Genomic DNA, 278,226 nt, shown 5'->3' on the forward strand with positions numbered 1-278,226 from the left:
TAAAACCCTAAAATAAAGTAGGAAAACAAATAATGCTCATGCATCTTATAATATAAATATAAAATAATGCGAGCTTATATCCGCACGGAAAGTTCACTAAAAGAGTTTCATATGGGAAGAAAGGCTTATGTCTCTGATGTTTCGTATGTATTGTTTGCCGCTTTTAATAAAGTGTTATTTATAAATTTTGTTATTATTATTCCGATGTTTAATATTGATGAACGTTGCGTAAAAAGCTTCAACTCCTCTTTATTAGTCATTCCTCTCCCAGGTGACATCTAGAGTCAAAAACAAACCCTTGTCTTGTTTAATGGCGATTTTTTGCAGTCGACATCTGTCATAAGCGCCGAAGAATTTTAAGAAAATGTTAACTTTCGGGGTATCACAAAAGTTCAAGTAATTATTAATTTACTTCCCCGCCATCTTGAAGCAGATAAATTAAAGACGTTTTAGCTTCTGATCAAAGAATGTCTCTGAAAGTGGCTGTTGCCTTGATGTTAATGGATATAGTCTACGGTAAGTAGCACAAATAGATCTTATGAGTACAAGAAACGTGGACACTGAATTTGCGTTTATTTAATAGTGCTACATTTCATTTAGTAGAAATCATTCCAAATACGTGTACGAACTCAAAAAAGGAAGGTCTGTAAGCAGAATTAACTTATATTGACATCTGTGAAGAAACGCAACGAGGAAAAAACATATGGAAATATTCTAACTATGTGGCTAAATATAAATTCATGTGTAGTTTGTATATATTACCTCTTTTGCTCATGCAACTCAGATATTTTTGAGTGTTTTGAGAAAATAAACGTTTTAAGGAGGCTCAGGGTAGTTTTGGTCTGGCACACCTAGCCGCATTGAAACGGCTACAACTTCGTCTGGAATAACTCGATCTGCAAGCGCTTTTCACACAATGTCAGGAAAGGATTAAAGGTTTCAAAATTGATAAATTAGTTTAAAGCGGCCTTTTCATTATGACGTAATGATGACATCATAGAAATCGTTTACCGCTTATTTTCTCGAAAACTAGACCTAAACTTTCAAAGCGACTTGCACCAGTCGATAGTATTCATCAAGGCACCCAACATATTGCAATATGAAAAAAATGTATGAGAGCGTTTTCCAAATATTACGCGGTGAATATTTTCATGGACTTTCACTATTATTTCTAGCGTGTCAACTTTATACCCTCAAAATCGGGACTTTATTTTAGTGGATTCAATATTTTTAGTAGCTAGAATATAGGTACGGATATAGACACTGTCCTTATTGAGTATGAATCAAATTGTGACTTTCTTTCTAACGTTATGGATTTTTTGGTATGAAGCTAAATGACCCCATTTGTTGTCAAAAGCGATAGAAAATATCGTTGAAAGCGGTATTCAAAAAATCGTCGAACGATGTTTTTCTAAATGAAGTCACTAAAAGATGTATCTTTTACAAATATTTTCCTTTAATTTCATATGCATTGAAGGGTTTTAAGGCAGTCAAATAAAAATAAGTACGCTCGATACTAACAGTACACGACAAGGAATAACACGGAAGTCAAGCGTGAATAATCAACAAGCAGCCGTGAGCGAAAGTAGTTATGAACGTACTTATTTTTATTTGACTGCCTTAAAACCCTTCAATGCATATGAAATTAAAGGAGAATATTTGAATTAGTTGATCTTCATAAGTTTACTATTCCCCGTCCGCAGATCTAAAAAATCTATTTAAAAAAAATCTACAAAGCTTTTCGCTGTTGTATCACAGCGTTGGACAATCACAACAGAGCTAGGCTGCAAATTAAGTGAAATCCCAGAGATCGAATTTGATTTTTGAGGAGGGAGAAAAACCCTCGAAGCACAGGAGAGAACCAACAAACAACTCTACTCACATACGACATCGAGATCGGCAGGACTCGAACTCGGGCCGCATTGGTGAGAGGCGACGCATTAGCAGCGCACGCCACCGGTGCTTCCCAGATATCCGGATATTTTTGAAAACGGAATTTTTTCAAATGTGTCGAAATAGAACTCTTTAACTTCGTTGTTAGTTGTCCACTTTCAGACCATGTGATGCCACTCTTGAGGTGATTCTTTCATATGTAGATATTTTTAATAACATAACTAAGATATAACGCGCGCTCTGATTGGTTCACCACCTATGAAGAAAAAATGTATGGAGCACTCGTATGGAGCACGCTGGTGACGTCAAGTTGAAAATTTGGTGAAAATTGCAAGCATTCAAATAAAACTAAAAAGACTAAAAAGACTGTACATTCGGCTCCACCTCGTGCAACTCTTACGCTACCATCGTGCTCTCCCAACTATCCGCGTGCACCATCAGTAGATTTACGCACGCTAAGCATTGACCATTGCTTAAATGTTCATCATAAAAGAACAATTCTCAGGGGAATTTCACTTGGTCTGGAATGGGCAATTTGCTATGTCGTGTGGACGAACGAAAACGATTTGAAAAAGTGAACCGGAATGGACACGTTTGGACGAGTGCCGTGCCGTGCTGATTTCTCTTACCGTTATAGGTCAGGATAGCCCATGCAAGACGATGAACTTCATGAACACTTTGAAGGGAAAAGCGCTGATTAATCATGTTTTCAAGTCTGAAGACGTCGGTAACGAGCGTCTATGCAGGATAAAATGCTATTTGGATGATCGCTGCATTTCATACAACTTTGTTGACCCGACGTGTGAGCTCAGTGAATCTGATCACGTAGCACACTCTGGTGACCTTATAGATCGACCCAATTCGATTTATCGCAGTGCTGAGGTATAGTTTCTAATATACAGACAATAGTGATTTGTAATGAGACCCTACGGCCTTTACTTTAGAAAGGCTATCCAAATTTAGTTGCCATAACATAAGGTTTCATGTCTCCCCATACGGTCTGATATTAGATAAAAAGCTCCCTTACTGTAAAGATGTCAATTGATATCAATAGAACAATGGATGTTACTAAATGATTTTTTATGTCGTTTATTTAGAACAACTGCAAATGCGTCGATCCACAAGTATGTCGAGTAAATTTTGCTGATAACACATTTCAATGTCAGTGCAGGAATGCAGGATTCACTGGGCCCAACTGCGACCAAGGTCAGTAACTGCATGTATACTGCATGAGCCGGTACACTTTATTATAGACCTGCATTTCAAAGTTATTTCAAAGCCTCCAATATCGGACTGACAAGATTTCAAGTCCGCGCAATTAGTTCCAGTCCTCGAGTGCGCCTCGGACTGGAACTAATTGCTTGGACTTGAAATCCCGCCCAGTCCTCATTGTCGGTTTTGAAACATTACATCAAAAACTCTAAATAATATAACAAAATTTTCTATATGTATATATATAATAAAGTTCATAAAAGCTAAAATGGCTAAGCTTCATTTCTTGAATCTATTATTTGGGTACTAGGCCTCATAAATCGGTGTCAAGATAGGAATATCCAACAACTACCAGGAAACATAGAAATCGCCCAAATCGCACTACGGAAAACCCGAAGAAAAACTCTCAAAGCACAGAAGAGAACGTTAAACAAAATAGAAAACTTTACTTTCATATGACGAGTCCTAGCAAATCGAGCCGGCCGCTCGCCTTAGTGAGAGGCGACCGCTCTAACCGCTACACAACCCGTGCTTTCCTGACATCCTACTGAGCTATAAAGGAATGGGGAGTAATCCACTCATGTGTGAAATGATCAAAATACGACTATAGACTAATATTTTGACCTTAGCTTTGAAGTGTATTGTCGTACGACCATAAAATAGTCAATTTGACATCATTTCTAAAGAAAAGTAATAGCTTGCTTGGGCTTTTCAAGCGCACCTATTGTTGGGTGCCCATTTAGTTGCTAAAAAGATGCTTTACATCTACATAATTAAGCTTCATTATTCTAAATGTTTCAAAACTTTTACATTTGAAGATAATTTTACTGTTATTAAATAAAGTTACTATTATCATCCTCCTCATCATTATGATCATCACCATCATCACCATCATCACTCGTTCTTTTATTCATTGACTTATCGATAACTGCATTTGCTCGCTCATCCCATTTATATATTTTTGCTGGTGAATAAAAGCACTAAACTTCCTGTAATTTAAACCGTGACAGCAACAACAACAACAGCAGCAACGACAGCATTAGCAACAACAACAACAGCAGCAACAACAACAACAACAACAACAGCAGCAACAACAACAGCAATACCGCAAACCAGTGGAACACCGGTAACAACAGCAGCAACAACAGCAATACCGCCAACCAGTGGAACAGCAGCAACAACAGCAATACCGCCAACCAGCGGAACAGCATCAAATACTCCAGAATTAACCACTCAGTCATCAACTACCGCCCCAGAAGTCTCTGAATCAACATGTAAGTTTATCAGTTGAATTCTAACGTTTAACCATAGTTAATGGAGCGGGATGGTTGGGAAACCTATTGTTTTATGTTTTTGTTCAACTTTATCCATTGTTATATGACGTTGACCGTGCACAGAAAAGGAAAATGGATGCTCCGTTTTTTTCATAGTATTCGGGAATATAGGAGTTTCTTTCCTTAAATAAAACGTCTAAAGATAGTTATTATTTGTTAATTGATCATATTTGATTAAGATTAATTGTTTATTGAAAATGAAATCCACTCTTTTCATGCTTTTTTACTTATCATCTAGTAACTGTATCTGCGCGGGAAATATTTATCCGCATGGCTCGTGGTCATCGAATGAAAGATTTCATTTTCAAAATGTTCATACATGAAAATAATAAGGAAATGATTGGTTCGTTGTGCACGGTCAGTATCACTTGATGGTACAGTTCAACCTCAAACGCAAAGCAATAGCTTTGTTCTATAAAGTTTCCAAACCATTCCGCTCCATTTAATTATGGTTTTACTGTGCGACGCGCCATACCGTAGTCACTTGAACAAACTTTTTATGAATTTTTGACATATTCGTGACATATTTTTTATAAATGCAAGCAATCACGTACAAGTTTTTTATGAGAGGCGGAGCCTAATGCGGAATCAGACATGTCTAGGAAAGTGTGGCGTATAATGCAGATATACCATGTAAAACACCGGTAAAATGACAGCTATCCAGTTATTCACGGCTGTACCACACTGATATCCAACTCAAATATGTAATAAAAGGTACATTCTACGATTTTTGGTCATACGTTTCTGGAGAGAGGGCACTACAACTCTGAGAATATCTCGTGTATATGCTTCACAAATACTTGTGCTTCTGCAACACAGATTATTTGTAATCATAGTTAATACAATCAGTAACACATGTTTAGATGCATGCTATTTACGATAACCGTTTGAAACGGCTAACACAGGTAAATGGTTAGTTCAGAGAAAGCGAAGAATTCTATTTGTTGTTTGTACGCAGAAATCATTCTTGATCTACGGGGTTTGATTGACTTTTTAGCTATTGATGGGTTGCAAGCATTCCCAAGAGAGTTAAAAGACAAAAACATGGCGGCCATTTTGTTACCATTAACAATAGATGCTAATGAGAAATCTTTTGTTAAATGGTACCAACATGGCCGCGATGACGTAACGTGCAAACAAAGAATATGCAGATATCCTTCGATTGCACGTTACGTCATCGCGACCTCTCGAGGGAGCGTTGGTGTCATTTAACAGACTTCTTATTAGCATCCATTGTTAATGGCACCACAATGGCCTTTGCATAAATTGCCTTATGGCTGATTCGCTGGACACTGAAGAAAACAAAGCACTAATCTTCTGTGTTATAAAACCGACAGCAACAACAACAACAACAACAACAACAACAACAACAACAACAACAACGCCATCTAGTGGAACCGCACCAAACACTCCAGAATCAAAAGCTCAGTCACCGACTACAGCTCTAACAGTCTCTCCTACCCCAAAAAGTAAGTTTATTGCTTGGTTGCAGTCGATCATGATTCATAATATTAGATAATACAGGGTTTTTTTTGTAATTAAATTATGCTGTCTTGGTAATGTGATCCAGGACTGTTTTGACGAGTCGTTGGTGTTGCAAAAGCTTATGAATTAGCTGGAAGGTGGAATATCAAACTGGTTCAAAGAGGGTTATTTGGTACAAGGTAGATTATTGATATCCGTCCCAGAAACCTTGGGTTGTGAGATATAATCGCCTGGAACGCATTGCTTTCAAGAAATATACAAAACTGTACCTGTATTCGAGACATCGTGCGTAGAGTTTCCGCAGTGGGATTTCAGATGATTCACAGGGATAAGACGATGAGTCATGAAAAATCTGATGCCAGCGAACAGATGTCTTTCATAAACCTAAATAAATATTTCTTTCCATAGTGGTACTCTGCTTTAGTTTTACTATCAAGAGACTTGAACAAGACTTGAACAATACTTCGTATTTGTTCTCCACATATCCAGAATCATATGAATCATTTTATTATTTTAGATTAGAATCAAACGACTCTGGCTTAGAACTACTAGCGTCTGCAATAGAAGCTATGTTGAAATCCTCTTTAGCGGTACTCTCGGGCTCTGTAGCAAAAAACCTTACCCTTTCAGTTAATATAATTCTTGCTTACTTCAGCTAACTTTCAAACCTCTTTAATTCAACACATCGTGCTTCAAACCGTAAAAAACCTCATGTATAATCTATATGGAACGCGAAAGCCTCAAGACTACAACCTAAGCTGCTTACCTAGAATTTGACTGGCTTTTCATCTGCTCAGCAATTCACTGCTAGTGCATTACTTTCTTCCGCCGTTAATTTATTCGTCCCCCCCCCCCCCCCCTCTCTCTCTCTCTCTCTCTTGTTCCCTCCCACTTCTGAACCCTCTCCTACTAATGTTTGCACAGCCCCTTGACTACTTCTAATGAGAGGGGTTCACAGCAGTTTCCCTGGCTCTTTTTTCTCTGACATCAAGATATCGTTAGTATAAATTTAGTATATACGTCCCGTTTTCATTTAACTTGTTTTATATGAGCTTACTTGTATTCATTACTTTTGGTTTATACTAACATTGCTTGCTGATATTACAGATATCACTGGTTTGACATGCTACGTTTACTGAACTCACTCCGTCATTCACACTCATTTATAGACCTCAGTTTAAAAAAAATTCCGCAATGCCTTTTATTCCGCGTTTGATGTCATTATTATTATTTCTTATTTTTTAATTTATTTAGTATTTTTTAATGAAATTGAAAATAATAAATTTGATGTCAAGCGCGGAAAATATATCATTTGGATTTATCAAAAAGGTCTGTAATAACAGTTTTCTTTCTACAAATTTCCTGATATTAATCATTTGTTTTTGTTTTTTTCAGCTTGCACTGGTAGTTGGACCTCCAAGCAAGGCAATTGCTACTTAGTTATTAACGAATATTTACCTTGGAAAGACGCAGAAAGCCGTTGTGTGACTAAGGGAGGGCATCTGGTTTCAATACATAGCGAATCCGAAAACGAAGCGGTAGTCAGTTTAATCGGAATGGAGTTCTGGATCGGATTGAGTGATACCGAAACAGAAGGCGCTTATAAATGGACTGATGGTACACAATTTGACTTCAATAAGTTTGAGGGGTCGCTTGCAGCTGGTAAAGGCTGTATCTTAATGGAGGCATCCACTGGTAAGTGGAAAAAACTAAGATGTACCGATGGGTACAAACAATTTGTCTGTAAGAATTAGATTCCACAACTCATAAGATAATCTCCAAAAATTCGCGATAAACCAAGCCAAAAACCTAACCTTAAAAAGTAAAATCTTGCCTAATAGACTTTAACCTTAGCAAATACATTACTGCAGTTACTGTCAGGAATATAGTAGCAAACTCGAAGCTTTGTTTCTAACACATATGAAATTCTCACTCGTTTATTTTGACAATCTCTTGACAGAAACAAGAGAAGTCTCTCCTTCGCAGGCCCTATTAGTGTCATTAATGGCGGCTGCGTAAGAGACTAAAGCAAGAGGGGATTGGCGATTTATTTGTCGCACGGGGACTGGGAAACGGCCTTTTAGTAGAATAGTGCATTTTTACAAATATTACTATAAAATTAATACTGAAAAAAAAAAATAACGCTATTGCTCTCGAATTATCCCTAACTTTTCTTTTTTGAATTGAATAAATCCTGTTCACTCATGCATGCATTACCCAATCTTCGAGCGGTACATTAGCATCCAATCTCATGGTAACGTCATTTACGAACTTTCTTTTGTTCAGTTAATGAATAGCAATTATTTTACTATTATTATTTTAATATTATTGTGAGAAGATAATTAGAATAAGAAAGAAAGTTCGTATTGTTAGTGGTAGTAAAATTCAAACCGCCTATTTATCTCAAGCTATGACTGATATATTATAAGTTTTGACCAGATAGCAGCGTACCAGCTATTGGCCACTTTAAAACGATTGAAGGACTGGGAAGGAGTATGTAGAAGGTATTGATAATAGTCCCCTTCACAGTTCCCTGCGCCATCTTGAAAGGTAGCCGTGCCTTTGCATCGAAGCGAGACGAACGGTTAGCTTGCAATGATAGAGACATGTGAATAATTGTTCAAGATGTTAAAAAAGGTCTCTATCATTGCAAGTTCACCGTTCGTCTCGCTTCGATGCAAAGGCACGGCTACCTTTCAAGATAAAGTGCAGGGAACTGTGAAGGGGACTATTAATCTTATTAAAAAACTATTTCCATGACGAGAAAGAGAGAGCACATCAAAATTAACAGGTTTCTGCAGTTTGCCTTCGATCGGCTAAGTAACAGCTAAATTATAAGCAATCAAAAACACCAAAAATGACAAAGAAATGTATGTTTATTAGGGACAAGCGTACCCAGTAACCATACATTTCTTTGTAATTTTTGAGATGTTTGGGAGGTTGCTACACGACAGGTATGAAATCCTAAAATCTTAAAACTCCAGATATTAAATTTACTAATTTCGATGTACTCTTCTTGTTATGGTGTTTATTTTGTATCTAGGTTATAAAGACTCTATCGTTGTGCCTTCTGTCATGGCTGCCATCACGTGATGGTGCAAAGCCTCTACACTTTCTTTATTGTTGTATAGATATACGTTTATGTATGTAATTTTAAAAACTCTCTTTATTATCTATATTGTCAGTGGCCGGTGATTTTCCTAGCTAGATGTTTTTTCTTCCTGATATGCTACTATTATAGATAATAATCCACGGAAAAATTATACGTAAATTATAATTAGATTGATTGCTAGTTTCAGGACGTAGAAATAGTCAGATAAAATCATTTCTGTTAAAGGACTTATTTTGACATGTTTTGACTTGACAGTCGCTAGTTGCATAATAATTGCCCCAAGTCAACTCCAAAAAGTCACGCGGTAGATAGTAAGCAATTCTATGCATGGTATGCGGTTGTACGAAGCGTGAGTAGTGCTATCCAACGGATAAATCTTATCCAGTGGATAAATTTATTGGATAACAACATGGACTTATTCACTAGATAAGGAATTATCCATCGGATAGCGTTATTAACCCTTCGTACAACCGGGCCCAGAGGTATGCGCAAGCTCCATCAGTATGTTAGCAGCATACCATACATAAGATTTATCCGTCGCTCCATAGTTAATGGAGCGGAGTGGTTTGGAAACTCCATAGAACAAGGCTATTGTTTTGAGTTTGAGGTTGAACCGTACCATAACGTGATACTGACCGTGCACAATGAACCAAAGCAAGTATGGCTAAAAATACTCATTTCATTCTTATTTTCATGTATGAACATTTTGAAAGTGAAAAGTTTGAAAGTTTTATTCGATGACCACGAACTATGCGGATAAATATTTCCGCGCAGACACAGTTAAGTTACTAGATGATAAGTAAAGGCGATTTTCTTTTCAATAAACAATTTGTATTAATCATATAGGGTTCCCAAATACTATGAACAAACGGAGCAAATTTTACTCCTCTGTGCACGCCCGTCAACGTCATATGGCAATGGGTAAAGTCGAACAAAAACATAGAATAGGTTTCCCAACCATTCCGCTCCATTACTATGGTTGCTCAGAGAAGTATTTATTGCTATTTCAAGCACCTCTGCCCGATAAGCTTTCACAACTTACAAAATTATCACTTTGATATAAATTTTGCTTTAATAAGCTTTCAAATATTAAATTATTTATTTCATTAGATCATAATTATTAATACAGCGAAATGGTTTGGAAACTCCCAAGAACAAAGCTATAGAGTTTTTTTAAAACCTTGACTAAATTCCGGGTCCAAAACGACGGCAGTTCTTATAAAGATTTTTCTTATCTTTTCTTCATGACAGGATGTTGTCAAATTTTTAATCGCTTCAGTTGTAGATTTTAATTTGAAATTTCAAAATCATTGAAAACAACTTTTGGTTTATTTCAATGGTATTTGTGAGCAAATGGACCGGGAAATAAGTCACAACTTAAAAGCACTATTTTTTTGACGAGTGATGATGAAACGTACAATAATCACGTGACACTGAACGTACACAATGAACCAAGGCAAGTCTAGCCGAAAATAATGGCCTTGTTGTTTCCAGGTACGAGTATTTTGTTACTAAGCGGATAAATATTTCCGCAAATACAATCAATAGATAAAGTCCATCAAAAACCTAAAACAGTAGTTTCCCAAACCATTCCGCCACATTAACTATGACTTAATTTCAAACTTGATGTACGACACGTTTCAGCATCCACATATACACTTATTTCAATAAAGTTAGTCACCTGAAAAGCTACAAAGCTGAGACCTGCAAGGATTATGGGTAGATATATTTTACATGTTTCAACGGCTTTAATAACTATTGAGGGATTTTAGATCTTTCACCAGTTACAGTCTCACCTCTTCTGAGCATCCTAAAGCTGCAAATCGTATCAAAAGCTTTACTTGTTTGATATTCAAAAATTCCCAAGATCCTCAGTAATCTCAGCTTTCTAGGTTTTTTGGTGACTAACTTTATTGAAATAAGTGCATACAGAAATATACTCAAAAAAGTTGACCACTTTTTTCCATAAACAAATCCAGAACGGGATTGAACATCAATAGATCCTAGTCCAGAACTGACCCACTTTTCTCAGTAACTGATTAATTTATATCTCAAAAATAAAAGGAAATAACGCGTGTGCACGTAATACAAAGAAGACTTTCCGCTACTAGTTACATCTTCGTTGCGCACGCATCGTTAAAAGTGGGTCCAGCTCTGGGTTGATTAAATAAGTTATTAGTAGTCCAATGCGATCATAAGGTCATATTTTCACCTGGCTTTTTATATATTACGTGTGGGATAAAATTAAAAAAATGAAAATAACGCCAGTATGATCTACTCATGCTCACTAAAACGAGAAAATAAAATGTATTACCACATTGTTTTCTCTTGGGATTTGTATAGGAAATCGCACGATCTCGAGTACAATTTGGAAGTTTTAGGTACGAGTGATGTTTTGAAAGTTTTCAAAATTGGACGAGCCTTTTCACGAGTATCTATAAATTCCAAATTGTACGAGAAGATTGTGCGATTTTTTGTTTATAATACTCAAAAAAACGAGCAACTTAATAGGGACTCTACAGAGCACAATTTGGGATTTCGTTGTACTCCTCTTGTATCCAGGGCTATCCCAAGTGCCTTTGCATTCTTACTACTGTTTTCTGTTGTTTTGTTTTTTTGTTTTTTGTTTGGGGGGGGTTCGTAATTATACTTCTACTGCTAATACTTATACTAAATACTAAAGTGTTTCTTTAGCATTTCATGAAGACTTGCTCGACTAATTTGGAAACTGTTAATATGAATCGACGTCATTACTGTAACAAAGCTTTGTTTGTCCTACTGGACGCCCCATAATAGGCCCTTTGCAGTTAACGGTCACGTGTCTGTACTGGACTGCAAAATTTTTGTTTTTATATTAAATTGGTGATTCTTTTTAGCTACTTGTAAAGAACTGAATGAAAACATGTGTATCCAGCGTGTTACGAAATGCAGTTTTATTACGGTCTCTCGAAACAGGTTGTAGAAAGTTTGTTTGCAGTCCAGGAAATTTCACCCATGGGAATCAAAATGTTCATTCATTTGCTCTCAGTGAATTAATCAGCACGTGACTGCTTAGCTGCAAAGGGCCTATTCCTTGTGATGCAAGTTGGCCACCGCCGTACCGTCCAAGTAGTCCATTAGGCCAAGTATGAAGTCACAGTCAAACGTTTAGACCTTTATAACTTGAAGACTCAAATCAAGAAATTTCACAACCATTCAACTATATATATTCACTTCATATAGAATCGATACTGAAAGTGTTGTCTCAGGCTTTAGATGCGTTTTAAAATAACCTTAACATCGCTTAGAAGAAAAGTAACTGTTCACAGGCGTGAGCAAAGGACGTTTACAGCTCATTTGTACTTCCTAAGAAGTGTGCCGTGACGGAAGACACAAGGTTGGGATCGATCTTTATGTCCATAACAGTCAGTACCTTTACGGACTCAAGCAGTTCTTATGATAGTGCTTTTCTAGTACAGTAGAGCTGGTAAATAAGTTTACTCAATGACGGGCCAATATTTCTAGAACAAAAAAAATATTAAAATAGACGTGTGAATGAGTCGAGAGACGTATTTTATTAACTAGCAAATAAATAGGTGGCAGCCTAGAATCCAAATCATGTTATTACAAACCTTTGTTGTTTTCCAAACTTTAAACAAGAAAGCATCGTTTCCTTTTGCTCTATTGTCGGTTGACTGTCATAACCTTCCAAGAGACTAGAACAACAACGATGATTAGTACTGATGACAATAGAAATAGCAAACTTATGATACCAATAGTCAGTCATGCCATTTTTTATTCGATAATTTGAGAAAGAAATTTATAAGAGAAAACAATCTTCTAAATCTCAATGTCAGTATAAGGAATGCATTAAAGGTGTGGCGATGAACTCATTACGGGGTGAGGTGGTGGCCACATAAACATAACGTTCCTCTTACTGAATTTTGTAATTTCATTCTGTACCGGGTCCAGACAACGCTTCCGTATGGAGTGGATAAAAAAATGTTAAGGTTACTCATAGAAAAATGAAGATACTGCGCACGCTCACACGCAACAATGTTGACGCCATTATTTGAGCCCATGATGAATCAAAAGGGTACATAAAAAAGAAACTTCTGACAAAGTTTAAATAAAAAATGGCATGAGTTTGACTTATAGTAAAAGCGGTGTACATTTTTTGCACTCGAGTTTTAAACAAAACTGATTGTCAAGCACAAGACGAATAAAATTCTCTTTAAAAGTCGTTGATACGCTTATGTTTAATCGTAAATAAGCGCAGAGTTAGTGAAGATCGTAAGGTTACTGAATCTATAATTAAATGATGATTAGAATCTCGACGGCTTTTGAAATACGCTTACATAAAAGTTTGAATTTTATTTTAATCGACAAATATGTGCTAAGACTTGAGTCTTTTTTTTTTTTTTTTTTTGTGGGGTAATGCTGTTCAAAAATCTCCCTTCATTGCCGAGGTTTATAATAATTGCCAAAGTTTCACTTTCTTAGTAGACTCATTTACATAAACCAATGATGATTGGCGGTTCAGAAAAGACCAAAATCCAAACATGGTTTCGAAACGGCGGGTCGCGTTACAACGGTTATCGAAGTAAATAACTGTATATCCCTTGTAATAAGCTTTTTTCTTGGACTGTTGGATTTACTCTTAAAACAATGGATTAGCAGTGACCTGGTGCCATATGATAAGTTTATTTCATTTTTGCCAGTCATTCTTCCCAACTACTTCACAACTGGTACATACCATTTAGGGGTAGGATAACTGCCAAGCACAGCAGCAGCCTTTTCTGCCGACACTCCACTTATTTGCATCAGCTGTTTGCCAAACATTTCACTGACTGTGACAACCTTTAAATACATATAGCCATAAGTATAGTCATACACAATCAACAGCATATATTAGATACATGCCTTCAATCAATTGCTGCAATAAATTTCATTCTATTGGTCCAAATCCCTGAACTTGAAACGATTAGGAAGAGAATGTAAATCTAATATCTAATGGACTCAAAATGTTTGTCTATTCTTTTGAGGCATTTGATTTGTTAACGCAGGGGTAGTGTTTACGATCTGTTGATAGCGAGAGGGTTCACATGTACTTTAACTTGAAGGGTGTGCAGCAAACTACGGATTCTTGGTTTTTGTTTTCTTGTGGATAAAACCCGAAATATGAAAGACTGACTCTAAGTTTTTGGCATTTTGTAAAATACATTTGATATATGTATATGACAATATATATAAAATATATATTTCATACATTCGATATCACAATATGTCGCTGAAAAATGAAAGAGTGACAGTATACAATAACGGTATTACTGTAGATATACCAATAAAATTACCAGAAAATTAATTAGGAAAACCATGGTCTCTTGGGAGAACAAAGGCACGGTCGGGTTGAAAATGTGGCAGTGTATTTTCTACTTTTAGGCCCCGTCCACACGTATCCGCAAATTTTCGAATACACTGACGTAAACACGATTTTGCGCATGCTCAATAAGAAAAACTATCCGTCAAAGGGACTAGGCACTAGTGTGCATCAGGGCGGATCAAGAAATTTGCGGATACGTGTGGACAGTGAAAACGATTCGAAAACGATTCGAATACGCTGCGTGTGGACCCGAACATTTTCGTATCCGCGAAAAAAAATTGCGGATACATAAAATTTCCGAATACGTGTGGACGGGGCCTTAAAGTTGATTTATTCTCGATTATATCTATACCTTTTAAGTTTATCTAAATTGAGCTCCCTGTAGTTTGAACTCTTTATGTACCGACCAACATTACTGTTGGCGCAAAAACGGCGCCCTTTATAGTTATTTTTACTGACCTTATTCTTTGAAGTTTCTTTACTAAACTCCTGGAAAGTCAGGAGATGAGCACTAGTTGCCTTGCTGTTAATCAAATGCGAACCATCGCTTGACTTTTGAACTTCATCTCTTGGACATGCAATTAAAGTTTTTCCCTTAAAATTAAAGTGATCAAGAAAAGTTATTTATTTATAAATCTTAATGGGGTGTGTGGAGAAGGGAAATGGTGGGTGGGGTTGAGTTGGGAGAGTAGAAGGGGTGAGCTATCATAATCGTAATAATGCAAAGTAACAACTGATACATTACCGAATAGAAATTATGTATGAATCGAGTCATTAGAGTCAGATAGGCAACTGATTCTTTGATGTCGTGTGTCCTTTTGACAAAAAAACCGTCGGTTACCTAAAATATAATAGAAAGCAAACTTCAGCCGGACAAATAAGATAGGACAAATATAAAAAAGAATGGCTGGAAAGATATTTTTCTCTCGTCGTCAGGTAAACCATGGAAGGACATGGGGTAAATTACAACCGGTTCTGTCCTGGTTCTTGAACTTTGATTGATACAACCGAAGGCTATACAGTGTTTAACCATCGTTTCCATGGGCAAAAGAACAAAATACTTGTAGAAAATAACATGAAGCAAAGTTATCATATTTTGCATGACTTATTTTGAGAAAGGATTACATTACAGGGACACTATAAATAAGATAATAATTTATGGAACATCATTGATCAATGGGATCTACTGCGACTAACTTGAACATCCACCCATGAAAGGTAATATTATAAGACACACCTGTGTGTTGACAATAGCTTGCTTAAGCGTTGCTTCTGGAAGACTAAGATGTTGAGCTGAACCGAAGTCCTCTACTAGGTATATAGGGTGTCGAAGGCCACAATTACGAAGTCGAAACTGAAATTACACAAATAAAATTAACATTTATATAAATAAATAAATAAATAAATAAATAAACAAAGGATAATGAGTATGAGTTATTGAGTTGTCGGTTAAAAAAATAACGAGGTGATCTAGCATCCTTTGAGGAGACAGCTGTCAGTTAGTCAATCAGGGAAGGGGTTGGGGGTTGGGGGACTAGGACCAAAGGGTTAATATTACAAACCACGTCCATGCTAGTAGAAGAGTATTTCTACGCATCCGCGATCGACAAGAAAAATAAAGCCACGGAAGTGACTTGATAGAAATAGCAAAGTGAAAATGGCTGTACTTTCTCTTAATGGAGACTGATTGTCCCGCCTTGGAAGTATTTGCTACATGACTATTATTTCAAGGTTCAATCCGTGACATTCTGGCCATACTATTACTTTATTATCTTAAAGAAAAAAACATTCAATTCTCAAACAATTCCCAAGTTTTTTTCAAATCTCATTTACTTTCTGTTCTCGGAATCGGCCGTCAATAATACTACTGTTCAGATCATCCATTCTTTTCCTCTCAATAATATAATCCAGCACCAACTCTTTGGGCTCAGAATCATCAGAAACTCCTAAAATAAAAACAAAACCGTGAAGATCAAGTTAATATGATATTCCAGCTTTTAATACGTACCGTATTACATGAAATTTTCGCCACACTTTAGAGAGCGACTACATCAACCAAGGCCACCCAAACAAATTTAAAACCAAACTCACAAATTACATTTTTTCCGCTGCATAACCGATGGATTAGTGAATTTTGGAATTTAAACTGTTTTTTGTTCACTCCCGTATCATACACACACTCGCATAAATTAAAATATATGACTTTAAAGAGGAAAATGTGAAAATTTCTACAGATCCTATTGTTTAAATACTCGATCGTGATTGGCTAATTTGTATGAAATTTGTCTAGGTGGCCTTGGTTGTTGTAGTCGCACACAAGAGAATATTAAGTCTTACTTCATATTCTCTTGTCGCACAGTAATTTCGCGATATTCTAGATTTCAAAAAACATCGTGAAAATGTGCAAATAAAGTGACCTTGAATTATTGAGAAAATAACGAAGCAGGTATAAAAGACGCCTTTTACTAAAAACAAAGCACTAGAGCTATTGAATCAGACCAACCCTGAATCATCTGTACCATGCATGCTTACCATGCAGTATTCTATTCTCAAGTCAAATCAAAGCCAAGTAACGGCCAAGTAAAAGGCGGAAGTTGTTTAATGTAGCGTGATGCTTACTTTTAAGGAATTTGTGTGTATTTGGAAAGTACTAATAAATTCGATAAATATCGAATGGAATTGTGAAATTTAAAAGTGTCGCAAATTATGCGGCCGACCTCCGAAATCGCGAACTGATAAACATGTCATGTAATAAGGTGTGTTGATCCATTCAAGATCAAGAATAACATTAGTTTAGTACAACGTTTCGAAGTAACGACTCAATTACTGAAATAGATAAAGTGTTAAAAGTGCGTAAACGAAAGTGCAAATTTATGTATGTCATTTTACCTGGTACTGAATGGCGTGTTTTCTCACGAGCGATCCACAAGAAATCTCCAACTTGTAACTTACGGATATCAAAATCTACTCCTGAAATAAAATGAACGATAACAATTAATTATACAATAAGGATCCAGTTACTGTTTAACAAGCAAGGGCGGATCCAGGGGGAGGGTTGGGGGGGTCGCGACCCCCCAGTCATTCCTGAGGTCAAATGGGCTTCCTGTGGTAAAAATGCGACTGGGATTCCTTTGCCCACAAAATTTACCCCTGAGACCCCCCCCCCCCCCCCCCCCTCAAAAAAACCCTGGATCCGCCCTTGAACAAGTATACCCTTAGTTCAATAAAGGTTCATGTGAGCAAGTGTCAAAAATGTGTCTGCATCAGAGAGAGGTAAGCCTGTAGGCCTTTCCCAAGACACAGCTTCTCGAGTGTTCTTTCGCCATCCCAGGTGATTAGATCAGAGCGTATCTAAAAAGGACGCTTTATATATCCTTTTCAAATATCAAACCAACGAAAATTACTGTTTTATTTTTCAAATAAAAATTCAAATTCTGAGGGCGCGCGAAAAAATGAAGTGAGCGTTTTAGATACTTTAATGGTATTTTGATCAGCGCGCGAAAGATTAAAAGCACCTTTGAGCCTCTAATGGTTCAATAGTCCAATAGAAAAGCTACTGGTAAGGAAATTAGGTTCAACTGTGTGTTGGGAAAGGTCTATGGTTATTACATCCTACCTAACTACTATAGCACCTCCACAAACATCCTGAAAATGCTAACACGGAAGCAAAAGATCACAAATCCACACCCGTGTATTATGCGTACCCTAGTTCTTATCGGTTGCTTCTTCGTGCCTTAGTTGACCTTTTTCCTTGATAACTTATTGAAATAAATAAATACCCTAATTTGCACATTAGTACCATTATTATTTTATTTCAACGACAGTTTACCTTCCACACACGCAATTAGTATTTCACGATGACGAAGTTACTTACCATTAGATTGTAATTCTTTCACAAGAGCGTCTTTCCTGGACTTACTGGATCCACCAGTGGTTTCGATGAAGTCCACACACAAAACAATATCGAAGGTGCCTATCATAATTAGATCAAATTTCTACTAGTAAAAACTTTTTGGACGGTAAATGAGGACTTTTTCAGTCAGGGCAAGCCAAACCAAGAAGACTAAGTAAGGCTCAGGACCGTCAAACTTCGAACTTTTGGAAACAACTGATAATAAGGTGGTCTTCTTTCAAGACATTATATTTGGCCAAAAGAATATGAACTTATTCTCTTGGTAGGGCTGATGTGTAGTTCAAGGTTTGTATACGCCCTTAGAGGGCTTTCTAACCATAATTCCCCTTAGCATTTTTTCTTTCTTAAAAGATAACGGCTTGGGGGGAAAACATTAATATGCATGGATGTGATCCCATCAGAAAGAGATCGGGCAGGATTTTTGGAACTTTATCTATTTTCAGATTTTGAAATGTGAAAAGGTCCATTCTTCAATTTTTGCGATTAATGATGCCCCATATACTCATTCAATAGTTGACTGATAGCTAGTTAGCCACCTCATGACATGATTTGAAAATAACAAGAAAAAGTAATGAAATATTCAATGAGGTAGTTATATACTGGCTTTCTATCTGTCCCTCTCATCCCTCCTCTACTCAAGAAACCAGCCTACATCCACCATTATGATGCATTTGACACTCAGCCATAAGATTAAATGCAAGTGTACACATATTAATAGAGTCATGTCTACCTGGCCTCAGTATAAACTCAGGTGTAAATTCCATCTCATTTCTTTTTTCATAACTGAGAAAAAAGGAAAAGAAATTAAATAACACGCCAATTAATACACGCTAATTAATCTTGGTGCAGTTTTCCCATTTTAGACCACGTGTCATTCCCTAGAGTATAATCTCTTTGTTTAATAGTTGAGCATCAGAAGACACATGAGTATAGATACAACTCAAACAAGGAATCTTATTCTCTAGGGTATGGCACGTGACATTGCAACAAGACGAATAGAGCTCAAGCATGATGACGTTTATACCTACACTTCCAGAATCCCTCTCAGTAGCTTTTTTCGTCATGCTAATTTTTACTTTCTTCTTTGAATCTCAAAGGAGTATTAATATTTGAATATGAAAACATATTTTGAAAAGGATTGTGGTAGTTTAGGTATGGAATGTCATTAATGTTAAAGTACCTATGACACCTACTATGCATGCATCACTCGAATCATATAAAAATAATTTACAATTCAACTTTTCACTTGACTTAGAATCAATGCTGAAAATATTGAATTAGGTGTCATAGGCACTTTAAGGTCTATTTGGTCTATAATATGATGCATAGCGAGAGGCGAGTTATTCTTGGTTCCAATAATAATAATATTAATTTCATCACTTATTGTCACTCCAACTCAGACAATAGTGAACCAATCAATGTTGCAGCAGTTTTCCCAGTGTAATTAAAATCTTGTCCCACAAACAACTACACAGTATCTGCTTTAAAGAGTACTACATGGATTACTAAGCAATTTCCTATTATTTTTGCAGGACAGCAAACAATTTATAATCAATTTTTGGCTATCAAAGTTTTAAATTCTTAGATATCGTAGATAATTTTTTAAGCTTGTGGGACATAGCAACAGTAACTAAGAGGAATCTGAACCATGGATTCTTCTTACACCCCAAACCCCTCTTGGAATCTTGGAATCATATTTTTAATTTCACTAATGCAATCCACTCCTTCATTCACAGATACTGTACTTTAAAAAAATGTATAGTAAAACCCCTAAAAGGATCAAAGAAAAAAATCCTGGATATCCTAAAGACAATGAATGTACATTCTTATTCTAATAAACATGTTTGAACATGTACCTTTGAACTTCTTCTTCTCTGACAGGACTGACATTTACACAACCAACTGTTGTCACTGGTTTCTGAAAATACAATTTTAGAAAATAAGGTCAGGGGTAGTGTGAAATGCAGGATTCATTTCACCACTAGTATTTTACAGTTTTTTGATATTACTGGTAGGGTTGTACTTTATTTTCACCCATCAAATGTATCCCAAATTTTTACAACATTCACTGCATTTGCACTTATCTTATTAATTATAGTATCATGTGTCAAAAAACTTATGAATTTGCTTATTTTCAGGTATTTTGACACCACCAACCAATGTTGGGTGGGCCTGCAATAATGTTTAATACAAGTGCTATGTATTTAAGTTTAATGAAAATTACTGTTACCTTTTCTTACTGTATGGATTTTACCTTTAAAACAGTGGGGTTTTTGCCCGCAATCCAATCAACATGGTCATCACTATCACAGTCACTCTGCGTTTCTTTGTTTTCTGTGGGGCATGGATGGCCTGGCGCTATTACAAAAGGTACTTGACTATGTGATGAAATAGGACCATTAGTAGCAGACGCTACAGTGATTTTTTCTGCCATGTTGGAACCATCAGGTGTGAGAGAATATTTAGCAGGATTACTAGTCTTGATGACTAAGCCCTTCTTGATAAGTGTGGACATGGATGACCAAGCGGTATAACGGCATCCAGGGTCTGGCTATCAAAAAAAAAAGATATTCAAGATTTAAGTTTCTTCCCTTTAACTTCTAGCTACACTGTAAATACTGTATCTTTAAAAATCCATTCCCCAACTACCTTATATCGGCCTTATATCCCTTATTTTCAACTTACTAAAGTAAAAGACTTGTCACTCAGTAACTGAGCTTTCTTTTGGAGTTCATCCTTTGACATGAATCCAGGGTAATCTGCATTCTGAATGAAAAAATATCAAAAAATGCACTAACTTTAAAGCGGTATAGAGGTTTGCACCGTCAACTTATGGCAGCCATGACAGGAGGCACAACAAGGAGTCTTTAATTCTTACTGGGAAACTGAATTCCTTAAGGTAAATCAGATTAGACCAGATACAATTATTATTGTTCCTGCCTCCTGTCATGTCTGACATCATGTATTAATAGAAACCCAGGGGGGTACTCCCTTTGTTCAGGTGGTAGGGGTGATCGGCGGTCAATTTTTAAAATGGCCCCTAAAAGGTACACATAAATTAAAAAGGCTCTTAAAACCAACCTGATTTCTAACCCTAAAAGGTACAGCTTTATTTCAGTAATTTACTATTAACTCCAGCTATCAACGCCAGTTTAACGAATGACAGGACAGAGTATAAGATTATAACGATGATCATTTTAAAGAAGTATTTAGTGCATCATTGTAAAGTAAATAGCAGCATAGCATGGATAACACGCATAATAAATGACCCAAAAAGGTACAGGGTTATGTTACGTAATTTACTTTTGAGTTGGAACCCCTAAAAGGTCCACACAGGGAACATTTTCAACCCTAAAAGGAGCGCCGATCACCCCTACCACCTGAACAAAGGGAGTACCCCCCTGGGAATAGAAAGCCTCTATTACACTACATTATACATTAGTAACTGTATAACCACCATCAACAAACATGTTAGCAGTCCATATACTAGTTACACAGCAAGGAATTATGAAAACTGAAGCTTGAATACTGACATATATTCATAATTGCTTTAATGGGTTCTGTGTAGCTGGATTTTCTGTCATGCGGTATTTTTGTTTGTGTTTGTGACCTGAAGGCTTGTGTTTGTATACGATGATATTTCAGAGGATCACATAATTAACTGAACTTATCTAAAATTGGATCTCCTTTTATCTTTATATTTCATTTTACAGTAATACTTTGTAGCACTGACAGTGATGTGTTACATGTAAAAGGCAGCCAAACTGCAATACAAACCTGATGATGTTTATGTAGTGTAAGCAGAAGGGCATAAGCTCCTGTTCTATAACCTGGAGCATATTCTGTTGGCTTTTTTTGCACTTTCTGAAAAAGAAAAAGAAATTACAGTGCAACTACTCCAACCAAAGCTACCTCGACAAATTTTCCACAAATTAGGCAATCAAAAGTAGGAATCTGAACAATAGAATTGCTACAAATCAGACAAATATCCATGGGTTTACACGGCTTAGAAGACTGCCGGCACCTTTGTTGTTGAATATAAAGGTGCATAGTGATAAGATCTAACAGTGCCAGCCTGATAATATCTTTGTCTGGAAGAAACAAACTGTAATCATAAACACTGTGTTTCATACGGTCTCTAATTTGCTTTCCTGTCGTATTTGAAGTCGTACATTACTATTTTTCTATATCTTTGGTGACACAAATCACTAATTTGCAAAGAAAATATATTACAAGCTCTTCTTCATCATTTAGCTTTACCAACCGGAACAACGGAAGAATATTTAAATTCAAATTTATTTGCCGCTTATCTATTGTCTATATACTCAAACACTATTGGATAATTTGTGGAAAATTTGTCAAGGTGGCTTTGGTTGGAGTAGTCGCACTGTAAAGTAAATTCAATTTACTGCTATCATAATTTATAGTATGAGAAAAAAATTATTAGTAAAAATGTTCCAACATTGTGTGTGATAAACATGACTATATACATTATAATTTTATTGAAACTTTCCAGATCTGGCAAAGACTTGAACTCAAGGGATGGATTTTGCATTTAATGTTTGTGTCTTTCTCAAACTGTAATACTGTATCTAAAAGTTTAACACATATACAGGTATGCATGCATCTCAATATAGATATGATATTTATTTCATAAAACTGCAAAATGTTTTAGGATTATGAGAGATACCTTTTTAGTTTGATTGTCTTTCACTGGTTTTTCAGTTTCTTGTGGGGGATCAGCTACTAGATATAATGATGACAGAATTAGTACATTTTATATCCCAGCCTATGGTAAGACATCATATGCAAGGATGGCAAGGAAGACATACAGTAGCAGTAAAATGTTGGCCATTTATTACTCAGTAAGTCCTATGGGTGGGATCAATGGTTTGAATCCTGTGGGAACTACATTTGAATAGAGTTTGTTTGTTGTTTTCTTCCTTATCCTTACACCAGTCTTCCTTCCTCTGCACAATCCAACATCTGAGTTAAGAATTGATGAAATGTATGGTTGTGAGTGTGGAGTGACTATATATCCCATGCTTGTGGTAAAAACTTTTACAAGAAGTTTAGAGTCCAGTGAACAATACTGTCATCCTTTCTCCTATTAGTCAAATGGTTTCAGTCAAATCCATTGAGTGAGCCACTGTCAAGAGTATCATGCGCTATGGGTTTTTTTGCACACACACACAGGTACATGCTGTTTTGTAAATTTGATACACATGCATGCTCCCATAATTATGCATTTATTGTCTTGCAAGCTTGTAGTTATACATGTGTCACTCCCCTGAAGATGGTTCATTGACCCAAAAGCTTGAGATTTTTACTAATAATTTTTATCAATAATTTTTTCTATCTTTACGTAGAAGAAGCAAAACAATTCAAAAAGATATAATTATATAGTTATAATATATACATTATATATACATTTATAATTTCATATAATTTTATTTCAGCAAAAACAATTACTAAAAAAAGGTATCTAAAAAGATATGTCAGAATGTCATATTTTTATATTTTTTCAAAGTATTGCAACTATTTATTATTTTAACTTACCTGTTGTTTGTACACTAAGTACTTCATAGACTTCTAAACCACTATTTTCTTGATATGATGCCAAAGCTTCATCAAGCTTTTTTGCTATATTTGGTCCTAAAATTATGATGGTAAAAGGTTACCATAAAATCCTGTTCATAAGCCCTCCCCAACTCAGATAAGTTATGTAAACTTTCCTCCTTCTGACCCTCTCCGTCTGCTAAAGGTAACACAAATACCCTTACAGTTATAAACCCTCTCAGAAGCAGATCAAGGATTTTTAAAAGGGGCTGACTGTTGTACAGGGTACCTCATGCCAATATATCACAGGAAGGCCATAATATAGGAGGGAAAATTATGCAATGGCATCTCAAATTGACAGAAATTAAATTTGAGTGCTTCAAGCAAACTGAGTAAAAGTTTAGTTATATATGTGTTTTCAGTTTTTCAGTTACATATTTAAAAAAATTCCATTTGCTCAAAAGAAGGGGAAAGGACTAGTGCAGCTGTAACTCCCCTTATCACCCCACTGGATCTGCCCAGTGACCCTACAGTTGCAAGCCCAAATGTAAAATGTACAAATAGGTGTAACCCCATGCAGCACTAATACAATTTTATGGCATTTTAAATACTATAGTACACAACGTTTGGTTTAAACTAATCAGAAGTTGCATGTACCTACCTATGCCCTCAAGAATCATTGCCTCTTGTCCATTTCGTAGAGGCAAAGGATACTTCTGAATAGATGAAAATGCCTGAAAATTATCAACACAAAAGTATAAAAAAATTAATATTCAGCTTTATAGCTGACTAGTTTCCCGCGGTTTCCAGTGATTTCTTGGGTAGGATCTCACCTTGTGGTATGCATGCTGAAGATTGGTTCGTCCCTTCTCTCGCGCTTCGTCTCGCCATTCCTGGAGAAATTTCAAAAACAGAGGATTTGGGCAGCTTCGTTTCTTTGTTCTTTTGCCCATTGCAGAATTAATCTTATTTATTTATCTATCCATTCATGAACACCAGCTACCTTGCAGATAACCTCTTCTGGTCTTGTCCATTGAGTCTTGTCAAGAAAATAAAGAAACCCAGTTTCCTTGTCCGAGTAATACAGATATATCCGCTGGACTCTAATTCGCGGACTCTTGTCTAAGTATAAATTATAATAAACATTGACCACGTGTTCTAAATAAGAAAAGCTGTCAACTACAAAGCCTTTTATGGGTTTTAAAAATACGTAGGCGTATAAGAAACTCTGACGCAAATTTACCACTAAAGTAAGAAATTACCATTATTTCAGCAGTCAAACTGAGAAACTCTGACGCAAATTTACCACTAAAGCAAGAATTAATATTATTTTAGCAGTCAAACTGTCCACATTGTACAAAGGGGTTACGTTTTTCGGTTTTATTCCTATTTAAAACTTCTATCTTGTTGCAGTGCTTTGTAAACTATACCAATTCTCTCCAACTTTTTAATACGGTTTTCGATATTCTGCGACGGAACTACGACATTTCAACGGCTTGTTATGAATTTTTTTTTTTTTTTTTTTCCACTGCCACCACTCAAAAATATAAAGCGTACCGAGTGATTATTTAGATTGCAGTGAAAAATACTATGAATAGAATTTGTCATCACATTGTCAAAGTAGTGTGCATCCACCAGGCGAAACCGAGCTAGAGTCTTGACAATGTGATGACTAAATCTATCGTCAATAAGAGGACAGACACATAACGAAAAAGATAACTAAAAAGAACAAAGACGACAAAAAAAACTTCGAGTTTTTAGTGATCAACAGAACCTACGGAAAGAGCGCGCGCTCGTCAGTTGATGGCATCTTACCTGACTGTCTGTCTGTCCTCTTATTGATGATAAAAATAGCCAATCAGCGCGCGAGAAAATTGTAAAAAGTTATTGTAAAACTGTCATTCTCTCCCTCAGTGTGTGTCTCACTTAGAAATCATCATCCTATATTCTCTTTATTCGTTTACTTTTTTTCGTTCATTCATTCATTCATTCCTTTCTTGTTTTTCATTTTTATTTTCTTTAGTATGTGTGTGCGTTTGTGTGTTCTAAGAACAGCTACGAAACATTGCTCGCCGTATATCGTACAATGGTTCATCGCTAAGAGAACCACAATATTTATTTAGCTTTGAAAGGACTTACTTTATAATTTTACTCTCATCTGTTTTGTCAGTCGATTCACGCTGTTGAAACCCCGGCTTTCAAATGTGAATAATTTTTGGATTTGCTATTATATTCTCGATTTCCATTGGCCCGTTGTCATCATTATGCATTCGATAAGTAGATTTATTCCGGAAGGCAAGAACGGATGCGGCTGTTTGTTGAACGATCTGAAAGGATTCTACCTTTCCCCGATACTCTTGCCTATCTTTTTCGTTTACCATCCATTTTCTAGACCTTGTTTGTATCAAGTCTCTTCCCTAAAGTCCCGAAAATCACTGACACGAACCTACCTAGCGCTAAATCTGTCAAAAGAAGCAAAACCATAATGAATGGAGAATGAATTGTGTATGCTTTCGAGAGTTTATTATGTTGTGAAGCGCGATGTTTTTTGAAGGCGAAGGAAAACGGGTAAAAGTCGACGATCGAGGAAAATGGTGTTTTTGGTAAATATTTTTTGGGCGTATTTTTCCCTACAGGTAAGATATTTTATTGAAATAAGAAATACTTTGTTCTTGTTTCGATAGCCAGTATGATTCTAGACTTAATTTTCTCAAACTATGTTAGTTTTATAAAGAAAATGAATGAATGATCTAAATAATCAGTGGTGGATGGTTTAATGCCATCATGCCGGCTATTGATGTGTACGTGATGTATATTATTGTGAATACATGTTTTAGTGTTAGCGTTTTTCGGCTTAAAACACCGTATACTATCTGTCAAATACACTAAGGACTATGTTTCTTTGCGATCCGCGAAATGTTTCACGTAAATAGAGGCTATGAATCCTTAATCAAGAAACTGCCGGTAGGCGGCAAGCTAGAAATCAATCATTTTACCATAAAATACAAAGAAGCATTTGTTTCCATTCGTTTGATGTGTTTCGTGTTTTTCAGTTTGTCAGTTTTGTTTTCGCAGTCTTTCATTAGGAACAACTTAAACTAGTAAATCAGGCTCACGTACTAGCTGAAAATAGATTGGATTGAAAAACGCTACAAAGTTTGTATATACTCCTTTCGTTGTGGCTTTTTTCTCTTATGCCGGAATATGCATCAGAGAAATAAATAGAAAGAAATTATATCTTGGCAAACAGAAACCCGAGAGTAAAAGCTATGGTCTTTTTATTTATTTGGGATGGTTAATTCCTACATCAGCAGTTCTACCGTATAATTGTTTGGGGTGGTCGAGAAAATATCAATACTACGAATCGAAAAATCAAGCTTCATTGAAGTGAAGTTCCCAGCATCGCATGTGCTGTGTACAACGATGTTACCGTATCAAACAGTGGCGAAGTTCTTGATCACAAAAGCCTGGCTATATATTATTTATCCAATGTACTGTATCTCGACGAAATTGTTCTTAACGCTGCGAAAATATGCGTTCATATTCTTATACAGTCCCTCTTAGACCAAATAAATATTCTAGCTAGGTCTTAAGGAAGAGGGGGAAAACGTGTTTTTTTGAGGCCTTGACTGGTTTCATAGGGCCGGAGGACATTCTTGTCAGCTGTTCTACCTATTCTCAGTTGTTGCCTTGTGTGGGAGGTTATTTTTTCACTCAATCATTACTGTCAAGAAAAATGAATTTTTCTCTCCAAATTAGCTGTTGATCTAGATGTCTAAACTCGTTCGTCAATCTAGCCCTCACTCAAGACCGCAAAGATTGTGTCTCCACGCGCGCCTCTTCAAATTTCTCCTTATTTTACATACGTCTCACCCCAAGAAATTTCAGAATCAAATGATATTGTCTTCTACACAGACAGGTATTAAATCTGTTAATGGACGATACCTAGCTAGGAATAAGCTCTCGTGACTTGAGTTTTTAGATGGAAAAGTCCAGTTCTTAGAATTAGCACAAGAAAAATGGGGAATTTAAAAATCAATCCGTAAGAATGTAAAAATTCAATTATGTTTGTAATGCTATTGTAAGAAGCCCAGACCGTACTGTAGAGACAAGAACATGGACAATAATAAAACCACCCATCAATAGGGAAATGAAATGCCATGATCACATGTTCAGTGCTGATATCGATGTTAGTTAAAAGTCAAAAGATCGACACCAGATTTGAATTGAATAATAGCTTTCTTATAAAAAATGAATTTGTTTGCTGTGGTTTAGAAAGACAGAGCGGGGATCAGTATTCTTATAAGGACAGCTGTATCAGATGTACAGATTTTCTCATCAATTGATCGATCGATCGATCCGATCAAAGCGTTTGATATATATGTAATGTTCGGTGAGAATATGAATTGTACTGAGTCTCCGTCACTAGGAAACAAGATTTACCTTAGATGGAACACATCGCTACAGAAACTAGAACAAAGAAAACGTACATTTATTTATCTTTTACAATGAATTTTATGATTGGATAAAAGAAACACAATAAAACGATTTTATTATCGAACCCGACGTTAATACTGAATTAAAAAGTGATTGTTGTATACACTATTTGTCTTCAATAGTTAAATAGTTCGGTTTGAGAACAGCAAGACGTAGAAACTTGGAATAAACCCAGCTGTCACTTCTAAACAAATGAACGTTGCATATCAGCGCTGTTCATATAGCCTGACAACTGCCTCCACTTCGATTGTTTTCTCGGCTTCATTTTGAAGTTTGTTATAAACTAAAACCAATTTTATGAAATCTAAATCATTTCATCTAAACACTGCTGCACCAAGAATATGACTGTGGACGAAGGTGCAGGCTTTGTACGTGTATATTTGTACATGTATATATCTGAGGCAGGACACGCAAAAGCTAGAATCACCAGTGGGAAATCCATAACCTGACAAGTGTGTCAATAGGTGTAATAAGGTAGAAATGGCAGAAATCCATCAGGATAAAACGAGCTTACACACTGTTGATATTACTGGTCGTTGCTGCTATTTGAAAAAAGCTGAAACAATTGTATGCAGCTGTATTCGACATGATTCATAATATTTTTTTTTGGCTTAATTCATTATCCTCGGCCAGCCTACTACGTTTTAGCACATTCATTTGTGTTTCAATCAACGAACTTTCTATCTTCTCGGTTGATTACATTATCTCATTTGGTTTATTCACACCAGAGTAACTCTGTCCACACATAATAAGTTCAGCCACATAACAACATTATTTACCTTATGGCAGACGCAGTTCAATTTATCACTGAAGACAAAACAAACGTTTATCAAAATTATATATGTTCATGATAGCGTTACTTACAGTATGTAACTGTGCCTTATGCTCTGTTATGAATAAATATGTTGCTGGTTTATAATGAATCGGCTCTCAAGCAATCATGTGTTTTGTATTGCAGGCGTGCTTCTTTAACAGACGTATTGCCAACCATCATACAGTGGTATATTCCCTGTAGCATGTACAGCATGAAACATTCAGGTAAGTCGTTAACATTAAGGATGTCATTTTATCTCTGAAGCCATATATAGGCATTTGCGTCCACGATGTGCTGTAAGCACTGTGCTCCTACAACACATGTAAAGGAATTCGAACATCGGATGTGTTTATACTTGTTTAGTTTACTTGTGTAAGATCTTGTAGCCATGTTGGTGAAATATTTTGATAAATACATCCAACACTGTCACGGTGACGTTACGTGCAAATGCAATGCATATATTACTACTGCATTTATACAGTGTTCCAGTTATAGTTCATGTTATAAAACAGGTTTTTGGGTATATAAAAAGATTTGTTATCGATATTTTCAGTTGCTTTGGTAGCTGGCTTGGCAACAGGAATACCAGTTGTTCTCCTTGTGTTTATATACGTAACCTATTGTTGCTGCAAACGAAAACAAAAAGGCGAACATCTAGAAGAACCACGACTTTGGAGGAGAGACGTACGTTCACGTTCTCACGATCTTTTCATCCCAGCATACGTACCTCGATTCGTACAGAGATTTGTTCAAAACTCCTCAAAAAATAGTAGCGAGACAACATCCACACAAACTTCACCGGTAGATGATAAAACATTCTTTAGTGAGGGTTCTGAGCCATATAGGACAGCACCTGATGACATCAATGGAACGGTTGATAGAGACTGGCCAGGAGGGTTAGGTAGCCTTCAAGTACCAACAGCTCGTAGGTCGTCCTTGCTACAGCCTAGCACTTCTAGCGGAGAGAGCTCCGAGAGCACTTACGAACACACACCTAATAAAGGAATTAGTCCAAAGTCGCCTCGAACTTCGGCTTGTGACAGCAAGTCCTTTGAATTCGTCCGTCCAATACCCGTGAAACCTCTCATTACTATTACACGCGCCGAATCGCTGTCAAAAGATGACTTGAACGCTCGATTAGAAAGCACCTCATACTCTGCCGACGTTGAACATGTAACGCAAAGCCATTCGGATTCTCAATTAGGATCTTCAAGGAAGTCCAGAGACATGTCTTCCAAGAGTTTAGAAAGTATTTCTCAAGCCGCAAATGAAAGGCGTGGTAGCACAGATCGGGGACTTGCTAGTCGATCACGAAGTAGCTCACATTCCATTCAACATGAAAACAGTAAATCCGAACCATACAATAAAATACCTGTTAACATTTCATCACAAGTGATTCGATCACGAAGAGGTTCCAAGGGTAAGGGAAGTCAGCCGGGAAAATCATATCTTGGAAAAATCAACCTCTCGTTGCAATACAAGCAAACCACCTGCGATTTATTTGTCAAGGTTAGTTTGATATAAAAACATTTTAAGAGCAAAACTTTTGTTTCCTGTACATATATTTGAAATTTCATTTATTCATGCGGGCTTCCTGTGGGAATGGCGGGAAAGTCTACACATAAAACGTGTACGCGTGTGCATTGACGGTAAAATGGTACTCATTGCCCCCTCCCCTCCCTTCTGTGGGAAAGGCCTCGAAATAGAAGACGCGCGGGTGCTATGTATTCATTATACAGCTAACTTATAGTACACGCGCTCTGATTGATTGAGAACTGCGCTTTATTGGCGAACTTAAGATTTCCAAGATCTGCCACAGCTACGTCAACCGGAAGTATATATAACTTCATTCTAGGGTTTCGCGCTCTCAAAGCCTGTCTTTCGTGTGGATGAGTTGACTTTACTAACAATGTTTTGAATGAATTCTCCAATAAGCAGAACCCCAAATAAAAATTTAATTTTACAAAACTTAAGGTCGCTGTTAGTGAACAGAGTACGGTTCCTGACGCCATCCGCACGCGCTCAGAAAATTGTAAAAAAAAATCTTCGAAAATTACAATGAATTTTTTATCTATATGATTAAAAAATTAAAACAGCTATTTCCATACTCTTAAAGTAATAAAGCATTAAGGATTCATCCCCCCTTCCAGTTTATAATCAGTTTATAATGAAGCTTCAAGTCGCGGCTGGGGACGTCGGATAAAATAGTAAAGTATGTAAAGATTTACAAAATAAATAGATATGACTCTATGTAATACTGATCCTCTGATAGTGATCTTATTTTATTTTAGATAATTCAAGCTCGTGATCTCCCAGCTAAAGACCTTCGCCGCAATACCTCTTCCCCTTACGTGCGAGTATATGCTCTGCCCTCAAGACGACACAACCACAGAACTAATGTCATTCAAAACAACCTGAATCCAACGTTTAACGAGCTGTTTATTATAAGCGGGTTAACGTTGATGGAAGTTCAGCAACTTACTTTACAAATACTTGCAATTCACAACGAAGTTATTTCTAGAAACGTTGTCATCGGTGAAGTGATGGTTCCTCTGTACAACCTCGATTTGTCATGCGATGAAACACAAATATGGCGGGATATCAAACCATATCACTTTCAAAATGTGAGTATTTTCTATGCTAAGGATAGATAGTTTTTTCAAACTACGTAAAAATTAGCTAATATCAATCAATCAATCAATCAATCAATCAATCAATCAATCAAACGATCCATCGATTGATTGGTTGATTGCTCGATCGATCGATTGATTGGTTGATTGCTCGATCGATCGATTGATTGATTGGTTGATTGCTCGATCGATTGATTGGTTGATTGATCGATTGATGGATGGATTGGTTGATTGATTGATTGGTTGATTGATTGCTCGATTGATTGATTGCCTGTTTGATTGCATATTACACAGGTGCTAGGTGAGCTCCACATCTCAGTTTGTCACCAGCCACTATCGAGTCGCTTGTCTGTAACCGTACTGCAAGCTCGCAATTTACCAAAAATCAGTAGCTTAAATATCGGAGGTAAGGTTGATCAAAAACTCACAACTGTTTATAATTATCATTACATCCTTACCCCCTCAACCACCAGCACTAAACTACTATCATCATCTTTATTTATGTGAAATTCACCAATCAGCTGTGACGGTTTTGATTCTTTTTCAGATCCTTATGTAAAAATAGAACTATTCTCTTCCCGCTCTAGAGTCGCAAAAAAGAAAACGCGTGTCAAAAAGAAAACAGTGAATCCAAAGTTTGCTCAGACTTTTACGTTTGATCTTGCGGCGGATGCTATTCTTGATATGATGACAATGACGTTCACTATTATGATACAGGACTCTAGTGGGTGTCATGAGAGAATTGGTCAGGTAGTTCTAAGTGCATCTTCAGATGGACCAGAGTTTGGACACTGGTCTCAAGTCATTGCAAATCCCCATTGTCCTATAGAACAATGGCACATGATACACGAATAAAACTGAAATAGTGAAGCGCGTTAATACCGGCACAACGATACTACTGATTCCAATTCTCAGAATCACTTTGGTGATTTAGAAAACATTCAGCAAATATCACCAATTCGTCTGGTGTCAGTTATGGTGTGTTAAATCCATACAAACGCATTGATTGAGATGGAATTATCTTTAAAGGAGAAAAGAGATATTTATTCGGCAATATTAGAAAATAAGACTGAAAAGAAAAACGGAATGAACAGAATTGAACTTATCAAAAAATAGTTTTGAGAGCAAAATGGTGAATTATCTTATTTTTCAGATATTATTTTTGATTACTATTATTACTTTTATTTTTGGTGGTACTTTTACTATTGGGGGTAAGAAAATCGTTAAACTACGGTTGGGGCTAGATCGATGATATACTTGACTTTTTAAAGAAAGAAATCAAAGATAAATACATATCTAGATCTTCCTCCATTAATAGCAACAAATTGTGATTGAAAAATCATACGAAAAGGAAATAACAGAAAAGATATGTCGAGAAAAACGTCAAGTAAGCAATAAAGTTGTTCTACTTGAATGATTTGTTTACTCTATTACACCAGAACACTTTCATTCATTCATTTTATATTATTCTATGCAAAGGCTGTTCTAATATGCAGACTAATACACATAACTTATCCACCTTTCAAATTAATCCGACTTATTTTCGATGTTCACTGTATTTCACTGTATTTCACTGTATTTCACTGTATTTCAATATTTAATCTGCATCATTTACAGGTGTAACTACTTACAGTGAGGACCCTCCAACCGTCAAAACTCCTAAATGTTTTTCGCTTTTTTTAAATGGATGCTGTAAAGCATCCCTTGAGTGAAGTGAGGACATACTCGGTGCCTCAGTTTAGAGGGTTTGAAACAGTGCATGAGTTCAGGAAACAGCATGGAAAAAAAAACACAGTGTTCATAGTTCGAGCGTCCTTAATGTAACGGAGCTAGTCCACCTAGGAATAATATTTTCCCATTTCAGATTACGTGTCATTCTCTTGAGAATAAGATTCTTTGTTTGAATTGTATCTATCTATATTCATGTCTTCTCATGTGCAACTGTCAAACAAAGAAATGATACTGGAATGGGAAAACAGTGGATAAGGTCTATCGTACTCTGGAATTCACCCGCAATTGACATTCTATACTCCATAGAATAAGTGGGTTCTAGTGGAAGGTTAGAGTATTGACCACATGCAAGACGTCATACCGTACAAATGGGAGGAACCTTGCACTGCTGTAAAGTCCTTTCCAAACTGCATGGCAAAATCATTATAACGACACTGATGTAGGCCATTTTCCATTAAACTGATCCTTTAGTCAGTCTATTTGCCGATCTTTAGCTTTAGTTTGAGCGTTTTTGGAACGTGTCGAATAGTCAATGAAATTCTCGTGGATCTCTCAATTGTTTGACCAAGTTTGGCTTGACATAACTCCAAGTTTTTAATCCTGTTGTCAATACTATCGTACTTCTTCTCCTCTATTCCGTGTAAGTAATTCTTGTAAAGGTCTCCAGTCAATATCAGAAGACTTCTAGGCTCCAGAAGAAGTGACATGACGTGACGAGCATTCATCGAGCTGTTGGTCTCAGTACTTCCATCCTGTATGCGCAAATAACAACATGGAAATTTCAGAGTATAAATATTGATAGAATGAGAAGCAGCATGCAGGGCAACAGGTTAATATCCATAAATATTAAATTTTCATTTTTTTGAAAAACTACCTGGGCTAAAAAATAACAGGGCAAATAATCTGGTTGCAAAAAAAAACATAGAATCGACTTGATATTTACTTGTTGGATGATTTCTTGTGAGTCGTCTTTCTCTCTAACATGAGTATAGAAATCTAACACGGTGTGAGAGCCCAGATTGATGGTGGACACAACAGGATGGAAAAGTGGACCATCTTCATGCGGCTGTGGATTGAGGATTCAAACAAGCACAGAGACAGGGTTTATCATTCGATATCTCCCAAAGAAACGAAGGTTCTGACAAGTATTGCAGGTTATCCATTTACTCCCCCTTTCTCTCATTCTCTTATTCATTCATCCATCTGTTCATTCGCTTTCTTTGTGTTTTAGAACTTTAAAAATAATGAGAAAAAAATTGTTGAATGAATGACTTACCATGATGCCTTGTCCAGGTTCATATTCATTGACCAGAACATGATTCGGTATCTTTTTCTCAAAGACACACAAAGATCCAAGTTGTACAGCGTATTTCTTCAGCCACTGATGATCAAAATGATAAAACTATTACAATCACATCGCTAAACACCACAAGAACACTGGAAACGACAATGACTGGGACTCTGCCACATGCATTACATATAGAACCAACTACTATCAACGCCTTACACTTCAAAGCTGGTATACAAACTTAGAACAAAAACCGATTCACTGCAACTTATGATAACACCCACGCATCTTTACGTAACAGTACCAACTAATTACCGTTTACACTACGACCGGACCAGAGGTATAAATACCATCGACTGTCTCTTGTTTTCTCATTGGATTCTGAAGATGACTTCCGCTCAGGTTGTTGAACGGTTAGCCACCACCAACAACAGTCTTTGTCAAGACTACACTCAACCGGACGATCACATTTCACAAAACATATTTGAGTTGCATATGTGAAACACGTGACAAAACAAACAACATGAAACCGTGAAAAATACCTGAGGAAGTTCTTCTTGTATCATTCCCTAGACGTAAAGTTAAGTTAACAACATAAGTTTTGAGTTCCAACGTTAGTACAGGAAGGGCATACAAGCATTGAGAGTTGAATGTTATTTTTTTATTAGCACAAGTGCCGTTTGTGTCTTTCTTGATGCTCAGATGCAATTTCAATGAAAATCTCGCCTTATCCTACAAACCAACTTTATTCATTTAAATAACGTTGAGCGGCTCTCAATGCTTCCATGGGTTTCCTGTTGAACCAGAGTAATGAGAAGATTGATGGAATATAGGTATCATACAAGTTCAGATTATGGGTTCTCTGCTTCTGAAGCAAATGGGGAAAAATGGAAGATGAAGATTTTCACCCAACATTTTCGCAAGGATTTTTCCAACAGCCATTGATTGCCATAATTCATATCATCATACTGTCAATTTCCTTTAAATACAATATCTTATTATATCTAAGCTCACATGAAGGCTAATGCTATAACAGTGTGAGAACGCCCACTAGTGAACACAAAAGGTTTAAACATGAAATACCAAGCAATTATTTTATACTTGCATGTGATGACAAGTCTGGGTATCTAACCCATGACCACAGTAGTAAGAGATGGTGCATTAACATGTGATGACAGGTCTGGGTATCTAACCCATAACTACAGTAGTAAGAGATGGTATATTAACATATGATGACAGGTCTGGGTATCTAACCCATAACCACAGTAGTAAGAGATGGTATATTAACATATGATGACAGGTCTGGGTATTTAACCCATGACCACAGTAGTAAGAGATGGTTACATTACCATGTGATGACAGATCTGGGTATCTAACCCATGACCACAGTAGTAAGAGATGGTTACATTACCATGTGATGACAGGTCTGGGTATCTAACCCATGACCACAGTAGTAAGAGATGGTTACATTACCATGTGATGACAGGTCTGGGTATCTAACCCATGACAAACGTGAGAGGTGACACATAAGCATGTAGTCACCACTGGTGGTTCACCTTTTTTTTAGCATTCTAGGACCAGTCCCTTCCCAGACGCACCAAATTCCAAAACCTTTAAATAACTGAGAAGCAAATGTTGCATTGTGATACTGAAGAAACAAATAACATGCCATTTGAATATCTTGTAAAGACATAATTTCAATTTTATGCATTTTGCTGTCCACCTGCCCAGACTCTTTTATTTCCCTATTCCTTGCCCTTCATACCTTTGGATGAGGAAGACCACCTGCAACAATGCAAAATTTGAATTACTTAAGAACACCAAGTGTTTAGAGCTGATATTAACTGCCTTCTGGTTCTGCAGCAAGACTTTTAACAGACAACAATTATAGTGACTGGGACTCATGTTTAAGACAGAATTTTACATGACACAAATAATCCTAAATATAACTTTAATTTTGCCTAAGCACATGCTGGCATTTCAATTTCCAGTACAAGCATCCATGATCTTTAATAATAATAATAATAATAATAATAATAATAACTTTATTACTGTCTCTATTTCTTCTAGCAGGGCACAAGTGCCCTACTAATCGGGGAGACAAAAATAAAAAATTTAAATTCAAAATTTAAATTCAAATTAAAAATTCAAGCAAATTACTTGCCCCAGTTTTGAAGTCGCCTCCCTGATAAGCTTGTCCATTTTGGCTTTGGTGCTGCATAAACCTATAGTATTAAATCATACATAATATAATCCCTGATATTTTTCCATTATCAAAGTTAAATAACCTTTTATAATTAAATATTATTTTTTTAGAGCTATTTAACAACATGTGGTTTCGTGGTTTGAGTGAACTAAATAAAGCTACAGTATATGAGAGTGCCTTTTCTAGCTGGGCTATTATTCCAACAATAACTGGTCTCTATAAAAGCTTATTGCTGCGAGTAGTGACAATGAACTTGATGATTTCCCAGTGTGGGATCACTCTATGCTAGGTGTCAGAAAAAATATTGATTTGTATTTGTCACTATCTTGAGCTCATTCACTCACAATGATTTTGGAGCATGCCTGAAACTCAGGTTAGCAGAACATATGTTTTCAATGGGGAACACCTATTTTAAATCAATAGTCTATCATATGTTTGTTTGTTTAGGCAAGCAAGTCAAGTACTCTAAATCATGTCCAGCTTAAAATTTATTTATGGTTGGAAGTATTTGCCTCAATCTCACCAAATATTTATGTACCAGTCAAAGGAAACCCTAACCCCTACCCCAGGATATTTTTATTATAGAAACACAAAAATATGTTGCCTAGCCAAATTTAGTTGCCCCAGGAAATGGGTCTTTTTTTTTTCTTCTTCTTCTTTTTTTGCTATTCATTGCAAAATTCTTCATTATATGGTGGGGCATTTGTCAATTTTAGTTTGCTATTCAATGGTAATCCCTAACATATATCCTGCGGTAGAGGGGGTCGGGATTTACTTTGCCTGGTGCATTAGGAATATTTTATGGGGAACGCAATGCTATCTTATGAGCCTTGTCAATGCTTTTGTGGACAGGGCCAATGATTCTTGGAATTGAACCCATGGCCATGAACTTCCGGATGCTGGTCAGAAGCTCTACCACTGAGCTACAGGAAAGACTCATTAAAAGTAGACATTTACTGGGTTCATTATGACATATGGCCTGCATGCTGCGGGGCTCAATACATCCAGCTTTATTCAGAATCCTTCTAGATAAATAAATGATGAGATTAGGTTTAATTTAATTTAATTTAATTAACAGTTCTTGTGCATTTTGCAAGCCTCAATGCACTTATAAATAAATAGAATATGAATAGAATAGAATAGAATAGAATAGAATAGAATAGAATAGAATAGAATGCGCTTATATATAAATAGAATATAATGGGAAATATGATGCATATATTATGTGCCTATATGTACAATTATATAAAACTACAAGATATATATATATAAAACTAATGATGACTAAAGTGATAGAATATACTGATCAGCAATAAAATGCTTCTTCGAACAAGTGTGTTTTAAGTAGAGATTTAAACTTATTAACAGATTCTGCATTTTTAATATGCTGCGGAAGTTTGTTCTACAGTTTAGGAGCAGCGATTGTAAAAGCTTTATTTTGTATGTAGCTGTACTGGACCTAGGAACTACTAATAGTTCTTTATTTATAGAACGTATCCGATGTTTAGGTATGTAATGCTCTAATAAGCTAATAAGATAAGGTGGTGCACTACAATTAACGATCTTATAAGTAAGTATTAATACTTTAAACGTGATACGAAAATAAACTGGTAACCAATGTAAGTTATAAAATATTGGAGATATATGTTCCTTCTTTTTGGTCCTGGTCACTAACCTGGCTGCTGAATTTTGGATGTGCTGCAACTTACTTAAACTTAACTTAAATGCATAACTTAACGCTATATAAAATATCATTATTACTAATATTATTATTATTATCAATATTAATATTAACCTAACTTGCAATATGCAACAGCTATAGTTCAGTGACTGTTTCTTTACTTACTTCTCGAAGTAGGTCACCTTCCTCTGAGGTGGTTATAAAATTCGGCATGTAATACACAGAATCAGGAGCCTTAATTTCAGAAAAAAACAAGTGGTAAATAAAACATAAGATTTCTTAACAATCATAAAACGTTATAAAATAGAACCTTTTCGACACGAAAGGCACTTAAATCCGTTGATAAGCTAGAACAACCAGTCGCCATTACTGAATAAACGCTGCGAAATCCATCAGGCGTTCCCACAAAACTGAAGAAGATTGAGGCGATTGGAGACAGAGTCTCTAATAAATGGCGCACGGTTGATTTTCATAATAAAAATATATAAACAGTATCGATCCAAATTTGTCTTTAAAAAAAAACCACCGTAGCCAATTCTCATGAAGACGATAAATGTTCTCAAAGGAAAAAGTTTATAAAAATATTGCGACAGCCGGGAATCGAACCCGGGTCAACGGCTTGGGAAGCCGCCATGATAACCCCTACACCACTGTCGCTCGAATATTAATTTGTGAATTTTATTATATTTATACCGTTTACACCATGAGAAGCACTAGGGCGAAAATCGTCCGAAATTCAATTTGGCTGAAACTTCGTCAAAATAATCTTTAAAGATTTAATAATCACTGGTTAAAATGTTTTCATCATACGCCAATAGGAAGTATTATATTTTGAGGATTTTTATAATGTGACGCCATCTACTTATATATTGATCACTACGAAGAAATGCATACCGTAGCGATGTTTTATGTCGAGTAGAAGATTTTCGTACTATACTAAAAGGGATCAATACTGAAGCGATGTGAAGAAGGCAAGGTCTTCACGACAAATAAAACTTTTATCACCCATGGTCAACTGAATTTCATTGCCATTCTAGGGGACTATACCACATATCCCATCCAACCCAATTCCCTAATTTAATAAGGGTCTCAAAGCCGGGGATGGTTTAGAAATCTTCAAGGGAAAATTTAGGGCTAACCAAAATTTGGGTGCCTTTAGCATTAGATTAGAACTGAGAGAAGACAACAGCTTCACAGCTACATTTAAAAACGTCAAAAAATGAACCCCGGAGGGGCGAGAGTTTAGAAAGCTTAGAAAGCTCGATTGGTACTTTTGGCTCGCCCCTAGAGGCTCTCACGAGCTGGGTAATAAAGGTCTCAGCGCTAATAGCGGTCAGCGGATATTATCAGAAATCAAAATGGCCCATAAATATAACTCAACTGACTCGAAAACATAAACCATTCTGCCGTGCTCCCTTAGTAGTATAGGGAATGGGGGTTCCAGCGCAATCTCAACACGGGCAAGACCCGCGTCAAAAATCCACCTACGGAAACAACCCACTCCAAGTGTGGTTGGGGGCAACAGCGCAAATATGTTAGTCTATATATGGAGTGCGAAGATTGTAAGAGAACTTTTAAGAAAGAAGCGGATTTGAAAAAGCATTTGAAAATGAAGACGAAGTGTATGAGCAGTTATGATTGTGGATGTGGTAAGAAGTTTGAGACTAAGGTTAAATTGTTTTGGCATTGTCAGGACTGTGAGTACGACTACGACGACTTAAAAAGTGCTTGGTATTAGGTATAAAATATTTCCTATTATATAGATGGAATCCCAAAGCAACTTCAGCACGGTGTCAATACCCGGCAACGGTGAGATTGACGTTAGACAGTTTTGGCGTCAGTCAGAAAGGAAGGTTAAAAGGACTCTCCGAAAAGGTATAGAAGAATTAGGAGCCCTGAAAGCGAGCATAATGGTAGAAGTAAGTTTGTCAAAAGACGAGGTAATGACGACAGCAATGTTGCGATCAAAGTCGTTAGTGATATTAGAATCCACGAATCTGGATAGGTCACTCAGTGAAGCCTTAGAAGCAATAATGGAGTCGCTATCTAACTACACGAAAGAAGGATCGGGTTGGACAGTAGAGGAGGTTGAAGGAATAGAGATAAGTATAGCCAGGTACGTACCCATACGAGGGGGGAGTTACGTACCGCTACCAACGTGGGTAGAAAGGAAGAAGGCTATTGTAAACGTGAAGAATGAAGACAATCGATGCTTTATGTGGGCAATCAGGTCTGCACTGTATCCAGCAGAGAAGGATCCCTGTAGGACAAGTAAGTATCCCACAGATGATTTAGAGTGGGATGGTGTGGAATTTCCCATGCAGTTGATAGACATCCCCATATTTGAGGAAATAAACGATCTAGCAATTAACGTTTACGGAGTCAGAGAGCAGACGATAGTACCGTTAGTTCTGTCAAAAAGTAAAGGAGAGCGCGTACATTTATTCTACCACGGCGGACACTACTCATGGGTTAAACACATTAGCAGACTATTCTACAGACATACTAAGCACAAAGGCAAAAAGTACTTCTGTGACTGCTGCTTGCTGTCATTTACATCCTTAAATACCCTAAAGAAACACGATGAGATCTGCCGCGGAGTCGAAGAAGTGGCGCAACGGATCCAGATGCCCACCAACAAAGAGCTTTCATACGCAGACCATCAAAAGCAGATGCAAGTGCCTTACGTGATATATGCAGACTTCGAAGCGTTGATAACTAAGGAAGAGCAGAAACGTGGCGCCACGAATAAGGTAGGATTACACGAGATCTGCTCCTTTGGTTACATAGTAGTCAGATCAGACGGTAAAGCAAACCCTCCTGTGATTTACCGAGGTAAGAACGCAGCTAATGAGTTTCTAGAAGCATTGCGAGAAGAGGAGGGAGAGATTAGAGAACAATTAAGATGTCCAAAGAAGATGGAATTTACCAAAGAGAACCAGGAGGCTTTTAACAAGGCAAAAAAATGCTACATTTGCCAACATACGCTTCTTCAGTTTGGAAGACGAGCCAAGAAAGCGTGGGATGAAGATGGAAAGTATCTAGGAGAAGCTCATTTTAAATGCGGGAAGTATGCTAAGAAAGGTGAGAAGCCGGGAAAGCCCTCCACGCACTGCATTCACTGTCACAAAGCATTTGTTGATGATTTCTATGTGGATAAGGTTAGAGATCACTGCCACATCACGGGTAAATACAGAGGTGCGGCTCATTGGAAATGTAATATAAACTTCAAAGTAAATCCAGATATGGAGATTCCGGTGTTCTTTCACAACCTCCGCGGTTACGACTCCCATTTGCTACTACAAGGAACAGACGGCTCCGACGTCAAATGCATACCCAACAACAAAGAGCGCTACATGTCCGTAACTGTGGGTAAGCTAAAGTTCTTAGATTCGCAGCAGTTTATGGCGGACTCCTTAGCAAACCTCGTAAAGTATAACACCAACTTTCCCATTTCCAGTCAATACGGCGCGGAAAGGAAAGGAGTCTACCCATACGAATACATGGACTCCTGGGATCGATTCAAAGAACCCCTACCACCCAAAGATCGCTTCTACAGCACCCTAAACGAGTCCGGTATAAAGGATGAGGAGTACCAACATGCGTTAGACGTGTGGGAAAAGTACTCCTGTGAGAACATGGGGGACTACCACGACATCTACCTAAGGTCTGACGTAGTGCTGCTTGCAGATGTTTTCCAAAGCTTCAGAAAGATGGCTATGGAATATTACGGATTGGATCCCGCTAATTTCTACACGGCTCCTGGGCTCAGCTGGAGTGCTTTGTTAAAGAAGACAAATGCGCAGTTGGATCTCCTAACGGAGTACGACATGTATCGGTTTATGGAAGACGGTATTCGTGGCGGCGTATGCGGACCCAGCCGACGTTACGCCCGCGCAAACAACCCCTTAGTAGAGCACGACCCAGAGAAACCAACCACATACATTTACTACCTGGATGCGAATAACCTTTATGGTTGGGCAATGTCACAGTACCTACCTGTGAGAGACTTCGAATGGGATCCAGTGAAGCCGATAGACTTCTACATGCAGGTAGGAAAGGAGGAAGACAAGGGTTACGTCTTAGAAGTGGATCTGGAGTACCCAGAGCGCCTGCACGACGAACACAATGAGTTCCCCTTAGCACCAGAAGCGATAGAGATACCATTTAAGCAGCTAAGTCCGCTGCAAAAGCAAATGTGCCCTGGTTACAAACCGTACAGGAAACTAACTATGAACCTGATGGATAAGAAGAAGTATGTGGTACATTACCGCAACCTGCAGTTCTACGTGCGACACGGAATGCGCGTAGAGAAGATCCACAGAGTCCTAAAATTCACGCAGGAACCCTGGATGCGCCCCTACATTGACTTTAACACGCAAAAGCGTACCGCAGCGAAAAATGACTTCGAGAAAAACCTCTTCAAACTGATGAACAACAGCGTGTTCGGAAAGACAATGGAGAACATCCGCAAGCGCGTAAGCGTAAAAATAGTCAGCACCAAAGAGGAAGCAGAAGCATACGTGTCACAGCCAGGCTTCGTTAGATACGTAGAAATGCTGAACTTCTACGTGATTCACATGAAAAGGGCAAACCTCTTACTAAACAAGCCCGTTTACACAGGCTTTACGGTGCTGGATCTATCGAAGCTGCTTATGTACGAGTTCTACTACGATAAGCTTAAGCCAAAGTACGGAGACCGCTGTCGCCTCCTGTACACAGACACCGACTCCCTAATTCTAGAAGTGCAAACGGAAGACGTTTACAAAGACTGCCTCCCCGACATAGACGAGTACGACACCAGCGGTTACCCGAAGGAGCACTTCCTTTACTCTGCGAAGAATAAGAAGGTAATTGGGAAGATGAAAGACGAAATGTTAGGAAAACCCATCGTGGAATACGTGGGTCTGAAACCAAAGATGTACAGCGTGCTAAAGTTAGACGGCGTAGAAAAGAAAGCTAAAGGCGTAAAAAAGTATGTGGTTAAGAAGGACATTACGCACGAGTCCTACCTCAACGTATTACGAACACGCAAGGAACAGCGGCATAAGATGAACAGCCTGCGCAGCTATGGTCATCAGATACATAACGTCACGCAGGAGAAGGTGTCACTGTCTGCATTTGACGGTAAGCGATGGATGTGTGATGACGGAGTGCATACGATAGCATTCGGACATCACACGATAAGCAGTTCTTCTTTGACGAACCCACGCGTGGGACCATCATGAAGATAATACAAGATGGGCTGACCCTTCTTAGCTATCGCACTTCGGATCTGGTAAGTTTCCAAAGACCAATTAGGATCCGTAGCTCTTTTGGATCCTCCTTCTAATTCACCCGACTCATAGAGATATCGAACCGTGACATTACCTAATTTTTTTTCATGGGGGAAGACCGCCCTCGAACTTCTGACGAAGGACTTGTGTTCCACGTGTTTCTTTTTTATGGCATCCCTGGGTTTCATTCCCGTAGCCCTGGCCGCCTCGTTGTTCAAAGCCGCGACGACCTGGGGGAGCCTCTGAGTCCATTCCCTGTTGCGTTTGGAGGGATCTTCCAGCTCTTTCCAATACTGGTACCCAAAGAGACGCTCGGCCAGGGTCTTATTGAATCTTTCGACGATGCTCTGACCCCTGTGGTACTCTGCCTCGGCTCTCCTAATCTTAGTGCTGTGGTCTTTCAGGGTCTTAGTAACCACGCCCATGAACTCTGTCCCCGCATCCACTTGCAGCAGCTTAGGCCATTTCAAAACGCGCTTATAAATCCTACCTAGGGCTTCTGCGACTTCCCCAGAATCCTTGCTGGTTATGGGTTCGGCGTCCTTGTATCTGCTTGCGATATCAACTACGGTCAAAGCGTACCTATAGGTCTTTTTTCTCACCTTATCGTGCGGCAAGAAAAGCAAATCCGCCTGATGAACTTCATTGGGGGCATTTACGGTGAAGCTGGGCCTGGGAATGTACTTAGGCACGGGAAGATAAACCTGCCAGAGGGTTTGTTTTTTTAACCAGTTCTTAGCCGTTTCATCTGATACCCTGGCCGCGGTCGCGAGTTTCTTGATAGCCGACGCTCCTTTCCAATAGCCTTCAGGCCCATAGTAAATCCTTTTGAGTTTGTCCTCTACGCGGCCCATCATATGAATTCCAAAACAAGATTGATCTTACGTCCGTTAAAATCCACCGTCTTTCCGTCCACTTTAATGGTGATGTTTATGCTTTCTACCAAATGAGACAAGTCATAGCTCAAAGAAATGGGAGTGTATTCTACTGGGTCAAATGGATTACCTTTGGGTAGAAACTTGGACATAAGAGAAGACTTTTCTCCATTGTTGTAACTATGAACCAAGTCGCAATAGACTTCGTAAGAGGATGCGACTTTCCATTTCACATCATATGTACTGCCGCTATTTATCGTGGTACTAGTAAGACCTAGGAGTTCTACCAATGGACTGCCCATTAAATTAGCGCTTCCACTATTTTTCTTGAATTTCATTTCATGGGGTAATCCTGTGGTAAGAGTATATCCGTGCTTTGCTAGCTCCTTAGCCAGTGTTATAGGGGTGTAATGGGAATCTGGTATTTTTGGTTTGGTGCCGGAAGTTCCGATGACAAAGCCATTAATTAAATTATACCAAGAATTGTACAAAGAGCAACTAACCAACCGAACCCTTTCCGCGCGGATGGGAGGATTCAGACAAGTGGTAAAGTTATTCTTGTCGCTTTCCAAAAAGACGATCATTATATTAGATACGCCAAGGCCACGCCTCCCGCCAGCCCTGCAACTCCTACGAAGACCAGCTTACTATCTTTTTGTTTCTTAGAAGGCTGGTAGTAATCCTTGAACTGAGGCTTTTTTAACGCCACTGTGGGATGCGCTTGCGCATAAAGTTTAAAGGCGTAGTCTGTGTTTTCGAAGTTCTTATCCGCCTGCATTTTGTCTTGGTAATTCTTATCCAACCAATCCCTGTAAGCTTGTCTTTTTTCATTCCAAGCCGCAACGTCCCTTTGATATTTCTCCAGCGCTAAGTCGTGTCTCTTTCTTTCGGCGACCAAATTTCCGCTGCGATCACCTCTAACTAATCTATCCAAATACTGACCACCATAATTAGCTCCAGTGAATGCTAAAGCTGCAATAACTCCACCTGCGATTAAACTAGCCATTATATATTAGGTAGGTACTTTTCCTTCCGTAGGTAATCCTTTACCATGATAGCCCCGCCTACGGCAGCGGTCATCTTAGCAAAGTTAGCGAAGCTCTTGCTTGGGTCTTCAGTAAAGTCTTCTTTGAGCACTTTCTTACCTACCCAACCAATACCCGCAACAATAGAAGTAATGATAGCTGCTTCTTCAACAGTTTTCAACAACGCGGTCGACATTATATTACAAAGCGAGAAGGTTATTCCATTTCAGGGATCTTACTTTTTCTAACCTCCACAGGTGCGTGATATGTTGCGGCCTCCCACTTTACTTTTGGCTTCGTAGCCCGCCATTGTAAGTAGAGGCTGCCTGCTGCTATAGCGACTCCTAACGCGCCAATGACGTACCCAGGATTGATAAAGGATTCCTCTTTTCTTTCCTCCACCTTTTCCTCCTTCTTTGCTTTGTTCTTTTTATTCATCTCCGCGAGCTTCTTTCCGGCAGCGACTCTGCCCGGAGATTTAGCCTTGGTAATCTTGGTATCTTCTACGGGAGCCTTTTCTGGTTGTTCTTCGGTGTCACTCATCTTATATTAAGGGACTTGAAGGACTTGACAAGTAACTTGATGACGACTTGACAATGACTTGGCAATGACTTGACAACGACTTGACTAAGTACTTGAGAATGACTTAAGGACGACTTGACTAAGTACTTGACTAAGTACTTGAGAATGACTTAAGGACGACTTGACTAAGTACTTGAGGTGACTTGACAACGACTTGACTAGGTACTTGAGGCGACTTGATCAGGTACCTCAGCAAGTGCCGCCTGGAAGACCTTTTCGACTTCTCTGTCCTTCTTGAAGTCCTTCCAAGATGTTCCTAAGGAACCTAGTACCTCCTTCAAGTCGACATGCTGAGCTACGTGCAAAGCCGCAGAGGCGACTGCCATTAACTTACCGCACTTCAAAGACAACCACCCACAGGTTATCTTAAGTTCTTGGGATATGACATAGTCCTCGCTGATGTCCTTCCGCAGTTGCTCCACGTCGTCTATAGGCAGCGCAAGTCCAAGCAATTTAGTGGCAAGTCGGATAGCGGAGTCTGCTACGGCGTCCGTGGTCTTACTTGCGAGGGCAGCCTCGTACCTCTTATGGAACTTCTTAACCTCCTCTTCTGACAACTTATTAACTTGCTCATGGGTAAGTTCCTTACCTATCATTTCTTTACACTTCCCCGAAGACACAAGGATGTTAAGTTGTTCCTTAAGGTTACTTTCGTCTAACTGTGTGGGGACTTCATCTAAGAGCTGCTCAATCTCCATATACATTAACGTCATAAGGAAACCTCAAAGAGAAAATCATTTTGGAATGTTGGTGCGTCTTTAAATGCCGCATGTATTCATGCAACTGTTCCTTGCTTATCTCACCACCGTAGTCGCTTAAGATGGTTTCCAGATCAGACTTACTGGGTGTATAAAATACTACGAGAGAGCCTATGTTTTCCCTAAAGGGTTTAGAGACACTGGTAAGCTGCTGGGAAAGCAACCAAACGCTGATATTGTCGTGTCTGCCGCTGAAAGCGAGCTTCACTAATTCGGAGGTGCGCCTTTTTACGTCGTCCCCACAGGCAATGTCATCCAATATGAGGAGCGTCTGTGTATCTTTAGGGAATTGCTTGTGCCAGAACTTCAAATGGCTGGATAACTCGTTAGGATCTAAGATATCTACGAAGAAGTCGTCATCTTTCACTCCTATGCCTTCCCAGGTGCGGTTATTCACGTAGGTGGGACAAAGCAGCACTATGTAGTCAAAGCGGTATCTAAAGGGTCCTAATAGCTGCTCCACGATGAACTGGGTCTTTCCGCAGCCGGTGGGTCCTACTATCAGAGCGTTACAAGGCATGTGATCTGGGTTCATATATAGATGGAACCAGTGGAAGCAGTAAGAAGGATTACCGCCGACGCAAAGGATAAAAGAGACACCATAGAAATGCAAAGGGAAGAGATAGACCGGTTAAAAGAGCGCGTACAGGAATTGTACGATGAAATGTGTGGTCTGAAGCGTGCAGAACGGTTTGGCGCGCTTTTGACAATGGCGGGCTGGGCTACGGAGTCCATTAAGGACTTCATTCGATATCCCCCATAGATATATGGACTGCATTACGTGCGAACTACCTGCTGACTGCATTATTGTCGTTCCAGAAGAACCTATCGATAAAGCCCCCTCCAAGCCTGTGAAAGAAGCAATGTCACCCGGTAAGTATCGTTGCCTTAGTTGTAACAAGGTGTATGCGTGCGATGACTTTGAGGGTCACTATTGTCACACGGACCCCAAGCTGATTCTATGAAAGTTCCAGTGAAGAAGACTGAAAACATACCCTAGGATTACTAAATTTGCATGGGTCTTCAAAATGGGGGTATGAAATGTTGACAAAAAGGTTAAGATAATTGTTAAATATATGAGTTGCAAAGATTGTAAGAAGACATTTAGCAGTAGGCAGAGGTTAGAATACCACGTAAATAATGCTGTATGTAAGAAGGAAACCGTTCCTAGGATCTGTAAGGATTGCCTTAAGGAATTCAGTACACAGCAAAAGATGCAGCAACATGTAAAGAAGCGCATTTGTATTACCTGCGATAATTGTGGTGGGGTATTTCCTACAGGATTGCATGAGCATTTAAAGAGAGGTGTATGTATTAATAGCCGTCAATGTAGTTTCTGTGAGAAAGTATTCAGTAGCATACAACGACTCCAAACGCATAAAAGAAGGCATGAGATATCCTATATGCGCCTTTCAAAGGAATATAGTCTCCAGGACGTAGATTGTAAGATATGTCTCGGACCTTTAAATGATTGCATTCATGAAGAAGAATACCTTAAAGGTTGTATAGATAATTATAAACATCTCTTACGGTTATTTCCTTTCTTTGAACGCTCTGAAGGAGTTCCCTGGACTAACAGAAAGTATTGGACAGATGAATGTTATAGCTGTAAATGCGCCAGAGAAGATGAAGGACATATTTCATACTGTCTTAACAAAAAGTTAACTTAAACGTCAACATTTGAAACCCCTATTTTGAAAGCCCTTGCAAAAATAGTAAGATATCGTATTTTGCATTGGAGTGGTGGTTACCATGACCATGGGTTATGTTTGTGGTAGCTGCATTACCGCAGAGGAAGAAAATGAATAAGATATATGCTACCTTACATAGCTGCATTCACAGGCGGAGCTTTGATTTACATTGCAAATTACATAGGAGAAAAAAAGAGGGCAGACACAGCAGATGACTACTTATCCGCCCATGAAGAGGATTAGTCGCACAATGGATTATTCTCCGTTCGACGTTCGATGTCAAACTTCCATCGGCCGTTTACCTTACCATGACTGCGTAGGTGTGTATATTCTTCACCCTGCAGTATGTATCTCACACAGTCGGGCGCCCAAAGGCTGTATTCCTGACCGTCGCGTTCTAAGACCAACCTCAAACGGTCGATGTCTTCGAATGCGACGTAGTTTTTTATTCGGTATGAAACGCCTTGCAGCAGATCTCGCCAGTATGTTTGTTTAAGAATCATTATACCTATGAAATATTTTAAGGTGCGTGCTTAAAGTGTCTTGACCTTTGAATGCCTTAATGCACCAAGGACAAGGAATGCGAATGCCAGCAACATATTCATCTATTTCCCTGCAAAGTAGATCATAATCATTGCTTACGATGGTTAAATATCCATTTTCTTCATATCGTTCCAACATTACCTTTTGTTTCTCGGACAATACGCCGGTGCCTTTGGGTGTCTTCAATTCTATGCATAATCCATTGTATTTATTATGGTTGTTAAGGATCAGCAGATCAGGTTGACCTGCCTGGTAGCCTTTCCGCCAGCTTTTAATGCGCTTACTTGCGGTGTCCTGCAGTTCTCCAAGACCTGGAACTATGATTACGTGCGGGTAGAACCTACGCACCCTGTGTACGGTTCTATCGTGTATGTCTGTCTCCGTTTCTATCTTGAATGTCATTGGATTTGAACCATTGAATCGCTTCTCCATATCGTATTTACCTGTCTTCCTTAGCGTAGGTAGAACGTCACCTAACACCCATTTTCTGAACTCCTTAGCTACGGACTTTTCAGATCCGAATATTAACTCATAAAGGCCCATTTCGGTGATGTAAACGGAATGTGGTTGCGCATTAAGGGTGTCAGTCAGATTGACACCCTTTATAGACCCCAAAGTTACCTTGTTTTCCTCTGAGACGTGTGCTCTAGCTGCGTCCCTAGAGTTAACATAGCCCAACGCCAAAGCCACCTCCTTCGCTTTGAAATAAAGTTTATCGCCTTGCACTATGCATTGCAGTTTGGTGTTGTTGTTTTCAAATACGCGAAGCATTATATACCAACGATATTTTTTATCAAAAGGATGAGTCATCAATATGCAACGCTCTTTAGCTGATTCATTTCTACACTCAGTTGCGCGTCTGAGACTACGAAGATATATGCGTTGATCTTAGTAGCGTCGCTGGCATGTTTGGTGCGCTTGATCTCCAACGTAATGCCGTCCTGGGTATTTACCAGCCGCAATCCCTGTCCATGTAGGTCTTCGTCGTTCGTCGTGCGCATGTCGATCCACAGCGCATACTTATCCTTAAAGAATTCCTCGGGGTCAATTTGGTCGCCAAACTTACGTGCGACTTCCCGGTACATATCCGCGGGCTTTATCCCTTGTGAGTAAACCTTATTAGGCACTCCGTTGATGCTAACACCTACGTTGGTAATGTTAGGATTAAAGAACGCCTCGGAGTCACGCAATCCTGCCGTGTATGTCTTTGCGAACAGCAACATTATCCCTGTGAGGCTGCGCCTGGGAAGGTTAATGCTTTGGTTGATGACCTCTTCGACGTTATTTGTAAAGCTGAACGTCTTGTACATCACGACGTGATCGTAAAGGAAAGCCTTCCCGGAGCTGTATTCCATACCGGCGCTACGTGCTAAGTCTTCGCTGTATACCGTTTCATACTGCAGCTCTAAGTTAGTAACGGAGTATGGGTGGACGGCTGAGGAACTTACGTCCTTTCCCTGTAGGATGTTCGTAGTGTCTGCTAGGGTTACTTCGAACTGCAGCTCGCTTAGCTGCCTTGGGTAGTATGCACCGTGGTTCGTGATAACTTCGAAATCTAATGGAACGACATATTTAGTGCCATAAGCTGTCTTTATTTCGTCTTCTCCTGAGGCGCCAGAGGTTGCGCTTCTTACCTTGCGTATAGCATCACTGGCGATTCCCTGCTCTATCCTTTGCGCGCGGTCAAATGCAGTCAACCATAAGTCTTTGTACGTGGTATACAGATCGTACCTATTTAAGTCCAAGAGGGATTCCCCTGCGAACTTCACCCGCATCTTTGAGACAATGTTGCGGCCAAGGTCGTTGACAACGTGACGCGCGTCCGCAGTGCTTGGTTGTATTGCTAGGTCAAACCTTAGCGCCAGGGTGCCAGGAACTAAGACTAGGTTATCCGTTAGGCGGGGCACGCCTACGTACAGCGTCTCACCTGGCTTAGCGCTAGAAGGCGTGAATGTAACCCGGTGAAAGGTGCGTTCTGCTTTCAGTCCGCCAACCTGCTTAGGTAATATGTTGGGATTTAACTTTGAGCTTATCATATATAATGGAAGCAGAAGGAACGGATCCAGATTTCGACCCCACCACTGAGGAAGGTCAGGCTGACATTAACGACGGCGATGAAGAACCGCTGCTTCCCAACCAACAAGTCGACGATTCCCTAAGGGATAGGGCTACGAGGGCCCTAAGATATCTCAAAGCACGCGAGTACACGTTTCCGCGTGAGCACATAGAGCTTCAAAACATGGGTGAGCCGGAAGCAGCCGCACGGGAAACCATAGAGTGGGCAAAGCAGGAGCTAGAGCTGCGCTACAACAACTTCGAGGCCGACGACGTAAGGCTCACAGAACGCGGAAACAAAGTCCTCATAAGCGTCCAAGACATGAGATATCCCGACAAAAACCGCTGGACCAAACCACAAATCCTCTTCGACGAAAATGGCTCGGTCATGGTTAACGTGGCAAGATTAAGAGGCTTTCAACTAGCTACCAGAAGTGCGTTAGAAAGGTTGGGAGCCCTGAATGAAAGGGTCGCACTAGAAAAACACGCCGAGGAACTACAAGAAACGTTGAAAGAAAAGGAAGCAAAGTACGAAAGACAAATACGGCGGCTAACCGATGCTCAAAAGAAAGAAATCAAGGGCAAGAACGAAGTCATACTGCAATTCAAGCGAGAAGCTGAAGCGGCTTTAGACGAAAGAGACCGAGCCAGACACACCTTCAATCTTGCTCTAAAAGACCTGGATATGAGCAAGGAAGAAGCTAAAAACTTGCATATCACCATAGCTGGCTCTTTGGAGGAACGGCGGCAGTTGGTTGCCGAAATCAACACTAAAGAGGAGCAAATCCGGCAAAGAGATCAGGCCATCGAAGACCTGGAGGGGCAAATAGAGCGGCAGCAAGAAGTAATCAAGGACCAAACTCGTACCGAGGAAGAAAGGGAAGCAGCTCAAAAGGAAGTGGATACGCTCGAAATACGCCTTGCGGAATTGCAGGCTCAAAAGGAAACCCTGGAAAAAGAGCTGGGGCTTACCACCAAGGAAAAGGTAAAAAGAGCCCTTTTGAAGTATGGCATTCCGCTGGCATTTGCGGTCGCTATTTCAAGCGTAGTAGGAGTTATCCTATCCGCGCTTAAGGCTACAGGCGCGGGCGTAAAGAAATTAGGCAATGGACTAACGGACTTGGGAAAAAAGATGGCAGCCGGTCTTCCTGGGCTGCTGGGTTCAGTTGTTTCCTTGGCACTTAGGGCCGGCGGCGAACTGTTAAAGTTTGTAGGGAATAACATCTGGATCTTGGTCGTCGCTATTGGGGTGGTCCTCCTGAAGAAGATGAAGGCTTGATCTTCTCATCGGGCGGTGCCCTGCTTCGAGGATAATAAAAGACAGTATTAGCACCACCCTGGTAATTTGGAACCAACGGCAACACACTCATGGTAGAAATGGGTCTATGATTCCAGGCTGCACTATTAATAGGCCAGATACCCATGCGATTTATCCTAAACTCACCGTCATCAGAAGTGACTTGTAGCTTAGCATATTTACAATTGGCTAGCATATGAAAAGTCACTGGCGTTAGGTCTTCAGTGGACCCAGTGTAGGGCTCCATCGAAAAATGGGTAACTTTCCTGGTGTTCGTTGAAGTTCGATAAGGAAGCAGAGGCTTATTATTCTCATCGATAAGCCTAAACCCCACATTCGCATGCTTATTTGTATTAACGCTAATAGTGCAAATGACCAATGCAGTGCCCCCAACCTCAACCCACATTCCAACGTCATGCCAAGCGATGTCGTCATATTCCTCTTCATCTACGAGATGGGTGTAATAAGTTTCCTTCACGTGTGGGTTCATATATTTCAAGGATCAAAGATCCTCCTAAAGACTAACCACCGTCAAAGTGCTGATGGTCATGTGATTATAGACGTAATTCCTTTGGTCATGTATGCTATTCATACAAACACTCGCGGTGTCATCTACTCTTATCTGCAGCTTTACCTTCCCGTGGCAATCAGCAACCATGTGGAAAGTCCAAACGGAAAGATTCTCAGAGCTATTCGTTGGCGGCTCTACTGAGAAATGCGTGGGCTCCCTGTCGTTTGTCTTCACGCGCATGGGCTGTAATACTCCGTTGTCGTCACAGAAACGAAATCCTACATTCGCGCTGCTAACGGCCCCAAAAGAAATGCTGCATAATATCAATTTTTTTCCTGAGTAGTTTAAATTCACGGACATACCCGTGACATCAACCCAAGACGCCTGGGTGTATTTTTTCTCGCCTGTGTAAGTCGTATAAACACAATCTACTCCAGCTACGTAGGGGTTGTTCATCGCCATATATAATAACTCAGACCAACGCTCGCAGCTGCTAAGCCGGCTTTTAGTAAGTTATGGTCGTATTCCTCGGGTATCGTAGGCATAACATGGGCCTTCTTTTGGGGCTTCTTCTTTGGTTCGGGTTTTTCTGCGTGTTCCTTTTTTGGCTTCTCCACGAAGTGAGGAATGTTCCTAAGAGTGTCAGAGTTCACGTCATTCACCCCAAACTTCATATCCTTAGTAGCTCGTTGAAGTTTGTTGTTGTATCCTACTACAGAGCCAGTATTTATAGATAAATTACTGGGCATTAACCAACAACCCGGGGCTACGGCATAGTCCAGTCGGGCCTTAGAATTTTGTACAGCTAGTTGGTAACGCTGTACGCCCTTGCTAATGTCGCCCTCCAAAATCGAACTTTCGAATAGAATCAAAGCTTCGGCTCGCGTTTCTTCTGCGGCGCCCGTATTTCCCACTATGCTGGATCGGGTGTTTACCTGAGCTCCAAGGATGGAATACACGTAAGCTTCTATGCTGCGGTTCAAACGGGCAAGGCCGGCTTTGGTTAGTCCTTTACCTTCTGGGGGTATGAAATTAAAGTATTGCTTCGTTTGCTCGTCGTTGGTAATCTTAATAATCAGTGGATTGGCCCCTGCATACTTACCGCCCTCATCTTTGAACAGAGGTCCGTCTCTGACTTCCTTAGTGGTTTTGGTATTTGGTTCAAAGAAGGTGCTACTGTCGTGAGTTTCTTTGTGATATCCCGTGTCCCATCGCAACTGCAGCGCATGAACTTCCTTATCACTTAGCACATGCCCACCAATCCCCCAATAAGCCCAAATATGTCCCAAACCATTGTTAGCACCGGTAGTGCATCTAAAATCCTTCCCTACAACACCGAACTCCTTACAAAGCCTGTTATAGGCTGGAACGTCGTATTTGTTATCTCTAGGATAAAACGCAGCATCTCCCGGTAATGCAGTAACGCCCATCTCATGTAGTATTCTCCTAACCGTAAAGTGAAAATGAAACATAAATATTGAATTCTTCATCAAGTTTGCGCTTACCCCACAGCCGCTAGTGGCACACCAAACTGCAAAGTTTAGTTGCTGCGGCCAATAACGCATGTTAGGACCACTTAACCATTCATGAGATTCCTTAGCGGTGGTATGAATAATGGGTACGTCTTTGAAGATATCCCGCACCTTTAACGGAAAGGAATGCTTGTTAGAAATCCGCATGTTCAGCGTTAGGTCCAAGCTTGGGTGTTTATCAAATGAAACTGCGGGTATCGGATAAGTACTGGTACCCAGCAATAATTCCTTTGACCAACCTTGCACGGGCTTATGTTCAACATATGTTGGCTTAGGCTTATGTTCAACATAACCAGAATTCTTCAGTTGATCGTCTATCTGATTAACCAGCGTAGGTTTCAAATCCTCATTACTGTACATTCTGGAGCCGTTATAGTAAATACCATCGGGCCTTCTTTCGAACTTACTAGCATCCGCGCGCGGAAACATCTTCCTAAAGGCCCTCCAGTTCCAGTAATCCCTGTTGTCATGATGTGGCTGCTCCTGTATATCATTCCCAAAAGCGTCGTACATTAGTATATATAATGGATGTTATACCATCAGCGCCTAAGTTGTATCCAGATGTTCCCTATACTACACCTAACGAACTAAACGCCGAAAACTTTCGTCTGAATAAAGCGAACTTGATACTGGCTTACTTGGAAGGGCAGACAAAACACTATGAAAAAGTTAGAAAAAAGTACGTCAGAGCCCGGAGTACGCTACATAAGATTGCGATAACTTCAGGATCCATATCTGTTGTGTTAACGGGCTCTGGCGTTGCTACTTCGCTTACTGGGCCGGGAATAATCGTTGGAGTTCCTTTGGCCGGCGTTGGGGCAGCCTGTGGTATCATTTCGGCTGTTGCTACGGGTATTATGAAACAGCTGTCAAGCAAAATATCAAAACACGACACGACAATAGCTCTGTCAAGGGCTAAAGTAAATACGATCACTGACCTTGTCTCAAAGGCTTTGCGTGACAGAAAGATAGACGACGTAGAATTCTCGCTTATCTTAGCCGAAGAGGAAAAGTATGAGAAATTAAAGACGGACATAAGGAATAAAAAAACAGTCGTAAAAGATCTTTCCGAGGAATCTCGCAAAAAGATCTACCAGGAAGCGAAAGAAGAGCTTCAAAGAAAGCTTGCTCAGTAAATATTTACTTTGAAAAGAGCGTGACAGGATTTCGTTTACATATCGAACGACAGTCTGGAAATTACGCGTAATCTTATGCCATAAGATTTATGCTAATTCTACTATCTTCTTGGAATCCATCCTAACAGGGGGTGGTTGGGGTCTATTTTGTAAAATATTTCGTAAATTACGTCAGGATAATAAGGAATATCCTTATCCAGCCGACAAAACATCCACTCGGCTCTGCTCATATCAGAAACTTCGGGAATAGAGTTACCGGTAATTTCAGACAAAAGATAGGGAATAGCTTTGTAATATTTCCCTAGTTTTAATTTTTTCAGCGTTTTCCGTAGACTTTGCGGAATTGGCTCTTCTAAATGGTCTATGATTTTCTTCTTTACTTCGTCGCTTAAATATACCGGATGTAAACCTTGGATATGACTCATCCAGTCTCGGAAGTATTTTATTCTTTTGTATGGGGTCTTCTTACGACCTCCATTGGCGTAATATTGCTCTTTGGTAGCATTTGGTACGGCATTACGAATATTCTTACCACATTCGTAACACTGTGCTGACGTGTCGTCTTCTATTTGCATTTTCTTGTCACAACAAATATACTTATTTGGTTTAGTAGGTACAAACTTGGGTTTCAAGCACTTTACACAGAAATCATAAACAAACTCTTTACAATCTTCGCACTCCATATATAGACTAACATATTTGCGCTGTTGCCCCCAACCACACTTGGAGTGGGTTGTTTCCGTAGGTGGATTTTTGACGCGGGTCTTGCCCGTGTTGAGATTGCGCTGGAACCCCCATTCCCTATACTACTTCCCTTGGGTACATTATGAGTAGTTACAAAACCTTTATCCGCAAGTCAAATAGTTCTGTAAATGTATTATGTGTCGACAGCAGTTTTCTAGCACAGTGAACATTGCATGACAAGAAGTTTAATTTGAGTTGTGTGCAGAACTGGGGTCTGAGTAGTCTCCCTCACAGCCGCTTTCAGTGTCGTCACGCAACGCTTTCTCCCCTGACTAGCTACTCAGGGGAGAAAGCGTTGCGTGACGACACTGAAAGCGGCTGTGGGGGAGACTAGGGTCTGAGTAGATCTCTCCATTTTAATGGGAAACTAAATGCTGCATGGGGAACCGGCGCTATGTTTAATTGCAGCACTGTGCCATAATGTGGCGCTGTGCGCATAATGCGGCGCTGTGCGCAAAATGCGGTGCTGTAGTGCACATAATGCGGTGCTGTGCACACAATTCGGAGCTGTGCTTTAATACTGGCACTGTTTTTTAGTGCCGGCTCTCTGTACATAATGTGTGCATAATTAACAGCTCAAGGCAAAAGACAGTATTTGTATGATAGCAAGCGCTTGCGCGCGAAAATGTCAAGGGGTGATGACTTGAAGATTAGCCTGCATTGATCAAGCTCGCCTGTCACTTATGAAAGTCAGTTCACACAAGTTACTTGGGATCACTTTGCCGGATCAGGTTCTGACTTTTGAAGGCCCAAGTAGATTGTCTACGAAAAAAGTTCGCTATGAGGATTGGACTATTGAAAAGAATAAACAACTGCCTCCCGTTAGAGAAGACACTCAGTTTCTATACAGCTACCATCAAGCCAGTTATGATGTATGGCAGCTCAGTTTGGACTTTAGGCCACAGCTAGAGCTACGAGTTAAAGTGGATACATTTTAAGAAGAGGCAAGAATATATAGACTAGTCTGTATTTTATTTAAGAAAGTGTACCGCAGTTGCCAGACTAAATGTTTAACTTTAATTTCTTGTTCTCGAAGTCCACATGCACAAGGTATAACGAGCACGACTTTATTTGTCCCCGCTACAAATATGAAACTTAAGGCGGTCGCTCCTTTTCAGAGAAGGACAGAGAGAAGTCTAAGGAGTGGCCAGAACTATTTACATGTGTAGCCATTTTAGTAAACTGACATGCTCTTTTTAAAAAAGCGCTAGATGACAATTTAATAATTATTTTAGAAGTTCAGTGATCGTAGTTTAAAATTAGTTAAATAAACGTTCATGTTGATATTATCAGTAATGACACTACCTCAAAGAATGTGTGGTGAACCTTTTAGGGCTTGATGCCGGTTGGGGATCTCATGATCAACGGTACATCTCTATCACAACCCCCCTCCTTCCTTGCAATTAATTTTCTTCTCATGCTCTTATCAGAATTGACACTAGCGGTAATCTCGTCTTTTAATATAGACCAAAACATATAAAATCGACTGATGCAGAATTCGAAAACTGAGCCGGGCTCGCTGATCATAGCCTCCTTTGCAGACGTTATTTGTGTGGGTCTCTTAGTGGGGGAGGGATAGGGGACCGACACAAATAACGTTTGCAAAGGAGGCTACGCTGATCATGGCGTCATGAAAAATTGCTGAGCCATTAGTGAAACTAATATTGACTTAAATTTCAGCGAATGAAATTACTTTCTGACAAAACCAAAATCAATAGAAAGACAGTCATGAAAGAAATTAATGAATGTTTTTAGAGACGCTTTCGAAACTGCCATACACAGCTCGTGATCTACAGTCAACTGAAGATTACATAGATTTTAAACTGAAATCCTTAAGAGTAACTATGAAATATTCAGCTATGTGAATTGTTGGTCTGTACTATTCACTGCTCATACGAACTCTGTTGCAAATCGTTGGGTGAGTATGGAAATATGCACTATTCGTTCTACACTACCGAACGATCCTCGCGTATGATATTTTTGGAAAATCAGTCGAACTCCATTGTCAAAACTCAAAGCTATTTTACTCAGTGAATCCCTACCGCTGATATTGAGTTTAGTGTTTAGATGTTTGTATAACTAAGATGATAGGAATGATTACGATTGTGTGATCTCGAATATAGAAAAAAAAGTAATCATAAAAGTAATCACACAAAAGCTCCCTTCGAGACCTTCAAGTGTCAACAAGTGGATTATCTTTTATTCCCATAAACAACTATTTGCAAACTTATTTTGAATTTTATAACCAAAAATTACTATGCTGACAACGCGTGAAAGGCAACTATAAAAGTGGTCATTGGAAAAATGCACCGCACGCACGCCTTATACTAGCAATGCTTCTTAAAAAATACCTGGCTTCTCCTTTGGACATAGCTATTCAACATTACAGTCTATGGTAGGTTCATGATGATTTTAACTTGATTCAGTTATAAGTTAAACTCTGATTACAGGGAGAAATCAACGTTTTACGAGTACTGAGAATGAGAGATAAAGAGACAAGACAATGTGGCTTGCCAAGTGTTGGCTGTAAAACAAGTACCTGCAACTCGCTTACAATGTCTCAACTTACAGAGCATTACAAGAGAAAGCAAAGATTAAATGATGAAATGCGTGATAAAACCTATAACAAAGACGTTCCTCGTCGAGAAATAAAAAGGCCGTACTTGTTAAAACTGCCCAAAATTATTCAACAACAACAGCCTATTATTCAGGTACCTCCAAAAAAGGAATCAGGTACTAGCAAAAATCAGAGAAACTCGGTGAGTGAATTAAAATTACCGGTTATTAAATCAGAAAATGAAAAGAAAACATCAACTCGAAATGAATATCAGCTTAAAGACTCCAGTCAGTTAGGAAGAGGGTCAGTAAATAAAGCCTTCTACAGCTCGGCAACTGAATTTCGTGCTGGTCTCAAAAGAGAGACGTCTAAAATTGACCAGGGAATGGATCAAAACAAGCTGTATGACGACAGTAAAGGAATTGAACAAAGGGCCGATAGACTAAATGGAATTGAAATGAAAATTGACTGCCGAATCACAGAAGCACTCGACAATCTAAGAGTACCAATTGTTGATTTGGAAACTAGCACAAGTACAAATAATGGCCCTAAGACAATCTCTTGTAATGAGTATGCTAAGAAAATGATGCTACGTAAAAAGAAATCATGGAAAGATCGAAGAAGAGAAGCGAAACTCTTTGATATTAATCTCCTAAATCCTCAGCGTGCCATGCTTACGTCATCTGCCACGGCTAGGGGATTAAAAGTTCTAAAAGCGAATGAAGTAATGATTTACAGATTTTGTTTATCGAATTACAGCGAAGTTGATTTCCACACTGTGACAGAATAGCATCAGTGCCTGAATCCTGAAAGAATTAATCAACAGTTCGATTATATATTCTGAACTGAAATACACCCTTCTCATAATGTCTGACAAGTGCACGAAAACGAGGTCACCCAGTCAGTATTTCACAATAAAAGATATAAAATTACATGAAATGACTTTAAAGAAGAAAAGTATCAAAAATGACCTTTGTTTTGATCTGAATTAGCGCTAACAGCCTTTATTTTGATTGAGCAGCTTGGCTCAACCTTGCAAGATGACTGGGTGACCTCGTTTCCGTGCGTTCATCAGCCATTATGAGAAGGGTGTATGCCCCCTGGGAAGAGTTTACCAACAAGAGCTTTTACTCCACTTGATTTCGGTTATCGATATTTTCTCGTATGATCATGATATTGCTATAATTTCTGTTTTTATGGTATTGCGACTACTGCATTTACCCAAAGGGACCAGCATTTCGCAGTCCCCGCGCACAAATTAGTACCCAATCCCCGTCGTTCTATTCAGAGCTATCATGACTATCATGCCTCTTCAAGAAAAACAGCGCTGACGTAATAATGATATTTCTTGATAAAAGGTAAAACACAGCCGGGATTTTAATCCGTGCCCTTTAAACTCGAGTTGATCAACCCTTTCTTCGCATTACTTAGCTAGCAATCAGTTTGGCTGTCCAACGAATAGATAAATTCGCTTAGTCCAGACCTGAACCAGTTTTTTATCGATCCATCAATCTAAGTATGAAATAGAGAGCGGATAATACATAAAAGTAGCTAAATGTTTATTGATTGGATATTTTCAATGCCCGCGCAAGTCTCTTACTTCATTCCTCTTATTCCAAGTGTGTTCAAGCGGAAGCGATGTTATGGCTCAGATAGATATAACGAAAGAAGAATGGCTGTTCCACATCTCATGCATTTTAAAAGAGAAGTTGTAGAGGGCCACAACATAGTTAATGGAGCGGAATGGTTAGGAAATCTATTGTTCTATGTTTTTGTTCGTCTTTATCAATCGTTATATGACATTGACAGTGCACAGTGAAGGAAAAGTTTCTCCATTTGTTCACAGTATTAGGGAATATAAAAGTTTTTTTACCCTTAAAAATCGTTCTAAAATATGTATTATTTGTTAATTAATCCTATATGATTAATATTTTAAGTTGTTTATTGAAAATGAAATTGCCCTTTTTCATGCTTTCTTATTTATCATCTAGTAACTTAACTATATCTGAGCGGGACTATTTATTCGCATGGTTTTTGGTCATGGAATGAAAGTTTTACTTTCAAAGTGTTCATACATGAAAATAATAAGGAAATGAGCATTATCAGCCATGCTTGCTTTGGTTCATTGTGTACCGTCAGTAACACGTGATGGTACGATTCAACCAGGAGAATATGAACTAAGAGAAGGAATCCCCGTGCCCACTTGTGCACACTTTGATGCTATGTGCACACTTTGATGCTATTTTTAGAATCTATTCTAAAAATATCATCCAATGATATCATTTGTTTGATCGTTTGATTTGCTGCACGCGCATAGTAGGCGCGCGCACTACGCTGTTTGCTAACGTTTTCTTGTGCTTTTCTTATGTTCGAATGTTCAAATCTGCCCTCAAGATGACGATGTAGGTCGAAAGCTTTGGAAAATAAATTTGAAATTACTCCAGAAAGTCGAACAAATTATTACTTCAATTTCCTGTCGTATTTGCCAAGCTTTGTACGTGCACATTCATATTCAAACGTAAGCAAAGCGTAGAGCGCGCGCAGTAAATGCGCGTGCAGAAAAACAAATGGTTTAAAAATAGCATCAAACTGTGCACATGATGGTTACAAGGCTATATAGGGGGGATTCCTTCTCTTAGTTTATTTTCTCTTGATTCAACATCAAAGGCAAAGCAGTAGGCTTTGTTCTATGGAGTTTCCAAACCAATTTATATATCATATGTGAACAAATGAAATGTAATTAAATGCACAAAATACACCTAATACTAAACTATTAATAAAACGAAAAATAATAATAATAAAGATTGACCAAAAGTCTCTTTTAAAAACAATGCGGCTTTAGCTGACTTGAAAAGAAAAACGTTTGCGATGAACCGATCTTTAAATTTAATTGGTAAACATCTTCCATATATTAATAAGGCACTGCATTCCGCATTCAATTTTATTCTACTAGGCGTGAAAATTCATTTTGATCGGCTTCATAAGATCTTACGGCGTGGGGAGGGGGGGAGGGGGAGAATCTATCAGGAACCATCCTGGATCCGGCTCCTCACTAGCCAACTTTGCAAGCGTCCCGGCTTAGGGGATTTTTAGGTCGAGCGTTTTAAGTGTGACCCCTTTTTTTAAGTCCCATCCAAGGAAAAATTCGGATTTGGCCGGAGAAAATTAATGACGATGGAATAACAATATTCTTTCTACTTTAGTCAGGGTGCATAAAGTCTGTAAATCCTATATCAGATATACGGCAACCAAGTAACCGAAACTATAAGAAAACAGTAACAAAACACCTGATTTGATATTAATACGATATCAATTAGTTTAATTCGTCACGTGAATACAAAATGCACAATTAAAGGGTTGTCAGTCTTTAAGTTTAGTTTGCCCTTAACGTTTACCAGTGTTAAAGTCGTGCTGCACGAAGGCGCCGCTAGCACCGGGCATGAGTCATTTTAGTAACCTCCGCTCATTCTGCTTTTTTGCAGCATGTTAGTTTCATGTCCATCTGGTCAGGTATCTGTTGCTTATGTCCATGTAGAGAATATTCAGTTAGCTGGCTACAACATTTGGCAAATAAACATGAATAGAAAGTTTTCTTCCAAAATCTTCTTCTTCTACTTCATATGTCGCACAAGGCAAAGCATCATCCCGTCTATTTTTTGCATCGTTATCTTTCGTTTTGGTGTTTTTATCCTTTTTTGGACGAAAAATTGCATGTCGAGCCCATGGAACAAATGGACTTTCATTTCTAGGCACTCCAGTCCTATATTTCTCTCGAAACTTCTTAAGAAGTTCGTAATCTTCTTGATCCAAGGAAGACGCTGTTATCGACTTTGACTTTAACTTTAAGCCAAATTCGTTTTCCAATAAATTTAAATTATCAGGATTTACCTCGAAACAAACTGGCTTCGATTTTCCTCCTAGAAGAATGAAAATTTCTTCCTCTCCAAGTTCTGCATTACCAAACCCTTTACAATGCTTGAATGGAAACGCTAGACAACGCGATCGCACATCTCTTTGAATTGCCTTTCCTGTTAGGGTGTCATGGCGAGACTTTAGCTTATTAAGAGAGGAATACAGTTTATTTAAAGCTACAGATTGAGTTCCTTGAGTCTGGGATTTCCAAAGAGAATCATTTTGTCCACCAAGTGCAAACGTTTCTGAATTTCCTAAACTTTTATCTAGAAGTCGTGTGTTATTTGAAGGCGGCTCACCTCGGACTTCCAATTGTTGACCAGCACAGAAAACATCTGACAGTGGTGGCTCAGGTTTTACATTAACAAAGTTTTCAATTGACTCAACCATCATGGTTCCCCTATCGTGCTTTGTTAAACTACTATGGCTATCATTTGCTTGTGATGTACCACTCTTAGACACTTTATAAATTCCACGCCGATCACATGAATGCATAGCTGGTAGCAACTCGCTTTGTTGTGATGTTGAAAATTTCTTCTGTACAAAAACTGATGCATCTCGCTGTCCTGGCACTTTGTTTGTTCTTGGACGAGTTTTCGAGAGATTGTAATTTCGTATCATTGTGGCAGAATCACTCGGCCTTCAATGGTTTTCTTTTACAATTTTTTTACAAACATATCAACTGAACTTAGGTTAACTATGTACTTAACAAATCAAATGAAGCGTACATTTGTTATTGTTCACTTTTGCCTTGGTAACTACAGCATAATTGATATATATTAGCATTAGTTTTGACAAGCATGGTCCAAATACAATAGACAGAGTTATTTCACTATTGATATACGTCACAACAGCTTAAATCCAATAAAGTCCGAGAAATTAATAGCTTTACTTATTCAACGGCGCTTCAGGTTGAGAAAACAAAGCGTACACAGTCGGTCTGTGTCTTTAATTAGCCAGGTGTTAGTATTTTGGGCAGACTGTTTTGAGCTCAACTTAGATAAAAGTGCATGAAAGGTTAAAACTCAGAACAAAAATATAGTGTCCTCCATAGCAAAAATGAGTGAGAATATCAATAACAATGCACTAGAAACCTCCTTATAGTTTGGGTAAGAAGACCACATTCTATATTAATTCTGTATCATGTGATCTTCTTATAAAGCAGTTGTGGACATATTTTGCTACTGCAACTGCTAACATTTTGGGCGGACTCATAAGTAGCAGAAACAGCTCATTCTCATTTGACAAAAGAGAATCATTGTTTATGTTTTTCATGTCCTTGAAGGGGTCTTCCCTTAGATTTGAGATAGCGTACAATGAAGAAGGAAGTGCCTCTCGGCTTCTACGCTTATCTGGGCAATGGAAGCACCTCCTTTCTTCTGTTTTTTTTTTTTTTTTTTGCATTCCCTTCGGAATATCTTCCCTTTTCGATTTCAAGGTCGTGATTACTAATTCTCAATTTAGTTAATGATTTTCTGTGTTCAAAATTTTTGACTTCGATTGAATAGTTTTAAAACGAGTAATCTGTTTTTACCAGACGATATGATACCCTTCATTTTTTTTTTTTTTTTTTTTTGCCTTATTAGGGGCGGCCTCTTCTAGCTTTTTTACCGTTGAAGAGTTCCCCTAGCCAGACTTGAATTTCTATATCCATTAATCTAGTTTTAATTATTTTGAATGGATGACTTGAACGATGCAATTGCAGTTTATTTCAAGCCAGATATTCCCTAAGCCGCTTCGGCCTATTAATAAAGATTTTACTTTATTAGACCAGTTATTGTTGTTTGTTACTAATGACTCTCTATATACATTTGCTGACAGTTTTTGGTAGTTCTTTACAGTGGCGGATTCAGGAATTTGTTCAGGGGGGGGGGGGGTACTGCGCACAAAATTAACCTAGGGAGGTGTGCAACATTTTAGAATCAAAGGGGAAAACATTATTTCGAATTGGTTATCTTCAAAGTAGGGGCACAAAGCTATCAGTCGAACCAGGGAGGGGTGCACTCCCCCTGCACCCCTCCCCTGGATCCGCCACTGCTCCAGTTTTGTTATGTTTAACCAAAACTTAACAGATCTTAATTTTGCATTTAGATTTAAGTTGACCTAATTCGGTTAGACAAGCCGAATTGGTAGCCTTTCTTCCAACCCCAAGTAACATTTTGCAAAATTTTATATGAACTGATTTAATTGGATTGCCAGTCTTCATATTGTCTGTGCCCCAGACTTCACTACCGTAGAGAAGAATCAAATAATTTTAATGTTAATGTAGGGTCATGGTTAAAAAAAACATCCCATTTCTTTTTAAGGCTGATTTTTTAAGTTATTGTTGTGCAATCGAGAAATTCCCGAAAGCACTTTAAAGGTTAGACCTAGACACTTAGCTTGTACAGCCGAACGTTTTCAAGGATACGATCCCTATAGCGAAAGGTATAATTGATTATAAGTCGTCCTGCTTTATTAAATATCAAAACTTTTGTCTTCTCAATGTTCACTGTTAACCCATTACTATTGGAATATAAATTTAGTTGGTTAAGTAATGATTGTAGATCCTTCGGGTTTTTGCTTAGTAATACTAAGTCGTCAGTGTATAGAAGACAATTTAGAAGCGATCCATCGATTAGAATCGGATCAGCACTCACTTTCAGATTGTTTTAGAATATCTGGTAAGTCGCTAAGAAATAGATTAAAAAGAATGGGACTTAGCATACAGCCTTAATTCACTCCCTTATAGCATTGAAAAGATTCTGTTATCAGCCCCTCCTGTTTTCTAGCTGAAAAGTCCTCCTTGTACATTGACCTTATAATATATATGAAGTTCCCTTTTACGCCGGCCTGCTCGATTTAATTTTGGAGAGCAGTTTATGCCTTGGTATGCAATCTTTTTAAAGTCGACGAAACATGAAAACAGCACATTTGCTTTACGATTATTGCTGAATTTAACTTCTCGGTCGACTAGATTCTTTAGCAAAAAAATTCCATCGATTGTGGAGTGATTTTTTCTAAAACCTAATTGCTCATTTTTGATGATACCCTTGTTTACAATTTAGCTATAGAGCCTTTGGTTCAGAATAGATGTAAAAAGTTTTCCTATGGCTGACAGGAGAGTTATCCCCCTATCATTTTCTATATCCTCCTTGTCACCTTTTTTGTGCATTGGAACAATTACCAGCTCTTAGGAAAATTACCGGAGACCACTATTTTGTTGGAAAGTACAGTGAGAGGCTTACACAATGCAGTCATACCTAGCTTAAGGACCTCGTTTGGTATGTTATCTATTCCTGGAGACTAATTTTAGCAATAATGTTCTCGGATATTCAAGACGCGGGCAATGACCCCCTCCCCTGCCCCCTCCCCCTATAGATCCGCAACATACGTCACGTGACTAGTGAAGGATTATGATTATTATGGGATGCGGATGTTATTGCTTGAATGGAAAACAAGAGGACGAAGTAAGGCTTTAGAAAAGACATGAACAGAGCGAGAAATAACGGAATCTACGCCGCTGAGACGATCCTAAAACAGCGAACTAAAGATGTAAGACGTTAAAGGAACATTAAGTTATAATTTTGTGTTCATTATTGATGTATGAAGTATTCTTTTCATAGGGTAAAGTTTGGTATCTAATGAAATGGAAAGGCTATTCACCAAGGTAATTTTCGATAAGCTAAGTCAAACTTTAGAAGTTAAGCTTATATACGATTTTTATTGAGTGAATTTTGAAAATAACATATTCTAAACTATCTTCGATGTTGTTTATTGGAATGTAGGTTTAATACTTGGGAACCAGAAGAAAATGTTTTAGATGACAGGTTACTGAAGGCATATCGAAAGCGGGTTGCAGAAAGGTAAGATTATAAGAAACGAAAACGAATAAATGAAAAATAAATAAGCATCACTAAAAGCTTATAAACCCTTAACACTTAAGTAACCAAGAACTTACGAACTTGATAAATTTTTAAGCACTATTAGTGAAAACCAGTAAATAAGTAAGCTTATATGGCGCAGAAATGATTTCAGCCCACTTTGTTTTTCAGCTAGAAAATAAGCATTGTAAAACTGCTGCTTTGTTGCTTAAAAGATAGATTCATATGTACTTATTGACTGAGTGGGAGGGCCGGACAGGAAAATATTTGGCTCGAGGTCATGTCGTACGGACCGAGCGCAGCGAGCCAATTTTTATCGTAAAAAAAGGCTGAAAGATCTTGCTAAACTTGATAAATACAGCGCGCGTAAACGAGAACCAATAGGAGAATTCCTTTTTATTTGATTGAAAAGAAGCCATTTAACAGTCACTGTAAACAGGTGGCACATTTCAAGAAGTAAAATTGTTTTTAATACATTGAAAGTTTTAAGTTGTTTTAATACACTTCGCAAATAGCTATTTGGTCAAAAGTCGGGGAAAAATAGCAGCTTGGGAACTCAAGAATGTCTATGTCAACTCTAAGTATTTTCATGGTCAAATTTCAACGTTTTTAGACTTAGTTAGTCTTCTTCATCTGACTCGATCATAAAACGACGTTTCTTGGGTTTGACCAGACACGAACTAGAACTTTCTTCATGGCCTGAAAGAACAAGATTCTGAATGTTCAATACTCCAATGTTTGCTCCCCCAAAAAAAGAACCTGCAGCGGCAGTTGAACTTGTAGTCGGTTGCGCTGGGAGACATGATTGCTTGCTGCTGGCTTCGTGCTTGACGTTCTCAACACCACTCAGTATCTTCGACATGTTTCGTTGTTGGCTCTCAGAGGCAACCGCATAACTGTCAAGGCTTTTAAGGCTCTTATGGCCACTCAGTTGAGCGACAATGTTGTGTGGAACACCAGCATCCAGGAGTGTTGTGATACCAGTTTTACGTACGGAATGGTTGGTAATTTTACCGGCTTTTGACTTCGTGAACTTCAAATCTTTTGTTGCTTGAGACAGGAATTTGCCAATCTTGTTCTTTCCCATCGGTCTGTTTAGGAAGCAAACTTGATCATTTGGCATCCTTCTATGATTTATAGCAAGAAAAAACGGACTTTCTGGACTTTTGGCTTCTTCGGGACGCCTGTAAACAAACTGCTTATAGCAGGCCACAGGACATTTCTTGTCGCCGCTCTCATAAGCTCTTGGTCGGAAAGCTCTCTGGTGTTCATTTTCATCGCCGTGTCTGGTTTTAGTTTCTCTTTCTTGGAACCACTCTACATACTCTTTGCCATTTATTTCATCTTTCTTCAAAAGTACGTCTCCAAACTTCAGCTGTCTCGCTTCGTGTCGTGCTCTATGACCAAAATGCAAAGTAATCAAGAACCACATAGTACGGGAAAGGATCTCTGGATCATGGACTCCAAACTCGTTTTCATTAAAAATAGCATCAATATCTTTGCTTGTCAGAGGAGCAGTAGCATTTGGCTTGTTTCCTTTGCCCTCTTTTCTTAATTCTCGTCGTCTGGACATCAAGGCTTGTCTGGAAAGCTTAAACTCTTCAGCTTTTAAGATGTTTACTTTTGCATTTTTATTGTCGAGGTATCGCTGAATACTTCTTGAGAAGGACGACATTGTATCAGGTTCGTATAAAGTATTGTCTGTCTTTTGTCTTTTGCCTTTATGTAAAAGTTGGAAAGAAGACTGTCAAGTTGAGGCGGAGGGATATTCTCAATTTCTCTTTCTTCACCACATTCTTGTAAAAAGCGCTTCAGTACGTTCATGTCATACTTAGTTTTGTTGATTGTACTTGTTTTCTGTTGTGCTCGGATGTATTTCTGTATTTCACCGTCATTGAGCAGATTTGACTCAAAATATGTCGCTTGCTGAGCCAGTTCAGTGTCTGATATCTCTTCTGGATAGTAGAATTCGCTTTCGTCGTGTTCGCTTAAATTGTCAGTCATTTTAGCTTCTTTTTAAATGAAATTTAATGGTTACATCCGAAGAGGGCCGGACGGATTTTGAGCAGGGCCGGACAGGTTTTTCCGGCCCGCTTACGTCAACCCGTCCGGCCCCCATCACGTGACTTTTTCCAATGGTTTTATTAGAGCGCGCGAGCAGGGCCATACGGGTCATATGATAATGTAGCTTAACTGCCACTTATATTGTACATAACATATGTGATAAAAAATAAAAGAAAATAAATTGACTTTATTTAATGAGGGTGACATACTGTACATCAATGGTAGCCCAGTAGTTTCCATTATGGCCCTCCTACAATTAATGAAACTGAAATGAATGATCAAAGAAACATAAAGTGTGTTAAGAATCCCAACTGGCAAGGAGGCAAACCAGTTGGCTATTTACAAGCATGGTCGAGAAACTGAATCTGAACTAATCAGGAATTGGGACAAATGCAGTCTCGGCTTGTGGCCACCACGGGACTCGAATGTGGCCCCACCAGATTGTGAGACCGATGCTATGACTACTCGACCATGCCGCCTCCCTCGAATATGTGATTTTTTAAATACTAGTTATACAATAGTTTTAAGTGGCATACCATAGAATGTCCTAAGAGTCACTTGTATTTTCTAGTATACTCACATATACTCATGCCATCGAAAAATAGCTGCAATGTCTGACGGGAGGGAGGTGGGATACCACAGGATATGAATATATGTTGGCTTTCCTGCGTTCTGATGGGCTTTATTTTCAATGATGTGGGATGATAAGCAATACATGTTTCTGCCAATGATGTCACAATTCTTGGAAATGAATGTCCATTGTTATCACATGGTCCTCTCACTTGCTCCTGAAAAGTTTTGGGGGGATTTCAAATTCAAGGAATGCAAGAAATATCAAATTAAATAGGGGCTTTGTCTGAATCTGGGATAAGTAGGTTATTTTATTACAGAGGGACAGTTCTATTGCTTCTATCAATGATAAACACTTCATAATCAAAACACATAGCCAAAGGAAATCACTCTATTATTAGGGTACAATCCTCACTTAAACGTTAAAAATCTGAGTATAAAAGCCTAAATTATCTAATTTAAATGTAAACATAAATTTTAATTCAGATATGTAATATATACAGTATGAGTGGCCGTGTTGTATCAGCTAACAAACATATCGGATACAACACGGACATGAATACTGTAGATTACTTATCAAACGTCTAGGTTAGTTACTTTGTGTTTCGCTAAAGTTTTCAAAAATGAACACAGTTTTGTATCAGATTTACAACACTCTTCACGGTCATAATTTCTGTTGTGTTTTCCTCATGAATTATTAATGAGTTTGATGAATACATATATATATATGCCTTTTTACCTCAAATATCAATTTTCTTACTTTCTGATTAGTCGAGAACCAACCTCTTTGTGAGTACATAACATTTTGACCAACTGTTGTTGGTCAAAATGTGGTAAGTATTGTGGTAAATAAGAGGACATTCTAAACCATTGGAAATTTGTTAATCAAATTTTATAAGTTTTTTGCTTTGTTTCATTCTGTTATGCAAACTTGGTAATGTATATTGAGGCAGTGTGTTGGAACTGTTAATAACAATTATAAGCTAATTAGTAGTTAGAGTACAAAGAAAGCAAATGTTTTCATTATTTAAGACTACTGTCTATTTCAGGGCTCCAGGGAAGTCTCTTCCAGGGGGGGGGTTACACTCATGTTGTCATAGGATAGTGTTCTGTTATACTGTTTCTATCAACATGACTAATCATTCTTTTTGCTGTTTAAAGCAAAGGGAAGATCAGGAGAAAGCGATCTAAGCCAGTGGAAGACGAAGGAAATGTGAGTAACACAACATTTTTGACTATACATGTACATAAATAAATAAATGAAAAAGCACTTTCCCAAACTAACCATAAAGACAGAGAAGCATGGGTGGCGTAGCGGTAAGAACGCCTGCTCTCACCAATGCGACCCGGATTCAATTCCCGACAAGCTTGGTGTCGTATGTGAGTAGAGTTGTTTGTTGGTTCTCTCTTGTGCTTCAAGGGTTTTCTGGGTTATCCAGTTTTCCTCCCTCCGCAAAAATCAACTACTAAATTCTAATTCGATCCTAGGAGATATTCAGGCTAATCTCCATTCGCACTCACTGATGCAAATAAATTAGTGTTTTTTAAGATCAAGATACACCTTGATAGTTGATTCTTTTCTGATAATATTGTAAATCACTAGTATCACTTCATTATATCAGAATCTTGGACATTGACAAGTACAGATATGATGTATAAAACCTGATAAAATAAAAGCCCTTTAAGTATATGGGATAATCTATTCGAGGTTGTGGAAAGTGGTCAGTCTAGTGGGTGAGCTAGGTCCGAGTCGTATCAAAGAATATAAGCCTTCAACTAGTATTTGCGACTTTCTGATGAGAGATTCACCAATTTTCATACATCGGCTCACCTGAAAAACATAGAGCATTCAATTGAAGGTTCAAGGAACTTTCAAAGGATTATTCACATTTTACCCTTGCAGCCTTGACTGAGTGCTTTGTGTTTGACTAGTAAACTTATGTATTGAAAGTGATGAATGGCGAACATCATCTGAAACGTCGAAACTGTATATCCCAATTCCGAGATATGCTTTGCTTGTCAGGCACAAAGGTTTCAATGTGAGGCAACGTGCATTATGCTCAGTGTTTCGTGAAAGAAGAAAAAAATAAACAATGTGACAAGGGAAACAAATCTCGGAAGTGGGCTATTGATGGTTTTCAACCATTCCCAAGAGAAATAAATAACAAAAGACACGGCAGCCATGTTGGAGGATATAACAAAAGAATTCATTGGCAATTCTTTTGTTAAGTTCCTCCAACATGGCCGCCGTGAAAACCATCAATTTGTTTAGGAAGATAAGGGTCTGATGTACAGTGTGAGGCAAGATAACTCATTCCGCTATCACTCATTTTCTTTAGCCTTCTGACGAAAAAGCTGAAGTAGATATCGAAGGTGTCGAAACTACAGATGACACACCTACAACTGAATCAAAACAATCTCATGACGAGATGCCAGACACGTCTACTGAACAGCCAGCGGAGTCGGCGAAAAAATGGCGAAAAAGAAGAAAAACTAACACAGATACTTTGACAGAAACTGACCAGAAAAAGGTTTCAGAAACTGTTGTCGATGAGCCAAGTGCTTGTGCAAGTGTAACCACTGAAACTACAGAAATAAAGCAAAATAATGAGATATGTACTACGAGTGAAACAACAGCTTGCTCTCCTGAACACAACATGACAGAATTGTCTGTAGAGATCCCAGAAGATGAACTTGCTATCAAAACTATGCCTAAGTCACCAGACTTGCCAGTCTTAGAGGAAGCTATCGATTCTCAAGAGCAAGAAAACCCCCCTGAAAACCCCATAGTCTCGTGTTCAACTAATTTGCCAGTCTCGAGTGAGACTGACGCTCCCACCATAACAGTTAAAACGGCTTTGCATTCTCCGCCTCATGTTTCGCCCAAAAGACTTCAGTCATCAGACACTAACACATCTGTTTTCACGCCAGAAGAACGAAAGATTGAACAAAAGAATTCACAGCTTGAGAAGAAAAGTATAATGTCCAAATCTTCACATTTTGACTTTCTTGCAAATAGTATCATTATTACAGACGTAACGACTGAAAGGGGGACTGTGACTGTTAAAGAGTGTTCAGCTTATGGGGATTTCTTTGGTCCTGACCTCGAGAAGGGACATTAGAAGTCGTTCATTCAATATGCCATTAAAAAAAGCTAGCAAATAGCATGTTACAGATTTGCCCAACGTTTCGTAGATGGTCTCAATAAAATGTCGATGAAATACTTTGGCAAAATTCTGTAATATGAAATGCATGGAACAAATTCTACACCTATAAACAGTTAATTCAAAAAACGTTGTCGTTGACCAACTCAAGCCTACGCGACTGGACCAAAAGGAACTCTGGGTAGCAATCAATTTTATCTGACTAGTTATGCCTGGTTTACAGCACGAACCTTCGTAGGCGCGAGCGGGAAGTGTTGGAGGAGACGTTTTTTTAATGCCTTCATATTTTCGGAATTGTGAACTGAATCATAACTACTTTATATTTCTTTCCCTAAACCCAAAGACATGCATTTGATGGATTGTTTCTCGCCATTATCTTATTACTAGCGGGAACAATTAATTCAGAACGAATATTTAACCACTTCAGATTTTTACCCATATGCCACTCGGTCCAGTCGCGTAGGCTTGAGCCGGTCGACGACAACGTTTTTTGAATTGACTGTATACATACATGTATACATCGGTCGTTTAAGAACTTAAAAATATTATCAAGACTTTTTCGAGATATCTGTCTGTCTTTATTTATTTACAATTATGCTTCTGGCAAAGCCAGTGACAATTCTAAACTAGATTCCTTTGAATATAAGATATTATTGGTACCTGCTTGACGAAAAAAATCGGTGATTAATCATTTAAATCAGAACAAAACAAAAATAAAAGATTATTTAAACTTTAGCTACTTTGAAGGATGTCCACATAATCGCGTTGTTTCGCCTGAGGGGGTGGGTGGCCGGGTGGATCGAGCTGCTGATGGCTATACTGATCCTCGTACGCACCATCGTATGCAGTCATCCATCTATTAGTAATTAGTTCCTTTTCTCATTTGGTAAATACCGCTGTGACTTTTTGATTTTTGTGCAATCATTCACAAAAGTCAACTGTAATGTAAAGAACGTTAAAGTTGAATCCCACTACGAACTTTTAATGGTAGCTGTGAATAGCTAACTTACAAACGAGGCCGTGTCAGACTGTGGTCTAACAGCAGTATGCCATCGAGCACGAAACAACTTTTGTATTGTGACGATCGTGAAACTATTAAACCCGTGTCCATCAGTGACTTTGTAAGGTCTTTCTCCGGTTTTCCTCCGTCAAAAATCATCCAAACTCCAATTCAATCTTAAGAGACATTCTCTATAGGGTTAACTCATATCTTCTTCTTTCGCACTTCATTGCGAATCCTTTCTAAGATTTAACCCTTTGTTAAACGACGCATAACCTCATCTTGAAGCTACTCTTGAATGCGAGGCCACAAGGGGGGAATCTACTGATAAAGGTCCATGGTTACGAACACATTGGAAACGCACACGATTTAATCTGGAATGTGATACAATTCGATTCCTGGTGTCTACTGCGCATGCCTGAGTATTGGAGCCAGTGAGGGGTTAGATGAATTGTAGGCTAGAGGAGAAATGGGCCTACTCTTCTATTGATTGTTTTATTTATTCAAACTGGCCATCAAATCCCACGGGAGATGATATAATGATATGCAAGAGCATATAACAAGGAACCTACAATTAACCTATTGTTATTTGCCCAAACCGACATGATGAAGAATATCGAACCTGGTAACTAAATGGTATGGTGCCACCGGGTGCAGTTAACTTCAATCTGGCTCTTAATTGGAATATATATCGAGGAAGAAGCCATAGTAAGCCAGACAGCCGATTTTTCTTTCCCCAGTCCCACCCGCGTCCTTTTTTCCTTCAGAGTCTCACAAGCTCTGGCCTTTGTCTCTCCGGATCTACTTCCATTGTTCCGCCGATAAATCTTAATCATTCCCAATCCTTAATCATCGATTCGTGGGACAATGGCCAGTTTGGATATACTACTATCCTGCCGGCATGGAAGCAGAGAAAGGGACTGGGGATAACCGATCTGTGGTATCAGATTTACACCTCATCTTCCCTAAAATAGGTACATTCGCAAGCTTTTCCGTAGCTTGTAATATTTATATTTAAAATCTTGTCCCTTTTAGTGTTAATAACGGTCGAACTACATGGAAATAAGTAGACAACTAGTCATGATATTTCTTCGAAGTGGAATGAAAGACAATGAGATATATACCAGATTAATGCAGTAAAAAAATGGATTATTTGTGTCTAACATGGAATGTTTGGTACAAACAGCCAGCAGAAAGTTTATACTTTTGGTCGTTAATGACAACAGTGTCAAAATTAAGGCAGATCTGTCATCTCGGCCACTCGACCTTAGCAGGTGATGTCCGGTTTTAGGAGCACCATCATTTGTTGACTAGTAAAGATACCAACTCCCATACATATCATATATTGCAGGGGTAAAGGATGTAGTGCTTTACAGCTGTTGTACAAATGGGAATGGCGTCCTCTTTGGTGATTTTGGTTGGTCTTTGTCTGACTGTTAGTTTTGCGAGAGCTTCATTATCCACTTCCAAGCCAACAGGTACTGCAAAAAAACGTGTTTCATTACTTCACACTTAGACGGATAACTGAACAGATATTTAGCTAACAGTATTATATGATAGTGGTTCTTAGTGGTTAATAGTCCCTTTACAGTTCCCTGCATTATCTTGAAAGTTAGTCGTGCCGTTGCACTGAAAGCGAGACGAACGGTGACCTTGCAATGATCAGTAGAGACAAACATGTGTGAATAATTGCCCAAGGTGTTAAAAAGCACGGCTAACTTTCAAGATGGCGCAGGGAACTGGGAAATGGACTATAGTGGTTAATACAACATTCGGTGATCATCAGAGAGCTTAGCGACCTAGCGACGCACGTGAATGATGCAACCTCACACATAATTCATCGGCCACCGGGCTCAATGTATTCTTTGTTTGTCAGAAAAATCGAAAAAATAACAGTAAAACACTACTGCTGACAGCGTTTTTCTCCGTGTGAGTGACTTTGAAGGATAAAGATATTTACTTATGGATTATTTATCTGGACCGTGGAGCAGAGTTTTTTAGTGATGGAACTAATCCGGGGGGTCCGCGGGTTTCAGCATGCACCGCGGACTTGAAGGGTGATTCCCGTAGTCATCATTATAAATATGCATATATAACAATTATAATGATCCCACGTCGGAGTTGCAGCCAATTGATTGCAGGTAACATAACTGCACTGCGTTAAACAGAACGGGCTTGCATAATAGAAGCTTTATTGCACTATAATATCCTTACTGATTTTTGTTTGAAATATTCCCTTAAAGGATCATTTAAAATGTTGGTAATCGTGAATGTTTTTGTTTTTCAGAGCACAGAAGATTTCGCCGTGGCTTTCGCTCGTACTTTTACAATTACCTTGATGAGATAGCCATGTCGATATGTGCAGCCATTCCATCTGATGGACCTGGTCTCATATATGCAGTAAGACGAACTTGTGGTGAAGAATCAAACTGTAAAAACATCTGTACGGATCCCAAACTACGACAACAAGGTCCAGAGGAGGTTCGAAAGCTAACGTGGGCGTGTACTGAATCATTGCACGTGTACAAAAGACAACCAGCCCTGGCAGATAATTATGATGACTATACAGATTCGCATAAGCTTGGACTGGCTGTGTTTAGACATCATTCATGTACTGTAGCTGGGTGTGGACCAAACTACTGCTGCTGTAGGGCAGTTGCTGTATAGCTCAATAATGAGTTTGATAAGCGAATACATTCCACAAGCCGAGGTTTTATTGTTCTTTGTAATGTGTAATATTTGCGTCATAGAAACGCTTGTAATGCAATAATTCGTTGTTGCCCTCGAATCTACAATCTTCTGCAAAATAATGTGCCACTTTCTCCCCTTTCCCCCTAGCAATGTTGGTCAAGAAAGTTTTCTACACTGTGAAGCGGTTGGCTGGTAAAATACATGCGAGACAACATTGCTACGGGGGGAGAGGAGGGATGGTTCTCTAAAATACTAGGTGGCACATTTTATTTTGCAGAAGATTGTAGATATTCTCTAATTTCACATCCCCATAATCCTTTGCGTCTTTGGGGGGTAACCAGAGGGTAAAAACCCACTTATTTTGCTGAAGGCTGATCAGACAATGTTGACAATACCTTGTTTGGTATCCAAAAATAAAATGAAGAAGTAAAAAACAGAAAAAGATAGAAGCTTGAAGACGTTTAAAGTAAATTTTAAACATTTTTAGATTGTTTTAGACCGACATCTTTTAGACCGGCATTGTTTCGTGGTCACTCAAACGAATTTGGCAATAGTCTATAAGGGGACTCCATATTCTATGTTCTATTCTATACTTTCTTGAGCCTTCACGGCTAGAAAAGACTATTTAATGAATAAATCCAATCTTTATGAGCTTAGCAACGAGAATTTCTTGCGGCATAAGCTTCAATGCAAATTACGTATAAACTAAATTATTATAATAGATGTTGTTGTCCTTAACATTTAGACTCTAATTCTCCTACAATAGAGAACCGGTGACAAAACGATCTGCATCTTGCATAGATAATCAGTCAAGCTTTTGAGACTTGATTGTCTTAGTGAAGTTTGGCCACCTCAAAGAACCGTCGATCGTTTGAGATAACGTAGTTTCTCATAAGAGGCAAATATTGTACCTCTAGAATATCCTGGCAAAATCAAATATGGAGGATGAAAACCGGTGGGATTCGGTAGAACATAATGGTGAGGATATCAAAAGTCAGCGTTCAACTTTTCAAACTTTTGATCAACCTTTACGAAGTCAGAACAGCATTCATATTCCTGGTCACATACTAATGCCACCTTCTAGTCTCATGGCTCATCCTTATTCTGACGCCGTTCACCCATTTGAAAACCAGCAAGGAGAATGTAGCGTATCAGATATTCGTAGCATAAGCGCCACTCAATGGTCCGCCGACTCGTCAGCCTTATGGAATCAAACCAGATATAGCTTTGGCACACCAGACTTGGAGAATGCCTTCCCTACTGTATTTGTTAAGGATCGACGTCGTTGCAGTCTAGCAAGTATTGGTGGAGAACTTGCAAAAAGACCTGTTATTGTTGCAGCATTGCCTATTCTCCCAGTACAAGCAGCTGTTATTTGTTTAATTTTCAATATTGTAATCCCAGGTCTAGGTAAGTTGGTTATCTTGTTATTTTGTTTAAAGTTTAAGAGGATTTCTATTAGTAGCCGGCGGATGATTATTTATATATTATGAAGCTAGACCAATCATTTACGCGACACTAATGACAGTATCTAAAGACTAATCAAGGACTTTACTCTGGCACTTGGGCTTTATTTAACATTAAAACCTAGCAAGAGAAAATGAACTCCTCCGCTCCGAGCCTCCGCTCCTCTTGGTCAGCTTAAAGGAATGATCAACAGGTAGCCCAAGCTGGCTATTGATGGTTTTTACAGCAGCCATGTTGGGGATCAGTCATTAGTCTCTTTTGTTATGTCATCCAATATGGCCGTCGTTTCTTTTGTTATTTCACTCTCTTGGGAATGATTGCAAACCAGCAATTAGTGTTGATTTATCGTCAAAATAACGTAAAAAATTAAAATTCAAAATTTCATACCAATAAAGGTCTTACCTGGCTTACGTTTTCTTTTGAGTCTGTGAAGTTTCAAGCCATTTGCATCGATATTGAGCGACTATCGTAGTGGAGTATCATACGTACCAAGAGAAAATGAACTAAGAGAAGGAATCCCCCCTATATAGTCTTGTAACCATCATGTGCACAGTTTGATGCTATTTTTAAACCATTTGTTGTTGTTGTTTTTTTTGCACGCGCATTTACTGCGCGCGCTCTACGCTGTTTGCTTACGTTTTTGGGGTTTTTCCGTTATTTCGACTCTGCCCTGAATATGAATGTGCACGTCGAAAGCTTGGCAAATACGACAGGAAATCGAAGTCGTAATTTGTTCAACTTTCTGGAATATTTTTACATTTATTTTCCAAAGCTTTCGACCTACATCGTCATCTTGAGGCAGATTTAAACATTCGAACATAAGAAAAGCACAAGAAAACGTTAGCAAACAGCGTAGAGCGCGCGCGTACTATGCGCGTGCAGAAAATCAAACGATCAAATGAATGATATCATTGCATGATATTTTTAGAATAGATTCTAAAAATAGCATCAAAGTGTGCACATGATGGGCACGGGGATTCCTTCTCTTAGTTCGTATTCTCTTGAACCTAGAGATTAAAAGCGCGTCCTTTTATATCTGTTCACTGTTAACTTAATATCCAATCGTTTTAGGAAGTTACGCCTTATGATGGCTTTTGATTTTTGTCGGTATATCCGAGTGCCGCTGCGGTCTGCGCAAGTATTTGTCTTGCTTTCCCTTTCATATACAGTCAATTCAAAAAATGTTATCGTCGACCAACTCAAGCCTACGCGACTGGACCGAAAGGAACTCTGGGTAGCAATCATTGAAGCCGAGTTGACTCCATAATTTTATCTGACTAGTTATGCCTGGTTTACAGCACCAACCTTTGTAGGCGAGCGGGAAATGTTGAAGGAGACTTTTTTTTTAATGCCTTCATATTTTCGGAATTGTGAACTGAATCATAACTACTTTGTTTTTCTTTCCCTAAACCCAAAGACATGCATTTGATGGATTATCTCGCCATTATTATCTTATTACTAGCGGGAACAATTTATTCAGAACGAATATTTAATCGCTTCAGTGATTTTTACCCATATTCCTTTCGGTCCAGTCGCGTAGGCTTGAGCAGGTCGACGACAACGTTTTTTGAATTGACTGTATTTATCTTGTTGTACGATCAAAAGACACCTATATAACGGGAAGCACTTATCATTTCAAATAATTGTATGGATTCTATGTTCTTGCGTGAGAAGCATACAACACAACACAACACAACACAACACAACACAACACAACACAACACAACACAACACAACACAACACAACACAACACAACACAACACAATAAACTTTATTTAAGGAGGATGATATAATTAACCCAGAGAGATATAAGAAATTAAGAGTGCAAAATTACATCATATTACTGGAAATTTGAATAAATTACAATTGTAATGAAATGGAAAAGAAAAATTGACAAAATTTATAAAGTGCTGCAGGAACAACGAAGTTTATAGCGACACTCTAAAAAGAATAATTTTTCTAAGTGCGAGACACTTGAAGACAACTGAAGAAATAAATGAAGGATTTTAGACTCGAAATTGGACAGATTAGATGAAAGAGAGTAAGAGGGATTAGGATGACAGAGTAGATGTTTCAAATCAGAATCAAGACAGTTGAATCAGGGAAGCTGAACTTCAAGCAAATGTACGTTTTCCAGAGTTGGTAGGAGGATGCAAAACATGAAGCATGGCACAGAATTGGCGGGCACATCCGGGACATTTCTATTGTTTTGGCGCGCGGTTCGAATCATGTTCACTTGACTGTGACTCGTTTACAGAGTAAAATTAAAAGAGAATTGGCTAGCTTGATTAGTTTAAGAAGCTCTAGTAGTTACACCAGAAGAGCGAAGAGTAGCCAAGAAATCATGAAGCTGCTTTTAAGACTAGTGGGTGAACTGGGGTTTTTCACGATATTAAACAGAACAACAAGCTTCCTAAGGTTAATAAGAAGTGAGATAGGCAGCCACTTTAGTTTGGCAGATGAGTTTGAAAAAGCAGCATCGGGTATTAGACTGGCTGCTCGTTTTTGAAGACGTAGCAGACACAAAAGATGAGAAAAAGAACAATTGCCCCACGCACTGGAACAGTAGAGAAAGGTAGAATGAATGCAAGAATTATAATAACGAAGGGAACATTCTTCAGTATGAAAAGGTTGAATTCTCCTCAATAGATTTGTGAACAGATATTATCAATGTGATTATCCCAGGTTAGAAAGAAATCAACTGAGATACCAAGAAAATTTGCATGTTGAACTCTTATTCCTGACGTTATATTTTTATCGTAAATATGATAAATATGATTGAGTGTAGCTCGGTCAGGTTCTGTCAGATACGTGGGGGCATCTGTGCTGCATTGCCATTAGCTTTGGAATATGAACTGCTGCACTGGCAGAGCCTCTTAAAGAAGCAGTGAATGACACCATTATATTCTTAACAAGCATACAGTTGAGATTTTTTCCTCGAAAAAGCATTTCAAGATTTTAGGCCGATTGGTAGCACATCACTGTTTTACATCTGCAATCTCCCTCCCCAACCCCTTCCCCACCGGCGAATATAGTTGTTTGTTGGTTCTCAGCTCCTGTCCACGCCGTGCTTTGAGGGTCTCCACTTTCCGGTTTTTCTTATATTAATTTGTTACATGCTAAAATATGAATGCCTAATTATGCCATATGCCATGAACTACCAATACTTAAGCAACACTCTGTTCTGAATTGTCTGTAAACGTTTGTGTGTCACTAGAACGTACTGACACTTAAAACAATTAAATTATCGCGGTTCAGTATACTAGAAAGCAATGGCAAAAGTTATGAAATTAATTTTCCCATTATTCAATACAGGATAATGTCATCACTAGTACTTCATATTTTCCCAAATTAGTCAACGGTAACTCTTGATAAATTATATGTAAATGTGTCACTGAGCAAGCGTCCCGGGGGGGGGGGGGGGGGGGGTACTCCCCTATATTTGCTATACGGGTATGTGCCGCCCTATAGGGTATGGTTTTTCGGCTTTTGGGTCTGGGGTAGGGTATCATTTTTTGACAATTTGTCTGGGATAGGGTATCATTTTATCATGGCATAGGGTTAACGATTTGGTCGTTTTGTCTGGCGAATAGGCTACGCTTTCTGCCGACCAAAAACAATAAAAATGTTAGTAAATATTGATTGCAATCGATTGTAAAACCGTATTTTCCGTCTTTTAGTCTGGGATAGGGTGTGCAATTCTTAGTTTTAGTCTGGGGAAGGGTATGTAAAATCAAAATTTTAGGTCTGGGATAGGGTCAGGGTTTTGAGTTCCTGGCGGCACACCCCTACCCAAGTTGGGGTGGTAGTACCCCCCCCCCCCCCCCCCCGGGGCAAACGTATTGAAATATTTCCCCCCTTTTGACTTACGCTGTAAAACCAGCAAATAAGACAAAAGATTTATTTAACTACCCTTACAAGTATTTTACGGTCTTACTGGTAGTGAAGGTCAAGCCTGGGATACCTGTGCATTTATATATATAGTATGTAGTATTTAGTAGTTTTGTTTCCGTGCAGTTTTTGCAGTTGTTTGGGGTGCTTCATGTTCTATTATGACGTATATTTATCTCTCTTGACCAAGTAAAACGAGTATCAGTACAATGATATTGTTCATAAACGGCCCCGCAATTCTAAGTCAAAGTCTGCTATCAAAAATAAGTTGCGTTGGAGAAATGCGTGAATGAAAATTGCTCGGAACTCATGCTGTGGCAAATGGATTCGATATATTTATTAAATAAATCACTTGACTTTGGTCACTGTGTGACATCCGGAACTGTCTCATGCAATAGTGTTGGATTACCTATTTTCGCATAATATTTACTTCGCTGTCGTTTTGGAAACACGTCCTGCCATCGTTGGATATGGTTGTTCTGTACAAAGCCCTTTTAATATACTTGGCCTAATAGTTTTAATTCGATAATTAGCTACCATATAATTGGGATGAATAGAATTCTGTAGGTTCTGCCTCAAGGACTACTGAAAGTACACGATATTAGTGATGGGTGACGGTTCAAAGCTATGTCTTGTAATGTCAGTCGAATCAATCCAAGATACAAAGGAGTTACCTAAGAATGGCCTAAATAACAATGCAGAGGATATGTGTATGTACACACCAACCTTAAATACGCCATGTGTAGACGAACCACGAACGACTCAGACGTCATCGACTCTTAGCAGTAGTAGAAGAAAATCTGAATCCCAGGAAAGAGGAAGGCGACTCGAGAGCATCAATGAGGACTCGGAATGTTTCACTTCGGTAATTCGAAGTGCATCAACGTCTACAATGAGTTTTTCGCCTCCTTTCCCAGGATTTCAGGTTCCTGAGGCTACGGTTGTTTTAAATAATGTACACGAAAGGAAAAGCCGTGGTAATGTGAATTTGTCATTTCGAGAAGCCATTCCTATAATGCCAACAGCGATTGCAATCATTTGCTTGATCTTCAACATAGTTATCCCTGGCACAGGTAGGGAAACTGCAAGAATTCATCTTTTGCTTTATATTCCGATTTGGGGAATTGGTCTAACTAATATAATTCTGTTTGAAGAAGTCTTTTTAACCTTAACTCATATTAATTAGTATTAAATGATTATTCTGTAGATTGATGTTCTGCTAGCAATTTTAATCAGTCCATCAGTTTGAATCTGGTTCATGTTTATACTGTTAAGCTCCTGATACATATGTCTAGTTTTTCATTGTGAAAATTTTTCAAAGTAACCCAAATGTTCGTACCTTTGTCGAAGTAGATCTTTCATAGATCAGTAGACCTTCAGAGTAATTTTTAGGATCAAACTTTTCAATCACGTAATTTAGACAATTTAAAAAAAATACGCTTTGAAAAATCCACCTTAGAAGTATCTATATATTTATTTAAGAGTTGCAATGATGAGAAGAAATCCGAGGAATCAGAAAAGAAAGAAATCTAAGATTTTTTATTTCAAAGTCCTTGATTTGTCTTGAACATTGATGATTAACTTTTCTGTATATAAAACATGCCCGCAGGCTACCACACTTTTGATTAAAACGCACTTTCCTGTCTTAGGAATAATTTTGATTTTCCCTGGTATGTCAACGGATGTACAAGTAATTATTTAGGTAAATTAGTGTATTTGTAATGAAAAGAACCTAGAATTGATTTAAATTACTTCCACTCAGAAAAGTTTACATTTAACATCATATGAAAACCATCCAAACCAATGAAAAAATAGAATAATATAAAGTGAATTGTAAACAGAACGCATTCGAACTTTATGTTACAACACAACTAGAAAGTGCTACATCTCAGTGACCCTCAAGAATTTCATGAAAAGGCCTTGGAATTTGTTGGGGGCTAATTTGGCGAATATTAGGTCAGTTATATTGATTCACACCACACACACAAAAAAAATACTCTTTTCGTTGAATGTCACTTGCGTAGCTCTTTTATCAAAATATTATGAGATGACATAAGCTCTCATTGGTATTGTTTTAGAATCAATGTATCTCCGACTTTGTGTCAAATTAAGCCGCTTCCTCTACGACTCCAGATTATATTTTCGTATTCTGCTGTCGTAAATTTGCTTTTTCATTTTTTCAAAGTCTTTGGCACTGCACGGAAATGTTATGACTGACTTCAAATCAAAGGATGCAAGACGCCGCTATCTTGGGTATATTTTCCCTCATTTTTGTTCTACTGATAAAAAAGCTCAGAGTTGTTTCGGATGTAGACCATAGACTTTAAGGCGCTGAGGTGATATAGGCTTTAATATTAAATGCTACTTGCCATTTTGGAGCTCCTGAGACTGATCGAGTAAGCTGTCCATTTTCTGATCAGTTTTAGTGTCATTAACGTTGTATAAGACCAAGAAGAAACCTTTGATGGATTATAAATATGAAATATCAGTAAGTAGATTTTGGAAGCAATTTTCAAGAGATTTCTTTTCACTTTGGCTTACTTCCTTTAGACATCATAGGCACTTGTGTGTATTTGATAAGATAAGTTTATTTTTGCTAAGTGATTTTGAAGTGGTTTCACATCGCCACCTTTCTTGCCTTCATCGAGAATCCCGGCCATTCGCATTATGATTGCCGAAATTTTTTTTTTCAAAACAGCTTTGTTCTGTAAAATCAGTAATTTGGCGTGACCAAGTCGGCCATGACAGTCGACATTAGGAAATGCTTGCCAAACTAGAAAAATTATTGAACCTCAAAAAAACTCAAATCACTTTGAAACATGTCTTTCTTACTTTTCACTTGACAAACTCGTGACGTCATTAAAGTCTAATTATGTGGTTGATAACCAACTGAAAATAGGAAAAGGCAAACGGAAAATCATATTTTGATTTTTCAAAAGGAAAAGGCCATTCTCCAAAATTAGAGGGAAAATTAGTTTTGACAATTTTAGTTAGGCAAGAATCAAAAAGCGATCGTGTTTGATGTCGCCGGTCGATATTTCTTTGCATAAAATATGATTTATCATTAAGTCGTGCTCAGTTGTCATCCTTCACTCGATCGCTCTCTTACCCTTGGAAATCCAGTGTACATTAGGAGAGAAAAAAGCATGTATGAATAATAATCAAAAATTTTAATAACTCTCCAAGCCAATAAATAAAATTTCGTAATAGTAATAACAGGGGGTTTGGGTAACATTCGTTTTGTTAAAAAAAACACCAAAACACACTCGTGTACCCCTCCCCTAGATAAGCCTCCCCCACAAATGTTAATGATTGAGACTTTTGTTCACAGCCAATCAAACGCGTGCACCCCGGCCTATCCAGTCCTAGCTCCAGTCCTATATTTTGTTAACTTTCTTTATTGTATTTCAATATCGGATTTTCTTTCTTCCATCTCGTGTTTTCTGCCTTGTGAATTATAAGTAACTCTTCAGGGAATAAATAACATTTCTCTCGATATAGCCACTGTAGTCAGGCCTTGAAAAATAGCGTCGACCAGACTACTTGTGAGCCGACTGTTGTCGACTGTCTTGACATCGGCTCGTTTAAACGCAATGCAGCTTAAAATAAGTAACACGTTTACAGAGCCCAGTTAACAAGAAGAAGAAGTTATACTTAGAAGACGACGGACGTTTGATCTAGTGAAACCATCAATCCAAGCCGCATATCGACAATGAATCTGGAGACAAAATTGACTAGAACGTTTTGGTTCGTTTCCTTGTAACTGAAAACATGCATGGACTTCGAGTATATTGAATCTTGTAATTTCTAAGCAACTCTGTTGGCAAAATACTGAACACGTTTTCAGAATAGAAAAGTAATATATCTTTTCATTCAAGGTTGATATTTCGTTACCGGATTCTGTTGTCGGAGTTGATGCGAGAGTCCTGCATGATTTATTGGGATTTTATTCTGACTACCTTTGCTTAGTTCTGCTCACGAAGCCATCCATCCCAGAGCCATTACTGAACTCACCATGATTTTTTGATTACCAGGTACTATCATCTCGGGGTTTGTTGCATTTTGTTTATCTGAAGAAGAACCAATGTATGACAAAATGGCCGTCCTTTGTATCAACTGTTTCGTTGGCCTCGCTCAGTTGGCTACAGTAGTATTCATGATGATTGGTTGGATTTGGAGTATAACTTGGGGATGCGCTTTTGTTGGGCTTTCAAGTAAGTTCACGTCATATACTGTACCTGCTGAGCCATATAGAATATGCATGCTATTAAGAGGGTTTAATCGCCTCCCTCTTTCTTCCCCTCCTTCCGTCCCTCCTACCCTCCCTCCCTCCCTCCCTCTGTAACTAAGAGCCCAAAAACTCCTTGGAAACATGTGTTGCCTGTTTAAATGTATATTTTATTAAAACATAGATATAAATATATGTGACCTGGGATGATTACTGATATTTTTAACGAAATATTGTCGCTTATAGCCCATTTTAATTCAGTGTTTGCTTTTCATTTTTTAGCAAAATACCGCAGTAAGAGAAAACAGCATTCAAGACAGTTAGAAGTGAGCACTTCATGAAACCCAGGCTGTAAATCAAGAAAGGAGAATATAAATTAACTGAAAAGATAAACACGACCTGATATATAGTAGTCGTTATTTATTTGATCAAGAATGAAGACAGGCAAGGCTTCCAGGCTGCTCTTGTTATCTGCTAAGCCGTTTTTCAACGAATACCACGAGGAAGAGAGGGACCGTCCTCAGTAATGGTGCTCTAGTCACAAGCCTAGCCAATCCTGGGTGCATTTTTACCAGCATAGGACTGTCGCGAGCCGGCCCCTAGAAGGCCCGGGTATATTTTTTCGTCTGTCATTTTTACCTTTAAAAATAGAATTTTTAGAAGTTTTCTTCATACTTCTGAAGATTAATTATTCGTTTCTCCGATGAGGAATACGGTTACTGATTTTTCCCACTATAGAGAAAATCGATTATTCCATATATAACTTCAGATACATACTGTCTGTCCCTCGGGAGTGGAAGGTATTCCCATGTCAAAAGCGCGGGTACGAGTCTAATTTTGAAAAACAAGACAAATCAATTCAAGCAAAAATGTTTGAGACGTCCTAAAATCCAACAACTTTCTCCTTTCTTGATCCAAAATGAGGGAGTTACGATTTTAACCCCTAATAGATACTAAAGAGCACTATCCCCGCCCTTTGTTGTATGGGAGTACCCCCTCCCCCGGGCGGGGGACCTGTCCCCGCATCCAACAAAACCCCACGTCAGCACCCCTTATCAATGTTTAAAAATTTGTAGTTCTGATTCTCTATCTTGAAATTATGCCGATTGATTGATTCTCTATTATGAAATTATTAAATTTAAAATTATGTATAGTCCGAATCCTAGGCCTTATAACCGTCTTTATTATATAGATATCGATGAAATGCCATTTTTTCTCTAGTGTCGAAAACTTGATATCTTTCACCAGTGGAAGATACCATATCTTTCACACCTGAAGATATCGCTGTTGAACCCGCTTCGTGCTATTTTAATAAAGAATTTTTGAGCTTTTGTTTTAGTTCAGTTTCATCGATATCTATATAATAAACAGAACATTACATGGCTGCTTGGAGATACGAATTTTATCTTCTCGTTTTCAATTTAGATATCTCACTCGTTCGCTGCAGATACCAAATATATAAGATATCAAATGAGATGCAGAACGTAAAACATACCAAATAAGTTACTTCTTTACGTTCTGCATCTCATTTTGATACTCTTGCATCTCATTAAATGGCTAGAATTCCGGTCATATCACGGGCTCGTTACCAACGACTTTGGTTTGCAAAACATAAAACTATGAGGCCAAAACACGTTAAATAAGGCTCTTTTAGTGCATTAATTAAACACCATTTTATTTTCAAATAAATACCATTCTGTGTGTTTTGAGTGTATTTAGAAATCAATATGGTCGAACAGACGTTTTAGAAGCAAAAGTCTTTATCGAATAACGCCACAGAGAGCCTAAGAGCTCCGAGGCCCGCAGTTTTTTAAAACTCAAAATCACTAGATAGGGTATAGAAATTGGCAGCGCTGTTGTACTACACTAGGTTTAATGTCACGTTCTGATCAACGTTTATGTGTGTTTCAAGGCTACTTGTCAATCATATATAGAACGGAAGTAATCGGGGACAGGGTGGCGGCAATGTGGGGCATGAGATCACATATGACAAGCAACGATGCCCAAGGGGGTGGGGACAAAGTCAAGATTTTACTGCTAGTAGTATGTTATTATGGTGGGGCACTAGGTGGCATATTGTAAAACATTGACTGGACTGGACTGGACTGGACTGGACTGGACTGGACTGGACTGGACTGGACTGGACTGGACTGGACTGGACTGGACTGGACTGGACTGGACTGGACTGGACTGGACTGGACTGGACTGGACTGGACTGGACTGGACTGGACTGGACTGGACTGGACTGGACTGGATCTCTTTAAACCCTGCACAACAAGGCGGGCAAGATCATCCTAGATCGTCCTACATACTCCTCAGCATCTGATGCTCGGAAAGAATTTCAGTGGATGTACTCAGTAAGCGCAGATACTACCATCGATGTTTACATATATTCAAATGTAAAAGCAGATTATTATCATCAAATCTAAAGCTGAATAAGCTCAATGAGCATGGAAGCGAGTTTCGCTTACCACGACCCAAAACTAACTGGGGGAAACAAACAATGCAGTACCAAACCATGAAAGAATGGAACAATCTGAGTGACACTCTTAAACAGTGTTCTAAGATGAGCCATTTCAAATCGAATTTCTTTTAAACTTGTAAACCTAAATAATTCGAACTTTTCATCTTTTACATTTTTATAATAATGATGTTGACTCAAGTTCAGTATAACGAGCTGGTTTCGATATTAAACCTCCAAATTCTCTTGCATATTAGTGTCAAAATATCTTATTTATCAGGACCTTCTTAAATCACATTTAAAGCATATCTTTGTAACAGGTCTTTTGGTGTTAATGTGAACTCTAGTATCTCTAAATCCCATTCATTTGAATGTGGCGTACCGCAGGGCTCGATCTTAGGCCCAATCTTATTTCTACTTTACATTGGACCACTTGGTGACATTATTCGGAAGCATACTTTAGAATTTCATTTCTATGCTGATGACACACAGCTTTACATAACTTTTTCGACCTCATCAGAGCTAGGCCAAGGATGCCAGGCGCGCGGTTGAGGCATGCGCTGTTGACATCAAGAAATGGATGACGAAAGAATATGCTAAAGCTGAATTCAGATAAAACTGAGACAGTTGTTTTATCAAATAGTCATCGACCAAGACCTGCTGTTGATTCTATACACATTTCAGGTTCTGATATTTCTCCCTCTCCTGTTGCTCGCAACATTGGTGTTATTCTTGATAGTAAGCTTTCTCTCGATGACCATATTAGATACGTTTGCAAGTCTTGCTTCTTTCACATACACATATATTTTGAAAATTCGTAAATATCTTAGCCAGATTTCATGTAAGACCATTGTTCATGCCCTCATCTTGATTTATAAGATTTTGATTGAATGTATTTTGTTTGGCCATGTCATTACTTTGAAAAAAGTAAAATGTAAATGTAATGTAATGAACGCAGCCTTTATATTTCAAGTACGTACAAAAGAATATGAACTAAGAGAAGGAATCCTCGTGCCCCATCATGTGCACACTTTGATGCTATTTTAAGAATCTATTCTAAAAATATCATGCAATGATATCATTTATTTGATCGTTTGAATTCTGCACACGCATAGTACGCGCGTGCTCTACGCGGTTTGCTAACGTTCAGTCTTGTGCTTTTCTTATGTTCAAATGTTCAAATCTGCCCTCAAGATGACGATGTAGATCGAAAGCTTTGGAAAATAAATGTAAAAATACTCCAGAAAGTTGAACAAATTACTACTTCAATTTCCTGTCAGTCATAAATGCGCGTGCAGAAAAACAAATGGCTTAAAAATAGCATCAAACTGTGCACATGATGGTTACAAGGCTATATAGGGGGGATTCCTTCTCTTAGTTCATTTTCTCTTGGTACGTATGCTACTCCACTACGATAGTCGCTCAATATCGATGCAAATGGCTTGAAACTTCACAGACTCAAAAGAAAACGTAAGCCAGGTAAGACCTTTATTGGTATGAAATTTTGAATTTTAATTTTTTTACGGTATTTTGACGATAAATCAACACTAATTGCTGGTTTGCAATCATTCCCAAGAGAGTGAAATAACAAAAGAAACGACGGCCATATTGGATGACATAACAAAAGAGACTAATGACTGATCCCCAACATGGCTGCTGTAAAAACCATCAATAGCCAGCTTGGGCTACCTGTTGATCATTCCTTTAAGCTGACCAAGAGGAGCGGAGGCTCTAATTTGGCGGGAAAAGATCAGTTAGCCATTCTGATTGTTAATATCACTGGTTTAATTCTTAATAATGTCGGTTGCCAGTCCTAAAACCAAGGTGAAAGTGGTCCTTGGAGCTCAATGGGGAGATGAAGGAAAAGGAAAATTGGTAGATATATTGGCTACTCAGGCAAATTTAGTCTGCCGATGTCAAGTAAGAATGGTCCCTAATATTGACTGCTATGATATGACTTGTAAACATGTTTTCAATCATTGCACAGCACAGCACAGCACAGAAGGCAAGCACTTCTAGTACGTAATTATTTCATCTCATTACCAAAATTACGTAAACTAACTTCACTAGAGAAAGATTATAGACGTACGATTATAGAAGTGCTTGGCTTCTGTGCAATTGTCTTGCTACCACGTGCTGTTGAACAGGACATCGATTTTATTAAGATTTTATTAATGTCCTAGATATTAACAATCCATTTAAACAGAAAACGATGAAAACGAACAGTTGTTGATGAACAACACTTTGAGTTAACAAATCAAAAACAGTTTTCCGTGTTTGATACTCTGATCAAAACACGCGGGATGTTGAGAGAACACGAGAGGAGCGTAGGAAACCACGACGCGTAGACCCGGGCCCAGGTTTTGTAGCTACCCGAACACACGAGAAGCTGGAAACCACTCCGCTACGCGGGTAGCTACAAAACCTGGGCCAGGGTCCATGGCCTACCCTTTGGCCTTCCTGTTATTTACTCATTTTGTATTTCCCTTTGTAAAAATCATCCTTGGACAAATTCCTCCGTCAGTATTGGGCATTTAGAAGTTCAGAATATTTCTGATAGTTATATGTACCATGTCATCACTTTTTTGCTGAACATCTCATATCATAATGTATATATACACAACATTCGACTTTCAGAAATTTCTGAACATCTCATATCGTAATGTATATAGATGATATACATGGGCGTGTGGAGATACGAATTTTATCTTCGATTGAGTGTTCAATATTGATATCTAACAAGTGAGCGCAGCTAACGAGTGAGATATCTAAATTGAATATGAGAAGATAAGATTCGTATCTCCAAGCGGCCATGTAATGTTCTGTTTATTATATAGATATCAATGAAACTTAAATAAAACAAAAGCTCAAAAATTCTTTATTAAAATAGCAAGCCGATTCAACAGCGATATCTTCAGGTGTGAAAGATATGGTATCTTCCACTGGTGAAAGATATCAAGTTTTCGACACTAGAGAAAACCTGGTATTTCATCGATATCTATATAACAAATATATATACAACATTCAACTTTCAGAAATTTCTGAACATCTCATATCGTAATATATATGTAAAACAATAAACTTTCAGAAATTTCTGAACATCTCTTGTCGTAATATATACGACATTCAACACAAGTTACTTGAAAAATACATGATCATATGTCAACCGGAACGCTAGTTGCTCGCTTAACAAGAGAAATGAACTCATTTCTTCGTGTAGACAATCACATAGAAACAAAGCGTTATTGCGTAACAACTAAACTGGCATAATTATGTAAATAACTATATAAAGTGAATACTTTGTAAAATTCAAGCTTAAAAATATCCTGACGAGTGAGTCCGACTCACGAAACAGTTCTGTAGAGAACAAATTATGGTGGTGTGATTTCTACACTAACACATATATATACAGTATATATATATGTATTATATTATATTATATGTATATATATTTCGCTCTACATGAAGTATCGAACACTGTTCTACTCGTCGACCAACTACACACACATACTAGTATACATCTATTTCGAAACTCGTTGTCGCACCAAGAGCCTCAAGTAACAAGCCAAGGCCTAGAGAACGTCGGTACTCTAATATTATGATATGATAAGCAACACAGGAAGCCCATTTAATAACTGTGTGCCCACTCTTGTGAAATAAAACAAATATGGTTGCATTGATTGAATTCTGACAGAGGAATTTGTCCAAGGATGATTTTTACAAAGGGAAATATAAAATGATTAAAAAATAGGTAGGCCATAGGGTAGGCCATAGGGTAGGCCATAGGGTAGGCCATAGGGTAGGCCATGGCCCAGGCCATGGACCCAGGCCCAGGTTTTACAGCTACCCCGAGTGTTCTCACAACATCCCAAGTGTTTTGATCAGAGTATCAAACACAGAAAACTGTTTTTGATTTGTTTTATAAAATAACAAACAAGCGAAAAGATTGAAAAAAAGCAAAGTATAAGTAAATTCTTCCTACATGCAGTCTTATTGACACTGAACAATGATCGCGCGCCATAGATTAAAAATGACGGTAGCGTGTTTTGATACTCTCATCAAACATGGTTTTCGACCAATCATAGTGCACGTAGTATCCCAATTATTTTATGATATGACGTAAAACACAGCATAATTATCATCAATATACAAGGTTAAACAGCAAACTGCCCTCTTGAAAACCTGCGCCCAGCGGGCGATAATGGTTCAACTCCAAAAATCTTGTACGGCAACTTTGAAAATTTGCTGATAATAACATGACTTTGGTTGGGCATATTGTTCATTTGTGGCCCTAGCTGCAACAAGGGTCTACTTGGGCCACAAATGAACAATATGCCCTCCAAAAGTCATGTTATTGTCCTATTATGCACCTGTCAAAGTAAACCCTGTGGGAGGGGGGAGTGTGGGCAAAGAGTGGTGATTTGAATGCATTTGTTGTTCCCTCCCTTGGGCATTTGATCATTTTTTAGGGCCTGTGGATTTTTTTTTTTTTTAAACACACAACAACAACGTTTTATTGTACCTAGAATTACATTCATATTTACAAACAAAATTACATAACTATAAGTACAGGCCCTAACTAATAACTATAAAGTTGCGCTAGGACCATTTAATAATATGTATATATATATATATATATATAAATATAATATTGACACGTTTAAAGAGGACGGAATTCTAGGAGTGGAAATAATAATAATAAAAAAAAAAATTACATAGAAAAAATACATAAAAAATTACATAATCACTAGAAAAATTACAACATATTTTTGGAGGAGAAAAGTTATCAAAAGATATCAATAAAGAGTTATTTGTTCTATTTAATGCGAAAAGTTATTTGTTCTGTTAATGCAAGAAAGAAATTAAACATACATTAAAGATGAGAAATTTATTCTTAATAAATTATTGCTTATGAATGTCAATTTTAATTTTTTCTTAAACGTATGCAAACTTATCAATTTTTTTGTGGAATCATCAACTGAATTCCAAATTTTTGGACCATTAAATCTAACGTTGAATTTACCATAATTGGTGTTAGCTTTTGGTAGATAAAAGTTATTTTTAGCTGCAGATCTAGTTTGGTATTTGTGTATATCACTTATCGGAGTGAAAAAATCTTTGAAAATAGTAGGAAGCTGATTATTTTGGTATTTAAACATGAAAACTGCCACCGAATATTCAACAAGATCGTGAAATTTCATTATATTTAAATTTTTAAACAACAGGCTCGAGTGAGCATCAAACGATGAAAATGTCATTAATCGTGCTGCCTTTTTCTGTAAAATAAAAATTGGCTTCAAAGTTGTTGGGTATGTACTACCCCAGGCCAATATTCCATAAATGAGGAATGGATATATCAAGGCATAATATAGATCGACAAGAATATTTATGTTTACATAATAGCGCAATTTAGACAAAATTCCAACATTTCTTTTCATCTTTTTTGAGATGTATTCAACATGGGTTTTCCAAGAAAGGCAAGAATCAATATAGATTCCTAAATATTTTATAGATGTTTCTTGTTTTAATTGTTTGTTATTGAGAGTGAGGTCAAAGTCACTTGTTACTTTCTTCTGTCTTGAATGGAATAGAACGAAATTTGATTTCTCAATATTAAGAGACAATTTGTTAGCGACTTATATAGCCATGTATGAACATTTACGAGTTCAGAGTTGATAGTATGTTTAAGAGTATTCAAGTTTTTGTGTCTGTAAAATAGATTTGCATCATCCGCAAACAAGTGAAACTCAAACAAGGTTGAGCAAAGGTGAAAATCATTGATATAAATAAGAAATAATATCGGTCCAAGTACGGACCCTTGTGGAATTCCTCAAGTAATTGATGTCAGTTCAGAACTAACATTATTGATAATAACAGCTTGTTGGTGATTGCTGAGATAAGAGATAAACCATTCTTTAGCAATTCCCCTTATTCCATAATAATCAAGTTTTTTCAACAGGATTTGATGATTTACAGTATCAAACGCTTTACTACAATCTAAAAATATACCACACGAAAACTCAGATGCATCTATTGCTGATTGTATTTTATCAATAATACTTAGTATAGCGAAGTCAGTTGAATGGTTACTGCGAAAACCAAATTGATTTTTGAAAAAAGTGTTATTCTTTTCAAAGAAGTCAATCACACCATCAACTTTCCTAGAAGTTTATGAAATATTGAAAGTAAAGAGATAGGACGATAGTTAGAAAGAGAGAGGCAGGAATCTTTTTTATGAATTGGAATTATGTTTCCTATTTTCAAACTTGAAGGAACGATACCCAAAGAAAAAGAAACATTGAATAGTGTGGCAAGTGGCTTTGAAATAACAGCTTTCAGTATCTTAAGAAATTTGACTGGTATACTATATGGTCCTGTTGCTTTGTCACTTTTCAAATATGAAATCTCATTCTCTATCTCAGAAGATGAAATCAGAGTAATATAGAAGCTTTTACATCTCCTTTCTAGTTAGTTTTTTCAAAGGAACATGCTTGTCCATTATTTGATGTAGTTTATCATAGGAGATAAACATATCAGAAGGGTCAGAAACACTACTAAAAACACTGTTGCCAATCAATTGCCTTAACTTCATCAATGAAATCCTTCTCATTAAAATTTGAGAGGTCTCTTTTATATGAGATTGTACTTGATGATAAATGTGAAAAATTGTTAATAACAATAAAATTTGGTAGATGGTCTGTTAAATCATACACAAGGTTTCCACTTATGATGTAATGTTCTAAAGAATTAAAGAAAATATTTTATTATATAATTACCAATGAAATATCTATTTTTCTCTATTTCGAAAAATTGATATCTTCACACGTGAAAATAACATGTTATTTTCACGTGTGAAAATAACACCATTGCGATGGCTATTCAAAAATACACGGAAAGAATTGCCTGAAAAAGCCAAAACATACTTCATTGATAATTATATAATAAACAGAATATTACATGGCCGCTTGGAGATACGAAATTTATCTTCTCGTGTTGAAAATCTCTCACTCGTTTGCTGCGCTCACTCGTGAGAGATCTTTTCAACACTTGAAGATAAAATTCGTATCTCCGCGCGCCCATGTAATATCCTCTATGTCTATTAACGTTGCAGAATGATTTGTAATTCTAGTAGCTTGCAAAATCTGAGGCTGAAAAAAGTAGGAAGCAAGAATATTTATGAAATTTTCTGACTCTGCGTGTGTTTCAGTTTTCATTAAATCTATATTAAAATCGCCTAAAAAAAGACATAGCTTATTTTCTTGGTGAATTTTTTCTATGGTTGACTCTAGAGAATTAGTAAAGTTATCTACATTGTTGTTTGGGTGTCGATAGACCACGCCACAAATTATATTAGATTGCCCAGTTGTGAATATTTCAATCCAGAGCATTTCTAGATCATTATTAGATGTTGTTAAATCACTACGAATTGAGTATTTTATGTCATTTCTAACATAAAATCCAACTCCGCCTGCATTCAAAAAACTTGGTTCGTGAATAAATTCATAACCTTCTAAATTGACATTCATAACATGTGTTTTGTCTTTCGTGAATTTTGTTTCAGTTATTGCAATTAAGGAAAGTGGATAATCCAGCTCTTTTAACAGTTGACAAAGATTGTCATGGTTGGCTGCAAGTCTGCGTATATTACAATGCAATGCACCAAAAGCTCTACGATTCAATGCACAATCTTTTATATCTGTATTAGCTTTGAATTCTTCAGTTGTATAATAGCCGAAGTTATTTTCTAAAGGCATATGCAAATCACCATCGAAGTTTGATAACTGAGGAATATTTGTAATAGGCAAACTTAAACTAAGTGATGGTAAATTATTTAGCTCAGCTAGTCTATCAATAATTCTATTATTAGATATATCGTTCATAGACATGAATAAATATTAGTCCATATCATACCAGCCTGTTCAAAGCTTGTTAAAATCATCCTTAGTATTGATATGTAGAGATTTTGACTTAATGTCCTTTCTGAGGTAGACTTTTCCATTTGATGTCCAGATGGATGACCATTTCCTTTCCTTCTTAAATTTAAGACAATCGCTGAAAAGTTTGTTATTTTGATCCGTCAAGCATTCGTTTATAAAAATTTTGTTTTCGTCAGCAATTGGGACATTTGATTAAGCTGCGAACAGACTGGGGACCAGTGTGAATATGTGGTTACCTACTTTTTTTGTATATCCACATGTGTGTCGCTTCGGTTCGCTGGATAACAACACAGGTGATCAAGCTTATAATAGTTTTGTTTTGTCTATTTTTACCATGTTAATGTATTATATTATTCTAGAAATCGCTCAGAATCAATACTAGCTTTCTTCTTCTAAGCATTTACATACATTTACATTAAATAACAGTACCAAATGATCAATTTAGTACCTAACTTGATGAGAAATGCTATTTTAGGTAGCAAGTGGTTCCTTAAAATTTTTATCATAATTTTCAAAATTGTAACAATCTGCAAATCAGAGGGCACAAATAAAGTTCTATTCTATTCTATTTTATTCTACATATTCTTTGGATAAATTTTGATTAGCCGACAACCAGCTGATTTGATTTCTGTTGACCTTGTAAAAGTGCAGTTACGCTGTGTTTTATATCATAAATATTTTCATATGATATTTCAGTGTTTCAAGAATTATGCCCCTTTTTATTAAAGTCACCGATGGTGGGGGCATTTTTGTTCATTTTATCAGTATTTCTCTCCCTACCCAGGGGATTTTGACCAAATTTTTAGCCCTTGATCAGACAGACAGACAGACAGACAGACATATTTTATTTGGCATTTTGTACATAAGATTGCACATCAACTTAGTTCCAAATAAGTTACGAATATATACGTATGGTTATGTATGTGCATAATATCTATATTCACATATTCCACAAATACACGTCATACGTACATATAATGTTCATATAATTATTTCGATGATCAAATCCCCACCCCTTGCCTGCACTCCCCCTGCCCCCCACCACGGTGTTTACTTTGATCGGTGCATTAATGAACACTTTATAACACAGGGAACCCATTTTAGATTAAATGTGAACCTATTATCAGCTTATGTATGAGTCAATTCCAAAGGACCCCTGACCCCTTGAGCTCTGGTGAATTGAGTTATGCTCACAACCAGTGAATATCCTCTTTTATCATATGACACACTCAATTTCCCATGTATTACAATCATTTTTCGAGTGCAATTACAGAGCGATAATACACAGTTTGTGAACCGGTTTTGAACAAGTTTTTTCGGTGATGTCAGCGCAAGAAAATTTCCTTCCTTCCTTTTGTGTGGCTCACGTCAGTGGTTTGAATTCGTGACTTTTAAGTTTGTTTAAAATAATTTTGTTTTTCATGCACTCTTTCTCAGATTTTTGTGTTGTACAATAAGCAATTTATTACACTGCTTTAGTTGTGTATAACAGCCAGATAATTTTACTCGTAAAGCTGTATTTTTTCTCGCTCCTTTGGGGCTCGAAAAAATATGGCTGCTTTCACTTGTAAATTTGTCCAGCTGTAATACACAACTAACAGTGTAATAACCTCTATATAATCGCTGGTCAAATAATTGAAAATTACAGTACGCGGAACTCTATATTCAAGGCTAAAAATATTATAGTAATTATAGTAATTTTCTTTGTTAACTTTTATAGCCATTTGCAGTTGTGTCGATAATTGGCACAATTCCAGTGAATTTTATTTGCTAAAAATAAACGCCACCTGGTTTGCTCTGGAAGGTCGTGGTTCAAGCCTTGGCTGGACCAACATTCAGGGTCTTAAGATAACGAATGCGAATAATTAGACTTTAAACCATAGACCCTTTGTCCCAACCCTTCCTAGCCTGCAGTAAAATAGGGGACATAAAAGTACCTGTTGAATTATTCGTGTAAGAGTAGGGGATTGTCTCCCGATTCAACAGCCTATCCCTATAATGTACTAAACACTAATGTACTAATAAATCACTCATGATTGTAAGCTGCACGGCAGCTAATAGTATCTTAATATGCAGCCCATAAAGCGCATTGAGAAATAAGAAATGCACTATAGGAGAACCCATTATTAACCCATGTTTTTTTGCAACTGGATTTTTTTCTTTAACATCTGTGTGATAATACTCTTTCACAAAGTCACAAAATCTTAATACGAATCAAGAATAAAGGAAGAGAGAATAATTATTCACATCCCTACCTGGTCTGAAACCCATCATGTATCTGAGAGATGTTTCATTTATTATAGAAAAACGATTAAATTGAAATGAATCATTGATTTATATAAATTTAGCCAATCTGTAAAAAACACATATTTTATTAATTAGTAGTGATCTGAAAAAATCTTCTGACTTGCAGGGTGGTAACAATGCTGGCCATACAGTGGTTGTGGGAGGAAAGAAATATGCATTCCATATCTTACCAAGGTATGGTATTGTTTTTATATACACTGATATATTTTATGGTTTTACATTATAAGGTAGTCAATCAATCAGTCAATCCTTTATTTGATAAAGCAGGTAAATATTATAGATATTGCAAACAACAATAATTGCATCGGCAGCCAAATGCTGATGTGGACCTGCTATATATAGAAAATGTATAAATTGGTGAGACAAAAAGTATATGTAACAATTTGAAATATAACTATAAAATGTAATTTCTAACTTACATGTATAATGGACTGATAAATATATATATATATATACATATACATAAACTCACACACATAAAATTTAAGTAAGAATGAATAGATACTAAAATATAAAATAATAATTAAATTAACTTAATAACAAATAAAATCATCCTTCTTATTTAAAATAATGTTAGCCTCTTTATCAAATAAAAACTGGAGAAGAAGAAACCCTTCTTTACTAACATTGGTAAGTTTAACTTTCTTATTGATCAAATTCCAGATATTAGGACCTCTAAATTGGAATGAATTCCTTCCTAATTCAGTCTTAACCCTAACAATATTAAATTGATTAGTGGGGGAATGCAACAAGTAATCACAATAATTAATTCATGAATAGAGATTAAAGTGTTTCAGAGTTCAATATGAAAGGTTTTTTTCTTTTGCATGTGCTTACAGTATATTCAAACTAGATGTTCCTTTGATTACAACAGCACAGCATTGTGCAATATTGCATTTATAGCTGTTGATTAGGACCTAAAGGTAAATAAAAGTTTGTGGTATGTTACCATCTTGATGAACTTTTTGTTAAACAAAATCTTGGTTTAAAAAGATGCACCCCATATATGACAAGGGAAAACTTAGAAAAGGTTCTTGAAATGTGCCAGTAGGCTTTTAATCCAGTAACTGTGTGTTCATATCCACAGTGGCCTCATCAACGAGAATGCAATGAATGTCATAGGTAAGGCAAACTAGTTAATGATTTAATCTAGCTAATCTAATCTACCCTAACCCAGCGAGAGAGTCATTCCAACATGTCTTACCACTCTAGTGATTTCCATAGTAATGCAGTTACTTGAGTTAACTGCATTATATGCATGAATTGTATTGAAGAAATTATAGAGAACAGCTGATGTGCTATTGTTTGCAGATTTCTTATTGTAAGTGGCGCCTTTGAGCTAAACGTATTAAGGTGCTTTATAAATTAAATTATTATTATATTATGTTATTTTATGTGTAGTCATAATAAGCCGATAATTAATTGATGCAGTTATAAAGCATGTGATGATTGGCAGAACACAAAACACAATGTGTTAAAGAAGCATGATGAATTGCTGAAGGCTTTAAGGTTATTGGAGACCTTCGTGGGTAACTTTCCTAAAAGCGTGTAAGCTGATCTTTCATTTTCAACTTTTTTTTAATAGAAATATTAAATATATTGTGAGTTATTAAAACAAACATGATTTGAAGAAAAAGTTAACAAATCACCGAAGGTGTAGTAATCCACCTTGGATGCTTACTCTAATGCTATTAGAGTAGTGCTGGTTACCCTGTGCAACTTTTCATCGCTCTATTGATTCTTTTAGTTCTGGTGTCTGGTTGGCTGGCAGTATCTTTCTGTTTACAGACATTTTAACGAGGTGTGAAACTCTCCCAAAACTTTAAGTTTGAAATATCTATGATCGATTTCAAGCCTATTCCCTATTTTTAAATGAATTAATAGGGTATATAGTTTTATTCAATTTCTATGAAATTTCACAAAAACTAAGAATATATATGGATAGACAAAAGGGTTTGATTGATTTTTAATACGTCAATGTAGTGTTGGTGGATTTACCCACCCCACCCCTGTTAGGTTTGCAAGCGTGCGAGTGCGCATGTGTGTAATAAAGAGACGAGCATCAAAGCACATGGTTTAGTGTAGTTGATTATTATTTAGAAAATACACCACATTTGGCGACGAGGATCACCACAAAGATAATCTTAGATATAGATTGATCGTTTTAAGACAACATGGCCAGATTTTTATCTGAATTAGGTGGCTTGGAGCCATTTGATTGCACGGACTCGGCTGGTCTTGATGCCCGATGGCAAAGATGGCTACGTGCATTTGAGCTGTTTGCTACGGGCAAGGGAGTCGCTGACCCGGAACAGAAGAAAGCACTACTTCTACACACTGCTGGAATGAATGTACAGGATATTTATTTCACCTTGATGGAGGAAACGAATGATGAAGCGAGTGTTTATACTCTAGCGACTAGAGCATTGAATAATTACTTCAAACCTCAGGCAAATGTGCCGTACGAGAGACTTTGTTTTCGCGAAATGAGTCAACTTCCTAATGAAACTGTGGATCAGTTTATCACCAGACTGCGACAGAAGGCCCAAACCTGCGAATTCGGAGAAAATACAGCAGTGGACGAGCAAATAAGGGATCAAGTCATTAGCAAGTGCTCATCGCACAATCTTCGTTTGAAGCTACTCCAAAAGGGCCGAGGATTGACCCTCGCACAGTTAAAAGAGATTGCTCGAGCTATGGAACAGTCAGAGAGGCAAGCCCGTGCTATAGAAGGGAAATCAGAGGAAGTCAATAAGGTGACTGTTGAGACAAACTATGTACAGCGGGACCAAAGGAGAGATGGAAGAAAGGGTCAGATCACCTGCTTCTCGTGTGGACGTGAAGGACACAGGTCCAAAGACCCTAAATGCCCAGCTATTGGTAAGCAGTGCAGGAAGTGCCAAGGAACTGGACATTTCGAGAGAGTGTGTAGGACCCAGCCAAGTGAGCGAAACAAAGGTGGGAGACAACATGTAAGGCAAGTTGAATATGATGATGATGACCAAGGACCAGGTAAAGATAAATATGCATTTAGTATTCATGGTAGCTCCGATGGTACAGTTAATGGTCGAGTAATGGTTCAAGTGGGAGGAATACCAATTGAAATGATCATTGACTCTGGTGCTAGTTGTAATGTTGTTGACAGGAAGTTGTGGGAACACCTGAAAGATAGCAAGATTCAATGTACCTCCACCCGTAGTCCACAGAACCTCTTTCCATATGGGAGTAAAGAACCTCTGACAGTTGCTGGGAAGTTTACAGCCCAAGTGTCCATCGGGGAAAGACTTGCAAGTGGTGTTGACTTCATTGTGATTGAAGAAGAGGGTCCAGCACTCCTTGGTCGGGATACAGCAATATTGCTTGGAGTGTTAAAGCTGGGACCAGAAATCAATGCCCTTAACATGTCTTTAGATGGGTCCCAGGGACAGTCTAGTATTCTGGATAAACATCCAAATTGTTGTGAAGGTATTGGAAAGTTGAAGGATTTCCAACTAAAGATCCCCATAGACCCAGAGGTCACACCAGTGGCCCAAAAAATGCGTCGAGTACCCTACCACCTGCGGGATAAACTGAGCCAAAAGCTTGATGAGCTAGTGGAACTTGATATCATAGAGAGGGTTGAGGGTCCAAGTTCCTGGGTATCCCCAGTAGTAGTTGTTACAAAATCCACAGGGGATATCAGACTCTGTGTTGATATGCGGCAGGCAAACATGGCTGTGAAGCGCGAGAGGTACCCTATACCTACCATTGATGAAGTCATCCAAGACATGACACAAAGCAAAGTGTTTAGTAAATTGGATCTTAAGTCAGCCTACCATCAAATTGAGTTAGCTCCACAATCGAGGGATATTACTACATTCTCAACCCACCAAGGCCTATACCGCTACAAACGCCTCATGTTTGGGATCAGCTGTGCCCCGGAAATGTATCAGAGAGTTCTCCAGCAAGTCCTGCAAGGATGTGATGGTGCTCAGAATATTATTGATGATGTCATTGTGCATGCATCAACAGAAGAGGAGCATGATAGAAGAGTCGCAGAGGTAGTTAAGGTGCTAGCAGAAAGGGGATTAACATTCAACCGTGCCAAGTGTCAATTCAAAATGCCAAAGATAGAATTCCTGGGTCATGTATTGTCAGAAAGAGGAATTGGACCAGCAGATGAAAAGGTGAGAGCAGTTGCTGAGGCTAGAGAGCCTACAAATGCCGCAGAAGTACGGAGTTTCCTAGGACTGGTGAACTTCACTGCACGGTTCATCCCAGACCTAGCTACCATCTCTGCACCCTTGAGAAAGCTTACAAAGGCACAAGAGCCATTTCAATGGGGTCCAGAGCAGAGTAGAGCATTCAAGGAGTTGAAGAGGAGACTCACCAATGCAGAGACCCTGGGATACTTTGACCAAAGTGCACCCACCAAAGTGATTGCAGATGCCAGTCCGGTCGGATTGGGAGCTGTTCTGGTACAGGAACAAGCAGGAGAACTCAGAGTAATTAGTTATGCCAGCCGCAGTTTAAGTGACACTGAGAAGAGATATTCACAGACGGAGAAAGAGGCCTTGGCCATAGTCTGGTCATGCGAGAGGTTCCATGCCTACATCTTTGGTGCTGATTTTGAACTGTGGACAGACCACAAGCCACTAGAGTGTATTTTTACACCAAAGTCAAAGACCTGTGCAAGGATTGAGAGATGGCTCCTAAGACTGCAGCCCTACACATACACTGTTAAGTACATCCCTGGCCCAAGCAACATCGCTGATTCACTGTCACGACTTCTGTCCCCATCATCAGTTACTGGCTCAGATGATACCACCGAACATTATATTAGGTTTGTAGCTCGGGAGGCGACCCCATGTGCCTTGACCACACGCGAGATGGAAAGAGTGTCAGAACATGATCCAGAGTTGATGTGCATCAGGGAGTGTCTGCTTAATGGAAGATGGGATGACATCAAATTTAAAGAGTACCTGCCAGTGCGGAATGAGTTAGGAGCGGTTGGTCAACTTGTGTTGAGAGGAGCAAGGATTGTAGTGCCCAAACAACTCCGAGGTCAAGTACTAGAGCTAGCCCATGAAGGCCACCCAGGTATTGTAGCCATGAAGCAACGACTCAGGTCTAAAGTCTGGTGGCCGGGACTAGACAAGGAAGTTGAAAAGCACTGCAAAGAATGTTATGGGTGTCAGTTGGTTAGCCAACCTCACAAACCCGAGCCCATGACCCGCACTGAGTTGCCCTCTGCTCCATGGGAGCACTTAGCTGCTGACCTGTTGGGTCCATTACCCTCTGGTGACTACCTGTTTGTCGTGGTGGATTACTACAGTAGATTCTTTGAGATAGATTTCACCAAATCCATAACTTCCGAGAAGATCATATCACTCCTGGACCAAGCATTTGTTACTCATGGCCTACCACTGTCATTAAGAACAGACAATGGAACACAGTTTGTAAGTGAGCAGTTCGAGGAGTATTTGCGTGAGAATGGCATTGAACATAGGAGAACCACTCCTCTCTGGCCCCAGGCCAATGGAGAAGTTGAGCGTCAGAATCGCAGTATCCTGAAGAGGTTACGCATTGCTCAAGTGGAACGAAGGGACTGGAGAGGAGAGATGAACAAGTTTCTGATAATGCACCGTAGCACACCACACAGCACAACAGGAATAAGCCCTTCACAGCTTCTATATGGGCGGAACATTCGCACAAAACTACCCCAACTGACTGAAACCAGTTGGGACTATGAGGTGAGAGATAGAGACAGTGAATGGAAAGAGAAGGGGAAACAGTACGCAGACGCCAAGAGGAGAGCACAAGACAGTCAGATCCAGGAGGGTGATCAAGTGCTGGTCAAACAGGAGAGACAGAACAAGCTATCTACACCATTCAAACCATCACCATTCACAGTGATTCAGAAGCAAGGAAACAGTGTTCTCATTGGTGATGGAAGATCTCAGTATCACAGGAATGTCACCCATTTAAAGAAATTCTACGGCAGCAGAGAAAATGTGCCTGAACCCAGGACCACAACCTCAGAGCTTGATGAGATTGACCCCTGCTTTGATGATCAACCTCCTGGAGGAACTTTCAAGGCGACCACAGCAGTAGGAATGTCACCTACCCAAGCCAGCCAGGTTGACCATCCGGGTCAACCCTGCAATCCTAACCTTCAAGCTACTCGACCTACTCGTGCAAGGATGCTACCTGCAAGGTTTGATGACTATGTACTGGGCTATGTTGGGCCTATAACTTTTGTCTGACTGTGAGCTTGCTAAAGCTTATGATGTTTAAATGTTATGACAGTTAAAGACTTTGGGCATCTTAGTTTATTGTTGTTTTGCTCAACCATGTGTGAACTCATGTTTTAAAAAAAGGGAGAGATGTAGTGTTGGTGGATTTACCCACCCCACCCCTGTTAGGTTTGCAAGCGTGCGAGTGCGCATGTGTGTAATAAAGAGACGAGCATCAAAGCACATGGTTTAGTGTAGTTGATTATTATTTAGAAAATACACCACAGTCAATATTTTTAATACATTGAATTTTTTCAACGTTTCAACTTTAAAATTCAAAAACTTTTTATAAAAGCAAAAAATCAAAAATCGCTCACACTCTTAAATGTAGATTATCTATTGCTTATTTGTATTCGCATGGTGAAATTCTTTTAGCTATATGCACTAATGCCATGTCTAGTAATTCCTATCATTCTACGGAACATACCCGATTCATGTTTAAGGCTCAAATTCTTCAAATTAGAAAATCGCTTTCAAATAATCTAATTTTTGTAATCTTTATCATCTGACCTTTAATACGATAGATAGTTTTATAAGGTTTTGTTAAACGTGTTGCATAGAGAGAGTTTTAAACTTAACATACCTGTCACATATGTTTCACAGAACCGATTATTAAAGGCATGAGGTAGTTCTAAATGTTCTCACTCTCTTGTTAATATTTACTTCTTGAGATACCCCAGACATTACAATACCCCTGAAGGTCTCCAGTAACCTCAACACTTCTCAAGTGTTTAATCCCCAAACTAGTGTGTTAAGACTTTTAAAGCATGTTACTAACCTTTTTACTGCTGTCTACTGACTGCTTGTCACTGTTTGCTTACAGGAAATGGAGTTGTTATTCATGTCCCACAGCTTTTTCAAGAGTTAAAGGAGTTGGAAGACCAAGGTATGTTTGTTTACGACACTGATGGATGTTGCCAGCTAAAGTTTTTTGATATGATCTAATAACTCAGAACGTTTTAAAACAGTTTCCATTTAAAATAAGCCGGCGGCCGCCAAAGTTCAGGTAGTTGCTTCGCAGTTAACTGCCAGTTACTTTTAAAAAAATGTATAATTAATATTTTGCTTGACCTTTAGCCACAGAGTAAATTATCTTTTTTTAGTTGTATTCTATTCTTTTTGTTGTTGGTTTGTCACCTTCGTAAAGAAGCGACCGTCATCTTGAATTTTGTGATCTGGTCAGTGGAAGATCAATAAAAGCCTTTTGTGCTTACCACGAGTCACGGATCAGTGAAACAAAATGGTCAACTAATGCTCTGGTTCAACGCTGTTTTCCTTTGGTATTTTGTTGAGAAATCACGTACCATGACAGGTATTCAGATGAGACTAATGTTGATTCAGATTCTGAATTTTGAACACTTACAGTTAGTTCTATTTGATGATAATTAATTATTGATAAAGTGAACACTGTTATTGAAGTTATAACATTTATTGATCTATTCTTGAGATATGAAAAAATACTTTGTGTGAATATGGAGTGTTGCTATACAAAAAGGAACATCTCTATTTCAAACATTTTTGAAAATTTTCCATTTATTAGCATGCAGGAAAATGTTGAAAAGCTAATATGAGACAAAATATCACAGATGAGATCAGTACTTTATTTAGTTCCTCAAGGAAGGACTTTTAGACATTAAAAACATTTCATAAATGTTCGGTAAATGCCCCTCAAAACACTGGAAATTGCATTTCCGAGCATCAATGTTTCAAAATTTTTGGGGGGGGGGGCATGCCAGACCCCCTAGAAAAAGGGGCCTTCTGGCACCTTAATGGACACAGCCCCCTACTTTATTAACTTCACTGTCTGGTTCAAATAATTTCGAAAGCCCTGGGAGAGGTTGTTTTTCTTCCCCTCTGCAAGGTTAAATTTGATCTTTTAAAGGTTGACTAGATAACACTTCTGTTGTTAATGTTAATGCCAAAAATTTATGCTCATGTGACTTAATATCTGGGATAACCTGTTTGGAGACAGGTTTGTCATGATTACGATTTACCTCCAAAAAGTTTGAGGTAGTTTATTGAAAAGAAGCAATTGTTTCAGGGCAGAGGGACCTTTTCTCCCACAACCTAAAACCAGTACAGAAGCAAACATAGCCATTCAATGGAGAACTCATGGACATTACAGTGTATATTTGAGTTATGACTGTTACAGCATAGAAATTATTGTATGAGTATATGTTTTCTTATTGAGTGATTGGTTTTAGGACTTTTTAGCCTTTTGTTCATCTATCTTGCAAATGCAATTTCAGATTCTTTTAAATTATCTCCAAATAATTAATGATGTATTCATATTATACAGTCGTAAAAAGGCAGAATTGACTTTCTCTGTTTGCTGGCTTTTAGGTAACAATAACGGGGCATTGAGAAACGCTTTGACTGATTGTCTTTATTGCTCTTTAGTGTCATATTAGTTTATACAAGTAATTACTAAAGATATATTATATGAACTACTGTACATGTATATTTGTACAAATTTGTTATAGTGCAATAATAGAGACTGAGGGCTAAATTCACTGGAGTTTTCTAGTTTTTTGTCTATTTGGTAGTAATAACAAAAACAGCTGCTTGAAGATGTATCAATGAGATGATATTTTGCAGAAAATTTTCTGGGGAAAATATTTTGAAATTTTTTTCCTAATATAGGTAGTCATTGGTACTTAAAATCCCTGGTAGAGTAATTGTTAATTGAAAGTATAAGGGTTCAAATAGACACTAAAGAAATACAATGGGTTAGCGTTAACTAAATTTGTCTTAGTCTTATATCCTTTATATCTATTTCCCGGGATTATTGCCTTCACTCTATACCTGAATGACAATTTGCTAAGGATCTTGATTTTGGAGAAAAAATTAAGTTATGGAAATTTAACTTATATATAACCCATGACCTTGGTTTAAAACGACGTTCAATTTCGTCTACTCAACGTTCGATTTCATCTCTACTTCAGGTACAACCTCATGATTAAATGGCACTTAACAATCAACAGTAAAATATGTTAGTATCTTTCGCGTTCAGACATGATAAATTAAATGTAAGATTACAAATAAATTATGTAAAATATGTTTCTATAAATCCATATATGGCTCAACCAGCTCTCGATTACTAGTAAATAGGTGCTCAAATTTTCTGTGACGGGTGGCCTGTGTAGTATCAGACCTCTCACTCATTGGTAGGCTTGTGCGCATGATTATAACACCCAACAGTGTTGGGAACAATTCATCGACAAATAGGACACAAAGTACCCATACATAATAAATTTGATATCCTATGTAAGTAAGACAATGCACCAGATTTTACGCCCACTTTCGTGTATCTGCTAATTCATAAGAGTTTGTAAGCAGATATGACTTTGTACGACTGACAATCGCTTAAATATCGATCGTAGATAACTTAATACGATTGATAATCGTTTAGTTATCGATGTGCTAACATTATAGTAAATATGCAAACATACATATGCAAACCCCTCACAATAATCTTTTTCTATGCTTTACGTATCCACAACAAGTTAAAAATGAACAATCACAGATCTGAGAAAATAGACAGGAAGTATCATCGTATTTCATACAAATCTATACATTTGCTTGAAATGTAAATTATATACATTCAATTGCAAAATCATTGTTGGGTTCAAAAAAAATTTAAGGAGCTGAGACCAAAATGGTACATTGACTGTGTATCTCTAATGAATACATTATACTTTTCCCAGCATACATTTTGGTCTCAGTTTCTATGTATTTCTCAGTTTCTATTTCTATGTATTTCTCAGTTTCTATTTCTATGTATTTCTCAGTTTCTGTATTTATTATGGGAGGCAGCATGGTCGAGTGGTCAATGTATTTGTCTCAATTCCTGATTTGTTCAGATTCAGTTTCTTGACCATGCTTGTAAATAGCCAACTGGCCTGCCTCCTTGCCAGTTGGGATTCTTAACACACTTTCTGTTTCTTTGATCATTCATTTCAGTTTCATTAATTGTAGGAGGGCCATAATGTAAACTACTGGGCTACCAGTGATGTATGTCACCCTCGTTATATACAGTTAATTAATTAATTAATTTTTATTTTGCTATGTTTTTGAATTGGACAGTGATTTTGCAATAATATTGGGATTATAAGCTTTGAATGTTGTTCTGAATAAATTGTTCTATTTTTACTGGTAAATACAGGTGTGACAGACTGGAATCAGAGGCTTGTTATTTCTGACAGGGCTCATCTTGGTAAGCATATGCATCATACTTTATTCTAGCCACAACAAAAGAATAACAGCAGAAAATAACTCATCCTTGAAATACTGGAGTTGAAAAAACATTGGATTTTGGATATTTAACATACATATAGTTATAAGAGATGCTGAGGTAGACAAGAAGGGTGATATTGTTTCTTTCTTGCCTTAATGTATTTTGTTCTTGTTTATCAGTGTTTGACCTCCACCAAGAATCAGATAGGTTAAAGGAATCAGGAAGAGGAAGGTATGAAATGCTTCGTCAAGGCACATACATTTCTGTTTTTCTCTCTGCATCCATATTGGTTGCTGCAGTTTTCAATATTATGTGAACTTGGCAGCTTGAAGCTGCGGCATGGTTAAATGTTTTTTTAGCTTTATATGTTTGACTGGAGTCAGTGGAAAACCAAATTCCAACAGGCAATTCTCAACTACAGAGTTCATGCTATATTGAAAATTGCTGTAAAGCCAAGGAATCAGAGAAAGGTTTAATAAATGTATGTTAGTTTAATAACCTCTTCCTCTTATTACGCAGACTGGGCACTACTAAGAAAGGAATTGGTCCAGCATATGCATCTAAGGTAGGAACAATGTTTTGACATATTGTAGGCTGGGGGTCTTCAACACAACGTTTTGACATACTATAGTCTGGGGGTCATTCGACATAACCTTACAGTAGTGGGAAATTTTTGATTCATTCAAAATGTAGATAATGTAGAAAATAAGACATACATCTATTTAAAAAAAGTTGAAATTGCAAAAGGCAATAGGTGATAGGCCAAGACAAAAATGGTTTTGTTGACTACAAAGAATATTGAATCAACACTGAAGTCCATGTTCTTGACGAGAAAAAGATCAGAAACACAAGTCACTGGGTGGTTTCTCATATTGTAGGGGAATACCTTATCTGGACTGGATGGTTTCTCATATTGAGGAGAATACCTTATCTGGACTGGATGGTTTCTCATATTGTAGGGGAATACCCTATCTGGACTGGGTGGTTGCACATATTGTAGGGGAATACCCTATCTGGACTGGGTGGTTTCTCATATTGTAGGGGAATACCCTATCTGGACTGGGTGGTTTCTCATATTGTAGGGGAATACCCTTTCTGGACTGGGTGGTTGCACATATTGTAGGGGAATACCCAATCTGGACTGGATGGTTTCTAATATTGTAGGGGAATACCCTATCTGGACTGGGTGGTTTCTGATATTGCAGGGGAATACCCAATCTGGACTGGATGGTTTCTAATATTGTAGGGGAATACCCTATCTGGACTGGGTGGTTGCACATATTGTAGGGGAATACACTATCTGGAATGGGTGTTTGCAAATACTGTAGTGGAATACCCTATCTGGACTGGGTGGTTGCACATGTTGTAGGGGAATACCCTATCTGGACTGGGTGGTTACACATATTGTAGGGGAATACCCTTTCTGGACTGGGTGGTTACACATATTGTAGGGGAATACCCCTACTTACTTACAATGTACATTGAAGATTACCCCATACCCAATCTGGACTTGGGGGCTACTTATTCCTGATGAATTTTATTTCTATATGAATGTAGGCACAAAGACTTAATCTAAGAGTATGTGATCTTATTGGAGACTTTGCGGCTTTTTCAGAAAAGTAAGTCATTATAGTCCTTATATTTTTGGGCCTCGAATAGACGTCAATTATGTAATGGATATTCAAAAACAAATAAAAATAGCTTGCCATTCTCACATTTTCACATGTATCAATTTAAAGTTTTTATAGCAAAAAATGGTAGCATATTATTGTAGCAACCGGAAGTTCTAATCAAAGAACCTTTATCTTTGTTTGGAAGTTCTCTTTGAAACAAAACACACATATGATTCGAAGTTTACTCGTTAAGCTACTCTCATAAAACTAACAGGGTCCAGGAGTCGCATGCTTCTGCTACTCGTATCAAAATATTTGACATGTATTCAACAAACCTTTCTTTATATTTTGATATAAGATACGCAGCACCGATTTTATTAGTCACCATTCTCGTTTTTAATATGTTTTGGGGGAAAACCATTGCAAAATGGTCGAAAACTGACACTTTTGCCCAAGCTGTATTATGGATTGTCGGCACGGGATGGTGCAAGACCTCTATTTTCCATCTCAAAAAAGTGAAATTTAGCTTTGAATGGAATTTTTACTTAGTATATGAAAGGAAAAGGGCTAAACTGCACGTAAGTTCCATGATTTTAGTTCTGTGCAGAGAAAAATGCGCAATCTCAAACAAGGGAATTAGGGATCATTATGCCTCAGGGTGGATGGAGGAAAAATCAAAAAAAAAACTTGGAAAAATTCACAACCCCACCCCCCACCCCCCCCCCCCCCCCCAGTTCTACCTAAAAAAATTTTTTGGCCCTCCCCTCCCTGTGACCTTTTAGACATACCTTAATTATTTGTTTCAACCCCCTCCCTTCAAGTCAGCAAATACTATTAAAGCCCCCCCTTCTATGTGTGATTTTTTTTTCAATGCTCCCCCTACTTTTCCTCCAGCCCCCCCCCCCCCCCCCCCCCCCAAGGCATAATTAATGAACAGTCCCTTACCTTATTTAAGAATTTGTTTTGATTTCTTTCAGATTCAAGAATTTGGCTTCTCATTTTCGAAGACTGTGAGTTTGTAGTTTGCTTCTTTCAAAAGCGTTTTTTTCTTCACCTTTATGGCATAAAGATACTGAATTTGTTTTTCTTCAGATTTCCAAATTTAGATGTGAATATTGATGAAGAGCTTATCAAATACAAGGTAATAAGAGATAAATTGTGACTGTTACCTTGCGTGTATGTATGCTATCATATCGAAATTACTTCTTAATGTAGGGATTTGCTGAGAAAATTCGCCCCCTTGTCAAGGATACGGTAGTTTACATGCATGAAGCACTTCAGAACCCAAAGCTTAACATTGTTGTGGAAGGTGCCAATGCTCTAATGTTGGACATAGACTTCGGTGAGAAACTGAACATGAAATTTTAAAAGTAATAAATTGCATTGGTAAGTGGGCCCATTTAAAAATCACCTTGTAAAATGGCTTTTTTGTTTCTTACAGGTACCTATCCATTTGTGACATCATCCAGTTGCAGTATAGGAGCAGTATGTACGGGTCTTGGGATACCTCCTCAAGCTATCGGTGAAATATATGGCGTAACTAAAGCCTACACTACAAGAGTTGGCATTGGTGCCTTTCCTACGGAGTTAAAAGATGTAAGGCTTTTTAGTGATATCTAACCTATTATTATTTTTTAACCTGTAGAATTTTCTTTGTGTTGGCTTAGGAGTTAGGAGATAGACTTCAAAAAGTTGGACATGAATACGGAGTAACGACAGGAAGACCTAGACGTTGTGGCTGGCTGGATCTGATTATGCTCAAATATTCTTACATGATCAATGGCTTTACATCGTAAGCATATGTTGTTATTGCATACAAAAATTCTTATGAACCCGTTTAGTCTTAATACATAACGAAACCTAAACTCGAAAATACGTGCTGAACTGATGAATGCATGAAAGCCACGAATACGTCCTTCATTTATGGGTTCCATTCGCCCCATGTAAGGGACTCCGGACTTATGGTGGATTCTGGATTCCAAGCGCTGGATTCCGGATTCCGAGACTCTGGATTACGGATTCCAAGGGTCTGGATTCTGGATTCCAAAACTTTTATATTGTGGATTCCGGATTCCATATCGTTAATTTGCATCTGATGACAGATATTCTTGGTGGAGATATTACACAGTGGGAGAGGGGCTACATCGGTTCAGTCTAGGTCGAGGCGATAGCATTTGAGTGTATACTTTGAATTTCAAAGTAGCGGATTCCGGATTCCAAAAGGGTGGATTCCGGATTCCATTATAAACTGGATTCCGGATTCCAAGGCCTAAAATTTTGTGGATTCCGGATTCCGGATTCCGGATTCCGGATTCCGGATTCCCTTTCATGGGGTGATTCAATGGACAACAAAAAAATTAAAAAGTTATCTTTTGTGTTTTAGGATTGCTATTGCGAAGCTCGATGTTCTTGATGACTTTGATGAGGTGAAACTTGGTGTGGCATATCTACACAATGGCAGAAAGCTCACTTCCTATCCAGGTGATCATAGTATACCGTTAAACTTTGTAACTCGTCTTGCAACAGTAGTAAAATACATGACATAGTCAAGGTCATAAGCAACAACTTAGATTAAAAAGCTTAAAACTACAGAAAATGTAAGACCATGATACGTTGGGGGATTTTTGGAATGCAAATTTCTGAATATTTTGACAGCTTTGACCTTTTACACCAAAATTTTTAAAAAATGTGTCTTTCTCATAACATTTTTGATAAAGAGGATAAGCGCATGAACTTAGGCCTAAAAAAAGGTTTTGTTTGGTGGAGTTCATGGATAGGTTTGGTTTTCCCTCACTCGAAACAAACAAACAGCAAAAACAAAAAACAAAAAAACATAAAGGTCTTCATGACCCTCCTTTGTAGAAATGGAGTTGTTGTTTGGTGGGTTTTTTAAAATTTTGCTACTATTTTCGTTAAAATGTTTAGCAACTCAAGAAGTACTACATGAAGTTAAAGTCGAATACCTAACATTACCAGGATGGAAAACTAGCATCAAGCACTGCCGTACAATGGACCAACTGCCAAAAAATGCACAAAACTATGTTAGAAAAATTGAGGAAGTCGTTGACGTGCCAGGTAAAATAGTTTTGTCCAGTTATTTTTATTTTTTAGATTTATATTCTTTATTGCAGTTAATATCACCTCGTGGGCTGCAGACAGTTGTCTCCAATTTTTTCAAAATTGTATTATCAGCCGCGTTGCTTGTCAGGCTTGTTTGGCGACTGAATTGATTTCTTGATTGTGGATGGTCATTAATCAATATTTTTTTCTTTTCAGTTCGTTGGGTTGGTGTTGGACAATCTCGCGATGCAATGGTTAATGTATTCTGAAAAGGATGCAACATGTCATGGATGACAAACATGTAACTTGGTTTAATATTTTAATTTCTTACTATTTATTCTCACCGCTATGTCGGTAAGATGCTTTATTGTGCCCTTTTCCTTTATATGTCTCTTGAGTATATTGGAGTATATTAAATAATTCTCTCGTTAAGCACTAAAAACGGAACTGAATTCAGCATGTGATTATTTTGGGTTTTCAATAGACCTGATTTATTTACTTTTCCTGAGCCGAATGTCCCTTCCTCCTGTTCCTAACCATCTTGACCAACCAGAATCTATAAAAATTAGATTTTTGCTATAATCTTCTTGGGGTGTAGAAATGCGTTGCATAATGCTGGATTCTGCTATTGATAACTGTGATGCACTAATTACTTCAATTTATGCAAAAAAGGAGCTTGGATGAATTACTTGGATTGCAGACTGTACGCATATTATTTCATAAAATGAATTCCTGGCTTTCGACTCTTGAAAAGTAAAAAGGTCGGCTTTAAAAAGGACTTGAACTGCAAGTTAACAACCTTCAAAAAATAAGATCATGCTATAGTGCATTATGCGTTTTTACGTGTTTTTTCATTGAATCTATACCATTGTTGATGTAGGTGGAGTCATTATATGCAATTGTGATATATTGTGTTGACTCACGTTGCATTTTGTGTTAATTTGTACTTATTTTTTATTCGGCTTTTTTTTCCTTGTCAAATGCTCATTGACTTTTGTCTGTAACGAGTGTCATATGATCAATTAACACTTATTGACTGGGACATAGGGAAAACAAAACACTTTGCTTTCCCGAGGTTCAAGTTAATGAATGTTTTGTTATATACCAAGTGTCAAAGAAAAAAGAAACTTAGAAAAACGTACATTTCTGGAAACATCACTTCCGGTATTGCTATTACCGGTCAACAACGTGCTGTTGCCCGCTGACCACCGCCGGGGAAACATCGAAACTTGTTCACGTTCACGTGATACCCTCTCGCCCAATCAGAGTACGAGAAAAATGGACTTTGACAGTTGGTTTATAACAAAAAGACCTATTTCATTTGCTCCGCTCGAAAAATTGTTTTCTAAAGGAAATGTCAATTTAATGTTTAACTTTTTTCTAACTTAACTACCTTGCAAGTGCCTGAGTGATTCGGCCGTGAAAGAATAGGTATTTCATTGTTTTCTTTTGTTTTACTTGGCCTGTTAGTATATTATACAACTTTAGTTCACGGGCCAATAAAATCACAGCAGGCTTTCAGCCTCGTCATAATCGGAATCGCAAGTGTGTTTTTAATCTCGTGCAAGCTTAAAAGACGGAGGGATTGGGTGGGAGGTCTGTCACGTGGCTAAACCTGGTTTATACAAGGAAACAAAACCAGAAATACTTCCAATTGTGATTCTGTCTTTACGTCTCACATGCGCACGCACTTTCGCTTCCGATAACCCTTAAACAATTACTGTTACATGAAATGTGTTGAAAAAGAAATAAACTGTGAATTTCTCATAACGATATTAAGAAACTGCGTTATTTAATTCAGTGTTGCCTGTTCACATACACTTATCAAAAAGATAAAATAAAATATGCTTTTACATTTAAAGATATTTTAAATCATGATAGTAGGTAAGAAATCGTTGGGAGGTTTTCTCTACTCAACAGTGATATAGGGAAGGCGGAGTGGGGTGCGAGGGGGTCTTTAGTTTAGACAAAAAAAAAAAAAATCCAGAATTTGTTTTTCAGAAGACTTTAGGGACTGTTCATTAATTATGCCTTGTGACCTTTTAGACATACCTTAATTATTTGTTTCAACTCCCCCTTTAAGTCAGCAAATGCTATTAAAGCCCCCCCTTCTTTGTGTGATTTTTTTTCAAAGGCCCCCCTACTTTTCCTACAGCCCCCTTCCTCAAAGGCATAATTAATGAACGGTTCCTTATAGCAAATAAAGACTGAACAAAGTAAAAGCAACAACTACAGGCAAGTTTTGAGGCAATTTGTTGAGTGAAACATTTTATTTTCATGACTTTATCATAACTCCCATACATTCCCTTATAAACTATACACGGGAACCTTGTTTGGGCTACCTGTGGTTTTTCCAATTATATTTTCACCATTCACTTCAATCTAAATATAGCGATCCCTGTGATCCAAACACCTGTACTCTTTCTAGTGTTCTCATTTTCGCTTGAACGTTTTAGTTTTCTTGTGGTTTCTACGTCTGCTAATGCAAAACATGAAGCCATTTTGGTTTGCAAAAAAAAGGTACAGTTTGCAGGCGTTGCTAGGCAACTGAACTACCAAATTGGAAATTGTTGGGAATTTCCTTGAATTCCCAATTCGAACACCAACGTTGGGATTTATTGTTGGGAATTTCCTTCTAATACCCAATAGAAAAACAAAACTCTCAACAAACTAACATTCATTGGGAATCAGTGCCATGTTCCCAATTGCGTTCTCTCTGGGAATTGGATGGGAATTCGTTGTGAATTCAAGGAAATTCCCAACAAATTCCCAATTTGGGAATCCGGTTTTACGGAATTACGGAAAAAAACCCTCCTTCATTAGCTAACCAGCATAGAGTAATTTTGCCCTGTATCTGATAATAACATCATAAGTAATACCATGACTCTCAAGGGATATTAGGGATTAAATGTACCCGAAGCACAGGCGAAAAATTAAATGCCTTTCAAAACTAGCTGAAACTGCATACAGGAGTTCAAAATCAACAAAGTCACGCAACAGGCAAGTCGACAAACTTTTATTCACGTTTTTCCAAATAAAATACGGCATATTCTAAATCCCCATTACATTCTCTTATAAGTGTAGTGAGCTTGGGTTGCCTGTGCCCGAAGCCGAGGGAAGTTTAGTGGAAGTCCTGAGGCCGAAGGCCGACACGTGTGTTGCGACAAAAAATGCGTTTCATATTTTCATGTTTGTGAAACTTTTCTTGTACCATAACAAGCGCATGCGCAGATTGCTCGAGCTACTCTAACACAAATTCAAATTCCTGTGTCCCACATGTGTTAGCACCTGTAAAAAGGATAGAAAGCCATTATGTATGCACTTGTTTTTAGACTGTCTTTCTGGACTTAGTGTTCCGATGTTTGGTATGAGGGACAGTCTCTCATGAATGACATGAGGGAGTATTAGAAACTAAGTATCCCTCGATCTATTCATGAGGGAGGGATGTTAGTGATTAAAAGTCCCTCAAAAACAATGGAAACCGAGGTGATCATGGTATTACAGACCAAATTGATTTGGTCAAGAATTGAGTGAGTTATAGCCATTTCCTGGCCTCATAATAATTAGTCATTCGTTACCTATTTTAATATCATGGCGCTTACAATCTAATCGGACAAGAAAATATGATAAAACGTAATTACAAGGAGTTGATAATGGTACACTTTTATTTAAAGAAAGAGATGCGGTTGGATTTCAAATCCAGATACGTTGAAAGAAAAAACATAGCAGGAACAGAAGAAACTCAGAGACTGAGAATTATAAATCTTCATCCTCTGAGCTTGATTCTTCTTCAAGTGACTCCTGTTAAGATAACAAAACAATGTATATGTTGACTTGCTGTGACCATTTATTATTATTATGTTTTGGGAAGGCACTTTCAATTAGGTAAATACAAAATTTATTCTAAAAATATCCGGTTTTCACATAAACAAATTCAAGTTGGGAAGGGGTCATAGATTAACCCCCCTCCATATAAAGGCTTATAGGCACTTAAAAACGTTAGCCAAGACTACACTCAATTGCAAATTTATTGTCGAAACAGGAAAGCTGAGACCAAAAGGTATGCTGGGAAATGATAATTATCCTCTGATGTATTCATTTGCAATACACAGTCAATGTGTTAACATGTGTTGACAGCCTCCATGCTTTCTGTCAGTACAATAATGTATTAACATTCCAAGTGTTGTATTAGACTATGTCAATAGATACGTACTTCCCATTATACCATTACAGTCTCAGTTTGTATATTATATCTGTTTTGGACACAACAATGATTTTCCAATTGAGTGTAATATTTTTCTTGTAGTGATGCGCTTGTCATAGGTTTAATAAAAACCTGACCTTACTATTCCAAACTTAAATTATTTCCCAGAGCACACTTACTTTAGCAAACTTCTCAGCAGCATCAGCAACATCTTTTGGTACCCATTGATGTTTCCCATCAGTAACTAAAAATAAAGGTACATGTACATGTATGAATATATATCTCTATTGCAATTAAAAACACGCTTGGAGCTATATAGCATGACATAAGCAAGCTTAGGAACACAAGCCGAGTGCTTTTCTTGCTTTTGCGAGTGCTCTACAGCTCCCAGGTCCTCCCAGAGTGCTAATATCACAATAAAGAGACACAAGCAGCCGTTTTATACTGCTTTCATGAGATATTTTTGAACAGTTATTTTGTGCAAGCACGTCTCAGTTGGATAATAAATCACTTATTACGCATTTTAGGGTGGAATACGAGTGGACATTTTTTCTTTTCTTTGCATTTTGTCTCACCCTATCGCAGACTCGAAAAAATATTTCCCCATATTCCACCCTAAAATGTCTATAATAAGATCTATTTATATATTATAACAATGAAAACAATATCATAATCATCATCATCAATTCTCACACCAGAAGGCATATTAAGGCCATTAGGTTTCTGTAACATCTCACATTTCATGGGGTGGGGTCGTAAGCCCTGCACCCAACTCCCAACCTGGAGAAGCTGGGGATTACCCTTTGTCTAGTCTATAACCTTTGATCTGAGTACAAGACTCTGACAGTTGACATATACTTATTTCAATAAAGTTAGTCACCAAAAACCTAGAAGGCTGTGATCGCTTAGAATCATGGGAAATATTTTATATCCAACAAGTAAAGCTTTTGACACAAACTGCAGCAGTTGAGCATGCTCAGAGGAGGTGAACTTGTAACTGGTAGAAGATCTCAAGTCTATCAACAGTTATCAAGCGGTTGAAACATGTAAAATGTATCTACCCATAATCCTTGCCCGTCTCAGCTTTGTAGCTTTTCAGGTGACTAACTTTAGTGAAATAAGTGTATATAGGGACACACAAACTGCCTCAACACAATAAGCTGATGATTCTTAAATAAGAAACAGATAAACTAGTGTATTTAAATAGCATGCAACTTCTAGAGCTAATGAAGTGCAAGTGCAGTACCAGCCTGGCTTCTATCCTTTTATATGGAAAAATTATTTTTCCTATTTTCCTTAACTTGATTTCCAAAATAGACCCTATGCAAAATTCATTTGCATAATTTTCTTAAATCAACTGCATACTTAATTTGGGAATTGTTTTATACCAACTGAAAGATCACTAGTGAATAGTTTGAAAGTTAGAAGTCAAATATCTATATAGAGTTACATGTACGAGCAATAAAATGTGCCAAAAACACGAAAACAAATCTGGCAAGGCCTTTGGCTCTATTACTCATACAAATCCTTCTAATTGATTGAAACTGCTGTTAAATGCTGATATCACAGTGCTTCGGGACTGAAGCAATAATTGAAATTATTTCAAAGCTTTGAAAACACTAGTGAAATTAATCCTTAATTTTACTCGGTGCCATATGGTTTATACCTGTCGCGTTTTAGGACCCAACTTTTGCTGTATTGTTGCCCGTATTGCGATACACCGATACACAACATGCCATAGGGTCATATCTAAGCAATCCAAAATCCAATGTATTCCCCCGATCTCTCAAAGGATCAGCTAATATACACCACACGGCCACACATACAACGATACAGGCGATAAACAACGGCAAAGCTCTACAACGATACAGACGATACAACGATACAGGAGATAAACAACGACGCAGCACTACGGTTATACAACAATACAGACGATACAACATTACAGACAATACAACGATACAGGCGATAAACAACGACAAAGCTCTACAACGATACAACGATACAGACGATATAACGATACAGGCGATAAACAACGACAAAGCTCTACAACGATACAGACGATACAACGATACAGGCGATACAACGATACAGGCGATAAACAACGACACAGCACTACAGACAATACAACAATACAGACGATACAACGATACAGACAATACAACGATACAGACGATACAACGGTACAGGCGATAAACAACGACACAGTACTACAGCGATACAACGATACAGACGATACAGGCGATAAACAACGGCATAGCACTACGGCGATACAACGATACAGACGATACAACGATACAGGCGATAAACAACGACACAGCACTACAGCGATACAACGATACAGACGATACAACGATACAGGCGATAAACAACGACACAGCACTACAGACGATACAACGATACAGACAATACAACGATACAGACGATACAACGATACAACGATACAGGCGATACAACGATACAGCACTACAGCAATACAACGATACAGACGATACAACGATACAGGAGATAAACAACGACATAGCACTACGGCGATACAACAATACAGACGATACAGGAGATAAACAACGACACAGCACTACTGCGATACAACGATACAGACGATACAGGCGATAAACAACGACACAGCACTACAGACAATACAACAATACAGACGATACAACGATACAGACAATACAACGATACAGACGATACAGACGATACAACGATACAGACGATACAACGATACAGACAATACAACGATACAGACGATACAACGATACAGACGATACAACGATACAGACGATACAACGATACAGACGATACAACGATACAGACGATACAGACGATACAGACAATACAACGATAGAGACGATACAACGATACAGACAATACATCGATACAGACGATACATCGATACAGACGATACAACGATACAGACAATACAACGATACAGACGATACAGACGATACAACGATACAGACGATACAACGATACAGATAATACAACGATACAGACGATACAACGATACAGACGATACAACAATACAGACGATACAACGATACAGACAATACAACGATACAGACGATACAACGATACAGACGATACAGACGATACAGACGATACAACGATACAGACAATACAACGATACAGACGATACAGCGATACAGAGGAGCAAGGAGCAAGTATACAGCGCTGGCCCTTGGTTATGATTTGAGTGTATACCAACCTAAGTAGTAATCTATATTTATTTACTCGATCCAGACAAAGAGTTTTATTAACGACAGCTTCAATACTGTAAAGAACTGAACTATAGGACTTACATTTATAGACTTTGCATCGACTATGATTTTCGTTAGAAAAGGCATGAAATAAGCTAAATATCGTACTTTCCAAGACGTAGATACTAGAGTAATTGCAACTCGTAAGTACAAATGATTCTGAAAAGTTATTGTAAAAAGGCCTATTTTACTTACTCATTATATGAAGTCGCTATGACCCTTCAACTTATCTGGACTGAAAACCTTTCTTGAAAAAGGGTATTTTAATAAAATTAGTCATGGCCCTATTGGCAACTTTTGCAATTGAATTTGGCAGCTTTTGCAGCCTTCACGCTGGCAACAGGAACAGTGTTGCCATTGTTTACAACTGGTGCATTGTACCATTGATTTTTTTTGTTTTTTTTTTTTTTGGCAAAGATTGCACAGTCTTTGTTATCTGTAACATAAAGAAGAGATTGAATAAACGTTTATTATGAAATAATGATTGAATGAAAAATAGACCTAGATGGATAAAAGAATAAATGAGTGTTTTATTGTTAAAGAATCATGGAATAAAAGACAAAACGGAATGGATGCTGAGATAAACGGGTGGATGGATGTTTTTACTCACCCCACTTTTCGCTATCTATAAGCTTTGCCTTTTTTCTCGCCGGCTCACCGTCCTTAATCTGTACTTGGAATGGTAAGCCTGTCGAAAGAATTTAGCAGCAATCTATTAACCATTAAAGTCATCAGAACATAGTTTGTCTCGAAATCGTTTTCGAGACATTTATTTTGAATATTACTATGTTCTGACGACTCTAATGGTTAAATAGATTGCTGCTAAATTCTTTCGACAGGCTTACCATTCCAAGTACAGATTAAAGTTGCAAATATGCTACATGTTTTTTCCCGAAAAAGGTTAATATCTTTTTCTTTAAATTTGCAATTACTCTAGTATCTACGTCTTGGAAAGTACGATATTTAGCTTATTTCATGTCTTTTCTAACGAAAATCATAGTCGATGCAAAGTCTATAAATGTAAGCTAGGGCCTTTTAGTTCAGTTCTTTAGTATTGAAGCTGTTGTTAATAAATTTCTTTGTCTTGGTTAAGGAAGTAAATGTAGATTATAATCCTTAGCTTTTCAGAATGATTTGTACGTACGAGTTCCAATTACTCTGGTATCTACGTCTTGGAAAGTACATAGCTAGATTACATTATCTGAACAAATTCGAAGTATACAATATCTAGCTTTTTTTAGGTCTTGTCTGACGACGAAAATCAATGCAAAGTGTATAAATGTAAGTCCTATAGTTCAGTTCTTTACAGTATTGAAGCTGTCGTTAATAAAACTCTTTGTCTGGATCGAGTAAATAAATATAGATTACTACTTAGGTTGATATACACTCAAATCATAACCAAGGGCCAGCGCTGTATACTTGCTCCTTGCTCCTCTGTATCGCTGTATCGTCTGTATCGTTGTATTGTCTGTATCGTTGTATTGTCTGTATCGTTGTATCGTCTGTATCGTCTGTATTGTTGTATCGTCTGTATCGTTGTATTGTCTGTATCGTCGTATTGTCTGTATCGTTGTATCGTCTGTATCGTTGTATCGTCTGTATCGTCTGTATTGTCTGTATCGTTGTATCGTCTGTATCGTTGTATCGTCTGTATCGTCTGTATCGTTGTATCGTCTGTATCGTTGTATCGTCTGTATCGTTGTATCGTTTGTATCGTTGTATTGTCTGTATCGTCGTATTGTCTGTATCGTTGTATCGTCTGTATCGTTGTATCGTCTGTATCGTCTGTATCGTCTGTATTGTCTGTATCGTTGTATCGTCTGTATCGTCTGTATCGTCTGTATTGTTGTATCGTCTGTATCGTTGTATTGTCTGTATCGTTGTATCGTCTGTATCGTTGTATCGTCTGTATCGTTGTATTGTCTGTATCGTTGTATTGTCTGTATCGTTGTATTGTCTGTATCGTTGTATCGTCTGTATCGTTGTATCGTTGTATTGTCTGTATCGTTGTATTGTCTGTAGTGCTGTGTCGTTGTTTATCGCCTGTATCGTTGTATCGTCTGTATCGTTGTATCGCAGTAGTGCTGTGTCGTTGTTTATCGCCTGTATCGTTGTATCGTCTGTATCGTTGTATCGCAGTAGTGCTGTGTCGTTGTTTATCGCCTGTATCGTTGTATCGTCTGTATCGTTGTATCGCAGTAGTGCTGTGTCGTTGTTTATCACCTGTATCGTTGTATCGTCTGTATCGTTGTATTGTCTGTATCGTTGTATCGTCTGTAGTGCTGTGTCGTTGTTTATCGCCTGTATCGTTGTATCGTCTGTATCGTTGTATCGCAGTAGTGCTGTGTCGTTGTTTATCACCTGTATCGTATCGTCTGTATCGTTGTATCGCTGTAGTGCTATGTCGTTGTTTATCTCCTGTATCGTCTGTATCGTTGTATCGCCGTAGTGCTGTGTCGTTGTTTATCGCCTGTATCGTTGTATCGTCTGTATCGTTGTATCGCTGTAGTGCTGTGTCGTTGTTTATCTCCTGTATCATTGTATCGTCTGTATCGTTGTATCGCTGTAGTGCTGTGTCGTTGTTTATCTCCTGTATCGTTGTATCGTCTGTATCGTTGTAGAGCTTTGTCGTTGTTTATCGCCCGTATCGTTATATCGTCTGTATCGTTGTATCGTTGTAGAGCTTTGCCGTTGTTTATCGCCTGTATCGTTGTATGTGTGGCCGTGTGGTGTATATTAGCTGATCCTTTGAGAGATCGGGGGAATACATTGGATTTTGGATTGCTTAGATATGACCCTATGGCATGTTGTGTATCGGTGTATCGCAATACGGGCAGCAATACAGCGAAAGTCGGGTCCTAAAACACGACACATATGATATGGTTACCTATATTAATAAATTGAAACACAGCTGTGGGCTCCTAGAAAAATTTCAAGGAATGTTCTATTGTTCCTTGGGCAATCAGAAACAACTCTCTAACCACAAGATAACAGAAAGAAAATAATAATGCTTCTGATTTGTTAAGAAACAGCAAATGTTTTTTTGATTAGCACTGTAACAGAAAATAAACCTATCCTATCTAGCTTTTGAGAAGTGTTACACATTGCTCACAACCTAAAGGTTTGCTTTGCTGAAAAACAAGTATTTGAAATTCAAAATCATTTTAAATGTTTCCTCAATTGGAATAAATAGTTACAATAATAATAAAAATGATAATGAAAAATGAACTTTATTTAAAGAAGGTGTAAAAAGTATTACAAAATACACCAGTTTAGCGAAGGCTAATCTTACACTGGGCCTTCTGTAAAATTTAGAATGCTTTAATAAATCTAAATGCTTTATCAAATACTGTACAGAGTTACAGTCAAGAGGGTCTTAGGTCTCATGTTAATATTTAGTAAAACTGTTAAGTTCAGTCCGTAAATTGTACTTTTAATGTAAAAAGAAATGAATTGAATTTTCAAGAAGCCAAAATTTTATGAATAGTAGTAGTACAACCATGAGGCTTATGCACCTTGTGTAGTGAGGAGTGATGATGGTAAACCCCTTTGCAAAAGTTTATAACTTAGTTTTGAAGTTACATGTACACGTATAAGACTTTATAATCTATTGTTTTGCTATTTTAGTGTGCAGATATACTAACAAGAACCACTTGAATGAAGTTTAGTTTAAGATAAAAAAAACTTAAGCCAAACAAGAGAAAGCAAGATCAGTATAGAATTAACCTCAGCAAAATCGTTGTCTTTCATTCATGTTTATCATCTCCATAGTGGTTTTTAACATCTAAGTTTCTTTCTTCTTAAGATGTCTGGGCTTCTTGCTCCTCATTGGTTTTATAAGTCTGATTTCTTTGTGTCAATGCTGTGATTGGTTAACTTTCTTTATGTGGTCCCAATTAGTGTGTCCACACAGTAAATGCCCAATAGATATATAACAAATATATGTTTTCCATAGTCAAGCAGCCAGTGTGAAAAGGGTGACTAATCAATGGAGCTCTATTACAAAACCCTGGGTCCTTACATATATGATTAATGCAGCTGCAGATTACTTACATTCACCTATCCAACTGAGTTCCAGTTCAAAGTTTTTGTCTTTTACTTCATCATGAACTACATAAATGCTGAAATGAAAGGAAATTGTGAATTATATTTAGAAAGTGAAAACTCTATAATCTTTAGTTGCTCTTGTTATCAGTCTCAGAATACAAACAGAGTAAATTTATTGTGTGTAAACTCATACAAAACCATTAGTTAATACCATGCAAGGCAAGAAAGTTTACCTCTAACTCTCTAAACTAAACCCTCTCATCAGGCCTGATTAAGAAAAGTAATTGATGGGTCCGCCATGTAATAATTATTTATGAAGTATGTATATTGTACACTATTCTTCATGAATGCGATGGTCGTTTCATTTGCATTACAATGATGCACCTGAGCAATATCTTCTGCAAGGCTGCATTTATTATTTTCTTAATTGCCAACATTTTTTGCTGAATTTTCATTTTGTTTTTGTTTTGGAAAGACAACTACAAATATTTTAGCATGTTTAAACAATATTTACTTTTTAACTACGTTAATGTGATACATTTTACAACTACAGTAATGTTTTTCACTTACATTTTAGCAACTTCTTTGACAGCATCAGTGCAAGACATGTCCTGCATCTGGATGAAATGTTTAAAAATGAAAGTCAGTAGCAGTTAAAAAATGCCAAATGGAACCAACAGAATGAGTGCACACATTGAATAGTAAATGATCCTGGTAGCTCTAATATGACCATAGATCAATGAATTATACATTACATTAATTCTTATTGAATATCAGTTTCATTGTTAAAAGAGTCCAATAGTTCTTTCACACATATAATTATATACCTTAAGCTTTTCAATTTCTGTTTTTGCAGCTTGTTTTGCTTTGCCGATAGCACAACCATGATATCCCTGTAAGACCACGAAGATAAAGACAGTGTTTAAAGTGCCACTCAAATGAAATTTTGATGTCTCCAATCTTTACTGTTCAAACACATGCATGCTGAAGTACTTTGCAAAAGAAGAAAACTGGCATTTTTGATATCTTGTTAGCATTTTTGGTTCACGAGATATTTAAGTTTTAAGTTTATGCTAATCAGGAGGTTGACAACGACATATTCTCAACTCACAGTAATTTCTTCAACATAGATTTCAGTATACAGCGTATATCTCTGAGAGTATTAGATAAATGTCATCCAAACTTTGCAGTATGCTTGTATTCAAAACATGAAACATGGAAATGCATAAATTGTGGTTGCTATGGCAATACACTGGTGTCCAGGCCCCTAACAACAACTTTAGCCTTTTTTAATTTGAGAAGAAAACTGTTTGATTCAATTTGTATCTAGGACCATAACAGATATATTAATCAAGCCTTATTCAAAACCATCTCTTGTAAAGGTGTAGAAATTTCTAAAACCTGAATTTTAGGTAGGGGTGGCCTGGAACCAAGGCTGTTGCTATGGCAAATTATTTCTATAGTTAATTTTGAAGAATGGATAGAGAACTCTAACACTAGCAAATTTGGTTTATTTTGATTGAAATTTGGCTGAAATATAGCTTACACTGTATCATAATCTTATGCTGCTCAATCAAGTATTGAGAATATGATGTAAAAAACACCATTTTTAACAATCTGATACCTTTAGAAGGAAAAAGATATTTGAAAAAGGAACTTTATTGCCATTATACAATTGCACAGGAAATGAATGACATTTCCGAAGCAAGCATAAGCACAAGCACAAGCAAAAGCAAGAAATGCAAAATCTTTCATTCTCCTACACTTGTGTCCCTTCTTTTCATAGTGGGAACATGCAGTGAGAGAGGAAGGAAAAATGAAAGAGCCAAAAATACCCTCAGAGTCAGAAAGAGAACCAAGAAACTCAGCTCACATAGGTCAACTGAGATTCAAACCTGCTGCGTGTAAAAGTAAGCCTGGTTCTCATTAGTTGTGCAAGTCAAAGCAAGCATAAACACAAGCCAAAGCTAGAAATGCAAAATCTTCCATTCTCCTACACTTGCTTCCCTTCTATTCATAGTGGGAACATGCTGTGAGAGAGGTATGAAAGGCCAAAGACCCAAAAAAAACCTTGGAGTCAGAAAGAGAACCAATAACTCAGCTCATATAGGTTGACTGGGATTTAAACCCCGGACCTTAGAGGTCAGAGGCGAGAGTATTACCATCACTACATCCTGACTCCATGAACAAAAGTACAAATTTATACTGAGACCCTCCCCTCAGAAGCCCCAGCCCAAATAAGAAAATAAACCTTCCATCTATGTTTTGATACAAGCTTCTGACAGAATACAGAATAATGAATACAAACTTACATAGGAAACCCCAGAAGGATCAATGGTATAAAGTTCTGGGCCATCTGGTCCAAATGAACTCAGCATCACACTGAAAATAAAAGCAGAATAATTGATATCCATCATTTTATGCTTATAAGAGCTTAACCACATTAAATATGTACTGTATTTTATTTCTATTATAATTTATACTAACAACGAGATATCAACTATTGACCAAGGAAATAAGAAAGCCAAAAAATCAAATTTATGGTCATGATAAATGGAGCACTTTATAGGAATAAGGAACCAAATTTAATAAATGAAAAAGGAAGACAAAAAAACATATTATCCATCATTAAAATGATTGCAGTTGTGACTAAGATTTTATCAAAGTCAGGGTACAGCTAACACACAGCTTCATGCTAAGTTTAGCGGAGGGAGCAAAACTGTCAACAACACTAGAGAATCTGGAGAAAAACCCTCAAATCCAGAAGCAGATCCAACAACGCTGTTCTCATGAGATGCTGAGTTTAGGAATCACACAAAGATGTGGTGGGCAGAGGTGAGTACACTATCGCTATTTGATTACTGGTGTGCTAATACAAGGAAGTGGTAAAATCTAACAAAAATACAGTCCAATGTTTCTGCACCTTTGTGTCTAAATACACAATTTGTGTATGCAAAGTGTGATGAACAATTGCAATTGTCTTATCATCCCTCATGCCAAAATGCTTTGACACAAGTACAAAAAGCAAAACCCTAAAGCCAGAACCAGTTTGTTTGAAATTTGACGCAGGTAGATATTAGACTAGTCTTGTATTCCATGTTGTTGTCATATTCTAACTTTAAGCATAATTTCTAGAATAAAATTTAATCAACTCTTTTTGTGTGACTTTGATATTACACTGTACAGTACACTATCGATGACTTTTCCTTAATATTTAACACAACTTAACGAATTCGTTAATATTAAGTTAACTGCAATTCAATACAATAAAGACTAATAGATATATATGATGGGTTACCTGCAACCAAAGGGTCTTACAGCACTGTACAGAGTAAAAGCATGGATAAAGCCAGACACTCTATTGACAAGGTACTAGACACAATAAAATACTTTCAGTTACCAACAATGAGGTGGACAAATAGATAGAAAGGGAAATATTAATATTACAATGCGACTACTCCAACCAAAGCCACCTTGACAATTTTCCACAAATTATCCAATAGTGTTTGAGTATATCTAGAACACAGATAAGCAGCAAATAAATTTGAATTTAAATATTCTTCCGTTGTTCCGGTTGGTAAAACTAAATGATGAAGAAGAGCTTGTAATATATTTTCTTCGCAAATTAGTGATTTGTGTCGAACCAAAGATATAGAAAAATAGTAATGTACGACTTCAAATATGACAGGAAAGCAAATTAGAGACCAGCAACACAGTTTTTACGATTACAGTTTGTTTTTTCCAGACAAAGATATTATCAGGCTGACACTGTTAGATCTTATCACTATGTTGCTATGCGACAGCACGTTTATATTCAACAACAAAGGCGCCGGCAGTCTTCTAAGCCGTGTAAACCCATGGATATTTGTCCGATTTGTAGCAATTCTGTTGTTCAGATTCCTACTTTTGATTTGCTAATTTGTGGAAAATTTGTTGAGGTGGCTTTGATTGGAGTAGTTGCACTGTAATGATTTGGACAAGCAGGATTTCAAAGAGAAAAATTTAATCAATGTAAATATATTTTGATGGTAAATGCTATTAAAAAAAGGTGTGGCCTTTGTACAGTAATTACATCACTCTGCAAGTGGTTAGACCTTTGTCAGGCTGGGATGGCCCAGTTAATGACCGACCTAAAGGCACCAAGAGAAAAGAAAATCAGAGAAGGATTCTCTGGTATTCATGCTTGCAGCCATCATTGGCACCATTCGATGCTATTTTTAGAATCACATTTGGCATCGTTTGTTTTTCTGCATGTGATACTGTGTGTGCTCTACACTGTTTGCTCATAGTTTTTTAAAAAAAACACAAGGAAACATGAGCAAACTGGGTAGAGCTTGCACAGTACATGCATGCAGAAAAACAATCAAATGAATGATTCTAAAAATAGCATCAAAGAGTGTTCATGATGGGACATAGAGATTCCTTCTCTTAGTTCATTTTCTCTTGTAGGCACATTATTACAACTACCTTGAGAGGTATTGGTGTTCCATAAACAGATCTGTAGTTTGCTGCTTCTTCTCTAGCAGTTGAAACAATCTATATTTAGATGATTAAATCAAAAAGAAATCTTATTAAATTTTTAAAATTACTTTTTACTAAAATAGACCTTTAACCACTATTAACCTTTATTTAATAACTAGAGAATGAAAAAGGCACATAAGATCAGTTTTGTGGTGCATTACCATCAGAAAATGGATTTTTTTGGAAATGTTATGAAATCACTTAATGTTGTGGCCATTGATCAAATTAAATAGATTTAGTCAAATTGTTCTTATAAATGAAAAAAAGATGTTAATGATCAACTTAATGCAAATTATCAGAGACATGAGTAAACTGTGTTACTTCTTTAGAAAAAAACGTTGCAAGAAATGAAAGTTTTTGCTGTTTGTAACAAAGCTCAGGCTGAAGGTAGACATTCCAACAAAATTAGGGGAAAAATCAAAATCATAGACAGTAAGAGAATCTAGCCTGTGAAACGGCTCTCTGGCGTGGGGGTTGGGGGAGATTGGGGAAAGGGGAAGAGGTAGAGCCTGCAACCGGCCTTGCAATCTTTGGATTCACTCCACTTTCCACACTTGGTTGAATTCAGACCCTAGCTTATGCACGCCTGGGCTATCAAAAACATCTTAATTCTACAGGTATGTTTCAACATCAATAATTATTACAAGTCAGACATGACACATTTAATTACATGTATAGAAAGCAAACGTCAAGTAATGAAGTTTCAATGATTTATACTGCTCACCTGTCTTGCATCAGCTAAAAGACCAGCAATTGCCTAGAAGAATGATTTTGGAAGAAATCTTCCATTAAAACTTTCACAGCCATAAATATTTCAAGCAAGCTCATGCATATTCAGAATGACACAATGTAAAAATATGTGCTACATTCTTACCATTCCTATGTGTGTGTCAATATGAAATATTCTCTTGTTTGCTCCATACTCATATAATTTTGATAGAACCAACTTTTCAACACCAAAAACCACTCCATTCTTGCACCTAACTGCTAAAGCTGTCCTAAAATTTAATAGATAAAATCAATAAATCAATAAACTCGACAGAAAAACCTCTTCAAATTTGACTAAAAAAATCCAATTATGAGCTAATTCCTGAGATTTTCAATATTCTGTGAACTCGGCAAGCTGCATGCTGAAGTTTGTTTTTTACGCGCCATCAATCAAGATAATCAGTCAATACCTTTTAAGTTCTTGACTGGCGTCAGTAATTGTTTTTAAGCAATTTTACAACACGCCATTGAAATGTCTTAGTTCGCAGAATATCGAAAACCACAGTAGTGTAGAATAAAGTTGACTTCTACCTACTAGACTAGGTACTCTATCTCTACCAGTATGATATTAATTCTTTAAGCTATAATGATAGGTTTACCAGACTACAGTTTAAGCATCACTAGAATTCTCCAGGAAACGAAAACTTTTGAATTAAAAACCTGGTGAACATTTTAGACTGGTATTCAGACCAACCCAAATTTTTAAGGCATCATAGAAGCAGTGGGGTAAAAAGGCTCCAAAACTTTGACTTAAGATGGAAAATTTTCCATTTTAATATCTTAGTTTGTTGGGCTACCCATGGATTCTACACAGCTCACATGTGTTTCCTCAGCAATTGCTGTAAGCCATTAGTGCACTCAATAGAGTATCAATGTATGTATGTATCATAGGTAAACTTAAATAGAGAATATATGGTATAGGTAAAGCTTAAAAAGTTGATGATGTTAAGAAAAGTCAAAAAGATTGCACTGCTTCAAAGGGGTAGATAGTGTATTAGAGACTAAATATCACTTACCCACTATTCTCGACGGCTTTATTGGCATATTCAACCTGGAAAACTCTTCCGTCTGGAGAAAACTGTGATGCTGACAAGTCGTACTTTTAAGAAAAGAATGGAATTTAACTGTTAATGATACATGACAACTAATGATGGCACATGTCTGTACCCACGACACAAAGATTTTACCGTACATAACCATACATCTAGTAGTGTCCCACTCAACTAAATTCTTCAATCATTGACTTATGTAAATCTAAAGCTTACAATTACTAAGAATACTCACTCCTGTTCCAATTGAACTCATCTTTATTTTCACCTTCTTTGGTCTTTTCTTCTCTTTTTACTACCTTGACTTGACCCTGGTGCGCATGTCTAGGAAATCGCGCTGTCACTAGTTCCAGTCTCTTTCGATACTGCAGCTTCTAGACACCACAGGTAGTCCAAGATACTGCTTCTATTCTCTTCTATTGCTTACTATCAATCACGTGACTTTTTTGGAGTTGACTGGGGGGCAAACAAACGGTTGACTGAGGGGCAACTAGCGGATGTTAAGTCAAAAGATATCAAAATAAGTCCTCAAACTATTGTATTTGATTATTTCTATGACATGAAACCAGAAAACAAGAGATCAAAACAACCTCCAAGATTCTACAAGCCATCAAAAAAGAGCTATTACCGGTAGTGGCGTCTATTGATAGCAACCTATTCTCGACGTTCACATCCCCATAATGCCTTGCGTTTTTGGGGGGTAACCAATCAAAAAACTGTCCCAAATTGAAAGGTTTCTTAATTGAATTTATACTATATCTGCTTTTATCTGCACAATACTGATTATCAGTTTATTCCAAGTTATTTTTGCGTGTACACTTCCACTCGACGAAATAATGGATTTGGTCATCATATGTCCGCTTGGCAAATGTTGGGCAAATATGGTGCTCTATATTTGCCCATACATTTGCCTATGCAGGCAAAGGTCGGGGTAAATTTCTAATAAATTTGCCATTGCTTTGCCATACATCTGAACACATGGGTAAATATGTTATATATTTGCCCTTAGTTTAGACGCATTTACCCAGTGGGGATATATGATAACCGTTTTTGCCCTATATTTGCCCTATTGTCAAATGAAGGGCACATATGAAATCAACTTTGCACTAGGCTTTGCCCCATATTTACCTGGGGAGCAAATACAATACCCCAAACTGAGTATATCCGATGTGAGGTTTCCGTTTCAATTTATTGCAATCAAAACTTTTCAAAACAACTCAATAATTTTTCAACTGAATTATGATGGATGTTGGCTTGTTTTTACGACTTACGAGGGGGGAGTGCATGCAGGTCCATCTCAGTCATATGTGTCAATTTTTTCTCCTAACGCATGACATCAATGTTGCGACCACATTAATTCAATCATTGTTTTGCTTTGATGTCATGAAAGTGAGGTTATATGCGTTGATACACACAGGAAAAAACGCGGACGATGTATTTTTAATATGCGTAAGTCGTACATGCGTTTTTTCCAGTGACAATAAGAAAACTCATTAACCCATTAACCTCAGCTGCATTTCAAACCGCTAACATCTGTAATATTATTTGAAGCATCAATTTTGTTTAGTCTAAACATATGAATTCATCTTTTTTATTGGCAATATATGCAATTTCATTCATAATTATTTTAATTCATCTAATTTTAAACTCATCAAAGAATTCATTCAATTTTCATTTTGACTATCTAGTTACTGATGCACAGTTCAAACAGTTTATTTTTGATAGCTTTGAATATTTTTCCTGGATGATACTTTACTGTCATCTCCATCATCCGTACAATTTACGTTGTAAAGGACAAACAATTAATACTCTTTCTTTGTCAATAACATCGTAAGCAGCAACAAACTGGCTGTGTATCCTTTGTATGGGAATGAATGTAGAGGGCCCTTCCATTTCAAACAAGTTTCTGCACCAAATTTCATGTGGTCTGCCAATCCTGTGTCTTTCTGGATGTCGCTGATACCATCGAACCTTTGCCATACACAATGATTCCTGCTTGCCATCAATTATAATGGTTTGTTTAAGAAAGAAATCGACAACACCGGGGCGCAAGTCAAATGAATCGGTCTCAATACTGCCACTATATTGGCCACACCAACTTGCAAGAATGAAGGAAGAACGTTCCAGTCTAGAGTCAGAGGACCCTAGCTTTGTCCCCGAATATCCAATGGTACTAATTCTCTCAAACGTATCGGTAACACATTCAATGACCGAGTGTTGAGGTAAAATTGTTTCATAAGCTTTAAAGAGATATTCTGTATAGTCATCATCAAGAACATCAATGGATCGAGGTGAAAAACATGAGTATGCATTCATATTGCTCCACTCTAAGCAACGTAGTACTTGACCAACTGAAAGATTAAGTGTTGATGGTATTGATGGGATGCTTTCGCCAAGTGTTCCTACTTGTTGTGCCTCCTGAAGAAGTTGAAATACTGGTTGGAAAGTTTCTCGAAATCTCTCTGGTAAAGGGATATCTCTTAGTTCATGCTTTTGGAGAAATTTTCTCATGATTTGTATTTCAACAGATCTATTGTTAGTTCGAAACGCTCCTAAAATCCCATTGAAACGTTCGAAGCTGAAAAGCCAAAATGAATATACAGGCCCGTAATCTAAAATACATTGTTTGAGGTGCAGGTGTAGATGCATGTTTGGCGTAACACGTTCCTTTCCATATCTTTTTTCAAACGATTTACAAAATTCCACTAGGTAATCATGTCCTTCTTGTAGCTCTTCAGTTGTAATAAGTGGAGAGCAAAGGTGAAAGCAGGACAATACGAATAACCTCCACAGCTCCAAATCATCTGTTGGGACGATATTCCAAATTCAGAATACAGAATACAAGAGAGTCCATGTTTTCCACTGATCAGCAGTAAATCCTCCAAACGATGTTGATATCTTTTTCGGGAGACGCCCAATAAATGATGGTGCTTTGACGTCATCTACCTTTTCCTGGATTTTATTCAAATTTTCTTTAGAAATAATTGGCGTTTCAGCATTTAGCCATACATTTTTCATTAAATGTTTTGCTGTCCCTAAAAACAAATTGTGCATAGGATCAACAACATGGTAACGAGTACAATCGAAGTAAGGCAACTGTAAGAGTTCAGAATATCTTGTTCCAGTGGAAGTTTCAATTTGGTTTCGTTCATCAGCGGTTGTTGCATTGAGTATTTTCTGAGCCTCTCTTCGATGCTCTTCATTTGTCCTTGGTGTATCGTCATCTTCGAAACCTGAAAAATCCATGCTACTAAAATCTCCGGGGAAAAATCTTGTGCACTTTGAGCACCCTCGGTGAGCAGTACATCCTAAGAAACCGCAAACTTTTCTTAGTGCAGGAATGTCACAAGCAATACAAAGGAGGGCAGCTCGAAAACATCTTGCTGTTCTACTCCCATGAGGCCGAACTTGGATGCCTTCGTGCCACAATAAGTTCAATTCGGCTACAAGTGGTTGTAAGTACGTATTGATATTCAATTTGGGCTCGTGTGGACCAGGTATTACCCCAACTATTATTACGTTTTCCTCTTTGTACCTTTCTTTTCTCGGAAGATTTAGGAGGACCATATATATGACTCCAACGCTATAGACACTGTGCTTAAAAGGCTGAAACCAGTCAACATTCAGCATAAAAGCATAATTATTAGGCTGGGCAAGGAAAGGAGTGCCGTTAAAATATTGCCAATCTTTCCACACTTGGCCATCGTAAATATCAACTAAAATATCGTCCGGTACATTCCGATTTCTCCAAATCTCACATTTTTGTACAAAGTCTGGTCGCTTAATAAAGTGAGTTAGAGTGTCTCTGATGCTTTTATAACAATAAACTTTATGTGGGTACAATTTTGTCTGTCCATTTTTCAAACGAATTTCCTTAAGCAATTCCGCTCCACAAGGTGTGCGGCGAAACAATTGACGGTGATTCGGAAAAGCAATGTGAGAACATGGTTTAGCAATGACACGCCCGAATCTTGTTGTTATGCAGTCTTGAAAACGGTATAGGGTGTCGCATTTCGGACAAACAACATACTTTGAATGCTTATCTTTAAAAGAAAGATAATTTTTCAAGAGTTTGAAGGAGCTCGGGAAAACCAATACTGCGGTTGGGAAAATGATTGGCGAAAGCTCACACAAAACCTCAAAAATCGCTTTAAAAAAGGCGAGGAGAATATCAATGCCTCGGTCTGGTACAGAAAAGTATGCAGACCAAAAGCACACAAACAAGGCAATCCAGTTAATAAGGGTCACTCGGGAACTTGCTTCGACGGCAACGCTTATTTCTGCACTAGATTGTTCAAAATCTCTTTCTACGTCTTCGATATCAATATCCCAAGTTTCAACCAATCTCCTTCTTTCATTTCCTCTTATCTCTTCATGGTCAGATTCACTGTCCAACTTGTCATCCCAAAACACTTGATCTTCTTCCTCAAAGTTATTTATTCCGTCTCCTTTAAACATAAGCAAATACGATGTATTTTATTCATTCGGCATTGTATAACTGCAACATAGTATAAGATAAAGTCTGAAACCATTATAATACTAGAAAAAAAAATGTCAGTAAAAAAAACCTCATGGGCTAAGGGACCGGTCATTATTTAAGTTGGGGGGGGGGGGGGGAGAAAAAATTGGGGGGGGGGGGGGGGGGCCTGAAATTTTTGCTAGTGAAAGTCTTGAAATTTAAAAATGACTTTTAGGGAAAATTTTTAAATTTTTTACTACAATCCATGGGGGGTTTTCGATAAACTTGGATGCCTTCAAATGGGGGGCCTTGAAATTTTTTTGCGTCACTGACAATTTCTCCTCCACCCCCCCCCCCCCTACCTCCAACTTAAATAATGACCGGTCCCTAAATGTATAATTTTGACCCAAATTTTGCTCTGAAAATAAATGATTTCCATTGAAAATAAAATATAAATTTCTAAGTCAGCAAAACAACAATTTATAATTCGTGAAAGAAAAATGATAAATCGAAAATAAAAAACCCAAGAGACATATTAAATAAATTACTTATAATTGTATTTCTCTAACTTGACAAACATGTTTTGCCGGATACCATGCTATCTCAGGATGACCACAGTCATGAATTGATTTGGAGACAAAAATGTACAGCAATATCCATTTGAACATAGTAAATTCTTTTTGGCGTTTTAAATGAGTTATCTCTAGCTATGATTTTATAAACTCTTTGAATGAACCTTTCTGAATGAACACTGAGGTTTTAATGGCAACCATAAGCCGATTACTTAATAATGCACCCTTCTTAAAAGTAACGGTGAAAACGAGGCTAAGATAGAAATAGAAAAGAATCATTTGTACCTCTAACTTAATCTCGCTTCAATAACACTAATGCTTGGTAGTAAATCCAATAGGGGAGCTAGATCATGTGCAAATCAGCCGCTTGTTAAAGATTCAGTCTTTTATCTATGCAGTTTGACTTTAACATTTAAAGATTATATAATCTAATCATCAAATAAACGTATAACATCAATACCTTTTTGTGAAGTAGCTGGTAAGAATTCGTCACTTGATGGTTGGTTTGTATTTGGCACATCAGAGGAGTCTTGATCAGTTTGGTCCAAAACGTTTATCTCGCTGTAGTCATTAGAAGAAGTGTCGTTCTGGCCGTCAATCTCGTGAGTGAAAATACTATCATTTGAGTCTTCGTCGTCATTCCGCTGTAATTGCCATTGATTTGTTAAAGGATCATAAAATTCTTCTTTGTGACGGCAAAATACTCTGTAATGTAAATCTTCGTTACAATGAAAGCAATGATAACGCTTTGACATCGCAGAAGACATTTTGTTTTCCAGAACTATATAATTAAAAAGACGGTGTGTATCATTGGGATAATTACTCAAAATCCAAGCATTTTGAATGGCTAACAGCCATATTCCAGCGTAATAAAGTTCCACGTCCATCAACCACATGCCACTGGACAAAAGCACGCCGGATCTTTATTACCGCGCCCTTTTCCTTAGAGCTGTCACTGTTGGCGGCAGATAATGGTACGATGGTTTTAGAGCTAGAAGCTAATCAAGTTTATTGCAATGATATTTCGTGAATCTAGGCTTTAGAAAAAATTTCATAACTTTATAAAATGGAGCAAATAGCTTTAAGATAATAAATATATTACTTAACATGAATCCTGGATACAACTTCAGCATTTTTATAAGACAGTTATTCCTTTTTTTATTATTAGACTTCATTATATGAACGTATATGTCATCACAAGTCACGTGATACGCCGTGATAGATAGGGGGTAGATTTGTTCGGTGGATGTGCTTATTCGTTCATTCGCCTTTTGGTCACAAACAGGTAACAAACTCTGTCGGTCATCTAGTTTCCCGCACATTCTATATCTTTGCTTATAAATTGCGTTCATTCGTCGCGATCAAAAAATGGGAAGAACATCTACACCTTTACCAGGACGCCCAATGCCAATCCATTCTGTTACTGCAACTACCAGTACAAGCAGTACCAGTAGACATACTGAAAATGGCGCCAATTCTCAAAGGCTTAACATACTTATTCCCTCTGTCCCTGGTGGTAACGAGGATGTGCTAAGAGAACACAGAAATCGCCTATTGCAAGCAACAAGCGAGAATGAGAACGTTGACCCCGACAGCGAAAAAGAAGAAATTTCTTCAAATTTCGAAACGATTGTGAAACAGTTTAAAGAACTGCAAGTAAAAACCGCCAAATACTAGCCGCCTTAAAAGAAAGCCAGCAGAACAAGGACAACAGCAAGACCAAGATTACTGTCTCAAAGGCTGTTGCAGTAAGTAAAGTGGCAATATTTAAAAAAGCAAGCTATTTTTATTGATAATTTTACTGGGAATTCTTGGCGCGAAGAGTAGTTGGTATAATTATGCAGCGGTATAATTTATGCAATGCTAAAATTGGCGGGAAACCCGCCATGGTAGTGGTTAATGCTACCAAACTTTACTATTGATTTCCAATAACAAGACACTGAATGATAATGATAATTTCCTTTTTTGTAAAGGAATTGATTTGATTTCGATTTTTTTCCCAATATTATACAATCACAGCCATACAAATAATGAAAACATTATTACTATGTCTAAGAATAACTTAAGGTACATCTTATGATTTTAATGAATTATATTATGTTATTACAGTCTGAAGTACGCTTGGTAGCAAAGAAATTACGGGACAGGGAAGAAAACCCTCTTATATGGGATTTTATTAAAGCGTAAGTATGAAAATTTAATAAAAATGATCTTGTCTGAATCATCCATAGTTTCTTTCCATATTAAGTTTCCACTTACCACTCAAATATGGCATTTCCTAATTAGTTTCAGAGATGACGTCAACGAACATATTAATAACGCAATAAGGGATAGAGTTCTGAATGTTCATAAGGATGTCTCTGCCGTCGAGTTAGAAGGTATTTATGTATTTTATATTACGAAGTGCGAAAGGCCTTATGCACCTATCAAAGTTAACCCGGGGGGGAGGGGTGAGGACAAAGGGTGGTGGTGGTCGGGGGGGGGGGGGGGGGGAGGGGGTAACGAAATCCTTTTAGAAATATTCAAATGCCGAAGGGAGGGGAAGCAGTTTGAAATAAAATAACATGGAAAAAAAAGAAAAAGAAAAAAAAAAAAAAAAGAAAAAAAAACGAAAAAAAAACGAAACAAAGCAAAAACAAATGGATGCTAAAGGAGTAATTGTCGGCCAAATGCCAAAATTTCTAACAAATTTTGTCTCAAGTTTTAATATATGGGTACTTGATATAATTTCAGCTGCCCTTAAAAGTCACTTTCTGACGAGAAGAAAGAGAAACAAAAGAGAGCGTTCAGGGGCCCTTGGAAGGCATCAAAAGATGCAGCGGAAAACACAAAGAAAACAAAATGTGAGTAAACTGAATTTGCAACGATTATGACTTTGTTTAATAAGAAACTTTGACTGACGGTGGTTTTTTTTCTTTTTTCTTTTAGCTCCTAAAATCCAGATCCAAGGCAGCGGACTTGTCAACCTCGCTATCACCAGGGGACAAAGAGAAAGTCAAGGCAATTATGAAACTGGAGTATATGTCATCAGAGGAGTCGATGTCAGAGGCGGATGACCAGGCTGATGACGATACAGCGGACAGTGGCTCTAATAACGAAGGGGGCCCTACTAAGCAGAGTAAAGTTTTAATAAAACACCCTCTGCCATGGAGAAGCCCCCTAGCTAATCAGTTCATGGAAAGCATGGACCGAAAGGCAAAAAGGAGGCTGTCAGAGCGCAGTCTCACCATGCTTTTGAAGCGGAAAATCGGGGAGCCGTCAAGACGCCCAAGGCCATCTGGAGGTCCCGAATGGGCATTGAGAGCCTAAAGGTTTTTATCAAATCAAGGGCACTGGGACACCGAACGTGGTTGGGGTTTCTACGAGTTTTATGAATTAAATCTTGTGTCACTGTTCCTCCGTTCCTTTGGCCTGATTTCTAGGGTTTTCGTTCTTCTTTCGATTACTTGAACGTTATACTCGTTTACTTGAAGAAATCCAAAGGTCAAACGGTATAGCAGCGGCTATTTAAGCCTATTGACCTTTGGATTTCTTAAAGTAAACAAGTATAATGTTCAAATAATCGAAAGAAGAAGGAAAACCCTAGAAATCAGGCCAAAGGAACGGAGGAACAGTGACACAAGATTTAATTCATAAAACTCGTAGAAACCCAACCACGTTCGGTGTCCTTAATTAAGTTTTTGCAGTTATAAATGAAGTGTACTACTACAGAATATCTAAAAAGAATCGTACATAAGCCACAGATCGATTGACAACTAAATATATTATGATCTCCTTTCACAAATTCTGTCACAAGATGAAACAAACACCTGTAATTAATTTACAGAACTAGCATTTTCAATTAGTTGTAGTTAACAAATTGTTCATAGTTAATCAGTCGTCAAGAAAAGGAAATTCACAATAAAAATGTTTCAGTATGATTTATGTCTTTTTTCCTGCTTCTTAGTATAGGTTAGCTATGTTTAAAGTATGAGGTGGTTGTCACGACATATATCGTTTCTATTTTTTTTGGCCTGCCATAAGTGACAATAGCTGAAGACTGATAATATAGTTAAATTTAGCAAATATGATGAGCATAATTCAACTGAGCAAATATGGCTAAGACGCGCTGGTACATCTGAGGCATTAAGGGGGCATTAATCACATATACGGTCAGAGCATATCGCATGGTATATGTAAGGCATAAATCACATATACGGCCTGGAAAAATACAGGGTATATGTAAGGCATTAATCACATATACCGCCTGGGCAAAGACAGGGTATATGTAAGGCATTAATCACATATACGGCCTGGGCAAAGACAGGTTATATGTAAGGCATAAATCACATATACGGCCTGGGCAAAGACAGGGTAAATGTAAGGCATTAATCACATATACGGCCTGGGAAAATACAGGGTATATGTAAGGCATGAATCACATATACGGCCTGGGGAAACACAGGGTATACGTAAGACATAAAACACATATACGGGCTGGGCAAATACGTGCACATATCAAATGAGCATTCACATTTACTACCGGGTAAATGTATGGATGATATGATATCTGCTATATATTTGCCGTTTGGGATTTTACTGGGCCATACGGACTTTGCCATCTGTGCCCATGGGATAAATGTGTAGGTACATATCATATACAGTCATTGGGCAAATATTGTTTACTATTAGTCAAATATGATATTTGCCCATATATTTGTCTATATGTTTGCCTACATGACAAATCCATTTTTTCGTCGAGTGTTCTTCAAGAGTTTTGGTCTTACAGAAAATGTATTGACTTACGAAAAAATGTTTAAAATTTACCTTAAACGCTTCAAGCTTCTATCTTTTTCTGTTTTTACTTCTTCATTTTATCTTTGGATACCAAACAAGGTATTTTCAACATTGTCTGATCAGCCTTCAGCAAAATAAGTGGGTTTTTACCCTCTGGTTACCCCCAAAGACGCAAAGGATTATGGGGATGTGAAAGTCGAGAATTGACGTTCAAAATCGTCAAACGAATCGTCAAAAAAAGAAAGTGAAAGAAAAGAAAAGGTAGATGTAGAAACCCTCTTACCTAAGAATATGCACAGGTTTCATGAAAGATGTGAAATAGCTCTCAGTTTAAATACATTGTTTCTTTTCGTGTCTACAGTTGCTATACTATCATGAAAATAGACCCTTGCAAAGAGACCTCTCATTTTAAAAAGTATTATTAATTGAAGGTACCATTATTTACTTATGTCTAGGGGAGGGTGTTGACAAAAAGGGGGGCTGCCATAAAATACAGGGCCGTAACCAGGAGTCTTGCAGGGTGGGTCTTGCACAGGGAATGGAAACGAAGCTGTCTAAACTAACAGTGATATGATGGATGCAATAACGCAATCGACCTACCATTTGTAGAAACCAAAAAAATGAAAAAACCATCTAATAATGGGTAAGCGATAATTCAAAATGCTACAATTTGCAGATGGTTAAAGGAAATAAAAATGACTCAGAGAACCTTTAGCCTTTACGGGGGGAAGGGGGGCCGGGGGTGAACGAGCACCCGATGCACCCCCCTCCCCTGGTTAGGGTCCGGTAAGAACGAGTCAAAGAAACACGTGGGTTTTGAACTAAACGCTTTCAAACCTAGCTGAAATGTTGGGGGATGGATAACGGCACTTGAGAATCGCGCGGGAGCAAGCAATTGAATGTAAACGGTCTCAACGGGCATGCAAGTTTGTTACTTTATTTAGCTGATACATTAAGAATACATTAAGAATACATTAATATTATAGAGAATATAAAAGAGAATGGATCAACATAATGATAATACTAATCATACTTTTGTTTTAATGTGCTTAAACGATAGACTCACTGAACACAAACGCTTTATTAATAAACAGGATCCTAACAATCACATCGCTGAACATCACAAGAACACTGGACACGACATTGACTGGCACTCTACTGACTACCATCAACGTCTTACCCGCTAAGTTTAACGTCCTTTTTTCCCCACGAGGGTAGCAAGTAAGAGCCAGTGGCTAACAAACCTGTGGCCCTCATTCCGTGATCGAATTGGAATTTAGGAGTTGATTTTTGCGGAGGGAGGGAAACCGGAGAACCCGGAAACCCTTGAAGCACAGGAGAGAACCAACAAACAACTCTACTCAGAACCAAAAACAAAAAAACAAAAAACAACAACAACAACAACAAACAAACAAGGGAATGAGGGGTGAGTGCTTCTTAAAAATGCTACAATGTGCAGATGGACAGTGGTCTTCTTTTAAATCAAAAAACATTTACATGCAATTTTAAAGCAAAAGGAGATGGATGAGCGGACCTTAAGCTTTTATGGGGGGAGGGGTTGCACGTGCTTCCTGTGCTCCCCCCTAGTTACGGCCCTGACAAGCACCCCCAAAATACAAAATACTCTCCAAAAAATGCATTGAATTTAGATAATAGCAAGAGAAAATTAACTAAGAGAAGGAATCTCTGGTATTTATGCCTGTAACCATCATGAGCAAACAGCGTAGAGCGCGCGCAGTATGCGCATGCACAATTACAAACGATCAAATGTATATGAATCAAAGATTCTAAAAATAGCATCCAAGAGAGCTCATGATGGTGCGCAGGGATTCCTGCGATAATGATTAATGATAATGATTATCGGGAACTGCCACCTCAGTTTGCTTTGTTAAGCTGAAGTTCCACAAACGCTTGTGATTGCATCAGTAATTCTGTCGAGACAAAGATTATGTTAGGTAAGAAGTAGCTTATTTTTGCAGACACACCCACCATCCCAAATCAGAACTCTGCTCCACCAGGACGGGACATGCAAATAATTATCCTTTCTGTAGAGTTTTTTAGATGAACCTTACCTTTCGACTGGGACGTGTTCCTCGCAAAGATTTGATAACACATACACATGTCGAAGAGCATATTCGTACTGAAGAAAGAAGTCAGTCAGTAAGTCACCAAGTAACAGCCGACATCTGTACAACTATATATATATCTTGAAGGTCACTGATTAAAACCTAACATTTCACGTTTTCTAATCAAACTAATACTCGTCAGCATGAACAACAAATTACCTCTTGGAAGTTGAAGCAGAAGGTTTTAAAGGCCTTTATGGCTTTTTTGTAGCAAATGTAGTCACGTGGAACTGCTGCTTTCTCGATAACACGCTGAATTTGAAGATTGTTCTGAGAGGCATGTTCAGCGATCTGCCTAACTGTGTCCTGAATCTTTAACCTCATCTAACAAAATATAAGGTTCATAGATTATTCATATAAACTTGTTTCGATGCCTTGAGTCGCTATACCAGTATAAATTCTTACCTTTATCTCTTTTTCAAGGTCATCTTTTATAAGTTTCTTTGTTTCGGGGTCTTTCGCGTTTTCCAGTTTATGTTCAAGAATGGCAATAGGAACGTCAGGAGAGGGTACAGCATCGAACTGCGAAGGAAAATAAACATCAACAATCAAGTCCTGAGATTATCAAACAACTAAGTCACGAACCAAACATCAAACAATTAAGTATAAGGTAAAATAAGATATCCGGCAGAGAAACTAAAGCAGGACGGACGTCTTAATACATTAGCTATAGTCATGGCGCTGAACTATTTTTTGTGTAGAAAACTAAGTTTCAAACTAATTCAAACTAAAAGTTCAAAATCCAAATTAATATAGCTTAATATAATTCCTTTGTGCAACAATAACGCTTAAGAAGTGACGCTGATTTTAAATAAGAAGCAAAGAATCGTATATATTAACCTTTACCTCAGGTTGTATAATTTTTGCTTGGTTTTGAAGGACATTCTGCTCCACCTTTTCCGGTCCGCCAAGGAAGTCTTCCAAGACCTCATTTTCGAAGCTCTGCATTAAAAAAAGCATTGACACAATTTTTGAAGCAGTTTGAGCCGTATCCACCGTATCGGGGAAACGTAAAAATGCCGGACCCAACTTTGAATTCGAAAGATAGATAAATTGATTAGTGAGGGGAGGGGAGGGGAGGGGAGGGGAAGGAAGGGAAGGGAAGGGAAGGGAACAATGCTCCCTCATGATATATTAAGCAATAGTATGCAACATAAGGCTATACAACTCACCATGTCTCCATATTTTTGCACGTGGCTAGTATTTGTCTCTCTTCTTACAATCTTGAACTGCTGAAGCAAAGTCTCGACTCTCAAGTTGGACTTTAAAAAAAACCGTCTATACATTTTAGTAGTAATCGACTTAAGTCTGACTGCTTTTACTTCATTATCATCATCATTATTCACCATTATTTATCCAGGATTTGCCCCCTCAGCATTGTTGATAACAATGGAGGGTCCTATAAACTATATGCAGTTTTTTTTAAGGAATATGAGACGCGCGTGCATGTCTCAGTACTGTGGTATAATTAAGGCACGGACAAACGGTGCAACATTGTACGCAACATTGCACAAAATCTCGCAACATCGCTTCTTCTTAGCATGCAATGCTAAGAAATTTGGTCAAGCTGATTGGCTGGAATTTTCAAAATGTTGCACGCAATGTTGAAGCCATGTTCACACGATGAAATTTGTTGCGCGCAATGTTGCCAGAGTAGAGAGCGATTCAACTTCAGATTTGTTGCATGCAATGTTACGCGCAACAAGTTTCAGGGGATCTGTTGATTGCAATATTGCACCGTGTGTTCCTACCTTTAGCAAATCGAGGTCCCTTTTCTTTGGTACTCTTATCGAACATGGAATGGTACAGCCAATGATCCAAACTCAAGTGGAACCATGAGCGCAGCGAAATTTCACGAGATTTCAACATCTAACCGAAAGAGCGCGCGCTCGTTGACGTCAGCGTATTTGTCTATTCTCTTATCGATCATAAAAAATAGCCAATCAGCGCGCAAGAAATTAGTAATTTCTGGTAAAAACACTCTGGGAGCTGTAGAGCGGATGTGACGCAGGCTATAGAGCACGAGAGAAGCAAGCTTAACCAAACACAAGGCATACCCGAGTACTTTTCTTGCTTTTCAAGCGTTCTATAGCTCCTTGACTGAGTGTTCCCAGTACAGAGATATAAGCAGCTGCTGTTTTGTATTGCTTTTATAAAATATTTTAAAACGATTTTGCGCGAACGAGTCTCTATCCTCTGTATAAATACGTTAGCCAGCCAATCAGAGCAAACGTTACATTTAAATAATTTTATAACATATTATATTTACAACACACAACTCTTAGCATGCAGAGGGAAACGTTCCCCTTCTTTCATTCCCATTTTTACGCAGAAAGGAAACCCGATTCATGATATACAATACGGTCAGTTTTTTTTACATGTCAATTGAAGGCAAATTCAACAAGTGTACTTACGGAGTCGGAGTTTTCCAGCCATTTAACGCTATACACGTCTCCAAGATAGGTTTCCAGTTTTTTGTCAAAGTAACAAGCGTATGATGACTCGTTCGGAGTTGATGCTGTTGTTGCATACACTGATGACAGAAAACAAGGATCAGAGAGAAGGCGGTACAAGGCGTTTCGGAGAAGGAAAAGGCATGATTTCAAGGAACCGATGCGCTCATTAAAAAAATCGTTTCAAAGATTTATCGATGGTTTGTTAATAACGTTTCGCGCCAGGTGTGTCCGGCGACAGAATGTCTTTAAAAACCCCCAGGCAGAACTTAATTATTGACAAGCAAAAACTAAAAGATGATATGGAAATTGCAACCTACCTTTAATGTTGTCAGGCAGTAAAGTATTAAACATTGAACCTGACTCGCAAGATTCGATGTAGAAGACCATCTAAAAATGTAAAAACCATAAAATCTCTTCAAAAATGACTTATTTTGATTGTTTCCCTATTGCTGCTGAAAGTGGTTTGAGACCTTCATCCAGTGCATTTGCAGAATCAAGAAAAAAAGCAATGACCTTGCTAATATCTAACACTTTGCTTCCACTTTCATCAGTCATCTCCACTTCCAAACGAGTTAAAGTTTCTGAATAACAAGATTTTAGCCTTGTACAACAACCTTTCTTCAAGAAAATAGTTTTTGGCACTCACTGCTTGAATACGAAAAGAATTATCTCTTTCTCTTAATAAAATAATTGTGAATAATACAAGTAGCTATTTGAGCGGAAAACACTAAACACAACTTACTTTCTTGAACTTTTTGTTGGTGTGCATGTAGTGAATGGCATCATTTAAGTCATTTGCCATCAGCTTCAATAAAAGTAAAAGACAATCAACAAGATATCTTGATAATTAAGGGATATAGCAGCCAGGGGAGGGGGGGGGGGGGGGGATCTTAGGATTAAAACTAAATTATATATTTTAATTTAACTTAGTTTATCTTAATCTATTATACAGTACATCTGTGACAAAACTGTCCCTTCGTTTTTTTCTACATTTTTTTTTCATTTTTCGAAAGATTGATCCCCAGTTAACATGGTATGTCTGGTATGTGTCATTTTGATCGGAAAGCTGGGGTGCTTTGCATTTACCAGGAAAAACTGGAAATTCTGTTTGGAAAACAAATGGTATGAAAAGGTAATGGAAAGTTCCAGAAATCTCAGTCTTCTGATGGAGGTAATCTAATTTCCCCTCTGGTTTTGGTTCTTCCAGTAAACGTGTACCATTCGTCGAAAGTCAAAGTTTCCCATACTTTTCTTACCATTAGCTAACATATAAATTTCCAACTAGATGCATCATTGGTTAAATGGTAAGCAGCCTAGATCATCTATTATTAGAGAACAAATAAAAAATGTGTGTGCATCAAAAAGCGAGATTTGTAACAGTTTAATTTAATTCCATGGCCAAGTGGAACCAAAAAAAAAGAGTCAAACCCAGTTGAGAGGTTATACCTGGATCGGTGAACTGAAGCTTATCAAATACTTGAGAAAATTTATAATAACATATTTTACCTCTCCTTCTGGAAAAGCAACAAGTCCTGGTGCTCCATGATCAGAAAAATACACAAAAACGTGATCATCAGGTCCACTGCAACAGTGAATCGGTGCATTAATACACATTACCAATAGAAAATTAACTAATAGAAGGCATCTCTGTTATTCAAGCTTGTAGCCATCATAGGCACCATTTAATGCTTTTTTTAGATTCACATTTGCCATTGTTTGTTTTTCTTCTGTACATAATGTGCTCTATGATGTTTGCTCATCACGTTTTCTCAAAAATCAAAAGAAAAAAATTCACAGTATAGCTAGAGCACTGCAGTTTAGCAACCTGCACAGAAAAACAACCAATCAAATTAATGATTCCATAAATAGCATCAATGATTATAAAAATAGTATCAAAGAGTGTTCATGATTTAGCATGGGGATTCTTTCTCTTAATTTAATTTTTCTTGATATCAACCTTTGCATCTTTAAAGGGCTTTAGTTATAACAGTAATGTGCTTTTAGAAATTAGAAATCATGGGGAAATTACACCACCCTTTTAAAATACAGGTTATTGTCAGATTTTGTAAGAAGAAGTCTAAAATAAGCAAGTAAATAGATTCATAACTGCACTTTGGCATGCATAAAACTAGGTATTATTAGAAAACATGATGTTAGGGATAATAAAACAATAAACAGATATCTGGTATGCATTAAACCACTATTAGTTACATGAAAAGAGAGATAGAGAACGAGGGTTGGGAGTAATATCAAGCATGTAAAAGAGTGTTTTATTCAATTTCCAAATACCAAAAAGTGAGTTGAAAAAACAAAGCAGAGCCGAGTTCGAACATATTCCAAATATTCTTGTTCTTTGGACTACCTTTGATATGCTACCACAACACAAAAAGTAGCATGCAAGTTATATACCTGTCAATGACTTTGCCAGAGCCAAATTCCCTCATTAAAGACTTTTCTCCCTTAAGTATCCTAAGAAACTTTTCTGGTGTCACTTCCTTTTAAAGAAATAAAATAATATGGTGTGAGCTTTTCAATGATCAGCTAGCAGCACTAGTATAATTATATTGGCATCACACAAAATCGTGGCCATCATCTTAACTTAAGTATCAAAAAAGGTACCAAGATGAGTAAAATATGTGCAGCAATTGAATATAATTTTTCATACAATACTCACTTTTCTGGTGTAATCTTTGACAACTCCTTTGTAGACATTTGGACCACCAACCTACATAGAAAAAAACAATTTTTGCAGGTCACATTTTTTTTCATTGACAACTGTAGTGTTGGTGGATTTACCCACCCCACCCCTGTTAGGTTTGCAAGCGTGCGAGTGCGCATGTGTGTAATAAAGAGACGAGCATCAAAGCACATGGTTTAGTGTAGTTGATTATTATTTAGAAAATACACCACATTTGGCGACGAGGATCACCACAAAGATAATCTTAGATATAGATTGATCGTTTTAAGACAACATGGCCAGATTTTTATCTGAATTAGGTGGCTTGGAGCCATTTGATTGCACGGACTCGGCTGGTCTTGATGCCCGATGGCAAAGATGGCTACGTGCATTTGAGCTGTTTGCTACGGGCAAGGGAGTCGCTGACCCGGAACAGAAGAAAGCACTACTTCTACACACTGCTGGAATGAATGTACAGGATATTTATTTCACCTTGATGGAGGAAACGAATGATGAAGCGAGTGTTTATACTCTAGCGACTAGAGCATTGAATAATTACTTCAAACCTCAGGCAAATGTGCCGTACGAGAGACTTTGTTTTCGCGAAATGAGTCAACTTCCTAATGAAACTGTGGATCAGTTTATCACCAGACTGCGACAGAAGGCCCAAACCTGCGAATTCGGAGAAAATACAGCAGTGGACGAGCAAATAAGGGATCAAGTCATTAGCAAGTGCTCATCGCACAATCTTCGTTTGAAGCTACTCCAAAAGGGCCGAGGATTGACCCTCGCACAGTTAAAAGAGATTGCTCGAGCTATGGAACAGTCAGAGAGGCAAGCCCGTGCTATAGAAGGGAAATCAGAGGAAGTCAATAAGGTGACTGTTGAGACAAACTATGTACAGCGGGACCAAAGGAGAGATGGAAGAAAGGGTCAGATCACCTGCTTCTCGTGTGGACGTGAAGGACACAGGTCCAAAGACCCTAAATGCCCAGCTATTGGTAAGCAGTGCAGGAAGTGTCAAGGAACTGGACATTTCGAGAGAGTGTGTAGGACCCAGCCAAGTGAGCGAAACAAAGGTGGGAGACAACATGTAAGGCAAGTTGAATATGATGATGATGACCAAGGACCAGGTAAAGATAAATATGCATTTAGTATTCATGGTAGCTCCGATGGTACAGTTAATGGTCGAGTAATGGTTCAAGTGGGAGGAATACCAATTGAAATGATCATTGACTCTGGTGCTAGTTGTAATGTTGTTGACAGGAAGTTGTGGGAACACCTGAAAGATAGCAAGATTCAATGTACCTCCACCCGTAGTCCACAGAACCTCTTTCCATATGGGAGTAAAGAACCTCTGACAGTTGCTGGGAAGTTTACAGCCCAAGTGTCCATCGGGGAAAGACTTGCAAGTGGTGTTGACTTCATTGTGATTGAAGAAGAGGGTCCAGCACTCCTTGGTCGGGATACAGCAATATTGCTTGGAGTGTTAAAGCTGGGACCAGAAATCAATGCCCTTAACATGTCTTTAGATGGGTCCCAGGGACAGTCTAGTATTCTGGATAAACATCCAAATTGTTGTGAAGGTATTGGAAAGTTGAAGGATTTCCAACTAAAGATCCCCATAGACCCAGAGGTCACACCAGTGGCCCAAAAAATGCGTCGAGTACCCTACCACCTGCGGGATAAACTGAGCCAAAAGCTTGATGAGCTAGTGGAACTTGATATCATAGAGAGGGTTGAGGGTCCAAGTTCCTGGGTATCCCCAGTAGTAGTTGTTACAAAATCCACAGGGGATATCAGACTCTGTGTTGATATGCGGCAGGCAAACATGGCTGTGAAGCGCGAGAGGTACCCTATACCTACCATTGATGAAGTCATCCAAGACATGACACAAAGCAAAGTGTTTAGTAAATTGGATCTTAAGTCAGCCTACCATCAAATTGAGTTAGCTCCACAATCGAGGGATATTACTACATTCTCAACCCACCAAGGCCTATACCGCTACAAACGCCTCATGTTTGGGATCAGCTGTGCCCCGGAAATGTATCAGAGAGTTCTCCAGCAAGTCCTGCAAGGATGTGATGGTGCTCAGAATATTATTGATGATGTCATTGTGCATGCATCAACAGAAGAGGAGCATGATAGAAGAGTCGCAGAGGTAGTTAAGGTGCTAGCAGAAAGGGGATTAACATTCAACCGTGCCAAGTGTCAATTCAAAATGCCAAAGATAGAATTCCTGGGTCATGTATTGTCAGAAAGAGGAATTGGACCAGCAGATGAAAAGGTGAGAGCAGTTGCTGAGGCTAGAGAGCCTACAAATGCCGCAGAAGTACGGAGTTTCCTAGGACTGGTGAACTTCACTGCACGGTTCATCCCAGACCTAGCTACCATCTCTGCACCCTTGAGAAAGCTTACAAAGGCACAAGAGCCATTTCAATGGGGTCCAGAGCAGAGTAGAGCATTCAAGGAGTTGAAGAGGAGACTCACCAATGCAGAGACCCTGGGATACTTTGACCAAAGTGCACCCACCAAAGTGATTGCAGATGCCAGTCCGGTCGGATTGGGAGCTGTTCTGGTACAGGAACAAGCAGGAGAACTCAGAGTAATTAGTTATGCCAGCCGCAGTTTAAGTGACACTGAGAAGAGATATTCACAGACGGAGAAAGAGGCCTTGGCCATAGTCTGGTCATGCGAGAGGTTCCATGCCTACATCTTTGGTGCTGATTTTGAACTGTGGACAGACCACAAGCCACTAGAGTGTATTTTTACACCAAAGTCAAAGACCTGTGCAAGGATTGAGAGATGGCTCCTAAGACTGCAGCCCTACACATACACTGTTAAGTACATCCCTGGCCCAAGCAACATCGCTGATTCACTGTCACGACTTCTGTCCCCATCATCAGTTACTGGCTCAGATGATACCACCGAACATTATATTAGGTTTGTAGCTCGGGAGGCGACCCCATGTGCCTTGACCACACGCGAGATGGAAAGAGTGTCAGAACATGATCCAGAGTTGATGTGCATCAGGGAGTGTCTGCTTAATGGAAGATGGGATGACATCAAATTTAAAGAGTACCTGCCAGTGCGGAATGAGTTAGGAGCGGTTGGTCAACTTGTGTTGAGAGGAGCAAGGATTGTAGTGCCCAAACAACTCCGAGGTCAAGTACTAGAGCTAGCCCATGAAGGCCACCCAGGTATTGTAGCCATGAAGCAACGACTCAGGTCTAAAGTCTGGTGGCCGGGACTAGACAAGGAAGTTGAAAAGCACTGCAAAGAATGTTATGGGTGTCAGTTGGTTAGCCAACCTCACAAACCCGAGCCCATGACCCGCACTGAGTTGCCCTCTGCTCCATGGGAGCACTTAGCTGCTGACCTGTTGGGTCCATTACCCTCTGGTGACTACCTGTTTGTCGTGGTGGATTACTACAGTAGATTCTTTGAGATAGATTTCACCAAATCCATAACTTCCGAGAAGATCATATCACTCCTGGACCAAGCATTTGTTACTCATGGCCTACCACTGTCATTAAGAACAGACAATGGAACACAGTTTGTAAGTGAGCAGTTCGAGGAGTATTTGCGTGAGAATGGCATTGAACATAGGAGAACCACTCCTCTCTGGCCCCAGGCCAATGGAGAAGTTGAGCGTCAGAATCGCAGTATCCTGAAGAGGTTACGCATTGCTCAAGTGGAACGAAGGGACTGGAGAGGAGAGATGAACAAGTTTCTGATAATGCACCGTAGCACACCACACAGCACAACAGGAATAAGCCCTTCACAGCTTCTATATGGGCGGAACATTCGCACAAAACTACCCCAACTGACTGAAACCAGTTGGGACTATGAGGTGAGAGATAGAGACAGTGAATGGAAAGAGAAGGGGAAACAGTACGCAGACGCCAAGAGGAGAGCACAAGACAGTCAGATCCAGGAGGGTGATCAAGTGCTGGTCAAACAGGAGAGACAGAACAAGCTATCTACACCATTCAAACCATCACCATTCACAGTGATTCAGAAGCAAGGAAACAGTGTTCTCATTGGTGATGGAAGATCTCAGTATCACAGGAATGTCACCCATTTAAAGAAATTCTACGGCAGCAGAGAAAATGTGCCTGAACCCAGGACCACGACCTCAGAGCTTGATGAGATTGACCCCTGCTTTGATGATCAACCTCCTGGAGGAACTTTCAAGGCGACCACAGCAGTAGGAATGTCACCTACCCAAGCCAGCCAGGTTGACCATCCGGGTCAACCCTGCAATCCTAACCTTCAAGCTACTCGACCTACTCGTGCAAGGATGCTACCTGCAAGGTTTGATGACTATGTACTGGGCTATGTTGGGCCTATAACTTTTGTCTGACTGTGAGCTTGCTAAAGCTTATGATGTTTAAATGTTATGACAGTTAAAGACTTTGGGCATCTTAGTTTATTGTTGTTTTGCTCAACCATGTGTGAACTCATGTTTTAAAAAAAGGGAGAGATGTAGTGTTGGTGGATTTACCCACCCCACCCCTGTTAGGTTTGCAAGCGTGCGAGTGCGCATGTGTGTAATAAAGAGACGAGCATCAAAGCACATGGTTTAGTGTAGTTGATTATTATTTAGAAAATACACCACAACAACTAAACTCAAACAACTACAGGGCGCAGTTGTACAAGGGTTGGATAGTACTAACCGATGGATAAATTTTATCCAGTGGATAAATTTATTGGATATTAGCATTGACTTATCCAATGGATAAGGATTAATTTTATCCATCTGATAGCACTACAGTATCTACCCTTCATACAACCGGGCCCATGGCCACATTGGCATACAGACACTTTACATGTTACATTGTTATTATGCACTTGACAAATTTCCAATTGTTTTGTGTGGTATGTCCTCTTGTCAAAATGTTATGTACTCAGGAGGTTAAGCCGATCTAATTTACATTTAATTTGCACTGCAAATAATGCATTTTGCGATAGGATATGCAGAGTATGAAAGTGTATATATATGTACTTGGGATACCTTATTTATGATTGTGCCTGGTGTAGGATTTCTGCAAAGAAATATAAACAACCCATGACTACTGTATCTACAGGAAATCTAATGATGATTTAATCACCCATCCCTTTTATTGATATCAACAACCATTCAACTATACATGCAAAGAAATGTGAAGACATGAGAAGAACATTTACAATTATTCAATTCATACTAACTGTTCATTATATGCAATGTCATCATACGTCATGACAACAATATTCTCATCTGGTATACCATTCTTATGCAAAACTTGGTATGCATGACAAATGTCAGCCTAAAAACAATTAATTACAAAGTTCATGAGTGATTTGTAACATTCTGAATATGGAGTATGGCGTACTAATACTTAATGATATGACTGAGTTACCATTATTGTTATTTCCGGGGAATATAAATGTAATGTTGACCGCTCAGACCATTTGCCGGGAAACAGTGAAATTTTATGACCATCATGTTGCACCAATGAGAAGAGAAAAAAAATGGACTTTGACACTTGGTATACAACAACAAACTTCAGTAACTTTTCAACTGACCATGGCCCCATGGCCTCAGTCATGGTCATTTAAGATATCATATATATGGTCAACTCGATTAACAGTTTTTTATTATTAACAATATTATTATTTTCTATTGTTATCGTTTTCAGTTGTTACTACAAGAAAGAGTGTTCCCTCCAATTCCCCTCCAAGTGATATGCAAAACAACAGGTAACAAATAATTTATATCACGTGACGTCATTACAACTCGTGATCATCAGGTGAAAACATTTATTTAGAATGAGCATGGCATTTCAACGCAAGGAGTCAAATATTTTTTTCTTTCTTTTTGCAGTGTAAATCTTTAGTACGTAAAAATAGATCTATAACCAAGCAATATCAACTAATAGCATACGAAGTAATAAGCTTACATTAATAGAATTTTGGGCAAAATAAAATAAAATGAGTAAGCTTTTAAAGCTTACAAAGCTTACATAACCTTAAACGTTTTTAGTACAAGTTTAGTTACCTATTAAGTCATTGAATCGTAAAGCTACGAGCTACGTAAGTTCTAATATGTTCTATGTTCAAAGCCGTTATGTACCTGGTGGCGATAGTTTCCCCAAGTGTTGGATCCCGCCACCAAGAGTGCCCAGTGTTTACCTTCAGTTGCTAGAGCTTCGTTGATATATCCAAGATGAACATACAAGAACGTAAAGGCCAACAAGCGTAGGACATTTAAACAAGCCATCGAATTCAAGATACGAGTTACTACACAGAACTGATATTAAATAACTCGCAAGCGAAAGTGTTCCCTCCGCCTTCCAACAGTGTCAGCTCCTGTCAATAGCCTTAATCTGTCAAAAATATTGTCCTTCGGTATTTGTATTGGGTTACCTGAGGTGATAAATTAGTCTATAAATATCCCTTATGCCTCCCCTCCCCCCTAATACTTGCTGTCAAATACGCATGCGCATTGTAATATAATTAAATCCAAAATGGCGGGAGTTACCTAGAAATCGTTTGTTTTCACGTTACAAACTTCAAATTTGTCAAGATGGTTAAACAGGGAATAAAGATTTATGCGAGAGTAAAACCTACGAAAATCAAGACTGCGGTAAGTTAGGTTATTTATTAATTGTGAAGGTGTGTTCTATTGTTTCTAATAGTAAAAAACCCCAACGCTAAAGCATCTGTTGATCAATTATCTGTCCCAAGAAAACAAAAACATTTACATTTTCCCATTTAATTTTAGTTTCTAATATTAATTTCAGTTTTTCTTTATTGAAATGCACTTTGATCAATTTATCGTTAATTCATTCATTTTGACAGCCTTATGAAATATATAATGAGGAAGATTCTGCATGTGTTACATTCTCTGTCCCAAAAGATCTGGCTGAAGGATTCATAAACAACAAGAAAGAGGAGTACAAATTCAGGTGAAAGCTATTTTCAATCGCTATATTTTATTATTTTATTATTTATTGTATGTGATCAACAGTTTTCTCTCAAACCAAGTCTTTTTTTGGCTCTATCTTCCTTCAGGATTCCTTCAGAATTGTAATATTTTGTCAGTAAACATTCCTTTTTTGTTTTATATTAGGTTTTCTAGAGTGTTTGATCAGCAGTGCACCCAAGATGAAATATTTGACAATGTAGCAAAAGGAGTAATTGATAAGTATGTAGTAATGCATGCTCACTAGTGATAATAATTTCTTGCTTAAATGTTACCAAAATAATCAGTCATCATTGTGCTGGGACAAGTGCAAAATTAACAAATCAAAGTTACTTTAAGCTATGGTCTACAATCTGAACTCTTTCAAACATAGAATGGTATTTTATTCAAGCAAATGATCCAAACCCAAGTGGAACCATGAGCACAGCTTACAGTATACAGTGTCTAAATGAAATCTTAACTTTTCTTTTAGCGTGCTTGAAGGATATAATGGCACAGTTTTTGCATATGGCCAGGTACAGTACATGTAAAGTGTCTCATGTAATGCAGCATTAAATATCAGAAAATCTTGGAGGGTTTGGTCATTATTAAGTGCACTTTTCACTCAGCCTAAAGGTTTTTTTCAGGGTTTAATAGTATTTGTTTCTAGTTTTTATTTAATTACAGTAAAAACTGATACACAGGAAGACCAGAGCTTTTTCTTGTTGTTAGGAAATTGAATATATCATACATATCGACATATATCTGAGAAAAGCAAACTGTAAAGCACAGTCTTCTCACACGCAGCCAGCCTGAGTGCTGTTATGCAAGATGTGCTTGTGTGTGCATGTTAGCTCAGTGGTGTACATGTACCAAAGATAGAGGCTGTTGAGTCTAGAAATGTGCTGAAGAAAATGTGAGAAGCCAGAGGAAAACTCTCAAAGATACTTATTGCTTACAACTACTTAATTATGGCTGCTTCCCAAAATCCAAACATATTGATAATCATTTGAACTACATTTTATTTATTTATTCATCCATCCATCCATCCATCCATCCATCCACCCACCCACCCACCCACCCACCCATTCAATCATTCATCCATTTATTCATTTATTTATTTATTTATTTATCATTTCCTTCAGACTGGATCAGGCAAGACGTTCACAATTACTGGCGGAGCAGAGAGATATTCAGACAGAGGTCTCATTCCCAGAATTTTATCATATTTATTTGAATACTGTGAAAAGGTAGGAGTTTTTTTTGCTTGTTTCATGTGCCATACCACAAACACTTCCAAATGTTCTTGATTTGTTTTTGACAACTTTTTGACAAGTTTTTCATTGTGCTCTTTACTGCTAATTAAGCAATTAGGTATTGGCGCTTCACTTTCATTAATGTTTCAATTGGTGGAGTTTGTATATGTGTGGATGTATCAAAACATTTAATAGTTAGCGGAGCACAATTAGAACTTGTTAAAACATTGACAGAAAGAAGTCAAAAACTTGTGTTCAACGTGTCTAACACAGTAAGCTGTATCATGAATAATTAAAAAGATTTTGGTCCACTTATAGCTGATAAATACTTATTAAAGTCATCTTCATTATTTTTTCTGCCATCATAATATTCTTTAAGTAATATATACAGTATGAGTGGCCGTGTTGTATCCGATATACAAACTCGAGGAGTAGCCGTATATTGGATACAATACGGACACAAATACTGTAGATAATTTATGAAATGTCTAGGTTAGTTCCTTTGTGTTTCCCTGAAATTTTCAAGATAAAAGTGAATCTGGCCAAGAAAATCCATCTTAAAGTTTATGCAAATGAACAGGATTCTGTATCTGATTTACAAAACTCTTCACGGTCGTAATTTCTGTTGTGTTTTTCCTCATGAATTATTAATGAGTTTAATAATTTAAAATAGTGTTATGATATACTTCCAGTTACGTCACTACAAACACATATAAGCTCTTCAAGAACAGACATTAAAGAACATGGCTTCTTGCAACACAGCTTCATAGTTTGACATAAGGAAACAAGAATATTACGTGCATTTAGTATGAAGAGACTCATGAAGAACAGTTTCACATATGATCACAGTCCACTACCCCATTCTTAAAAAACATTATTTTGGTAACACTTTATTTCATTGTCTTGCAGAATTCTGAGACGGTTTACACAATACATATATCATACCTAGAAATCTACAATGAAAGTGGCTATGATCTTCTTGACCCCAAGCATCAGGCGTCCAAGTTAGAGGACTTACCGTAAGTACAACAAGACTCTTAGGTGCTGACTTTTAATAGCAATAGACCTTATTCCTTGTGGTGCAAAGCTTTCCCACTACAAACAATTTCTCACTCCCAAGAGTCATTTCTTTGTTTAACGCTTGCACATTTCCCGGGGGTGAAAATCTAGTACATGATTTAGGAATAATGTTTTCCTTTGTTGTTGTGTTTGCCTGTTGCCAGGAAAGTCAGCCTTCTTGAAGACAGTGAGGGCTCTTTCCATCTCAAGAACCTCTCTATGCACCATGCAAGCAATGAGGAAGAAGGTAGCCATTTGAACAACTGAACAATTTTTTTTTAGCTGTTGTCTGCATGATAAATGGTCAACTTAACAGAGGTTCCACTATAGTACCAGAATAATGAAGCCGCTGATCATTCACTTATTCTTTCATTTCCAGCTTTAAACTTTCTCTTTTTGGGTGACACTAACCGAATGATTGCAGAGGTATGTGCAACGTTTTTGACTGATTTATTCTTCTTTGCAACATTTTGTAAATTGTGCCATTTTTCAGAAGTCATTAGAGTATTCGAGTATGTTTAGTACCACATTGAACACTTATTTTCAGCTTAACATACTGTACATCCTGTATGTTCAGATATTTCCTATATCACGGCATTTTCTTATATTTCATTATTCTTGTCCAGACACCAATGAATCAGGCTTCAACAAGATCACATTGTGTTTTTACGATCCATATCTCATCTAGAGAACCGGCTAGAGCAACAATAAAGAGAGCCAAACTTCATTTAGTGGACCTTGCAGGGTAAGTTTGTGGGTGGTTTATTTTGTGAAATGACAAAAATTGCTGTGTAAATACTGTTTGCTGTGAAACCTTTCAACACTGACAGCAAAAGATTTTCATCTGATGCTGCTGAAATTAAGTATCTAATTTTAGTTTTCTTTTGATTTGTTGTTCACATAAAAATTGAATTGGTGGGATAAAAAAAAGAGGAGTGAGACAAAACCAAGATTCTTAGTACTGTGTATATAAAACACAAGAGGAGTGTAGAAGAGTGTAAAGTGTAGATGGAGGGGGGGGGGGGGGGGGACTATCAGATTGCAAAATATCATGCAAGCACATTATTTTATTTATAACCTGAATATTTGTGCTTATTATCTCATCAGTTCAGAAAGAGTTGGCAAGACTGGTGTAGGTGGGATACTTTTAAAAGAAGCCAAATATATCAATTTATCCTTGCATTACCTTGAACAGGTATTTATTTGTACACAAGTGATGTTTTCCAAAAGTGACAAGATAAACTGTATTAAAGAAAATTGCACTTGATTCCAAATATCTTTATGCATTTGATATATTATATAAATCAATATTTATGAACAATGCAGCATCCAATTAATGTAGCATTTCTTGATGGTTCTTGATATTTTGACAGTTCTAATCGAAACAGGTGGAATGAGGTGTGGGGCGCATTTAAATTCTTAAAAGGCGATTCTGTTTAGCTTCATTTTCTGTAAAAAAAATCTACCAACGTGATCCCTGCTCAGCATTTGTGTATCTGTAACTGGTAGAAGTCATGCAATTGCCTAATTGTCATCACATTTTGATTCTAGGTCATTGTCGCTTTGTCTGAAAAGTCAAGAAGTCATATTCCATATCGTAATTCTATGTTGACATCAGTGTTACGTGACAGGTACTTTTACTTGTATTTTATTTAAAACCCTTAATTTACTTACTTACTCACTGCTCCTATTTATGAAGATATGCATACTAAGCAATTTGTACAAATGGCTGAGCCTTTGTTACTTTTATGACACACCAACTAAATTTCATTTCTGTAACGCTAGTTCTTTATATACACTTAATTGAAGAATCCTTGTTGGGTTCAGAAACATAGAACATAAAAGCTGAGACCGAAATGGCACATAGGAAGTATGTTAATTAGATGCACGCTGTGACCGGGGACCCGTTGCATCATCCACTGTTTTTAATATGCTTTTGGCATTCTAAACCAACTGTATGGATGGTGCAAATGAATATATTATAATATAATTGTCATTTCCCATGTGCCATTTTGGTCTCAGCTTTTATGTTCTATGTTTCTGAACCCTACAACGGTTCTTCAACAGTTCTTCAAAGGTAATTTAATTGTATCATCACTCTTTAATCCCATATAAGTAGCTATTGTTTTATTTTCAAATTATTTTCTGTCCAAATTAAAGATTAATTTGGATCGCTTTCATACACTTCTTTTGAGGGAAAACTATGACTTATGGAATCAGTCTTAGCTAGTATAGTTTGGGATGATATAATCAATCTGCAATAGGACTACATGTCTGTCCAATTTGGAAATAATTGAATTCAAAAAATTCCTCGCTTTTTAGATGATTTTTACTCTCTTTAGTTTCCTTTTGGTCCTACATTCTTTTGTATTAATGACTTTGTGGATATTAAACCAGCAGAGGCATAGAATGATGGTCTTGTGCAAATACAATGTGATATCAATAATTATAAATGATTGTGTTTTGTAGCCTTGGAGGCAATTGCATGACTACGATGATTGCTACTTGTGCTGTGGACAAAAAGAATTTAGATGTAAGTGTTAATATAATTGAATGTCAGCGATTTAAGATATTTTGAATTGTTCAATATAAAACAAACGGTGGTTAAAGATAAACTAAAATGGATCAAGAATGTTAAGGTCGTATGTGACTCATTAGGGGTGTGAGAACTGATGATTTAAGATATTCCGTCGTCGGTTAAGAAATCTACTGTATTCTGTTTTCTATTTGTTGGGTAGGGTTAGGGTTAGGGTTTCAGGACATTATAATCAATAATTGATCATCAAATAGTGCCATTTCATGTAGTATTACATTAAATACTGACTTGCTGAACAGGGGCGGATCCAGGGGAGGGGTGCAGAGGGTTTGCACCCCTGCACCCCTCCCTGGTTCGACTTGTGCCCCTACTTCAAAGATAACCAATCCTGTTTTTTCCCTTTGATTCTAAGGGGTGCACCCCTACCTGGGTTAACTTCGTGTGCAGCACCCCTCCCTGAACAAAATCCTGGATCCGCCCCTGCTGAATACACCTTTTTAGCTTCAAAATTGCCCATTTGAGATCACATCACATTACCTTGAGAATTTTCTCTTATGACGAACATGTTAAGATATTTACACATGAAAGAATCAACTCCCAAGAGTGGCATCACGTGGTATGAAATGTGCACAACAAACAGCGAAGCTTATGTGTTATTCATTCATATTTTTATAAATGTGTCGAAAAACGACTCATTGATTTTAGCATGCGCAGTGCAAAAACTAATCGAGACACCAAATTTGAAGGTTTCCTGTATTCTAGATGATATGTGAAGGAAAACTTGTAAATGATATGTCAAGCTTAAACCTTTACTTGTAACAATACTCTCTCTTTCACTCATTCAATTATTTCATTGCATTATTTTGATCATCACACTGATTTTTAATTTTTAATTTTTACAGGAATCAATTTCTACTTGCAAATTTGCTCAGAGGGTCGCCATGATAAAGAACGACGCCCTTTTAAATGAAGAAATTGACCCTAAGTTGGTAAGATTTCTATGAAACAGTCTTAGCAATCACTACACTTTATTTATTACTAACACCATTGATATATTGATATGACTAAACAACCAGCTCGGGTTAGATTTTTAACTTACAATGTTCGTCACCCTCTGACTGAATATTAGGGACCTTTAGGCTGCAGGACGGCAACGACGACGACGACGGCAAGCATACAATAGCACTAATTGCGCTATTCAATAGATACTCGTTGGAATGTACGAAACACTGTGCAACATTGCCGTCTTATGCTGAAAGTAAGACGTGAAATGTCCTATTTTTACGTACTAAAGAGAACGGCTACGCCAAAATCTTATCTTTACTGATTTTTGTCTTAAGTAAAGGGCTCTCAAAATACGCCATTTCACTCTAAAAAGGGGGTGCTTAGTGATTAAATACTAGGTAAACACGAAATGATAATACAATAGAAGGTTGAAGCGCCTCAATTTCGCCGACGTTATCGCTCGCGTTGCCGTCCTGCAGCATAAGGCCCCTATTTCTGTTGCACTTGCAAACTTTTTTTACGCGACTTGAAGTTGTGAAAGGCCCATCGGCCCTCTTCTTCAGTCGTTTCATACAAGGCTCGTAATTTACCTATTACGCATGTTCTTATTTCTAATACATAACACCCGATGCATTTCAGATGATTGCTCAACTTAAAAGAGAAGTTCAACAACTCAAGGCCGAGCTTGCTATTTCAACGGGACAGCAGTATGTCGACGAATTGACAGAAGAGGAAATCGAGAGGTTTGCACCACTTTGCCGCTTGAACTTTCCTTGAAATGTTTTTATTCTTCATGGAAAAGTCCAGTCAGTCCACATTGTCCTTGCAAAGATGGTATTGCGTTTTTCCTTTCCCTTTCTTCCTCCATGCCATTTTTGCTATTTCTTCTTCCTTCCCACACAGGGACTGAAAAAATTGATCGGTCATTTTAGTATAAGGGATCTCGCTCGAGATTCAATACTATTTGCTTAAATTGATCAACCAGCGTGATTTCATTTAACCCCTTAGACAACTAAATCTAATTCATATAGTGGTTCTGACTCAAATTGACAGTAGCAGTAACGACTTTACAATAAAATATAGTACTTGACAAATCGGCCGGCTAGATGAGCCACCCGCCATGACGGATTGGGTGGAACTCTGATTAGCACTCAAGAGATAAAAAAGATATATTCTTCCGACTATAGAAATCATTGGTTCTACCTTACTGTTGGAGAGAGTTAGTATTAGATGAAACATAATTGACTTTATCATATAATTATCCATAAAATACCTATATTTCTCCTTTTCGAAAAACTGATATTTTCACATGTGAAAATATCGTTATCATGTGTATTTAAGCTATTGGTTTATGAATAAAAACTTTTCATAATAATAAAAAACTTATTAAGTTGATTTTATGGATAGTTATATAATAAACAGAATATTACATGGGCGCTCGGAGATACGAAATTTATCTTCTTGTGTTGAAAGTCTCTCACTTGTTTGCTGCGCTCACTCGTGAGAGATCTTTTCAACACTCGAAGATAAATTTCATATCTCCGCGCGCCCATTTAATATCCTCTATTTATGTAATTACATAATTGACAAATTTACCAAGCAGAAAAAAAACCCTTAAAATTCATTAAAGATTTCAAGAGCCTGAGTTGAGAGCCTTACTATGTGATTTATGACAAATCACAAATAATGTCTTTCCGTTTTGTCCTTAGCCTCAAGAGAATTGTATTGAGCTTTATCCAAGATACGGAACCTGATGCTGTACTTAGCGTTGGAGCCGACATGAGAAAGATAAACATGTGCTTCATGTTACTTAAAGTATGTTCTTAAATTCCTCCACTATAGTATACACATATATTAATGTACTCACACTTGTTGATTAAAAGGAAATTTTCTTCTATAACGAGGGTTAACACTCAAAACCTTTTATTAACAGTTAGATACTGATGTACTATGAAAAAACGCTTGTTTGAAGCGGTATTTTCAATTGTACAAAGTTGTTTTGTTGCATTTGTGTTAGAATGTAGCTTTGTCAGGCTTTTTTTATAGAAATTGTGTGGGAAATAAGCAAATGAAGGCCTAAACCTCATTTTCGATTCAAATGTTTGCTTTGGGTTAACACTTTGATTCCACTTTCATCGGTCATTTCCACTTCCAAACAAGTTAAACTTTCTGAATAACAAGATTTTAGCCTTGTACAACAGTCTTTCTTCAAGAAAATAGTTTTTGGCGCTCACTGCTTGAATACGAAAAGAATTCTCTCTTTGTCTTGATCAGTTTTGTTGACTGATCAGTTTTATTGTATTGGACAGCTAACATATTTAACCGTCAACCATTACCCCCAATCCCCCCCGTCACCACTCCGGATTTTCATTTGTCTGATCTGTGAAAAAAATTTTCCGTAACACCATCAATTTCAACCCTTTATTCATGATACATCGATTTCTTGGAGTTTTCAAAAAATGGGGATCATCGCATGCTATGTCAGTAATCGCCGGTTTCCGCTCTATCTTACTATGCTCTCGCATGTTTTCCTTTTATTCCACTAGGGTTATGTTCTTGATAAGTCAAAGTCCTCTTCGCGTTCAGAAAGGTATGTTTGGCTGAATGACAATTATGTAGTAAATGAGGTGTCGACAACCTTGTTTTCAATAATTGTCCTATGCTTGTTGTCCTGATGGGAACTTTGTCCCTTCTGCTTCTCAGTTTCAGGGAGGAGAATGGTGCTTTGGACAGCAGCTATCTTGGACATCAAACGGAAGTCAACAAACTTAAGGAACTGATAAAGCAGCGTGATAATGAAATAAGTATCCTTTCGTCGTCAGTTAATCAGGAGATATACTTTCTTTAGGGACGGACTATTAGACAGTTGATGGTGGGTTGCGTAAATCCCCCCCAAAAAATATCGAGCAAGCACTTAAACCTTGAAAAAAATATCGTGCCACCTCTTCTGCTAGAAGAAAAATATCTAACTGTACGCAAAAAATAACGTGCAAGGGTTGAGCCAAACAAATGAATATCATGCAACCAAAATTCCTGCAACCCCCCATCAATTATCTAATGGTCCATCCCTTAGTCGACGTTCTATATAAGAGTAAGAGCATCATCTCATCAATACATTACTCGTTACCACGACTTTTATAAAACATTGCATTGAGCATGGCCGAGTCCTAGAAGAGATAAATAGATTTAATTGACCAGTTCTATCTTAACCACTAAAAGATATCCTTGTTAGTATGCTAAAGAAAGAGAAAAACCGAGTAGCCGGAATGAGCAGTGCACGTGAACCGCAGCGTAGTTCCAGTCAGCCGTCAGCTGCTATGGACTCGGAAAGTGAACGTTACAGCCATCGAACAGGAGTTAAGAAAAGCTATTCAGTAGATTCGACAATACAGGTATCAGTTTAAATGTATGTGTCAAAATATTACAAACAAAAAAAAGCAAACATGAAAATGCCTCTACAAGGTTTTAAACGACATAGAGCAGTTTTCGTATGGCTGTGAAAAGCTCAATGCCGTAAGCGTGCCGTGCCGTGCCATATTTCGGTGAAGTTAAACCATCTTCTGGCAAATGATTAGACCATGTGATTGGATGGAGAGTAAATTCTCGAGCACTGTGGATTGTCTGGCGTATGCCTTGCCGTCACGAGCGTGTTCGTGCCGTGAGCTTTTCACAGTCATACGAAAACTGTTCTAATGAGACTAAGACAAGTGACGACGTTTTGACGTTAGCTGCAAGTCACGTCGAACCGACTGTAATAAAAATAAAAAGATCTAAATGTAAGAGGTCCAACAGGATATTTATATATCTTATTACGTCGTTGTAATCTAATGGCAGTTTTATTCATTGAATATATATATATATATATATTTATTTATTTATTATATCTGACTAGATTTCTTGTAAATTGAAAAATATTTCCTTAAGACAATTTATAACTGATTCACTGATTCCCTTATTCGTTCAGGATCGGGAAGACCTTAGTTCAACCGACAATGAACCTTCAGCTTACAACAGAAAGCTCCGTAAGTACTCGATAGATGTTTAATTAGTTACATTTAGTAAAAGACGCCCTCTTTGGCCTATATACCTCTGCAAATTGTGAGACAATAAAAGAGCCGAAGTAACTCTTTTTTAATGGACAACTTCGACGAGACGGCGGCCATCTTGGATCGCAAAACATTATGAGGCGCCCAGTCGGCAAAACAGAACTAAAGTGGAGGATAACTTTTAGTGTTTCGTGTGTTTTCTTTCCTTTCCTTTTCTTTTCTTCTTTTCCCTATGGGTAAAGGTGATCAAGGTGCCGTCTTTAGCAGTAATAATGACACGCAATATAAAGAAAAGTATATCATCAAGTCTCATCAGAGGAATCCTCCTCTGAAGTCTCATATTAACTCTACATTTGTCCCCTGGATGGCCCACATTGCTTTGCGATTCAAGATGGCCGTGTATCGTCGAAGTAGTCTATTGGTTGATTATGATGTATTTTTTTAGAGGAGATGTCCGTGGGACGAAAAGAAGCATTTGAGGTTTTCAAGCGAGATTATGTTCATAATGATACTGTGGAGGACCACAAAAGGAGTCTTAAACAAAGGTCAGATTATTACTGTAATCAAATAGTTATTGGGGTGGATTTTCACTCATTCACTAGGGGTTACCGCCTTGTGGCATGGTTGCTCAGTTGATTGGACACCGGTCTGTTCTACGGGAGGTCGCCTTTGTGTAAATTTGTGTAAAAAAATCTGTAAATAGTTAGACCTTCGCCGTGGCTCGGATGTCTCACTGACTTACGTTTAGAGACGATAAACTCAGGGTCTTGAGTTAATCAGTGCTAAGTTGGCGACTACCGTCAGAAGGCTGGTTCACACTGTCGTCAGGATCTGAATGTGAAGCAACAAATTCAGAATCAGTATCGCATTTATCATCTATAGTTGTGAAAAAAGATTCACTACTGAGTCCGCGTATGTCGCTTCCGATTTCAACGCTACTAGTAACATATACCTGGGCCCTCAGAGATTAAAAAGAAAGAAGTTGCCTCTCAGCAGTACCGTATTAAACAGAAATATTGAGAGAAAATACCGAGAAATCAAGTGGAGTAAAATGAAAGCACAGCTTGATATTTAGGATTGATTTTACTCATACGAGATGTTTTAAAGAGCGTCATCTCGACTATAAGTTTGACTACTATTGTCAAATGTAAGCTAAAACGAATCAAGCAGTCAATCTTTCTAAGAAGATTACCAATAATAAGGGTTTGAATCCGATGAATTGAAGACGAAATGACGTAAAAAAGAGTAGATCATTTTTACTGGATACGATGATAGTTATCACTGTTTAAACTATATTATAAATAATTTTTAGATACATAATAAGTCCTTTAATGCTAGACATGTTTCGGCAGTCCAGCTGCCATTATTACTCAGTTTCTGCTCTCAAGACCATTTAGATATATTATAAATACACATAATTGAAAAAACGTTGTCGGGTTCAAAAGAAGGTTATGTCATCAAAGCCAAACAATTATGCTAATTTCATGCGTATTACAGTTTTCCCTACCCGTGCACATTTTATGCATCATGGCTTTGGCATGTTGTTAATCTAGGTCGACCGACTTTGCTCTACTGTGCATTTTTTCATGTCTATATGCAAATTTAGCATATACCAACTTTGGTACTTCCTAAGAACGCGCGCGCTCATTGGTTAATTGGAGGTGAATATCGTACAATATTCACCTCTGAATCTCGGAATATTGAGTCGGCAACAAAATGGCATCTGCCGGCAATCGTTTTGCTACAATTTCCGATGAGGAAATTGAAAAAATTAAAGTAAATGTCATTCCTATCAATACTAAAAGGGCAACGAAGTATGGCCTAAAAGTTTTGCTAAATGTTTTGCGTGAATTTGTCAAGCAAACTTAAAGTTTCTGTTTGTTTGTTTTATTGAATTATTGTATATAAAAATAAGTTACTCTGTACACAAGTTGGTATATGCTAAAACAATTATTCGCCTCAGGCTCAGTGAATATGGAGAATATTTACCTCGCCGCTCGAAGAATCGCGTCTCGGTAAATATGCCCCGATATTCACTTGCGAATAATTGCTAAATATTCCCCGATATTCACTTGCGAATAATTGCTAAATAATATTCATTTCGGAGTACCCAAAATCCTTTTCGGTCTTAGCTTCGATGATATGACCTTCTCGAACCAATCGTACTGAATATATTACGATTCAAATAAACAATCACAACTTTTCGTTTTTAGGTATGCTGATGCAAAGTCTTGTGGTGAGCAAGTCAACGCCTCAAGATTAAAAATAAGTATGAAATATTATTTTAATTACTCAAAAGCCCCACGAATAAATTGACTATGGAGACTATGCGACCAAATGCGTTGCGCGTATGCAGGTTATAAAAAAGCACTAAACCTAAGTCGTACTAAATCTTTTTTTTTAATGATTAAATATTAGTAGAGTACAAATACTAAGTGTATGCAATAGTTATCTCTATTTGGGTCCCGTCCACTCGTATCCGGAAATTTTTGTATCCGCAAATTTTTTTTGCGGATACGGGTTGCGTTCACACGTGTCCGGAAATTTTTGTATCCGTATCCGGAAATTTTCGAAAACGGTCTCCAGAGTGGAAATTTTTGAATAATCTCAGAATACGGATACGTGCGGACGGTCGTATCCGCAAATTTTCGAATACGATAACGTAAACACGATTTTGCGCATGCTCAATAAGAAAAACTATCCGTCAAAGGGACTAGGTACTATCGTGCATCAGGGCGGATCATGAAATTTCTGCATACGTGTGGATAGTGAAAACGATTCGAAAACGATTCGAAAACGCTGCGTGTGGACGCGAACATTTTTGTATCCGCAAGAAAAAATTTGCGGGTACAAAAATTCTGGATACGTGTGGACGGGGCCTAATTAGTAAAATATAGCACTAATCAAACAATAGAAAACAATAGAATTAGCATAAGATAACACTATTTAGTGATATTTATGTTGCACACATTTAGTGTTTGTGCTCTACTATTTCATTTAGTGCCATTTAGGCCCCGTCCACAGGTATCTGGAAATTTTTGCATCCGCAATTTTTTTTTGCGGCTACGGGTTGCGTCCACACGTGTCCGCAAATTTTTGTGTCCGTATCCGCAAATTTTACGAAAACGGAGACGTGTGGACGGTGAAAACGATTCAAATACGCTGCGTGTGGACGCAAACATATTCGTATCCGCAAAAAATAATTTGCGGATACAAAAATTTTCGGATACGTGTGGACGGGACCTTATTTTAAGTACTTTTTAATTCTGTCTAAGAATAAGCTGCGCAATAAATGATTTAGATAAATGAGACTGCATTTTCAGGAAAGACTTTGATGTTGATGTTTAATATTTCGGTTAAGTTAAACCATCTCCTGGCAAATGACTTAGACCTAGTCGATGCACTGCAGCGAACAAGATGCCAAATAAAAATAATTAATCTGAACTCAGTGTCTGAAGAAAGAAAATATCATAGGCTATGATAACCATTGTGAGTTTTCTGTTCATTTAAAAACGTGCAATTATATTAAACGGATGCAGATCTTCAGAAAATAGAGCAAGGTGCGTGAAGCAGGCTTCGTAAAGAAGTACGATAAAAATGCGAAGTATAGTTACTCTTTCTATATAATAAAGCAAACTGTAAGGACCTCCTCTTTTTCTGTTTCCCAACACTGTAATAAAGAAACCACATTTCCTCCATCGGTCTTCCTTATTGCGTGCATCAGAGTGTTTTTCGTGTACTTGGGAATTTAATAAGGTTTCCATTTCTTTTTTCTCTCTGTAAATAAAATTGAAATTTTGATTTATCTGCTCAATTAGATAAACTGAAGACACAGATTGAGCAGCACCGAATGAGACAGTCAATGCAAGGTACAACAGCCACTCAAATAATCGCTTATTATTTCCGCATTACATATTGTCAATCTCTTTTTCTTTGACTTTACAAATTTTGGTTTTGAAAGTTCATATGTTTCGCCTGTCCTTCAATGAGGACCTTAATCAGTGCGTCAGGACGTTATACTTCTAGCCTGCAAAGCAGGCGTTCTTGTGGGTTTGGGGAAAACCGGGGTTTTGTGGGAACTTTGGAAATTTGGAACGAGCGAGAATTGAAACCCAGCAAAAAAGGTCCCATTTTTCTCGCGGGCACGTAGTCGAAACAGGAACCTCAAAACCCCGATTCTTCCTCAAACCCAGCAAAAGAAAGCCTGCTCTGCAGGCTATTATACTTCAAACATATATTTGCTTGTTTGTTTATTTGTTTATTGTTTGTTTAGTAACCAGCTGTTAATTCCACACATTTCAAAAACCAATTATCGATAATCGTAACTACCGGCTTTCAATGCAGGCCTTCTTGATGGCGCCGAAAGCGACCAGATTGTTGATGCGGAAGAAGCCAAACTCAGACAATCAATGGAGGAAGAAAAAACAAGGTAAAAAGCAAAGTAAATGACTTATATGTTGAGGATATCATTACGCTACATGCCGACCAGTTGCTGCCAAGCTCCTTACTACATAGATAGCCTATAGGTAGTCATAGGTTTCTCCTTTGCGCTCCTCGGGGTTCCTGTGCTCAGAAATCCTAATTACTTTCTGGAGAATAAATACGGAGCTTGCGAAGGAGGCTACTACATATCAAGCTGCTATAGGAGGGTTGACAAGAGCGGATCCAGCCAATTTTTTGGGGGGGGGGGGGGGACTAATTGAGTTTCTTCCGTCAACACAACGGAAAACAATAAAAAAAGCATATAATTCTTCAGTTTTTTTTTCTGCTGAAGGGGGTGGGGCTTCAGCCCCCCTTTACCCCCCTCTGGATCCGCCCTTGGTTGAGCTGTGCCCCAACCGAGGGGAAGGGGGGGGGGGATACTCCCATATAACGAAGGGCGGGGATGATCGTACTATATAGGTTGAAGTTACGATGTGACGATAATTTTAGAAAAAATTATAAAGTTAGTGATTTTTGTTTTAAATGATTTATTTTTTATTCCAAGTGGTATCTTTTAGGGCTAAAATTAAACCAGGGCCACAATCAAACTCAGTCTCTCTTTTAGGGACTATACTTATTTTTTTTCGACGATCATGCCCGCCTTTTCGTGGAACTGCTTCGCACAAGCAGTACCACTATGCTATCAATCCATGTTCGTGAGTGAGTAAATTTTACACAGGAAGCCCAATACCACATTTCGAAGCAGTATCAGGTGACCAGATGCCAAGCAAAACGATCAATACCTTCTCGTATCTTCTCGAAAAAATTTTTTACCAGAAACTCTGAACGTTTGGCGGATATAACAACATAATAAAAATTCAAACACGAATTCTGTTATGCTCAGACCTATATCTTGTCAAATCCTATCGCAAAATGACTGAAGCTCGAAAGAGGAAATGATTAAAAAAAGTATGATTACCGCCATTTCGGTTTATACTATTTCTGTATGCTTCCACAGTCTTTATCTTCGTATTAATTATATACTATTTCAACTAATATAAAACATAAAACGACATCATATTACCAAATCAAAAACTCCTTAAATGCATTTTATATTTTTGCTGTAGGTACAAGGCGAATTTTAGTAGCCTTCGCTCGATGAAGACAGAAATCGAACATTTGCAGCATTTGTTGGAAAAAGCGAAGGTTCAGATGCAGAAGGACTTTGAATTATGGTGGGCAGAACAGGCAGCGTTGCACACAACTGACGTAAGTAAGTTTAGTTTGAATACTTTTTTTTTTTTTTGTCTAAATCTTTGACTTCTTTGTGACCTTCCTAAAATAGTCTGTGCATGATGTGAAGAACGCCTGGAAGACTCCACCTCTATCGCCACTTAAACCCTTCCCGGATAGAACAAGACCACCTTCTGCAAAACGTCATCTTCGGACCCAAGATAATTCAGCTGATGTGTCAGGCAAAATGGCGTCAAAGCTTCGAGCAGAGGCCCGTCTAGCTTCATCGGTCTACACTAGTGCATACGCTTCGAAAGGATCATTACAATTTAGTCGAAGTAACAACGAATCATGTGATGACGACAAACTTGAGAACGCTCATAAATCTCAAAACAGATCCCTTTTACACAGGTATGCAGTGTGGGTGTATCTTTAACCTCCTACTTAAAAGCCTTTCAAAAAAGCGTTGCATGAATGTAACTATACTGAGGCCCTCCCAAAGATATGATTTTTAACAATTTTGTTCCCTTATTCCCTAAAAGTTATTTAATGATATCCTTCATTCCCTGAAAGTCAATGACCTTGTTCCCTTGTTCCCTAAAACCCCTGGGAGGGACTCATAGAATTCTAGTTGCCGTACCGTGAACACTTTTTCACAAGTTTTAATCCTTCTCTTTACCGGATTTTGTTTTTTTTCTAATAACGACTTTAGTTCAAGTAATCCTACAACGGGAGACAGTCAAGCAGACGCCGATATAAAAGCGTTTATACAAGCACGACAAAACATCCTGCAGCAAAGAGGTATGCTGTCAATAATGAGATCCGGTCGTCAGACCATTGAAAGAGGAAAAGCAAAAGACACGAAAGACTGAATAAGCAAACTTTCCTGATTTGAGTTGTTTAATTTGTATTTATTTATTTTTAGGAAAAAGATGACGAAGGAGACTAATGGTGACTTTTGGTCACCACTGTAAAGTAGGGCTCAATCCAGAAGCTGTATCAATCAACCATCTGCATGCTAGAGTCAGTCACTTCAAAGATCTGTGAAAACCGCCTGCATAGGTCAATCTTTTTATGAAACAGACTGATTTCAATATTTTAAATTTTGTGACTGATGTAGTTTATCTCAAAGAAAGTTTATTTGTGGTTCATTGCTGTATCATTATTGTGCTAATAGTAAAGTTCTTTCACTCCTATTAGCCATTTTTAAGTGGAGGAAAAACCTGAGCGAGTTGGCATTGCAATGCATTGTAGGGCTGTTGTATGGGACGAAATATAAGCAATCTTGGAAAATATATCTTCGTAACTGAACAGCCCCAGAATGTACTGCAATGCCAACTTTACCCAGTTTTTACCCAAGAGTGTCCTCTTCCCTTTGGGTTCCTATCCTTTCTCAGTTCCAAGACCAAGGAAAGCTCCATTCGTGTTGTGGGTGGTCTACAGTTAGAGGGGAAGGAATTGGACTTATTAATCTACATATTTGTCGTATGTGTCTCAAAATAGCTGGAATAATTGCTCATCCACTTTCCAACCATTTGCTTTATTTCTGTACCTCTATCCCAGGTGGTGTGCGACACGGGTTCGCAAAGCATGATGGGCGAAAATGTAAAATGTGCTTATTTGCTTCTGACCGTCGTAGTGTACAGAGCTCCAGCTGCTTCTTTCGAAACTGAAAATTTACGGTATTTCTGATGTTATTTTCAGAAGTTAAAGATCTTGCAAATAACCCACCCCTCCCTCTCCCAGTAAAAAAGAAAAGAAAAAGCTAAGCAAAGTTCTCCATGTTCAATATAATACGTAAACTCGTACAAAAGTTTGAAAAGTTGAAAAACTTCACAGCTTCAGCTTATAAATGGCTTTGGCTATTTTTATTATGAAAAAGAAAACAGTTTTAGAGTCGTTTAGATTCAAAGCTAACTAAGATAATACTGGCCTTTTGTGATAGTTCAACCAAATAACAATTGAAGAAATAGTTGAATGTAGTTTGATAACACCTAAGTTAAGTTAAATGTAGTTCCTTTCCAGATTAGTTTCTCAAACCTTTTTGAAATTTTCAATCTCTTTTTTTACGAGTCCACTCTTCGAGTTGGTTCCCAAAGACAAATCCTATCAATTGAGACTCCTCATGGTTACATCGAGACATCAGACTTTTAAAAATTATACCTTTTTTGCTGTATAAAAGGCATAATATGTACTTATTGACTGAGTTAGGTCGGGCCGTACGGGAAAATATTTGGCTCGAGGTCATGTCGTACGGACCGAGCGCAGCGAGGTCCGTGCAAATGACCGAGAGCCAAATATTTTCCCGTGCGGCCCGACCTAACTCAGTCAATAAGCATTTTATCATATGAGCCTCACGAAAATAAAAATAATTAAGAAAAAGAAAGCGCGCGGATTCGAGCAGGGCCGGACGGGTTTTTCCGGCCCGCTTACGTCAACCCGTCCGGCCCCCATCACGTGACTTTTTCCAATGGTTTTATTAGAGCGCGCGAGCAGGGCCGTACGGGTCATATGATAAATTCTAGTACGTATAGCAAAACATTACGACTAAAGTTTACTCCTTTCTCGGCTTGCTTTTAGAAAAAGTGCGGTGTCAATCATTAGATGTCACTTTTGACAGCTAGTTGTCCAATCAAACAGCTCGTCAAAGAGGTGAATCACGACTGCAAATGGGTTCCCACGTTCGTAAACACAGTTTTGAAACTAGTAAGCGGCAAAAGTGTGTTAAAAAGAGTATTATTTTATCAAGTACATGATACTGCTGTGTATGTTTAAGGACTTCTTCTAGATTTTTGTCGGTTTCCAAGTCGTAATTTCGGGAAAAAACTAGACGTTGTTAGGTGCTTCGTCTTTTTGTTGTTGATGTGTGTGGCAGTACAAATACACTTGTATACGCTTCAAGTATAACTAAAATATCAGAGAAACTAGAAGAGGTCGACCGGAACTTTTCAATACGTCATTCTTCACTACACTTATTCTTAGTCCATTCAAATCCTAAATTAAATGATTTGGCCTACAAACAGAAAGGAGTTTTAGGAACTTCCGGTAGAAGAAAAACTAAAAGTGAAGCGTAAACAATCACTTTATAAACTTCCCACTTTCAAGCGAAGAAACAAAAGATATTTTATTTAGTTTTACTTCAAACTTCAATTATCAGTAGGAGAAGGCCTATCCTTTCCATGTCCTTGCAACAAGCTCTTAATTTTTAGTTTGGAGGAAATAGAGAGGCTTTTTCTTCAGCAATAGGAATTTGGAAAATGCTTCAACCTTTTTTTTTCGCGCGACATTCGGGGGAAAAATCAGGGAATCTGATTGGACGATGAATGTCACGTGCACCGTGTCGCCTACCACCTGCTCCCTCGCTTTTGACAACAAAAGTCATTTAGCTTCATATCAAAAAATCCATAACGTTAGAAAGAAAGTCACAATTTGATTCATACTCAATAATGACAGTGTCTATATCCGTACCTATGTTCTAGTTACTTAAAATATTAAATCCACTAAATTGAAGTCCCGATTTTGAGGGTATAAAGCTGACACGCTGGAAATAATAGTAAAAGTCCATGAAAATATCCATCGCGTAATATTTGGAAAACGCTCTCACACTTTTTTTCATATTGCAATATGTACGGTGTCTTGATGAATACTACTATCGACTGGTACAAGTCGCTTTGAAAGTTCAGGTCTAGTTTTCGAAAAAATAAGCGGTAAACGATTGCAGATCGAGTTATTCAAGACGAAGTTGTAGCCGTTTCCAATGCGGTTAGGTGTGCCAGACCAAAACTACCCACAGCCTGTAGAAGGCACAAATGTAAAAACGGGACCCAAATGTAATAAGGGTCACAAATGTAATAAACTTTGGTCACAAATGTAATATAGGTCACAAATGTACATGTCCAAAAAACCCGAAAGAAATCTTATGTATCAGTCCAAGTAAAAAAATATAATCAAATAGAGTACAAAGTGTGTAACATAAATAACTTAAAATCATGCTAATTCTATTCATAAATTACGCTGTTATTGATAATAAAATGGAATTAATGTCGAATAATGTATTTCTATTTCTTTTTTCGCTATTTATTTTCATGTTATTGTGTGTACGTGTGTTTATTTTTTTCTTTCATTTGATGTCTCAATGGTTGTAGATCATTAGTTCAGTTTAGGGACGATCGCAAGTTATCACTATTTTTTCAAAAGATTTTTTTCCAAACAACTGCAACACAAAACCATGGTTTAATGCCAGTAGTCTGAAAATAATTTTCCCCTTAAAACATCACATTCCGCATTATTCATTCAATACGAGTGAAAATCTTAGAACTAAACATAACTTAAACCAAAGATAATATGTGAATATATGGTAAATGTATAGAAAGGTCTACGAGGAATAATTATATCATAAGATTTAAAAGAATAGTGGTAAAATAACTAAGCAAAGGGGTAAAGAGTGTGTAGGGCGTAACCATAGGTGTACATGCTAATGGGACTGAGGAGCTAAGTGGTTTACTTGTAGATTCAAAGCATACCATCATCTAAACTTGCGTGATGGTAGCCTTGCTGAAATCTTATATCGATATTTTCAATAACTAATTGATCGTTCTTTATCTTGTTTTCATACGATAAGAAATAGTTATTAGAAAAACTGATGTCTAGCTTAGTCTGTAAAACATTAATTTTCCCTCTCATAACATAAATGTCAACTGCCGAAGTATTTAAGAGTTTGGTACTGAAGAACTGTTTCAGTTGCAAACTTGATGGAAGCAAGGGCGGATCTAGGGTGGGGTGCAGGGGGTGCGGACCCCTCCCTGAAATGAGCTAACGGTTTTCGTGTAAGCTTATAAGAAAAAAGTCAGTCAATTATGTCACAAAATCAATTGTCATGCATGAAAAACATGAAAACGATATACTGATGTTGTAATCTCTACTTTATACCTATTGATCTGATTGTCTAATGTATAAGTTGATCGAGTTTAATAAAGCTTGTTTTAGGTTTAATGTTGTGAATCGTTTTAAAAATTAAATGAATTTGGAAATTGTACAAACAATTTGTGATCTTATATCTGAGAAAAAAATGTGGAAAATTTGCATGCACGGTGTACAGTTGTGCAATGGATTTTGAGATTACAACAAAAGCACAATTAGTTTTGGCCTTGAGAATAATACAAAAAAATTTTTATTACATTTGTGACCAAAGTTCATTACATTTGTGACCTTTATTACATTTGTGACCAAAGTTTATTACATTTGTGACCCTTATTACATTTGGGTCCAGTTTTTACATTTGCGCCTTCTACAAGCCTCCTTATAAGTAAGCTCAATATTTTGTAAACATGTCCTTTTGGACCCATATATAGCAAAATATCAAATGCGACCAAAATTTATTGAATGCGTATTTGAGATATAAAGCCGTGTACTTTGGGAGAGGTGATATTTTTATCAGCAGAAAACATTTTCGTGAACACTGATAAGTATCCTTTACGACACGAGTAAAAAACGTCTGCACATACTCTGAATCCGTGTGCAAATCAATCTCGTACCCAGAGCCTGCGTTTCTTCTGCTTCATATGCATTTCTACAGTCACCATATTTGAACAAACAACTCACTTTGAACCACGATTTCATCGTCTTTTAAACCTCGAACTCCACAAAAAACTTGATCAAAATGATCCCTACAATGGGGGATTCATTTATTTAAAACTCTTTTGTCTCTTCCTACAAGATTTCTATGAGTGAAATGTTCGTGCAGAACAATTTTAGCTTGCAGAAAATTTTCTGCCATGTTATGTCAAGGTTACTACCTGCGTAGGACTCGGGCGAGAACGAATTTCGACCTTACTACTCTCACGCACAGGATTTTTGTAACGTGTACACGACCCACCACCAGCCACCCAACAGGGCTAGTTTTGTTCTTGAATATAATAATAATAATGAGAAATGCAAATGAGAAACTTCAGAATGAGAAAACTACCGTAAATCCTCTATTTAGCCCCCCTCTCAAATGAGCCCCCCCCTTTTTTAAAGGAAGAAATTTGTTAAGCCCCCCTCTCTTTTTAGCCCCCACTCCCCCCCTTTCACAACTAAATAATCACGTGTACTGATTAAAGGTGATAAAGTCTTGGTTGTTCAGAACATTTCTTTTTAGCTTGCTTTGTTAATGTTACCGTGTTTTAGTTTTGCTATTCACAATAATCGTAAATTATACTTGAGAGACTAACACAGGTGAATCAAATGATAAAAATGCCATGTACATCACTACAGATTATGTGAGACGGTCAATAGTAATGCTTCCGTTTAATCCTGAGTTACAATCATATTATATACTGCATTTCGACTAAATCAATAAGCTCCCCCATTCAATTAAGCCCCCCCCCCCCCCCCCCCTCTCCAATAAGCCCTTATTCAAACGTGCCTGAAATAAATAAGCCCCCCGGGGGGCTTAGTGAGAAATCACATAACGACTTTCTTGGAGTTGGGTTCCCTGTGTTGATATAATATGAAAAAGACTGGGGCTAAATTTGTTCAAACGTACGGCGGCAAACATGGCGGCAGTCGAGCAGGAACAACAAGAAAGGTGACCTGCGAAAATAAAACATTACAGCGTAAGGTAGGCCCTCGTGAACCCGTGGTTAGACTCTTAACGCTATATTTAGTTTGTGATATAACAAAATGTGTTCCTTGTGCCGAAAATACGCTTTATTTTTTACAATGAAATCTAAAGTAATTTTGCTGACCTGGACTTGATTCCTTAGCTTTGCTCGATCTTTATACAGATCTTTATACACAGTTTTAAGACCATGCAAGAAAACTGAACACGAATACTTGCATTTGTGAGAGAGTATTCTCGTTTACGAATCAGCACTATTGCTTTATTATACGCAAGCTTACCTCATTGCCTCATTGCTTTTCTTTCTTTTTGTTATAAGAATCGTCTAAGAGAATATGGCAGCTTTTGTCTCCCCCCTCCTGAACAAAAAAAAAGTTATTCAAGTATTTGCCTAAAAATATGTTAGAGAGGTTTTTTAAAGAGCATATAATATTCAGCATATATATTGCTTATATTTTTTTGACCTATTTGTAGGTTTATACTAAAACAATATTAGACACCTCTTGCTCTCATGGCCTATGAGTCAATAGCTCGTTCGGCCTTCAGCCTCATGGGCTAATGATTCATAGACCATTCAGTCTGTGAGTCTAGTTGTTTAATGGACTGGCTGATACAATTTTGAGAAAAAAGGTTTCTAACATAAAGGATTACACTAACATTGCTATGGGCCAGAGCAAATGTTAGATAAATCTTTGTTTATAAGTCACAATCTTGGAAAGGTATTTCTGTACAAAGTCTTGCATTCAAGTGATACACAGTACAGGCCACAAGGCCTGGGGGTACTCCCATATATGGACTATAAGGGGATGATCCGCTGAACAGGGTATGGTTTTTCGAGCTTCTTGTCATAAACAGGGTATGCAATTTCACTCAAGTTCCAAGTTCTTCCTGAGTTTCCTGTCATATTCAGTGATTCTACTTTCGTATTGACCGAAACTGGTTATTATGGTCATAAAAAAGCGATACGCGAGGTGACATGATTATTGAAACAGGAACTCAGTGCAATGAATTATATCTTTTGTCATAAACAGGGTTCACAAATTTGAGTTTTTTAATCATAAACAGGATACCCCAGGGTATCTCAGCGGAACACCCCTACCCAAATTCTGGTGGAGTACCCCCCCGGAGCACAAGGCAAAATACTACTAGTGGAAAACTGCCTTAATTAAGTGGAGGGAATAATGAACAATTGTAGTTCACTATTTATTTGAGTGTTTTTGTTCATTAATATTATTCTATTCATTTTTTAAGTGTATCTTTACAACAACAGCATGGATGAGGAGATGCATGCCAATTTTCACATGGTGAGCATAACATTAATCTCAAAATACCAGGCCTGTTTAGCTTAAAATAGTTTTAACTTCCAAAAGAAGTATCCTGAATTCAACATCCTATCCTGAATTCACTTGACTGACCACGAAGCAATGGTTTAAAGTCGAGACTGGACTTGATTGTTTTGTTCACCAAGTTCAACCTTGACTTGAAACCATTTTTTGTGGCCAGTCAAGCAAATTCGGGATAGGTCTATTAAAAACATATGAATAATCAATAAGCTTTGATCCTTTGGACGAACCATGCACATCATATGCATCAACCTTAAACTTCAATAAATTCCTCTTCAGTAAGCATTCTTTATATAAGAATGCTTAACCAAAGTTACAAAAAAAAGTTGTATTAATTACAGCTTGTGGTCTTTAGTTTTGCTATAGATTATGATACTGCAGACAGCTGTTATAAATATTTTGCATTAAATTATTTGCTAGGTTGAATATTATTGATAAGAAAAAAATCAAATAATCAGTCTGACATACTGTATGTACTCAATGACATTTTCAATTGGATATTGAAAACTATTGCAAAGAACACCTGTATTCCAGCAGGGTAGCCTTTCAGTTACAGAGAGGAACAGAAGGGGAATCTAAATACTGCAAAACCACACAGGACAAAGTAAAATACCACAATACCACAACTTGTATCAACTGGAAAAAGCTTCAATTACTAAACCTTTCACAATAATGGCCTCTGACTGTACAACCTGAAGCACTGACAGAACACTTTCAAATGTCACCTGTTATAAATGGGAGCGCTAGGAAATTTAAAGAAAATATTGTGACCAGTACATCAGTCACAGTATCTATCAATATCATGTGATACAATTCTGATTCAATGTGCACATTACATGAAATTCATAACTTATTGCAGAATTTCTTTGTTTTATCTAGCCTCCAGGAATAGATGACTTTAACATTATCAAGCCAATTAGTCGGGGAGCATTTGGGTAAGTGCCATACCTATCAAGTAAAAAATAATATATTAATAATATAATATAATAGTTCCTGAGCATTATTAGAACTCAATACTCCTACATAAGTGTCCTAAAGTTAAAAGCAATAAATAAAAATTTACAATATCATTGAGATATATATCAATGAAATAGATAGATACCAAGAAAAAATCAGGATGCGAACAAATAAAAGGGAAAAAAAATCAGGATGCAAGCAAATAAGTTTTAAGCGCTGATTTAAACGAGCATATCGTACTAGCAGTCCTAACGTTGTATGGTAGCGAGTTCCATAACCTAGCAGCAGCTTCGGAAAAAGATCGGTCTCCATATGTCTTAGGACTAGATTTAAGAACAACTAATAAATTAGAGTTAGATGATCTTAGATTTCTTGCTGGTTATTTCCGTTTCAGAGTTTAAAGGAAAAGCACGAAAACATTTCGGAGAGCGTACAATACACGTCTTTCCACCATGCTAATAGTATATTAATATTTATATATTATAATATATTAATGCATTATATTATAATTATCAAAAGTGTTGATCAAGATCTCACTTACTGGTACTTTAAAAAAATGCTTCAATACCATTATCCAAATAAAAGCTGGATGCAAGATCATGCCATCCAACACATGTATTAGGTTTCCTTACAAAACATAGTAAAGTGTTCAATTTACTACATTTTTCCTAATAAATTTCACAGGGGTTTTCACAATTATTTGATTTCCCCCTATCAATTGATGTAGAGGTGCTCTTAATTCCTTTTATTAGGTTCAATTAGGGTTAAGGACAAAGGGGTAGGGTCATAAACCCTTAATCACACTTGTGGTAGTTCTAAGTAGGAAAAAAAAGGTATTTGTGCAATGAAAGATTAAGATGCACTTAAGATTCTTTTTTCACAAATATGGCTGTATCCATTTCTTTCACAGTGCATAAGTGACAATAGACCCCTTTCGAATTCCAAATTACTGCTGTGTTTCTTGATTACAGACTCATTTGCACAGGGTTAGCCTCAAGTTGCGCAGAATATTCACGTGTTCCTGTCAAGGTCCATCGAGTTTCAAAATGTTTGTATTGTTGAAGTTGTGCATTCTTTACTTTACCATTGGTATTTGTGAATATTTAAACACTGATACGAGGCTAACCCTGTGCAAATGAGTCTGTAATCAAGGAACACAGCGGTAATTTGGAATTCGAAACTGGTCTATTTTATAGTGTCGACAAATTTGAAAAAAGCAGTTTCTAACTGAAAAATATTCATGTATTTTAGCATAGTTAATAGATAACATAGTTAATAGTTAATCATAGTTAACTATGATTTTAGTCAGGTGTTTCTTGCAAAAAGAAAAGATAGCCCTGATCAGATGTATGCTGTCAAAGTAATGAAGAAAAAAGATGTTGTCAACAAGAATATGATTGAACAAGGTAAGCATTACTGTAATTCCTGAAATTTTTATTATTTTTTTTTGCTGCTGTCAATCAAAAATAATCAGTTGGTACCTTTAATATTCTTGACTGGCAGCAGTGAAAAACCAATTTCACAACAAGTCGTTGGAATGTCTGAGTTTGATTTTTTTTGTGTGTGGAAAAACACTGCAGTAAATTTTAAAAAGTGCCTAAATCGTTACAAACGGAACTTCTGTCATACAAATTTAATTCATGTTTGTTTCCAGAGGTTAGTGTTCATTTATCCCTTCTTTAACTCTTCCTTGTTTCTTTTGTTTTTAGTTGTGGCAGAAAGGGATGCATTGGCAATATCGAAGAGCCCATATATTGTTAACTTATTTTATTCTTTTCAGTCTAAAGACAGAATCTTTCTGGTATGTAATTTGTTTAGTTGCTTGTTTCTTGAAATTACACCATGGTCATCTCAGATTTCTTTGACTGAGACATCTCTCAGATAGTGAAAAGGAACAATTACGGTTAATATTCCCACATTGATAATGGTGAGGGAGTGTTTTTAATTCAGTATTAGTTTTAATACTCTCAATAACAATAACAATCATTAACAATCCCATTTGAAAAATACTCAGAATTTTTTTAAACCATTTTTTCATACATATGTGCTATGAGTAAATTACCATGGCAAACTTTGCCATCCAGCACTCGATTCGATTTGCATTGCTAATTTTGGCACGACTTTTAGGAGGGGGGGGGGGGGGGTAGTGTCAGGTGACCTGTTGTTGCAAAATGCCTATAGGGTGTATGTCTTACAGCTCCAGCATTCATAGGCTACATTCCATTCAAATAATATCATTCTTGCAAAACCCAGCTTTAATGGTAGGGATTTGACTCCCTGCAAGCAAAGAAGAAGCTGTGGCATGGGCATACCTATTATAACTCTTCCATATTTCATTGTAACCAGTGTGCATTATTCTACACCACTGAATATAGAACCAATCAGAATGCATATGTACAGGTATTCCAAAGGACCATGTTTTCTTGACTGTTCCTTCTCATCAAGCATTGCAGCCTTGGCATATTTTCAATGGTGTGGGATAAAATAGTAATACAATGCCACTGTCTTGCAGTATATTTTCTTGTGCACTCCCTCGCCTCATGGGATATTTCATGGTATACAGGGCAGTAACCAGGGGGGAGTACAGGGTGCACATGCATCCCCCCCCCCCCCCATAAAAGCTTAAGGTCCGCTCATCTATCTCCTTTTACTTTAAAATTGCATGTAAATGTTTTTTGATTAAATGAAGACCACTTGGCATCTGCATATTGTAGCATTTTTATTTTTAGGATTATTTTTTGGTGTCTGTGACGTCATACACTCAACATCGAACATCGCTCCATACATTTCTTTGTAGTTTATGATCAAAATATCAGTAGTAAAGGGAGAAAGAAATACCCAAACACCCCAAAATATAAATTATAGTCACAAGTAATGTGAAATAAGCACATTAGCCACCCTTTGGGCTTCATAGGAATAAAATAAATTAAGGATTTATATACAAAGAAATGTATGGAGCGATGTTCGATGTTGAGTGTATGACGTCACAGACTCCAAAAAATAATCGTAAAAATATCATACTTTCGTCCTGAATATCGAGAAAACACTTCATATAGTGATTATTGGAACTTTTAAGAGTATTCTTAGGAAGTTTCAGCTGAATCTAAGTTTGAGCGATTTTCGTCAGAGTAGCACTTTAAGAAGCACTAACCCACTATTCCTTTTTTTTTTGGTTCTGCTTATGTTTTGGTTCTGCTATTTTTTTTTTTTTTTGGTTCTGCAAATCATTGCCTGTGCACCTCCCCTGCAAGATCCCTGGTTACGCCCGTGGTATACCACTTATAACCATTATAGAACTAGAAGGTATTGCAGGTAATTAGAATATATTAGTTGTGTAAGTAGAATTTATCTTTTCTAAATTTGATTGGAATTTTGCTTTGAATTTGAGAGGCTTACATACAAATTTTATCCTGAATGGCACTGATGTGTTCCTGTTTTGTTCACCTTGGGGATTGAGGATAATGAAAGAATCTTAGGCCTACAGTTCAGACTAAAACAAATGCACATTCAATAATGTTTATCATAGGCTGATAAAGTTTGTTTTATTAAAACAGGTAATGGAATATTTAGTTGGAGGTGATGTCAAGTCTTTATTGCATAATATTGGCTACTTTGATGAAGAAATGGCAAGAATATATATTGCACAGGTAAATCACGAACATTAGTTAAGTAGTAAAAAGTCAAATGTGATTTTTTTAGTAATGCACCGGCAGTCAATTGAAACCTCCGACCTCCGGGACATGGCGGGGAATTAACGCGGCAAGACCTGGGATGTTCCGCTCATTTAGAAAGCGTTAATGGACTGGGAAAGTATAGAGGGGATTTTAACGGTGGATTGTAAATCAGCATTGATTGATTTTGAGGGTTGGGATTTAGCTATCACATGCTTGATAAGGATGGCAGTATATTTACCTGCATTTACATATTTTACATACACAGGCAACACTGCAATTTTTTAAAATCATCGACGGGCGATGAAAATCACGCAAGTTATTTTGGTAATGACATCTTATGATGTCGAAACATCGATCAGTATTATCGCTTATGTTTCTATTACAATACAATTTTCCTCAAATCTTTACTCATTTTTATGCTGCTAAAGAGACATTCTTCCAAGCCATTCTTCCAAGCCATCCAAGTTAATCCATTTAAAATCACACCCAGATCGCTGCAAAAGTTGCCGGTGTAAACGAGTCTTTAGCATTTACAAAACCTTCTGTTTTCGCTGCCCACACTAATACGAGTGTAATAATAAGTAATGTATGCGTTTTCAATAAAATTCTTGGCATGTTCGTGTGGACGCAGGGCCCAAGCGCATCGAAAAGTATGCTTTTTCAAACGAAAACGCATTTAGGGTGGACGGGGACTTGCAACATGATTTAAATTTTTTTTTTACAATTTCTATATTACAGGTAATTGCGGCTTTGGCTTATCTTCATAGTCATGGCATAATTCACAGGTATTTATGATTTTCAATTATTATCATAAATTATACTTTTACTGCTAATCGAAACACCGTGGGCTCCTTGAAATATGTTCCAGGAATGTTCTATTCTTCTTTGACCAATCAGAAATGACTCTAATCAAAAGATAACGGAAAGATAACAATAACACCCCTGAATGATTAAGAAACATGAGCAGTATTCAATAACGACTGGCACAATTTGCAAGCTCCTTTTTCCATATACTGCTTTCTCTTTTTTCTCCCATATTTTCTGGTGTCAAAAGGATCTGTATCTATGATAAATGTAGGGCTCTCATAAACCTGGTGCACACGAGCAATGCAAACGCAAGCGCAAACAGAACAGACCTTTTCGACATGGGCGCAATGCCAGACCACGTGCCATTCTCTTGAGATACTTTGAAAGATTCCCTGTTTGAGTTGTATCTATATTCATCGTGTGCAACTGTTAAAGAAATAATACTCTAGCGAATGACACGAAATGTTCTGAAATGGGCAAAACATTGCGTTTAATAGGCCTAGGGCAAACGTCGAACTTTCCATGCACCGAACTTAACTACATCAACGAATGCCGCCTCATTATCACCTGATATCCATTGTTTTTAATGAGTTCGGTGCATGAAAAGTTCGACGTTTGCCCTAGGCCTAAGGTAAATTGATCTATTACATGGTGACTTGGGAACTATTGCAATGCAAACGCAAAGAATGGAAACTTTTTTTTATTTTCTTGTACTTAGTCTCGTATCTGCGTTTGCATTTTTAGCGTGTGAACATAAAAATATATCGTTGTTTATAGAGGATAACAGTAATTGAACTGATAAACTTGTGGTCCTCTTTTGACGTCTGTAGTTAATTAGGGACGGGACCGCCATGCATGGTCTCCTAGTCACATGAGTTGTGACCATTTGCAGATGTGATTACAAAGTGTTGGTTCGGCCAAATCTTGAACCATAACCTCATGCACAACATACCGATGCTTTTACCAACTGAGCTTATTGTGAACCCCCACCCCCCCCCCCCCCCCCCCTCCCCACCTAATGAATTCTTACTAAACGTTTTCATTTAGTGTCATGTGGTTGAAATAAATATTCTGTAATGGATCAATTATGATAGATATTTTTCTTATCAAGAAATTTTACTACACAGAGACTTGAAACCAGACAACATGTTAATATCAAATGAAGGCAAAATTAAACTCACTGACTTTGGACTCTCAAGGCTGACAATGGAAAGAAGTAAGTCCATTGATTAGAATTATATATCCAAGTTCTGATCTTGCCTGTTTAACTGGTTTAAAATCATTAAAAACTCATTAAAAGTGTTAACGATAAAAATTGAACAATTACTCGCTGAAGGCGAGGTAAATATTCACCATAATCACTGAGCCTGAGGTAAATAATTGTTTTAGTATAATTTTAGACTTGAATATCGAAGAAAAGACGACATTCAGGTTAAAAACGTGCACTTGGTCGGAAGCAAGTGTCCCTTTATTAGCATTTCTGGTGTTGAGGGGAAAAACTGGGGCGAGATGGCATTGCGGTGTATTTTTGGCGAGGGAAAATAGGAGGCCTGTGTTTACATATGCTAATTAGTTGCCTCAAATAAGTATGGGCAAGTTCTCTAAAAACTTATTCGACTAAAACAATATTTTCATTCGCAAAAAAATTCGTCCCTTGAATTCGTCCAATGAATAAAAAAGAGTGAGTACATTAAGAAGAAACTTCAAAAATTGTCATAGATGGTTTATTTTTTACGCGCGCTCTGTTCAAAGTTTGTCCATTTTCACTCCTCTTGAGCGTCTCTTGCTTGGGCTTCGGTCGAACCTCTTCTGTGGCCGTTTTCTCGAAAATAAAATAATATTTTCGAAAGCCAACTACCCAGTGATTCATATCTAATGATGGCCTACCTAACTTCAAAAGAAGAGCGCATTTGATTTTTTGACCCTTGCCACGAATTCTTGAATTTGTTCTATTCTTGTGGACATTGCCTCTTGACCATTTCCCAAATATTGTGCCAGAAAACGGAGAAAAGATAAATGTTTTATGTTGTCATGTCGACAAAATAAAAGCCTTTATAGGCATTACTCCCAAACATTTTTCTCCAGAACCAAGTTTTACAGACGTAATGAGTACACCTAGTGTGGCAACTCCATACTCACAAGGCAGAGCGTACTTCAGAACTCCTGGTCAAATTTTGTCATTGACCACTGACTTTACCTTCGTAAGTATTTTTTGTTTTCTTGTTTCTTATCTGATCCACTGTATTTTAAAATGAACACAAATGTGTTCAATTGATAAGTAATACCTCTGTGGCGGATTTAGGGGGGGGGGGGGGTTCAAAAGTATGGTACTATTTCATGAGATTTCATATGAAATGGGACTGGTGGATAGGTTATCCTTATCAGGAGCGCCCCTAGACCAGTGATGTGCCTCATGGGAAAAATAATGATGCAAGAGAACGTTATTGTTGTGCTGAGATTTGCAAAAATGAACCCCCCTCTTAAAGTCCTGGATTCGCCACTGTACCTCGGTACAAAGGGAACATTTAATCACTAATTTAACGTAGAAATGCATGTAGTTCGCTTTGCTTTGATCCATAAAGCAAAATATCTAATTTTAACGGTTCCTTGGCCAAGAGGAGTCAAAATACAAAAACGCAAACATGAACAATTTGCAGGTCATGTGAGCCCACCCCTCAAAACAAACTGCCATGTGCAGTCAACACATCTCTTTGTACTTAGATCTTATTAACCGAGCGGGAAGTCTGTACGGGATAATCTTGACCGAGGTCGGAATGTACAGACCGAGCGCAGCGAGGTCTGTACCTGACTGAGGTCAAGATTATCCCGTACAGACCGACCAAGCTCGGTTGATAAGAGTTTTATTATATGACTATTTTCATTGAAAAGGACAAAATGTTTTCGCCGTAAGATTAATATGCGATCGGACCGGTTAATACCGGAGAATCTAGACCAGTCCGCGATGCGATCTATCCAATCAGATTGCTCGATTTGCTCGTGTCCAGGCTCTAAGATTCACGGTCATGTAAAAAAAACCCTTATTAGATGACCGTAGAGTAATCAACCTACCCGAATCATGAATCTCTTACCGATGGGTAAAGTCGAATGGCTCGCGCGGATAATTAAAACTTATCAATTTATGAATGAAAAAGTATTTCAATTCTCACTCTTAAATCACACTAATTAGGGAGTTATCTACCTTATTCTTTCTATAAAGGATGAATACTAGAGATTAAATCTCTCTCGAAACGATGAAGACTAGTTGATCATGGTTTTACTTTAGTCTGTTCCTAGGTCTGCAAGACCTGGTCAGCGACATCGCACAAAAAGTTCATCAATGGTCTCTCAACACACTGAATCCGGCGTACAAAGTTATGTGTTTAGTTCACCAGAGCCAAAACGGACGCGTGCGCAAAGCATGAATACTATAGGTTCAGTTTGCTCACCAGCTACTAAAGAAATCCACAGTTCAATGACCCCTCTTACAGGTGAGTCCTGCTTCGTAACTAATCATTTCATCGTGAAACGATACGATTTATGGGCTAGACTAATTGTCCAGTCCTCTCTCATAGGTTAGACTATATGAGCTGCGCTATGTATAGTCTATACTGTGATATAGTCTTATATGTGTATTTGGTTTCCTCTAGGTGGTGCCCTACGGAAGAAAACTCATTTCTGTCCAAAAGTTTCACAAAAAATGTTTAGCCCTATCGACCTTGAGGAAGAATACTCACCGGATGCAGTTATTAAGAACGTTCATGAATTATCACCAGATGAAGAAAGTTTGCTCCCAGATCTCAAAAGAAGGCGTGTATTAAGTACCGGGTTGACGCAGGAGCTAGCGGCTATTAATTTCAGGGACCGTACTGGTTCATTTATGGACAGTTTCGAATCAATTCCAGAACACGGAGACATGTGTAAGGAAGCACCAATGCCTGTCTTGCAAGAAAACATTCCTTACAAAACTGGGGTTTGTGAAATATCAGAACCATTTCTTAGCCCTGTATTCGACTCTCAGTCATTGAATTCATGCCACAAGTCTCCAAGAGAGGTTTCCAACCAGACATTTCTAAAGTCTTCGATTGATGGAGAAAAGCCTCCTCGGACCCCACTTAAAACAACGCATTTTCTGACCTCTGGTTATTCAAGCTGTGACATTGTTTCTACGGATGCCTCCAGGATTCATGGAAATACCAATTTATTTAATATTCCTGATAATCTGTCATATCAAACAGAAAATAACAGTTGTACCATGAATTTTGTTGGAAATGAAAACAGTGTACCTAATGTTCCCGCCGATAAACTAATTGTTCCAAGTTTTGATGACACCTGTCATATGGAACTGTCAAAGAAAGAGAATTGGAAAGACCAACGTCTTCTTTGTATGTCCCCGTCCATTATTGCGTCACCAATAGAAATGGCGAGTGTAAAACTAACCCCTAAGCCCATGGAAACGTCACACTATGTGAGTATAAATTACTTTAATATGCACTACATTGGTTTGTATACAAATATCTAATCAGGCAAACAAAGTTCAAAAAAACATTTCACTCACTGTGCACTGTATTTCAAAAGAGCCAACAACGAACAGTTACAAATTTGATTCAATTTTGCAATTTAAAAAAACGCCATTAAAAATTTGACAGGTAAATTTGTGTAAATTTGCATACGACCCTGGGCTAACAGGAAAACAAAAAGAAATGACACCAATTCCACGGAGAAAAAGTGTGATTTTTTCATGTTTAGCCTTTTATCCAAGATAAACTCTATATTTCGATGTGGTCAATCATTTTGGATAAGCTGTACATAATTTGTATACTTTAATATTTTAATTAATTTTGTCACCTATTTGCTAATACTGTTTCATGGATAAAGTGTTTGTACTTTAAAAAAATCTTTAACTTGTTTTGAATATAAAATGTTTCCCATGATGCTCAGTGATGTCAGCTTTCAAGTTTTAAGGGACTTCTTTGAAATTATTAGTGTGCAATGATTTTCTAGGAATGTATTTATATCCCAAGTTTAAAATTGTTTAAATCATTACCTGTTTGAATTGATTTTATGACAGCATCGTTCACTACATTTTCAATTGCCATGCTTTTTTAGAACGTGCACCGAACACCTGGTATGCCAGCGAGAACGCCTTACAGGACACCCAAATCTTGCAGACGTGGAGCCATAAAGATTGCTCCCAGGAATAAAATCTTGGGCACGCCAGATTACCTTGCGCCTGAAATATTGTTTGGACTGGAGCACAGTAAGTTCTGCACCTATTGCGACATTTAAAAATTCAGGATGCGTCGTTGCGACCCGGGTTCGAAGTCATGTGAATACAGTTGCCTTTTGGTTATTTTCAGTTATTTTTGTGTTTTGTTTTGTTTTGTTTGTTTTGTTTTGTTTTGTTCGTTTTGTTTTGTTTGTTTGTTTGTTTGTTTTGTTTTTTGTTTGTTTGTTTATTTGTTTCTTTTTTGTTTCTAGTTTGGTTTCGGAAAGGGTTTGAAAAAGGGTGCGGACTTAAAAGTTTATAGGCTTTTTAGGCTTCAGACTTTTCATAATGATGTCAATAATTCACATAAACGCAGTTAGCCTTTGTTAACCCAAAACGGGAATTTTTTAATTTGATTATTCCTCTCCATTTTTTGCAGCTCCAGCTGTCGATTGGTGGGCTGTTGGTGTTTGTTTGTATGAATTTTTGACTGGTTTGCCGCCATTCAACGATGAAACGCCTGAGCTTGTTTTCAACCACATTAAAGACAGAGGTTTGTGGCAAGCGTAAAATAGAAAGCTCCCATTTTATTCAGTTTTCATGGTTTCTTGTTAATGTTGAAAACATACGGAAAAGAAAATTTTCTGGCTATGGTTTCTGGCAACCCCTACTCTATCATTAATAATTCCCACTAAGGTTTAAAGTATTGAAAGAACGCACCAAATTTAGACAGCCTACTACAATGTAGATTCAGTATATAGAGATTACTTCATGGAAAGCGCGCGCGTACGGGATTTTCGCACGAGTTGGTGAAGTATCTGAAATCGAACGAGTGAGCGCAGCGAACGAGTGAGATTTCAGATACAAAACTAACGAGTGGGGAAATCCCGTACAAAGCGCTTTCCATGCTGTAATTTATTTATTTTATGCATACTGAGATTTTGTTGTTTTTATTTATTCACCTTTAATGGGTTCTCTAAAAAAATACAAAACTGCTGTATTTTAAAATTCTCCTCCGAAAAGCTAAAAGCTTGTTACATGTAAAAATATCACTATTAAAATCAAAAAACATATCTGGTACAAAGTAAATAGCAAAACGTTTCAATTCTAAACTAAATATGAAAATAACGAAAAAAGCAACCAAACTCAGTAGGTCAATGAAGTCTTATAAACTTAGTTTGTCAAAGCGGAGAGCTGTCTTCGTCTCGACGACTCAAACACACGCTTGATGCGTTTGAAGCTACATGTTGACTCTGTTGATTTGAATGAGTTATCGGTGAAAGTCGGCGACTTGTTTAAAGTTTTTATTGTTATGTTAAACTGTCCTCATTGAAAAACTGCTCCACTGAATGGACCTGCTGCAGGGAAACTAGAACTTTTCATGAATGAAGATTAACCGGCGACACTCGATGCCCACTGCACTTTGTAAACTCGACACTGGCCTTTTTTCTATAGATGTACTTGTAGTATTTCCACTCAGAATCAAAGACATGTTTTTCTGTTGTTCGTTTGAGATAGTACTGCAATTCACTGATATATCCATTAAGCTCTTCTGGCGGGATTTTCTCGACTCTTTGGAGTTGAGAAACTCAGTCAGCAAACTTACATATCTTCGTGTTTTGAAAGAGTGTTTCTGTTTTGTTTTTTTTTTTGGTCTTCGATAAACTTGTATGATAGGTTTGTCTAGAGACACAAATCTTCTTGGTTGTTCAGCCATCCTCACAAATATCTCCTAGCTCTTGATTAGATAAGTTTAATTTGAACTACAAACAACTAGAATACACTGAAAATATTTGAAAGCTGCTCGACAAAGCTACTCGCGACGACCGCGAAAACACGATTCGCCTTGACAGTGGTTTGCGATTGGACGAAACGCTTTTTTCACGCGTGACAAATCGTTTCGCTTCTCTGATTGGCTAAAAAAAGTCGCGAACTTGTTTTTCACACAGGAAAATTTCATAAGAAAATCTCAGTATGTATAAAATAAATAGGATTTCTTTGCACACTTGTACTCTCAACTTCAAATCCTTGAGATCTTAGTAGTTTTCATTCTTCTCTATCTCTTTTTTCTGACTATTCGATTACCTGCATGGTACAACATTAGACACTTTATCGATGATAAAAAAAGTATGGTATTTGCTGTGAATGCTTGTAATTTGTCGTGGACACATCCCAGTGTACACACATTCCAAGTCTGCCATGTCATTCCTTTTATTGTGATGTTCTTCGGATATACATACACCTACTTGCGAGAACGTTGTCATGCGATATTGGAACATTAGTAATTTAGTGAGAAAGGAATACATTAAAAGACAAAAGAAAAAGTTCAGCTTCAGTGATCTTCTTTTGTTTTTTAATATAATTCCCATCCCACTAAATCACTAATGTTCTATTTTCGTATGACAACGTTCTTGCAAGTGGGTGTATACATTCAGGCATAATTGAAATCCATTTATTATTATTATCATCATTATTATTACTGCAGTTATTTTAAATTTATTGAAAAAAAAAAAAAACCTTTTTGTTTGAACATTAGTATCAAACAAATTATTAACTTCTATTTTAGACCTGCTGTGGCCAGAAGGAGAAGAAGCTCTTTCAGAAGACGCTGTTGATTGTATCGATCGTATTCTTACAGTATCACCAGAAAAAAGGCCAGGAGCTGAAGGTATTACAAAAATGTTCCTTCAATTAATTCAATTCAATTGATTCTTTTCCACTGACTAATAAAGTCTGTGTTGTAAATACAAAATAAATAAGCGTAATTAGACAAACTTTTCAGCATTGATTCTAAATGAAGTGAAAAGTTGAATAGTAAATTATTTTTATATGGTTTGAGTGATTCATCTTGGAGATATCAAGGAGATATGACCTGACGTCAAAGGATGCATTTCAGTTTATCTGCCATCACATGGAAATCGGAACTCTGATTACTATGAGAAATTGTTTTTGCTAGAACTTTTCTTTAAATCCTAAGTAAGGCAATGGTGTTCCATGCAGGATATTTTACTGACTAAGAAACGTTTTGTATATTTAATGTGCCTCCTTTGACGTCACATCATTAACATATTGGGAGTATAAACCTTGATATCTCCACAAGATGTCGTTGTCAGAGCCAAAGAAGATCCGCGCGGAATAATCTGAAATCTGAACACTAACCGCCGTGTTCTTGGCGAGAACCACAATGAGAAACACAAGCTATTCCAGCCACAGTTTAATTCTTGGATATCGCTTATCGCCCATTGCCTATCACCTTTTTCTCCGACAACCTTTTTGAATTACATGTAGGTATATACCAACAAATTAAAAAAAACTTGAGTTGAAAAGGTTAAATCATCCAAACTATGACAAACGGGTAATCCAGTAGTCAATATCCTGGACATTTTGAGTGTTTCCATACAAACACATGAATGAAGAGTGACAAAATGCTTCGTTCGAGAACTTGAGTCAATGTTCAAGAGATGTATGTAATTACAATATTATTAATAATATTATTTTGAGTACACTGCAATTTGTAGCGTAACGTATGGTTTGCTTTCAGCAATCATTGATATATCATTGATATAGTGCAGAGAGAAAACAATAGGCTGGGATATTGAAAAGTAATTATTATCAAATTACATGCTGTGATATTTTTCTCAACCCTTCAAATTAACGTTATTGTATAATCTTTATTAAACAGAAATCAAGTCTCATTCATTCTTTAGTATTTTGGATTGGACAAACCTTGACAAACATCCCGTGCCATTTATTCCAAATCCTGATGATGAAACTGACACAACTTATTTTGATGGTAAGCTCAATTAACGTTTTCAGCTGTTGATGAACAGATCATAATCATCGCCTCGGGAAGCTACAGAGAATTTTAGGGGAATCACATTGTTTTGGTACAGGGGATCACATAGTTTTGGTACAGGGGGGATCATATAGTTTTGGTACAGGGGATCACATAGTTTTGGTACAGGGGATCACATAGTTTTGGTACAGGGGGGATCATATAGTTTTGGTACAGGGGGATCACATAGTTTTGGTACAGGGGGATCACATAGTTTTGGTACAGGGGATCACATAGTTTTGGTACAGGGAGATCACATAGTTTTGGTACAGGGGGGATCACATAGTTTTGGTACAGGGGGATCACATAGTTTTGGTACAGGGGGATCACATAGTTTTGGTACAGGGGATCACATAGTTTTGGTACAGGGGATCACATAGTTTTGGTACAGGGGGATCACATAGTTTTGGTACAGGGGATCACATAGTTTTGGTACAGGGGGGATCACATAGTTTTGGTACAGGGGGAGCACATAGTTTTGGTGCAGGGGGATCACATAGTTTTGGTACAGGGGGATCACATAGTTTTGGTACAGGGGATCACATAGTTTTGGTACAGGGGATCACATAGTTTTGGTACAGGGGGATCACATAGTTTTGGTACAGGGAATCACATAGTTTTGGTACAGGGGGGATCACATAGTTTTGGTACAGGGGGAGCACATAGTTTTGGTACAGGGGATCACATAGTTTTGGTACAGGGGGGATCACATAGTTTTGGTACAGGGGATCACATAGTTTTGGTACAGGGGGATTACATAGTTTTGGTACAGGGGGATCACATAGTTTAGGTACAGGGGATCACATAGTTTTGGTACAGGAGAGCACATAGTTTTGGTACAGGGGGATCGTTTGCTTCGTGGATTGATACGGGTTTTAGAACAATTTTCGGTGAATTTGCGTTGATTTTATCCCCTCCGACGACCATAATCCTTTGCGTTTAAGCAATAGATTGTTTTGATGTGACGTCATAGTGAAATACGGCAATTGGAAAGATGATGGTGGGGAGTAACCACAAACAAACATAAGACGAGTTTAAAAGCTCGATTCTGCATAGTAATGCATTCTTTATTTCGTTCATAACAGCAAGGAACAACATCCAAAATCTCAAGTTATCATCCTTCTACCATCAAGAGTGTTAGCATGTTGCTTCCCGATTTGACTTAGGAATTCAACTGTGAAGTAAATGGCTGGCAATGAAGTTTCGAATTATGGCTTACGTAATCCAAGTAATTATGTAAGTAATTATGTGATAATAGTGTGCTTTTCCTATGTCAAACTGAATCTATTTGCCTATAGTACGGCATTTGAAACCACGTTTCTCTGCTACTACTCTAAATTTAGTCCATTGCTTACCTTTTGAAAAAGAGAATGTAAACTTGAATGGTAAATTAAGATATAAAGCTTTGCAGATGTTAATAAAATGTAAAATATTCATCGTAGAAATTGTACTGAGTGATACTTATTTATTTGGCCCATGATTGAGGTCATTTCAGAAAAAGGGAACTCGATGGTGTAGACTGAAAGGTGTGTATGTTATATGCAGCTCGTCGGATGGCATTTGTCTTGTGATTTGCTGGTCGGTTTATGCTGTGATTGGATTGGTCGTTTGATTCTTGCGTCTCTGACTAGAGTGTTTTCTTATCGTCGGTAGCCGTGCTTCAGGAATTTCTATACCACTTTCCCTTTGGTATTAGGGTGGATTTTGTAGACCACACCTTCTTGTCTGACGGGAGGGAGTGGGTCTTTGAGGTGCACTAGGTAGCTACTTAGTGTTGTTGTACGTATTGCCGGTTTTCACATGACGTCATCAAAACATAAAAATCTCAGCTATTGATGGTATAAACGCATTTCTCAAATATGGTTTAGAAATCAGTGTTATAAGTCGCGAGAAAAAAACTCGAGTCGTTTCGATGTTTGGTTTTCGAGTTATGAAGGTCACGAGTTTGTGTCACGCAATACCCTTACGTCTATCTAAATAGCGATCAAAATAGTAAAATAATTTACTGTAATTGAAAGATTTTCCCTTAGGCGCGTTTTAAATATCTATTTAAAGTATATTTAAGTAAAATATAGCCAAAAAAATTAAAAATTTCATCATCTTAAGCCTTTGCAATTTCATCCGCCATGATGGTGTACCAACTTAGAACACCAAGATGGCCATACATTTTAACCAAAAATTGCGTCATGTTTACTCGCCTATAGTTCCGCAACGAAATGTTTTACAACCTCGAAATTTGGCCAGAATATGTAGTTCTATTTCATTATTCCATTATAATGCGAATTGATGCTTTTGAAATTCGTGATGACGTAGGTGAAAACCAAGAATATGTTTCATATTCTCTTAAAGATGTTATGCTTATTTCACAATAACTTATTGTGTACAAACAAGCCATAAAAATCGTTTTCAGTAGTGCTATTCGATTAAAAAATGACGTCAGGTATGTTTTGTCATTCAAACGTTTGCCAACCATTAAGGACGGTGTCTACTATTGTCCACGCGTACAGGGCAGCTAAATTTCAAAATTTATTACTCGAAGGTACACCAAACAAAGCGTTTATTTTCAATAAAAAAAAAGCTGAAACAGAAAACGATTTTAATTAACCCAGGCTTATTAAAGGAATTAATTAAAGAAGCATAAGTTTTTTGGGGCGCATGTTTTGAAAAAATGGCAGACTCATAGTTCTCAAAACCCAATTCCTTTCAATAATAAAGCTTAGTACCGTTTCTCTAAATTTAACCCTATAAAACTTGAATAAAGACGAACAAGAAATACATGTGGTTTTTCAGAATTAATATACAACAAGTTCCCCAGTACACTGCAATGCCACCTCGACCCGCAGTTTTTTCTCGACCTCGGAAAGGCTAACGGGAACTAATGCTGTTATTTTTACAAATGCTATTACAGGGAAAGAAAATCTATATCGCAACATTTTTATATAATAAAACTCGAAGCACTGTAAACCACGTTTTTACTATCTTTTCAACCTCTAACTCCAACAAAAAACTTGTCCTAAAAAGTCTCTAGGATGGTGGATCATTTTTGTTTTGTTTTACTCCTAAATTTGTCAGTGCGCAAAATTTTCGATATCTAGATATCAACCTCTAATTTATGAGACCTTCGAATTCGTTACAACTCCAGAAAAACATAAGATGCCTGAATGCGTCAACACTATCGCACTTTTATTTCGCCAATGGAGTAGTTAGGTTCCACATGAGTATGCATTATTTTCTAGGTCACATGAGAGCGACCTCAAATGTCGGAAATTTATAATAACTTTAACATATTAATTTCAAGATATGTATGTTTTAGTTTATGCTTTATTTAGGACTCTTTGAAGCATTTCCCACAAGAATAGCAAAAATTACTTGAGGCCGAGCAGGTAATCGAACACTCGGGACAAACTCGACCTACGATATTATTCATGTCGCCTAAAGATGCAGATGACTTTAGATTTTGTTCTTCGCTTGTTTTAGGACCAGTAGCACTTAGAGAGCGCGGCCTTTGATGGGAAACATATTCCAATATTGGATAAGTAAAACGAGGCTGGCTGGTAAGCAAGGAGTATGGAAGACGAACACTCGAACCATAAACTGCATTATGTGGTGCAAATGCAGAGCGCATGTTCGAACTGTATTGTACAGAAGCCGTTTCATTTTGTTTTGCTAGCAGCATTGCTTTCTCGTGGCTTGGCAGGACACATTCAATAGCTTGCAAGACGTTTCCAGGACAGCCTTTCAGGATTAACTCCAAGACACTTTGCTTTTGTGTTGGGAAAAGTCTGGAAAGTAATTCTAAAGCAGGAATATGAGCGCTATTCTTGTGAGCACCATTTTCATCATAATAGACGTCTTGACTTCTACTTGGCGGAGATACATCTTTATCTGCCACAGAGCTGTTGGAGCCACTTTCTTGAGATAAAGTGTGCTGCCTTTTTGGCAGTGGTTGATTAATACGAGGTTCTTCGTATTCGTAAAACACGTCGTCTGCTGCACCATCGGAGGGTGACTGAAATGCCGTGTCCTCGGAAAACCTTCGTTTCAAAGGAGACCCTAGATAAATGTTATAAGAAATTACAAAGTTAGTTACAGCACTTGGTCCGCGGTCACTAAATTTCGCAAGTTCATACTAATCTAGTTGTCTCGAAAAGAGTATTCTTAGACAATAAACCGACTGTGCGTCCGGTTTTAAGATTTTTCGAATGGTAACGAAATAAATGGAAACATATGTAAAATGACCGTGACGTTGGCCCAATCCAAGATCGTAAATTATTACTAAGATATGACTGGCTAATGATAAGGTTTTGCCTAATTTTGATCATGACATCCAATTCAGTCTCACGTACAACGTCTATCAAAGTATGAAAGTCAAACGCGATAAAACACCCCTGTCTGTTTATCAAACAGTACATATTAGTTATATTTCGATGCTTCGTACGTAAAATAAAAAAATGACAACTTTGTTCATGCAATACTTCATAAGTAAATTTTGCGACTCATCGATTAATAAAACAAACAAACACAAAACAAATTCTAGTGTACCTAAATCTTGCGAATAGCACTGGCAGTATATGAATGCATAATTACTATAGTTCTATCAAAATGCTTCATCGGGCCAGGAAGGTGTAACTAATGCTTTATTATTTCGTATTTTTATGTGTCCATATGGAGTTTACTTGCAATATTTATATATATTTTTTCATTTTGCTTAGATCACATGATCAAAAAACTATCTGTTAACTAAGCAGTCTTCGGTAAGTTTCTATACGACCTGTTTATAGAAATTAGGCAAACAAACGACGAAAATCTTGAATTTTCGTTAAGGAAACACATGAGCAGTACGTACACAACAAATCATAGTTTAAATATGTATCAATATTGAGGAAATTTTGCAGTGAGGACACCCGAACTGAACACTTCGAGTTTTCATTAGGTTATTATTTCCTGAACTTTCGAACTCTTTCGAACCTTATAAACACAGCATTGAGTTCAAATACACCGCGAGTGATCAAAGTAAATCTTATTTCCAATCGATTAGCTCATGAAGATATGAGTTACAGTATGCATTTTAAAAGTGACAAAAAACTCACTGTAATACGACCTATACATTAGCCGTAAAAAGCCTACCTTCTTCATTTTCTTTGGCGGCATCTTTTTCTTGGTATAAACTTGGAGTTTCATTGCTGTAGTTGAACGTGTGACTTTTATTAGCTTCTTGTCCATTTACTACTCTTCCAACGTTTGGTCTGTCAACTGAGCTTGTTCGAAAGACTAAACACGGAGAAGCTTCAGCGTATCCCACCACATCTTCTTCATCCCGTTTAAGAGCGACTTGTGCGGCCATCAAGCGTTGTCTCTCGATGATCAAACTACATTTGCTGCACGAACACTCTTTCCATTGACAATACCGTTTGTGTCCCTTTAGATACGAAACAACGCCATGGTTTCGGCACCTGGCACATCTTGGTGAACGTATTACATTTTCATCTTCTAAAGTGGAACCCGACGACATTACTGCGGTTATGGCCGTATAGTTTGCTAGCCTACTCGACTCAACTGTTAGTTTTGTAATTTGCAATTTTTTTGTGTAATAAGTGCCATACCCTAAAACTGTCACCCCTAAGCTCATGAACAGTCAATACTTTTATTGTAGTCTGTAAACAATTCACTGATAGCCGGCAGCGTTGATTGGCTCGGCTAAGCTCTCTAATCAGTACTTTACAAAACTCGGCGTACTTGTCATTGGCTTTTGTCGGCCCGTGAATAAGATTCATTCTTATGCAGATTTATTTGATTTACTCAAAAGGTAATTGTCTCTTGTCAGCCTTGGCTTTCCAATATTGGATTCAACACTTAAAAGAATCTAAGATCCCGTCTTTCTGACACGACTGTCAGCTAGCATTAGAATTGCTCTCTATAATTTGTATGTTTTTTCTCTAAACAAAACACCTAAAAGGTTTTTTTTTCTGAGGTACATGTATGGCTCTGGGACTTTACTGATATAAGACAATAGAAGAAAGCACAATCAAACGTCAATCATTGCTTTTTTCGAATACTGTAAAATCAATTCTCGGTTTTCACGTGACGTCACGAGCGGATTAAAACTTAGTGTCCGCCATATTGGTGCACAGGAAGCTCATTAGCATATGTCAAATCACACACGTGCGCTTATGTTTTGATTCGAATTATGCGATGTCCGAGGATTTACTCGTCGATATTTCAAAAAACGAAACCCAAGAACAGAAAAGAATTGAAGATACCTCTTCAATTGTCTTATCTGAATACGCCAAAAAGCTTGAAAATCACATTCGAACGAGATATTTAAAAAAAATCGAAGGTATTGGAGTCGACCCCGCGTGTTTACAAGGCGAGAAGTTAGATGCAGAATGTCTGCCACCGATCGAAGCCACCGATCTTCTCTCTTATCTTGTGCTGGAAACCAGCTTCTATACTTTAAGGCAGTTCAAGGCTTTCAAGAGTCTAGAGAGTTACAATCAAATGGTATCGGGCTTCATAACGAGCGTTCAAGGAAAAGCCATTGGAAATAAGTTCGTGGTGTTAGGAAAAGTTCGTCATTCGCAGCGAATGAATGAACCGCCAATACCAATTTGGATTATCGCTAATGGAGAAGGAACGATAATATCTGCCCACTGCCTTGGTTGCAAAGCAGGTCTAGCAGAGTGCTGCTCTCATGTAGGGAGCGTACTGTTCTATATTGAGGCGTGGAATCGTATACATGGAAAGTTGGCCTGCACAGAAGTGAAATGTACGTGGCTACTCCCAACTTACGTAAACGAAGTACCGTACGCTCAAGTTGAAGACATCAATTTTAAATCAGCTCGAAAGTTGAAAGATGAATTAGACGTTAAAATTGATGGTGTACAACCTTCGACTAGCACTCCGGTAGGGAAAACGAAGTCCGTCCCAAATGTCACCCCTACAGAAACGGATATGAAAACCTTCTTTGCAAAACTAAATGAGAGCCAAAAAAAGCCTGTCATTCTTTCTCTAGTGGCTCCTTATGCTGATCAATTTGTACTAAAAAGTCGGCGTGTTCTAACGATACCATCCCTTTACAATCATGAGAATCTGAAGCTGAACTACCCAGAGCTGTTACAAAAGTGCTGCAAAGTCGAACTATCTCTTTCTGATTCCGAGATAGAATTAATAGAACAGGAAACAAGGGATCAATCAAAAGGAACTGCGTTTTTTAAACATAGAGCTGGTCGTGTTGGGGCTTCAATGAGTTATTCTGTTGCCAATACAAATCCTGACCAACCATCTATCTCACCTATTAAAAACATTTGCTATCCACAGTTGTTTAGTGTGCAATCTAAAGCAATCAATCATGGAATCAAAAATGAAGGCAAAGCCATAGAGACTTACAACCATCTCATGTCTGCAAACCACAAAGATTTTGTACTGATAAAGTGTGGAGTTTTCATTGATAAGCAACATCCCTGGATGCATGCAACACCTGATTTCCTCTGTTCCTGCTCCTGTTGTGGTGATGGGTGTGGAGAAGTAAAGTGCCCTTACATTATTGAAAACTGGGACTTTGAAAGTTATGTGCTTAAGAAAAGTTCTTGCCTAGAGAAAGTGAATGGAATATTTCGACTAAAGAGAAAGCACCAGTATTATTACCAAGTGCAGCAACAATTGTCTATAACTGGTCGCCAATTTTGTGACTTTGTCGTGTGTGCATTCAGCGAAAACAAACCTCAAGTCTTCATTGAAAGAATTCTCCCAGAAACAAGTCACTGGGAAGCTATCGTTCCCAAAGTTACAAAAGTATGGCAGACATGCATACTACCTGAGATTCTTGCTCAATGGTATACAAGAAAACAGCACTTACCTGAAATAAAACCAGCAAACAAGTCCTCTGGTATTTGTTACTGTGGAATGCCTTCTCAAGGAAGAACTATTCACTGCAGTAACCCAAAGTGCCTAATAAAGGAATTTCACCAGACATGTTTGCATTTATCAGATTCAGTCCCTGATGTTTGGTACTGTCCTAACTGCCGCTTGCTAGCAGAATTTCAATGCAAAAAGCCAAGAAAAGCATCAAAGCCAAGTTCTACTAAGTGCACACATAATGATCAAGCTTTGAAACTGGACAGTATTTGTGTATGTGGCTCATCACCAATGATGAATGAAAGGCTTCTCAAATGTCACAGTGAAAATTGCCAAAATGGAAAGTTTTTCCATCTCCAGTGTCTGGACTATAAAAGAATGCCTAACAATAGTCAAACTACGTGGGTGTGCAGCAATTGCAAGGTGTCTCAAGCAGCCAAAGTAACTGCATCTAGTTCTATTGGTCCTACCACTTGTTCTTCTTCTTCAAAAGCCAACACTGTTAGTGCTGCATCAACAAGCCAATTAAAATGTGAAAACAGTATTCCACAAATGCAAGCAGCTAAATTGGACAAAAAGGAAAGTACAATCATTGGTAATAATGCTAGTGCTGTATCTACTAGTTATTCATCAATTATTGATTCCAGTGATGATGAATCGGATGTCGAAATAACACAAGTGACTAAAGGGGTTTTAGACAAGAGGGCTTCCCTTGGTAGCCTCAATGACAGTCATTTTGACATCATTAATTCACCTACTGGATGGCTGGACTGTACAATAATTCAGAAAGCACAAGTACATCTACAGAAAGTCAATCCTCTGATAGAGAGCTTTCAAAAAACAACCCTTGGCCCCATTAGGAACTTTGATGTTGTCACTTCAGAATTTGTTCAAATATTACATACAGGACATATGCACTGGGTCTGTATAAACTCTATTGGATGTAGACCAGGCATGGTCAACCTTATGATAGTCTCTACCATGATATCATTGCCAAAGAGGTTGAAGAACAGGTAGAGAGTTTAATGGCAGACAGCTATGTAGGCATAGAAAATGTAACAGTCCAGCAACAACTGAATGGGAGTGACTGTGGAATCTTTGCCATAGCATTTGCTACGTGTCTGGTTTATGGTTTCAGCCCACGAGACTTTACATTTGACATACCCAAAATGCGCCCACATCTGGCTCAGTGTTTGGAAATTGGTAAAATTACAATGTTTCCATCAGTTTAGAATATGTGTTTAGAACACGCTAGTGTTCACTAGCCATCATCTACTCTTTATTTGAAACAGTAATGTTGTTTTAGAAGAGCAAATGCATTAATACCATGAAAGAAATACAAAGTTGTTAATAATCATAGTAGCTATTTAGCAAATAACAGTTGGTTTCGATCCACTAGAATATTCATTACACAAAAACATATCTATACACCTATTTCATTTAAGAAAGGTTGTCATCGCTAAAGGAGAAAGGTGATAGGTTATTCATAGTTCCAACAATCACTTGTTTTTTTTTTGTTTTTTTTTAATGAGTTTTGAGATATCCAGTGTTGTTTGTAGCCTGAAAGAACTTTAAAGGCTTTGATTATTTGCGTTTATTTTCATATATTACACCTTCGAATCGACTATTGCCTTTGGCAGTGACAACTGTTTTTTTGAAATAGGTGATACAAAAGACCACTATATTCTATTGTGCTTTAAATGCAACAAAATAGTAGTAAATTTGAGAATTAATAATAAACAATTAAGATACACTAGTTTTCATCAGCAATGTCCAAAAATAAAATAGCTACTCTGACAGGAACAAAGCAGAAAAATATTTCTTGTGTCACCAATACATTATGACATTTTGAATACAAGAATATCCTGGTATTTCATTTTTATCTTTATAAATAAATTCAAATTCTCAAATTTTGGTAATAATTAGTATGTTTATAATCTAGTCAAATGGAATGATTGGTGGACAAAGGTTAACAAGACCAGAACACACCCTTAAAATGATATCAATGACTGGTACCTGTTCCTTATTGCTCATGAGAAAGTCAGTGCTCAGTGTCCCTTTCAGAATTGTGTACTTGCACCTCAGCAAACCGATTACCCTCTCCACATGAATTCTGACATTTGCAATTCCTCGGGTGTTCTCAACATCGATGGGGTCCAGCTGGCTCTTCCCCTTAGTAAACGCTGGTATAACAAGCTCTGCTCTCTTGAATGCCACACTTTCATGAACTGTAAATCCCCTGTCGGCCATTACTAGATCACCAGGCACAAGTTTATTTAAAATACCACAGTTTTCAGTGAGGAGCTTATCAGATGTTCTGCCACCCCAGGCCTTTGATACAAAGGAAATGGTGCCTTGTGGAGTGATTCCAATTAATACCTTTACAGTGTTGTGGTGTTTGTAGGAGCTGAAGGTCTGGGCTCTTGCCAGCAGGTTGGTAGGCCTTTCTATGAAGACCTCAAAACAATCAATAATCACTGTTGTCTTCTTTCCAAACGAAAACTCGAAGCATTGAGGCATTGTTCTCCATAGTTCATCCCGCTCAGGCCAATATATTAGTTGAGAGAGTCGTATGTCCATGATTGTTATCCAGGTAAAAAATATCCTGGAGACAGTTGGTGCAGACACTTCAAAACGGTATGCAAGATCCAAGTATGGCACATTAAGTCGGAGTTTCATCAAGACCATGACAAGTTCCTGGAACTTCGTTAAGCTCAACGACTTTCTTGCCACATGAGGGGCTACATGTTCATATACAGCTTGTAAAATAGTAGCTGAAGGCAATCCAGTGTAAAATAGTACCTTCCCATCTTCCAGCATATCTTCGCGATCGAAAGGGGCTTTCTTTGGCTGAGAAAACATATAATCTAACTCCTCAGTTTGTGTGCTTGACTCGGTCATTTCTGGATTAACTTCGTTTGTTTGTGTGCTAGAGTCAGTGATCTTACAAAGTTCCTCCAGCTTCGAAGTAATCCCGTCCAATAAATCGCCATCTTGGCAGTGCAACTTTGATTTATCACTCGCTGATTGAAGGTCATTTGCGATCTGGCTGATTTCCTCAGTTAAAGAAGGAGAGTCAAAAGAAATATTGTCGATTGTAGCGCCTTCTTCATCCAGTTTCGCTACCTTTGCAGCTGACTCGAACAATGCTCTTTCCTGTTGTCTCTTCCTTCTCACTTTTGCACGTTCACTTCGCGCGGCTTGAAGATCAGAGTTTTTCTCACTTACTACTGTTTTGTTGTGTCCCAAATTTAATGTAGGCACCCAATCGACGTTAAACTTATCCCAATTGGCAGCAGGTTTTCCAGAAACGAAGTGACGGCTGCAAATTCTCCCACTGTTGATGATTTCTTCGGATAACCCAACCCTACTAATGGCGGCCAACCACTTTCTACGTCGTTCAATCGACAGCTCTTCTGCCTCCTCTCCTTGACTTTTTTTAACCGATGGAACACGAAAGAGGGAAATTCCCTTATCACGAACACTCCTGGTATGACAATTTACCATTAAACAAAGAACCATTATAGAAAATGTGCTGAAAATATTGACTTTTAGTCGCTCGATTGTGATGAATCTCTTTTGTTTACACTATGTTGTGCACCAATATGGCGGTTAGCAACCGTTGTCATGCACCAAGTCACGTGGGTGAAAACCGAGAATATACTCTCAATATACTCAGACATAATACATATACCTTTTAAGCCAGGGTCTTTTTTCTTAACAGAATTGATTGATATAATCTCTTGAAATATCTTTTTCTTTGTTTTTGTACGCTCAAAAAAACTCAGAAAAACAGAATAAGATGACATACTGGAATATATCATTTGAGGGTTCCTCTGTTGTAGCTGTGTGGTTAGGTTAAACACACCATACCTATGGTGGCCCACTTATTAATAAAAGTAGTAGTTTTACACTACACTTTACTCGCCAGTTTAATCAGTGTTTAATAAGTTATTTTATGACAAAACCGAAGAGAAAAAAACCACGCGAAACAATGACTCCAAACATATCCACCAAGTCAGTTCCAGGACGTTTGGCTATATACAAACGACAAACATACTGCCAAAATTACAGACAATGGTGTCCAGGTGTTTTCAGCGACTCGGAAATATCACAATTCTATTTGAATTTGCCCAATCTTGGCGAATTATCAAGACAATCTAGTTTCCACGTGATCTTTAGTCTTGTGATGTGGATTATTTAAAAAAATGAATTTGAGAAACTCTGAGAACGCAGCCAAAATAATGCATCTGTGCCCGTATTTGAGTTACTGGATTCGAGCTAGGATGCAAGCTATTTGAATCCTGACTTTGCTTTAGTATTTCTCTACGCTTATTATCCTCTATATTCGTTGCTTGGTCAAATTTGGACTATCACTGTACGCTGTCACTTCAAAACTTCCAAACGCTTTAGTGTAGAGCTGAGACATGTAGGGTAGACTTCGTGCACCCAACTTGAACTCTGGTTGTCGGACTGCACGCAGGCTTCTTGAGGGCCGCTATGTATTCTTAAAGGATCAACCTGAACTAGACGCATAGTGCAAGCGAATATGCCAACATACCCATGTATACCTACATCCAGGCTTACAACACCTCGAGTTGAACTGAAAAAATGCAAACAGATATGATATATCGTACCCAACTGTATGGTGTGTAGTATAATTGCTTCGGAGTTCTCGCCCCATGTAAGGGAATCCGGAATCCGGAATCCACGCGGAAATTTTAGGCTTTGGAATCCGGAATCCAGCACTCTGGAATTCGGAATCCAGGCCTGAGTTCCACTGAACAAAAGAGCGAACATGCTAACCAAGGGACTCGCGACATTCTATGTTTTGTATACGCCCCATATAGCTGAATACACCGTCTGTCCCGTGTTCCACAACGGACTCCCAAATTATTTGTCGGACGATTTAGAAGAATGTATTCTTGCTTTACCTACTCATCCCGAAGCCCTTACAACAAGTAACTGATCTTATCCTACTCTACGAAGGCAGAATTACACCCGACAACCAATCTATTCAATGAATCTGCTTTTATGAGAACCACATTAAAGCTGCACGACTCAGGTACTGCCTGATCCAAACACATGTAGTGTGTGTGAGTGAGAAGTGTCCCCAATTAGTGCGAAAGCGCTAGAATAACTACACACTTAAATAAAGACGTTTTGTTTTAATTATTTATGTAATGATCATCTTAAAAGTTAGCGGAGTTTGTGCTCAAGTGCTCATATGTAGGACCAACAGACTGAAGAACAGCATATATAGTATAATTAGAATATATATGGCAAGATCCAGAACGTTTCTCTTCATGTTTATCAGATATAACTCAGTGTTTTCCTTATTAGTTAATTATATTTTATCAAACAGTCGCCCTTGGTGTACTGAAAGGTAAAATACCAAGTTTCTTTGTTTATTATTTTTATTTATCTATTTTATTTATTACCTTTACAACTAGTTATGGGAAAACAAAAACATACGGAAAAAACTAGTTTAGGGTATGTGAGTGGGTTCATGTGTGAGTGTTTGAATGACAAAGCTAAATAAATAGATAAATGAATAAATAAATAAATAAATAAATAAGAAATATAAACAAATACTGAGCAATAAAAACTTGCATGATTCAAATGTCGTGGATCTGAGCGGCATTTTAGAACAGTATAGGTCTTCCTAGTGTTTCTTCAGCTATTCGCGGCGGTCTTAGTATGCGTGTATAAGAAACCATTTATTAGCATGAATACGCTCTGCTTGCGCCTCTACCAATAGCAAAAGAACAACCCCGACCAAAAGTGTTTTGTTGCCCACGTTTTCATTCAATTCATTCTTTTCCATATTATCATCATTATTTGAACAGTTAAGTCAGATCTACCATAATTGCGTTTCCCGACTTATGGCAGTCAGCCAAAGTTTACGACTTTCTTGCGGCCATTTTAGTTTTGGCCAGAAATGACAAATAGTATCCCGCAATTAGTGTATGTTCTAAAGTTTATTTGCGTGCTCCTCCTCACGAACGCCGGGTTTGTGTACTAATGCTTTTCCCTTCGCTCCAGGCAAAGTTTGTACGTTTTTGTTGTATGCTATAAAGTTTATTACACGTGCTTCGCCTCGCAAACGTCGGTTTTGTGCATTGCTTTGCATTCTTGGTTTCCCAAAACGTTGCACGTTGTGTTCATGGAAGTTGCATGATACAGATTATTATACGTGCTTCGCCCCACAAGCATCGAGATTGGGCAGTGCTTTGTTCTGGGTTCCCCGAACCTTCCATAATCTATATATATCTGTGTATTGAGTTGTATCAAGTTTTTTAGATTTGTTTACAGCTAGAATTTATTTCTTATCGTTGTATTTTTATGTCCTGCTTTAACATGTAGGTTGTCCATTGCGGGTTTGTGAAAATACAGCATATATATATTTACACAAAATTTGCTCTGTACTAACTAACATGTTTCTTAAGCTTTAGATTTTGTTTTACGCTGTCATTTCGGTTTCGTTTTTTCATCATAGCTTGAATTATATGCGTTTTTTGGTTTTTAATTCTATGCACTACACTTCGGTATGCTGCCCACGTGAAATTTTGGCCGTGTTTTGGCAACCAGCTGTTAAACTAGACTGCGAGCGGTCCCACTTTTCTCTCCAAATTCGCTAAGCATCTTGGTAGTTGGAGTGAAATGACGCCATCATACAAACCTCCTATTACTAGTATTATAACGGCTCCGCCGTACACTGCTCGTCCCTCGTCCCTTACGGACTTGGTCGGTGAGATAGGAACGCGCACATTTATCAGTCTAAAAATCCAAAATGGCGACTGAAAGGTACGAAAGAGATTAAAAAACGCGCTAAAAATAAGCAGAAATCATTCTGCCGTGCTCCCTTGGTGAAATCTTACTTGCAAATCAAATCTAAATGAATATTTATGGCAAAGGATTGTTTTCCAGCAGAGCGAAAACTGATCGTAGCATTCCAGTCAAACCTTAAAATTCTCGACTGTTGTTTAGTTTTGGCGAATTTGTTCAAAATGATCAACGATCGATCGAGAGCACATTCGACCTCAAGTCCACATCAAAGAACATTAGGGGCTCTTACGTTCTAGGCAAAATCAACAGATAAAATGTTCCATGCATGTTGTCGGTGTTGATAATACAATACGGTTGTTCAAAATCGTCCCAAATACTGAATCCAACGAAAAACACACACGATAAATTGCCTTTGATATCTCAATGACATTGTAGTACGTACTTTTAATTCAAAATTATTTCGATAACACCAAAAAAAATAAAACCTATCAGGCAGTCGGAATGTAAACATCTCCTATGCTGGCGCCAAAAGTGACGAGGATTTGACAAGTGTGAGAAAGTCAGTTTTGTCTGCAGTCCCTACTTTTCCTCTCCATTCTCCCCGCTCCAATCTCCGCGCGCTTCCACAGGAATCCCAACTATAACACTAGTCAGGCAATATAGCGTATCTTAATAGACAAAAAAAAAAAAAAAAAAAATAGCGCGCAATTAATTCTCCCTTCGTAACACGCGCGCTCCTAGCAACTGGTACATTTAACTATAGCACGCGCACATTGTTATGTTGCGTGTTTCTTGTAAAACTGTCACAACCGTTTGCCTTGATGAAGAGCAAGATGCTCGAAAGCTTGGCTTGATTTATAATTAAAAAGCTGATGAATCATAACTATCATGAAGATATGAGTATTTTGCGTTTAAAAGTAGCCGTGTTTGGGCAAGGGACCGTGGGTCGGCAAGAGAGATTTAAGTTTTGCGAATTTTAAAATACAGTAGTTTTGTGTAGGCCAGGAGTCGGGGTTAGCTATGAGCCCTAATTCGGCAAGGAGCCGTGGGCCGTAGCTCGACAAACAAAATTTAAGTGTGTGGTGTTTTTAAGCAGACGTATGTCGGCAACACGGCAAGGAACCGTTTGTCGACATGGAGGCGTGGGCCAGCAAGGAACCAGGAGCCGTCGATGCGTCGGCAAGTCCATCAAACATTAAAATTGTTGTCAAGATAGACTAGAAATGACTCGTTAGCAATGATTGTTTTGTATGTTCAAGTTTAATTACGCTTCTGCTTTCAATCTTTTTTTATCATATAATTGGATGGAGAAAAAGTAAATAAATAATTCTGATGTCGCCACCACGGAAACCAGTTCTGATTTTTCGGTGCGTGATAAGGGCCCTATTTTCTTTAAGGTCTCTGCAATTAGTGCAAGCCAGTTGGTCTCTTTTTCATATAAGTGCTTTATTATGGTTTTTTCTAGCCCCGTCGATCCCGCCCCCTTGCCTGCTGTGACGGACCGTTTCCTTCCTTTTCCTTCAGTAAGACAAGCGTGTCAAATGCCACGTTAAGAGATGCCAGGACAAGAAGTTTTCTTCTCTCATTTATGCTCTCCTGATCTAAATCCTGGATTTTGTTACCCATTGCTTGCACACCTTATTACGTTAGTGCGCATGTTCCGAACTATTTTCACGTGCCCTAAATGCTTCGTGGCGTTTATCGGTGAAAGCGGCATTCAAAAAATCGTCGAACGATTTTTTTCTAAATGAAGTCACTAAAAAATGTATCTTTTACAAATAGTCTCCTTTAATTTCATATGCATTGAAGGGTTTTAAGGCAGTCAAATAAAAATAAGTACGCTTACAACTATTTTCGCTCACGGCTGCTTGTTGATTATTCACGCTTGCCTCGTCGTGTGCTGTGCCGGTTGTGAGCTTTCACCGATATTTTCTATCGCTTTTGACAACAAATGGGGTCATTTAGCTTCATATCAAAAAATCCATAACGTTAGAAAGAAAGTCACAATTTGATTCATACGCAATAAGGACAGTGTCTATATACGTACCTATATTCTAGCTACTAAAAATATTGAATCCACTAAATTAAAGTCCCGATTTTGAGGGTATAAAGTTGACACGCTGGAAATAATAGTAAAAGTCCATGAAAATATTCATCGCGTAATATTTGGAAAACGCTCTCATACATTTCTTTCATATATTGCAATATGTTGGGTGCCTTGATGAACACTATCGACTGGTGCAAGTCGCTTTGAAAGTTTAGGTCTAGTTTTCGAGAAAATAAGCGGTAAACGATTTCTATGATGTCATCATTACGTCATAATTAAAAGGCCGCTTTAAACTAATTTATCATTTTTGAAACCTTTAATCCTTTCCTGAAATTGTGTGAAAAGTGCTTGCAAATCGAGTTATTCAAGACGAAGTTGTAGCCGTTTCAATGTGGCTAGGTGTGCCAGACCAAAACTACCCAGAGCCTCCTTAACTCTTTTCCGCTCTAGCATGTCAATTTTGAGAGGGTGCCTATGAATGTCCTAACTAGTCGGATTACTGACGCTCACAACTGTCACGAGTCCCCTGAGCCACTTACTTTTTCGTACGTCTGTGGTACAAGGAACAACCTCCGATTGCGCATAAGTGCCACACACACATGCGTTCAAATGTCCGACTTTGCACTCTAGCTGTTCTTCAAAATTAAATATATAGATAAGTCGTCAAGGCACTAGCCTCGGTTCCAGGCTACTCCTACCTAATATTCAAGTTTTTAACGATGTTTTACCTTTTACGAGAGATGGTATCAAATAAGGCTAGGTTAAAATATCTGTTATGGTCATAGACACAAGTTTAGTCACTAACAATTTTCTGCTCAAGATAGATAAAAAATTTTAAAAAGCAATCGCTGAAACGTTAAAATCGCTGTTAGGGACTCCAGTGATTTGCTATAGCAACCACAGGTTGTTAATTTTCATGTTCCATATTTCGAATACCAATATACTGCAAAGTTTGAATGACATTAATCAGCTACTCTCAGAGATATACTGAAATCTTGTTGAAAGAAACTGGAAGTTGAGAATATGACGTCATCAACTCCTAATTAATACTGTTATCATTCTGATGAGCTTACGAAAATACATAATTGGGCCTTGCGCATTATCTACCCTGGACAATCATAGAGCGAAGGCGAAGTAATCGATGGAATTTACCAAGCCGCGAGTCTTCGAGTGGCGGGGTAAATATCACCATAATCACTGAGCCTGAGGGGAATAACTATTTTAGTATTTTTAGTTTTAGACTTAAATATCAGGGAAAAGTCGTAATTCAGGATAAAAAACAGTTTAGTATTACTTCCCATGTGCAAAATTTTGGAAAACCTCATAATCACCGCTTCAGCGGTGATCATCGTCTCAGATTCACCGGTCGCTCGACCAATCACAGCTCGAGAAACTCTATATTCAAGTCTAAGATCATCCTAATTATACATATCAACGACATAAGATGCCATGGGGGAATTATATTGGAAGACAAAGGTGCGCGTGGAAAAAATGTTCTAGTTATTTTTTTATCGTTTTTTTTTTTGCTCTTTCGTATTACCGAGGAAATTACCTCACCTTGAATTTAAAAATAATTGAGTATTTAAATTTTTCGATTTCATTTTCACCATCCAATTGTGTACAAAAGAAATAAAATGGGTCCCAAAACAGAGCACTGTGGAACTCCGCAATCAGAACTACAGGTGGTTTAGATGTACCTACACACAGAAAGTCCTATCGCACAAATTGGACCTAAACCATTCAAGTGCATTTCCATATATTCCATATCCGGTAGAAAGTCTGTGAAGCAGAATATCATAATTGACGCAGTATTTTAAAACTGCCGAAAGATCGTGTAAAACAAGGATGACAGAGCAATGTTTATCAATGGCATGTAATATATCATTATGTAACCTTAATAAAGCAGTTTCAACACCACTATGGCGTTTCTATATACAGATTGGAATATTTCATGCTGTTATTTCGTTAAAGATGCTCTACCAATTGAACAGCAACAACCTTCTAAAATAACTACAGAAATAAATTTTGAATTAGAGATAGGTCTGAAGCTGAAGAACTCCTCAGGAGGCAATGATTGCTTCTTCAGGATTGGTCTAATCATAGCCTTTAATGACTTTACACACTAAATATACGCTCCACCGGTCGTAATGGACTGCATAAAAAAGTAAATAAACATTTCCTTACATTTCCTAGGATTTAGTTGCATTATTAGTCGATTAATTCGACAAGATAATGTCATAGAATAATGTGACAGGAACGTAGTCAACCAGGCACTCAGCCATTTGAGCGTAAGTCTGATCTTAGTTTTTGCCAGTTATAGCATCCTTGAATTTTAAATCTCGATAGTGTTCAACGGGTATTCCACTTACCCACATCACTATATCAAAGGATATCAAAAAACGAAGTGGTTAAACCCCTAGACTAAAGTACAGAAACTTGCAGCTACACTGACCCCCTGTATATAAGGAGCCAGCCGTCTCAAGGACCAACTTAAGTCCAATAACCTTCAATAATTACTGCCCAGATTTGCTAAACTAGATGTTCCTTTCTCATACTCATTAATAATTCATGAGGAAATCAGCCAATCAATGGGCTATTTTTGGGTCACATGATGTTACTTGAAACGATAAAGTCCTATGAAAGGACTGAATTAATTAATTTTGTTCAAGTTCTTGGACTGGATCGAAATTAATTCAGTTCAGGGACACATCTGTCCCTTAAGTCTTTCAATCCTAAACAAATAACTTTCCGAATGATTACTGAGTATGAGAAGTCATTTCAAAGCCGACAATGAGGAATGGACGGGATTTCAAGTCCTTGCAATTAGTTCCAGTCCTCGGCTGCGCCTTGGACTGGAACTAATTGCGCGGACTTGAAATCTCGTTCAGTCCTCATCGTCGGCTTTGAAATATTACGCATAAATATTGTGTTTAATAAATAAAATAGTCTTTTTTCGAGATATCTAGAGATACTTATATTGATTTGTGAATACTGAAATAACAAGACAATCTCTATAGTACTAGTTGCTTTCTCATCTATTATGCACGCAACCGCTAAAACCTAATTGCGAAAAAAAAAATGCTTTTGAAATATTAATGTCATAATGTTCACGCCGTTTGAAATAATCTATCATACGTCATAGAAGCCTTACGATAAATGGACAAATAAAAATAATTTGATTGTGTTTCTGTTCTAGATCCCCGTGGTTACATATAATATGTAAACCTTTTATCTTATCACCGATTCACTCCATGATGGCCAAGAAGTGACTGAATTTTGCACGCCAAAGTCTGTGCTCAGCATAACTTATTAGTTTGCGGTAAGACTAAAAATAACACAAGTTGCTGCCATGGTTTTTCACCATCCAATTCACCTGTTTTGCAAATACAAGACTTTGTTTGGATATAAAGTGAATGTTTTCTCCCAGACTAGTAAATGAGACCGCCTAACGTCCTATACGACTGGAAACTATGAACTCGACCTTTACATTTCTAAACCTGGCCAGAAATGTTTACCATTCACAATCAAACAATTACATCGTACTCGTAAAATATTTAATACTCGCGGATACGGAGTTCTTATCACGCAATGAATTATTTCGGATGGCAAACAGGTTTTTTTATGCTCTTCTCTTTAATTTAGTGACTTTATTAATCTTAACTGAAGAATCGAAAGTTTATTGAAAGCATCATCTTACAACAAATAAAAATGGTATCATTTAACGAGAAAGGGTGAATATTCGGTCATCGTTGGTTGGTAAGCCATTGTAACTAGCGAAATCTACTTTAGCCTTTGATTCCAATGAATTAGAGCTGAGAGGGAGAATATAAAATGCCAACAAAATTTATTCACTAGTCAGTTATCAATCATTATTTTTAGTCAAAACTAGTGGAAGAAATTAAAAATAGAAATAAAAGGAAATTGTGAGTTTGTTTTTCTGCTTTCTTAATTATTCTTTTTCCTTGGTTCAGTGTGGACAAAGCGGATTGCAATGGCATTGGCAAACATCCTGTATGTGATCAAAAACGGTGGTAAATGTCGTTCCGCAGCTATAAAGGACATGGAGAAAGGAAATTACACACACACACGCTCACTCGCACACACACAAACACAGAATTATCAGAACCACAAATACGGTCATTTTGCGATACCGATCAAATAAAAAGTTTTATGAACAAATCAATTTGTTATATCCATGTCATTTTCAATTTTTCGGTTGATATGACAAATGCAAATGAGAAAACACTTTAAGTTAAATAGAATATGCTAGAAGGAATATTTTCATCGAAAAGATATAGGATTTTCAACATCGCATCGCTTACAATTTGTAAGCGTTCAATTGCCCTTTTTTGTAATTTTTTCATTCCTGATTTTCAGTTCCGTTTAAGGCAGAATTTTGTAATGTCAATATTTCAAGTAATCTCTATTCTCTGGGACAGAGGTAATGAGAATTATAGGCCTATTTTTAGTATACCAAAATGATAAATTCACAAAATATCAGCAATAATAAATATTTAGACCGATCCATTTTTAGTCAGGCCTCTTTTCTTACAAGTACCACTTTTAGAATATATTCATCTTGGGGCCAAAATGTTGTCTATCAATATTTTACAAGCTTGAACAATTTGTAGTGTTCAAACTCTTATAAAACATTCAAGTTGCTCTTCGGATCGGGATTCTTATCGATCGTAACAGTTTGAATCATTTAATAAAGTAAAATTCTTACATGAGTGTTATCTGTATTTTAGTTAAACTCCTCAGTGTAAATCTTGATTTTGCCTTTAATTAATTGACTTCGTTTGTAATATTTAGTAAGAGTTTCTTTTGAATACTTTAACAATTCAAATTATATTTTTTTAATTCTCCTTTACAAGGATAAAGCTAAGATCACTTTAAAATCAGTCAAAATAGACAATCAGTACAATGCCTTTCTTATGGCATTTAAAACTATTATTTTTTATTGTACGCATCGGGTGTTAAAGAGATAATCATGTTACTTTTATGTTTAGCAAAACTGTCATTTATGCCTTATTTATAAGGCTTATTTATTCTCAAACATTGTTGGAACTCACAGAAAGGCACTAAAGCTGTATGAAAAACACGCATTTTTATCGTGAAACACCAGCAAGATTCACAGTTTTCTCGGGTAACGCTGTTCTTTATTGTAAACAACAATACCATTTGCACGCGTGCGCAATGACCGTTAACGCCTTCTTCACTAATTTGCATAATGGTTATTTGTTAGGTTGTCTGGGGTTCGATTCTTTTCTATTCTCCGATCATCCAGTAAGAATGAGTACAGCTGCTAGGCTTACTCGTACTGATTTGAATGTGAAAAGCCATCTCTGTGCCTTTTACTCTTTCAACGAGTACGTTTGAAACATCAAATACAGCGACAGATAGCTTATGTGGCTTGTAAATACAGCGTTTCAAACGAAAAACCCAAGAATAACAAATTAGCCTGGTCGAATGAGCGATTGAAAGTCCCAACGTAATACCAAGTCTGTCGCCGGGAAAGCCAAGAAATCATCGATGATGTTTAATTTGAAAGTCTTGTCCATTCGCCTTGGTTTCTTATGTATATTATGGCTGGGTTTTTTTCAAGAAACTGTGTTCGCTGCAGTGGAAGAATGTGCTGTCAAAACAGAATGTAAGCCAGGAGTTATTCTTCCAGTATGGAAAGGAGACCCTTCGACGGGAGCGCGTATCGGCAGAGCTTTTGTATATCTTCTGTCTTTGTTATTTTTCTTCTTAGGCGTATCTATAATTTCAGACCGTTTCATGTCATCTATAGAAATTATTACATCGAAGGAGAAAGAAATAAAAGTAAAGGACAAAGTGAACGGCAAAGAAAGAGTTGTTACTGTCAAAATTTGGAACGAAACTGTGTCCAATTTAACTCTCATGGCACTCGGTTCTTCTGCGCCCGAAATATTGCTGTCTGTTATTGAAATCTGTGGAAATCAGTTTGAAGCGGGAGAACTAGGTCCATCTACAATTGTAGGCTCTGCAGCATTCAACCTTTTTGTTATCATTTCCGTGTGTATCTATGTTATTCCTGATGGTGAAGTCCGCCGAATCAAGCATCTTCGAGTATTTGCCATAACGGCAGCCACGTCGGTTTTTGCTTACATCTGGCTATACTTGATTCTAGCGGTGATCAGTAAAGGAGTTGTCGAAGTTTGGGAAGGTGTCCTTACTTTAGCTTTCTTTCCCCTTCTAGTTGGATTTGCTTACATAGCGGATCGAAAGCTGTTATTCTATCGAGCCTTGCGAGGAAAGAAAAGGAAGCAGAAAAGGGGGGGAGTTTCTGTCATTCAGACCGGCGATTTCGATGTTATTGGAGTTCAATTTAAAAAGGATGGCTACACCGATGGTGCTATTCCAGAAACGGATGATAGGGCCTACGCTCTCACTGAACTTGGAGGACCAGCTGACTTGGAAGACGAGTTTTCTTTACACGATTTAACAGAGGAAAGGCGCGAGAAAGCCATTCATGTGTTGAGAGAAATCCGTCAAAAGTATCCAGATGCTGACCACGAAACGGTCGAGCGACTTCTCGAACAAGAAAATTTACGACTCCAGCCGAAAAGTAGAGCATATTATCGTATCGAAGCAACGCGTAAAATGGTTGGAAGTGGTAACATGATCAAAATGAAGCATGATAAACTTGAGAAAGCTAGTAGCTCTGTAGCAGATGCTAAGCTTGAGATCCAAGATATCGAGTACGATGACCCATCTGTAGTAAAAGTATATTTTGACCCTGACGAATACGAGGTGAAAGAAAACTGTGGAAGTGTCTATATGACCATTACTCGCGCTGGTGGTGATATTAATAACACTGTTTTCGTCGATTTTAGGACCGAGGATGGGACAGCTAAGGCCGGGGACGATTACGATAAAACCGAAGGCACAGTATGTTTTAGACCAGGAGAGACCCAAAAAACCATCTCTGTCGTTATCATTGATGATGATATTTTTGAGGAGGACGAACACTTCACTGTTTCTCTTGGAAATGTTCGCATTGCAGGTCCTGATGGAGATCTTATGCGAAATACCTATCGAGGTCCGCCTGGAAAAATCATTCGAGGCGGTAAAGCTATAATAGTAATTCTTGATGATGATTACCCCGGTATGTTCACATTCGAGGAGGAGTCTGTGTCAGTACCCGAGGCAAATAAAATCGTGAAAATTCGGGTAAACCGCAACACTGGTGCCCGTGGAACTGTGCGAATACCTTATCATACTGAAGAAGGTACTGCAAAAGGCGGTGGCGAGGACTATGAGGACGCTGTAGGAGAACTCGAATTTTTAAACGATGAAACTCAGTAAGTATCTTTTTATTACATGTATTGATTTGAATTTACATTACATGCTTATGGTAAGTAAAAATAAGTGTTTGATTTCGCTTTGATGTGTCTTAAAAAAACGATCCATCGTTTCCCATTGTTTATATTATTATGCAAATTCATACTATTTTTGTAGCTAGTATATTTTATTTATTTTTTTAATCATATATGCATACTTTGAAATATATTTTTTATTCGTTGTATAGTGAAACGACTTTTAAGTAATTCGTCGTCTTGTCTATATAGCTCGTTCATTTTGAATGCGCAGTATACGTATTTATTGAGCCAGGAAATAAAAATTGAGTCGATCATTCACTACGTTTACAACGAGCGTGACACGTTCAGTAGCTTATTTGCTGTTGATGATCGAATTTCACACTCAGATTACCATACAGACACAGCGGCAGGGAAAGAGGAAAAAATTGGAACAGTATCTATTGACTACCATATTCAATGATAGCAGTTAGGCTTATTTGGGTATGTTCGTTGATATGTGTAAAATGGAATATGAATTCTGTATACATTTGGCTATGGCTATTGAATACAGCAAGTGTCCATTTATCTTTCTTTCTACTTATTTTTCATTTGATTAAGGAACGAGGATTAAAATGTGTATGTGGCAAGTCTTTTGATATTTAAATTTTCTTCTAATTGGTTATTCAGTTTTGAATATAATTGTTAATGCCCGTATTGTAATTATAAGTCTAACTGGATGTTGAATAAAAGATCAAAAGCAAAAGTTGGCTTAATATGGTATTAACTCAGAATGAGCTCATAATTAAAGCATATGACTTTTGGTCCATAATTTCCACTTCCATATTTTGATTCTGCCAATTTGTCCAACTAATTATTATTTTTTATAATATTGCTCATTACATTCATTTTCATAATATAGTGATTTGCCAATAAGAGCAACCATATATTGTACTTTTACATAGTCTGCAGATAGATGTTTGTTTGTAATATTTTATTTAGACCATTACACCAAGTGCATGTGTTCACTAAAAAAAATACAATTGACAAGTGAGATATTACAAGAGTTTCATGAGAAAGCATTGTATCTATATGACTAACGTTCGCTGTTGTCAAGTTCTCTATTTATTAAGTCTTGTCAGGTCGAACGCATAGTATCTTATTGTTGTGAATATTATGGGCACACCTCAAGATTTCTTCCTTTGACCTTTGTTGCTTATAGAGAGTGTCCAGAAACATTATCCACCAATTTCATACTTCAAGATTAGGACTCAATTCTCAAGTGTCTGTTTAAAGCGTCTCAACTTACTTCCTCTTCCTTTTTGGCTTGAAATCAAGGATTTACTTTTCTTCTATAAATGTAGTTTTGGTCAGTATGAGCTCTACATTTCAAACTTCATAACAAGTTCTACTGCATGCTCTAGACCTTTTCGATTGACTTCCTCTAAGCTTCTACAGCCCAGCCATTGCAAGACTATACTTTTCAGGAACTCTTTTTTCAACTGCATTGTTTTTCCATAGAATGTTTTGCTGTCTTCAATTCCTAACTGCTCTCCTTCTAGCTAGGATAACGTTCAAAATTCTTCTTTCCAGACACTACTTTTCCAAACTTGACACTACATTTGACATTAATAGAACTAGAACCTATAAGACATATGATATTATCACCTGCTGCTAGTAGGTTTTGATAGATATGCCCATATTTTTCTGTTTTTAATGTTTTTTATTAGTTATCATTCTTGACTTCTCTCTGTTCTGTATAGCTTTAATTAGCTTTAAATACCCGCAAAAAGGAGCACTGATAGTAAGAGATTATCAAAGTAAAACAAACTACCTTTACCTTGTAGTATTAAAGTGCCTATCAAACATAACTCAATATTTTCAGCATTGATTCTACATGAAGTGAATAGCTATGAATTGTAAAATATTTTTATATGATTTGAGTGATGCATCTTGGAATAATCAAGGGTTATCTTTCATGATGTGACGTCAAAGGAGGCAATTTATTAAATATACAAAAATTTTCTGGGGTAGTAAATTATCCTGTATATAAAGCAGCATTGTTTTACTTATGGTTTATAGAAAGGTTATTGGAAGTTTTTTTTTCTCATAGTAACCAGTGACTCAATTAACAAATGAAGACAAACTCAAATGTCTCCTATGATGTCACACCCATAAACATAATTATTGCAAGTATATATAAACCTCGTAAAAATACTTTACCATTATTCTTCTATTTACTTCAATGCTGAAAATTTTGTTTCAGGTGTCATAGGCACTTTAAGTGTTTGTAAAAAGTTTATTTTGGAGTAACTTCTTATTGGACTCTTGACTTATTGTTCTTTACCTCAACTAGTGTTTTTCTTTATTTAATTTTAAATACTTACTATATAGCTAATAAATAAATAATTATATCCCCCTTCTCGTTTATTATCTAATGCAGTCCCTTAATTGATTATATAAGCTGCTTGCATATGTTCATTTTGATCATATTTTGTCATATTTCAGCAAATTTATTGAGATTGGCATCATTGATGATGAAGATTATGAAAAGAAGGAAAACTTCTTTGTAATTCTTGGAGAACCACAACTTGTCAGAGATGAGGATGATCCCCGTCCCTTATCAGATGACTATGATCCCGAAAAAGAGCGTATTGAGGAACTAGGAAAGCCGAGGCTCGGTAAGGTCATAATTCATATTTTTAATAGGGCTAGTATGCAATTTCAGATTTATAAAATACCATTGGGTTCTTAATTGCTTACAGACTCATTGACTCAAGGTTAGCCTCATTTCAGCATCAGAATATTGACAAATGAGGCTAACCTTGAGTCAATGAGGTCACTTTTTTACCTTTCCACCAGCATGGCCACCATGTCTAAATGTCTTTAATTTTTATCGTCTTGGGAATGGTTGAAAACTATACCAATTGCCTATATGTCCCAACAGATATATAGGCAATTGGTATTAGTATTTGGGCCATATGCGTTCATAGCTTTGAAAAAATATACAGTTTTTGCAGATCTTAAACGGTAGATAAGAATGCAGTCAATGAAAGATGCCGTTCTCTAGGGTGTAGCTTCCATTGCTAAGAGTATGAATAATATTAGAAAAAATTGAACTTGACTTACATATATGGACATTATAATATCTGACAAAGACTCACAGTTCTTCAATCGGAAATTTCTAGTACATTTTTCAAAAACGTTTTAGATCTGCTATGACTATTGATCTTTTGAAAATATTATAGGCAAGTTAACCATTATTAAACAAAACAAAAGAAAAGTGGGGACAAGTATATATTTATTATAAATCTGATAATATTATTTAATGTTCTATTCATGAGATGCAAGATACTTAATGAGATGCAGAATGTAAAACATGCTTTATAAGAATATAAATACGATTGCTTAACAACAAAATTTTGTAGAAAATATTTTTTTCACTTTTTTTAACTTGACTTTGTGCAATACTTATTTGTCAGACAATAGAAGGTAAATAAGACCAAATAAGCCTTTTCATAGTTTAAGAATCGATTCCACTGCACATGCAATTTTATTCCGAATTTCTTACCTTCTTTTGTTTAATTAAGAACAAAAGAAGGTTTAGACAAAAGAAGGTGAGAAATTCGGGATAAAATTGCATGCGCAGTGGAATCGATTCTTAAACTATGAAAAGGCTTATACTGGTAAGTTAAGTTTTAAGTTTTTTGCATCTCATTTTGATATCTTGCATCTCATTAGATTATCAACAGATATGCAAAACTTAAAAAGTAACTTATTTGATCTTACTTATTTTCTATTGTATCAGAGACAAGTTTTTCGCACAAGTGAAGTCAAAAAATATTTTCCACAAAATTTAGTGGTTAAGCAATGGTATTTAAGCGTGTTTTACGTGCTGCATCTAATTTGATTTCTTGCATTTCATTAGATATTTGTATAAATCTATTTAGTCGAATCAAACTAGCGGTCTATCGTTAATGCTGAGTTCTGATTGGATGAGCTACTAGTAGACTATAAGTCATAGCCTACTAGTAGTGAAAAGTGTAGGCTTTGAAAGCCAAACAATTCGAATTTAACTTGAATTTGGATTCGGTATTCTGCCTCATGGGCTATATTGACTCAAAGCCCATTCGTGCTCGAGGACTAATTGCTAAATATTGCTATTAGTATATGTAATAGGACTCCATGACGAGAAAAATTCTGAGGACTTCCTAAATTGGATGAGACCATAGGCTGAGTCCAATTTGGTAGTCAGAGAAATTTTTCGAGTCTAATTATTTCTTGATTGGGAAGCATGAAATCCCATTACCTATTAATTATATAGCCACCTAATTAATCCCATATCAACAAGACCTGTCCAATTAATAAAATTATTGGACAGTTACCTATATGGGATTAATGAGAAGCTGTATAATTACTATAATAATTGCTATTGTTGGTTGAGTTTTTTGTTTTGTTTTGACATTTGATAATTTTTTATGTTAAATTTACCAGGTGAAATTTCCAAAATCGAGGTGGTTATTATTGAAAGTAAAGAATTCAGGAACACAGTGGATAAGCTGCTTGCTAAGGCCAACCTTGCGTTAGTAGTTGGGACATCTTCTTGGAGAGAGCAATTTAAAGATGCTCTTACTGTTGGAGGTAGTGGAGAAAATGAGAGTGAAGAGCCTTCCCCTCCGAGTTTTGGAGACTACATGATGCACTTCCTAACCGTGTTTTGGAAACTGCTGTTTGCTTGTGTTCCACCCACAGATATTTGGGGTGGCTGGGCATGTTTTGTTGTTTCCATTATAATGATTGGTGTTCTGACTGCATTTATTGGAGACTTAGCTTCACACTTTGGATGCACTATTAGCCTTTCAGATAGTGTTGTTGCCATAACATTTGTTGCTTTGGGAACAAGTCTTCCAGGTACAGAATTCTTATGCAGAAAACAAGAAACTAGAAAATACTAGTATATAGTCTCATGTTTATCTCATGTTTATATACAATAAAAACTATGTATGCTTGTAAGGGCGGACCCAGCCAAAATTTTAGGGGGGGACTAATTGAGTTTAGGGGGGGGGGGCTAATTGAGTTTAGGGGGGCTAATTGAGTTTCTTTTGTCAACACGACGGAAAATAATAAAAAAAGCATCTAATTCTTCAGTTTTTTTTTGGTTTTTTGTTTTTCTGCTGAAGGGGGGCTGAAGCCCCGCTTCGCCCCCCTGGATCCGCCCTTGACACAATTACAACCCCATAAGTAAAGCAGAATCGCGAATTTTAAGTGTCGTGACATTTTAGACTTTCGAAATCTCGAAATTTCGCGATATATAATCGAGGTATATACTAGGTATAATACTATTTCATATAGTTTTGTCAATGTTTTATGTATTATATATATGCATACATTATCTTATACATTTATCCCATATATTTTCTTTTTAGATACTTTTGCCAGCAAAGTTGCAGCAATAAATGATGAAACTGCTGATTCTTCGGTGGGTAATGTGACTGGCAGTAATTCTGTTAATGTGTTCCTTGGAATCGGCTTGGCATGGTCTGTAGCTGCAATATATCATGCTGCTAATGGAAGGGAATTTAAAGTTGATGGGGGTTCCTTAGGTTTTTCAGTAATGCTCTTTTGTATTGCTGCATTGGTGGCAATTACAATCATGATGATACGTAGAAATAAAAAGATAGGAGGTGAGCTTGGAGGCCCAAGAAATCACAAAATTGCATCATCAATTTTGTTAGCTTCGTTGTGGGTTATCTACATTTTGCTTTCATCCCTGCAGTCATATTGCCATATTAATCCGGGTTTCTAGGCCATTCCTGGTAATACTTTTATTAAAGCTAGTTCTAGATAGATGTACATGATTGTAAAGTATGTACATGCTTTTTTAATAAACAATATAGGCAAGTACATGTTCGTATCACGCATGTAGTTTACAGTATGAACCCAACTGACTGTACAAAGTATGAGCTTACTAAATCATATCTGTTAAATATAGTATATACCGTATAGTGTCGGCATTTAACTGCAGTTAACTGCAGTTCATTTTCTGGAAATGTGTGTGGACCCATTGTATATTTATATGTGAGTAGAATTTCTCGTTGGTTCTCTCTTTTGCTTCGAGATTCTTTTGGGATTCTCCGGTTTTTCCTCCTTCCGCAAAAATTTCAGTTTGGCATGACTCATTCTAACATAGATGCAAAATAATATGTCAGTTAAAAGCAATCATTCTCACAAAAGGAGATTTGCTAACTCCCACTTGTAGAATGAATTTCCTCATGAGAATATTAAGACAACTGGTGTTGATTAACTGAACAAATGAAAGTGTACTACGACCGATCGATTCTGGTAGTGAAATATAGATGACGTCATCATGCAAACGACCTATTACCATTCATAGATTGTAATTGCATCTCATAGTTTCATGCATGCATCGGTACTAGCTTTGATAGCTGTAATCAAATGCACACTGTACAGACAAATGGGTTCATATTCTAATCTATTATTGTCTATATGAAACCTGAGATATGAAGTACTTAACTACTGTTTTACTATATTCAAAAAAAGGTTGCTCTCAACCAATTACAATTGCAACCTGATAGTCAATGTAGCCTACTCTTGATCTCCTTGAAATTTCTATTTCCTCTGGCCTTCAGGTAATGTGTTTTAGCAACAACTTTTCATTGTTTGACTAAAAGTGCACATACAAGTAATTCATGATTGAATATTCTCGGTATTGATACTAGAGTGAAGGCATTTAATCAAGAAATAAATAATACTAGTCAACGAGTAATAGTCAAATATAGACAAAAACAATGGAATTAGGTTCTACTAATGTGTATTAGTCTAATATCTATTTCACGGGTTTTGTGACTATACCTCAGGTGATTAGTTGAAAAATAATGGTAAAATATTTCTTGATTTGAGTGATGCATCTTTAAATTATAATAGTTTATACTTTTATCGTATACATTTAGTAGTGGTTGTTATGGTAACAATGTTTGTCATTGTGTGAAAACAAATCATTACTCTTAAGTAAACCATGAGCAAAATAAAGATGCTTTTTGTATACCTTAATGAAGGCTAACCTGACGTAATAAACACAACGCTCCAATCAAGAAATAGGTTACCATTGAACTATTTCAGGTACAATCAATGCTGAGAGTTAAAAAAAAAGTTTATACGATTAAGAGTGGGCTACTATTCTATTTAAGATATATTTTGATAGCTACAACTACTAATTATATTATGTAAGGTTCAGTTAGGATTGGTAATCTATAGTATACTCTTATTATATAGCTACATAATTTAATGTAATTTAATCTTTAATTAACTTATTCAGATAGGAAGTGAAGTCGTACATTGTACAAGTACAGTACATTGTATGCATTTATTTGAAAATTTTACAGAATTGTAAAACTTGAGAAGTTGACATTGGTACATATTTATTTTTGTTTCGCTCATGGCCATGGATTCCTGAATATTTCTGACTGAAATTTTTGACAAACTTATTTAGCTTTGTGGCGGGACACAAAATGGTAAAAGATGTAACTTAGTTGTTATCTATAATGGGATCAGTCTATATTCACGAAACACGCCTTGATGGTTTTCGCATTGTAATGCACATTAGATTGCTAAGCCAGGACAGACAACTTCAAATTAGGAGATTTGTAATTTTGTATTACATTTTTTCCGATAAATGAAATAACTCGCCAATTTGCTTTTGGGCACTAGTGTAGAAAATAAACGGCTTTTGAAATTAACCTTACTCGATTCGTAAAATCAGGGACTATGTAAAAATTCCAAAACTACATGCCGATTATTATTATCTCTGGATAGTTTTAAACAATATTTAGAATAAAATTAAATCTCTAGGACAAGCTAATCTTTTACGAATGGTCTCTTCTAGCAATGTTCTCCCCTGGAAGACAGAATGGCTAATTTGCATTACAATTCGCGTCCAGCATACAGGCTCAATTTCTTTAGGTTTTACATATATGTACTCGTAAAGTATACTGATTGGTTTGGAGCGATAGCTTTATGAGAATACACAGCACTCGCGCGCATGTTTATCGTTACTCGTATTTTATAAAAGAAATAAAAACCTTGCTTGCTGTGATGCCGGTGGAGTTATAAAGCACTTGGGAATTGCCAGAACACTCGAGAAGCACTGCTCTTCGCGTTGTGCTTTTCCTATAGAACTTCTCTCGTGTTCTACCAACCCCGCGTGCTTTTCAGCACAGCACGTGCACGCGTTTTCTATTTCTTCCATTATATGAGTTTACGTTATCTATAAACCTGATAGGTAGAAAATAGGTTTTAGAATAGAAACACGTACTAAAATTAAAAGAAATTTCAGGGTCAAATTAAACTCAAGCTTGAACTTCACGAGAATGTTTCACCCTATGTAAGGTATACTTTAATTTATTTATGTAACAGGTATGGGTTTTTTGAAGTAATGATTATTAATTACAATAGATGAACTATAGTATGCCATTAATGTGAGGGCGGGAACCTTATTATGCAGATAGAGGCCTATGCCATGATCGTATTGAACATATTATAAAAAGGTGTAACACATTTTAGTTTTAAATTAACATTTTGTCAAATTTGATGTTATTAAATGGAGTACTGATATTCTATCAGTGACTAAAAAAACCTATGGTTTAAGAATGCTTTATTGAGATGTCTCATTTTTTAATATATACCTTGACAGTTCTGAAAACTCTATAAATATGCTATGATGATATAGAAATAGAGTGAGATTGCTTCATGCAAGGGGCTTTCTTTGGTTTTTATTCACAAGTTGTAAAGTGCCTTAAGACTTACTCGGTCGTACCGATGCTCGTTCGTTTCAGTACATGGCATTTCACAACTCGTTGATTAAAAACGTGCAAAGCAATTCCCATAATGTTCTCTGTTTATGTAATATATTATTTTAGCATATACCAACTTGTGTACTTCCTAAGAACGCGCGCGCTAATTGGTTAATTGGAGGTGAATATTGTACGATGTTCACCTCTGTATCTCGGAATATTGAGTCGGCAACAAAATGGCATCTGCCGGCAATCGTTTTGCTACAATGTCAGATGAGTAAATTGAAAAAAAATGAAAGTAAATGCCATTCCTATCAATACTAAAAGGGCAACGAAGTATGGCCTAAAAGTTTTGCTAAAAGTTTTGCGTGAATTTGCAAGTCACGCAAGCTAAAAGTTTCTGTTTGTTTGTTTTTATTGAATTATTGTATACAAAAATAAGTTACTCTGTACACAAGTTGGTATATACTAGAACAATTATTCGCCTCAGGCTCAGTCAATATGGAGAATATTTACCTCGGCTCGCCGCTCGAAGACTCGCGTCTCGGTAAATATTCCCGCCCGATATTCACTTCGCCTTCGGCAAATAATTGCTAAAATGATATATATGGAGATTTCTAACTATTGTTAGTGGAAGGCCGGCGTTTTATTTATCCAGGTAATCAACCTTGATCGTTTATGATCAAACGCAAACAGGACTTGAAACTGAAGTTTAAAATTTAATTTTTTACTAGAATCCCCCTTAAAACAAACAACTTTTAGTGCTTAGAGGTGTTCTTTCAAGTGCTGCAGTATTGGTTTTTCACTCAGTTTAATTTTAACTCATTCGAATTTCGGGCCCCAGAGCTAGCTCATAATAGAGCTCCAAAGATGAAATGTAAAAGGCTATCTTCATTTTTGAGCTGCATGAACTCGAGGAAAATTGACTATTTCGAAAAAAAACATTGCGCGTTTTACCACTGCTTTCCTCGTTTATAAAAAGGGGCTACGGGGTTACAATAATATATTCTGACGTCAATATGCTTTATTATGATAGAAATAAAAGAAAACGGTGATGAAAAAGGGTCCTAAACAGAATTTATGTAGGTTTGAGGTAGCATGTTTTTAATAGAAGGAAAATGTGGGTGTGTCGAAAATTGTCCGCCATTTTGGAATATCGCGCTGGGAATAAACACGACTATTTGTAAGGAAGGAAACTCAAGGAGGGTCACCGCTGGTTTTTGTTTTTGACTTTTCACGATTTTGTTTTTCACTTTTGGATTTTTATTTTCACTTTTCGGATTTTGTTAATCACTTTTCAATCTTTGATTTTAAAAATTGTAAAAACATTAACGTAAAACTCCATAAAAACAAAATCCGAAAAGTCAAAAACAATCACGATTTCACGATTTTGTTTTTCACTTTTGGATTTTTATTTTCACTTTTCGGATTTTGTTAATCACTTTTCAATCTTTGATTTTAAAAATTGTAAAAACATTAACGTAAAACTCCATAAAAACAAAATCCGAAAAGTCAAAAACAAAATCCGAGAGTCTTCCATGAGCCTTTCGGTGCTTTTAGCAAAGCAAACATGGCCGCACGCATGTTAGGGCTACGGTTATCTCAGTGGCATTGCTATACGTGCTTTTGTCTTCTTTCTAAGGCTTCAATCTATATGTGTGGGTTATTAAGTTTTAAAGATGACATCTCGAGGGTGTTTGGGTAGTAATATTACAGGGCTGTCAACTCTCCCGGATAAACCGGGAGTCTCCAGATTTTGGACCGTATCTCCCGGTCTCCAGATTAGAGTCTCAAATCTCACGGATAATCGCCGAAGCTCACCATTTCTTGTGAGATTCGACTTTCACAGTGTTATTTTACATCGCTAACAAAATGAAAACATTCCTGATAAACTATTCTTGCAAGCAGGCCATTGTAATATAAGCAATAATCTGATTGGTCAGAAATAAACCAATCACATCAAATGTTACAAAGTGAATGACGTCTTTTCATGTCCCTTACCTATCAATTCTCCAGATTTGAATATCTTGGGGGTTGACAGCCCTGCGAAATGAACAATTTAGTTCAAAACACTAAGTGAATTTAATAATACGAAGTCCAAGATTTTAGTTAATTTGGTAAAAATGTCCGTATTCAATTAATTTAGATATGCCCTAGCGAACGCTTAGAAAAATTTATCAGTGTAATCGCGCCTAAAGACGATTCGCCTCCTCCCTCCCTTCCTACCCCTCCCCTCAAAGCGCTGCTACGCAGACTATCTAAACGTTCGGCGCTTGGACATATCGAAATTTCAATTGAATGTCAACTTTTGGAGCTTTTGTAGCCTGGTTTTCCATGTTGTGTTGAAGAGAGGCATGCCTTAGTGGGTCGCCAAGGCTAAATTTTCCAGGGCTAAAGTGATGCTTTTCGCAAACTTTCATATATTTTGCTACGAAGTTGTCTTTAGGCAGATTACGCGGAGTAATATTGCGCTGTTGTATCACCGTTGCGAGTCAACATGTAAGCTCGTGCTAAATATGGGATGGACCATTAGAGACAGGCATTTTGGTTGCATGATATTTATTTTTTTGGGCTCAACCCTTGCACGCTATTTTTTTGCGTACAGTTAAATATTTTCCTTCTAGCAGGAGATGTTGCACGATGTTTTTTGAGGTTTAAGTGCTTGCTCGATATTTTTGGGGGGATTTGATTTACGCAACCCCCATCAACTAACTAGTGGCCCGTCCTTAAGATCCCGATTTATCAGGTGTTGTTTTGATAGATCCCTGAATAGCTCTTGAATCGCGCATCTTGCAAAAACCCCAGGAAATTGTAAGAAGCAAGACATTTTTACGAAATTAACTAAAATCTTGGACGTAATTGATCACTGGTCTTTAACCATAAAGTTGTTCAAGATAGTAAAAGAAAAAAAATACAGTTTTGAAAATTATATTTTAGATTAATTTGCACAAGAGAAAATGAACTAAGAGAAGGAATTTCCCCTATATAGCGTTCAACCATCATGTGCACAGTTTGATGCTATTTTTAAACCATTTGTTTTTCTGCACGCGCATTTACTGCGCGCGCTCTACGCTGTTTGCTTACGTTTTTGGGGTTTTCCCGTTATTTCGACTCTGCATATGAATGTGCACGTCGAAAGCTTGGCAAATACGACAGGAAATTGAAGCAGTAATTTGTTCAACTTTCTGGAGTATTTTTTACATTTATTTTCCAAAACATTTTCCTACATTGTCATCTTGAGGGCAGATTTAAACATTCGAACATAATAAAAGCACAAGAAAACGTTAGCAAACAGCGTAGAGCGCGCGCGTACTATGCGCGTGCAGAAAATCAATGCAAACGATCAAATAAATGATATAATTGGGTGATTTTCCTTAGTTTGGGCTGTTTAAGAAGATCAGATATATTAAAATAGATGCTTTTTGACAAGTTTTTAAGTTATTTCAAGACAATAAAAGAAAAGAAATATAGTTTTGGAAAATATAATTTAGAAAAATTAGTTTACATTATCAATAAGTAATTTGCATAAACTTCAAAACAGTTCATATACCGCGTCAAACGCCATCATAACGTATTTTTTGGAGACGATTTTACTTCAAAGTAGTTTAAAATGGAAAATAAGATCATATTTAGTGTGTTAACACCGGATATAGTAAAATTCAAGCAAGTAATAATGGTTAGTGAATAGTTTATTTCAGTACTTAATTTGCATATTTCATGAGACATTTTGGTAAAAACACGAAAAAGTCCGAGGTTGCTGTGAAGAAGATACATAAAAAGCGCAAATTGTTTTTATGAATCCACTTTTATCAACCTTTGATCAGTAGATTGAAGTAAAAAACTTAAGTAACCCGTTCTGGACTTGGGCGAAAAAAGCTTCTTAGTGAGGGGGGGGGGGGGGGGGGGTTTGTCTTGATTTCAAAAAGCCGTCAAATGGATATGAATACTTATTTTTCTCCTTTTTTCCCTTTTGCTTGCCATTCAAACAACCGGTGTGCGACAAACGCAGACTGCAGACCAGAAAAAAATATCGAAAATAACTGTAGAAAAAATACTCAAACATAAATATAGTAAAAATACCGACAATAATGCAGTCTGCGGTCCGTGTAACACTCCACAAAGAGCTTTTCAATTTAGTTGGCGTGAATTGGACATATGAAATTTGCCTGATTTTTGAATTTTCATTTTTTATGATCATGTCAAAATTCGAATATTATCTCATCAATGTCAATTTTCAATTTTCGAATTCAAAAATTAAAAATTAAAATAAATTTTTGAAATGACTTTTCGAAATTTTGATTTTGGGAGGGGAGGCACCAAGGAGGGTGTTATAACAACATGTAAACCTTGAGAGAAAACCATGGAAGAATTTTCGACCAATTCGTACGATGATGAAAGGGGAAGTGGACCCACCTACCCTCAGTCCGCTTTAGGAATGTAGAGTAAAACAAGTGCTTTATAACGAGTCAAATCCACGCTCTACCTGTTTAAGTAGTAAGGCTGCTTTCATTATGTCTACCGCGGGGGGGCAGAGGAAATTTCAAAAATACTTCAAAATTTCAAGATCCCCACCACTTAATGTCAAAAAAAATTGTGCCCCCCCCCCCTCCTTTAGCAGGAAAATAATTGTACCCCCCCCCCCCCCTATTCAACATTCCCACATGTAAGTTTCTAAGGACGCTTGGCGATAGATCTTTTTGAATGGCTTCTCCCAAACTGTGGAATGGGCTCCCACTGGACATTCGCAACATCTCTTCTCTTGTCAAATTTAAGACAGCCCTAAAGTCGTATTTTTATAGAGTTTGCCTAATGGTCGTGGGTCGTGGGTCGTGGGTACGAAGTCGTGGGTCGTACGCGTGGGTACGAAATCGTGGGTTCCAATTTTTTTCCCAAATTTATCATTTCTTCACTATACTTCCAAATCGAGATTGTGTGGATTTGTTCCTATAAATTCGGTGCAATTGTGGGTTGTGCAAGGTAGTCTGTGTCTATTTGGCCTTTAAATATGGGCAGAAACTAAAGCACGACTTTTAGGGTGCTTTTCAATGCCTTAGTATTACAAAGGACTAATTGACTTTAAATAGAGAATGCGCAGGATTGAAATCAACGTATATTTCAAGTATTTAGTTCACTAATACGTTGTTCAACGTCACGCAATTCGGACACAAGGTCTTTAATCAAAAAGGTGTTGACAACTCTCAATTTGTTCAAGCAAACACTTGACGCTGTTTTGAACTGCTGCTTGTCAAGAGCTTTTGCCACTTTAACCAAAACAAAAGGCCGACCGAAGACGTCCAAACAGATCTGTTTAGAAGTATACCCGTCTATGAATGGCCTATCGTCTATTAGAATATAGTCATACTCGACCAACTTTAGAGCTCTATATAACATAAAGAAACGAATTAGTATTCCCTGTTTGTCATTGGTAGTTAAAAGCAAATATTTTGAGTTTTGGCGTGATAATAGAAAACGAGAGGAGCATCTTATCAGATATTTCCATAAACTTTACACCAACAATCAGAAGCAAAAATAGACTATGTGAAAAGCGATCGAATTAGAAGTGTGTTGAGAATGATTCGAAATTCATAAAAAATTTTGTAGTGTCCACACACCATGAGCCATGCAGAGTAAAATATTTCAATCTATTGCATAGCTAGGCTCTTTCCAGTCGCACCCAATACGAAAAGATACTAGATCTCTCGTATACATTAGGACATAAAATTAAAATTTGGTTCCAATAAAACTGAATATAAGGTTTGAGACTGGTGATGAAGATGAAGATGGAGACACGTGTTGTAATCTCCTAAACCGGCGATTATTCATTCCATGTAGTTGGTGGACATGATTTTTAAAAGAGCTGACTCTATTCGAATTTCTACTTTCCTTATAATTTAGGTATGGACCCGCAAAATCAAGAATAAAACATCGTTTTGATTATACTTACATCAAATCGGTTCTTCTCTAAGTTACTGAATATAACTTCTTTGACCTTCTTGGTATTTAAGCCCAACTGATACGCTGCCGCTGCATAAAAGCAGTCCTCATCAACCTTGGAGTCGTAGGTAACGGTAAACCCCGCACTTTCAAGTCATTTACTCAGGATTTCCATTCTAACACAAAGAGAACTACTAAGAAATAGTGAAACAAGCTTTCTCGCAACGAAACACATAGAACGAGGAGAAACGTAATGCCGAACTAAACGCGAATTTGCTGTCCATCGACTTCACACGTTTGCAGCGGCTTGTCGCTCCAGTTTCTAGGTAACATCCGGATAAAGTCCATCGAAGACGACTCCTCGTTTAAGCGAACAAGGTAGACGACTAGTGGTTTTTGTTTGTTTGGTTTTTCCTTTCTTCTTCTTTTTTTTTTTTCTTTGCTAAATTTATGTTTAAACAGCAAGGCCAATATACTTAAATGAAATGTAAGAAAGTGCTAAAAGGTTTTCCAGGCCACCAATTTTGGTGTATTTTTATAACACTGTCACGCAAATCGGACACAGACTACCTTGCACAACCCACAATTACACCGAATTTATAGGAACAAAGCCACACGATCTTGTTTTGGAAGTATAGTGATAAAATTAAATTTATAAATGATAAATTTGGAAAAAAATTGGAACCCACGACTTCATACCCACAACCCACGACTTCGTACCCACGACCCACGACTTCGTACCCACGACCCACGACCCACGACCATTAGGCAAACTCATTTTTATAAGATGGTATATTTTAATTAGATTATTCTTTATTTGTTTAAATATTTTTATTTTATTCATTCATTTATTTATATATATATGTTTGGCTGGGTTGGGGAAGGTGGGGGGGGGGGGGGGGGTTTAAAAAAAATTTTAACGTTTTTATTCATGTAAATTATTATTTTTTTTAGTATTGTTATCTTTTCCTATTAGTTGTAATGCGCATTAGAAAACAGCAATGTTGATTCTTGCGCAATATAAGTTAATAAAATTATTATTATTATTATTATTATTATTATTATTATTATTATTATTATTATTATATACCTAAATACAAACACTTCTTTGTCCTGATACCTACACATTCCTATGCAAGCCATTGCAATGACTGGTAACGAGAGCTTGCCATAGACTGTCTTCCTGATTGCCATACATACTGAACTGGATGAGGAATATCGGTTTCCATTTCCTCCTCACTGACGACTATTTTTTTGGAAAGTTTTGAAACTTTTTTGAAAGGAACCAGTGAGCACTACTTAGGATGTTATGTTGTAAAACTTTTTATTTTATATCTCCTACGCGTTTCGTCTAACTCTGTAGACTTCTTCAGGAAGTTTTACGATAAAAGTTTAAAGTCCTTTATTTGAAGACTATCCTTATCTACATATAGAAAGTAGGGCATGTAAAGGAAACACGTATACAGGACTCTAACAAGGGAGGAACATAGTTTACGGATGTTGAATAATTTTTGAATAATTTCGGGGGCGAAGTTATATCTATAACGTGTTTCCTTTACATGATAATAATGATGACAATAGTGATAAAATTGATGATGATGATGATGATCAAGATTACAATGTTATTTAGATAGTGGTGTACAATTATCCTGTTCATTAAATTTCTTGTTGAGTTTTATCGTTAGTTAATAGTCATTTGTTGTTGACAGAAAAATTAGCATCCCCCTACCATTACAAAAATAATTTAACATCCCCCCTTGAACACCTGAAAAATTTTATGACCCCCCCACCCCCCCCCCCCCCAAATTCCTCTGCTCCCCCCTGCGGTATACATAATGAACGCAGCCTAAATAACAACGCTTCGTGTGCTGCTCCCTTCGTGACTCGGGGAGATAGGAGTGCCAAGGTATGTTTCTTACAAGCGGTTATCGTTTGAAATTTCCATGAAGGCGGCTAAAATGCACGAAAGCGATTAAGAGCGGGGATTAGTAAATGTCGACCAGAAGTGTGCAAAATGAAAAAATCGAAAATTCCCAAAATATTTCCAAAGATAGGTTAGGTTGGTGAGTTAGTAATGGAAAAAATATAGAAATGTTCACAGGATTTTTGGTTTTCGCGAAAGACGGCGTTTTCCATACGACAGCTTCACACCCGCTTTACGCCTGCCTCAGACCGGTATCAATTAGAAAATCCATAAAAAATTGAGGAAAGAATATATTTCGCCACTAATCCCCGAATTGTATAGAGAAATAACTTTTTAGTAATTTTGCTTAGTTTCATTGATTTTAATTAAATTCTCAATATTTTCAGAATTTTTAAATATATTTGTATTTCTGTTCCGTTTCGGCATGTCAAATTGAACGCTAAATCGAAAGGCTGAAAAAGGGCATTGCTACATGCCCTGAGGTTATAAAACTATATTCCCTTGAAAGAATGATGTTTCTTCTTAGAGAAAACGTAATAAAATTTTTGGGCTACTGAAACAACGAATTTTCAGCGCCCTTTTTCTGAGCCTACCTGACGTCCAAAACAGCCACTTTGTCACGGTCACGCGATACGCTATATTAACTAAGCACGAGAAATAAAAATTATCCGACTAAATTTGCCTCGGTCGAATGATCTAAAATAAAGATATTCAACCTTTTCTAACATATCATTACTTGACCAAGTGAAATTGGAAGCTTTTAGATGCTGTTTGATGCCGAAACACCTAAATTAGTCTACTATAGTCAGTATATTTTTCCCTCGATATATGTCGATGATTTAGTAAAACTTCTTTTTTTACTGAAATGCTCCACATCAGTTTTCCAAATCAAAAGATTTTTCTTTTATCCCTGTTTCCAAACTAGACAAGCTTATGTCCATTTAAAATAAAAACTTGTACTTTTCGAAACTATTTAGTGAGTGTAAATGAAACTGTTCCTTACCCACATAATATGATAAATTGCTTTCAAGTAAGTTTTTTGGTTTGTTTGTTTTATACCAAGTATCAAAAACATCAAACAAGAAAACAAAGTCTTACATGTAATTTGTTGTACCATAAATCGATTTTTTATTCATTTGTTTATTTTTTAACAAACTTTGTTCAAAGTCAGTTGACGCTCGGCTTGGTTATTTCCTGGATGATAATGAGCAATATTGGACGATATCGAGCAAAATATCGTGGGTTTCTAGTGGCAAGCGAGAAATTATTTGCTGATGCCAAAAACTAAATGTTTTATCATTCAAATTATTCCTTCCGTTTTCTTTTCGTTGTTCGCCGGTTTTTTTGCTATCCGTCAAACATACCAGCGAAGCGAGCCATGTTGACAAATGCAACGTTACTGCGCATGTGTAAATTATTATTTGCGGCAAAAAGCTTTGCACCGTAATGCGCATGAGCAGAATATCCTTTGTAGACAGTTATTTGCAGTTATCTCGGCCAATCAAAGCGAAGGTAAAAATAATTCGAATGATTTTAATAACTTAAAACTGTTGTGCTTATGTGTCGCTATTGAAAACCAGGCCTTACCAGGCTCGTGAACGGATGTATATTCACATTCGTTGTATAGTTTTTGTGACTCATACATATGGCCGTTAGTACTGTATAACAGGTTCTAAATTTTTTTGAGTTCCTCTTTCATTGAGTTCTCCCGTCTCTTTAGCCTTCCTTTCCACCACAAGAACATGCTTGCACAAGCTCAGAAATCAAGTTAATGTAAGGAGCTTTTCGTTTTTCAGGAAGATCATCAACTTGTAAATCAAAATATTCGCAAATATGGCCCAAAAGAGCTACACTGAGCTTTTTGAGTTTATCTTTTGTATATATATCACAAAGGCATCATAAATAACTGGATGAATCATCTGACACTGAGAATATGATCTCGAGCAGATGTGTAAGCACTCTGGTCTTCACTGGCTTTATCGTCTGTGGTAATTGTGGCTCCCACCTGAGCTGTGTCTCCCTGTTTTATTTTGGCTGCCTTTCTGGAAAAGTATGATTTTACTTGCTGTGAGGACAAGAACTCTTCATATTTGAAACGAAGACCTCCATTTTCCGTCTTGGCGTGTCTCATGTCGCGTGCTACTTGTTCGGGATCGGCTTTCAGCCCAGTCTCTTGGCCAATTGCAAACTTTTCATCCAAATAACTTTTCTGAATAACATTGAATCGCTTGCCACTACTAGACGTTTTCAAGGCCCAGCCTTTTGCCAAAGACTTTCCTGTATTTACGCATGCAACGCTTGTATTCCTTTTGCTGGTGAAGGTGAAGCGCAAGCATGTCGCCATTGCTCAATAAAAGTCTACATCGTTTGCAATTAGCTGAAAATATAAACACAAACCCCGTCGTTAGAGGCTAAATACAGATACATCATGTTTTCATGGTTGACAAATGCAACGAACTAGTTGACACTCTACTTCCTACCTTCCCTTCCCTTCCCTTCCCAACCGTTCCCTTCCCTTTCCTTCCCTTTCCTCCCTTTTCCTTATCCTCCCTTCCCTCCCATCCCCTCCCCTACCTTCCTTTCCCTTCCATTCCCTCCCCTTCACTCCCCTTCCCTTTCCTTTTTCATAGCTCAAATAATGAAATAAGATATAAACTAGATATTAGAACGCACTAGATATATAGAGGATATTACATGGGCGCGCGGAGATACGAAATTTATCTTCGAGTGTTGAAAAGATCTCTCACGAGTGAGCGCAGCGAAGGAGTGAGAGATTTTCAACACGAGAAGATAAATTTCGTATCTCCAAGCGCCCATGTAATATTCTGTTTATCATATAATTATCAATGAAAGTATGTTTTGGCTTTTTCAGGCAATTCTTTTCGTGTATTTTTGAATAGCCATCGCAATGGTGTTATTTTCACACGTGAAAATAACATGTTATTTTCACGTGTGAAGATATCAATTTTTCGAAATAGAGAAAAATAGATATTTCATTGGTAATTATATAATAAAATGTAATGTAATGCGTAAGTCATTTCAATGTAGAGAAGGTTTTGGTGAAGGAAAAATTCGACAGCAGCTCATTATGCAGTGTTAAAAAACAGTTTGATTGACACTCAGAGAGTTCCGAAAAGTAAAATTTTATTGTTATATTTTAAGTAAACATAAATTTATATTATCTTGTTTTCAAAAAAAGAAAAAAATAAGGAATGAAAAGTCAAATTATGGTACAACAAATTACATGTAAGACTTTGTTTTCTTGTTTGATGTTTTTGATACTTGGTATAAAACAAACAAACCAAAAAACTTACTTGAAAGCAATTTATCATATTATGTGGGTAAGGAACAGTTTCATTTACACTCACTAAATAGTTTCGAAAAGTACAAGTTTTTATTTTAAATGGACATAAGCTTGTCTAGTTTGGAAACAGGGATAAAAGAAAAATCTTTTTTCAAAAACAATTTTTTTTCCAATACGTTTTTGGGCTGCCTGTGTGTAACGCAATCGACGCCATTGGACTTGTACGATGTGCATCACTTTTGACCGTTCCAGTCTTTATGAAGTTTTTCATGACAATAAACCACTCCAAAAGGTACCACATACATCATAAATATGTTATCCCTTTTCTTATTAACATCATAAATCTCACAATTTGATTTGGAAAACTGATGTGGAGCATTTCAGTAAAAAAAGAAGTTTTACTAAATCATCGACATATATCGAGGGAAAAATATACTGACTATAGTAGACTAATTTAGGTGTTTCGGCATCAAACAGCATCTAAAAGCTTCCAATTTCACTTGGTCAAGTAATGATATGTTAGAAAAGGTTGAATATCTTTATTTTAGATCATTCGACCGAGGCAAATTTAGTCGGATAATTTTTATTTCTCGCGCTTAGTTAATATAGCGTATCGCGTGACCGTGACAAAGTGGCTGTTTTGGACGTCAGGTAGGCTCAGAAAAAGGGCGCTGAAAATTCGTTGTTTCAGTAGCCCAAAAATTTTATTACGTTTTCTCTAAGAAGAAACATCATTCTTTCAAGGGAATATAGTTTTATAACCTCAGGGCATGTAGCAATGCCCTTTTTCAATCTTTCGTTTTAGCGTTCAATTTGACATGCCGAAACGGAACAGAAATACAAATATATTTAAAAATTCTGAAAATATTGAGAATTTAATTAAAATCAATGAAACTAAGCAAAATTACTAAAAAGTTATTTCTCTATACAATTCGGGGATTAGTGGCGAAATATATTCTTTCCTCAATTTTTTATGGATTTTCTAATTGATACCGGTCTGAGGCAAGCGTAAAGCGGGTGTGAAGCTGTCGTATGGAAAACGCCGTCTTTCGCGAAAACCAAAAATCCTGTGAACATTTCTATATTTTTTCCATTACTAACTCACCAACCTAACCTATCTTTGGAAATATTTTGGGAATTTTCGATTTTTTCATTTTGCACACTTCTGGTCGGCATTTACTGATCCCCGCTCTTAAAATCGCGCTAAAAATAGAGAGATTTCATTCCGCTGTGCTCTCTTGCCCCGCGTTTGTCTTTTGACTCTCTTGACATTAAGAAATTGATAAGCGTACGTCAGCAGTTACTGTTTATATAGAACATATTCATTTTTATTGTTTGGTGGAGTGGGGACGTAGCTCAGTGGTAGAGCGTCCGCTTCGCATGCGGAAGGCCCGGGGTTCGATACCCCGCATCTCCATTTTTTTTTTTTTCGCCATAATTTTCTTTTTACATAGTAATGCTCCTTCGACTCCAAATGATAGTAGTAAGGGCCGAAGGTTATTGGCGAAAGCTTTTGTTTTTACCTTTTTTTAAAAAATAGTTAAAAATTACGTAACGCGCGGAATGGTTCAAAATTGTCATTTCGATTGTAATCATATCCTTTTTGTAATAACTACCAAATCCTGCCATCTGATTGGTTCAAAAGGAGTGCGATTAATTCCCAAATTGCATTTAGGAGCTCTTAATCGCATCCTTTTGAGCTCTTAATTGCATCTTCTTGAAAGAACTGAAAAACTAGTTCATGCTTTTGTGTGCTCCAAAATTGATTTCTGTAATAGCCTCCTTTTTGGTATTCCGATGAAGCAACTTGACAAATTGCAACGTATATCAAATGCAGCTGCTCGCTTACCATCAGAGCAAAGAAATTTCAACACATAACACCTTTACTCAATCGTCTTCATTGGTTGAACGTTGCCAAAAGAATTGAATTCAAGCTTTTAACGGTCACATACAAAGCTATAAACGGTATCGCTCCATCCTATATAAGTGATATTCTCAAAATACACCAACCTACTCGTAAGCTAAGGAGTGCCACACAAGGAGTAATTTTAAAACAACCTCCATACCGTACTAAGTCATATGGTGCGCGTAGCTTTGCCGTAGCAGCGCCCAGACTATGGAACCGTTTACCACCAGATATAAAAACATCGCAGTCTTTGGAAATATTCAAGAGAAAACTAAAAACATTTTTGTTCAATTTGTAACTTTAATCTATTTTTTTTTCACTTGACACTTGACACTTGACACGCATTGAGAGTCTATAATGCGCTATATAAAAACATATTTATTATTATTAAGAACCAATCAACGAACAAAATTCAAAAAGCCAATCAGAGAAGAGAATGATTAGCATTATTTGTGAATATCTTATGATTTGCTGATAAATCGTAATTTAAATTATATCAGGAAAAAGCTGATTTACTTCTTCTACATTAAATTGATTATTCTGCACTCTTTGTTGTGTCTTTTACTTGTGTATGATTAAGAAAAGGATATGATTAAATGGTAATTGAACTTCGTGTCGTGCAATTTTGGACCAAAATCATACTTGTGATTAACAAACTGCACTCACGCTACGCGGTCGTGAAATTTTGTAATAAGCACGCTTCATGTGTTTTCTTTGTCAATCAATGCTTATCAAAATAAGTAATGATAATAGGATAAATTATACACCGTGAAAAGATGGGAATAAAAACAACTGACGTTTCGGACGCTAGTCCTTAGGGACTGTGCAATAATTTTCGGGAGGGGGGGTTCTAAAATTAATAGGGGGGGGGTCAAAAGTTTAATTAGAGTGTAGGGTTGAGAGGGGGGGGGGGGGGGAGTTAGAAGCCTATTGCTTAAATATGAAGAGGGGGTCATAAGTCAATTTGGGATTTCGTTCATTATAAAATTGAAAAGATGCATATACTGTATTTAAAATAAAGATTCATTGTTATATTTTTTACTGTATAAAGAACACAACTTGTCACACGTGCAACCTCTAAGCCATATGTGTTGAAATAATGTATAAACTGAGTATCCTTCGTAGTAAAAAACGGTACAAAAAAAAGTGTTCTAAAAACAGTACAAGTCACAACTTTCTATACTGTACTGTGGTAAAGTTATGTCACATTGATTGACTGTATATAAGACAACTGACTATGTCATGTCTTTTTTGTTTGGCTTTGTAATAATTCTTCTAGCTTTATGTTCATGATATTTAGTGCTATGTCGAGGATAAAAACAGAAGTTCTGAACAAGCTCCTTTTCCCCCAAGCTCCTTGTCCTCCTTGTTGCCGAGGATTTGCGTTTTTCAGCTTTTTTCTTATTTTCTTTTTTCTTCCGTGAAACTGATGAATTCTGTTTCGATCCAATCATATAGGTAGCGTAGCATAGTACTTTTCCATTGCTTTATCCATGTTATCCAACAAATCTCTAATGTTTCTTTCAATACCAGTAGTAATAAAGTGCAGTGTTACCGAGTTGAATTTATGATGACAGCTCAGTCCAGTTTGGAGTTTCCCACTTCTTTTAGAAAACAAGCTATCATCATGGTCAGTCATCTTTGTTTTTATTTGTTCACTGACTTTTGTAGTATTCCAATGGCCTCAAGTTTACACCTCACAATACTTGCATTGTCGCGACGTATCATGATATATGGGGAGGGGGGGTTGATAGTTATTTCATTTCAAAAGGGGGAGGGGTGAGAAGTTATTTTACGTTTAGCACAGGGAGGGTTTAGCTTCAATTTTAAGCCCAATTTGGAGAATTTTAGAACCCCCCTCCCGATAATTATTGCACAGTCCCTTACAAAAACTCTGTCAATCCTTAAAACTCTGTCAATTCGGTAGAGGCCAAAACTCGGTCAATTGCCAAAACTCTCTTGATTACGTAACATAAGCACGTGTCGTTTTTTTTAGCTGGCAATCCGGCAAGCCATAGAACAAGCTGTTGCAATAGTCAACACGACTCGTGATAAGAGCGTGCACAAGCATTCAAGTCTCTTCAGCTGATAGATACTTAAGAATACGCCTAATGTTGTGCAGGTGATAAAAGGATGATGACGACCAAACTTTACTAATATGCGTAGACAGTTAATTTAAAATAAAACCAGCTAGCTATGTTTCTAACACAGACACTGGGTTGACATTAAAAGTTCCTACTGAAATGCTATCTATATTTACTTTAGCTAGTTGATGTCTGGTGCCAATTATGACAAGCTCAGTTCCTTATATCTGCTATACAGTCATTCATAGACCGCACAGCAACTTCAGCATCAACTGATGAATTAGGACAGAACGACAACTTGGCATCATCAGCATAATAGTCAGTAACACGTTTAGATGCACACTATTGACAATAACCGTTAACGGCTAACCTATGAAGTGAATAGTTAGTTTAGAGAGTGAGTAGAATTCGATTTTTTAGCTGTACGCGGAAATTTATTATCATTTTTGGTCTACGATAAAGTACTATGTTTTGAATGACTTTTTAGCTATACCCAGTTATAGTACAGTAACAGTAGAACAGTCCATAATTTACCAAATAGTAGTAACTTATCTAGTATATATTTTTTTACCATTTATAGTTGTATTATACAAGCACTTCCAATATTTAGTATAACCAATCAAACTGAGGGCAAACTAGTGTATACCCTCTGAATCCTACTTGCACCCATTGAGATTTTACTTTTACGTTCCTATGCTTGGCGTATCCACGAGTTAAAAATAGGGGTGATAGGGAGGGTTTTTTTGTACCAAGGCCCACCTGACCAATTCTACTGCCACTCTACATGAATACCGTAGATATATAGGAACATTGCTGGGTAGGTCAAAAATTGTTAACTTAATAAGCAAACAAACTCCTTCTTAGCCCCTTAGGCTCATTATAAAATAATTGTTATGAATGTTATATACTGTGATATAGACAATGGGAGCTGTAGAGGAAGAGAGAAGTCGTAGAGAAACACGAGGTGTAGCCGTATGTTTCTCTGACTTCTCCAGTGCTCTACAGCTCCCAGAGTGGACAAGCGGACGTTTTATATTGCTTTTATAAAATATTTTTGAATAATTTCGCGCGAGCGTGTCTCTGTCCTCTGATATAAACACGGTAGCCAGCCCAATCAGCGCGCACGTTATATCTCAAATATTTTATATTTTAAAAAGGAAATAAAAAACCGTTACGCGTCGTGCTTCTCCCAACACTTTCTCGTGTTCTGCCAACTCCCGCGTGCTTTACGCCTCGTGTTTCTCTACGACTTCTCTCTTCCTCTACAGCTCCCATTGTCTATATCACAGTATATAACATTCATAACAATTATTTTATAATGAGCCTAAGGGGCTAAGAAGGAGTTTGTTTGCTTATTAAGTTAACAATTTTTGACCTACCCAGCATTTTCTTTTTTTTTTTAGCACTGGCTCCCGAACTATGAAGGAACTTGAGGCTTCTGGACTTTTTCAGTGTTTTCCCACTTCTATACTCTTCTTTACTGTTTGAATCAAGGATTTTTAAAACGTGTACTGTAACAAGGTACCGCGAGATAATGGTTAAAACTGAATGGCGTCTTAAATCGACGGATCGGAAATTGAATAGAAGAGGTTAGAGTAAACCATATACCAATATACCAATAGAGTAAACCGAGTGCGAGTTTTCTGGGTAAATGTTTTCATATAAATACATCTTTGTCCAAATCACCATCTCTTGTTCTGTCCTTGGTAGATAATGATTCCCAAAAATAAACCCAGTTGTCTTGTTCGAATCTAAACCATTAAATTTTTTTAGTTTTTTTATCGGAAAAGGTCAGCAGAGTTAGATTTCGACAGTGTAAAGCTGATGATTTGCATTATGCTTTGCGCTGATAATCCATGCCTTGTTATACCGTGATTAAAAAGATTTCTAAGTTGGTCTTTGAGGCATACTGGCAGGGTTTGTATCGTGGATCTCGGGTTTGTATGTGAGAAGTACCACCAACACCCAGACATGAAGTAAGAACTAGAAAGAAAAAGAAAATAGAAACGTTACATTCATTTTAATATTCATGTTGATTAATGAATTTTTGTGCAGGTGATTGGGGAAAACCAATTAGCCAATCAGCTTCGATTTTGTTCGCGGCAGAAGAATCCCTTGCGTCATTGCGCTTCTAATCCGTAATGAGAAGTTGGAAAAATCAAAGGAAAACATGCTTTGCACGCCTAGTCAAACCCCCTTACCTACCCCCCCAGGGTCAAAGGTGAAGAGCAACTTCTCTTCTTCTATATAATGAACATCGATCGATTCCATTGTTGCAATTTATAATATATGAATTTAGGCACTACCTAAAAGCGGAGCTCCCACTGTTGTCTTGGCGGGTTGCACGAAGTAGCGTGAAAACCAAAACTGTTCTTTTTCAAACTGTTTTGATAGTTTTTATCTGAAACTCTTTCAGAATAAACGACTAGAGTTGTGTTCTTTATAAAGTATATGTACATAAATCTATGTATCTTATATAAAGAAACAACTTTTTTAAACCAAATTCTGCCCCAAATAGGGTAAAATGTGGATAAGAAAACTTTCTCACTAGTTCCCCTTAGAAGAAATAATATCGAGGAAAAATCGAGTGCCGAATGCGTTTCTTCATGGCCAAACGAGCTCACGGTTAAACAATTATCCCAACTGAGAGAAGTCCTTTTTGCCAAAAGTGTGACCACCTTTGTTTTTGGTACGCTTGGTTTTCAGACGGAGAAAACACTGATAGAAAAATTGATATTTTAAGCCTTATATTAAGCGAATAGTATGTAAAATATTGTTTGAAATTAAAAGTTCCGGGTTGAAAGTACTTTTTCAAATCTACAAGTGGTCACACTTTTGGCTAAATCCGCGTCACACTACTTCGTGCAACGCAGTTATATTTGAACTTTTAGTACACTCGATAAAATAAATTTTAGCTCGATCTGGAGGACAAAACAAAAAAATTCCAATATCCTGAGAATTAGAACCTATTGTTTTGGCCCCGTCCACACGTATCCGGCAATTTTTATATCCGCAAATCATTTTGCGGATACGAAAATGTTTGCGTCCACACACAGCGTATTCGAATCGTTTTCACCGTCCACACGTATCCGTTTTCGTAAAATTTGCGGATACGGACACAAAAATTTGCGAACACGCGTAGACGCAACCCGTATCCGTAAAAAAAAAATTGCGGATACAAAAATTTGCGGATACGTTCGGACGGGGCCTTAGTCCACCAGACTGAGCTGCATTCAAGTGCTGAAAGGGGTCTATTTCGATCCGTTGATCAGAACAAGAGAATACTTTCTTCCCGATTCTAAGATACGAATAGTTCTATTTAGCGGGTTTCCAACACTCCGATCCACCATTAGACGGGCTCGAAGTTTTAAGATCTGTAGAAAGTGAAGGGCTTTAAGAAATATAAGACACCGAGCTCCATCCCAATAACCCTTGCATTGCATAATTCAGCAACATTCATAATCCAGGTACTGAACATTCAGCAATACAATACTTACCATATACAAGATCACGAAAAGACGAGCAACTGGATATCGTTTGAGGAACAACCCAAGTCTGATGCTATCAAATAAATCAAATAAACAAGACGTTAGAAGAAAACATCCACAAACTCACACCGACCGAACGGCGTAATGTTTTCCCACACCAGCGGATCACGTGTCATTTCTAAAATAATAATCCTTTTCACAATTCAAGGCATTCATGAAAACAATGGTTGAGATGTCAGACAGGAGTATACACCTATTTCAAAAAAGGTTGTCGGAACCCAAGTAAGGAGACACTAGTAGTGATAAGTTATACAGTGGCGGATCCAGGGGAGGGGTGCAGGGGGTGCGCACCCCTCCCTGGTTCGACTTTGTGCCCCTACTTCGCAGATAACCAATACAAAATAATGTTTTTTCCCTTTGATTCTAAGGGGTGCCCCCCCTCCTTGGGTTAACCCCTGTTATAGAAACAGATATAAGAAACAGACTAAACAGATTTAAGTAGACTTGCTTAATGACGTTCGAAGGCAAATGAGAAATAGATGTCAAATTTGTGAAACTTTGCCAATCAATAAAACAAAATAAACACAAAAAAGCTCCCTCCCCCAAATAAAACAGAGGGCCAAGCCACCGTGCAATCCTGTGAGTACAATGACTTAAGGTGATTGATTCCCTTGAAATAAAGGAGAAATGGCATTTCCCTTTGTGTAGCCGTTCATTTCACTATGGACATTCAAATATGAAATAAAACTGAAATGGGGGTCGCCATTCTCGTTTGGTGATACATGACCTCAAAATATAACAAAATACGGCCTCGATGAAAGATATGGCCGTAACCGGAACTGTCGAATAAAAATAAAACAACATTCCTTGCAAAATTACATGTTGTAAGCAAGCTATGTTTAATCATGTTTAAGTAATATTTTACAAATTCCTGTAGCTTTTTCGTTGAAATACGGTACTACATGTGCTCTTGAAAGTCGTCCTGAAATTGAACCATTATGAAATAAAAATGGGGGTCACCATTCTCGCTTTGGATTTATTTTGAAAAAAACATCGCACGTGTAAAAAAATCGAACCAGTTGAGGGATCGCTAAGTTCACTCGCAATCATTTTGGAATCCCCTTAACCATTGGCATAGAAAGTGTGCTGATTTTGATAGGTTTTCACTGTTAACCATTTGAAAGTTACCAAAGTAGTCTTCCGCTTCATAAACAACACATACCTGCACTTGTCAATTTCGTTTACAGCTCGTTTTACTTGTCTTGAGTCATTCAGTTTCATTGGCATTACTGACGTGATTGACTTGACGCGCGTAACTGGAAAAGAAGATACGCTAATAGTTGGCATTCGCTTTGATACAAAGATAAAGCTGTTCTTATTTCACATTTTGAATATTTAGAACTTTCTAAACTCAAAACATTTAAACATATACAAAATCAGTCTTGCTCTATCAAGAAAATATTCAGAAATAAATGTTATCTGTAGTCCATGATCGACCAAAGGTTTAAAAAGTTATTCCCGAGTTATTCTTAAGCCATGAATAATTAATGAGTATTTGGTCCAATAAAGTGAAATAATTCCATCACGTGCACGCTATTTTATACCCGATAATAACTCAACATGAATATCTTTATATAAAGATGTTGAAATCTTCATAAAGGACCAATAGTACAAGAGCATGTCACGAATAAGGACCCTAAATGCTCACTACGTATACAACTATTTCAAAAAATGTTGTAGGTAGATCTGAAATCTGAGACCGAAAGGAATTGTGGGTTGTAAGCTGTAAATTGTTTTGTGGTTTTAAATAGTAGTTCGCAAAAAGTTAATATCTTGATATATTAACTTTGAGCAATGACCTGTGCTTGCAAACTGTCTGGGTAAGTGTATATTGAATTTTTAACGACAAAACACTCAGTCCCCCACAATTCTAATCGGTCTCAGATTTCTGAATTCAGATATCCAACCGACAACGTTTTCTGAAAAAGGTGTACATCTTTCCTTGTCATCCTTTTAGTGTCAAAAAAGGATTTATCGAGGGCGAGGCTTTAAGCTTTTTAAGATCTACTAACTCCGATAAAAAGCCTCTCGAATCAAATAAATGTAAATCTAAACTACGTTTGCAACAACGAGGTTACCGCTAACCCTAACCAGAAAGATCTTAGAGAAAGTACAGTTCTCAATGAGAAGCACAGCTTTGACCCAATCTAAATATAAAATGGAAATAGAGAATTGCTATACCCTTTGTCACCATCTTTAACCCATGTCTCAAAAGTCAAAAGAGCATAAAAATAAATAAATAAACTTTGTTTATAGAGGGTAAGACTTGACAGTAATTCAACTGATAAACTTGTGGTCCTCTGTTAACGTCTCTAGTTAATTAGGGACGGGACCGCCATTAGCTTGAACATCCGAGCCCCGTGAAGGTCTAACCATTCGCAGATGTAATTACAAAGGTAGCACCTTCTCCTCGGTTATTTTAAGACCCTGAGTGTTGGTCCGGAAGAGGCTTGAACAACGACCTCCCGCACAACAGACCGATGCTCTTACCAACTGAGCTAACCGGGTGGCGGTTACAAGCAAGTTAGATAGAGAGATCGCTATTCTGACTCTCAACTTAATGCCTTAAAAATCCACTACGAAAACACTTGGGAATACTTTAAAGCTGCCTGGTTGTAGATGCAAAATAGCTCAACATTGTAGGGAAGAGTGAAAAATTAAGAGAAAAAACTAAAATCTTAGAGAAAAAAAACATTAAGGAGCAATGTCAATTTCCGAGATACATACACACTGTTAATTTATAATTCCTGATATTGTTAATCTATAATTCCCGAGATACATACGCGTGTTTTCATCGCTGTCATCTGTAGAATCGAGGGGTATAGCTGTGGTATTGATATGCTTTGTCGACGATGCTTGCACATCTCGGTATTGTTGCTTCGGGGGGAAAAAAAGAAAGTTATATTGATTATGGAAGAGAAGTGCAGAGGGCGTTGTCCAGAGAGCTGTTAACTCTGATGGGGTAAGGGAATTAGCACAGGATTCCTTGTCATGTAAGTTTACACCAGTATAAACCAAAACATTCAAAGGTATCTGTGTACTGATGAGCCGTGATTGACTGACGCACGCGCTAGGACAAGTCAATATGCTGTAATTGGCTGTCGCCCCAATGAGCTGTGAATTGCTGTCTCTCGCTAAAGCACAAGTTAATTTACAAGAGCTCACTCCCCCTTTTTTAAAAAAATACCAGGCAATCATTTTTAACAATCATTTTTTAGTTAGATTGATTTGAAATTCCCACCAGTTATGATGAACATTTCATTAAATTTTAGCGGAATCAACGTTTTTAGTGGAACAATAAACAACAAACAGAATTTTTTAGTTTGCGTGACAAATTCACGCAAAACGTTTAGCAAAACGTTTAGGCCATACCTCGTTGCCTTTTTAGTATTGATAGGAATGGCATTTACTTTCAATTTTTTCAATTTCCTCATCGGAAATTGTAGCAAAACGATTGCCGGCAGATGCCATTTTGTTGCCGACTCAATATTCCGAGATTGAGAGGTGAATATCGTACAATATTTACCTCTAATCAACCAATGAGCGCGCGCGTTCTTAGGAAGTACTCAAGTTGGTATATGCTAATCATCTTTGTCATGTATAACAACAACGAAAAGAAAGAAAGATGGATTCTTAAAATAAGAACAAGACTAATGATCCAAAAAATACTTACTAATATTGGTTGTTTCCATACCTCTAATCTTTCCAATTGCAAAACTAATGAATTTTTCTCTGTGCTTAGGGCTTCTATAACAGTTTGTTTTTGGATTAAATTCTCAGTCAAGGCTCGTACTCTGTTTTCCAATTCCACTTCATTTGTTGATGTTAGTGTTTTAGCAGCAAGCTAGCAATTCAATAATAGAGCTTATGTTAAGCAACTAAATAAGAAGACAACATGTAATGTCGGTGACAGGTAAGGTCACGTGAATCATGACAAAATAAACGCCGGAAATGGACAGACCACCTGACCGGATATCAGCATAAGAGGCAAGGTTTCAGCTACTTATATGTGAGACAGGAAGAAAAGGCTTTACTATGGAATGGAATATATTTTGACTAAGATTTCAAAGATGCAAAACAAGAGCGATAAATAATAACTTAACTCGCAGTCTTTATTAACGGCAGGCACGCCCAAGCAAATCGCATACACACCTGATTTTTCAATCTTTGTATTTCCTTTTCCCTATCCTGAAATAGAACACAACAAAAACAAAAGCATAATACATACTAGGTTATCGGGATAACGCTTAGTGTCCCACCCACTTGAGGTAACACATTCATTTGTAATATTAAGCCCTCATTACTTCTGAGCAACGGTCCCCTACCCAGCCCTATTTATGTATTTATCCGAAAAACCTTCTGTTACGTTACGCCTTACAATTTATGTTTGCGCACACTGAATAAGATTTCAGGTTTCAAAATTATTTGCTTGGAATAAACTGTTTTTACCCTTCATATTTAATCATTATCGAGCGAATTGTAAACGAAAAAAAAGCTGAAACCCAACACATGAAGTCAAACTGTATGTTTCCGGTTGATTTGCGGTTAGAGAAAGTAGATAAATGTACTACCTGTATTTGATTCATCAAACTTGTCTTGTTTCTCTGTCCTTCTTCATGAGCTAATCTCACGTCCTACAGCAGATATAATTCAAATGAGAGAGCAAAAATTTCCAATAGCCTTTATAACAATATCAAAAAGGCAACTGACAGGGAATAAGTGTTTACTCTTTATTTCTGGAGAACCAGTCATAGTAATGAAGCAATGGAACAAATTTTCAGTGCAGTAGCATGAACACCTAAAAAATACATATTTTGTTAAAATTACAAGTATTTGTATGAAAAACAGAGCAGCGACTTGACAAGCTTCGCTTTTATGTTTTTGCCAAATTTGAAATCAATATAATAATAATAATAATTACAATTTATAAAGCGCTTATCCAGGCCTGCTCTAGGCGCTGTGAAAGATGAAATACAAAATAATATAAGAATGATGATTACGATAATCAGAAAAATAATAAAGGTCACACATTAAAAGCTAATTTAAACAAATAAGTTTTCAAAGAAGACTTGAATGATGACAAGCTTTCAGAGTTCCTAATTGAAGATTGAAGAGCATTCCAGAGTTCAGGTGCAGATACGGAGAAAGAACGGTAACCATAAGATTTCAGTTGGTACTTTTTGTGTTCAAGAAGAAAAGCAGAAGAAGGACGTAGGCTTCTTGGTGGAGTATAACGAGAAATTCACGTAAGTTTCTCTTTACCTTTTTACTATGAACATGTACACATTCATAACCTGGGCACAACAGGTAGTATTCGCTTTGGAAATTTACAAAATCAGTCGTGAACTCTCGCTTGGTCACAAATAAGATATTTGTCCCGATATGCAATTCACGAAGATATTCATTTATGCAAATTAAGGACACACCTTTATGCAAAAGTATATAGACGCCGTGACAGTTATCTGGTTAAAATGTAGATAAGCTATGCGATCTTGCGGGTAAACGCCGGAAGAAATACTCCAATTTCGAGTTCTCTTTTGCTCAGCCGTAGTCTCGTTTGTGCGTTAAAATATTCAACAATTCAACCAAAACCCGTGGCATTTTAATCAACTCGTATTGTTTCTTAGTACGTATACACTTATTTCAATAAAGGTAGTCACTTGAAAAGCTACAAAGCTGAGACCGACAGGGATTATAGGTAGATACATTTTACATGTTTCAACCGCTTGATAACTGTGATGGACTTGAGATCTTCTACTAGTTACAAGTTAACCTCCTCTAAGCATCCTCAACTGCTGCAGTTTGTGTCAAAAGCTTTACTTGTTGAATATGAAATATTTCCCATGATTCTCAGCGATCAAAGCTTTCTAGGTTTTTGGTGACTAACTTTATTGAAATAAGTATATTTCTTACTATACATATACTATATAAGAAAAGAACACATTTGTACACAATCGAGGTTAAGCAAAAGAAAACCCGAAATGGGACTATTGATTTTCAGCTGAGGTTCAAGCAGTCAAACACAATGATGTACTCTAAGTTAATCACATGACGTTAGGTTCCGTCCCTCCAAAAGCCAACTCGTGACGTGCTTAACTGTCAATTAGTGCAGTTTTCGTATGACTGTGAAAAGTTCACACAGTAGTGACACGGCAAGGGATACGCCAGACCAATCACATTGCACGAGAATTTACTCTCCATCCAATCAAATACCCGGAACACGGCATAAACACGGCGCGGACACGGTCACGCCAAGATCACGGCACTTTTAGACCAATCATATTGCGCGTGAAAAAAATCAGCCAATTAAAATTCTAGAAAGTGTCACGGTCACGGCACGTCACGCTTACGGCACTGAGCTTTTCACAGTCATACGAGAGCTGCACTACTACAAAGCGTTACATAACGATATGGCATCTATATTGAAAAAAACTCTCACTATTGGATGCCTAGTCGAATAATTACTTCACCTGATGTTTGTCCTGAAAATAAGTTTTTTTAAAAAAAACTTAAATATCACCATTCATCGATATAAAATGCTGCGAGCGCAACGGTTTCAGGACGATGCGCATGTGCATACAACTGGCCAAAGTCACCAATCAGTTATAAAGCAAAATATTGTGACATACCTGCGTTTGAGTTCGAATCTCTTCTTCACAAGCTTCTCTTTTGCGTTTCTCATCATCAAGAAGTCCTTGCATCACATCAAGCTTTTCTTGTACAATATCAGCGTCCGTCTGATGATGATGCTCCATGTCCTAATCAATAAATTCAAAACCTTTAAATTTTATCGATACTCTGAAACAATCTCTGGGCTGATCAAAGTCAGGGCAGTTATCTTAGAGCAGGTCAATCTACCAGTCAAGCAAACCGACTCCAGAACTCGAAAGAGAATGTTTTATTCAGCAACTACTGAAAATGTGAGGGTAATCTGTTCAATATTTTGGGAGTAAAATATTTTTGAAAGCGGTATGATTTACAAAGAAATGTATGGTCGTGTGGCAAGACGTTTCTTATATTTCTTTGTAATTTATAGTGACATTCTCTTTCTATTTCTGGAGTCGTTTTGCTTGTTGCTTGAAATTACCTGAAGTTCAGCCTTTAGCTCTTCTATCCTGAATCGAGATTGACTGAGTTCTTCTCTAAAGGCGTCTCTTTCCTGACAAACTTCGTCATATTCAACACTGGTGATTCCTCCTCCACCCAAATCATCACCCTCACGACCCTCTCGAAGAGTGCTAATAACTTTATCTTTTGCCTATTAAAATAAGAAAAATAAAATTAAAACTAATAATTTCTAAAAATATAGTCAGAAAAAGGGCTGCATGAATTGTTTTAGAAAATATAGTGATTTTTTCTTTTTTCGAATTTTTAAATTTCCTGTACGCTTGATAAGCTCATCTACCACCTACAGCATGGCTTCCTCAGTAAAGCTAGGGCCACTTCGGCTACGACATCTCAGCTGCAAGAGATCTATAATAACATCCTAACCTATCTGGCAAATAGCAAATAGTGGGTGTAATCTCGATCTATCTAAGGCTTTCGATAAGAGGTACCTCTTTATTTTCTAGCAGCAAAGGTTGTACGCTATGGGACCTTGGATTCTCTCATTAAATACTTAGTCTGAAGAGATAATTAGCTAAAAACTAGTGTGAGCTGCGTCGTCGTTTCTAATGAAACAGTAATGATAAAAAGGTAAATTATACACCGTGAAAAGATGAAAAAACTTACTGACGTTTCGGACGCTAGTCAATCGTTTGCTTTTACTCCGACGAAGGACTAGCGTCCGAAACGTCAGTAAGTTTTTTCATCTTTTCACGGTGTATAATCTACCTTTTTATCATTACTGTTCAAATACTTAGTCTGCTATTTATTAAAAAGACAACAACGAGTAGTCCTAAACGTCCTTGCAAGACTTCTACCCGGCAAATCATTCTCCACAACATGGAATTACTTTCGCTAAAATAAATGGCACATTTACTTTGAGTTCAGACGAAATACGCGTCGTCCCTCTTTCAAAGGAAATAAAATAAAAAGGCAATATTAATCAATTGCCTGGGAGAAGGAGATAATACTTAACCGTAACAATGAATAAGCATGTTTCACCTGAAGTATTCTGCCTGCTTTTTCTTTGTAATCTTTCATCTCTTGTCTGGCAGCTTCGAGATTGGCTTTAGCAATTTTTAACGCCGCCGCTTGATCATTAGCTTTAGCTTTGGTATTTGTCAAAGAAAAGGTTGATCATGGTAGCGAAACATTAATAACACCCCTAGTAAAAAGAACTATGGGTATCGCAGTACTCTGAAGGAGAAAATTAATGACGCAATCATAAAGGAAATTTAATTGAAGGGGTTAGGGCTTTTGCCTGATAATAACCCTCCTAGAAGTAAACTTTGCAAATAATCCGTTCTCCCTATTATTTAAATATCTAATATATGAGCAAAAGATACATCTTTCGTCACTGACTTTCTTCTGAAGACTTCTCATTGACTCGGCCATTGCATGTTGTTCTTCTTCAAGTCTGCTTTGTCTTTCTAATGCTTCTTGCTGAAAAGATTCGTTAGATTTTCATAAGATTTTCGTTACGGAAATACAAGTAACAAAATAAGTAATCGTTGTAAAACTGAGATGATTGAACTATGTTTAGCCCAATCTAAAAACGATCAAATAACAAAAGGAAAGAGCGCGCGCGCTAGTTGACGCACGTAAGGTGAAATTTAAACTGCATCCGGTTTCTAAAAATAGCCCAACTGGGAATTTCCATGTTGCGCGCGATATTAATGTTTTTTGGAAACTTGGATAAACACCTCCAAAACAGAATCAAAAGCTCTAGAAACCTCAAGATACGAAGGAAGTGTTTTTACGACGCATACATTCCTTTAATATATCAAGAAGAACATGTTTCTCTTATGACGTCATAGGCCTAGTCCCCTTGTTGTTCATTGAATGACATATTCAGATCTTGAAAACTGAGAGTCATGGGCAGCGTATACCTGAACATTATGTCTTGTTTCCTTTTCCATTTTTAATGTTCTTTCACATTCTTCTAGTTTAGCCTGAACAACTTCCAAAGCGTGGTTGTGGACTCCAGATGAATCGGTATGGTCTTGCAGTAACCTTTTTTCGTGAAAAAAAAAGTATGTCACTGTTCCTAGCCAAAACAACGACAAATAGCAGCAACAACTGAACAATGCGCTCGCCTTTCAGTGTCGTATGCGAGTTGATTTGCTAGTTGTTTCTCTCCTGTCCTTCGAGGGGTTTTTCTCCACTGAAATTTTTCGGTTTACCTTACTCCGAAAAAATCAACTTAGAAATTCCAATTGGACGAATAGCTGATTTATACAAGGCTATACCTGTGAAAATGGGTCTGTGGTGTTCAAAAACAGCGGTATGCATCTGATGCGAAACTGGTTTATTAATGGTGAATTTAAAGTCGCTGCACAACTTTAGATCACCATTGTTCTTGGACCGAGTGACTGGGAACTCGCAAGAACGGTACGAGCTAGCCGTCAAACCTTATTGGGAAGCAATGCAATTTTAGTCTCTTTTCTTGAAGTGGAATTAAAAAAATAAGAAGCTTTAAATATCACTTTTTTGTTGCTAGTAATGAAGACAATGATGATAAAAGTGTAAAATGTTGTAAAAACGATTCAATTGCAATAATTTCTTAGTTCATATAAAGAGTTAAATACAGATTCCCAGTGGACGATTCTCTTTGTGTGGAAAATAGGAATTTATACTTACTGTTCTCTTTCGACTTTAAAATTTTCGATTTGACTTTTCTTTTCTTGTAGTTCCTGGTCAACTTGCTGAATCCTTACTCTAAGTACTGCTAATTGAGAATCCTTAGCCGCTAAAGCCTGATTGAAATCTTCTTCTGCAACGCGTAACTGACGTACAATGGATTCCGTAGCCATCAATTGCTCTTCTGATTTGGCTAGCTGTTGTTCCACACATTGTAATCCTGTCACGAGAAAAAAACTGAAATCAGTGTACCCGTGTTACCAAATAATAATCAGTTCACATTTTTCACTCGAGTTTTCTTAACTGGGTTACCTGTTACAGACCAGTCGTAAAATACCTTTGTATTTCTCATTTCCGACTTATTTCTAAGTCAAAATGGAAAGATTACGCAGCAGTACTCAGGGGTATTAAGGGCCTTATCCAAAAGAATGGCGTTTGTGAGTGTCAGTTATAGTCACAGGGCTATATTTTTTTGCTTCTCTTAGAAAAGTAACTTTGCTCTGTGGGTTTCCTGTGTTGTGATCGGATGTAATCAGATCTTAATCGCCTTAACAAATTCTAGGCATGCTTTATTTCGTTGAGTGTTGCAATTCACGACTCAGCTGAGTTAAAAATTTCAATTTACTAGTAAAAGTTTTGAAAACACAACCACGTGCTTTTTGATTATTATGTACTATATCAAGCAGTACGCAGACATCATTCTGAATGAATGTTAATCAAGTTTTAAATATTTTTTTACAAACCCTTCTTAGTGCTTTTTCACTGTTTTGGCTTTACAGACTGAGTCGGTACCGTGAATTCCTTCAAATCGGAGAATAAAAGGAAAAAAGACGTGCCCGAGCCATGTGGGTTGAACTGGCAAAAGACACAAAGTCCAAATCTTTTTTCAAAGTCAACCAAAATGTCGACCATGACGTCAAATGCATCCCAAGATTAAATGGCCACTGATGTACAAATATGTATAAGAAATCGCACGATCTTGAGTACAATTCGGAAGTCATAGGTACAAGTGATGTTTCGCAATTGGAAGAGCCTTCAGGCGTGTCTAATTTGAGAACTTTCACAGCATCATGTACGAGTATCTATAAATTCAGGATTGCACGAGAAGATTGTACGATTTTTTTGTTTATAATACAGTCTATAAAAATGAGCAACTTAATTGGACTCTAAAGAGTACAATTTGGGATTTAATCGTACTCCTCTTGTCCAACCAGAATTGAGTAATTTTGTTGAGTGTATTATAAAGAGGGAAATGGGGGATGGGGGTGAGGGTGGGGATCTTACTTCATTTACTTTTATTGATAGGTTAAATTTCTACATAGAAAAATAAATAGTATAATTTTAATCTTACAGGGATGGATGGGGGATGAAATTTGTATATGTAATAGGACTCCATGCTGTCCAATTAAGAAATAATTGGACGAGGAAAATTCCGAGGACTAACAAAATTGGATGAGACCGTAGGCCGAGTCCAATTTGGCAGTCAGAGGGATTTTTCGAGTCTAATTATTTCTTGATTGGGGAGCATGAAATCCTATTGCCTATTAATTATATAGCTGCCTGATTAATCCCTTATCAACAAGACCTGTCCAATTAAGAAAATAATTGGACAGTTACCTATATGGCATTAACGAGAAGCTGTATAATTATTATGATAATTCGTAAATTTTAATTATTTAGTGCTCGGTCAACAAAAATGTTGATTTTTGCGCAGAACTAATATTATTAATTATTACCTTGGATAAGACGGTAAAACCGTTTTGAATCAAGCATTTAGGGACACAAATTTTGGGTCATGAGTGCTAACTAATCTTATGTTGTAGATGGAAAACCCTAGTAATTTCCCCTGGAAAACCAACATAATTTATATCAACCTGTTATTCGAAGGTGTTCAGTTGCTAACCTTTCTTTCTTTCGTAAATAAACTTATTGCATTCATATATCTTACTTTTTTCTGATTCTTTTACTCTCTGAACTTGAGATACCATTTCTTCATTAAGTGATTTTATCTCTTTTCGTAATAATTTGTTTTCCAGTTCCATGTTTGATGCTCTGTTATTATCTGCAGTTTGCTGTACGGCTGGTGCCAACGGACTAGCAGACTTGTGGTCAATTGATTGCACTGGAGGTTCTTCTACTCCCTCAATATCACTGGTAAGGTTGGATGTTTCAGTAAGATCTATTCCGTCTTTTGATGGCACCAACGAATCTAAAAGTCAATAGAGTAACTCTTTAGGATAACTGACATAATCTACCATAGTAAATTAATTATTTAACCTTTTGAGAAAGCTAATCATAAAATAAAACTGTTTTAAGGTGGCTGACTACTTTTCAACATTCGATTTGAGCCCATGATGTGTGCGTGCTCAAAACCCGCTGAATAATCTTCACGATTTTATTGAAGAACCATACACGTTTTAAACTTCAAGAGGGCAAAACCCTCAAATTTTGCACGGGACTCTTTTTTGTTGTTGTTATTTTCCAGAATAACAGATAATATCCCAGTAATCACATCACAGTAATATTTTATACGTGAATAAAATAGTGAAAATAAACCAGTGCATGTGATCAGAAGGTGAAAAAAGCTGCTGGCGTTATCTTTTGCACGAATCACAAACAACATAGTGGGAGCATTTTGCTGGAATTTTTTCTTTATCACAAATCAAAGCAAAAAAAACCATAAATTTTCCAGAAAAAATATTAACTTTCATCTACAATTTCAATTTCAATATATTACGATTTCCTGATGTGCAAAAACGATCTCTTCTTGGATCTAAGTGCAATATAAAAGAAACAAAGAATCCTACAGTACCTTCAGACTTTTTACTATCAACTTTGACAGAAACTTCAGGTTCTGATGTTTTCCTAGTCAGCACTGGACTTTGTTTGCCTGACTTCTTCTCTTTTGATGATGAAACATTGCTATTTAGGAACCTGAACAATTGATCATCATTTTTTTCTTCTTTTTTCAGTGGTTTGGGCTGCTGGCGAGGAATTGAAGACTGTAGTCTGCTTTTCAGAGGTGCCGATGGACCAAGATCTAAAATGTTACAAAAAAATGTTAGATAGCTACAAAAAGACGAGCAACATGGAGTCTGTGTGACATGGTGGGAGCTGAAAATTTATTAAACCGTCCTCAAACCCTTAAATTCATTCTTTGTCAAAGTAAAGTTCGTGATGAGTGGAAAAGTACACGTGTCATCATTTAAGACAGACAAGGCTGAAAATATGGATAATCATAAACCTATTTTTCGTAAATGATGGACATCAAGTGTACAAAAACTGATGTTGGATATATTAACACTTTAGCATAGTCACATGATGGTAAAAATGTTAAGCCAATATATGAACATTACAATCAGAGGGCCCTCTGAAGTAGGACCAATAAACCAAGCACTTTTTAATTTCTTTTTTAGAAATAAAAGAAAACATATTGGTGTATCTGTATCTGTTTACAAAAACCTATTGACTAAAGAGAAAACATTTCACATTACTCAGGTTTGATGCATTCTGCTGTTACCAAGGTAACAAGTGCTATGAATTTTTTTTTGATGGACAAGAAGTGAAGTGAATTTTATTTACGGTTATTTTTACACAGCTTTTGAAGGGGTATGATGTAAAAAATATATAAATTAATAATTTTAATAAAGTGAAGGCATTTAACCCCTGAAATAAAAATGTGTGATAGTCAAATAGACACAAAAGAAAACAAAGTGAATTAGTCTAATATCTATTGCCCTATTTCACTATGACGTCACATCAAAACAATCTATTGTTTAAACGCAAAGGATCATGGTCATCGGAGGGGTCAAATCAACGCAAATTCACCAAAAATTGTTCTAAAACCTGTATCAATCAACCCGTAGGATAGCCAGCAATAATGCTCAGAATATTTTTTAGTACATACTAACACATGTTATATCTGAAAACCAGGCCATTTTAGATTAAACGGTTTCACTAGGGGCAAATCTTGTTGAATTTTCAGTGATGTCATAGTGAAATAGGGCAATTGCATGGGTTTAATGACTTCACTCCATATGACTGTCAGTCTATTTTGACAACTTTAAAAAATTATCAAAAGTAACTTAAATTCAATACAACAGCGAACTGGTATCCAATGTATCTCCAGTAATGAATGGGGTAATGTGACAGAATCTAGATGTGCAGAAGATTTCAAAACTCATTGAGGACAAAAAGTTCTCAGAGGACAAAACAATGAATTTCAGTTCTCTTGAGAGCAAGATTTTATTGTTTTGCCCTCTGAATTGGGCTGCATTTGGGAAGTAAGTCCACGAGAATATATAACTCACTTGGTCCATTGTTTTTCACCACAAAAACAGAACCTCCTAGTTTTATTTTAGTTTTCATGAGACTACTGTCACCATGTACAGGTGTACATGTAGCTTTTGGTTGATTCACGTGTGTGGCTCAAACAGAGTAGCATAGACATTTTGCAAGATCATTTACACTAACTAATTTAAAATTGGTGAGAATACTTACGAAGGAGGCTTCCTTCACTTGTAGTTCTTGAGATTCGAGACGCTCCATACTCAGTGGGATGAATTCCAACATCACTATCAGGCTGATTAGAATTCTCTATTTGAGAATCAGATTGGTCAATTTTCTCATCCACTTGTAATACATTTGCTGCTGTGTTATCAACCTTCTCAAGAAGAGACTCTGCTTTCCCAGCCAAGTCTGTAAACCATGACATCTTTTTATTTCTGCTTTGCACCTAATGAAATAATACAAAACTTATCATAAGCTTATAGTAATAAGGTGGGCATATACATGCTTTCCACTTGCTTATAACTGCAAATCAAGCAATGCCTTTCACATATAATTGTGATAAACAAGTCTATTACTCATGTAATAGGCCACCTGAACTAAACAAAATTAGTAAATCTAGAGTTAAATGCAATAGACACTTCAGTGACCATAAAAAATGGTTCCAATTGATGTTGGACTTGACAGGACTTGACATGTTCATACTTTTATTTGTCTTATGTCTAACCTCAGCTTGGAGCCATTGTTTCATGGTCACTCTGCAAATCCTATCTTTTGAATTTTGTCAACCTAATGGTACTTAGTGGAAAGGGTGTTTTAACTACGGTACAGACAAATGATTTATATAACCATGTGTTGTGTTACCACATACAACTGTTGTTTTAAGAAAGTGGTAGAGGTTGCCACTAGCTCCTTGAGGTTACTTTATAAATTTTCTATTTTATTTCCTTTATGGTAGCAAAGTCAGTGAGATGGTTGGGAGCCACAACAGCAGTTAGTCAATTACACAGTCTGTAGACCCTTTCTATCTTCTATATCTTAAACACAGCATGTGGCTTCTTGAAAAACTAGATTTTAGACAAGTTGTTTTACAAGTGGTTGGATTTTTACAATCATAACTGACATCTAATGTGGTAAAGATTGCCAGAGGGAAAAAGTGTACTTTTCTAATGCCACTGTGTGTGCACATAAATTTCAATGTTGTGACATTCATTACATTGCAATTGATATTTGCACCTTGATAAATGCACTTGCATGTATTTGTATTTGTTTATAGTTCACTCAACAAAATTTCAGTAAAAAATGCGAAACGACGCCGTTCATCTTTGTCTATTTGGCGGCCGATTTTCAGTCCATCGTGCAACTGAAATGCATAAAAATGTTTAGTTCTTATGGCTTTAAAATTTTATTTATAAATATGTTTTTTAAGTACAAAATGATAGAAAATAATTGTTTTGAAATGTTTTGGCCGTGTTGCCATAGCGACTTAATTCGGTACTCCTACAGAGTACAATTAACGCTATAATTGTACTCCTCTCGACCAATCAGAGTCGAGTAATTTTGTTGAGTGTAATATAATAATAATAATATTATATTTTTATATACAATTCAAATTCATCATACACAAAAGCTCAGAAAGCTACTTTAATTAACAACAATTTCATAAACATGATTATCTGAAAACATTTTACTGCATGCCCAACTCAAGGCAGGGGCACTAGTCTACGACAATTTGTGGGTTGACGATTATTTTATGTAAGACTGACCTTGATGGCTTTAAGTCTCCATCTAAACTTGGATGCACCTTTATCTCGGATAAAGCTGTCCTCAGTATTCTTTATATATAAAGAATACTAATGAAGAGGACTTTACAGGGTTTAAAGGTCCATGCACATGATGTTTATGGTCGAAATTGTTTAAAAATTCATTAATTATTCATTAGTTTTTGAAGTCCTTATATATATGTTATGTTATAATAAGATCCACTACTTTACTAGTATTCCTACTCTCCATATTCAAATTCCCAATTTTCTCCATATTTGTGTCAATTAATATATATCTTACCCTCTTTGGTACAAACGATTGCACTCAAAAAATAGATACCAAAATAAACAAACAAACGTAATGAATTTTTAAAATATTACCATAAACTACTTTTCATAGAGATTATATTTCGATTTTAGAAAATTCATTCGATTTACGAACTTAATTCTGTCAGACTTCACAGTTTCACTGAGTTTAACATGCTCTTTCCAGCTATCAGTAATTATTCTTCTGTCCAGTGAATTTTTGATGTACAGCAGCGTACGTATGATAAAAGCTCACGAAAGGAAAAAGAATCGAGGGGGGAAAGTTTGTTATGAAAGGAACTTGACTTAATTATCTTCACATTTGAACTCACCTTAACCAAACGATGCTGTTACGTTATTTCTTGCTTCTAATAATTCGAGAACTGTAGGAATTTTTCATGTTTCACCTAACAAAAGATTAGAAACCCATATGGATTGTTTCTGAACATCGACAGTAAACAACCGCCATCTTGGGTACGTGTCTTTTACCCGCGCAGCGCATACGCTAGTAGACCGCTGGAAACCCGCTGTTCACTTTTGCGACCTCATCTCCTCCTCCGTGACAGAGAGGTATAAAAGTGGTCCATATCATGTTCTTTATCATGATATGTGCGGAAAAAGGGACCAATTATCGGTTCCCTATATCATGAGCCTTCATTATTTACTGTCAGCTGTTATACGTCGAAGCTTGTCCTGGATACCTGGATACTTGTGTCTTGTATAAGAACTTTATAGGAATTAGAACTTAGATAGAAGCAGTTTACCTCTTTCTAGAAGTAGTTTACTTTCAAGGCCTCGTAAAAGGCACACGAAACAAACTTTTCGGCTTTCTGCCAGAAAAGAAAGCCAATAATAGTAACTAAAGGCAATGACACCGAAGGAGACAATGAACCTGGAGCTGTTCAAGCTCTTCAAGGAGATCTATCCAGTCACCAAATAGATCTTTGTTTTATGTCCGAGACGTGGCTACATGACCGTTTTGACAAGAACCTGGTCTCTCCACGTGGTTTTAATGTTATAACTAAAGACAGAAAAGAAAGAATTGGAGGTGGTTCTCAACTCGTCAAGAAACCAACTAGTGGCAGCATAATTCTGGAAGTTTTCCTAACTAATGCACCACTAGACTTTGGATCTGTAAGATGCATAGCCTGATCGATTAACACTGATCACAAGTGTGTGGTGGTTCATCCCAAAAAAAAGACCAAAGCCACAAGAAAATGGGTTGAATTTCGGGATACTCGACCACACTGCAAACTAGCAATGATTGAGTTCCTGAAAGGAATTGACTGGAGGAGTGAGCTATTTGGAAGAGACTTAGACAATGCAGTTTCTCATTTTTATTCTGTAGTATGCCCTGCGATTGAAATCTGTTTCCCCATGAAAAGGGTTAAGATGTCATCGAATGATCCTGTATTTATTACACCTCTTGTAAAGTATCTGTCAAAGAAAAGACAAAGGTTTTTCCCAGAAAGGTAGGATTGTTGAAGCAAACTCACCTCTGCCAAGGATAAGTGAAATCATAATTGAAAATCAGATTAGATCAACTCCGTCAAAAGCAAAAATGAGAAGCATGGATCCACTAATAAGCAGTGGTGGAAGACAGTAAACACTACCACTGGTAGAGAGGCAAAGGATATGTCCCACTTAGTTCAATCTTCTGTCTGGAAGACATAAATACTTTTTTTCAAGGAATTAACACAGATACTAAATATAAAACTCCTATTTTATTGGAAATTACGGAACATACAAGAATGCCTGTTGATGAATCTACCACATTCAAGTTCCTATCAAGTGTTAAAAAACAGCCTCAGGTCCGGATTGTATTCAGTACTGGTTCTGGAAAGAATTTTACTAGAACTGGCTCCAGTTATTACTCACTTATTCAACCTATCTATTGAAGCTCAATCAGTCCCACTGACATGGAAAGTTGCTAGCATAACTCCTATACCTAAAGAATCTCCACTTCAGACTATCAATCAACTGCATCCAATATCTTTGACTGACATTATTATCAGACTCTTTGAACGTATAATTTATAACTTAGAGATTAGACCAATCATAGAAATAGAAATAGTTTGCTTATAAACAAGGTTGTAATACCACATTGGCACTATTGCAGTGCCAACATATGTGGATGAAAAGGTTGGATGGAATGGCTGATAGTGTAAGGGTCTTTGCCTTTGATTTCTCACAAGCCTTTGATTCAGTGAATCACTTTATCTTACTGAATAAGTTTAGACAATTGCCTATTAGCCCATATATATAACTGGGTAGTGGATTTTCTTACTCATAGACAACAGAGAGTCATTAGTGATGGTATGTTTACTCCTTTTGTATCTATAAATAAATGTGTTCCCCAAGGAACAATTTTGGGTCCCGTGCTCTTTTCAGTTATGCTGAATGACATCAAACCTATTAATAATTCTAACTCTATTTTGGTTAAATACACAGATGATTTAACTTTAAGTACCTTTAGGATTGGTAATAATGATTGTTCTATCCAAGAGGTAGACTCCATTAAGAAGTTGGCTCAGGATAATTTAATGGATATTAATTTATCTAAGACTAAAGAACTTGTTGTCAAGGGCAAAGCTGTGGCACCTATTCCTAATTCCATACAGGGTATTGAACAAGTAACACATTAAACTTTTGGGTGTTCATTTGATAACTTACTTTATCAAACTCATTAATAATTCATGAGGAAAACACAACAGAAATCACGACCATGAAGAGTGTTGTAAATCTGATACAAAACTGTGTTCATTTGCATAAACTTTAAGTTTCATTTTCTTGGCCAAATTCACTTTAATTTTGAAAATTTTAGTGAAACACAAAGGAACTAACCTAGACGTTTGATAAGTCATATACAGTATGAGTGGCCTTGCTGTATCAGATATACAATCACTCGGCTACGCCTCGTGGTCGTATATCTGATACAACACGGCCACTCATACTGTATATATTACTAAAAAGGCAGGGAAGAGAATGTATATCTAAGGATTTGTAAGAAATATGGTTATAGTTTGGACTGCCTCCATCACCTTTTCCAATCTATCATTATGTCTCTATTCACCTATGCCAGTTCAGTTTGGGGCTGTTCTAGAGTACAAACACTAAAAGTGTGCAACACTTTGCAGTATTTAGTAGTAAATAATGCTAATTAAACAATAGAAAAAAATAGGATTAGCATAATTTAGCAATATTTAGTGGTATTTATGTTACACTCTCAAAGTGTTTGTACTCTAGTTACTCTAAATATTTATATAAAATAGATATTTTGCAGAATAGGGATTTTAAGTTTGGTTATATTAAGAATACGGTTCCAGTGAAAGACATAATTGAAAAATCAGATTTAAGATTATGGGATAAAGTAATTCGGCCTAATCACCCTCTTTTCCATCTGCTTCCACCCAAGAGGACCAGGGTCTTAAAGTGCTTATAAGCCTTTACACAATATTTTCAGAATTGATTCTTTAAATAGTGAATAGTTGATTGTGAAAATAATTCGTCATTTGAACGTCGGGTCTTTGAGATACGAAGGTTTATATTTTCTATTGTTTATTTCTATTTAGTGCTAAAAATTAGTATTTGTTTCATGGATTTAGTGTGAGCACTCTATCATTAATTATATTTTATCATAATTTTTACATATATAATTAGGTTAGTCAATTTGTCATTAAGGACGTTCGTCTTCTTAATTAATAAAGAGCTATTATTATAAGGTGGCCTTCAAACACACATGCTTGATTCTGTGGTAAGCTAGAGTCTATCATGTAAAGCGTTTTGAAGTTATTCTATGCATAAAAGTCTCTGAAAAGACATTGTAAAAAAAGAGTGCTGGAAAAAGTATTTGTCCTGACGTTGTAAGCAAAAACAGCACAACCAATGCTCTGCTCTACCGGCTAAGGATTCGTGAATGTAGTCTAAGAAGATTGTCATGTAAATAGAGGATATTACAAGGGCGTGCGGAGATACAAATTTACACTCGATTACAGAAACGTTGCAGTATACATTTATTCAAATATCTAATTTATTCAGTATATTTAATGATATGCAAAACAGAAAAATCGCTTTATTTATTGTTTGTTTCATTCAATGACTGTCAAAATATTTTTTCATGTCTAATGATTATAAATCAGTTGGTTTTAAGCGTTGAAAATGGTTATTTTGCATTATGCATCTCATTAGATATTTGTATAAATGTATACTTCAACGTTTCTGCAATCAAGTGTATCTATAAACTAACTTATAGATTTAATTGTAATGTACTGGAATTTAGAATAATGGGCAAGACTAATAATCGAAGAGACGCTACTCACATGTGATATATATGACATATGGGTGAGGTACTAGTATCTCATATTTTCCGATCCAATCCTTCTCCCACTTTTTCTCCTAGTCTCTTATATTTTCCAAACTTGCCCTCCCTACCACCACTTCCAGAGGTAGCCGCGCTCGTAGGATTGGAATACAGCTGACGATCGAGTACAAGAAAGTGGTTGGTCATGAATGCATTCATTACTGTTATGGGAAGGGGGAATGCTCTTACCGACGACATTCAACCAATGTATGGGATTGGAATATAGCTGGCGATGGAGTACAAGAGAGTGGTAGGTCCTGAATGCATTCAGTACCGTTATGGGAATGGAAAAGTGAATCTTAAGAGGGTCAAGAAATGAGTGCATTTGGTATCATGCTCTTACGGACGATATTCAACCAACGCATGGGATTAGAATATAGCTGGCGATGGAGTACGAGAGAGTGGTAGGTTTTGAGCCCGCTAACGAATGCATTCATCACCGTTATGGGAATGGAGAAGTGAATCTTGGTAGTGTGATACAAGAGGGTCAAGAAATGAGTGCATTTGGTATCATGCTCTTACCGATCTGTTTATTTGATTTTTTTTTTTTCAAAAATCAAAAACTCCCGGGTATTGGTTCCCGGGTGCCGGGTATCTAGATACTTCGATAAATATTTGATCCACGGAAATTATAATTTTTTTAGGTTATTGAATTTTGATTTATAATTAAAATGATGTACTGAATCATTTTTCAAACATTCAAAAATAAGAACAAACAGCCTGTGATAAATGTTTGAGATACTTAGCTGACTAACATCTACTTACCGTTCAACTCAGAGATATTTCATGCCCACACTCGTGTTTGTCAGATGTATTCGAAACGATGTACTTATTCAGTAGTATCTTGCACAAAAGGTATATAGAGATTATAAAATTATTTATGTATTAAGTTCCATCATGAAAGCACGAATTCTTTCGTATCATTTTGCTAAGATATGGTTTAAATTATCCACTGCTAGTTTGAATTTATTTATGACCGTGAATTTGTATCAGGCTCATGTGTATCGCTAATAAAGGTCGCTAGATATGATTTTTAACGATGCTGACTAACTGACTGACTTAGAATATTGTTGAGCGTAAACCCCATTATATACGCATTTAATAGTTTTTAGAAATGGAAATACAAGTATATGTATACAAGAAAATGTGCGCATTTTGTATCATACTGAAAATTTTCAACGATAATTTGCAAAAACTTCGATGTTATCCGCATGTTCGATATATAAATCACCTAAATGATACTGGTCAATAATTTAACATACTCTAAAATGCAAGGAATTCATATTTTTATGAGTAAAAGGCTCATGATATTGGGAACCGATAATTGGTTCCTTTTTCCGCACATATCATGATAAAGAACATGATATGGACCCGTTTCTTAAAGGGCAACTTACCCCCCAAAATGACCCATTTTTAAGAGAAAGTACATCAAATGAGAAACACAAAAATTCAATTTTTAGAGGGGATAGAGCATCCGTGTTCCTAAAAAAATAATTTCAAAACATCGCATATATCGCTCTGGTGGCCGCCATCTTTGAGCCCGCGATAAATTACCGCATTCAGGGGTGACGTCACAACGTCAACGTGTGTTTGGATATGTAGAGTTTTTCTGTAAGCATGAGAGTTTGAAGTGGCTTTTTCGACAAAATGGTTAATTGTTGCGTGCCTGAATGCACTAACTATTCGACAAAAACAAAAGATGTTAGCTATCACAAGATTCCTAAAGATTTGCAAATTCAGAAAGCTTGGATTTCTCGTCTAAGACGAGCAAATCTGCCGCCATTGAAGAATTGCTATGTATGTAGCGAGCACTTCGAGGATGGTTGCTTCGAATCCGACCTTATGGAGCAACTAATAGGCGAAAAAAGAAAAAGAAGGTTAAAGGCTGATGCAATTCCAAGTATTTTTAACTTTTCAACCATCCCTAGTAAAAGAAGAGCTACGACAGAAAACCGTATAAGACGACAACGACAAAAAGAGGTAGGTGATTTGTAGTTTGTGTTCGCACGTGCACTGCTAGATTGTCAGTGTAATATGTAAGTCTTATATATATATTAGAGCTATTTCGTGATTGGTCTGTGACTGTGCTCAGACCAAACCAATGCATTAAATTCTTAATACTAAGTTTACCGCTGCGGGTTTAGTTATGATGAATTGCGGATGAATAAGTTATACGCTCTTTCATATGGAGTCAATGAAAGTCCTATAAACAATTAAAGCTTGAGTGTCGTCTCAACTATCGGAATCAGTGAGAACCCCAGTAACTGCCATTCATTGTTATTTGTATTTGTTCTATAAATGATTATGTTTACTTCTTTTCCCCCATAAGACATTGGATAACCTACTGACTCCAACTACACATGCACTTGATGAAATGGTTGTTGAAGAATCTGATATGGAGGTTTCCTTCGATGAAACACCTTCCAACAAAAGGGACTTTGGAGTCCAGTGCTGTCTGGATGAAAAGCTTTCAATACGAAAAAGCACCTCAACCCAAACAGAAAATGTGGATGTTAGTGTTGAGACTTCTGATGCCTGCATTCAAGTAGAAGGAAATTCAACATTTGAGCAATTGAACAGTATCCTGCATGACCATCCATACAGCTATACTGCTCCCTCTGTACCCATGAGTGTGTCACCACAAAAGTCTTGCAAGAATGATGTATCACCACAGAAATCTGCAAAGTCCTGTGGGTCTTTTCCTTTGTCAGATGAAGAAGTGAATCTTTTTTCAAGTGATGAAGAGGATGAATACATTATCTCATCACAAGAAACAAATTCTTCAACAGACAAAGAGTCTGAACCTGAGTATCACTTTGACACCTACATCAAAGAGCCAAAGTATTTGGTATTTGCAGCATGCCTAGGTGAACTGTTCGGGTTTTGTATCAACTGTGGTTCCATCGTAACTGACACCAACATTACCTGCACAGGAAGCATGGTAACGGTTAAAACCATATGTATGAAAGGTCACAACTGCTTGTGGAATTCCCAGCCTCTCATCAATCGTGCACCGGTAGGAAACCTTCTAATCTGCTCATCTATTTTGTTCACTGGTAACACTTTTACAAGAATCCAAAACTTTGCCTCATGTCTTGGGTTACGATTTATCAGTGAAAAAGTTTTTTACCAAAATCAGAATAGGTATCTATTTCCTGTAATAAATGATACCTGGGAAAGAGAAAGAAGAGCCGTTTTACAAGAACTGTCAAGTAAGCCTCTTGTATACTTGAATGGGGATGGACGGTGTGACAGCCCTGGCCATAATGCCAAGTATGGTACATACACATTTATGGACAATGACTCAGGGAAGATAGTTTCCTTCTCTGTGGTTCAGGTCACAGAAACAACATCTTCAAATGCTATGGAGAAAGAAGGTTTCATTAGGAGTCTTGGTAGTCTTGAGGATGAGGACGATATTAACATCAAGAGGATAACTACTGACAGACATACCTCAATCACTAGCACCATGGAAAAAGATTACAGCCTCATCAAACACCAATATGACGTATGGCATTTGTCAAAATCTGTTGTGAAGAAACTCAACAAGAAGGCCAAGTTGAAAAAAAGTGCTGACCTTTCACATTGGATCCAGTCGGTCTCAAACCATCTGTGGTGGTGTGCAGCAACATGCAATGGTAGTGTGCAGCTGTTGAGAGAGAAGTGGGTCTCTATCTTGCATCATGTGACAAACAAGCATTCTTGGAGAGATGCAGAGATCTTCAAAAAATGTGACCATCCTCGACTAACCCGGAGAGAAGCTCGTAAAAAGTGCTGGCTAAAACCAGGATCTGCAGCTCATGTAGCCCTTGAAGAAGTGGTCCTTCAACCAAAACTGCTGAAGGACTTGGCAAAGCTCACTGACTTCTGTCACACAGGTGGGCTTGAAGTATACCACTCCATGATCCTGAAGTACTGCCCAAAGAGAGAGCACTTCTCCTACAAGGGTATGGTTGCTAGAACACAACTGGCAGCCATTGACAACAACCACAACACAGGAAGGAACCAAGCTGTGATTCAAAAGCCAGGGACGAGGATGGGAGAGGCAAGATACCGCCCATGTTTCCCAAAAATGCACAAGCGTTGGGTAGTTAAGCCTGTGTTGGAAAAGAAAAGTTATTCTTTCCTTCCTGAGCTTCAAAAGAAAGTGCTGGGATTGTGTGATGGCTCTGGCAGAAGTTGACCTCCAGGAAATTGAAGAAGTAGACCTACCAGCAAACATTGCAAGTTTGCCTGCACCAGATAAACAGGAATTGATTCAGAAACACCGGTCCAGGTTATCAAGATAATCTAAATTAGAATTAGCTTTTGTGTACCTGCAGGTCATATGACCCTCCACTGTTTGGTCCTTCTTCCCCTCCCTCAAGTCCCAATCCCCCTCTGCTTTGCAGGCTATCTTTGGACAGTCGTGTAAAATACTGGTAAAAGATATCCCTTAATGAAAAAAGCTCCCAGATATGGAAAGGTACACGACAAACCCAAGTATAAATGCTATATACAAAATATGTAATTTAAATGACAAGGGGACCTGATGAAATGGGCAGATAAGTATGCAGTACCTTTTAGATGTTCAAATGAAAATTTTATTAAAATATTATTTCCATTTAGGTAAGAATTGACTGTAAAAAAGAGTCTCCCCCAGTATGAATATATTAAAGAAAAATATCCAATTGAATGGTGACATTTGCTTCAGCATATTTAACTTTTTTGCTGCCAGGACTCATATAACTGCAAATTTTGCTTGGTTGGCTAGTGATCGTGTTCACTAGTGCTTTGTACACTAGGTTCACTATTCAGCTGGATATTTTGTTTAGTGTGTTTTTAATAATAAAATATGTAAAACATTCAAAAAATGTTTGTACCAACAAAAAGCTTTTTATATAAAAAAGAAATTTATATAACACACCTTTCCGTGTACTGCATCCTAAATGAATACATGATTCTTATGCATTTTGGTCTCAGCTTTTTCTAGTCTATGTTTTTGTTTTCAATTATCTTGCAATTAAATATGCCAAAAAATTGCAATTCCAGGAATTTTTCCTGATAGAAAAAAATCCACTCTGTATAGTAACTGAAGTAAGGAATAAATAAAATGTATATATTCACTCCATGCAACATTATATCAAGCTAATCATCTGCATAATGAAAACCCTCAAACTGAAAGTCCTCCTCTAGTCCAGGGGGAAGGAAGTGTGCTCTGATGCACATGACAGCACAAGAGGGCAGAACAACCAGAACTTCCTTTCCAAGAACTCCCCAGCACCATCTTGCTAGTTGTCTATATGCAATGTGTCTGTACTGCTTGTGCTCTGGGCCTTCATAAGCATCTCTGTATTGCTGTTTGTACTGAGCCCATGCGGTTCGAAGAACATACTTATTGCCACAAACAGGTAAGAATCCAGGATGTTGAGTAATGCATGGTGGTGGTTCATCAGCATCTCCATCTTCAACAACAGACTGGCATGTTGCAACTACTTTTTGGATTTCTTGGCAACAAATGCATTCAGCTATTGTATCCATAATTTGGCAGCTACCACAGGTACACCTATTAACAAATAAAACAATCCTTAGTATTTTTGAACACTATCAATGATTGTCCCAAGTGAGAGTATATACACAAATTGTGACACAACTATATCCCTGAATCTGTGTCCTACAGTATATAACTTATTGACAACCAAGCGATGTTTAATTGTGACAGTTGGTTTTGCTTTTGGTTGCAAAGGTCGTGAGGCAGATTAAAATGCATAAATATACAGTGCAAGAAAGTGGTAAACACGACTGTAAAAAATGGATACGTAGTTGAGTTTTATCGTGATAAGAAAGAAGTAAAACTTACCAATCTGAATTTGTTAGTCGATTGTTCTCTTGTTCATCGTCTTCAATAATGTCACTGTCAGATCCTTCTCTGAACTCTTCATCTGAGGAGATTTCTATTTCTGGTTCGAACTGATATGGCCGTAAAACAAACTCGTCCGTTTCTAAAAATTCTTGAGCAAAATCGTCTCTCGAGCTGTCCGAGTCTTCGGAAAAAGAATTAGACTCTGACATGCCTTTAATTGAATGACCAGGCCGTATTTCGTTCGTAAAATATTGAGTAAAACGTCTCAGAAACAGGGGAAGAAGTCAACCAAACGCTCGTAAACAACTTGACGCCGTGAACTCTTATGACGTTGTGACGTCATTACCTGTTTTTCTGAGCCCGCGATAAAAGTGCAAGATGGCGGCCACCAGAGCGATATATGCGATGTTTTGAAATTATTTTTTTAGGAACACGAATGCTCTATCCCCTCTAAAAATTGAATTTTTGTGTTTCTCATTTGATGTACTTTCTCTTAAAAATGGGTCATTTTGGGGGGTAAGTTGCCCTTTAAGTGTCACAGAAGAGACTTTTTTCGACTCTCTCAATTCTTATGCACTTTTTTTTCGGAGGCCCTTTTTTTTCGGAGGTTCATATTTTTCTGTTAAATTTAAAGTTAACTTTTTTTTGGAAAGTATACTTTTTTTCGAGGAAGATTTTTTAAATAGTAGACCAGCATCCCTTGCGAGCCCTAATTTATTTTACACAACAGAAACAATGGCGGACATTCGGGTTGTTGTAGCCGAAGTGGCCTTGGGAGACATCTAGATTCTTAGCTGAACCAACTATTGACTCAGAAACGATCGAAATAGTACATTTTTAATATATATACTGTACATAATTATAAATCTTTTATTTATAAAGATTTACGGTCTGCAGTCACATAAGACTCACATCAAAACTTCTCCTTCTCGTTCCCTACGACATTATATTACAGGGCTGTCAACCCCCGAGATATTCAAATCTGGAGAATTGATAGGGAAGGGACATGACGTCACAGCGCGTCAAAAAGGGCGCGAAAAGACGTCTTTCGCTTTGTAACATTTGATGTGATTGGTTTATTTCTGACCAATCCGATTATCGCTTATATCACAATGGCCTGCTTGCAAGAACAGCCATGAGGAACGTTTTGTTTTTGTTAGCGATATAAAATAACACAAACAACATAATTGGAATTTTATGGTTGTGAAAGTCTAGTCTCACAAAACAAGAAGTGGTCAGCTTCGGGGATTATCTGGGAGATTTGATACTCTAATCCGGAGACCGGGAGACACGGTCCAAAATCTGGAGACTCCCGGTTTATCCGGGAGAGTTGACAGCCCTGGCCCACCAATACAAGTACACTCTTTTTCTTACCAAAAATTAAGAACCCATTTAAGAACCTAGATAGCCTGATTTCAAATTAAGCACCATTTATATAAGAACCCATGCTTTTCAGGCTGACTTGAAAAATCTAGGTTCTTATATGTGGGGTTTTACTGTATTTTAAGTGTATTCAACACCATCCTTGCCCCATGAACACTCTTTCTACCTCATTCACTGTCCATAAGGCAATGCGCGCAGTACCCTACAATTATAACACCTTCCAACAAAAAATACTAGCTATAAGGGTAAAAAATGGATGAACTCCAAATTAAATCCAGGATTTTCTTTAAATACAAGCTTATGTAATATATTTACCAATATTAGCACAGCTCCCTTTGGTTTCTCTAAGGTTTGACTTTGATGGAGGAGGTGAAAGGAAATGGAAGAGGCCTAAGGGGAGGAGAGGTATTTGATTTTTAATCAAATTTACTTGCATAAGCACAAAGAAAATATGAACAAAAAATCCAGCTAGTAGAAAACCATTGAGAGGTAAAAGTAAAAATCAAAGAAAATGCGCACGCCTTTTTTAAGGAGTGCAGTAGTGGGGGAGTGCAGGTGGGGGGGGGCTCAGCATCATTAAGGCATGGCTCTCAGATGAAAAACTGTTTGGCTATATCATAGCCAGTTTTCTACGAATCTTCCCCAAACTTGGCAAGTTAATGTCTTTTGTGAAAAGAAGGAACCTTAGAGCCTTGGTTACCATGGAAACTAAGTCACGTGACCACAAGACCGCCATCTTGGATTTTTAAACAAATCGTTTGTAGTCGTATTGAAACTACTTCAAAAGTCCTGAAAATCCAATTTCCTTTTTATATTTGCAATACCTATATGGATCTAATTGGATATCTTGGAAATTATATTAAGTTTAATTTTTAGAATATTTTCTGTATTTTCCAAAAAATTAAAAATATTCTAAAAATTAAACTTAATATAATTTCCAAGATATCCAATTAGATCCATATAGGTATTGCAAATATAAAAAGGAATATAGATTTTCAGGACTTTTGAAGTAGTTTCAATACGACTACAAACGATTTGTTTAAAAAAATCCAAGATGGCGGCCTTGTGGTCACGTGACCTGGTTTCCATGGTAACAGATATGCGGAAATTGCTTGCCTTGAAGAGTTACTACTACGAGCCAAATTTGGGAAAGATTCATAGTAAATTGTCAAAGATATGAATAAATAACTGATTTTCCATCACTTCCTCAAAAGAGCCATGCCTTAATGGTGCTGAGGGGGGTGATATTGCACACACTGATATAAGACTTAAAAATAACAGATAAAACAATGTACTACAGTAACAATATTATTATATTATTACCTTTGTCTCCTGTTCTGGTGTAGATTCTTGGACCTGGTTCTTCTCCTGAACTATTTGGAACAAAAAAGAACACATTTAAAAAATTTTCCAGTTGCAAAATTTAAAGAAATTTCATTAATTAATAGTTTTGAGCAAGTAAACTTAAATGTTGTGTTCGAAAGAAAGATTCATATTCTAAAAAAATGTACCTTGAACATAATCCCTTCGTCATGGTAAGAGCTTGTTTTCTTAAAATCAGTGAAAAACTACGAGAGCCACTACGAGCAATAACAGCCGCCATATTGGTACCACAGGTAGTCCAAGGTGAACGCGGTAAGCAAAGCATGACCGGAAAAAATTACCAGCGCTTGAAAGAAATATTTGTTTCCGTGTCTCTGTTTTCTTGTAGGCACGTTTATTATATACACAGCTATTTTCATAAACATGCGACCTCGGTGCTCTTGAGTTGCACGCTGAAATTTGGTTTTCCACTGCCGTCAATCAAACCTAATCAGTCGGTAACTTTCATATTTTTGAACTAAAAATAAAAACTTTAACTTTAAACTAAAAATCTATAAAGAAGGCTCCTCTTCCTGACATCGGTTTTGTACGCTTGGTTGACATTGCCCCTATACTGCTCGAAACCACGCTAAGCAGCCCCTGCTCTCAAGATGCCGCCACTAAAGTTTGAATATTTTTTTTTTAGATTTCGAATTTTTAGTTTTGGGTACTGACTAGATTTTTAAAAGATAACAAATCATAAAGAAATTCAGTTAGTTTGTACTCTAAAACATCTCCGTTATAATTGTGTAGTATAAAATTTAAAACAGAAAATCAGTTATGAATTTTTGAAGATCAGAAACAGATTTGTTAAGCCTCCAGCCTCGTATATGCCCCCTATTCTAGAGTCAATTCCTTTTCTTGCTTCGTGTCTCGTCAGGTTCAAATACTTTAGTTTTCATTTTACAACACATTGGTAAACATTATGTGTATACTGCGCATGTCTAAGCAAATGCCTAGATCTCGACTGCATTTTCATACATCCCAAAAGGGACAAGAAAACAACAGGAACCTTGTCATCTTAGAAACAAAATCTTTTTCGCTGGTCATAGCAAGGGGTTCATCATCTTTTGCAAGTAAGCTCACGATTGCCGATAGTTGGTGAAGTTTTTCTTTACAAGTCGGTGTAGAAATTCAAGTCCAAGATCTGAGATTCACAGTTCAAGATTCAAGGCTCAAGATTCTCAAGACTCAAGAATCAAGATTTCTGAAGTCAAGAGCTGGAGTTGTATCCTCCTCCCTCTGTTGGATTATTCCCTAGGTTTGTCCTACTTCGACAACCTAGGAATATTTCCTTCAAGGGCACTGATTATTAATATTTTTGGTATATTATTTTTTGGTCAAATATGTTCTCTGTACATAGGCCAAATACTTTAGAATTAGGGCTTCCACGTCAATTACAGAGGCTTAGACAGCCGGTCACTAGGGATGAAATTATTGCGGCCATTGGAAAAGTTCTTGGAAACGAATTGCGTACTGCCATAAAATGTGTTCAGGTGTCTAATACAGGTTATTCTTGTAGAGTAACGTTTAAGGAGGAATCTCATAGACAAAGGGAACAGTTATTTACGAAAGGAATCTATATTAGGGGCTGTTTTTGCTTTTTCAATGGGGTTGAATCACCTCAACAAGTTGTGACGGTTTCAAACCTCCCTTGTGAGGTGGAGGATGACGACATCAAGGAATACTTTGAAAAATATGGGAGCGTAAATCAAGTGGTGAGAAATTTAGACAAATTTGGCTTTGAAACTGGAGATAGACGGCTTTTTGTGACATTAAATGAGCATATTCCTACGAGTGTTCTTTTGGACCCGTTTATTGCTCATATTAGATACCGTAGTCAGCCATTATGTTGTTTCTCATGCAACTGGTGGGGACATTCAAATACAAGATGTCCCCTAAAAGGTGTCTGCAACCGCTGTGGTGCGCAAGGTCACCATTCTTATGCTTGCTCGAAGGATCTTATTGAACCCCCTCGTTACGCTATAGATCGTCCTGAAGGACAGGACTTTCCGCAACATCCTGCTCTTTCTCTCCCAGAGGAGTCTCAAGAGTTGACAGAAAATATATCTCAGTCAGGTGTGATCACTGAAGTTGTACAGGAACCTACAGATTTGCTTTCTTCTTTGCAAAAGGATTCCTCCTCAGAAGTTATTTCTTCGCAACCGCTTTTTCCTAATCCTTCTTCTCAGGATTCTCTTCAAAATGTTGAAGTACTATCTCTGTCGTGTGATTCTAACTCTTCAATTTCCTTGGGAACATCTTTGTCCTCTCCTTCATTTAGTCATATGGTCAAACAAAACACGACGAAGGAAAAACCTGCTGAAGGGATGGACATTTGCTTTACTAATTTACGTAACCTCAAAAGATCTGTGGATCCAAAGGAGGTTATTACTCAACGTTCTAAAAAGAAACCCTAATTTTTCTTGCGTATTTATATAGTTATCTATATTTCTAATCATATATTGAAGGATTTGTATTGAAGTATGAATTGTTTACGTAATGTCATGTGTTATATGAATAATGTTACAAATAATGTTATGATTATTGAAAATGTTGAAATTGATGGTTTATTAATAAGCAGTTATTCAGAATATTGAAACTATCATAAATACTTGTTGATTTTTGTTTAAAATGAGGGCTCTCACTATAAACATAAATGGTCTGCGAGAGTATGTGAAAAGAACAACATTTATTTTTTGGCTGTCTTCCTTATCTCGCCCGCCTGATATTGTGAGCATCCAAGAAACTCACTGCATTTCACAACAAGAACTCAATAATTGGTTTGATAATTCTCCTTATCTAGCTTTTGGAGATTTCAACACAAAGCATTCTGGTGGTACTGCAATTTTGTTAAAGCGTGCCTCTCCCTTTTCTGTACTTAAACAGTACTCGGGTATCAATGGCCGCTTCACTTATTTAGATGTCCAATATGACTCTTGCAAAGTTTCTATCGTCTCCCTGTATGCTCCCAATCACAATCCTGAAAGAGATGGTTTTTTGACACAAGTAAATGATAGGCTTGATCCTACGTCTGACATTCTCCTCTTAGGGGATTTCAATACGGTTTTTACACCTATTCTGGATCGTCGATCCTTTAATTCTGTACTACCTGCTAGTTATGACAGTGTTACTGTCCTTCCCATCTTATTCCATGAAAATCGCTTGATTGACATTTGGAGGCACTGTCATCCTAGAACCCAAGAATTTACTTATATCAGTACTAATGGCATGGCTGCGTCGCGCATTGATATGATCGGACTTCCATTGAGTTTTGTTCCTCATGTTTCTGAGTGCAGTATTTTACCTTGTACGCATTCTGATCACTCTGCTGTTTTCCTTGGTTTCATATTGCCTGAAGTTCCACCCAGAGGCCCTTATTTTTGGAAACTCAATGTTAGTATTTTGGATAATGATGCATACGTGGAGCTCGTAAGGGACTTATGGAAGTCCTGGCAACCTCAGAAAGAGTCATGTACGTCATTGCTTGTTTGGTGGGATATAGGTAAAAGAAAGATCCAACAAGCCACCACTAGGTTTTGTTCCAAGTTATCTTTCAAACGACGGGCATCCAGGCATTCCTTGGAAGCTCAAGCAAGATCATTAAAAGTTCTGGTAGATGGGGGAGATCTCTCTGTTCTAAATCAATACCATAGTGTACTCAATGAATTAGAATTGTTTGATCGAGAGGCAGCCAAGGCGGCAGAAATAAGAGCTCGTACCAAATGGACTGAAGAGGGTGAGAGATCCACTTCCTTTTTCTTCCGTATGGGAAA

At 37.4% G+C, this 278,226-nt stretch overlaps 21 protein-coding genes, 2 non-coding genes and 1 pseudogene across 27 annotated transcripts; 13 read left to right on the forward strand and 11 right to left on the reverse strand.

Annotated features, from left to right (window-relative positions):
- Window positions 1-284: 284 nt before the first annotated feature.
- On the forward strand, window positions 285-8,264 carry LOC116286683 (uncharacterized). Its single transcript, XM_089024336.1, has 6 exons — window positions 285-516; window positions 2,531-2,775; window positions 2,991-3,099; window positions 4,116-4,379; window positions 5,777-5,908; window positions 7,320-8,264. The coding sequence occupies exons 1-6, from the start codon at window positions 468-470 to the stop codon at window positions 7,676-7,678; spliced, it is 1,158 nt and encodes a 385-aa protein (XP_088880462.1). The 5' UTR covers window positions 285-467; the 3' UTR covers window positions 7,679-8,264.
- An 808-nt stretch (window positions 8,265-9,072) lies between these two features.
- LOC116286686 (structure-specific endonuclease subunit MUS81) lies at window positions 9,073-26,354 on the reverse strand. The gene is made up of 20 exons (XM_031693253.2): window positions 26,321-26,354; window positions 24,874-24,992; window positions 24,704-24,763; window positions 24,532-24,604; window positions 23,871-23,966; window positions 23,002-23,057; window positions 22,089-22,175; window positions 20,997-21,077; window positions 20,566-20,862; window positions 20,168-20,229; window positions 19,042-19,094; window positions 18,273-18,371; window positions 17,288-17,368; window positions 16,232-16,344; window positions 15,636-15,752; window positions 15,144-15,239; window positions 14,858-14,992; window positions 13,772-13,875; window positions 12,648-12,731; window positions 9,073-12,536 (listed from the first exon to the last, which is right to left on the reverse strand). Exons 1-20 carry the CDS (start codon window positions 26,352-26,354, stop codon window positions 12,470-12,472), a joined length of 1,914 nt encoding a protein of 637 aa, XP_031549113.2. The 3' UTR covers window positions 9,073-12,469.
- LOC116286684 (synaptotagmin-7) lies at window positions 26,173-33,225 on the forward strand. The gene is made up of 6 exons (XM_031693249.2): window positions 26,173-26,506; window positions 29,326-29,405; window positions 29,735-30,690; window positions 31,473-31,805; window positions 32,106-32,217; window positions 32,359-33,225. Exons 2-6 carry the CDS (start codon window positions 29,384-29,386, stop codon window positions 32,664-32,666), a joined length of 1,731 nt encoding a protein of 576 aa, XP_031549109.2. The 5' UTR covers window positions 26,173-26,506; window positions 29,326-29,383; the 3' UTR covers window positions 32,667-33,225.
- Window positions 33,226-33,379: 154 nt separating this feature from the next.
- LOC116286685 (putative RNA/DNA demethylase ALKBH6) lies at window positions 33,380-39,103 on the reverse strand. The gene is made up of 8 exons (XM_031693250.1): window positions 39,028-39,103; window positions 38,883-38,951; window positions 36,995-37,055; window positions 36,596-36,615; window positions 35,373-35,399; window positions 34,819-34,923; window positions 34,486-34,608; window positions 33,380-34,294 (listed from the first exon to the last, which is right to left on the reverse strand). Exons 1-8 carry the CDS (start codon window positions 39,082-39,084, stop codon window positions 34,019-34,021), a joined length of 738 nt encoding a protein of 245 aa, XP_031549110.1. The 5' UTR covers window positions 39,085-39,103; the 3' UTR covers window positions 33,380-34,018.
- A 199-nt stretch (window positions 39,104-39,302) lies between these two features.
- On the reverse strand, window positions 39,303-39,374 carry Trnag-ccc (transfer RNA glycine (anticodon CCC)). The gene has a single exon. It is a non-coding gene; the product is annotated as a tRNA-Gly (tRNA).
- A 19,140-nt stretch (window positions 39,375-58,514) lies between these two features.
- On the forward strand, window positions 58,515-62,096 carry LOC116300531 (uncharacterized). The gene is made up of 2 exons (XM_031709410.2): window positions 58,515-58,660; window positions 59,193-62,096. Exon 2 carries the CDS (start codon window positions 59,223-59,225, stop codon window positions 60,087-60,089), a length of 867 nt encoding a protein of 288 aa, XP_031565270.1. The 5' UTR covers window positions 58,515-58,660; window positions 59,193-59,222; the 3' UTR covers window positions 60,090-62,096.
- A 371-nt stretch (window positions 62,097-62,467) lies between these two features.
- LOC116300538 (uncharacterized) lies at window positions 62,468-63,898 on the reverse strand. Its single transcript, XM_031709422.1, has one exon. The coding sequence runs from the start codon at window positions 63,830-63,832 to the stop codon at window positions 62,846-62,848; it is 987 nt and encodes a 328-aa protein (XP_031565282.1). The 5' UTR covers window positions 63,833-63,898; the 3' UTR covers window positions 62,468-62,845.
- Window positions 63,899-66,624: 2,726 nt separating this feature from the next.
- On the forward strand, window positions 66,625-73,607 carry LOC116300541 (uncharacterized). The gene is made up of 5 exons (XM_031709425.2): window positions 66,625-66,745; window positions 66,817-66,860; window positions 66,979-67,056; window positions 70,870-70,921; window positions 72,048-73,607. Exons 1-5 carry the CDS (start codon window positions 66,680-66,682, stop codon window positions 72,828-72,830), a joined length of 1,023 nt encoding a protein of 340 aa, XP_031565285.1. The 5' UTR covers window positions 66,625-66,679; the 3' UTR covers window positions 72,831-73,607.
- Window positions 73,608-75,160: 1,553 nt separating this feature from the next.
- LOC116300532 (uncharacterized) lies at window positions 75,161-77,216 on the forward strand. The gene is made up of 2 exons (XM_031709411.2): window positions 75,161-75,350; window positions 76,160-77,216. Exons 1-2 carry the CDS (start codon window positions 75,260-75,262, stop codon window positions 76,537-76,539), a joined length of 471 nt encoding a protein of 156 aa, XP_031565271.1. The 5' UTR covers window positions 75,161-75,259; the 3' UTR covers window positions 76,540-77,216.
- Window positions 77,217-82,336: 5,120 nt separating this feature from the next.
- On the forward strand, window positions 82,337-87,853 carry LOC116300534 (uncharacterized). The gene is made up of 3 exons (XM_031709416.2): window positions 82,337-82,995; window positions 85,957-86,136; window positions 86,433-87,853. Exons 1-3 carry the CDS (start codon window positions 82,530-82,532, stop codon window positions 86,489-86,491), a joined length of 705 nt encoding a protein of 234 aa, XP_031565276.1. The 5' UTR covers window positions 82,337-82,529; the 3' UTR covers window positions 86,492-87,853.
- Window positions 87,854-90,329: 2,476 nt separating this feature from the next.
- Window positions 90,330-115,823, forward strand: LOC116300533 (adenylosuccinate synthetase isozyme 1). Of its 4 annotated transcripts, XM_031709412.2 has the most exons (16): window positions 90,330-90,531; window positions 98,962-99,029; window positions 99,943-99,977; window positions 105,954-106,016; window positions 109,296-109,346; window positions 109,547-109,598; window positions 109,887-109,932; window positions 110,925-110,986; window positions 111,958-111,990; window positions 112,073-112,121; window positions 112,196-112,322; window positions 112,422-112,576; window positions 112,648-112,772; window positions 113,364-113,461; window positions 113,906-114,055; window positions 114,257-115,823. In XM_031709412.2, the coding sequence occupies exons 1-16, from the start codon at window positions 90,409-90,411 to the stop codon at window positions 114,307-114,309; spliced, it is 1,290 nt and encodes a 429-aa protein (XP_031565272.1). In that variant the 5' UTR covers window positions 90,330-90,408; the 3' UTR covers window positions 114,310-115,823. The 4 variants fall into 4 exon arrangements, with proteins under 4 accessions (XP_031565272.1, XP_088897084.1, XP_031565274.1 ...); XM_031709414.2 differs by lacking the exons at window positions 90,330-90,531; window positions 98,962-99,029; window positions 99,943-99,977; window positions 105,954-106,016 and adding exons at window positions 106,314-106,442; window positions 108,076-108,122; XM_089040958.1 differs by lacking the exons at window positions 90,330-90,531; window positions 98,962-99,029; window positions 99,943-99,977; window positions 105,954-106,016 and adding an exon at window positions 106,311-106,442.
- A 1,218-nt stretch (window positions 115,824-117,041) lies between these two features.
- LOC116300544 (proteasome subunit alpha type-3) lies at window positions 117,042-132,357 on the reverse strand. The gene is made up of 12 exons (XM_031709427.2): window positions 132,125-132,357; window positions 131,857-131,939; window positions 130,947-131,070; window positions 130,797-130,829; window positions 130,019-130,087; window positions 128,850-128,923; window positions 127,864-127,933; window positions 126,379-126,444; window positions 126,122-126,168; window positions 125,558-125,625; window positions 118,424-118,488; window positions 117,042-117,841 (listed from the first exon to the last, which is right to left on the reverse strand). The coding sequence occupies exons 1-12, from the start codon at window positions 132,143-132,145 to the stop codon at window positions 117,797-117,799; spliced, it is 765 nt and encodes a 254-aa protein (XP_031565287.1). The 5' UTR covers window positions 132,146-132,357; the 3' UTR covers window positions 117,042-117,796.
- Window positions 132,358-134,715: 2,358 nt separating this feature from the next.
- Window positions 134,716-138,567, reverse strand: LOC148905138 (uncharacterized). The gene is made up of 2 exons (XM_089024337.1): window positions 137,381-138,567; window positions 134,716-136,337 (listed from the first exon to the last, which is right to left on the reverse strand). Exons 1-2 carry the CDS (start codon window positions 137,814-137,816, stop codon window positions 134,716-134,718), a joined length of 2,058 nt encoding a protein of 685 aa, XP_088880463.1. The 5' UTR covers window positions 137,817-138,567.
- A 629-nt stretch (window positions 138,568-139,196) lies between these two features.
- On the forward strand, window positions 139,197-140,362 carry LOC148905139 (uncharacterized). Its single transcript, XM_089040960.1, has 3 exons — window positions 139,197-139,298; window positions 139,654-139,763; window positions 139,849-140,362. The coding sequence occupies exons 2-3, from the start codon at window positions 139,734-139,736 to the stop codon at window positions 140,227-140,229; spliced, it is 411 nt and encodes a 136-aa protein (XP_088897086.1). The 5' UTR covers window positions 139,197-139,298; window positions 139,654-139,733; the 3' UTR covers window positions 140,230-140,362.
- A 2,247-nt stretch (window positions 140,363-142,609) lies between these two features.
- On the reverse strand, window positions 142,610-155,333 carry LOC116300537 (legumain). Its single transcript, XM_031709421.2, has 15 exons — window positions 155,071-155,333; window positions 154,167-154,264; window positions 153,973-154,003; window positions 148,953-149,003; window positions 148,688-148,773; window positions 147,785-147,860; window positions 147,021-147,083; window positions 146,596-146,665; window positions 146,237-146,355; window positions 144,995-145,084; window positions 144,669-144,764; window positions 144,228-144,344; window positions 143,982-144,146; window positions 143,769-143,836; window positions 142,610-143,627 (listed from the first exon to the last, which is right to left on the reverse strand). Exons 1-15 carry the CDS (start codon window positions 155,215-155,217, stop codon window positions 143,585-143,587), a joined length of 1,320 nt encoding a protein of 439 aa, XP_031565281.1. The 5' UTR covers window positions 155,218-155,333; the 3' UTR covers window positions 142,610-143,584.
- Window positions 155,334-155,472: 139 nt separating this feature from the next.
- On the forward strand, window positions 155,473-172,654 carry LOC116300536 (kinesin-like protein KIF6). 2 transcript variants are annotated; one of them, XM_031709419.1, is made up of 27 exons: window positions 155,473-155,583; window positions 155,799-155,905; window positions 156,070-156,144; window positions 156,395-156,437; window positions 157,047-157,151; window positions 158,067-158,176; window positions 158,381-158,463; window positions 158,596-158,642; window positions 158,843-158,961; window positions 159,324-159,411; window positions 159,768-159,847; window positions 160,686-160,749; window positions 161,655-161,741; window positions 162,397-162,500; window positions 163,467-163,572; window positions 164,304-164,347; window positions 164,461-164,561; window positions 164,977-165,149; window positions 165,722-165,779; window positions 166,249-166,348; window positions 168,017-168,072; window positions 169,622-169,672; window positions 170,148-170,232; window positions 171,353-171,494; window positions 171,571-171,869; window positions 172,171-172,259; window positions 172,384-172,654. In XM_031709419.1, exons 1-27 carry the CDS (start codon window positions 155,524-155,526, stop codon window positions 172,392-172,394), a joined length of 2,487 nt encoding a protein of 828 aa, XP_031565279.1. In that variant the 5' UTR covers window positions 155,473-155,523; the 3' UTR covers window positions 172,395-172,654. The 2 variants fall into 2 exon arrangements, with proteins under 2 accessions (XP_031565279.1, XP_031565280.1); XM_031709420.1 differs by lacking the exons at window positions 172,171-172,259; window positions 172,384-172,654 and having other exon boundaries at window positions 171,353-171,498; window positions 171,571-171,713.
- Window positions 172,655-177,986: 5,332 nt separating this feature from the next.
- On the forward strand, window positions 177,987-195,311 carry LOC116300539 (serine/threonine-protein kinase greatwall). The gene is made up of 16 exons (XM_031709423.1): window positions 177,987-178,059; window positions 179,311-179,363; window positions 180,282-180,337; window positions 181,665-181,765; window positions 182,069-182,160; window positions 183,914-184,006; window positions 184,772-184,818; window positions 185,968-186,056; window positions 186,926-187,041; window positions 188,124-188,328; window positions 188,488-189,305; window positions 189,947-190,097; window positions 190,486-190,599; window positions 192,613-192,714; window positions 193,729-193,839; window positions 194,967-195,311. Exons 2-16 carry the CDS (start codon window positions 179,331-179,333, stop codon window positions 195,020-195,022), a joined length of 2,184 nt encoding a protein of 727 aa, XP_031565283.1. The 5' UTR covers window positions 177,987-178,059; window positions 179,311-179,330; the 3' UTR covers window positions 195,023-195,311.
- Window positions 195,312-196,836: 1,525 nt separating this feature from the next.
- On the reverse strand, window positions 196,837-199,947 carry LOC116300540 (doublesex and mab-3 related transcription factor 3, truncated). The gene is made up of 2 exons (XM_031709424.2): window positions 199,009-199,947; window positions 196,837-197,934 (listed from the first exon to the last, which is right to left on the reverse strand). Exons 1-2 carry the CDS (start codon window positions 199,508-199,510, stop codon window positions 197,207-197,209), a joined length of 1,230 nt encoding a protein of 409 aa, XP_031565284.1. The 5' UTR covers window positions 199,511-199,947; the 3' UTR covers window positions 196,837-197,206.
- Window positions 199,948-202,962: 3,015 nt separating this feature from the next.
- LOC148905140 (uncharacterized) lies at window positions 202,963-205,389 on the reverse strand. The gene has a single exon (XM_089040717.1). The coding sequence runs from the start codon at window positions 205,255-205,257 to the stop codon at window positions 203,674-203,676; it is 1,584 nt and encodes a 527-aa protein (XP_088896843.1). The 5' UTR covers window positions 205,258-205,389; the 3' UTR covers window positions 202,963-203,673.
- A 10,417-nt stretch (window positions 205,390-215,806) lies between these two features.
- On the forward strand, window positions 215,807-226,275 carry LOC116300535 (sodium/calcium exchanger 1). The gene is made up of 4 exons (XM_031709417.2): window positions 215,807-217,899; window positions 220,402-220,574; window positions 222,388-222,804; window positions 223,320-226,275. Exons 1-4 carry the CDS (start codon window positions 216,104-216,106, stop codon window positions 223,697-223,699), a joined length of 2,766 nt encoding a protein of 921 aa, XP_031565277.1. The 5' UTR covers window positions 215,807-216,103; the 3' UTR covers window positions 223,700-226,275.
- A 12,935-nt stretch (window positions 226,276-239,210) lies between these two features.
- On the forward strand, window positions 239,211-239,282 carry Trnaa-cgc (transfer RNA alanine (anticodon CGC)). The gene has a single exon. It is a non-coding gene; the product is annotated as a tRNA-Ala (tRNA).
- Window positions 239,283-241,905: 2,623 nt separating this feature from the next.
- LOC116289515 (golgin subfamily A member 5) lies at window positions 241,906-262,047 on the reverse strand. The gene is made up of 17 exons (XM_031696461.2): window positions 261,836-262,047; window positions 259,648-259,882; window positions 257,960-258,187; window positions 257,096-257,356; window positions 255,148-255,367; window positions 254,397-254,520; window positions 253,854-253,950; window positions 253,510-253,616; window positions 252,491-252,661; window positions 252,033-252,161; window positions 249,975-250,037; window positions 249,556-249,591; window positions 249,098-249,247; window positions 248,187-248,280; window positions 246,566-246,659; window positions 245,353-245,416; window positions 241,906-243,838 (listed from the first exon to the last, which is right to left on the reverse strand). The coding sequence occupies exons 2-17, from the start codon at window positions 259,859-259,861 to the stop codon at window positions 243,743-243,745; spliced, it is 2,148 nt and encodes a 715-aa protein (XP_031552321.2). The 5' UTR covers window positions 259,862-259,882; window positions 261,836-262,047; the 3' UTR covers window positions 241,906-243,742.
- Window positions 262,048-267,299: 5,252 nt separating this feature from the next.
- Window positions 267,300-270,403, forward strand: LOC148905141 (uncharacterized; annotated as a pseudogene).
- A 20-nt stretch (window positions 270,404-270,423) lies between these two features.
- Window positions 270,424-272,095, reverse strand: LOC148905142 (uncharacterized). Its single transcript, XM_089024093.1, has 2 exons — window positions 271,703-272,095; window positions 270,424-271,408 (listed from the first exon to the last, which is right to left on the reverse strand). The coding sequence occupies exons 1-2, from the start codon at window positions 271,912-271,914 to the stop codon at window positions 270,991-270,993; spliced, it is 630 nt and encodes a 209-aa protein (XP_088880219.1). The 5' UTR covers window positions 271,915-272,095; the 3' UTR covers window positions 270,424-270,990.
- Window positions 272,096-278,226: the final 6,131 nt, after the last annotated feature.

This window comes from Actinia tenebrosa, unplaced genomic scaffold, assembly GCF_029948245.1.
Source record: "Actinia tenebrosa isolate PJP-AT-01 unplaced genomic scaffold, QUT_ActTen_1.0 PGA_scaffold8__29_contigs__length_14323225, whole genome shotgun sequence".
Classification (NCBI taxonomy): Eukaryota; Metazoa; Cnidaria; class Anthozoa; order Actiniaria; family Actiniidae; genus Actinia; species Actinia tenebrosa.

Bases quoted from the DNA above. Each gene is read 5' to 3' on its own strand.
- LOC116286683 (XM_089024336.1), top strand. From the start codon at position 468: ATGTCTCTGAAAGTGGCTGTTGCCTTGATGTTAATGGATATAGTCTAC. The intron at 517-2,530 runs GTAAGTAGCACA...TTACCGTTATAG, and splicing joins GTTAATGGATATAGTCTACG to GTCAGGATAGCCCATGCAAG. The intron at 5,909-7,319 runs GTAAGTTTATTG...TGTTTTTTTCAG, and splicing joins AGTCTCTCCTACCCCAAAAA to CTTGCACTGGTAGTTGGACC.
- LOC116286686 (XM_031693253.2), bottom strand. From the start codon at position 26,354: ATGGTTTTGCTTCTTTTGACAGATTTAGCGCTAG. The intron at 23,967-24,531 runs GTAGGTACATGC...TCATAATTTTAG, and splicing joins AATGATTCTTGAGGGCATAG to GACCAAATATAGCAAAAAAG. The intron at 16,345-17,287 runs GTAAAATGACAT...TTTTTATTTTAG, and splicing joins AACACGCCATTCAGTACCAG to GAGTTTCTGATGATTCTGAG.
- LOC116286684 (XM_031693249.2), top strand. From the start codon at position 29,384: ATGTACAGCATGAAACATTCAG. The intron at 30,691-31,472 runs GTTAGTTTGATA...ATTTTATTTTAG, and splicing joins CCTGCGATTTATTTGTCAAG to ATAATTCAAGCTCGTGATCT. The intron at 31,806-32,105 runs GTGAGTATTTTC...CATATTACACAG, and splicing joins AACCATATCACTTTCAAAAT to GTGCTAGGTGAGCTCCACAT.
- LOC116286685 (XM_031693250.1), bottom strand. From the start codon at position 39,084: ATGGCGACTGGTTGTTCTAGCTTATCAACGGATTTAAGTGCCTTTCGT. The intron at 38,952-39,027 runs GTTCTATTTTAT...TCTGAAATTAAG, and splicing joins GTGCCTTTCGTGTCGAAAAG to GCTCCTGATTCTGTGTATTA. The intron at 36,616-36,994 runs GCAAGTAATTTG...GCATTGTTGCAG, and splicing joins GAGGCGACTTCAAAACTGGG to GTGGTCTTCCTCATCCAAAG.
- LOC116300531 (XM_031709410.2), top strand. From the start codon at position 59,223: ATGAGAGATAAAGAGACAAGACAATGTGGCTTGCCAAGTGTTGGCTGT.
- LOC116300538 (XM_031709422.1), bottom strand. From the start codon at position 63,832: ATGATACGAAATTACAATCTCTCGAAAACTCGTCCAAGAACAAACAAA.
- LOC116300541 (XM_031709425.2), top strand. From the start codon at position 66,680: ATGAACAGAGCGAGAAATAACGGAATCTACGCCGCTGAGACGATCCTA. The intron at 66,746-66,816 runs GTAAGACGTTAA...TTCTTTTCATAG, and splicing joins TAAAACAGCGAACTAAAGAT to GGTAAAGTTTGGTATCTAAT. The intron at 66,861-66,978 runs GTAATTTTCGAT...ATTGGAATGTAG, and splicing joins TGGAAAGGCTATTCACCAAG to GTTTAATACTTGGGAACCAG.
- LOC116300532 (XM_031709411.2), top strand. From the start codon at position 75,260: ATGGGAATGGCGTCCTCTTTGGTGATTTTGGTTGGTCTTTGTCTGACT. The intron at 75,351-76,159 runs GTACTGCAAAAA...TTTGTTTTTCAG, and splicing joins ATCCACTTCCAAGCCAACAG to AGCACAGAAGATTTCGCCGT.
- LOC116300534 (XM_031709416.2), top strand. From the start codon at position 82,530: ATGGGTGACGGTTCAAAGCTATGTCTTGTAATGTCAGTCGAATCAATC. The intron at 82,996-85,956 runs GTAGGGAAACTG...TTTGATTACCAG, and splicing joins CATAGTTATCCCTGGCACAG to GTACTATCATCTCGGGGTTT. The intron at 86,137-86,432 runs GTAAGTTCACGT...TTCATTTTTTAG, and splicing joins CGCTTTTGTTGGGCTTTCAA to CAAAATACCGCAGTAAGAGA.
- LOC116300533 (XM_031709412.2), top strand. From the start codon at position 90,409: ATGTCGGTTGCCAGTCCTAAAACCAAGGTGAAAGTGGTCCTTGGAGCT. The intron at 111,991-112,072 runs GTGAGTTTGTAG...GTTTTTCTTCAG, and splicing joins GCTTCTCATTTTCGAAGACT to ATTTCCAAATTTAGATGTGA. The intron at 112,122-112,195 runs GTAATAAGAGAT...TTCTTAATGTAG, and splicing joins AAGAGCTTATCAAATACAAG to GGATTTGCTGAGAAAATTCG.
- LOC116300544 (XM_031709427.2), bottom strand. From the start codon at position 132,145: ATGAGTTCAATTGGAACAGGA. The intron at 131,071-131,856 runs GTAAGTGATATT...ATTAAATTTTAG, and splicing joins AAAGCCGTCGAGAATAGTGG to GACAGCTTTAGCAGTTAGGT. The intron at 125,626-126,121 runs GTAAGTGAAAAA...CTTTCATTTCAG, and splicing joins GTCAAAGAAGTTGCTAAAAT to CATTTATGTAGTTCATGATG.
- LOC148905138 (XM_089024337.1), bottom strand. From the start codon at position 137,816: ATGTGGTTGATGGACGTGGAACTTTATTACGCTGGAATATGGCTGTTA. The intron at 136,338-137,380 runs GTATTGATGTTA...TTATGTTTAAAG, and splicing joins ACCAGCTACTTCACAAAAAG to GAGACGGAATAAATAACTTT.
- LOC148905139 (XM_089040960.1), top strand. From the start codon at position 139,734: ATGCAGCGGAAAACACAAAGAAAACAAAAT. The intron at 139,764-139,848 runs GTGAGTAAACTG...TTTTTCTTTTAG, and splicing joins AAACACAAAGAAAACAAAAT to CTCCTAAAATCCAGATCCAA.
- LOC116300537 (XM_031709421.2), bottom strand. From the start codon at position 155,217: ATGGCTTGTTTAAATGTCCTACGCTTGTTGGCCTTTACGTTCTTGTAT. The intron at 147,861-148,687 runs GTATATAACTTG...TCACTGTTGCAG, and splicing joins TCTGGCAAAGTCATTGACAG to TGGACCTGATGATCACGTTT. The intron at 147,084-147,784 runs GTAAAATATGTT...CTTTTATTGAAG, and splicing joins TTGCTTTTCCAGAAGGAGAG to CTGATGGCAAATGACTTAAA.
- LOC116300536 (XM_031709419.1), top strand. From the start codon at position 155,524: ATGGTTAAACAGGGAATAAAGATTTATGCGAGAGTAAAACCTACGAAA. The intron at 165,150-165,721 runs GTATCAGTTTAA...TTATTCGTTCAG, and splicing joins CAGTAGATTCGACAATACAG to GATCGGGAAGACCTTAGTTC. The intron at 171,495-171,570 runs GTAAGTAAGTTT...TTCCTAAAATAG, and splicing joins CAGCGTTGCACACAACTGAC to TCTGTGCATGATGTGAAGAA.
- LOC116300539 (XM_031709423.1), top strand. From the start codon at position 179,331: ATGGATGAGGAGATGCATGCCAATTTTCACATG. The intron at 180,338-181,664 runs GTAAGTGCCATA...CTATGATTTTAG, and splicing joins ATTAGTCGGGGAGCATTTGG to TCAGGTGTTTCTTGCAAAAA. The intron at 186,057-186,925 runs GTAAGTCCATTG...ATTTTTCTCCAG, and splicing joins AAGGCTGACAATGGAAAGAA to AACCAAGTTTTACAGACGTA.
- LOC116300540 (XM_031709424.2), bottom strand. From the start codon at position 199,510: ATGAGCTTAGGGGTGACAGTTTTAGGGTATGGCACTTATTACACAAAA. The intron at 197,935-199,008 runs GTAGGCTTTTTA...ACATTTATCTAG, and splicing joins CGCCAAAGAAAATGAAGAAG to GGTCTCCTTTGAAACGAAGG.
- LOC148905140 (XM_089040717.1), bottom strand. From the start codon at position 205,257: ATGGTTCTTTGTTTAATGGTAAATTGTCATACCAGGAGTGTTCGTGAT.
- LOC116300535 (XM_031709417.2), top strand. From the start codon at position 216,104: ATGATGTTTAATTTGAAAGTCTTGTCCATTCGCCTTGGTTTCTTATGT. The intron at 220,575-222,387 runs GTAAGGTCATAA...TAAATTTACCAG, and splicing joins ACTAGGAAAGCCGAGGCTCG to GTGAAATTTCCAAAATCGAG. The intron at 222,805-223,319 runs GTACAGAATTCT...TTTTCTTTTTAG, and splicing joins TTTGGGAACAAGTCTTCCAG to ATACTTTTGCCAGCAAAGTT.
- LOC116289515 (XM_031696461.2), bottom strand. From the start codon at position 259,861: ATGTCATGGTTTACAGACTTGGCTGGGAAAGCAGAGTCTCTTCTTGAG. The intron at 254,521-255,147 runs GTAAGTATAAAT...TCACGAAAAAAG, and splicing joins TTTAAAGTCGAAAGAGAACA to GTTACTGCAAGACCATACCG. The intron at 246,660-248,186 runs GTATGTATCTCG...CTTCTTTTCCAG, and splicing joins TGACAGCGATGAAAACACGC to TTACGCGCGTCAAGTCAATC.
- LOC148905142 (XM_089024093.1), bottom strand. From the start codon at position 271,914: ATGTCAGAGTCTAATTCTTTTTCCGAAGACTCGGACAGCTCGAGAGAC. The intron at 271,409-271,702 runs GTAAGTTTTACT...ATTTGTTAATAG, and splicing joins CGACTAACAAATTCAGATTG to GTGTACCTGTGGTAGCTGCC.